Source organism: Hypanus sabinus, chromosome 20, assembly GCF_030144855.1.
Source record: "Hypanus sabinus isolate sHypSab1 chromosome 20, sHypSab1.hap1, whole genome shotgun sequence".
Lineage (NCBI taxonomy): Eukaryota > Metazoa > Chordata > Chondrichthyes > Myliobatiformes > Dasyatidae > Hypanus > Hypanus sabinus.
In genome coordinates this window covers 45,741,305-45,985,097 of record NC_082725.1, presented here as the reverse complement: position 1 = coordinate 45,985,097, position 243,793 = coordinate 45,741,305, and the positions used below count along the sequence as shown (strand labels likewise).

Here is a 243,793-nt window from a genome sequence, read left to right as displayed (position 1 = left end):
ATAACATCTCTAGATGTTTAAAATGAATGTTTAATTCCCTTATTTGCCTGTGTGGATTAAATTAAAAAAGTCAAAGCATTATGGGAATCTGTGTGTGAACAAATCAGGACTGACTTGGAAATCTCATGGCTTGAAGTGAGCAAATCAAAACTGGCAGCAAGTTAAAGCCTGTGTTGATAAAATGAAAATTATTTTCAGTTGAAATCACATCTTAATTGTGAATTAGCATACTCACCAGTGCCCCTTCCTTAAAGATTTCAATTCCAAATCTGTTCTTCACCTGCATGGATGTACCATTAGGTTTGTGTTGTATGCTACCAACGAGGTAATAGCACTGTGAGCATTACAGTACACCAAAACTTCCACTGCTCAGCAGTAGCAGGAGAAAGCACAGGGAACATCTTTAACAAACTGGGGTAAGTTAATGTGCTCAAAGAATGCTTTAGAGAAATTTATAATCGTCTTGCTACGGATAGCTGTAATGTACTTTGTATTAAAATAATTCAGTGCACGTGGAAGAAATAGTCATTAATTCTGTATTTAAAAAGCTTTAAGTATCATTAAGGAAATTTAATCTGTTACACATTTTACCTTTTCATCTGGAAATAAAACAGATGAGCAGTTGTTGTGTTGATCTGATTATCAGTGCTGTACAATCAAATTACATCAGAAAACAATGGCAGATGATTCCACTGTTATGTGCAACTGTGCCATTAGTTTTATTCAGTCTAATATATTCATTGAAACAGGAATAGATCAAATGTTGCACATGATATAGTATGTCTTTATTTTGGTTTTCCCCGTTGGTACATTTTGGATTTGATGACCAAAGCTGTGGCTGAAATGTCCTAACACTGAACAAACAAACTGACTGCAATTATTCTCATTCCACCACAATTACAAAACTACATGCAAAAACCTGACAGAATTCAATAACAAACAACAATTCACATGCACTATCACTGGTGAACTGTTCATCCCAATAATGCATGTGCTATCACCTCCTATCAAGAGATGCAAGCCAGGTTCTGATAACTGGAATTTTCCCTGCCCATTCATTAATTCTACTAAAGAGAGAATACTTAATTTTGCACAGAGGTCTTTAATATTAGTAGCTGTAGACCTTAGTGGTATGATCAGATTAGTGAAAATTAACATGGCTCAGGGGTTCATTAATAAATCATTCTGAATATTTCATAAATACACTTCTGAAGTCAGATATGACCCAAGAAATTTTGCATCACACATTTAGTAAGAGTTTTCAATGTTAAAAACACCTATTCATGACCAAAATGGTGACTTAGAATGAAAGGTTTAAAATAAACCCAGTTCTTCTGTTTTCCAGTTTAGTTCATGAGGATGATTATGAGAGAAAGGCAATGCATTCGATGAACATTCCCTTACATCCTGGAAGGCTACCAAGCAAAAACAAAACTTGTAAACAAATAACCACCAATATTAGCAGAACGGTAGGCCTATGGAAGTGAATGCCAATATACCTCTTTTGAATTGAAACCGCTATTTGACTCAGGGTTGAAGAAAAGTCGGTACTTAAAGGACTAAGCAGGGGGATTCTGGTGATGCAAGATAAGGCTGTTTATTAAGCTACTCACCTAAAGAAGGAAGAAAAAATGAGAAAGCATGAGAAGAATAACTCTCCTCTGCAAAAACAAAGGTCAATAATAAATCCAGTATGGAATTTGGTACAATTTGTCTTGAAGAGTGGTGATACTGCAGAACCAGTGTCTATAATCAGTAGTTGAGATGAAAAGCTCTGAAGCAAGTTCATAAATTCATACAGAAAGAAGTAGAATCCAAAGAGGTAAAAGAATTGCTTAGAGCAGAAAGACATGTATAGATTGGTTGAGCTAAATCACCTGCCTCTCTGTTGCACAGTCCACAACAGGCAACTCGAGCAAAATAGTGTTCTGCATCCTGGGTTACGGCCTAACAACACTATATTATGGAACTGAAAAGAGATGGACAACAATTCAGAGAATAACACAAAGAAACTGATGCAATATATTAACATCCTCTAATGTTTCAGTGATATACAATGTCAAATAGTTCAAGTTTGCAGATATTAATGTGACAGTTTTAACGTGTAAATTTTTTTTGCAGTTTTTCTGTGCAGTATTAGTTTTGCTGTCAAGTTCACACAAGTCCCTATACTTATCAATTCTGGAAGAGAAAATGGAGGTAAAGTGATGTATTTTATCACAGCCACAGACAAAATGCAATTGGGCATATGAAACACAATGCTGAAAACTACAATTCTGACAGTAATTTCAGTTGGAATTCTTCACACATTGTACTTTTGCGTTTTTTCAACAATATTACTTTTTTGTTTTTTTTAAAAGATTTTTTAACAAAATGTATTTCACTTTCATCTCAATACCATTAACATAGTAAAATATATTTATGTACTCTGCAATACTTAAGATTTCAACCCTCAAGTAGAAATCACCTAATGTCTTAAAGTGAACAATTCAATTACAAATTGCGAGCTTGCCCAAATACAAATTGCCTGTCAAACGTGTGTCCAACTCTGAATGATTATAGTTTACTTTCTCTGAATGTAGTACTATTTTGGTGTTAACAGTTACTGGATCAATCGCAGATCACAGTTCATTTCAAATCAAAATCTGGAGTTCACAATCTGTCAGCCCGTTCACCTTCATGATCTTGTCTAATTGTTCCAGATACCGAACTTGGTCGTGCATGAAGTGAGGTATTTGTGCATTCTGCAACATGGCAGTAACCTTGAGGCGGTCCACATCTTCATAAGATACCTGAATGTAAGAGCAAATGGAATTAAAAACCACCGTTTAATACAAGTCATTATTTTATCAGGCAGGGGAACTACATCAAGTGAAGGATCCAGTTAAGGATAGAAAGTTAAATTGCCTATCATAACACAGTTGCCCTTAGTTTATCACTAGAGTTCAGATCTGATGGAATGCAAATAGACTTTTCAATAAGGTTGTATAATCTTACAAGATCACGGAATACTAATACACCTTTGGAGGAAAGCAATGGGAAATCTATAGGGCTTCTCCAGACAAGACTTCAGTAAAATTTAGAAGTGCAAGATGCAGACTAAAGTTTACAGGAATACGTGAACAGATCATGCAGAGAATATTTGTCAGGAAAGGTGATTATGGAGCAATTTTATTGATAGGCCTGACCTACTGGATTTGATATTGGTTGTACACAGATTATATTTCTACTTAAGGCGGTGAAATGAGCAAAGTCTTTGAAGGGATGGGTTGGTCTCATTGTTTCATGCATTCTCACATTCGTGAGTTTGAAATTAAAGTTCACATAGGCTCGCGTGCCAAGTTGCAGATTTAATATTGTCAATATCTTTAAAAAATAGTAAAGCTGATACTATCTCAACAATATACTTCATCAGACCAACGTTTGTCCATTTAGGTCTGTCCACGTGGGATTTGCAGCTGTGAGCCCATGGAACCAGATGGGATTTACTGAATTTTGTTTCATGGAAAGTATTCATAAATGATTACACAGAGAGCTTTTCTCTGCTGTACATTTATAAGTTTTACTATTTCAGTTGCTTGTTCTATTTTCAGTATCTAACTGGAATGCTAGCTGTTAAATCTGATGCTTGGAAACAGACTGGATCACATTGAGCAATGAGGCAGCTCTGGCGATTTCCCCACATACACTCCTGTAGGCCAGCTGTCATCAGCTTTTAATAATAAATACTTAAGATATGTAAAATATGTTCCCGAGTAAGATCTTTATTAACTTAATATCCCTTGTTTTCTTTAGAATTGCAACACAAAATCTTATTTCCTTGACTCTTACAGGTTACCCCGTAACCTGTTACCAAAGGTGAATACTAATACACCTTTGGAGAGCAGTGGGAATTCCATTGGACCACTCCAGATTGGACTACTATAACATGTAGAAAGGGGGAATGCAGATTGAAATTTAAGAGAAGACACTACGCAGCTTGGATGCAATACTTCTTGAGTGTAGCCATTAAGTATGTATACTTCAATTTGAATGGCTTTGTCATAAGGTGGGCGTTGGGAACAGACCCAAATGCAAGACACAGACACTGAAGTACTAGGGACAGGAAAGCATCAAGAAAGCAGGGGAAGTGGGGAAGAAACAACGCTGGACAAGACACAGGCCCTGGACAAGACTAGGAGACAGGGCATGGCTAGGACTAGAGGAGGAAAGTGGGACCTGGACGAGGAACTAGGAACCTGGACAAGGACTCCGAGCCAGAGACTGGACAGGGGCCCGGAAGCTGGGTCTTGACTCGGGCTCGGACTTCGGATCCAGGCGAAGACTGGACGTGGGAACAGGACACAGGACTCCAAAGCTGGACGAGGACATGAAGCTCAGACTTGGTCTTGATCGAGGGAGAGCAGGAACGCAGAGCCTAGGTCGAGGGAGGGAAGGAACGCACAGCTTAGGTCAAGGGAGAGCAAAGCAGAAGTGGGGAGAGGCATAGCTGGACACGGACACTAGCCCTGGACGAGACCAGGACTCAGGGCCTAGGCTCCAACTTGGACACAGAATGGAACTTCCTCGGAGCCTTGGACATGGAATGGAACCTCCTCGGAGCCTCGGACATGGAATGGAACCTCCTCGGAGCCTCTGACACGGAATGGAACCTCCTCGGAGCCTTGGACACGGAATGGAACCTCCTCGGAGCCTTGGACATGGAATGGAATCTCCTCGGAGCCTCGGACAGGGACTGGAACCTCCTCGGAGCCTCGGACACGGAATGGAATCTCCTCGGAGCCTCGGACACGGAATGGAACCTCCTCGGAGCCTCGGACACGGAATGGAACCTCCTCGGAGCCTCGGACACGGAATGGAACCTCCTCGGAGCCTCGGACACGGAATGGAACCTCCTCGGAGCCTCGGACACGGAATGGAACCTCCTCGGAGCCTCGGACACGGAATGGAACATCCTCGGAGCCTCGGACACGGAATGGAATCTCCTCGGAGCCTTGGACACGGAATGGAATCTCCTCGGAGCCTCGGACACGGAATGGAATCTCCTCGGAGCCTCGGACATGGAATGGAACATCCTCGGAGCCTCGGACATGGAATGGAACATCCTCGGAGCCTCGGACACGGAATGGAATCTCCTCGGAGCCTCGGACACGGAATGGAATCTCCTCGGAGCCTCGGACATGGAATGGAACATCCTCGGAGCCTCGGACATGGAATGGAATCTCCTCGGACACGGAATGTAACCTCCTCGGAGCCTCGGACACGGAATGGAACCTCCTCGGAGCCTCGGACATGGAATGAAACCTCCTCGGAGCCTCGGACATGGAATGGAACCTCCTCGGAGCCTCGGACATGGAATGGAACCTCCTCGGAGCCTCGGACATGGAATGGAATCTCCTCGGACATGGAATGGAACCTCCTCGGAGCCTCGGACATGGAATGGAATCTCCTCGGACACGGAATGGAACCTCCTCGGAGCCTCGGACATGGAATGGAACCTCCTCGGAGCCTCGGACATGGAATGGAACCTCCTCGGAGCCTCGGACACGGAATGGAACCTCCTCGGACACGGAATGGAACCTCCTCAGAGCCTTGGACATGGAATGGAACCTCCTCGGACACGGAATGGAACCTCCTCAGAGCCTCGGACACGGAATGTAACCTCCTCGGAGCCTCGGACACGGAATGGAACCTCCTCAGAGCCTCGGACACGGAATGTAACCTCCTCGGAGCCTCGGACACGGAATGGAACCTCCTCGGAGCCTCGGACATGGAATGGAACCTCCTCGGAGCCTCGGACATGGAATGGAACCTCCTCGGACACGGAATGGAACCTCCTCGGAGCCTCGGACATGGAATGGAATCTCCTCGGACACGGAATGGAACCTCCTCAGAGCCTCGGACACGGAATGTAACCTCCTCGGAGCCTCGGACACGGAATGGAACCTCCTCGGAGCCTCGGACACGGAATGGAACCTCCTCGGACACAGAATGGAACCTCCTCGGAGCCTCGGACACGGAATGGAACCTCCTCGGAGCCTCGGACATGGAATGGAACCTCCTCGGAGCCTTGGACTTGAGCACAGGAACACTGAGCCTTGGACTGGAGCACAAGGACACAGAACACAGAGACGAGACCCCTCCTTGGGAACAGGACGTAGGGCCGGGGCTTTACACAAAGTCAGGACCCCTCCTTGGGGACAGGACATAGGGCTGGGACTCATACACGGACACTAAACCTGAGGAGGACTAAGGCACCAGTGACCCCTGTTTCCATCCAAGGGGCCAGTGTGGACATGGTGGAGGATAACAAATACCTGGGGATACGAATTAACAATAAACTGGACTGGTCAAAGAACACTGAGGCTGTCTACTAGAAGGGTCAGAGCCGTCTCTATTTCCTGAGGAGACTGAGGTCCTTTTAACATCTGCCGGACGATGCTGAGGATGTTCTACGAGTCTGTGGTAGCCAGTGCTATCATGTTTGCTGTTGTGTGCTGGGGCAGCAGGCTGAGGGTAGCAGACACAACAGAATCAACAAACTCATTCGTAAGGCCAGTGATGTTGTGGGGGTGGAACTGGACTCTCTGACAGTGGTGTCTGAAAAGAGGATGCTGTCCAACTTGCATGCCATCTTGGACAATATCTCCCATCCACTCCATAATGTACTGGTTAGGCACAGGAGTACATTCAGCCAGAGACTCATTCCACCGAGATGCAACACTGAGTATCATAGGAAGTCATTACCGCCTGTGGCCATCAAACTTTACAACTCCTCCCTCAGAGTGTCAGACATCCTGAGCCAATAGGCTGGGCCTGCATTTATTTCCACTTGGAATAATTTACTTATTCTTATTTAATTATTTATGGGTTTTCATTGCTATATTTCTACACTATTCTTGGTTGGTGCGACTGTAACGAAACCCAATTTCCTTCAGGATCAATAAAGTATGTCTGTCTGTCTAAACACAGGGACACAAAGAGACAGTTCCAAGTTCAACAATAGATAGTTCCTTCTGTCGGCATGGCAAGGCTCCGTGGAGTCTCACTCTGGTGGCTGAACTTGACGGCGATACAGGCGAGGTTGCCGGCAGGGCTTCAGGCCAGGCTTCAGAGGGGAGGAAGGGAACAGTCCAGTCTCAGGGTAACGGCAAAGACGGCCTGACTTACCCAACGGAGGCAAGAACAGGAAGGGACAGATCCCACAGTACGGTAACGGCAAGAACAACCTGACTTACCCCACAGAGGCGAGGACGGGATACCGACAAGACGAACCAGCCCCAACACTCGAACCAGGGCCACTTATATTCCCGGCCTCAAGAGGAGAATCAGGTGCCTATTATTAAGCCCAAATGAAACAATGGACAGCCGTAAGACCTGGAGTCTGGAGTCCATGGACCAGACTGTAATCCGGAACGTGGACTTCACGGACCGGATCATGACAGACACAACTTAAACCAATCAAAGAAAGACGGGATTGGAGGTTGTTAAGTTTGGAATCCTAATTTAATCTTTTGTTCGATATTTTATGAAAATGCAGTTGCAAAGTCTGAGTCAAGACAGAGTTCAGGAGGCATTTGAGATTCGCAATAGAGTTGAGTCCATTGACAGCTTACACCTGTAACTGCTGAGAACTTGCACAGTATAAACACCACTTGTGTGAACAACATAGTAGGAAAACTGCACTGTCAACTTGACTGACCTTCCCCAACGCTGTTAAAAGCTGGAAGTCAATGCTGTCTCTGTATCTCAGAATTTTAAGGATGCCGTCCAGATAGACTTGGTCTTTGCTAAAACACCCTAAATGAGATAAATCAGATTATGTTTATATCACCATGAATAATTATCATAAATTCTCAAATCAAGGTAGGAATAAGGAAGAAGGAAATAAGCTTGGATGGGACTAGGAGAGAGAAAGGGGATGGAAAACAAGAGGGCTAATGGGGGCAAGAGAAGGACAAAGAATAAGTAGATTCAGGGAGCAGATTCATAAAGAAAAAATTCATCAATATATGTATGAGTTCTTTCACGATTGTCCCAAAGTCTTTGTGGACAATGAGCAGACTTCATAAGATTTTAATGCTATAATAAATAGTAGACTATTTGTGCACATAGAAATAAAGGTGAAATTCAGAAAGAGGGAAAGATGTTGCCTTGGAATTTCAGTCAGCAGTGCAAGGACGACACTTGCTGAAGAAAGTTATCCACAAAGATTTGGTGCAATCTGTGTCGTGGAAAGTCCCTGATGCCAGGGTGTCTGTAGCTTGCTACTGTCTGTTGGGTCTACTGATAATGATGTCCATCAGATTGAAGAATCCTCCCAGACTCAAACCATGATGTAAAAAACATCATTTTACAACAGAAACTAAAAATCAGGAGTTAAGTTAGTTAAAATATCAAACAACTTTGAAAAACACTTCCTAAAAGTCATTTTGACTGGAATTTCACCCATATGATAATAGTTCTTTCAGTACAGGGATTCTTTTTTAAGTTATTGAGACTCTATCTCATTGTGACAGTCATAACATTTTCAGTAGCTTATATATTGAGAAGTATTTCAAGCAATGGAATTCTCTTCACAAATGTGGTCTTCATTACATCTGTGAAGACTCTGAGAGACCACTCTATGGCAGAGTATGCAATCTCACAAACCAGCTATTATTTTGTACCTGACTGCATGTATGGGGAAGACAGAATTCCTTGTGGTTTTCATAATATCACGTCAGCAAGAGTTGACAGCCTAGCTGTACTTATAACTGTATTTCAAAGCTAGTGTTCACATTTAACTGAACAAAGTACAACAATAAAAATGTAAAGCAGTGCAAGAAAGAAATTCAAACAAGAATAGAAACTGGGAGAAGGGCAGACACATGGGGGATAAGGGGAGGAGGAAGAGTATGGGTGCAGAGGTGGTGAGAGCAACTGTCAGGTTGCATTGATAGATTCAGAGCTACAAAGATGGTTGGAGGGAAAACACTTAGGATTCGAAGAGGAAATAACCTGAATTTGATGAGCACTATTAATGTCCTCAAGATATAGAAAAAAGTAGTTAAGCAATCACATTTGAGGCATTATGTTGGTAAATAAGGGAGCTAATTTGTACACAACAAAGGCTAAAGAACAGCCATGATATAAAGGACGTGATGGCTTATTTTCTGGTGCTTCAACTAGGAATATTGGGAAGACTCTCCTATTGTACTTTAAACAGCAGCAACATTGCATTCCTTGCAAAATAGAGCAACCCTGCCAGTGAACCATTAAGATTATGGATGTGTGAGCTCTACTAGGCCAATGAGTACTACCTAATTCCAAATTTGGAGTCCTAATACACATGAATGATGATATATGCAATAGTAATAGAGATGTGCAGAATACTTACAATAACAGATTTCTCAAACGAATGGAGTCTAGAACTTCAATATTGTTCTCCAAATTTAGATGTGAACACTACTTCCAAATCTAGTAAGTATTGTGCATAAACAGGTACCCTCTGAGTTAGGATGTCATATTGTTGAAGAGTGAGAGATGGCTTGATTGAAACAAAGATCTTGAGGAGTCTTGCCTGGATGAATTAGGAGCGGATGTTTCCTCTTGTGAAAGCATCTAGAACCGGGGGTCACAGCTAAAAATTTAGGGTCACCCATTTAAGAGAGAAATTAGATTTTTTTTCTCCCAGATGGTGTGAAAAGCAGTGGAAACAAAATTGGTATATTTTTAAGGCAGGAGTAGATAGATACTTGGTAAGCAAGGGTGTGAGATGTTACTATAGTTGGACATGGATGCTAAGCTGAGGTAAAAATCTGATCAGAGCAGAATGCTTAGCCTCATTTATATTCTTGTTTACACATTGAGCACTAAATCCAGTCTAACCTTGCTATGTACTGACAGCTGGACTATCAGATATGGCCTCTGTCAGATAACACTAAACCAGGTGCCAGGCTACCCTTTGCATTGTATAGGATCCGAATGCATATTTTTTCTTGAAAGTGAGCAGGGGAGTTGTCCAGGTCTCTTGGCCTATAATTTTATGTACCTCAACCAAAATATACACCCTCACTACTTTTATTTCTGTTTTTTGCACTGCTTATTTTTAAACTTAACTATATATAATATATAAAATCACATATATATTATATAATGTATATATATATATATTTATATAATATATTTATATAATATATATATATATATAATTCAGTAATTCTTCTCTATATTTATCAAGTACTTCATTGTACTGCTGCCATAAAGTTAACAAATTTCAAGACATAATGCTGGTGATATTAAACTTGATTTTGATACATGGCTATAAAACCCAGTAGTATGACCCAAGGTCATGGAATTTGATGTATAAATAAAAGTTCATTATACATTGATCACTAAAACATCGTATTTACAATAGAGAAGTAGGCATTCTGTGCATCTCTATTTAATGGTTGCCTCCTACTATTCCTCTTAAACATAGCAATCCATTTCATGTATTTATTTAGCTTTCCCTGTTCTCATTATGATCCCAAATCTATGACTTCCACCCGCTGAGTACGAAAACTAGCTTAAATTCGAAAATAGAGTTAGTCAGCACTACTGCACAGTGCTAGTTCTAGTCTTGTCCATGACTAGAAACATACCATGGTTTTCCAATGTATTTATTTGTACTTTTATTTACTTCCTACTTGCAGCCTATCAACTTGATTATTCAGCAGAAGGATATCAGAACTGGCTTGTTTTATTAAAAAGTAAACAGTTCCCATCATACAGCTGAGCAAGAGATTTTGTGCTGTTAGAATTAGTCTGTAACTTAAACCATGGCACTACTGGCATTCAGGCGTTGCAAATCACAGAATGTGCAGACCTTGCTCATTTATAACATCCACACACCAGTGCATGTGTTGAAATAGTAAACTCAGTGGGATAAACATTTTATCTTTCCATCCACTCTTGCATCTAACATACCCAAATGCTGCCCTACACCCCAAATCTCAACCATTGCTCACTGAAATTTAAGGAGTGATGACTCTCATCGGAGGCTCTTTATTTCTGAGCAACACACAAAAATCTTTGGAGGAATTCAACAGGTCAGAATTGGAATCAGATTTAATATCACTGGCATATGACTTGAAATATGTTGCTTAGCATCAGCAGTACATTGATAATGCATAAAGAAAAAAACTATAAATTAAGTTCTATATAAAATTTAAATTAAATGAGTAGTGCAGAGAGGGAAAAAATAGTGAGATAGTGTACATGGGTTCATTGTCTATTCAGAAATCTGAAAGCAGTGGGGAAGAAGCTGCTCCTAAGACATTGAGTATGTGTCCTCAGGCTCCAGTACGTCCTCCTTGATGGTAGCAATGAGAAGAGGGTATGTTCTGGGTGACGCAGATCCTTAATGATGGATCTGCCTTTTCGAGGCATCGCCCTTTGAAGATGTCCTCGATGCATTGTGCCCATGAAGGAGCTGGCTTTCTGCAGCTTTCTCCAATCCTGTGCAGTGCCCCCCCCATACCAGGTAATAACACAACCAGTTAGAATGCTCTCCATGGGACATCTGTAAAAATTTGCGTGAACATTTGGTGACGTACTAAGTCTCTTCAAGCTCCTAATGAAATATAGCCACCGTTGTGCCTTCTTCATAATTGCATTAATATCTTAGGTCCAGAACAGATCCTCAGAGATGTTGACACCCAGGAACTTGAAACTCCTCAACTTTTCTACAGCTGGTCTCTCAATGAGGTCTGGTGTGTGTTCATCGACTGCCCCTTCCTGAAGTCCATGGTCTTACTGATGTTGAGTGCAAGGTTGTTGTTGCGACATCACTCAAACAGCTGATCTTTTTCACTCCTGTACACCTCCATGTCACCATCTAAGATTCTGCCAACAGTAGTTGTGTCATTGGCAAATTTATAAAATGGCCTTGAGCTGTGCCTAGCCACACAGTTGTTGGTGTAGAGAGAGCAGAACAGGGGACTAAGCACACATCCTTGAGGTGTGCCAATGATGATTATCAGCAAAGAAGAGATGTTATTTCCGACCTGCACTGACCGTGGTCTTCCGAAGAGAAAGTCAAGGAGGGGTTACAGAGGCCCAGGTTATGGAGTTTGTTGATTAGTACTGATGGTATGATAGTGTTGGAAGCTGAGCTATGCCTGACACAGGTCCAGGTGATCCAATGCCAAGTGGAGAGCCAGTGAGATTGCATCCACTGTAGACCTATTATGGTGATAGGCAAATTGTGTCATCAGCAAATTTACTAACCCATCCCTCCACTTCATTATCCAGGTCATTTATAAAAATCCCGAAGAGAAGGGGGTCCCAGAACAGATCCCTGAGGCACATCACTGGTCACTGCCCTCCATGCAGAATATGACCTGTTTACAACCACTCTTTGCCTTACATGGGCAAGCCAATTCTGGATCCACAAAGCAATGTCCCCTTGGATCCCATGCCTCCTTACTTTCTCAGTAAGTCTTGCATGGGGTACCGTATCAAATGCCTTGCTGAAATTCATATACACTAGATCTACTGCTCTACCTTCATCAATGCATTTAGTCACATCCTCAAAAAATTCAATCAGGCTCGTAAGGCACAAGCTGCCTTTGACAAAGCCATACTGACTATTCCTAATCATGCCTCTCCAAATGTTCATAAATCCTGCCTCTCAGGATCTTCTCCATCAACTTACAAACCACTGAAGTAAGACTTTCTGGTCTATAATTTCCTGGGATATCCCTACTCCCTTTTTTGAATAAGGGAATAACATCTGCAACCCTCCAATCCTCTGGAACCTCTCCCATCCCCATTGATGATGCAAAGATCATTGCCAGAGGCTCAGCAATCTCCTCCCTCACCTCCCACAGTAGCCTGGGTACATCTCATCCGGTTCCAGTGACTTATCCATCTTGATGCTTCCAAAGCACCAGCACATCCCCTTTCTTAATGTCTATACGCTCAATCTTTTCAGTCTGCTGCAAGTCATCCCTACAATCTGCAAGGTTGTTTTCCGTAGTGAGTACTGAAGCAAAGTATTCATTAAGTACCTCAGCTATCTCTTCCGGTTCCATACACACTTTTCCACTGACACACTTGTATGGTCCTATTCTCTCACATCTTATCCTCTTGCTCTTCAGCTGCTTGTAAAATGCCTTGGGGGTTTCCTTAATCCTGCTTGCCAAGGTCTTTTCATGGCCCCTGCTGACTCCTAATTTCATTCTTAAGCTCCTTCCTGCTAGCCTTATGATCTTCTAGATCTCTATCATTACCTAGTTTTTTGAACCTTTCATAAGCTCTTCTTTTATTCTTGACTAGATTTACAACAGCCTTTGTACACCACAGTTCCTGTACCCTACCATCCTTTCCGTTTCATTGGAACGTACCTATGCAGAATGCCACGCAAATATCTCCTTAACATTTGCAACATTTCTGCCATACATTCCCTGAGAACATCCGTTCCCAATTTATGCTTCCAAGTTCCTGCCTGATAGCTTCATATTTCCCCTTGCTCCAATTAAAGACTTTCCTAACTTGTCTGTTCCTATCCCTCTCCAATGCTATGGTAAAGGAGAACTGCAATTACTATCTCCAAAATGCTCTCTCCCACTGAGACACCTAACACCTGACCAGGTTCATTTCCCAACACCAGATCAACTACAGCCTCTCCTCTTGTAGGCTTATCTACATATTGTGTCCAGAAATCTTCCTGAACACACCTAACAAATTCCACCCTATCTAAATTCCTTGCTCTAAGGAGATGCCTATGACTATTTGGGAGGCCAAGTTAAGTGCAGTTGCTATACAAAGACAGGTCATAGTTAGGACAAATGTTGATTGAAAGGCGGAGGGGATGTGGAAGAAGGACTACAGACACAGCAAGCTGATGTTCACCAGTTTGCATTGAGCGGCAGCATAGCGGGACCTGCTTTTCAGATCTCCACAGAGGAGTTAAAACAACTCATGATGAAACAACTAGTATCAGCCATTGTTGACAAGGGTGGAGACCCCAGAATGTCTGTCACTGCATTGTCAGGGGGCCAGCAGTGCTCTATGCTGTTGGTAAACACTGGGGTCTCTCAATATTGATAATAAACCTGGACCTACCCATGCCAAGTAAAGCTACAATGGTAGTGAGGGTGGAAGGAGGATCCATCCTCACTCAATTAAGTGAATCCGTCCCAATACATATCAAGGACATGAGTGTTACTGTATGTGACTGGGTTTGTAACAATCATGAAGGCACCATCTTGGGGACAGACCTATTGGTAACACCTGGGGCTGTAATCAAGACAGGTACAAGGGGAATTATTCGGGGAATGAAGACTCGCCCTTGGCAATGATTTATATACAATCACAAGACATGACCTTAAAGGCCGAATGGGCAGTTGTAGGAGTGTGAGGTATTATTGTGAAAAAATATCCCCGGGAATGGGACACTCACAAACAAGACCGTGGCCATGATGATATGACACCTGTTTTGATAGAAGGTCCATCACACCACCCCATAGACAGTATCTCATTAAACTTGAAGCAGAGGCTGCAGTGCAGCACAGAACTACAGCAACAAGGAGTGATCAGGCCAAGCATTTCCCATAAGAAATCCCCAATCCGGCCGGTACCAACCAGGTGGGTCCTACCAACTAACCATTGATTATATCTCTCCGAACAAGCATGCCACTCAGGATATCCTGTAGTGGCAAACCCGTCTATCGTTTTGAATGGCCTGAGGCCGTTAAAGAAACTGCTACTGTCTTAGGTATTGCGAATGGTGTTTGGTTAATTCCAGTACATTCCTGGATAAGTCAGCTTTTACCATCCATGGACAGCAGCATACTCAGACAGAGCTGCCTCAGGGCTTCCATAACAACCCTGCCATTCTTCATTGATGGACGGCTAAAATAATTGCCAGTGTTCCTTTGTCAGACATCAGCAGCAGTATTCTCCAGTATGTGGATTGTATTCTAATTGTATCTCTGGGAGAGAAAGAGCACATCCAAGTGGTTTTGAGGACTTTATAAGTTCTCTATGTGATCTTCAGTTTGCTTCTACAGCTCTCTACACCAGCTCTCAGTCCAATTGATCGTTTTAAACTTCTTAGCCTGTTTAAAATCCCTTCATGCTACCATCTCTGCAATCAACCGATACACTCCTCCTCCCACCTCGCCCTACGAACCTTCCTGTGCTCCTTCAATTCTTCCATCTCTAGTTTTCTGTACTCCACTACCTGTCTCAGTTCCGAGATTCTTTTCCTAATCCTCTCCGCAGTTCTCTTTTATATGCTTTACAAAACTCAACCTCACTTCATTAAGTGTTGGAAAATTACCTTAGCATCTGACTTTGTGGGCTAGTCTTAAATTTTACTTAACCACTTTACAGAACACCACCACATTAAAGACATGTAACTGTGACGTTAATATTTTGTAAAGCATTGAATGAATATCTGAAAAGTTCAAAATGACAATTTAACTCTCTCTGAACCCTTAGCATGTGGGGTCTGGTCGTTAGTGAGTAATGTTTGCATGGAGCCTGTGCAGGGTAGACACTATGGGTCTTTCGATGTCTGCAGCAGATTTAGCATATAACCTGTAGCACCAGAGGACCCAACACACTGGTTCTTGTTATACTAAGAAAAGGAATGCCCAGACTGTATTTTGGTAAATCTGATCATTTGGCTGTCCTTCTACCTGCAGACAGGCACAGTTTGCAGAGCTGCAGAGATTAGGACAAAGAGTTGGTCACGGGAGGCAGAGGAGCAGCTATGGAATTGCTTCGAGTTGGTAGATTGGGCCGTGTTCAAGAACTCATCTGTGGGTCTGAATCAATACATCATGGTTGTCACACATTTTATTAAAAGAGTTTTAGACGAGTATGTCTTCAGAGAATCATTCAGAGTCTTTCCCAGACAGGAGCCCTGGATGAACCATGAGATCCGTAATATGCTGAGGGTCAGATCAGTTGTGTTCAAGTCTGATGACCAAGAAAATTACAAGGGGTCCAGGTACGATCTTCAGAAAGCCATCTCAGAGCTGAAGTGGGAATTCTGGACAAGATGTGAATCAATGAAAGATGCTCAAATTATAGCAGGGCTTGAATACTAACATCTCTCGTAAAGTTAAATCAAGTGGCATAGGTGACAACAGGGCTTCAGTTCCACATGAGCTCAAGGTCTTATATACTCACTTTGAGGAACCATCAGGAACTCTCACAGTGCCTGTTGACCCTGTGATTTCAGTCTCTGAGCCCGATGTGCAAGCAGCCGTCAGGACTAAAAGGATATGGCCCGGGCAGAATACCTAGCCAAATACTGAAAACCTGATCAAGGGTCTCAGCCCAAAACGTCGATTGCTTACTCTTTGCCATGGATGCTGCCTGGCCTGCTGAGTTCCTCCAACATCTTGTGTGTGTCGCTTGGATTTCCAGCATCTGCAGATTTTCTCATCTTTGTACTAAAAACCTGCGTTAATCAACTAGCTGGAGTGTTCACTGAGATCTTTAACCTCTCGCTTTGGCAGTCTGAGGTAGCCTTCTGCTTCAAGCAGGCTTCAATTATACCAGTGCCCAAGAAGAACAAGGTAACCTGCCTCAATGACTAGGTGGGGCAGCATCCGTGGAAATGAACAGTCATCGTTTCGGACCAAGACCCTTCATCAGGACTGAACAGAGAGCCTAAAGAAGGTGGGGGGAGGGTGGGAAGGAGAAAACTGGTAGGTGCCAAGTGAAAAACCAGTAAGGGGAAAAATAAAACCAGTAAGGGGTGGGGGAGGGGAAGCACGGAGGGGATAGGCAGGAAAGATGAAGAAAGAATGTAAGGGGAAAGCACTATGGGTAGTAGAAGGAGGCAGAACCAATGGAGAGGTGATAGGCAGCTGAAGGAGGAGGCAGAGTGAAACTGGGATGGGGGGAGGGAATTACCGGAAGTTGGAGAATTCAATGTTCGTGCCAAGGGACTGGAGACTACCCAGACGGTATATGAGGTGTTGCTCCTCCAACCTGAGTTTGGCCTCATCATGGCAGTAGAGGAGGCCATGTATGGAGATATCCGAATGGGAATGTGAAGCAGAGTTGAAGTGGGTGGCAACCGGGAGATCCTGTCTGTTGTGGCGGACGGAGCGTAGGTGCTTGATGAAGTGGCCCCCCAATCTGCGTCGGGTCTCACCGATGTAGAGGAGGCCGCACCGGGAGCACCGGATGCCTGTCTGTTGTGGCGGATGGAGCGGAGGTGCTCGAACAGGATCTCCCGGTTGCCAGCCACCTCAACTCTGTCATAAGCTGAATCAAAGGTGGTTCTGAATCAGCAAATAAGAGGGGGATTGAAAATTTGGCTATGTGATGCCATAACAACAACCTCTTACTCAATGTCCCGAGACCAAGACGCTGATTATTGACTTCAGGAGGAGGAAACCAGTCCATGAGCCAGTTCTCATTAGAGCTTCAGAGGTAGAGAGGGAAGGCAACTTTAAATTCCTCACTGTTATTATTACAGACGACCTGCAGTTATGAAGAAAGCACAGCCAAACCTCTAATTTCTTAGGAGTTTGCAAAGGTTCAGCAGGACATCTGAAACTTTGACAAACTTCTATAGGTGCATAGTGGAGAGTATATTGACTGGCTGCATCATAGTCTGGTGTGGAAACACCAACGCCTTTAAACAGAAGATCCTACTAAAGAAGTGGATACAGCCCAGTCCATCACAGGTAATGCCCACCCCACCATTGAGTACATCTACGCAAAGTATTGATCCAGGAAAGCAGCATTCATCAGCAGGACATGCTCTGTTCTCACTGCCGCCATTAGGATGAATGTACAGGAGCGACAGGACTCACACCACCAGGTTCAGGAACAGTTATTACCCCTCAACCATCAGGTTCTTGAACTAAAAGGGGATAACTTTATTCAACTTCACTTGCCTCATCATTGAAATGTTCCCACAACCTGAGGACTCACTTTCAAGGCTACTTCCTTCATTTTCTCAATATCAATTGCTCATATATATTTTTATTATTATTATTATTTATTTCTTTATGTACTTGCAGTTTGTTGCCTTTTGCAAATTGATTGATTGCCCAAGTTGGTGCAGTCTTTCACTGACTATTATGATCGTTATTCTATTATAGATTTATTGAGTATGCCCTGAAGAAAATGAATCTCAGGGTAGTATATGGTGACGTGTATGTACTTCGAAAATAAATTTATTTTTAACTTTGATTCTTTTAATTTCAGGCACCATTAAAATGTGAACGTCTGTCAAATTGACTTGATGGATTCCGGCTTATCACTTATATGTGATATTAATGTTCTTTTGTAAGTCCGAGGAATGTTGTGTCCAAAACATTGGTGGACTAATGGATCAGGAGTGACCATTAAAGTCTCTAGTTGAGTTATGAGGATATGCTAAACACTGTGTTAATATTTGCAGGATGTGTTTGAAAAAAGACAGGTTGTATTGAGATAGGATATCAGAGAGTTTGTCTCTGTGCCTCTCTCTGTGCTTGCGTAACGTATTTATTGGGGTACCTTTCTTGGTTTTTTCTCGAATTTCAATGGAAGACCAGTGATTGTGATCAGTGTCTAGGACCCAAGGGTAGTTTCACTAGGGAGTTGGAATTCAGCGACCCTCCAACAACAGCAACAAGCAAGTGGTGACTAAGAATCTTGAGCCCTGAAATATTTGTGACTTGCAACGTAGTGTTTTGTGTGGTTTACTGTGCTTTCTATTTATGATAATAAATTAAGCTTAAGTTATTTTGTTGCTTATTAGTACAACTCCTGGACACTCGAATAGTTTGGGTCTGATCAACCCAGCCCATTTACAGTAATTGGGTTCTGTCTTCCAAACTATGATTTAGTTTATTTTTATTAGTCATTTGTTTCTTGTTTTGCCATAATCTGGATGAAGTGAAAAAATTGCAATATTATCAAAATAAAAAAGCCCACCATTTAAAAATATTGAGGGTTTTGGAATTACACGGGTTGCAGAGTAAGAAACTAAATAATTTGTTCTCCAACCTGGTAGAATAAAACTTTGAATTTCACTCTTTGGTACAACATACAACAGGTGAACATAAAATAACAAAGAATAGGCCCTTTAACCCATGGTGCTCTGCTGACCTTTTAACATACTCCAAAGTCAGTATAGCCTCCCATATAGCCTCCACCTTTCTTTCATCTATGTGGCTATTTAAGAGTTTCTTCCATCTCCCTAATGTACCAAACCTGGCAGTGCGTTCCATGCACTTGCCTACCTTACCTATCTATACACTATACTTTCCACTATAGTGTAATTATATACACTATGATTTTCACCTTAAAATTATGCCCGCTTATATTAGCCATTGTCATCTGGGTGAGGGAGAATGTTGCTGGCTCTCTCCTCTATGTATGCCTCTTATCATGTTAAACACCTCTATCAAGCTTCTTCTCATCCTCCTTCACTCCTAGATTACTCAATCATTCCTCATAAGATATACTCTCCAACCAGGCAGCATACTGGTAAAACTCCTCTGCATCCTCTCTAAAGCTTTCACATCCACCCTAATGAGGCAACCAGATCTGAACACAATACTCCAAGTGTGGCCTAACCCGAGTTTTATAATATTAGCTCACAGCTCTTGAATTCAATCGCCCAACTAATGAAAACACACACCATATGCCTTCTTAGCAACCCTATCAATTTGTCTGGTAACTTTGAGGGATCTATGAACATGGACCCCAAGATCCCCCTGTCCCATCCACACTGTTAAGAATACTGCAATTTACCTTGTACTCTGCATTTGAATTACATCTCCCAAAATGTATCACTTTACACTTCTCTGAATTGAGCTCCATCTGCCTCTTCTCAGCCCAGCTCTGCATGCCATCAATGTTCTGTTGCGATATATAACAGCCTTCTACACTATCTGCAACACAGTCAATGTCGGTGTCACCAGCAAATTTACTAACCCACTCACTTCTTCATCTAAACCATTTATATTTTAAAAAATCACAAACAGTAAGGGTCCCATAATAGATCTCTGCAAAAGACGACTACTCGCAGATGTCCAGGCAGAATACACTTCATCTACTATCACTTTCTGCTTTCTGTATGCAAGCCAATCGTCTATACATATAGTCAACTTTCCCTGAATCTCATGCCTCCTGACTTTCAGAAAGAGCCTATCATGGGGAATTAAAATCTATATATACCACATCCACCACTCTACCTTCATCAATTTATTTTGTCACTTCCTTGAAGAAGTCAATCAGCCTCAAAAAGCCATGCTGATTATCTCTAATCAGACTATGCTTCTCCAAATATTTGCAAACTATGTCTCTAAGCATGCTCTCCAGTAGCTTGTCCACCACTAATAAGATTTACTGGTCTTTAATTCCCAGGATTATACCCATTTCCTTTCTTAAACAAAGGAATAATATTTGTCTCTAGCTTTCTGGTACTACTCCTGTTGCCAGTGAGGTTACATAGATCATCACCAAAGCTGTAGCAATCTCTTCCCATACTTCCTATAGTAAGCAGAGTATAGCCCATCTGGGACTGATCTACCCTATTATTCTTCTAATGTTCCAGCACATCCTCTTGCATATCCTTGACATGCTCCGGCATATTAGTCTGTTCTACAGTGACCTCACATTTGGCAAGGTCCCTCTCACTGGTAAATACTGAAGCAATTTATTAATTTAGGACTTCCCCATCTCCTCTGACTCAAGACATGTTTCCTCTTTTATCCCTGATTAGTGCTACCCTCAGTCTAATCATCCTCCTGTTCTTCATGTACGTGTAGAACTCTTTGCAATTGTTCTTAATCCTAATGGTCAAGGGCTTTGGACCAGCTCCTTTTAAGTCACTTCTTAAGCTCTTTCCTAGCTACCATCCAACTCAAGAGCTCTATCTGATCCTTGCTTAAGTATACTTCCTTCTTTCTCTTGACTGGAAGTTCTATATCTCTTGTCAACCATGGTTCTATTCACTTTGCAATCCTTTCAAGCATAAGAAATAGGAGCAGGAGTTGGCCATCTGGCCCATCAAGCCTGCTCTGCCATTCAATAAGATCATGGTTGATCTGGTCATGGACTTATCTTCACCTATCTGCCTTTTCCCCATAACCCTTAATTCCCCTACTATGCAAAAATCTATCTAGCCTTGTCTTAAATATATTTACTGAGGTAGCCTCTGCTGCTTCATTGGGCAGAGAATTCTACAGATTCACCACCCTCTGGGAAAAGCAGTTCCTCCTCATCTCCATCCTAAATCTACTCCCCCAAATCTTGAGGCTATGTCCCCTAGTTCAATGGGACAAACCTATCCAGAATTTCATGCAAGTGCTCCCTAAACACCTTCCACATTTCAGTTGTACATTTCTCTGAGTATATACATTTGCTCCCAATTTATGATCTCAAGTTTCTGCCTAATAGCATTGTAATTCGCCCAGCCCCCAAAAATACCTTCCCATACAGTCTCTCCTAACCCTGTCCAAGGCTACGGTAGAGGAAGGGAGTTGTGCTAACTATCTACAAAATGCTTACTCGCCAAGAGATCTATCAATGACCAGCTTTACTGCTTGTACTAGACTCAGTCTGGCCTTGCCTCTAGTCGGCTTGTCTACATATTGTGGCAGGAATCCTTCCTGGACACCAAACAAACTCTGCTCTATCTAAACTTTTTGCACTAAAGAACCCCAAAGCCTCCCCAGCTCCCCCCCCCCAGTGCACAAGCAGCAGTAAGGCAATGACCCCCCCCCCCAACAAAAAGCATCAGCGCCCTCCACCGAGCACTCAAGCATGCAGCAAAGCATCAATAAAGATACAGACTTGCAGTACCCCAAACACTACTCATTCACTCGGTATTTCGACATGCCATAGGCTCCCTAATAAGGGAAAGGAGGTGTCCCCATTTCACAGTGAGAGGGGAGATCCGACAAACAACTCACTGATTTATGATGTTAAAAGTCTGTTGGGTCGCTTTTTCCGAGCTCTGCACACAGAGAGTTGGCCCCAGAAAGGTACCCATGGCAGCCAACCCGCTGCTCCTAATGTTCTGTGTTCTCAGTCAGGGTCACTGGTGTAGAATCAGCCCGTCTACAGAGCCACAAAAATCCGACGCCCTGAAGACGCACTAGTCTTCCAGGAAAAGCGGCCAGTCATGAGGCCCTGAGTCAGGGACAAATACCCGCAAACAACCAAAGTCAGTGTGTAACTCCAGGTCAGGGTCTTCAAAAGAACCTTGAAAGGAATTTCCTATGTGTGCTCCTCATTCTTCCCACCTCCCACGTCCAAAAGCTATGCTGGTTGGTAAACTAATTGCCTGTCTACATTGTCCTTAGTGTAGGGAAGAAGAAGAATCAGAGGGGATTAAATCGTAAGAGAATGGGTTACAGGGAATAACATGGGGAATGGGATTGCTCTGAAAGACAGCACAGACTCAATGGAACGAATTGCCTCCAAATGAGAAGAGGTATCCTGGATAAGAAATCCTAAAGTAGGTTTCCTTGACATCCAGCAGACAGTAACATTAGGGAATCTTTTAAATGTTTATTTAACTTGTCTTTCACCACTTTCCTCAATATGCTAACACCCAGTGTGACTGACAAGGTGAGAGACTACCTGTCCAGTTGGAAGCCTGCAACATGGGGAAGGATAAAGGAAAGAAGAAGATTTCTGTTTAAGAGGTTCTGTGGTAGAGGGTAGGAATGAAGATCCTAGTCCGATAGATCTACAGGGAGCGTTCGTGGTTAGTTGGAGCTGAATGATGGTGGGAATGGTGGGAGATGGTTGTATTATAAAGGAAATAGAGGCAAGGAGGTGACAAATTGGAGCTGCAAGCAAGCAAGTTTGTTTGGGCAACAGATAAGCAACACTTCACAGGTACTTGCCCCACAAATCCAGCTGTGTACTTTCTTTGTTAAAAAAGTTAAAAAATTGAATTATAAAGAAGCTACTTTGCATCCTTGACATGTTGCCAAACAACCTACTTCCCAAGAGCTTGCCACCTCCATAAAGTTCAGAGGGATTGAATCTGTATTGGTTGTTGACTTTGGCTAAGGCAATGACCTCAGATGGAATACCATCATTGTTCTCTGCACTCCTCAATTAGGAATGAGGCAATTAGTACAACAGAGAAACAGGTCCTCCAACCAACAATGTTCTGCTGAACTAATCCCATATCTTTCCATTTTCTGCCTCCATTGTACCTGGCCCCACCATTAACCCTGGCAGCACATTTCCAGGCACTCACCTCTCTCTCTCTGTTAAAAAAAATTGCCCTGCACTTCTACTTTGAACTTTGCCTCCCCACTTTAAATGCATAACCTCTTTTCTGGAAAAGATACTGACTGTCTATACTGCTCATAATTTGATACACTTAGGTCTCCTCTCAGCCTCAGCTGCTCCAGAGAATAACTAGCTTGGCTTTGAAGAGAATTACGGTATTGTCAAATAGCTAGCTGATCTTCACTTGTTTTTTTTCTGACCTGTTGCTAGGGTCCAATAATTGCTGCTACCTCCAGAAAGCAACCAACATAACCAAGGACCCTTCCTATCCCAGTCATTACCTCTTCTCTCTCCTACTATCAGGCACTAGGATCAAGGATAACTTCTATCTTGTTGCTATAAGGTTCTAAAATGGTCTTCTTAGATGATAAAGATGAAATCTTTATCTCTCAGTCAAACACATCCTGGTCCTTTTTTGTGTAACGGCAGTGTACTTTTCCCTTGTACAGGTGTTCTCCCCCCCCCCTTTACAAAGGTAGAGCCTTCCTATGAAACCTGTCTTAAGCCGAAATGGTGTAAAGTGAAGAACCATTAATTTATATGGGAAAAATTTTCGTAAAAGCGAAAATCCTCTTTGTAACGCAAAAACAGGTTACTAATGTAGGGCGTTTGTAAAAGCGAACATTCGTAAAGCAGGGAACACCTGTAACTGTAGTACTACATTCTGTATTCTGTTGTGTTTTGTGCTACAATGTACTTATGCAATAATCTGTCCAAATGGTGTGCAAACCAATATTTTCCCTCTAATTCGTACAAGAGACAATAATAAATCAACTAACAATTACCTATGCACAGTCTGGCAGCTTACCAGCATCTCACTTGATTGGCCACACTGTCAATTGTACAATGAACCTTGGCACCATTAAGTTTCCAGAACCACCAGAAATAAATTTGGTGTTACAACCACTTTTATTTAGTAAAAGTCAGAGAAGGAAGGACTCAGACCAATATTCCTTGCCTCTAGGTTAACAATTACTGCTAACAGCTATCATTGGTTATCTGTTTCTAACTGACTCAACTGGACTAGAGATTATACCTAGATCTTTCTGATCTGATGGACAAACTACGCTCTGGAGAAACTTACTCCTCCATTGTCAAAGACAATCTTTATTATTTAAGAACAGATACGTATAAGAGGGAGAAAAGATAGAGTTCAAAATTAGATGAAAAGAGTCACGTTCAAAACATAAATATTACCACATTTGTGTTTTCAGTTATAGTGTATATAATCCTCAGCATTAGACAACTTTCATCATTGAATTTTCTTGAAGATAAAACTGTCACAAAACATCTAGAGATAATACTTCAGTAATAATTATAGATTGTGTATTAATGAATTAGAACATATTTCTACCTGGCTGGGATGTGTCAGTCTGACCACGTTTGGCTCGTACACAATAATCCCACCGAGTGTTTGGATTTTCCACAAATTTCCCAATGTCAAGGAAGAGCTCACTGAAGGACATGTGGCTGGCCTGGTAAACGGTGTAGTAGAGCAGAGCGGCTCTCCAGAGGAAGGGATCCTTGCGGAACAGCACGCTGTGAATGCTGGCAAGACCTTCTTCGGTTGGGTTGATGGGTTTCAGCCCATGTTTCCTGCGGCCATTCCAGTTACTCCAGGGCTGTAGATTGTTATTTAAACCTCGAATGTAATGAGTACCTGCAAAGAGTTCAACATTAGTTCTAGCAGAGTTACTGAAGGCGAAATATTCAGCCAGAAAAGATATTTCATCCACCCTCATTTTATCCACTTGTTGTCAGAGAGGAGACAACAGCAGCATTCGGTCATAGCATTCATCCCAAAGATCAACATCCCAGAGTGTAGTCCCAAATTAATGATCACTTCCACAGGCCTTGAACATAGATGCAATCCCAAGAAAGGCACACCAGAATCTTTACTGCCTTAGAAGCTTAAGAAGGTTTGGCATGTAACCAACCGAATGCTAACAAACTTGGACAGGTATCCAGACTGGTTTCATTAAGGCTTTATACAGCAATTCAAATGCACAGTGTCACACCTCTCTATCAGGTGTAGGTAAGCGTGCCCGATGAGGGTCACCAGTTGGGAAAAAAAAACAGATGGTATGCCACAACAGCACGTTAGTGCAAGGGGTTTTATTTGAAGCCAGGTGAAAAGAAAAGCACAAAAGCTGCCCAAAAGTTGTGAAGAAGTATTTACAAATAGACAAATGAAAACACGTACAAAAATTTACAAATATACAGAGGCTTTCTCCACGATACACTTTGTTGTTAACTTTCCAATATAACTATCCATCAGCTATCAATCCAACCTCCACACCTCCCTAGCAAAGCCAAACTGAGAGTTTAAATCTGCCTGCAAGGAGTGTGGTGTGCCTGCTCCCACTAACACAGGCATTATTTTAGGATGCCCCAAATTGTCCCTTGAGTCTTTTGGGGCAGTTCTACTGTCTGCAAACCGATTTACAGTGTGAATGAAAATAAATGAAAATGTTTGGAATTCCTGTGTCTAGAATCCTTATTTTTATGAGTTATAAACCTGTACAGCTTATTAACTTAAGGGTATGTTTTGATTAGCCAAGCTAGCAATTGTTTTACTGTTGGGGTGTGGAATGGGAGGGCAAAGTGAGTGAACTAGCTGGGAAACTAGACCAGGGAAAGGGGGAGTGACTAAGGGGGAGGGGGAGTGACTAACTAGGCAAGGTTAGCGGGAGAATTAGCATTGCCAACCTGTTCGGCCACACACAGTAAAAGAAGTTGTTGCAGAGAGAAGTGGATTCAGCCCAATATATCTCTGGCACATCTCTCCCCACCATCAGAAGTATCTACGTGAAGCACTGCCTCTAGGTGGCAACATTTATCATCAAAGATTCCCATCATCTTGCAGCCATCTACGGACAGGAGGTACAGAAGCATGAAGTCCAATATCAACAGGTTCAGGAACAGCTACTTCCCTTCAACCATTCAGTTCCTGAGCCAACCTGCGCAACCCTGATCATCAACTCTGTATAACAACACCATGACTACCTACTGTTTGTGCACTTTGTTATAAGTTTTTATATCATGTATATTTTTCTTGTGAATGCTGTGTATCTGATCTATGCACCTGTGATGCTTCTACAAGCAAATTTTCACTGCATTCAAACATATATATTTGTGCATGAGATAATTAACTCCACTTTGACAGTCCATTTAGTTGTTATATTTGGACACAAGTGTATGAAACTATACCAGGCAGTCATCCTATTAAAATATCTTTGTCTTCCTACCACTTCCAATCTAGTTAACTTGGAGGTGTCCCTTATGCCTTTTGTTTTGGGTGAGTCAAATCTACTATACCTTCATAAACACATTACAGATTATGTGTTTGCTGTATACCATATTACAACATTTTGTCTAAGTACATTACTGTTCATGCAAATGCTGAGCAGGGAATATAAGAATTTTGCTTTGGTTTTGGAAAATTCATGGACCGCTAGTTTATTGTTGGAACAAATGCTCTGGTTAGCACCCTTAAGTTATTTGTTGACTGAATTTAGCATTGATGCAAAGCATCAAAATTTAGTTCTTATACCTATCTCATGTCTCAGCATTCCCTCCAGCCAGTGCTCGCGTGCAGTAGAAACATTGATGGTGAGGGTTGGGCGTCCATTCACTATTGTCATTGATGCACGAGAAAGCAAATCATCTGTTAAGTGGACTGCAATCTGTAAAGTTTACAAGGAAATGCAATTAGAAGCCTTGCAGAAACTTTGCCAACCTGGAGTAACCGAGCCGAAGATATACCAAAATCCCACATGTAAAATTAAACATTCCTAAAACCAATATTTTAAAACTTGCTCATTCCCAACATAGCATACATCGACCTTATTCTAAAATTTCATAGGTATTTTTATAGGAAACTGAAATTCATAATCTCCTTAAAAAAACAATTGATGCTCATACATTTGAATGCTCCCAGTTTAAATATCTGATATGCAATAAGTTAGCTGGTTTTAGCAGCCCCGCTGCACTCTTGCATAAAGGTGGTGAAAGAAAATTCCAAGAGAGCTCCTCAGAATTAGTAGCCCCTGCCATAAGACCCATCCTTTTCAAAAAGACTTCTGTGTGAATGCTGGGTATGGATAAAATCAAACTTCAGAATTACTTATTTAAACAAAAACAACTTTAATTGATTACTGAAATGTGTTATTTCCAGTTTCAATAATGGGATGCACACACATTATAGCTCCAGCTATGATTCATCCCAATGGTATGCCAATCCTCACAACCTTTCCAGTGATGTATCACATAATTTACGTGGCCCACATACCAGTGACACAGTTTGCCACAGTAGCCAAAGATACAGTAGGATTGTTATCAGTGATGATTCCATTCAGATAAAAAAAATTTAAATAGATTCTGCAAACTTCAAAATGCCTTAAAGAAATAATTAGCAACATGGAAAAGTTAAAGATACTTTCTGCTTCGGCTTACATCACCAAGGCAATTCTCCTTCTCCATGTACTTCTTCACGTAGAACCAAATGCGACTCTTAGTGAGCAAGTTTCCCCCGGTTGCTTGTTCAAACTTCTCATAGCTGCCATATTTCTGAAGGGCCAGTTTCATTATTTTAATAGCCTACCGGAAAAAAAAAATACTTTTAAGTACATCTACAGCAGTGTAATGGATTTTGCAAATGTTTCGTTGCTGTCTGCAGCTGAAGAGATACAAATCAATATTCTCATTGTTGAGTTGGGGAAAAAACATGAAAAGCTGAAAAAAGCAATCAGTTTGATTCCAGACTTCTTTGAAATTTTGTTTTGATCAATGACAACTTAGGAAACCAGCAAAGATTGAACTTGTGTTTCAATGCAATCCGATGCCTGAAGCTCATAGTACAGTTTTCAAAATAGAAGGGAAGGATTAAACTAAAGTGCGACAAATTACAACCTTAAAACAGCCAAGCTGCAGGAAGCCATAGGTTTGCTCAATAAGTGGATAATACATTAATGTGCTTTTCAAGTTATGGTGAAGTGAGTCATCCCACTAATTGTGTTTCTTTATCCAGCACAGCATGGGAGGCTTAAACGAAAAAGATGCTGAAAGAAAATCACATCTGCTCTTTGCATTAAGTTAATTTTTAACAGTAACAATATTTTACCTTAATTGGATATGGTATCATAAATCATATGTATGTGTTCTCTTGTGTGACCTTCATAGTGCAAATTCCCAACCTCATTTTAGCACAGATTTACTGCTGAAATCTGAACTAATAAGCTATGTCCAGTCTGCATCCAATCACAACTTCATAAACACAGCCACTTCCACACATATGACAGCATACTGAAGACCGTAGCAATTCATATACAATTTAACCGCCTACTTATTGGGGATCTCTTCAGTGCAGTGTATTATTTAAAACAGAGAAGACACCATTGGAGATTGCAGATGCTATAATCTGGAGCAAAAATCAAACTTCCAGAGGAACTCAGCAGGCCAGGCAGTGGCTGTAAGGAGGGAGGGAAGGTGGGGGGAATGGTCAGTTGCACCTCGGGGCAAGAACCCTCACCAGTTCAGACAGAAGGGGTCGACCTGAAGTGTTAACTGTCCATTTCCCTCTGGGTCAGTTAAATAGATGTTAACTGACCCAGAGTTCTTCCAACAGTCTTTTCTCCTCCCTCAAGAAGCAATTGATAACTATATTCTACTGGGCATGATACACTAAGAGTTGCAATAAACACTGACTAAACTTTACAGTCAAAATATCAGCATATTTTCTGCATGACATTTATAACAGTGCTGCACTGATGAATTAACTGAGAGATTAAACCCAATCTTGTACACATTAAATCCAACTGGTAATCAATTCCAAGTTGATTGCGTCATTGGACAATTAGCCCAAACACAATTTCCCAAACATGACTGACATTTGCTCCACTGCCTGAAGAAGCTGCAGCTTTTAGGAGAAATGCATAATCTTAATTAACTCACAACAGGGGCAGCAGCGCATTGTGCAGGGGTTGGGAAAGAGGTACCGTAGCTATCAAAGGGTCTGCACACAGCCTCTTCTCTGAAAGGTCAGCACGAGATTAAATAATTTACTGCAGCGTTTTCCAATGATTTTGGCCTTTCTGAAATAGTCACTAGCAACCTGTATGTAAACAGATAGCGGCCGTGGATCTGCCTGCAGCTTGCAATGCCTTTGAGTCACTCAGCGAACAGAGGGCCATCAGGACACACCCATCACTTGGCAGTGTACTGTAGGGACCACCCCAAATGCTCAGAGAACAGCGTCATACAGCTGCTGTCTGGAATTATACAATCAATGTAGATGACTCACAGTAGGAAACACCCTCAGAAATTCTTCTGAAATGGCTAATTCATTGCAACCAAACTTTTCTAAGGAGTTAAGTATGTCAAAAGATGTTTCTGGTGCTCTAAAGGATATGAAGCCACCTAAAGTTTAGGGAGCAGGGTGGGATAGTTCAAAGGCAGGGACGGGGACAAGGATGTAGGGCAGAAAGAGCTAACGAGGCACAGTAATGGCAAGGATTATAGACTACCAACATTTTACTGTCGGTTAGGAAGGGCTGTCGGACAGTCAGGGAGCAGCAAGCAGCAAGGAAAATTTCTACAGTATATATTCTACATTCAGTAATAGTATGCATTTCGCTATGCTGTGAATTCTAAACAAATAGGAATTTGATGTCAATCTGTGTGAAACGTTTATACGTGGTTAGTAATACTCATTCCAACCAGGAACATCTAATGTCAGGATGATGGAAATGCATACGACAGTGGCATTAGTCAAGCATGTGAACATGTAGGGAATTAAGGAATATGATTATGTACAGGGAGATGGGATTATTTTAGTTTGTCATCATGGTGGACATGGACCTTGTGGGCTGAAGGGCCTTCTTGTTTTGAACTGTTCTGTTTGAGAATCAGGATGGTAGTGCAACAGTTAACAAAGTAGCATTAGATTAAAGCTGAAATCCCAAAATATCAATCGTGCGACTGTGTTCAGTTCAGTTTAGCTCTCTGGCATCACAGTAGAGACTGTGAAAGTTGTCGGATCCCTATAATGTTATTTAGGGAACGAGAATCTGTACGAGAAACTCCTTTTGGTTCGAGCTGCACATGACTTTGATCACACACATGTAACTGTGCCTTAAAACCACTCAGCTGTCACAGCTTTTTAATTCAGCAGTTAATGAAACTCTGCCATCACACCCCAAGCCTTCAGAATTACAAAAACAAGATTTAAGGGTGCAGTGTGGATTGGAGAATTGAAGTCAATGAGTCATTGAGACACAACCAGAATCAGGTTTATTGGCATTGACATTTTAGTCACGAAGCTAGTCTTGTCGCAGCAGTACAGTGCAGGCATAATAAATTACCACAAGTTACAATAACAGAAAATAACTTAATATCCAAAAGAGGAATAGTGATGTAGTATTAATGGGCTGTTCAGAAATCCGATGGCAGAGGGGAAGAAGCTGCTCCTAAAACATTGAGTGTAGGTCTTCAAGCTTCTGTACCTCCTCCTTGGTAGTAATGAGAAGAGGGCATGTCCTGGACAGTGAGAGTCCTTAATGAAAGCTGCTGCCTTCTAGAGACACCACCCTTTGAAGATGGTGGGGAGGCGTGAGCCCTTGATGGCTGGCTGGCTGAAACCTCTTACAACCCTGTGCACTGGTGTCTCCACACCAGACAGTGATACAATCAGTCAGAATGCTCTCCCGGGTACATCAGTAGACATTTATTAGTGATTTTAGTAATTTCATTTAGTAATCTAGTAAACTTTGGTAATTTTAGAATCTTCATGCTTAATCAAGATTGAATGGGCGAAATGGAGTCTAACCTTTACATGGAATTAAGAATGACCAAGATTTAAAAGAACAGCAATGAATTTGAACACCCCTGTATTAAGTTCAGCATATTACTGATTGTGTCCTCCTCTAGAAAATAATGATTGCTCACACCCATGTATAAATCATTTCACAATGTTTTTTTTTTATCAACTGGGCCAAGTACTCCAGGGCTGGGTAGCAATTACTTTTTGAAGAGGTTACTAGGCAGTGCTTTTAAAATAGTGATGAAAAAACTAATGCAATCTCTGTACTTATGTAATACCAGGGAGATTCGTGCCCCTGGCATTAATCAACTGGCCCAAAGCTAGAGGTAGACAATTGCTGTGTTGACCTCACACAGTGTACAGCTTGTTCTCCCAGTAGCAGATGTCATCTCCTTTAGAAATAGCTATGTTCCTCTAATTCTAGTTTCCCACCCATTTGTCAATTTAACTGCTTTGAAATTATCTGCTTTGCAATTGTCCATATTTTTAGCTGCCAGGGCTTGGAGTTCTGTTTGATAATGCTCCCGTAAAGTGTCCTCATAGGTTTAGAAATTCAAGAGCTTCAAGGGGCAGAAATTAAAAGTTTGAAGGTAGATAAGTCATCTGAACTACTGCCCAAGGTTGTGAAAGAGGTAGCTGAGGAGATTCTGGAGACAGTAGTAGTGATCTTTCAAGTTTCATTTGATTCTGGGATACTTCCTGTGAACTGGAAAATCGCAAATGTCACTCTGCTCTTTAAGAAGGGAAGGCGGCAAAAGTCAGGGAGAAAATGGGGAGAAAATTCAGAAATAGGTGTAAAGAGACTTTGGAGTCCTTGTGCATGATTCCCTACAGATTAATTTGCAATTTGAGTCAGTGGTAAAGAAACCAAATACAATGTTAGCATTTAATCTGAGAGAACTAGAATATAAAAGCAAAGTTGTATTGCTGAGGCTTTACAAGATATTGGTCAAACAACACTTTGAGTATTATGATCAGCTCCTTATCTGAGAAAGAATATACTGGTATTGGAGAGAGAGCAGAGGGGGTTCATGAGAATGATCCCAGAAACGAAAGGGTTAAGGTATGAGGAGCATTTGATGGCTCTGGGCCTCTACTCACTGGACTTTAGAAGAATAGGGTGGGGGGAGGTGTGGGTCTCATTGAAATCTATTGAATAGTCAAAGGCCTAGAGAACCTGGTCATGTACAGGATGTTTCCTACAGTGAAGGAGGCTAGAATGAGGGGACTCAACCTCAGAAGAGAAGGACATCCATTTAGATAGAGATGAGGAGGAGTTCCTTTAGTCAGAGGATGGTGAATCTGTGGAATGCACTGCCAAACAGGCCCAGTCATTGAGTATATTTAAAGCAGAAGTTCATTGGCTCCCAACTAGTCAGGGTGTCAATGGTTATGGGGAGAAAGCAGGAGAATGGGATTGAGAAGTACAATAAATCAGCCATTATGGAATGGCAGAACAGACTCGATGTGCCAAATGGCCTAACTCTGCTGTTACGTTTTATGGTTTTTGTGGGTGGACTTGCTGGAGGAACTGGACTTCGTGCAAGCTGTAGAGAGGTGTTGGAGCAATACACACAATGTGGTGGAGAAGCTCCACAGCATCTATGCATGGGCATAAAGAGTTATCAGTTTGGGCCATGACCTTCATCAGGACGAGAAAGGAAGCGGGGAAAAGAGGTCAGAATGAGGTGAAGGGAAGAGAGGAAGTAGTACAAGGTGGTAGATGACAGGTGAAACTGGGAGGGGGGAGGAGTGAACTAAAGATCTGGTAAGTTGATTAGTGGAAGAGCTGGAGAAGGGGGAATCTGACAGGAGAGGACAGAAGACCATGGAAGAAAGGAGAGGGGAGGAGCACTAGAGAGGTGATAGGCAAGTAAGAGAAGGTGTGAGATGGGGAATGGTGAAGGAGAGGAGGGAGAGGGTAATCCTTGGATGTTTGAGAAATCAATGTTCATGCCAGCAGTTTGGAGGCTACCCAAATGAAATACAAGGTGTTGCTCCTCCAACCTTATCGTGGCAGTAGAGGGGACCATGGACTAGCATATTGGAATGGGAAAGGGAAGTAGAATTGAAAGAGGTGGCCACCAGGAAATCCCACATTTTGTGGTGGACAGAACACAGGTTTGATGAAGCTGTCCCCCAATCTACGTTGGGTCTCATCGATACACAGGAGGCCAACACTGGGAGCACTGGATACAGCAGATGACCCCAACAGGCTAACAGAGCAGAGGCCATCAGGAAAGCCTTAAAGCTCTCTGCTTCTCTCTGGACAATTGACCCAACCTGTTCCCCACTACCACCACTCTCCTCTGTCTGGCAGAACAATCCTCATCCTCAACAATTTCTCCTTCAGCTCCTCCCACTACCTTCAAACCCAAGGGGTAGCCATGGGTACTTGCATGGGTCCCAGCTACGCCTGCCTTTTCATTAGCTATGTGAAACAGTCCATGCTCCAAGCCTCACTAGCATCGCTCCCCAGCTCTTTCTATACTATACTGTCAACTGCACTGGAGCTGCTTCCTGTACTCATGCTGAGCTCATTAACTTTGCCTCCAAATTCCACTCTGCCCTCAAATTTACACGGTCCATTTCTGACACTTCTCTCCCCTTTCTTGATCTCTGTCTCCACCTCTGTCTACTGATATCTTTTATAAACCCACTGATTCTCACAGCTGCCTTAACTATTCCTTTTTCCACCCTGTTGCTTGTAAAAATGCCATTGCCTTTTCTCCGTCTTTCTGCCTCCACTGCATCTGTCCTTTTCATTGAGGCTTTTAATTTCAGAACAACTGAGAGGTCCTCCTTCCTCCACCATCAACCACTGCCCTCAACCGCATCTCTTCCATTTCACACGTCTGCCCTCACCCCATCCTCCCACCACCCCACCAGAGATAGGGTTCCTCTTGTCCTCACCTACCTTTTCACAAGTCTCCACATCCAGCACATAATTTTCCTTAAATTCTGCCATCTGCAATGGGATCCCACCACTAAGCACATCTTTCCCTCCGCACCAACCCACCCCCCCCCCCCACTTTCTGCTTGCCGTAGGGATCGTTCCCTACACGACTCCGTGGTTCATATACCCCTCCCCACTGATCTCCTTGCTGGAACTTACTCTTGTAAGCTGAACAAGTGCTACACCTCCTCCCTCACTACCATTCAGGGCCTCAAACAGTCCTTCCAGCTGAGGCAACACTTCATCTCATTTCAACAGATGCTGCCCGACCTGCTGAGTTCATCCAGCTTGTTTGTACGTGTGGATCTGACCACAGCATCTGCAGTGCACTTTGTGTTGACTTCACCTCCGAGTCTGCTGGGGTCATCTATTGTATCCAGTACTCCCTCCTGTGTATCAGTGAGACCCAACGTAGATTGGGAGACTACTTTCGCTCCTTTCTCCGCAAAAGCAGAATTCCTGGTGGCCACCCATTTCAACTCTACTTCTCATTCCTGTTCTGTCATATCAGACCCTGTTGAACAGTAATAATGCGGAATGCCACCAGTCCGGTTCACAGGCGGGATCGATGACGGGGGAGTTGTGCCACCTAGGCAGTGTTGCGTGTTTGCAGCTGTTCAGGAGAGAGGCGTCAGATTCGGCGCCTGGAAGTGGTGTGTCACAGCAACGTTCCGGCATTTGTTCTGCCCTCTAGTGTCCATTCAGTGTCCAAGCTAGGTTGCATTGTTGGCAGACTGCTGCCTGCTCGCTCTTGCCGATAACATTCATAGATTCAGGGACCAAGGCTACGTTATATTGTTTTACACCACTGTATATTTACTGCCATCTTAAATGCTCTATATGCTGCGTATACTGTTAGCACTGTGATTTGCACCTTGGCTCCAAAGGGACACTGTTTCGTTTACCTGTATCATGGGTATTCATGTATGGTTGAATGATAATTAAACTTGAACTTGAAATGAACAGGGAAAATACTTAATTTCTGGAGAAGAAATTCAAGGAAAACTTCTACAGTGAAATATTTAACTATATTGTCACTGTTCCCTGCATGTAACCAGTATGTCTTCAGAGTGTTCACTTCCATTGCATCAGGTTACCAATCTTTACTAATCATTCCATAGTTATTTTTCTTTATATGTACACTTAAGAAAATGAATAGGGGCTTAAGCTAAAGCCTCCAGAACAGCCTATTGGATTTTCACTATCTGTGGCAAAATGATAACATTTAATTCAATTCAGAACTAAAGCCCGAGTTGGGATGTGGTATTTGTAGACACTATATCAATGTATAATCAAGGAAATAAAATCATGGTCTTGCTGATTTTCAGGCTCCAGATCTCAATTATACACTCTGTGGCTATTTTATTAAGTAAACCTATTGGTTGTTGGCATCCATCTGTCTCAAAGGACAATGGGTAAACATCATCACAAGCCTGGGTGGAAGGTATGGAGATCCTGAGATGCCCAGTCGTCAAGATCCCCCTCTCGGCCTCACCAGGGTAGTCCACAAAGGAAAGCTCATGAAGCAAAATGTTTGGCACCAGTTCAGCTGCAGGAGCTGCTGTAAGGATGTTCAATGATGTCCAGTCCCCTTAGGGGCTCCACTCTGGATCTGCTTTCTGGCTTCACTCCCATAGACTTAGTCTCTCCTGAGGCTACCCACAAAGCAGTGGGGCTATTTACCCAGAGCTGGGGATCTGGTTCATGAGCACCAGGGAGTGTCCACACAGCTGTGGGCCTGCGTGCTACATGCGCAGGAGCCAGACCTCCTCCTTGTTCAGCCTAAGTCTGAAAGGAGTTCAGTTTCCGTCTGTTTCATGGTACACTTCTATATTAATATGAATATCTTATAGGTCAATCATGTGGCAGCAACTCAATGCATAAAGCATGGTAAAGAGGTTCAGTTGATTTTCAGACCAAACTTCAGAGTGAGGAAGAAATGACTTTGCCTGTGGAATGATTGTTGGTGCCAGCAGGGTGGTGTGAGCATCTCAGAAACTGCATTCGCCCAGAGGAAAAGTCAAGGTGATGAGAGAAAGAGAGAGCAGGGATCACTGTTGGGTGTGCTGGAATCCATGTGGGGGGGGGGGGGGGGTTGCCTCCTCCCATTGGTGCTGCCCTCCAGGGTTCATTTGGTGGAAGAACAATTTGGACAAAGTACAATCATATACACTCAGGGACTTGGGCCACATTTTTGCTTTGTGACTGTATGCTTTTCTGAAATCATAACCATATGTGCTATGAGTCATGTGCTGTAAGTAATGTGTTTTGCACCTTGCCCCAGAGGAATGCTGTTTTGTTTGACTATATTCATGATTTGTTGAATGATAATTAAACTTGAACTTGATCTTCTGGGGTTTTCCACACAGCAGTCTCTAGAGTTAACAGCGGGTGGTGCAAAAAACAAAAACAAAACAACATCCTGAAAGCAGCAGATCTGTGCGCGAAACACTTTGTTTGTAAGGGAGGTCAGAGGAGACTGGTTCATGCTGACAGGAGTGTGACAGTAATACAAATAACCATGCATTACAACAGTAGCGTGCAGAAGAGAATCTCCAAACAAAACCTTGAAGTGGACAGGCTACAGCAACAGAAGACCAGGAACATACACTCAAGTAGTTTATTTATTAGGTACAGGAGAGTACCTAATAAAGCGGCCACGGAGTGTAATTTTCCATAGACTTCCCTATTTACTGCTCTGCATTAGAAATATCAACAGCACCATCTGCTGGCCAACCAAGAAAACAAAGAGTTGCTTGCAACTTCAAATGTCAGATCACAGTACCCAGGAATTCGCCTAGTTTGCTGTTTACAATTCCAGGATACAGTAAGAGTTGTGGCCTTATAGTTATTTAGTCTACATTGGATTCAGACACAAGGTGAGGAAATTCTTAGTTGGGAAAATCTTCAGCATATGATTATTACGTAGATCTATTCTCTCAAAGATGATTCACCTATTCAAATTGCACTTTCTAATATCACCAGGATGTTTGTTTCAAAAAGGAAATTGTCTAATTAAATCAACTACAGATACTCAAGGAGTAAATGTCCATAGACCGTAACAATAAAAACTGACAGAATAATTGAAGGATCCCAAACTGTGACTTTGAAATCCTAAGACCTGAAAACAAATCATTTTCTGAGAGAAAGATGAATTACATATACAAAAAAACCAGTGTGAAATGAGTCAGTGTCTCACAGAAATCTCTCCAGCCAGAGCTGGGCACAGAGTCTGGACGAAAGGTAAAGGCAGCAAGGTATTAGGAGTTTCAGTATTGATCTGTTTATTACTGCTTTACGTTTATACTATTTTCCCCACAGACATTATCTGCCTGTTTATCATCCTCCCTAAAAAAATGTAAGTTATTTGTCACCCATCTTAATTTCTCTTAATGAGGACCAGTGAACGATTTCCCTTGATAAACCATGTAGCATTTCAGGATACTTACTACATTAAAAAGAGCCAATACAATTTCATGTTGCCTCTTAATACTGCAGCTGCTTTCTAACTATGACCCCTGTTGATACAAACTGTGAATGCAAGTAGGAAAGAATTAAATCTGAAGCCCAATATTTCGAATCAAAACATCATCTGACTGAATAACGTCAACTTGGAGAAACAACACACCCATCAGCAACCCACTGAGAAAGTACTCTGTAATTAGACCTTGCTCCTTGTACTTCACATAAACAGGTATTTTTAAAAAAAAGTCTCATGAAACATTCCAGGTTACTGTTTAAATTACCAGGTTCTAACATGTCTCAGTAAGGCACAGCTCATTGACCACTGGCTCTGACTGTAAATGCAAGCATCACATTCTCTCTCCTAAGCATCAACTAAACTGTGTCAGAGAGCCATGCAGCCAGACTGAAGTTCCCCAGAGGCCATGCTCATTTTGAATAAATGCCTTGCTACTTTCAAGTCCAGCAGCAAATTCATAAGAAGGTCCCCAGCTTAATGTTATGTATGAAATTATTTAGCCAGAAATACTTTATGCAATATTTGATTCAGGGAAATCCCACCCCCCAAATCAAATCGTCATGCTTTTGCCAATTTTTCAGGAAAATTCAACTGCTAGTTCTCCCCCTCCCAGAGGAATGTTGCACTCCCATTCCCCGGCACCTTGCTTCCAGTTTCTGCCTCTCACATTTCACGGTGTTATTTATGTTGGTTATTACAGTAGATCTAATCAATCACCCGCAACACAGAGACATTATAAAGGTAATATAACCAGCTAGAGATGAAGCACGTATTCAGTTCTTACCCAAATCTGTAAAGTAACACAGAGTGTGACAGATACAGATGCTGGATGAATAGAAATAGAAAATACTTGTTATTCTCAGCAGGCCATACAACATTTATGGAGAGAGAAAAAGAGTTAAATGTTTCGGGTCAATGATCTTTGTCCCAGTAGTTCTGATGAAAGATCATCACCCTGAAACATCATCTTTCTCTCTCCACAGATTCTGCCTGACCTGCTACATGTTCAGAGTATACCTTACTTTCATTTTAGATGTCCATATTGCAGGTTTTCCACATATGAAATAGAGTATGGAGGGAATTAATTTCACATAAAAAGAAATAATCTAAGATGCAGGAGAAAATAAAAGACAATTGCATCTGAGTGAGAACTACTAGACTTCACAGAAAGAGAAGGAAACCAATTAACTAGCTCTTTGAAAGACTACCACAATAAGCCAAATAATTTTCTTCAATGCTGTAGGATTTCATAGGTTGGACTATACTGTGTTGCTGCGTTCTGGATTGTGCTCACGGTGGCTGGTGGTTCTGTCAGAATTTCATGTGGGAATCCATTACTTCAAGCTCATGTCAACATCTACTGGATAGATCATGAAACCATCTTTTTCACTACTTTTATGCCTTTTATGTTGGTTTCTTGCCTTGAATATGACTCTGGAACAGCTGAAGCCTGTGTTTTGCTGATAGGATGTCGTTTGGGTGTTTGGGCACGCTGCAGTCTCTGAGGGGATTCTGGGAGGCAGAGGCAGCGTGAGTGAACCTAATGATGAGAAAGCTGCGGGATGGCACGTGAGCCGATATTTGACCCCATTTCGCCAATGACAGCTTCCATTGTTTACTGATTAAAGCGACGAAGGCGAGTGAAACATCACGGCAACTGCAGAAGCTTGGATGTGGCTTGGGTGCTCCAGAGGCAGAGGCAGCGTGTGCGAACTTCGTAGCGGGCAGGCTGCAGGTTGGGGCATAAGCCGATGTTTGGCCCCATTTAGCCAATTATAGCTTCCATTGTTCACCGATTAAAGCCACGAGTGCAGAGGGCGAGTGCTGGCTGCCTTTTTGACTAGCTGCTCTGTACCAGAGAGGGGAAAAGCCTGCTACTGCGCCCGAAGAGTGTTGCCCAGGACTTTTTTCCTGTATTTTGGATATGAACTTTGAATATAGACCCTTTTTTTGTCAGTCTCATAGTTCTTACATGCTGTGTTTTTTCAACCGATCTTCATTTTTTTCTGTGTGGGAAGAGGAATTTGGGGCCCAGGCGCCTGATCTGTTCTGTTCGGTTTTTTTTGTGCAGGAGGAGGAATTTGGGGGTGGTTGATTGTGCTGTCTTTCTTGGATTCATGGCTACCCAGAGAATTGAAGAATTTCAGAGTAGTATACTTTGATAATAAATGAACCTTTGGACATTTATACAAGGTAAGATTCTGCTCCTGTTTTTATTCACTGTAAAATCCTCTGGGGTATGGCCTAGCACACAAGTCAATGCTCAGTAGATCCTGGAAACTTGTTCACAATAGTCCCCTAGTCAAAAGTAACAGTGTCCATTTTGTTTTAGAAAGAAAGATGTTTATAGCAGCAATAGTTAGAACTAAATTTAGACTTCTAGTGTTTCTATCTGCACAATGACTTCTATAATTATGAAGAACCCCGACTTTCAAATGTTTGTCACCTTATTGTTACACTTTTAGAACTCCAACTAAAGGAAAATGGAGACCCAGGCCACAAACATAACAAGAGCTATCAGATTTCCTCTTCAATGAAAAGTAATATTTCCTTGCTTAGATGCAACATGAAGAAACAGAATTAATTCTAGTCCTCTGGACTAGTTATTCAATTTCGATGTTGCTACTCAATTATTTACTATTACACTGCACCACTGCTCTTCAGGAAGCATATATCCTACCAGTTAACCCACTAATCCCATGGTGTCCATTACCCTTTTAATTATATCTAATTCAAAGCATTTCATTCTTCATCACTGTCAAAGATGTATAAATATGCCACAGTTCATCAATAGATTCTCTTCCTTTCACTGAAGGGAGGAAAATATTCTCCACTTGTATTTGCTCAGAGATGATAGCTACATTTACTGAGTTAAGGCCCAATTCTTTTTTTAATTAAAATTGTTATTACACAAAAAGTGCAACCCTTATGCAACACATGCCATTTTCTATTAGTAACCCAAGTGTGGAACAAAATACCAGATCTAGGAAAGGGATGGGTGTATGTGCTGAGTGGAGTTTATGAAGACTGGGAGATCAGCCAGGACTGTATTTGGATAGCAAGTTCACATTTTTTTTTTAAATCGAAGGCATACAAAGACACAGTAAAAATGCTGTGGAAGTCAGCTTTCTGCAGCAGCAGCATAACAGCTCATCTCTGGAGCTGACAGCAGCCAGATGTTGATTTCAAATGCAGACATATGCCAGTGATATTAAACCTGATTCCCATTCTGAGCAGAAGCAGCAGTGGCAGAGGGAAGGGATTTTCTAACGTTTGTACCTGAGAGCTACTGTCTGCCCAACCAGCAGAAATAATATCCCTAACTGAAACAAAACCCTTCTGATTTTAAACATATAAAAGCCCTTCGACCCTAATTTGACCATGACCACAATACATTGACTTCAACTGTGTCAAATGTTCAGAGTATTCACTGGTGGTAAATTTCAAAAGAGAAGCAACTCTACTGCAGTGTGCTGCAAAGCATGGGTGGAAAAGCATCTGCAATTGTGATCTGTTGGATTACATACAAGAGAGACGACCCAAACAAAGCAACTTTGTATAGAAAGGACAGGCAGGAAAGCATTGGCAATGTTCAGGCTCTGTTGGTAAGAGATGGAATTACATCTTTAGAAAGAGTTGACGAAGGGTCAGAGAATGTAGAAACCTTGTGGGTGGAGTTAAGAAACTGCAAGGGTGAAAAAAAACATTATGGGAATCATATATAGGCAGCCAAGATGTGGGGTTGAGATTGCAAAGGGAGCTGGAAAGGGCACGTAATAAGGGGAATGACACAATTTTAGTGGGGGACTTAAATGTGCAAGGGAATTGGGAAAATCAGGTTGGTGTTGGATCGCAAGAGAGGGAATTTGTTGAAAATCTACAAGATGGCTTTTTAGAGCAGCTTGTGCTTGAGCCTACTTGGGGAAAGGCTATTTTAGATTGGGTGTCATGTAATTAAACCCAGATTTTATTAGTCGGCTTAACATAAAGGAACCCTTAGGGGGCAGTGACCATAATATGATAGAATTTATACAGCAATTTGAGAGGGAGAAGCACAAGACACATATATCAGTATCGCAACTGAATAAAGGGAATTACAGAGGCATGAGAAAGGAGCTTACCCACGTGGATTGGAGAGGGATACTGGAGGGCTGACGGCAGAGCAGAGGTGGCTGAAGTTTCTGGGAATAGTTCACAAGGTGCAGGAAAGACACATCCCACAGAAGAAATTGTTCTCAAATCACAGGGCTAGGCAACTGTGGCAACAAAAGGATGACAAAAAACCAAGGAAAGGGCATACAAGATAACAGAAGTGAGTGGGGATTTGGATGATTGGGAAGTTTTTAAAATCCAACAAAATGCAACTTAAAAAAGTATAAGTGTAAAGCTGAAATACGAGGGCAAACTAGCCAATAATATAAAGTAGGGTACTAAAAGATTTTTCAGTTATATGAGGAATAAAGGGGAGGTGAGAGTTGACATTCAGCCACTGGAAAATAATGCTGGTGAGGTAGTAATGGGGGACAAAGAAATGGGAGATGACTTAATGGGCACTTTGCATCAGTCTTCACTGTGGAAGACAGTAGCCGTATGCCTGAGGTCTGAGTGTGTCAGGGAGCAGCAGTGAGTGCCAAAGAAAAAAGTGCTAGGCAAGTTGAAAGGTCTTTAGGTGGACAAGTCACCTGGACCAGATGGACTACATCCCAGAGTCCTGAAAGAAGTTGCTGAAGAGATAACGGATGCACTGGTCATGATCTTTCAAGAATCACTCGATTCTGGCATGATCCCAGAGAAACCAAAAATTGCAAATATCACTCCACTCTTTAAGAAGGGAGGAAGACAAAAGAGAGGAAATTATAGGCCGGTTAACCTAACCTCAGTGGTTGGGAAAGTGTTGGAGTCCATTATTATGGATGAGGTTTTGGGGTACTTGGAGACTAGTGATAAAATAAGTCAAAGTCAACATTGTTTCAGTAAAGGGAAAACTTGCCTGACAAATCTGTTAGAATTCTTTGAGGAAGTAACAAGCAGGCCGCTTGAGGAAGGCTGCTGGACCAGACAACATCTCTGGTAGAGTGCTCAGAGGATTTGCAGACCAGCTAGCAGATGTTCTCACTGACATCTTCAACATCTCCCTGAGCAGCGCCACCGTTCCAACGTGCTTCAAGGCCACCACCATCGTCCCCGTGCTGAAGAAGTATTCACTGTCCTGCCTAAATGATGCACTTACATCCATCATCATGAAGTGTTTCGAGAGGCTCGTCATGAGGCATGAGTCATGAGGCATACCCTGCTGCCCCCCTCACTGGACCCCCTGCAGTTTGCATACCATCCCAACAGCTCAACAGATGACGCCATTGCCACCACCCTCCACCTGGCCCTAACCCACCTGGACGAAAAAGACACATACGTTCAGATGCTGTTCATAGACTTCAGTTCAACATTCAACACAATCATCCCTCAGAAACTGATTGGAAAGCTGAGCCTACTGGGCCTGAACACCTCCCTCTGCAAATGGATACTAGACTTCCTGACTGGGAGACCTCAGTCAGTCTGGATCGGGAGCAGCATCTCCAACACCATCACACTGAGCACAGGGGGCCCCCCAGGGTTGTGTGCTCAGTCCATTGCTGTTCACTCTGCTGACCCACGACTGTGCTGCAACACACAGCTTGAACCACATCATCAAATTCGCCAATGACACGACAATGGTGGGTCTCATCAGCAAGAATGACAAGGCAGCTTACAGAGAGGAGGTGGAGCGGCTAACGGACTAGTGCAGAGCCAAAAACCTGTCTCTTAATGTGAACAAAACAAAAGAGATGGTTGTTAACTTCAGGAGGGCACGGAGCGACTACTCCCCACTGAACATCGACAGCTCCTCAGTAGAGATTGTAAAGAGCACCAAATTTCTTGGTGTTCACCTGGCAGCGAATCTCACCTGGCCCCTCAACACCAGCTCCATAGCAAAGAAAGCCCAGCAATGTCTCTGCTTTCTGCGAAGGCTGCGGAAAATCCATCTCCCACACCCATCCTCATCACATTCTACAGGGGTTGTATTAAGAGCATCCTGAGCAGCTGCATCACTGCCTGGTTCAGAAATTGCACCATCTCGGATCGCAAGACCCTGCAGCAGATAGTGAGGTCAGCTGATCGGGGTCTCTCTCCCCGCCATCACGGACATTTACACTACACGCTGCATCCACAAAGGAAACAGCATTATGAAGGACCCTGTGCACCCCTCATACAATCTCTTCTCCCTTCTGCCGTCTGGGAAAAGGCTCCGAAGCATTCGGGCTCTCACGACCAGACTATGTAACAGTTTCTTCCCCCAAGCTATCAGACCGCTCAATACCCAGAGTCTGGACTGACACCTTGCCCTATTGTCCTGTTTATTATTTATTGTAATGCCTGCACTGTTTTTGTGCACTTTACGCAGTCCTGTGTAGGTCTGTAGTCTAGTGTAGCTTTCCTTGTGTTGTTTTTGTACTGTGTCATGTAACACCATGGTCCTGAAAAACGTTGTCTCATTTTTACTATGTACTGTACCAGCAGTTATGGTCGAAATGACAATAAAAGTGACTTGACTTGAAGCAGGGTGGACAAAGGCGAGGCAGTAGATGTTATTTACATCTATCATTTCAAAGGGCGTTTGATAAGGTGCCACTCATGAGGCTGCTTAACAAGATAAAATCCAGGAAAGATACTGGCATGGATAGTGGAATGGCTGACAGCAGAAGGAAGTAAGTGGGAATAAAGGGGCCTTTTCTGGTTGGCTGCTAGTGACTAGTGGTGTTCCTCAGGGTCAGTATTGGGACTGCTGCTTTGCACCTCGTTTGTCAATGACTTAGATAGTGGAATTGATGGCTTTGTGGCAAAGATTGTGGATGATATGAAGATATGTGGAGAGGTAGGTTTTGCTGAGGAAGCAATGAATTGCAGGACAAATTGGAAAAATGAGCAAAAATGTGACAGATGGAATAGAGTGTTTTGAAACGTACGTTCATGCACTTTAGTAAAAGGAACAATAGTGCATACTACTATCTAAATGGGGAGAAAATTCAAACATCAGAGGTGCAGAGGGACCTAGGAGTCCCTGTCCAAGACTCCCAGCAGGCTAATTCCCAGTAACACAAAAATGCTGGTGGAACACAGTAGGCAAGGCAGCATCTTTTTAAAGAAGGTTAATTTACAGGTTGATTCTGTGGTAAAGAAGGCACATGCAATTTTGGCATTTATTTCAAGGGAATGGAATATAAAAACAAGGAGATAATGCTGAAGCTTTATAAGACACTAGCCAGGCTGCACTTGGAGTCTTGTTTTTGTTTGATAGGATCATCAAGAGATATGGAGCAATGGTAAGAAAATAGAGATGGTAGAGATCTGAAAATTATTCAGTTTTGTTGGGGGAAACAACTCGAGAGAGGAATGGGCTGATTTCTGTTCATAATGTTGCTCTGTTATTCTAAAATAACTCAAAATTCAGCAAAGGCAAAAACATATCCTTCAAGCACAGGCAGTGTTCCTTTATTAAAATCAACCACTGATCAGATATAAAAACTGCATACACTAAAGAACATTAAATTATAGCAATTTTTTCTGTTTTATTGGTCTGAATATTAATATTGTTAAACTAATTTTGTAAACAGATTCCACATACTTTGGTGATATATCCAACAATTAATAGATTGATGACATCTTACTGGTTTTACCAACAGTGTTCACATAATATTTTAGCTTTAATCAAGTAATTTTGCAACTTATTTGTCCAGATTGCCTAGCTCATGCAAAACAACTGTGTTCTTTTAGTTTTCACTGTCCTCAGTTTATAGCAACCCTTGAAGGTGTTAATGGATTTTCTAAAGTATGTTTAGAACCAGTGTTACAGTTTCAACTGCTAATCCCCTGTACTAATGCAGACTTGAAAAGAGCAAGCTAATAACATTATCCCTTTCCTCCAGTCCGTTGTTCTTCTATCACATTCAAGTTACCTTAAAAATTTCCTTTTGCTATAGAAATGGGACAAAGCTGGGAATGCAACTCATGGCCGTACAGTCTAGATAAATTTGCAGCTGATTTGGCCAAATTTCCTAAAGCCTGTAAAAAATCTGCACTCCTGCTGTTTTCACTGTCCTCAGTAGAGATGACATTCAGAATTTCTCCTCTTAGTTTATTATCTCTTCAGCCAATGGTTGGCTATGCATATTTTCTTTTCCCAAAATAAAAAATCCCGAAAAAACCTCCAAATGAACTTTTCTCATTTCTTGTATGTAGTCTAGATGTACTATTTGACCCTATAATTAATGTGCTATTCATTATACAGATATACTCAGTTTAAAGTTAAACCACTTGTAAGACCCGAGCCGTTTCCTTAATCCCTCTTCATTGGTGCCTTGATATTTAACAACAAGATTGGCAACAACTGTGGAACACTGTCATCGCCATATTGGCAAATGTCTGCTTCAGGCCCTTTTCCTCCATCAGCGCTCTCTGGGCCAGTCTCTTCTGCTCTCAAGCTGCTTCTAGTTCCTGAATAGCCCACTGTAATCACTTTTATTACAGATAATCTATCTGACTGCTGGCCAGCTCCTGTGTTGAGTTTAGTGGGTGGTCTTGGCATTAGCAATATTAGTTCAACTGTTTGCACGTGGTGGGCTGGATTGAAACAAAACCGCTTTTGTTGCATAACATGGAAAAATATACAACCATTAATACAAGTCCACAGACAAAATGAGCAGCTGCTTAAGGCACTAGAAGGGAAAGGAATGACCGCTTATTCAATGGATTGTTTATGACTTTCATTTAACAATCATCCATCACTAAATCTCAAACATGAGCTTGATACCTGTTATTAGAATTTTCAACATACCCCTCATACACTCCAAGATGAACACTTGATCTATCAAACTAATACGATGTGTCCCGTGTGCTTTGTCTGCCTGCACTCTCTCTGGAACTGTAACACTATGTTCTGTATGGTTTTCATTTTTAATACTGAGATACTTGTGCATGGAATGATTTGTCTGGATGGCATGGAAATAAAAGCAATTTACAGTATTTTGTAAAGATGACAAAAATAAGCCAGCACGTGCCTTCATGTTGAAAGGAACACCATTTTGACATCCGATATAGCGAGAGGGGAGGAGGGCTAAATGAAGGAATACAATAGAAGCAGACATGAGAAAGAAACAAAAAGAAACAATGGAGTGAGAACACAAGGAGGAAAGCCGGAGAGACCTTAAGGACAAAACTTGAATGTAACAGGCAAGATGAGATTGTACAGCCATGGCATGGCATCCAACTTCCCCATCATTGGAAAACAGTTTGGTGGCAGCATTGTGTAGTTGTAACAGGCAAGAACATTCAGAATAATCCTTCATTTACACTGAACCATGCTTTGTAGACCCCGGAAAAACACTGGGGTGTTAGTTTGTGAGTTAGAAACATAAAAAACCTACAGCACAATTCAGACCCTTCGGCCCACAAAGCTGTGCCGAACATGTTCTTACCTGAGAGATTACCTAGGGTTACCCATAGCTCCATATACCTGTCCAGAAGTCTCTTAAAATACCCTATTGTACCTGCCTCCACCACTATTGCCGGCAGCCCATTCCACGCACTCACCATTCTCTGTGTAAAAAAAAACTTACCCCTGACATCTCCTCTGACCTACTTCCAAGCACCTTAAAACTGTGACCACTCCTGCAAGCCATTTCTGCCCTGGGAAAAAGCCTCTGACTATCCACACAATCAATGCCTCTCATCATCTTATACACCTCTATCAGATCACCTCTCATCCTCTGTCACTCCAAGGAAAAAAGGCCGCGTTCACTCAACCTATTCTCATCAGACATGCTCCCCAATCCAGGCAACATCCTTGTAAATCTCCTCTGCACCTTTTCTATGGCTCCCACATCCTTCCTGTAGTGAGGCGAATGGATCTGAGCACAGTACTCCAAGTGGGGTCTGACCAGGGTCCTATAGAGCTGTAACATTACCTCTCAGCTCTTAAACTCAATCCCACAGTTGATGAAGGCCAATGCGTCGTATGCTTTCTTAACCAGAGAATCAACCTGTGCAGCAGCCTTGAGTGTCCAATGGACTGACCCCAAGATCCCTCTGATCCTCCACACTGCCAAGAGTCTTACCATTAATACTATACTCTGCCATCATATTTGACCTACCAAAATAAACCATCTCACACTTATCTAGGTTGAACTCCATCTGCCACTTCTTAGCCCATTTTTGCATCCTATCAATGTCCCGCTGTAACCTCTGACAGCCCTCCACACTATCCACAACACCTCCAACCTTAGTGTCATCAGCATATTTACCAACCCATCCTTCCGCTTCTTCATCCAGGTAATTTATAAAAATTACCGAGAGTTATTCACCACATCCCTCTATATACATATGTCTATTGAGAAGTCGCTGAAATGCCACTATTATGTCTGCTTTCATCAAATCAGCCCCTCATATCTCCTTTAAATTTTTCCCCATCACCTTAAATGGAACTCTTCTACTATTTGACCTTTTTATCTTGGGGTTTAAAAGATTCTTACCATCTACCAGGGGCTCCTAACCTAGGTTCTACAGACCCCTTGGTTAATGGTAGGGGTCTGCGGTGTAAAAAAGGCTGGGAACACCAGGTCTACTCTATATATGCCTAACATAACTTTATAAGCTCCCTCCCAGATGTACTGCCTCCTCATGATAATACGGGATCATAAATTACATTTGTAAACGGGGATCTGAGGATTGATTCATCTGAGGATCAATTTAAGAATGTTTTTGATGCTAAATGTCTCTAAAGAAATAGATTGGTGAGAAAACATTTAAATCTTGTTGAAAATGCATCTTTATTACTAGAACAATTACTAGAGACATGACCATACCTGCAGAAGAAATTTCTCTGAAGCAACACTATGTCTTGCTAGTACATTGGGCAAGGCTGGGTTAGCATATTCAAACTGTGGATTGTAGGTGAACTCAGACTTGAAGAACTTGATCTTCTCCTTCTCCACATTTGATGGTTTCACTGCAGTTAGGATGCACAGTCTACGGGTGGTACCCTCGCTGTCTTTGCCTTGTCCAACTGGCAACCGTGATCTCTGCAGACTTGAGAAATAAAGCTTTTTAACCTTGCTTTTTGGCCGTTGCGACAGACCAATTTCACTCCCGATGACAGACATGCCAAGGGGCAGTTTTGAACTGCTAGCAACCAAACTGCCCATGAGCAACTGTGTACGCTTGCTTCCAAGACACCACTCCTCGTCAACCAGCGGGAGAGAGGCACTGGGGTTCCGGCGTTCCTTATATCGCAACACTGCAGAAGGTTTGGCAGACTTGCGGTGTTTTTTGTGATGGCTTGAGGACATGCGCTTCTTTTCCCCCTTTGACGACAACAGGACGTTATAGCCATTGCTTCCTGTAAATATTTCTTTTAGGATGCTGGCAGAGACTTGCTGGATGCTAGCTTGGCTGCTGCCATTTTTGTCGGTGGGATTCAACAGAATTGATTTTCTGGCCAATTCCAACTCAGGCCACCGAAGTTTTTCTGCAAGGATGAACAACAGGAAGGTTCAGATTAATTCTAAAAGATCACTACCCATTGTACAAGATCATTCTAATTAGTAAGTTTGAAATGACAAAAACATCACAGGCTTCAGGAAAAAATGAAGGAACAGGTGAATGAAAGGCTGTTACATGTTCGTTAATTCTGTATTGGGATGACATTTCAATAACTTCTATGCTCCAGAAGCAATAGGATGCAACCAAATTCATGGGCCAAAGGGCCTGTGTTGTGCTGCACTGTTCTAATGAAAGACACTGTTACTAAATGAAAAAAAAATTGCAAAACCTCGTTTTTAAGAGGCGATTCCCCCCCCCCCCCAAAGAAGCTATGTGAATGCAAGCCTTATCCTTTATTCTTTAGTAAATGGGTTTCACCATTGTAATTAGCAGTTCTTTCCCTAAACTTTTCAGTCTTTTGTGAGGATTCTGGAGAAAAAAAATTAATGCATGGATTTTAGTTTAATCTTGCTTGTGTTTTAAACTTTGTTTTTTATTTTAGATTTGATATTGGATAAAGAGAACAGCTTAATTTCCACAACAACCACATAAACTCTGGATTAAGGTATTAAAAATGTGAGTATTTTGATCTCCAGATACGAGATTCTGACTTTTTAAAGGAAGAAATTAGCATTTAGAGGAATTGGTGTTTAGTATATTTAAATACAGAATTTGAAAATGAAATTATGAGAGAGATTGGAACAATTGGGAAGCAACTTTTAATATACTGTGCCCAATAATAATGGTATTTCCCCCACCACTGCAAAGGTTAAAAGATATTGCTACTGACAACACACTGATTTTGAGTATTAGAATTCATTTGGAAAGCTTGTTTCTTATCAAATCACAGAGATTTGCTTGCAAAATGTAAATGAACACCAGCATTCAGATCACTCCAGGATACAAACTTAATTTACATAAGAGCAAACTTTTTCCAATAAATAGAGAAGCACAATCACTAGGATTTCATAACCTCCCTTTTAAAGTAGTAAATAATCTTACCTTAGCATTACAGTAACAAGAAATTATAAGCGTCTTTTCTGAGAAAATTTTACTAAACTTTTAATTCATACAAAATAGAGCTTAGCACAGTGGTCACCCTTGTCCATGTCTTTGTTAGGTCAAATTAATGTTGTTAAAATGTTTATTCTTCCTAAATTTTTATACTTATTTCAATCTTTACCAATTTTTATTTCTAAAGCTTTTTTGATTCGTTAGATTCTATTATTTTGTCCTGTCTATGGAAGAGCAAATGTCCCAAACTAAATAAAGCTCACCTTCAAAAACCTAAAAGGGTAGGTGGTATGGCATTGCCCAATTTTCATTTATATTACTGGGCAGTCAACATATGTTCTCTTATCTTTTGGACTTACTTTTATAATCCGTCTGATTGCCCAATATGGGGGCAATGGAGTCGAACTCCAATAAGAATCTCTCCATCTCCGTGCTTCTTGGATCCACGCTTCCTTGCCAGTTGTTAATCCGGTTATCAGACACACTCTGAGAATATGGGCTCAGTTCAGAAACGGTTTCTCTCTCTCTAGTCCTATTCTACATAATCATCTCTTTCAGCCTTCTATGCAGGATTTAACATTTCTAGACTGGCACAGGAAGGGCCTTGAAGATCTTTTCATAGATAAGCACTTTGCAACTTTTGAACAGCTGTCTGTAAAGTTTGGCTTATCTAACACTCATTTCTTTAGATATCTCCAAATTAGACATTTTATCAACCCTTTAATACCAAACTTTCCTGAGGTGCCCGATAAAAATTTTGTGGATTTGTTTCTTCGTATGAATCCACTGGGTAAAAGGTTTAATTTCTACTATTCCAGATACGTTAACAATGTTGAAGCGAGCCCCACTTCAACAAAATTAAAAGTGCCTGGGAGCATGATTTAAATTTTCCTTTGTCTGACGAGGTTTGGGATTCAATTCTCAAGTCTATTAACTCAACTTCTCTATGTGCTCGCCAGTGCCTTTTACAGTTCAAGGTAGTAAACAGGGCTCATAAGTCTAAAACTAAACTGTTGCGGTTCTACCCTGATATTAGTCCCTGTTGTGATAAGTGTAAAGGGGGTGAGGCCCCTCTTATTCCTTATGTATTGGGCTTGTCCTAGCCTGGAGAAATTCTGGAGAGATGTTTTTTTAAAAACTCTCACATACTTAATCTCTATTTGGAACCTAATCCTCTGATTGCTCTTTTCGGTACTTCAGAAGAAGATGACATTCATCTGACTCTGACTAAGCGTCGTACATTGTCTTTCGCCTCTCTTTTGGCCAGACTTGCAGTCCTCCTTAGGTGGAGAGATGCTGCCCCACCCACTCATGCTCAATGGCTCAGAGACATTATGTCCTGCTTAGACCTTGAAAAGATCCATCATTCACTTCTTAATTTGGACATAAAGTTCCAAAAGGTGTGGGGACTTTTCCTTGAATATTTTCATAATTCCCATTTATATTAAGGGTGCATCCCTCCCTTTTTTTCTTTCGCATTTAAATCCCTTACTTCCAGCTTCTTACAGTTAAGATTTATGGGTTATTTTTATGTGTAAACATATTATAGTTTAGGTAGGAGGCAATATACCTTCTTTTTATAAATTCAGCACTGTGGTGATATAATTCTGATTAACCTTTTTATATATCATAAGGTTGGCTTGGAGTTGGGTAGTGGGAGGGTGAGGTAGTAACTATCTACCATTCTACTATGGGTGCTTTGCTTAATTGTTATGAATTGTACTTTAATATGTTTGTTTTGCACTGTATAAACCTTTTTTTAATTGTTTTTTTTGTTTTGTTGCATTGTAAAAACCTCAAAAAATAATTTTTAAAAAATTCTAGTTTCCTAGAATGTAAATGAGGCTTCAGTTTGGATCATGGACTGGGACAAACAGCAACAATCTACTGCTGTCCACAGAGAACCACAGAGAGAGGGCAACAAGGGGACACACTAACAATGTTGTTACAGGTAACTTAAATAATAAACACCCACTTTTTACTTCTGCAGGAAATAGGGCAATAGATACAAGGGAATACAAACATTGAGTAGATAGAAAACATGAAAGCACTAAAACATATTTTAACCCTATTTTGTAATGAGGCTGGTTCTGCCTATTAGATATCCAGTGGGATAGATCAGTATGGAAAAATTTCTCCTTCCAACTTATCTTAATGATAGTGCACTTCTCAAAGACCTAGTGGATTTTAAATTGTATTAAACATACTTTTTTAATGCAAATTGTTGCTAAACCAGTTTGTTTAAAATATAGAACATTTCTAAACATACAAAATTTAGGAATGTCTTAAATTCCTAATATGGGTATTATTATTTATTAAAAATAAGAACATCTAATAATTTCTATATAGGGAATAGTAGTATGGCAATCAATAGGCCAGTATCCTATTGGGCTACATCAATATCTGGAGACCAGTTACAACCATACAAGGAAAATAAAAAGATCTATAAAATAATTAATATAGAAGACAACCAATTGATACATATTTGCACATCATACATGTTTGTAAAGTATATATAAAAGTGTGCAGTCAGCTTGACTCAAAAGAACAAAGTAAATAGATAAATAAAAAGTTCTGTGCATTTGCAATGGTGAAGTTTTCAACTGAAAAAGATCACAGGAGCACGGACTGGCTTATTCAGTTGGTCTACAATTCAATTATTTAGTGGCTGGTAGTGCAGCCTAGTCTGCCTGTTGTATGCTCTAATTACTCTAATAACTAAGATTACCAATGTCTCAGATAATGCATCAACTTTGTTCTGAACCAATAAAATATAGTTTCACAATGCCTATCACACCATCTGTCTTGATAATTATTTTATATTTTTCCAGTTTTGGCGTCTCTATTCAAATACTATAGAATTTCAATCCTACTTTCCTAATTTTGTTTCTGAAGAGCTGGAATTTGATTTCAGGATCTGGGGTGCCTTTCACATCTCACCCAAATACTCCTTTTTGCACCAGGAAGCTCCTTCTGCCATTGGGCCATCCTTCCACTTGTCACATCTGTTATATCTATTGCAATACATAATAATAAAAACTATAAAGTATAGGTGTATATAAAAGAAAGTTAATTAAGTAGTGCAAAAAGAGGAATAAAAAAGTGAGGTAGTGTTCATGGATTCATTGTCCATTCAAATATGATAGCAATGGGGAAGAAGCTGTTCCTGAAACGTTGAGTGTGTGTCTTCAAGCTGCTGTACCTCCTCCTACAGTAGATGGTGGCTATGAGAAGAGGGTGTGTCCAGGTTGATGGGGTCCTCAATGATGGATGCTGCCTTTTTGAGACATTACCTTTTGAAGGTGTTTTGTATGCTGGGGATGCCATGATGGAGCTGGCTAAGATAACTTCCTGCAGCTTTTCCTGATCCTGTGCAGTGGCCCCTCCATACCAGATGGTGAAGCAACCAGTTAGGATGCTCCCCACAGTACATTACAGAATACAGAATACACAATACAGAAATTTGTGAGGGTCTTAGGTGACAAACCAATTTGCCTAAAACTCTGAATGAAATATAGCCACTGCCATGCCTTCAATGTAATTGCATCAATATATTGGATTTGAGATAGATCCACAGAGATGCTGACACACAGGAACTTGAAACCGCTCACACCCTTCACTTCTGATCCCTTGTTGAGGACTTGACTTCCCCTTCTTGAAGCCCACAACCAATTCCTTGGTCTTACTGAAGTCAAGTGCAAGGTTGTTGCTGCAACACCACTCAACCAGCTGATCGTCTTGTTCCTGTTGGCCTCCCCATCACCATCTGAGATTATAGCAACAGTAGTTGTGTCATCAGCAAATTTATAATTGGCACTTGAGCTAACCACCCAATCGTGGGCGTAGAGAGAGTAGGGCAGTGGGCTAAGCACGCATCCCTGAGGTGCTCCAGTGTTTACTGCCAACAAGGAGGAGATGTTATTTCCAATTCGCACAGATTGTGGTCTTCTGATGAAGAAATCAAGTCTCCAGTTGCTGAGGGAAGTACAGAGACTCAGGATTTGGAGCTTGTTGATTAGAACTGAGGGTATGGTTGTGTTGAACACGGAGCTGTAGATATTGCTATAATTATTACCTAGGTATTGAGGGTTAAGACAAAGTGAATGCAAGCAGGCTTTTTCCACGGAGGTTGGGCAAGACTAGAACTGAAGTTGTTAAGGGTGGAAAGTGAAATATACAAGATGATCCTGAGGTGGAACTTCTTTCTTCAGAGGATGGTGAAAGTATGGAACAAGCTGCCAGCCGAAGTGCTGAATGCAGGTTCCATTTCAACATTCAAGAGAAATTTGGATAAGATAGGAGGGGGATGGAAGGCTATGGTTCATGTATGGGCCAATGGGACTAGGAAGACTAATAGTTAGCATGGACGAGGATGACTGAAGGGCTAGTTTCTGTGCTGTAGTGGTCAATATCTCTCTATCCAAATTGAAGTGAATGTCAAGCTCTTGCTAATAAACATCCTTTATTTAGAAGGAAGGTCAAGCAGCACAAAATAATTGAGCATACACAATGCATTAAGGGATTCTTATGGTGATAGCCTGTTGCTGGGATAACTGACCTTCAATAGCCATAATAATTTTCCTTTGTTCTAGTTAAGACTCTTAATTGCTTCCTTAATTCTCCCCAACTTCTATTTTACTAAGGCTCCTTGATAACATTTATTCAAGAGAAGATTCTAGATACTTCATTCTTTTTGTACTCAGTAGCCAGACTCTATTGAGAATGGGGGTGTTAATGGAACCTTCTTTGTACTTGTTTAATAGTCCATGAACACTCATGAATGGACATAACAAGACCTTAGAGCAGGGGTTCCCAACCTGGGGTCCACGGGCCCTTAGCTTAATGGTATTGATCCATGGCAGAAAAAAGGTTGTGAATCCCTGCCTTACAGCTTTGATCTGATTAACAGCACAGCATTCACAAATCGCTACCCAAATACAGAATAGAATTAAGTCACAGAATTTATGCAAAAAAGGTAAATAAACTATTTCTTGAAGCATGAAGCTCCACTTCAGTGCCACCCCTCCCCAGCAATATTGGGTTTGCCTGTACGTGCCAAAGCTTATGTAATAACTTCATTCAGTTAGACCCCCATTGCTTATATCCCGTGTTATGTGGCAATGTAATAATGGGATTACAGCTCAACAATGACCAGAGATGATTATTTCAAACAATACTGAGAATGTCCAATGTGTCTCTGGCCAGGGTAAAGTAGGACTATTTCTCATGCTGGTTCTCTGGCTCTGATCCTATCTAGGAGTGGTGTCCAGCTGATTCAATTAGCTCATTTAACAGTACTGCTTCTAAGCCATTAACCATGTCACACATTGAAGTCTGCCACTGCAGTACTCCTGAGTATTTGTTGTTTTTCCACATTGAGGACCACTGATTCTTCATCTGAACAAACTAATGGATTATAATTGAAGGATATTCCATTTGCCTACAATTTTCTTCAGTCAATTTTGACTATGCCTAAAACTATGCTTCTTTATTTTAGTAATTTACATCATAGTGCCACCAGGTTTGATAGGTCGGTTTGCCAGTGGAACAAGAGTATCCAGGAACCATGATGGAGGAAACTGGAATGCTGCTCGAAAGAAAATGTACGACTCTGCAGGGTGTTGTCTGCTTAATTATAGAATTTCCCCAATGATCATGAAGACAACTGTGCAAGGCTGAATGTGTAGTATTGTTTGTCAGTTCCAGGTCTATGTTTATCCTGCATGGTCCATCCAACTTTATTCTCATTACATTTTTATGCAGCAATTTGATACATCTGAATGCTTGCTAGTTAATTTACGACAGCACTTAAGAATCAACTGCAGTGTTTTGTGCCTGGGTTCTCAAATTAGCTTACCTACTGGCTAGGGAAAGACTATGTGTGCTTTATGAAATGAAATATATTAACCTTTTAAAGCAAGAGTCCCCAACCTTTTTTTATGCAATGGACCTTTATCATTAACCAAGAAGTATGTGAACCCCAGGTTGGGAACCACTGTGTTAAAAGTTAGGCAATTCTTGAACAGCAAAGAAATAGGGACTCAGCCTCTCAGATCAATACAACTTAAAGTATCTAGTCTAATCCTACTTCCAATGACCCCTCAGTCGCTACTTTTTTCTATGTCACTAGCTTTTCAAACCAAACTCCAAATATTGTTTCTTTTCAAAAAATAAAAGGCCCACTCTAAAAACTAAGTCAGATCAAATAGAAAAATATAAATATTTTCAAGATTGTTACTCTCCACCATCTACCTGAAACCTTAATTCTCTCCCTCTCTAGGGGTACTGTTTGACCTGCTGAGTGTTTCAAGCATTAGTTTGGCCATCTGAAGTAAAACAAAACAGATCTTTTTGCTTAAGTTCTATCTTGATGTTAAATGAGAGTTCTCTTAACTTCAAGTATTGAATTCTAGTTCTAATTTCTCAAACAAGGCGAGACACTTCAAACATCCATCCTGTCAAGTCTTATCAAAAATCCAAAAGTTAATGATATCCTCTCTTCCAAAATCTGTTAGAAACAAGCCCAACTTGTACACCCTTTCTTTGTAAGTCAATGTACGCAATCCAGAAATTAATCTAGTACACTTCCTCGGATAATGATCTAAGGATCATTATTGGATCTCTGTATTCATAATATGTGAGATCTGGATGAAAATACAGTTGGTCTGATTAGCAAGTTTACAGATGACACAAAAAGATGCAGAAAATGCAAATAATATGGAAGGTTGTCAAAGGATACAGGAGGATATAAATCAATTAGAAATTTGGGCTGAGAAATGGCAAATATAACCCAGACAGGAGCAAGGTTGATGCATTTTGAGAGATAGGTGCAAGGGATAAGTGTACAGAAAAATGGCAGGGTCCTTAAGAGGAATGAGGTAGAGGGGGATCTTGGGGTGATCATCCATAAAGCCCTGGAAGTGTTAACCTAAGGGATAGATGGTGTATATTTAATACTTCAATAATATTTGTATATTATATTATTTGATCAAGCATTCTTGTTTGAATAATTCATTATGGGTTATATGTATAAATATGTGAATTGCATACGTCATCTTGCGATATGCATGTGACTCAGTTAAAGTAAACTCGAAGTTAGACTCACATTTCAGAGTCCCCTGTCATCCTTTGAATCTGTTGAATGTTTTAAAGTTATAAAACACAACACTAAGAATGAGGTACATTTTAAAACAAACCCAAAGCAGCTACAAACCTGTTGAAGTGTAAAGAGACAGTCGAGGCAAAAAAAAACACAGCAAGGAATGCTGAGTAAAAAGAAATACAGTCCAGCATATACAGAGACCGCCGAGTTAAAAAAAGGCAGAAAATGGAAGAAATCGCAGGTTCATAAAGGGTGATTACTGGGTGATAATAAAAAAAAACAGGAATGGCTGGCTACATCAGAAAAGTAGATGTATGTGATAACTGGAATATGTATACTGAGCTTTCTCAACATTATTTTGAAGCAAATGAAATAGCCAATGAGAAACAAGTACCAATTTTGCTAAGTGCAGGGGTTAAAGGCATGCAATGTGCTTTGAAGTTTCTGACTGCTCTAACCAAACCAGAGAAGCATTCAGAACCATAGACATTATTGTGTGCAGAATGCTCTAAGTTTCATAGGCAGAATCATAAAGAAGGGGAGTCTATTTGTGGCTGAATTGAAGCAATTATTTGAGCATTGTCAGTTCTGTAATGGGTGTAATGATGCATAAAGAGATCAGTTAGTTAGTGGAATCTTACAAGAAAGCATTTTTTTTAAAAAAAAAGCTTCTAACTGAAGTACAACTTACATTTAAAAGAGCAGTTCAAGTTGCTGTATCAATGGAAACAGGAGGAAGAGACACAACTGAGTTGTAGTCTGGGATGAAAGTGAGCATGATCAAAATTGCAATGTCCAAAAAGAAATCAGCGTGGCTGAATAAATTGTGTCAGCATTGTGGCAGAGGCTCACATACACCAAACAAATGCTGGTTTAAAGATAAATTTTGCAGAAAATGCAACGAAGTAGGACACATACAAAGAAGGTGTTTGGCATACAAAGAGGGTGTTTGGCAGATAAAAATAGATTGCACAGGGAAGAGGAAAAAGCTAAAAAGTCAAGTTGTAGTTTCAAAAAGAGCACTAATCTGCATGTTGTTGATGAAAATTATGATAATGATGAAAGTGACAGAGGAACCTTGAGATCTACAATGTGAAAGTTAACAATACATAAGCAATGTGGCTTGCACCAGAAGTGAACAGCAAGTTAATTAAAATGGAATTAGACACTGGCTCGGCTGTTTAAGTTGGTCCACAAAATTAGTTTAAACAGCATTTCAAAGTAACTACACTGAAGTCCGCAGGTATCTAACTAAGAATTTACACTGGAGAAAAGATAACTCCTGTGAGAATGACATTCACAACAGTGAAATACAACAACCAAAAAGACACATTGAGCTCCTATGTTGAAAAAAAACTTGAGGACCAGCATTACTGGGGCATGAGTCACTAAGACAACTACAACTTGACTGGAGATCTATCCACAACTTGCACACCACATCCCCTGCAATGAAGCCATCTGAAAGCAAATTCAGAAAGGTACTAGGTGATGCCTCAAACATTTCCAAGCTGTATACCATGAATGGACAAACAGGTGTTGGTGCCTCTGTTTAGAAAGCGCACATCGGACCAAGGAAGGACCATACTGCTTAGAGGAATCGTGAAAGTGTCCGACTACCACAGTTTTTGTAAAGCAGCATATCGGAGAAAGCTTCTGATATGTTGATCAGGCAGCTACCTGCAAAATGTGTCTTAGTTTAAGGAGATTCAGAAAAGCTGCAAGAAACAGAATGAAATCTGCATGCATTACGGCTATTGCAAGAATTTCAAGTGAGAGACATTAAGCTGCTTGTAAAAGTAGATGTCAAGACCAGTGTCCAGCTGGAGGAATGGAAGGCCAAAAAGAAAGGAGTCAATTGAGATATGAAAATAGATGATGTTGTGGATGAGGACACCAAGAAGAGAGCAACAGATGTATTAATAAGGGAATGCTCCAGTGAGATAAATGCACTTTCCCAAGATCAAAATACACAAACTAGATGAAAAAGGAAAAAGAAAGCTGTCAGAACCATTTTCCTGCAGTCTCAGAGTCAACACCACCACAGAGGAGGCTCCAGAATCTGAGATTTTTTTCCCCCACAGGCACAAGTCTCACCTGCCAAGCAGAGTGATCCCCCGGTCAGGAAAGACATTATTCAACAAGAGTAAGAAACCTGCTATCACGATTAAATCTTTAGGCTTGAATGGGACAATTTAAAACTTACTATGCTGGGGATGTTTGTATATGTTAGTTATATAATATACTGTGCATATAGTTGAGATGCATTCTCTATTGAGTTGGGAGTTTTTAGCTAAGCAGGGAAGAGCGTTGTGCATTTAATATTTCACTAATACTTGAGTTATCTTTTACATGTGCGTACACACATGTTTGATTGAATATTATTATTGTAGTCCATTATGGATTATATGTATAAATATGTAAATTGCATTGTCATTACGCTACCATGTGATAAAACCTTGTTCAAGCCAAATTTGGAGTACTATGCAGTTATGGCCATCACACTACAGGAAAGGTGTCAAGGCTTTTAGGAAAGAGTACAGAAGCAGTTTACCTGGATATTGTCTGGATGGTGAGTAAAAATTAAAATACAAAATAATGGGGCTGAAAAAATACTCATCCCCTTTTTAATTTCTACAGTATCTTTCTTCAGGTACAATATATCACCATACCAAATCACCCAAATTAATGATGTAGAAAATTGGATGATCATCCGTTTTCAATTAATTCATAAGAGTAAACACCTCCTCTATCTGTAAGGTCCAACGTTATGGAAGATTTTCAACAGGCCAAACCAAAATGAAGACGAAAGAGCATTCATTGCAAGTCAGGGAAATGACAATAGAGAAGCACGAATCTGGGGAAAGGTACAAGACCATCTCAAAGGCACTGAACATACCTTGGAGCTCAGTATAGTCCATAGTGAAGAAGTGGAAATAATATGGGACCATTGCCTAGGTCAGGCCACCCCTCTAAACTACATCATCAGAGAAGAATGGCACTTGTATGATAGGCTACTGTGATGCCAACAGTCACTCTGAGCTGCAGAAGCCAGTGGCTGCAACTGGAGATGAAGTTCATGGCTCCACAATCTCTAAGGCCTTGCACAAACAGGGCATTTACAGAAGAGTGGCAAGGAAGAAGCCCTCGCTAAAATAAAGTTTAATAACCTTGCCCGTAAATACTTTGCAAAGCACCACTTTGAAGATACCAAAGATGTGGAAGGAGGTCTTGTGGTTGGATGAGACTAGAGTGGAACTTTTTGGCCTCAACACTAAGCGGTATGTGTGGCATAAATCTTACACTGCGAATCCATCAGGTAACACCATTGCTACTGCATAAAATATGGTGGAGGTAGCATCATGCTACACTGATGCTTTTCAGTAGCAGGGACTGGAAATCTAGACAAGATTGATGGGAAGATGAATGATACTAAATGCAGAGAGATCCTGGATAAGCACCTGTCATAAAGCTTAAGCTGGGGAGGAATTTTCTCTTTCAGCAGGACAACCCAAAGCACACTGCCAGAGCAACCATCAAGTAGATTCAAATAAAGAAAATGGATATTCTAGAGTGGCCCAGTCAGAGTCCTGAACTTAACCCAATCAAGCACCTCTGTCAAGATCTTAAGACTGCTGTCTACCACCACTCCCCAACTAGAGCAATTACACAAGGAGGAATGGGCAAATCTTGCTCTATCACGTTGTGCAAAACTAATACTTCTTCAAAAAGACTACTGGATATAACTGCTGGGAGAGGTGGTTTAATTAAGTATGAAGCAAAGGGGGATGAATACTTCAGAAGTGCTGACATTATAGTTTTTGAATTTTTACCTTTTCATGCTTTACGATTTCCTTTCTTTTGGGGGAGGTTACTGTGAAAAAGGAGCATGTGATTCACAAATAAAAATTCTCTAATTGATCAAAATCCGTGTTTATGATACTCATTTACATGAACAAAAAGATTGGGGGCCAAATACTTTTACAAGACACTGTATCTGATATAATATGTCCTATACACAGTATTTTTCGCCAAGATTATGAGAATTTTCTACTCAATTCACACTAACATTATTGTGGTTCTTGGAAACTTCAAGACCAAAGGCAGTGGAACGATAAAACTTTCCTACTTGGGGGTATTTTTCGAAAAAGAAATAAATCAAACGTAACACTATTGTTAAACTGCATATAAAATATTGTTTTCATCTGCAGTTTAACAAGTGTCATGTTTTACTTTTTAAATACATAATCGCGAAGCACAGCAAATAACATAAATGAGCAAAAAAAACAATTTTCAAATGTTAGAATAATATCCCTTTAAAGCACCATCTTGTTAATAACGGAACCACTTTATTATGCGAATCACATCTCAACTGATCATTGGGGGTAAATGGGTCCGCACCGTGGGTGACAGCGATGTCGTAGCGCTCAGCATCTAAAGGTGCATGTCACATATATACTGTACCACAATTTAAAACTAGACTGACGGGGGAAAAAATGCTACTGCAAACTCAAACACTAATAACCGTCCTCAATGGAACGGCTGAAACCAATGATAAAATGTTGATCCACCGCACCATTGAAAACTGCAATGCGACGAATGTCTTTCTTTAACTGTCCAAATTAGTGGTGTGGGGGGGGGGGACACCGAATAACCCAGCAAGACCCCCCCCCCCCCCCAAGATTAATAACTAAACATTTTCCCTCCCATCCCCAGTACAGGAAGTGACACGTACCGGTTACTCGGATTGATTCCAACATGCCTGGCAACCGTAACTGGTGAGTGGAAGACGTTCTTGAAGCAGCAGACGAAACTGTTCGGATTCTTTGCTCACACTGGCGGAGAAAGATACATAAACAGAAATGAATAGTGCGCGCACAATAAAAATAGAGCAACAGCGTCCCCGACTCGATCAATCGTCGTCAAATGCATGGTGCGGGATTGCAAATTGCACGCAACTCTAGCACTTTAAGGTTTAAAACCTCCAAACCGTGTCCCGGTGGCCTGTGTTTCGCCCCACTTAGTTGCGCAGCATTGCCGCAGTCTCCAGCTGCCCCATAACGCGCGCCCCCGACTCTCAGTCCGTCATTCTCACGTTCCTCTCTCCGGCGTCCTGCCGTCGTTCCCAAGGTAACCTAATTATTGCGTCATATTTCGATGCTCTGTGACGTGGTAACTTGAAAGCGCGTTGTGTATTCCGCTTTGTGATGAGATCTAATATTTGCTCCGTGCATCCAAAGTTTTGATTCAAATACAAAATGTTTGGAAACACTTACTCTCCAGGGACTTGAAGGCAATTCACGCAAGGGGCAGGGTGCTCATTTTAGTTTAAAATCAAAATTTAGAGTTCATTCGGAAATTAATGCTTCAATGATAAATAATAATAAATAATCGTACCGAATCTATAAATCAATACATTATTTCAGCAGAATATAAACATTTGAGATCAGACTACATTGTTTAAGAGAGTCTAAAGGATGGTAAAAACACAATAATCTGCCAAGCAAGCTAATAGAGGTAAAAGCAACAGAGATGTTTAAAATGCAGTTGGGTGCCGAGTATGGGCAACTTACTGATTTGCAGGGAACTACTTAACATGAAATCAAGAATATCTTGGGAAACTATTTCCTTTAGTGACATATATGTAGTAAATGCACAGCTGGAGTACTAGTAAAAATGGCTATTTACATCCCTGACTTTCGCTGCGATATTTGCAGGATCTACTGGCATTTTAGAGTCCTCCATGATCACTGTATTTCCAAGCGGATCACAAGCTTGTCATAAGGTTTGGAGGCTTGCATGCCTCAATGACTCAGAGAGCTCTGTTGGCTGAAGTCAGGGCTTTCTGCTTCTGCTCTTGGTAAGGTCACCCATGACAAACAGGTCAAAAGGCCAGAGTGGTCCACCGGTCCGTCAGCAATGAACAATTTCTGTCTCCACTGTTTTCTTCACAATGTGCTGGTCAAGATTTATCTCTCAATCAGCATTACCACGTTCATTCAACCAAACTAAACATTGTTTCTGGTTAATCATTGTAAAATAATATCAAATCATAATAAAAATATCGGAAATACGCAGCAGAGCAGGCAGCATCTAGAAGCAGAGATAATGTTTCAGGTGAGATACAAAACATTAAAATCTGAAATAAAAGGGAATTCTGGAAATACCAAACACTTTAAGCCTCATTCAGACAGAGAATCTTAATCAATGTTACAAGTTGATTTCTTTCATCAAAAATGTCACATTTTGGGAAAAATTAGGAAGGCTGATATAAACTAATTATTAAATTCAGTATTTGGCCCTGTTTATTTGGAAGATGAGGTGTTGTCCCTGGAGCTTACTTGAGGCTTCATTAGAGAAAGGTAAGAAGCTAAAATCAGAAAAGACAAGAACAGAAGAGGGATGGAATTATGTATCAGCATTTGTAGTGGTTATATTTTATAGATCCAGCAATGTGTAGTTTCTTCTTTCCTCTTTCTTAGTCATCTCCTTATATTCATATACCATCCACGCAGATCAACCCTCCTGGCCAGTATATTCTACCACTTCCATGATTCATTCTCCCTAAGCACCCTATCACAGGTGTTCCCTTAGTTCTCTTGGCCCTTCACTCTTCTCTGCAATTTAAAACTTATGACTTTTTAAAGGCATTGACCTGAAAGTATATTAATGCCCCTAAACTGAGGAATATCCCCAACATTATTTATGCTCTAATTGCAAATTTCCAGCATAACTCCAGTTTTTTTTTACTTTTAATTTTAGATCAAAGCCGGGCTGGTTCTGACCATTTCCTGAAATGTTGACTTTGTTTCTTTCTCCATATAGTATCTCCTATTATGTCATATTTTATATAATATTTATGAGTAGTTATTTAGCTTTACTTAATTTCATCTTCTCCAGTCTGATCTTAAAGTTAGTTCCTAAAGTTGGCATAGCCGGGGGTGGGGGGTAGTTGGGGGTATACCCCACTACCTATTAAATGCTCCCAATGGAATGTGTCTCAAATAGCTGCTGATAACCAAGTTCAGTTCCTGGCCTTCACATATGGCTTAGCTACGAAGCCCAGCGGTACAGTTTCTACTCACAGCAGAATGGGCAAAGGTGGGTTAAAACCAGTTGCTCAAAGCAGATGGGGCTCATCAGCTGTGGTTGGCTTTCATCTAGAAGAAAAACTCTGATCTCAAATCTCAGCTGCCTTACAGCTATACCCACTCAAAGAGAAGGCTTCAGGAGTAAACCCTGAGGAAAAATCTGGGTTTAAACCCCTAAGGTAGACCTACATTGAATTCAATGTTGACCGGCAATTCATGCATTACTGCTGGTCCTAAACTGTATCGATCTCTGCCATTCCATTGGATTCATCTGCTGTGTGTAGAGGGGTGTTTGCTGCATGGGCAGCAGCTTGCTCTCCATGTTGTACTACCCTGCCTGCATACTGGCTTGCATGTAGATGGCTAGGGTTCAACATTCATGGTTAACCCTGACCAATGGAGATCTTTGGAATTCATTTTTTTTTCCTCGTCTCACCATAACACACATTCCATAAGACCATAAGATATAAGAGCAGATTTAGGCCATTTGGGCCATCAAGTCTGCTTTGCCATTTCATCATGGCTGGTCCCTTGCCATCTGAAAGATTCAAAGTACATTTATTATCAAAGTATGTATGCAGTATATAACCCCGAAATTATTCTTCTCCACAGACAGCCACAAAACAAACCATGGAACCCCAGTTTCCTACCTTCTCCCTTAAACCTTTCATGCCCTGACTAATCAAGAACCTGTTAAGCTCCCCCTTAAAGGCAGCCCATGACCTGGCCTCCACAACCAACTGTGGCAGGGAATTCCACAGATTAACCACACTCTGGCGAAACAAATTCCCCCTTGTCTTATTCTAAATGGATGCTGCTCTATTCTAAGGCTGTGCCTTCTAGTCCTAGACTCCCACACCATAGCAAACATCCTCTCTCCCCCACCTTTCAAAATTCAATAGGTTTAAATGAAATCCTTTCTCATTCTTCTAAATTCCAGTGAGTAAAGGCCCAGATAATAAGCTATTCATTCTCAGAATCATTCTCGAGAACCTCCTCTGCATTCCTTTCAATGTCAGCACATCCTTTCTTAAATAAAGGTCCTGAAACTGCTCACAACACTCCAAGTGAGGCCTCACCAGTGCCTTATAAAGTCTTAGCGTTACATTCTTGTGTTCATATTCTAGTCCTCTTGAAATTAATGCCAACATTGCATTTGCCTGTCTCACCACTGACTCGACCTGCAAGTTAACCTTTAGGGAATTCTGCCTGCGGTCTCCCAAGTCCCTTTGCACCTCATATTTTTGAACTTTCTCATGTCTAGAAAATAGTCTGTGCTTTTATTCCTTCTACCAAAGTACATGACCATGCACTTCCCAATACTATATTCTATTTGCCACTTTTTTGCCCATTCTCCTAATCTGTCCAAGTCCTTCTGCAGCCTCCCTGTTTCCTCAAAACTACCTGCCCCTCCACCTACCCTCATGTCATCTGCAAACTTGGCAACAAAGCCATCAATTCTGTCATCCAAATAATTGACAAACAATGTAAAAAGAAGTGATCTAAACACCGACCCCTGTGAAACACTACTAGTCACTGGCAGCCAATCAGAAAAGATCCCTTTATCCCTAATCTTTACCTCTTGCCAATCAACCAATGCTCTATCTATGCTAGCATCTTTCTTGTAATATCCTGGACTTGCAGCTTGTATAGGCAGCCTCATGAGCTGCACCTTAGCAAAGGGCTTCTGAAAATCTAAGAAAACAACACCAACTGAATCTCCTTTGTCTAACATCCATGTTACTTTCTCAAAGAATTCCAACAGATTTGTCAGGCAAGTTCTCTCGTGAGGGAACCATGCTGATTATGGCCTTTTTTATCATGTTCCTCCAAGTACTCTTCAACTACATCCTTAACAATCAAATCCAACATCTTCCCAACCACTGAGATCAGGATAACTGGCCTATAATTTCCTTTCTTCTGTCTCTCTCCCTTCTTCAAGAGTGGAGTGACATTTGCACTTTTCCTGTCCTCTGGAAGCATTCCAGAATCTAGTGATTCTTTAAAGATCATTATTAATGCCTCCATAATCTCTCCAGCTACCTCTTTCGAAACCCAGGAGTGTAGTCCAGCTGGTCCAGGTGGCCTTTCTACCTTCAGAACTTCCAGTTTCCCAAGTATATTCTCCCTAGTAATAGCAACTGCACTTGCTTCTGTCCCCGACACTCTCGAACTTCCAGCATAGTGTTATCCACAGTGAAGACTGTTTTAAAGTACTTATTCAGTTTGTCTGCCATTTCCTTGTCCCCCATTACTACCTCTCCAGCAAGGTTATCCAGTGATCCAATATCTACTCTCACCTCTCTTTTACTGCATATATATGAACATTTTTTGTCATGCTTTATGATCATGTTGCATATTACATCTTTCCCCCCATGGCTTTTTATTTGCCTTCTGATAGTTTTTAAAAGAAATTCAATCCTCTAACTTCCCACTAATTTGTGCTCTTATTATATGCCTTCTCTTGCTTTTATATTGGCTTTGACTTCTCTTGTCAGCTCCGTCACACTGCCTTTACCTCTTCTTCTATGGAATGTACCTATCCCAAATCTTCAGAATTGCTCCCAGACACTCCAGTGAGTGCTGCTCTGCCATCCTCGCTGCAATTCACTTTGTACATTCTTTCTTTAGTGTTGTAGTAAATGTAATATTGACAGTGAACAATAATTGTTGCTTTATGATTTTTTAAGGATTGTGTCATATGACATTTCCCTCTGTTGTGACAACTTGTGAAGGAAGGCAATCTGTGAACAGCCCATGAATAAATTAAACATACTCTCTTTGAGATTTTCGTGTCTTCTGTCTAAATCAGCATATTGTGCAACAGAATTTGTTAAAAATTAAAGCCCACAGGGCAACTAAATCATTTAGTCTCATCTGCCTTCCACATTTCATAGATCCTCCCTTCCATTTTTCAGTTCTACTCAGTCCCCTGCTTCTTTCTCCAAAATATTAATGACTGCATTTCCCAGATCCACACAGAAGCTTTGCCAGCAATTTTTCAACCACTTTCACAAAGTCCATCTCTGACTCATCCCCTCCTTAATTTCTCTTTCTCATCTTGGGGAAGCTTAGTGAGCGGAAATAAGATTGTCCTCAATCTCACTTTCCACACCACCAGTCATCACATTGAACACATCATCTCCATAATTTCTGCTACCTTGAATAAAATTAACCCCCCCCCCCACAGTCTCTGTTTAGAGCCTGTAACATTTTATAACCTTTTACATTTCTGCTGGAAGATTATCAACCTGAAACATTGCTTTTTCCTTGTTTCCATGGTTATTGCTTGACTTATTGAATACACACAGCACTTTTTTATGTTTAGTTCAGAATTAGCTATCTGATTACGTGTTTCAAGACTATCTCTGGAATCTTGCTGTGTGCGTTTTGGTACATTATGAAACTGCATAAATGTCAACAGTACTTGATTGTTTCAAAACACTGTAGAACAATGTAAGGGCTGTAATAACAATATAAATGTTTTGTTTTCCTGCTTCGATCCACATAGTTTCTTAGGCCACACAAGTTCCACATAGAATTTTCTGATATTAACAGAGAAAGCAGAAGTATTTTATGAATTTTAGTATAAATGTTAAGGTACCATGAAGAAAGATAGATTTCTTACATATTATCCTTGCAGATTTAAAGTTAACTTTAGATTGCTTCAATTTTATTTTTATTGAAATTCTTCTGATAATACCGGAGTGGTTTGGCAATACTGATTGCAAAGTAGTTTAAAATATGATGCTGTACTCATTTTCATCAGGTGGTACTGCTCGTTACCCATAGTGTAGATGGGTGGCAGGAGAATCAATGAGCATGTGAAAGAGAATTGATTATAGGGAAATAAATGGGGGAATAGATTGACGTGAATTTTCTGAGTGGATTGGAGTAGATTCAATGGGTCAAATGGCTGCCTTCTGTATCAGAAGAAAACATGGTAACATATGAAAAAAATAAGTAGTATTAAAGGAGAAAGCAAGGTACATACATAAGCAATCTGCAGTTGAAAACTGAGGGGGAATATTTAAATGAAGTAGCATAACGGATATGAAGTTGAAATAAAACCAAAAAGATCCATAGAATTAAATTTCAAAGTTCAAGCTTCTGCTTTGAACTCATTGAACTGTTTTGCCTCTGGGATTATCAATACTACCAGTAGTATTAGATGCATTTTTAAGTACCTGTCTAATTGAAGCTAGGATATTATGCCAAGAAAGAACTTTTGATGTGGACTGGTATTCATGTACAGTAGTTAAATGTTATGTGTGGTAAACAGGGATTGCTAGAGGAACTTGAAAAGGATTAAATGGAAAAATAAATTGAAAACTTGAATATCACAGCAATGAGGATATAATCATGCAGAATGTGACACAGGCTACAATCAGCACATATAACAGAAGGGGAAAATCATTATGAATGAAATTACATTCATCAAGTAAATCTATCAGATTCTCTAAAATGTGTGGGATGAACAAAAGAGCAGGAGAGAATGACTGAAATTATTATGTGAATAAACACCCACATTAGAAAATTGTTTAAAAAGGTCAGGAACTTATCCTAAACAGCTGGGATAACAGAGGATTTTGTCGCATTGAATAAACTGTAATCATTACAGTACAATTTCTGTGCACATTATTATTTAGGTAATTTTGGGTGGTTATATTTTACACAGAGGAAACACCATGAATTTCATTTTTTCCATTTCAACATTGTAACTCTCATCTGATTTTGGAAACACCTAGTTGTTTAGGATACTTTATAGGAGACTCTTCTAATTATGTAAATATTAGGAATGATTTTGCAATGTAAAGTAATTCAATTGAACTGAATCTATGGTCACCTATATAAGTGCTAAACTAGGGCAGATTTCCAAAAGTGATTGGTTTAGAATATTACATTGTAAAAGAATGTTATTTAGTCTACTGCACCTGCTTGATTCTGAAAAGGATTTAGTTATTGGCCTTATTATACTTACGTTCAATATTTCTTTTCAAATATCAATTCACTTCTTTTAAAAGGCATTATCAATCCTATTGTACATACTATTCCAGGTAATTGCCCTAACACCCATCTATAATTGCCCTAACACCCATCTATGATATAAAAATATCTTAACCTTACCCTTTGTAGTTGTGGTGATAAACTAAATTTAAGACCTATAATTAGGGTTACAACAATAAGACAATATAAGTGTCAGAGATTTACTTTTATCAAAAGCCCTAGTCATTTTAAACAGCTAGCAAGATCTTTTATTGAACTTCATTCACACCAGGGAAAAGGAGATTAAAAGGTTCAGTTCTTTTCTCTGAAAGCCTTTCATCCTGGTTTTGTTCTTGTGAAAATCATTGGCACTTTAACATGGCCTTGACTCTTTTCCTAATGGACAATGTCCCAGCTTTATTACACTGCTGCCTAATTATGGGTTAACTTTGTAAATGCATACTCTTTTTTAGTGAGTATTAAATAGCATGTTATCAATACAGCTTCATTGACTTGTCCTTCCACTTTTAAAGTTCTGAATCTCAAAATCTCACTATGCCTCTTTCCTCTCATATCTAATTTATTATTGTTTGCAAGTTACTTAATTTTCTTTGAAATTGGCAATGCCCTCTATTTTCTGTTATTTGCAAATATCATACTGAGTCCTTCATAAACACAAGAGATTCTGCAGATGCTGGAAATCCAGAGGAACACACACAAAACACTGGAGGAGCTCAGCAGGTCAGGCAGCATCTATGGAAATAAATAAATAGTTGACGTTTCAGGCCGAGACCTTCCTCAGGACTGGAAATGAATGGAGAAGAAGCCAGAATCCTGTATATCCTAGTCAGGTCTTCAATATGTTGAGATCAGAAACCACAAGACTAAAGCTTAAAAGGTAAAATGAGAGGAAAGGAGAATGTACAGAGTTGAAAACTGAGAAAAACCTATGGATTCTCAAAATTTGGATATAAACAGAACATGCTAGAAACACTCCTCAAATCAGGCACTGTCTGTGGAAAGAAAAAAATATTAACATTTTAGGTCAAAAAGACCTAATTGTAAGAAACTGGGAAGATGGAAAGCAGGTTGGTTTGGAGTTGCAGAGAGGGAGGTGTGGATAGGACAAAGGAAAAATCACTCATTGGGCGAGGCCAGGCTGTGTGATGATAAAGCCACAATAGATTAGTGAGGGAGGTTGGAGAGAGAATACATAAACAAAGAAATGTAAAAGCTGTCAAATGCATAGCAAGTCAGGTTATGCTAGGAGAGAGGGAGTGAGGCGGGCAGGGAGAGAGGGAGAGAGAGGGAGAGAGAGAGAGAGAGAGAGAGAGAGAGAGAGAGAGAGAGAGAGAGAGAGAGAGAGAGAGAGAGAGAGAGAGAGAGAGAGAGAGAGAGAGAGAGAGAGAGAGAGAGAGAGAGAGACCAACAGAAGAACTTACCAGTTTATGACCAAACGGAGGAAGCAACAGAAGGAGAGGTGCTGTTCCTCAAGTTTATAACAGAAAGCCACAAACAGATAGGTTATAGTGGGTTTGGCATGGAGAATTAAAGTGACAGGCAATTGAAAGCTTTGGGTTACTCATGTAGACTGAATGTTGGTGCTCTGCAGAGCAGTCAGCCAATTTGCAGCTAATTTATCTTCATTGCAGAGTAGAGTACACTGGATTGGGAATTGTAGAGCGAATAACACCTTTGGAATACTGAAAGATGAGGAGAGCAGTTGGGCCAGTGATGGAATCCCTTTAGTAATGAAAGAGAGTTGGCTGAAACAGAGAGGAGTGATGAATAAATTAAAAAGGTAATTTTTTAGTATGAAATAAGGTCAATAAAACATGTGAAAAGATTATGCTAATGAGACATGAATGATTAAAACACAATGGCATATGGGGAAAGCTTAACAAAGTTGGAGAACATCCATGAACTGGACTATTTGGCGTGGGGATGTGGGATCTTGGGGACAGTAAATGTTTAGTATGAGCATACATTTACAAAAAGAAAGGGATAAGATAGAAACATTATTTTAATACAAAAGCAAATTCTGGAATAAAATTTATAATGTTATTTTAAGTATGCAAATTACTGTGTAATTATGACAGCAACAACATCTCATTAGCTTTATAAATTATTCTGTGAACCCCATGATAAATTTTGGATTTGGAGTTTGAGAATGTTATCATCAATAAACAACATCATCAGTAATTCAAAATTCCAAAGTTTTCATTGCTGATGATTGTAGTCTGCCTCAAACTGTCCATTACAAATATACTCCCATTTCCAAGGTCAAGAAGAAGTTGTCAATCATTGTTTCAGACAGCAAACCTAGCTATTGTTCCAGTGTCAGCATTGATTGAATTTAGCTAATGCCCTCTAGCGGATTCCTTGTTCTTCAATTACGTTTCAGTTGCAACAAAAACTACAGGCAAACTGAAGCATATGACATGTTTAAATGAATACCAATTGATCTAACTTAACTCATCCAGAAATTGGCAATATGACCATTACAACTGGGGATTTATTCTTTCTTATTGATTTTGGCTGGTCAGAATCAACTGCCACACTTGTCTTGACATTTTGCTATGTCCATAGCATTTCTGAATTCAAGTATATTTGAAAAGCTCTGACTCTTTTGCAGAGCAGCCCTTCCTCCACAGTACCACTCAACACCATCACCAACTACCTCTCCATCACATTCTCTTTCCCAACTCTCTCATGAATTCCTGAAAACCCTCAACTTTTTAATTGCCTCATTCACTTCCTCAGTCTTTGCCAAGAATAACTCTGATTTCTCACAGGTTCAAACATTGGGAACCTGTGGTGTGGAACTTGTCTGAATGCTGCATTCCTTATATTCCTCTATCAAATGAATAATCATTGATCTCACATTATAAATAAATTTTGGTGGGGCTATTGAATGAGCAATTTCAAGTTCCTGAGTATCAGTTTCTCTGAGGACCCAACCTGGACACAACATATTACAAAAAAGGCAAGACAGTGGCTATACTTTATTTAGAGTTTGAGGAGATTTGGTTTGTCAACTAAAACATTCAAAAACTTCTACAAATGTACCATGGAAAGCATTCTTACTGGCTGCATCACTGTGGGCTATGGTGGGTAGGGAGGTGAGAGGCAGGCTGGCTAATGTACAAGATTGAACTAAGTTGCAGAAACTTGTACCCCATCATGGGTACTAGCCTCTGTAGTATCCAAGATGTCTTCAAGGAGTGGTGCCTTAGGAAGACAGAGTCCATCATTAAGGACCCCCATCTCCCAGGACTTGGCCTCTTTTCATTGTTAACATCAGGAAGGAGATATAGAAGTCTGAAGATACACCCTCAGCAGGGTGATTCCCCTCTGCTATCTGATTTCTAAATGGACATTAAACCCATGAACACTACCTTACTACTTTTTTATTTGCACAACTTATTTTAACTTAACTATTTAACAGACATATATGTGCGTGTGTATCAGTTAAATACTATATATACTGTATTTCAGTTTTTTTCTCTATATTTATTTATCACACAATTCATTGTACTGCTGCCATAAAGTTAACAAATTTCACAACATTAAGCTTGATTCTGAATGTGTTCATAAAAATATCCTAATCAATTGCCAGGTTAAGAAGATTAATCATTATTTTATCGCTGAAATTTCTGCATTATTAGACAACAGATAACTAATATTTTTAACAGTTGAATGGAAAGCTCTAAATGGAGAATTTCAAATTTTCATCTTCTGGTCAATTCCGTCAATATGCTTATTCCTCCCCAGTCCTGTAGCTTCCAAATGTCAGAGTTCCTCAAATTCCAATCTCTTAAATTTCTTCTCTTCACTATTGGTAACGGATGATTAGCAAGTAACTTGGCTACACATTGACAAAGTGTGCCACTATGACAACCAGCAATAAAACTGTTTTTTCAAAATCAGACACCAGCAGGGTTCACACACTCCGTTTGGTTGAAACTCACAACAGCCTTTGTTCATTGCTTGCGGAATGCCCCACTCTCCATCTGGCAACATTTGGGAGATTAAAGACCCATTCCAGTAGAATCCCTACTTGTACATAGTTTTCTCCTTTTGCTTGTTCTTTTTTTCTTCTCTTTTCTATAAGTGTTTACCTCAGATAAATATTATGTGATTTGTGGCAAATATGAATATATGATATACATGTACAGTATCCAAAATACATCTTATGGAAATGTTTGTTTGATGATGAGCTTCAATAAAAAATAAATTACAAAAAAAGATTAATTCAGTACATCTTTAATTCTTAAATATAATCATATTTAACTTAGTTATTTAAAATAAGGGATTAATTCATCCTTACTACTAATCACGGAACTACAAACAATCTGCTGGAGGAACTCAGTAGGTCAAACAGTATCTGTGGTGGGGGGGAAGAAATTGCTGATGTTCAGTCAAGACCAGGCTTCACAACTGGTGAACATTTTAGATCAAGACCCTATGTCAGGATTGATGCCTTAACTTTGTTTCTCTTCCCAAGTAGCTGCTGCTCAAACTGCTGATTTCCTCAAGCAGAATGGTTTGCTGTGCCAGATTCCAGCATCGGCAGTCACTTGGGTCCTCCTGCTACTGATCATTGCTGCCCATCGGGTTATGCTGGTAATTCAGCTTCTCTAGGTCCAGGACTGAAGTGGGATGTAATGTTTTCCACAGTTAGCCAGTCTGCAATTGCAAGAACAGATGATCGTGTGAGGTGAGCCGCTTCTGGTGCACCAGTTAGCCAGCAGTCCTCGTGCCATTAAGCATGAAAGCTGAGGCTGAACGAAGCAGCAGCCAAGATTCTTGTTGCTGGATGTCCGTTTTACCTATAGAGTAGTTAGGCAGACACCATTCTGCAGGATACTCCCATGCATAACAGTGATTCTCACCTCTGCAAAAGAGTAAGGAACAGAAGAAATGTGCTACAACTATGTCGTTGCTTGCTATCGAGAGACTTCTTTTCCAGGTTGCAAGAAGCAAAGACACAACCGTGTTTTCCAGGATCTTCACTTAACCCTTAATGTTGGTCATAATTCACTCTGCTTGAGCCATCTGCTTCGACTATTGTGGAAAAAAATAAGTAGAACATTTAAATTTTATTTTAATGCCTTTTTTGGATACATGCAAGATTAACACGTTTTAAAGATATTGCATTAACACAAATACAAATGAACGCAAGTTTGTGAGAAAGAATTCAAATTCTATATTCCTTTAGTGTCAAAAATTGTTTCTTAATTTACTTTCTGTATGCTCTGGCTCTGATCGTAAAGTTAACTACCATTTGTCATGAATTCCTCTATCAACAGAAAAAGTTTTTCTCTATCCACCTTATAAACTTATTAAAATTCACAATCAAATTAATTTTCAATATTTGATACTACAGGGAATATAAATATGGAGGTAATGTCTCCTTGAAATCTTCTGAGCTTTTGAATCTTTTTGGTGAATTATTCCAATTATTTACTGATGCAGTTGAATTCTATTAACAACACCTGCCTCTGTAACAAATTCCCATTTTCATTAAACACTACAACTTTGCAAGGTGCAGCATTGAGCAGGTTTCCTCAGATCTGCATACATAGCTGATACCTCATATTTTTGAAGTTAATCTTACTTAATAAACTGTCTCATGATTCACACATTTCTTTATTTCCAGATCATGTTAATCTTAGTTACCTTGTTGTTACTATTACATAAAGACATCCTAATCTCTTTAATGTTTTCTGATTAAATAACATTATGGTCAAAATTCCCTTGTGTTGTTTCTCAATATATTAAAAATTATTGAAGATTAGTTGTGATTGCAGCACTAAAAATGGGTTCATAATGCTTTTCATAAATAAATGAGCTTTTCTTTTACACTAGACAGCCAACAAGAATTTTAATTAAATTACTGGAAGAATTCACTTATATGGCTTTTGATAGAAGATAGCTGTAATGTAAATATCCTCTTAACAAATGCTGACACATTTCATACATAATTGTTTGTGCTAAAATGCTTACCATTTTGATTGATTGTTTGAATGTAAAAATCAATACCACAAATCAAATCTGAAAGTCCTTGAAGTGTGAAGTCTAGGGTCTCAGATCACTTGTAGCTTCTTCTATCTATTACATATCCATTTCAGCCTAGAAGATTAATTGAACATAGGTCAATATTCCACTAGACTGAACATTAATCCATTAAATTGTTGTCAGCCCAGGAATAATGTAACCAATTAAAATGTATATATACATTGTCATATGAGTGTATCTGCCTTAATAATTCTATATCACGAATGACTATGAAGTTATAACCTAAAACAATATTTAACATAGATATATATTGATTTGAGAAAAGGGACATGAAATGGCAGAAATAAAGTTAAAAGAAGGAAAAGAAAATGTTGGGGGAGGGCCAGTGAAAGCTAAGAAAGGGAAATTATTGCAGAATGGAAAGGAAACTAATGAAAGAAGAAAAGGGAGATGAAAGAATGTGAAGGAAGGAACAACAACGTGCAACCATATTGTGGCTTTAATACAATGCAGAAAAATGTTTTCAGGCCATTTTTAAAGTGGACCAAAAGGGAGAATAATATTTATATTTTTTAGAAGTATCAAAGGAAGAGAGGAAGTTGAAGAAGCAAAGGTACTTAGAAAGGGAATTCCAGAAATATCTTTGTGGATGACACTACCAGTATATAGCAAAGGAGTTTAAAATACAAAAGAGACCAAAGTGAGAGGAAGAGAGAATATGGTGGAAACAGTAGAGCAAGATGTGGTTATAGACATAGGGTGAGATGAGGCACAGAGTGATTTTTACATGTGAACATAAACTTAAGATGTTGGGGTTTTTGGTAACCTATATGAATAACAAGACCAAGGATAAGAGCTATAGAGATTTGGATGCAGTTATGTATACATGAGTGAGAGATAGGATTTTGGCCAGGAAACCATTAGATGAACGGGTCTGGAAGCGATGGCGGTACAAAGGGGTGATTCAGCTGCAGATTGGGTGAGGCAGCAATGTAAGTGAATAAAGCAAGAAAGTAAAGAAGACTCCAGGCATGCAGTATGTTTAGTTCAGTCTCAGGCAGAACAGAAAGGCAAGAAATGAGGTGACAGAAGGAAGAAAACTGAGAAGAGTTTAATCTATTTCTGATCATTATCCATGGACTCCTCATGAAGTGTGATTTTGAGTTCCAAATAGTTGCTGATTCTTCCTGCCTGTAATCATGATAAAGAAAAATAACCTGTATTTCGAGTGAGAAACACTGATATGGTAAACTATATAAGTTCTTATTTTAAGATTGGAGAAAATTGCATATCAATTACAAAAAAGATGGGGAATTGTAATGAGTCTTTCCTTTTCTTTTTTATCTTGCCAGTTTAAACTGAGCATCAAAACTAACATTCTTCTTGCAGAAATATAATTATCACATGTGAAAAATAGATAAAAGGAAATGATTTGCCTGCATGTAGACCCAGTTAGAAAACATCAATGAGCTTCATAAATACTATCTAATCTCAAAAGTATCTTTAGTCTTTGATAACTGTAGCTGAGGGTATCTGAGTATTAACAGGAGAATTTATTTCTCAAAATTTTTCAGAAAAATGGAACATCAGAGAGTTTGATTGGACTAATGTGAATTCAGCAACAAAGAGGTTTGGGCTGGAATACATCCCACAGAGCAGCAAAGGATGGTAATGAATTTCTGGGACTGACAAATATAAGCATTCTTTATAATTGTTCTCTGTGAGCTGCGGTGAAGCCTTGTGTAAAGTTGAAGCCATTCTCTATACATTTCTCCAATTTGTCACCTCATGAAGAATATACTCATTGTGCCTCTTGACGTGTGTAATCCACATTGCAACTCTAGGAGAAACTCTTAGAAGACAGGGAGCAGATGTTTGAGTAAGGTCATTACAATGATATTCCTGAGACAAATAATTCTCTTTTTTCTTAGCAGTAGTCATGATTACAACACCTCTGAGGTCTTTTGCTATGTTCTCTTCACAAGTGAGACAGATAAATGTCAGATGTGTTTCTCCACTGAGTTTTAATACTTAAGGGATCTTGTCCATCCTGAAGCTCTTACAGTGCCTACAAAAAGTATTCACCCCACCCCCCGAAGTTTTCATGTTTTATTGTTTTACAACATTGAATCACAGTGGATTTAATTTTTTTGACACTGATCAACAGAAAAAGACTCTTTCAAGTCAAAATGAAAACAGATTGCTATAAAGTGATCTAAAGTAGTTACAAATATAAAACCTAAAATAATTAATTGCATAAGTATTCACTCCTTTCAAGTCAGTATTTAGTAGATTTGACAGCAATTGCAGCCTTGAGTCTGTCTGGCTAGGTTTCTATCAGCATTGCACATCTGGACACTGCAATTTTTCCCCATTCTTCTTTACAAAACTGCTCAAGCTCTGTCAGATTGCATGGGGATGGATCATGAGTGAGCAACCCTTTTCAAGTCCAGCCACAAATTCTCAATTGGATTGCGGTCTGGACTCTAACTCAGCCACTCCAGGACATTACTTTGTTGTTTTTAAGCCATTCCTGTGTGGCTTTAGCTTTATGCTTGGGGTCATTGTCGTGCTGGAGAACAAATCTTCCCCCAAGTTGCAGTTCTCTTGCAGACTGCATCAGGTTTTCCTGCAGGATTTCCCTATATTTTGCTGCATTCAATTTACCCTCTACCTTCAAAAGCCTTCCAGGGCCTGAGCTAATGAAGCATCCCCACAGCACGATGCAGCCACCACCGTGCTTCATCGTAGGGATGGTGTGTTTTCGATGATGTGTGGTATTTGGCTTACGCCAAACATAACTTTTAGTCTGATGGCTAAAAAAGCTGAATTTTGGTTTCATCAGACCATAGAACCTTTAGAACCTTCTTCCAGCTGACTTCAGTCTCCCACATGCCTTCTGGCAAACTCTGGCCGAGATTTCATCTGAGTTTTTTTCCACAATGGCTTTTTCTTCGCATTCTGCCATAAAGCTGCGGCTAGTGAAGCACCTGGGCAACAGTTGTTGATTGCTGAGCCTTTCCCATCTCAGCCACTGAAGCTTGTAACTCCTCCAGAGTTGCCATAGGTCTCTTGGTGGCCTCCCTCATGAGGCCCCTTCTTGCACGGTCACTCAGTTTTTGAGGGCAGTCTGCTCTAGGCAGATTTACAGCTGTGCTGTATTCTTTCCATTTCCTGATGGTTGACTTAACTGAACTCCAAGGGATATTCAGAGACTTGGAAACTTTCTTGAATCCATCTCTTGACTCGTGCTTTCCAATAAGCCTTTTTGTGGAGTTGCTTGGTGTAGTAGGAGGTGTTGTAATTATGACTACTGCTAAGAAAAAAGAGAATTCTCTAACTCAGGAATATCACTGCAATAACCTTACCTTTCCTCCCGCCCATGAATCCCTCGTCTATTCGACCGTCCCCATTAATCTCGCTCGGTACTTATCTTTGTAATCTCTGCAAGTGGCTAAGTGCTACACCTGCCCGTTAACCTCTTCCCTCATCTCCATCAGGGCTTCAAACAGTCCATCCAGGTGAGGCAACATGTGTCCTCACATGTAATGTCAAACCCACAAAGCAGGTTTTGAGCCCCATCGCTTTTATTTCCAGAAGGATAAAAAAAAATTAACAATATCTTAAAAAATCCTTGAAAAGAAATGTAACATCTCCTTTGATTCATCAGAATAACCAATACAAGGCTATGTAAAGTGGAAGAACAGTGGAGCTTCCAGGAAGAAGAAAAGCACTTTGAGTTTCTCCAGTCAGAAGCAAAAGTGCAATCAGTACACGAGGACCCATCAATTCACCAAATCAAGCTCCACCAGTTACCTTTGTTGCAGTGGCAGCTCCTATATATAGTTTAATGACCTCCAAACCTATAGAACTGGGTCATCCATGACACCAAAGGATCTAAAAAGAGCATATAATATCTAAATGGAACTTAATACAATACTTGGATTCACATAATATGTAAATTACCATCTCAAATGCGTCAATTTAAAAGCCAACACACACAAAATGCTGGTGGAACACAGCAGGCCAGGCAGCATCTATAGGGAGAAGCACTGTTGATGTTTTAGGCCGAGACCCTTCGTCAGGACTAACCAAAAGAAAAGTTAATCCTGATGAAGGGTCTTGGCCCGAAATGTCAACTATACTTCTCCCTATAGATGCTGCCTGGCCTGCTGTGTTCCACCAGCATTTTGTGTGTGTTGCTTGAATTTCCAGCATCTGCAGATTTCCTCATATTTGCAATTTCAAAGGCAATTGCTTCTGCATACCAAGTTTCATAAACAACAATAAGATTAATAGTAAGTAAATCTGTTTAATTAAGATGCTGCGTAGAGAGGACTTTTAAACCTTTGCTATTTTTCTTCAAAATTATACCATGTGGTTTTTTTTATTGACATACAGTGTGGAATAGGCCCTTTGAGGCATGACGCCCAGTAATCCCTGATTTAACCCTAGCCTAATCATGGGACAATTTAATATTACCAATTAACCAGTATGTCTTTGGACTGTGGGAGGAAACCGGAGGACCCATGAGGTCATGGGGAGAACATACGAATGCCTAACAGGTAGCTGCGGGAATTGAACCCCAGTCGCTGGAACTATAAAGTGTTGCACTAACTACTATGCTACTCTGCTGCCACAGCTTTAGGCAGGTGCATGGTTCAATTTAAATGTTCAAAAATGTATGTGGGATCTTTAAGTCTCGATTTTGCAAACTACCTGCCTGTGATTGAAACTTGTTTCACTTAAAATCAACTTTTTTTGCAGAAGTAAATGGAAATTGGGGGGGCTCCCTCAAGAGCTATTAACAACTGCTCACAAGTCAGCAACAGAAGGCAGCTCTATTGGTTAAAATATACTTTGGGATGTCTAGAAACATTACTTTTGTAATGTTGGATGCATTTGAAAAGTTTGTGTTTACAAACTGCAAATGTTTCTATTCTTATGTAAACTGAGATAGCACTAGAAGTACTCGGACAGCATCACTGGAGAGAGAAAAGTGAAGTTAATGCTTCACATTGATGACCCTTCTTTAGAACTGCCCTGCTCTGATGCAATCAGGAAAGGCTGATCAGCTGAAACCATTGAATTCAGTACTGAGTGCTAACTGCTTCTAAATACCGGGAGGGAAGATGAAATGCAGTTCCGTAAAGTTACTTTGGGTTTCACTGGAACAGTGGAGAATGGCAAAGGCCGATATTGTACTTCATAATGAGATTAGGACGGGGAATTAAAGTGACAGGCTACCAAAAGATCAGCATCACCCTTGAAGGTTGACCAGAGGTATTCTGCAAAGTCTAACACACAAAATGTTCAACAAACTCAGCAGGTCCGGCAGCATCCATGGAAAATGACAAACAGTCGAAGTCTTGGGCTGAGACCCTTCTTCACAATTGGAAGGGAAGGGGGAAGATGCCAGAATAAAAAGATGGGGTGGGGAGGGAAGGAGGATAGCTGGAAGGTGACAGGTGAAGCCAGACAGGTGGGAAAGGTAAAGGGTAGGAGAGGAAGGAATTTGACAGGAGAAGACAGTGGAGTATAGAAAAAAGGAAAGGTAGAGAGGACAGGGGGAGGTGACAGACAGATGAGAAGAGGTAAGAGGCCAGAGTGGGGAATGGAATAAGAGAGGAAAAGGAGCAATTATTTTACTGAAAGGAGAAATCAATATTCATGCCATCAGTTTGGATGTTACCAAGACAGACTATAAGGTGTTGCTCCTGCACTTTGAAGGTGGCCTCATCAGGCCACAAGAATGGAATAGGAATCGAAATTAATATGTTTGGAAACCAGGAAGCTCTGCTTTTGGCAGATGGATCAGAGGTGCTCGACAAAGTGGTCTCTCAATTTACAGTTGGTCTCATCGGGAGCACCGGATACAATAGACAACTCTAGCAAATTCACAGGTGAAGTGTTGCCCCTCCTGGATGGACTGTTTGAGGCTGTGGTGGAGGCGAGTGAAGAGGTGAATGGGCAGGTGTAGTACTTAGCCACTTGCAGAGATAAGTGCAAAGATAAGCACCAGGAGAGAGGTTAATGGGGAGTGTCAAAAGACAGGGGACTGAGGGAGCGATCCCTGCAGAAATCAGAAAGTCAGGGGAGGTAAAGATTCGTTCGGTAGTAGGATCCCTTTGGAGATGGTGTAAGTTGATAAGAATGATGTGTTGGATGCAAAGGCTCATGGGATGGTAAGTAAGAACAAGAAGAAATGTTAAGGTGGTGGGAAGATGGGGTGAACGCAGATATCCAGAAAATGGAGGAAATGCGGATCAGGGAACCATCAGTGGTGAAGGAAGGGAAACCCTGCTCTTTGAAGAAGGAGGACATCTTTGATGTCCCAGATAGGAAAGCCTCATCTTGAGAACAGATGCAACAGAGACAAAGGATTTGTAAAAAGGTATTACTATTTTTACAGGAGACAGGGTGGGAAGAGGTATAGTCAAGATAGCTGTGGGAATCTGTAGGTTTATAAGAGATGTCGGTCCACTGTTTGTCTCCATAGGTGGAGACAGAGAGATTGAATAAGGGGAGGAAGGTGTCAGAAATGGACCAAGTGAATTTAAGGGCAGGATAGAAGTTGAAGGAAAAGTTGATGAAATTGACAAGTTCAGCATGGGTGCAAGAAGCAGCACCAATGCAATAGTCAATGTAGCAGAGGAAGAGTTGGGCAGCATTACCAGGGAGGGCTTGTAACATAGATTGTTCTACATAGTCAATGAAAAGACAGGCATACTTGGCATCCATGCAGGTGCCCATGGCTAGTCCTCAAGTTTGGAAAAAATGTCAGGTGCAGTAGGTGAAATTGTTGAAGGTGAGGACTTGTTCTGCCAGACAGAGGAGGGTGGTGGTGGAGGGGAACTAGATGGTTCTTTTATTGAGAAAGAACCGGACAGCTTTAAGGCCTTCTTGATGGGGATAAATGCGTATAGGGACTGGACATTCATGGTGAAATTGAGGTGGTCAAGGCCAGCAAATTGAAAGCTAGTGAGGAGATTGAGAGCATGAGATGTGTTTCAAATCTTAGTAGGAAAGGACTGAACCGAGGGGGATAAGTTTCTGCAGAGTGTATTTGGTTTCTGCAATGCAGACAAGTTTTATTACTTTGAAGTTTCAATCATTGAACATTGGTTTCCAAGCATTACTCTCACTTTCTAATTACTTTTCCATCTGGTGTTGATCAGAAAATGAGCAAAAAAAAGTTAGCAAATAGAGTGCCTGTTCACAAATCCCAGTTAACATGGTAGAAAATGCAATTTATCTTTGGAAGAACAATAAACAAGTGTATTCTGCCAGTCTTATGCATCTATCTTTGAAATTCAGTAAAAGGCTGGCTGGGAGGGGGGGGGGGTAGGTAGAGAAAAATAGATAATGCAAGGGTTATGGATTTTATCTGTCATGGCTGGGGAGGGGATCAGTTTTGTACCACCCATGTAATTAGGCAATGGAACCAGGGATAAATTGTTGGGGTCTGTAAAGTACAGAAGCATTTGGCTAGAGAATTGGAACCATACCAGAGGCCAGAAGGAGCAGTTAGAAAATGTCATATGGTATTAACCAATCTGAAATGTAGGAGGTGTTAATAGAAAATGAGACCCGTATTCAGTGTTGTGAAGTGAAACGACTGCTTAGACACAGTAATCAGAATCAGGTTTAATATCACCGGCATATGTTGCAAAATTTAATATTGTATGTAATGGACATCTTTGTCACCAGTATGGTCAGCATTCCAATCATTTTGGAAACTGGGGTGAAAAGGTTATTTGGCACAGCATAAAACCCAATAACTTTGTTGAATGATTAGATTTCTCATGCAGAGATCTTGCTGAAGATCAGTAAACATCCTTGAAGAAATTACAGAGGAATGCAACTTGTCTCTAATAAAATTTAAGCTTTTCTAAACACCTCTTATAAACAATGTCTCAAAAATATACTAAAGTTTAAAGGAATTCTACCACTGACAGAATATCAGTCTCAAAAGCCAACTTAAAATTTATTTTATCCCCATTTCGCTCTGACAAGGATTTTCTACCATAATGATCATACTCTTAATCTTTCCCCAAGAATCAATGTTTTCCAATTCTCAGTTTACAACGATACTTTCCAGGCGCCACAATTCTGCTGTTTATCGAGAGATCATAACCGCTCAACTGCCACTTCTAGGGGAAGTACAATGCCTGTACTTGCTCACTGCCTTGCCCACTATAGTAAGGCATCCAATCTCTTAAACAGCAAAATAATCCATCTAAATATCTCTTCAGTTTAATGTGCAGTATTATCACTGTAAGTTAATCAAAAGCACTGAAATATTTTCCATTGAACAAAGAATGTATAATATCTACAGAAGTTAACTTCTGACAAAGATGTTTGTTTCTAAAATGAATCATGACCATAAAACTGGCAGAACTAAAAAGCAGTTAATTTTCAGTTGCACGGCTCTGTTTATGATTTGTTTTTTTTTGAAGTGCAATTCTGTTATTAAGGACAGTTGAGTTGCCATGTAGGCCTTCCAAGATGATTTACACAGACCAACAGTACTTATATTAAGCCAGTCATCCAACAATTTTGATGCAGTTTACCAGTTACAGTATATTCAAGATTGTTTAATATCATTTCCAGTACACAAGTGTAAAGAAGAACAAAGTAATTGTTAGTCTGGATTCAGTGCAGCACAAAAAAACACAATAAGATAAAGAACACAATAATAGTAATAAAACACAATAAATATAAATACATGAGATAACATATACATAGATTGATTGTATGTCCGTAAGGTGATGCTAGAGTGTCTGTATGTAAAGTGACTGACAGAAAATGATAAATCGGTGGTGGTCAGGGTGTAGAGGGATGGGTTAGTGGAGGTGTTGATCAGCCTTAATGCTTGGGGAAAGTAACTGTATCCAGGTACACCTCTGGGAGTATCTCCATCTCTTTCTGCAAGGAAGTCTGATTATTAGTTCTCTAATGAATACCCTTGAAATTCATGGTTTTTGTAGTTTCAAGCCAGCTAATGAATTTTTGATAAAAACTAAGCTATGTTAAAGTACCTATCGTGAGACAATTGATTTCTATATAAATAAGTGGGTTCTATGGAGGAATCTAATGTAAATTCAACAAACAGAAATGAAATAAAATAGGTTAATTGGTTTATTATTATCACATGTAACAAGGTACAGTGTAAAAACTTGTCTTACATACCCTTTATACAGATCAATCCATTACAAAGGTGAGGTAGTAAAAGTTAAAACAATAACAGAGTACAGTATATAGCGTGGCTAAAAATGCAGTGCAGGTAGATGTAAGGTGCAAGGTCACAATGAGGTAGATCATGATATCAAGAGTCTATCTTACCATACTAGGGAAACATTAAATAGTCTTATAAAAGTTGGAAGAAAGCTGTCCTTAAGCCTGGTGATTCATGTTTTTAGGTTTCTGTCTGATGGGGGTGGATGAAGACAAGAGAATGTCCAGGGTAGGGGGTGTCTTTGATAATGCTGTCTGTTTTACTGAGAGAAGGGGAAAGATAAGCAGAGTTCATGAAGGGGAGGCTTGTTCTCGTGATGTGCTGAGCTGTGTCCATAACTCTCACACGTTTCTTGTGGTCACTGGCAGAGCAGTTGCCATAACAAGTCGTGATACACCTGGACAGGATGCTTTCTATGGTGCATCAGTAAAAAAAAATTAGTGAGAGTCGAAGGAGACACGCCAAATTTATTTAGCCTCCTGATGACGTAGAGACGCCGGTGAGCTTTCTTAGAATACCATATTCTCTTAGGTACAAAAAGTGAGGATGAAGTTATAGTAAATATTTTCCTAAAAGCCTATCAGTTAGATTCTGTAGACTCAGACAGTTCAAAGATGCTCTGTCTCTATGGCAAACTACCATTAAAAAAAAGGAAAAAAAATCAGGAGGGAACTGATATTAACCATAAAATCCCAGGCCCTTATATCTATTGGATGACCTCAGGACGAAAAGCATATCATTATCATTGATCTGTCCTTTTAGTTCAATCCCTGAGCTGGTTGAGGGGAGGGTGGGAGAAGGAGGAAACAAAGACATCTCTTACCCATTTTCCATGAGTATACTCCCTTTGAAATAAGGAAATGTCTCTTGTAATAGGAGAATACTTTGGTAATAACAACAGACTACTAGAGAACTTGGGAGTGAGCAGATAAATTGAGAGCAAATAAAATGGAAACTAAAGTCAGAGGCTTTCCTCCCCTCATAATCCAACAGACATTATCAAATAAAGTAAGAAAATGCATTCAACTTTGGTAGACGACATCCAACTATAAAATGGTGATTCAAACACAACTGGGATAAGAACGTAAGAATTAGGAATAGAAGTAGGCCTGTGAATCTGCGCTACCATTCCCCATAACACTTAATTCCCTCTGCTATGCAAAAATCTATCCGTTGTAACTATATCTTAAGCATATTTAATGAGGTAGCCTCTACTGCCTCCCTGGGCACAGAATTCCATGGATTTACTCCTCTCCGGGAAAAACAATTTCTCCTAATCTGTTTCCTAAATCTAACCCCCCAAATTCTGAGGCTATGTCTCATTTACTAGTGAAATCAACTGTCCTGTCTATACCTTATCTATTCCTTTCATAACTTTATATGTTTCAAAAGATCCCCTCTCATTCTTCTGAATTCCAACTATTGTCCCAAATGACAGTCTTTCTTCATAGGCTAACCCCATCATCTCTGGAATCAACCTGGTGAACCTCATCTGCATTGCTCCAAAGCCAGTATATCTATCCTCAACTAAGAAGACTAGAACATAATATGCCAGGTGCAGCCTCACCAGTACCACATGCAATTGAAGCATAACCTCCCTGCTCTTAAATTCAATCCCTCTAGCAATGAAGGCCAATATTCTATTTTCCTTCTTGATAACTTGTTGTATCTGCAAACCAACTTTTTGCAATTTATGTACAAGGACACTAAGACTCTCTGCATTACAGCATGCTGCAGTCTTTCACCATTTAAGTAATAAGCTGATTTTCTATTTTTCCTTCCAAAGTTGATGACCTCACATTTACCCATCTGGACCTTTGCCCACTCACTTAACCTATCTGTATTGCTCTGCAGACTCTTCACATCCCTCTGCAACTGGATCCTCAACTTCCTAACTGGAAGACCACAATCTGTGTGGATTGGTGACAACATATCGTCCTCGCTGATGATCAACACTGGTGCACCTCAAGGGCTTGTGCTTAGCCCACTGCTCTGCTCCCTGTATACACATATAGCGTGGCTAGGCATAGCTCAAATACCATCTATAAATTTGCTGACAATACAATCATTGTTAGTAGAATCTCAGGTGGTGATGAGAGGGTGTACAGGAGTGACATATGCCAACTAGTGGAGTGGTGCCGCAGCAACATCTGGTACTCAATGTCAGTAAGACAAAAGAGCTGATTGTGGACTTCAGGAAGGGTAAGTCTAAGGAACACATACCAATCCTCATCGAGGGATCAGAAGTGGAGAGAGTTTCAAGTTTTGGGGTGTCAAGATCTCTGAGGATCTAACCTGGTGCCAACATATCGATGTAGTTATAAAGAAGGCAAGACAGCAGCTATACTTCATTAGGAGTTTGAAGAGATTTGGCAAGTCAACAAATACACTCAAAAACTTCTATAGATGTACCGTGGAGAGCATTCTGACAGTCTGCATCACTGTCTGGTATGGGGGCGGGGGGCTACTTACACAGGATCGAAAGAAGCTGCAGAAGATTGCAAATCTAGTCAGCTCCATCTTGGGTACTAGCCTACAAAGTACCCAGGATATCTTCAGGGAGTGGTGTTTCAGAAAGGAAGTGTCCATTATTAAGAACCTTCAGCACCCAGAGAATACCCTTTTCTCACTGTTACCATCAGGTAGGAGGTACAGAAACCTAAAGGCACACACTCAGTGATTCAGGAACAGCTTATTCCACTCTGCTATCCGATTCCTAAATGGACATTGAACCCTTGGACACCACCTCACTTTTTTAATATGCAGTATTTCTGGTTTTTGCACATTTTTAATCTATTCAATATATGTATATTGTAATTGATTATTATTTTTAAAATTTTACTTTTTATTATTATTATTTTTCTCTCTCTTCTATATTATGTATTGCATTGAATTGCTGCTGCTAGGTTAACAAATTTCATGTCACATGCCGGTGATAAGAAACCTGATTCTGATTCCTCTGCACATTTTGCTTTTCCACTCAATCTAGTTGCATCAGTAAACTTAAGATTCATTACACTCAGTCCCCTCTTCGAAATTGTTACGGGTCCAGCACCAGCCCCTGTGACATTTCGCTCAAGAATGAGGGCCAACCAGAAAAAAATACACATTTATCTCAACCTTCTGCCTTCTGTTGGTTAGCCAATCCTCTATCTTTACTAATATATTATCCCCAACTTCATGGATCCTTATCTTTATGGACGTCTTATATGCAACAGATTTATCAAATGCCTTCCAATCACATTACATCTACCCATTTCCCTCTAACCACCTTGCTCATTATATTCTCAGAAATATTGTGCAAAGTACTGGAGTACACATTTAAGAAAGATGGTAGAGGCTTTTGGAAAGGTGCGAAGGAAATTTTTTAAAAGAGACGTTAGATCTGTGAGGCTAAGGTTGTTTTTGGAAAAGGTTGCAAGGGGATCTGACAGATGGATTTCAAATTACACTTGAGTTAAGATAAACTGTTCCTTCCAAGAGGATTATATAATGAATTGAGAATCAAAACTAACAGAAGAGGAAAAATTATTTATGCAGCAAGGGGGTTAGATTTTTAGATGTTTTTCCAGTTTGCAATGTTTTCAATGGTGTGATCAGGACAATAACAGGTTTCCTGAAAGAATCTGCCCAGCTGAGGGGAGTGGGGAGCGCTTCATTGTTCATTTACAAATCCTACTCGGATTCGACAAATTTCCTGCCCTATTGCGACTATTCAGCAAAACCAAACCCACAAACTCCCAACAGCTTTCCCATTTATAGCTTTATCCGTCAACAGCCCACGTTGACGTGAGTCAGGAGCCGTCCACAAACTCACCATTGTGAACCAGGACGTCGCTGCCTTGTGATTGGCTACATAAGCTGTCCATCAAAACGCAGAGCCCACCTGCTCTCCGCTTTCAATTGGTCCGCGGGGTGTTGTCCGTCACTCTGCGCCCGCGCAGGCAATCGCTTCCCATCGTCCTTCAGTCTCACGGTTGGCGGCGCTGAATTTCAAATTTTGAACTGCCGGAACAGCGCGAGGACCGACTGAGCGATCGACGGCAGCTAGTCGGGTCGTAACGTCACGCAGGCACTATGGATCCGTTTACCGAGGTAGGCGACAGCTCGGGGGCGGAATGGACCCCACGCTCGGTCCGGTGTACGAGTTAGACACCACTTTGTTGGCCAGGATTGCCAACAACTTACTCTTCTGGTCCTGCCCTGTAATGGATTCTGGGGCAACTCGATTCCCCCCGTTCTGCAAGAGCCCCAATCTCAATTTAGTAACGCCTTTAAATATTGCCCCATTAAAATAACCGAGCACTAGATTCGCTTTATCCTGCACAATAAATCTCTGGCCCAAATCCAGGGTAGAGGTTATTCATGTATAATCTGTTCTCCCTAAAGTAAGGATCAAATATCCCGAACGAGGCAATTATTAAACGGACTTCAATAATTTATCAGTCATCGGAGAATGCATTGGAGCCCTGAGTGAAATAGCCTATGGGCGATGTCATATTAAGTGCGGAGTATTATTCGGTAGCATTTAATACCGTGGATGTCCAAAATAATAGGAAGTACGTTTTTGCTGCAAGAATCCTTTTATTCAGACTTGCAAAACGGCAGCTGATAATCTCTTGGGAGTGGAGGGAGGGTTGTCCAATTTCTGTTAACTGAAATGACAGATAGGTAGTTTGGGGCGCGTACCCACCATGAGGGCTGAAAGCAAATGTTTGTTTTTTGTCTCTGTAGACTGGAAGACGTGACAATATCTAACACGTATTTTGCATACCATTCAGATTTTGAACATTTACTTTTCGTTTCTTGCATGTTGCTGAGTTTTTATTTTATAATACTTCCACTGAGCTTGAGTTTCCATTATTAATAATTTTCATATGACGTGCTACCTTTACCAGCATTTGATTTGTGACCACTTCAGTCTCATTTTATGACGTATTAAGAGGGTATTGGATCACTGCAAGTCCCCTAAAGGCAATCCCCTTAATTTCCCTCCCAACAGTATTACTTTCTCTTGCACATGCCCATCAACTCTTTTTTTTCCCCCATTACCCCGTTATAAATTTGGGATTGTGTTAAACTGATGAGATCACAGAGAATGTGCAAACTCTCCAGTGACGTTACTCAAAGATGGGATCAAACTTGGAATGTGAGGCAGCAACATGACAGCTGGCATTCATTAGGGAATAAAAGATCGCAGCTTTTCCCCCAAATAAGACTACTATGGGAATTTCAATCCCTCATACTTTGCTCTTGTAATTAGGAAGTATTTGGGCTGATATTTTAAATTTTATTCTGATGTGCATCTGGGTGGGGGAAGAGATGCAAATTTTGACTGAGCTAATGAACAGCAGACAGTATAGTGAGTCAGCAGCTAAAATAAGATTGAGTCATGTTTCCATACACGGACAAAAGCACAATTGGTTGGTTTTAAATTGAAATTTCAGTTACATGTTGTGTTTGTTCATAAGGTACTTAAGGGATTTATTCGAGGGAGGAGGTACCAATAATGGGATACTATTGCATACACTAGCTCACTGATACTCTTATAGAAATGCAGAGCTGCTATTTTCCAAATAGTTTGAATTTATGTGTTTTGTTCTGTGAAGTTGAAAATAAAATATAGTTAGGTGCATGGTTTCCATAACAATGTAGGTTTGGAAAAGATGGTACCTGTTTTCATGTTTGAGATCATACTGGCTATGGTAATCCATGATACGCAAATGAAATGGAAAAGCTGCACCAATTCTTTTAGTGCTTTTATTTGCAAGATTATTTATAGAAACGTAGAACACCTACAGCACAATACAGGCCCTTCGACCCACAAAGCCATGCTAAACATGTCCTTACCTTAGAAATTACCTAGAGTTACCTCTATTTTTCTAAGCTGCATCTACCTATCCAGGAGTCTCTTAAAATACCCTATCGTATCCACCTCCACCACTGTCGCCAGCAGCCCATTCCATGCACTCACCTGTCTGAGTTTTTTTAAAAAAAGTTAACCCTGACATATCCTCTGCACCTACTTCTAAGCACCTTAAAAGTGTGCCCTTGTGCTAGCCATTTTAGCCCTGGGAAAAAGCCTCTGACTATCCACAGGATCAATGCCTCTCATCATTTTATACACCTCTATTAGGTCACCTCTCATCCTCCGTCACTCCAAGGAGAAAAGGCCGAATTCATTCAACTTATTCTCATGAGGCATGCTCACCAATCCAGGCAACATCCTTGTAAATCTCCTCTGCACCCTTTCTATGGTTTCCACAATCTTCCTGTACTGTAGTGAGGCAGAACGGAGGACAGTACTTCAAGTGGAGTCTGACCAGGTTCCTAGATAGCTGCAATATAGGCTCTCAGCTCTTAAACTCAATCCCATGATTGATGAAGGCCAATGCACTGTATGCCTTCTTAACCACAGAGTCAACCTGTGTAGCAGTGTTGAGTGTCCTGTGGACTCGGACCCCAGGATCCCTCTGATCCTCCACACTGCCAAGAGTCTTACCATTAATACTATATTCTGCCATCATATTTGACCTACCAAAATGAACCATCTCACACTTATACAGGTTGAACTCCATCTGCCACTTCTTAGCCTATTTTTGCCTCCTATCAATGTGCCGCTGTAACCTCTGACAGCACTCCACATAGTTAAATGTGTGGGTTTTTTTTGGCCATTTATACTTGCAGTTACATTGACATCCTAATGACTGATGATTTCTTACTCTGTTACTGTTGGATTTGTTTTGTTTTATTACTGGTCACAGGGAATTCTTTTGAGATTCTAAATTTTCCATCTTGATTCCTATGGTTATTGTACCTCATGTAGAATAATGAGGAAGTGAAATCAGCAGTTCATTTTCAAATTAAGGAAGTTAATTTTAAACAGTTCAAAATTAAGAAAGCTCAGTTGAAGTTAAATTTGAGTCAGTACGAATGTTCTCAAGGAAAATAATAGTTTTAACCTGTTAATTTGCAACTTAATATTTGCACCACACATGCCTAGGTCTTGTAGCTCCAAATGTTTTCTACAGGCATAAACCAATCTGGAAGAATGGCATGGATTGGCATAATGTATTAAAATGGATTAAATATAGATCCGGAGAATAAGATCTTTTTTAAATTGCCCATTTCTTGTTCAGATGGAGGCTTGACTCTGAAAGCAATGGAGACTGAAGTGACAGCGTTTCCTTTCTTGTTCCACCACTTGCTGTTTCTTCCTAACCAACCTTTCACCAACATTTCAGTTCCTGATTTTTTTTTTTGAATATTGCATATGATGACCATAGTTTGACCATCAGTTTCAAGGACAGTTTCTATGCCACTGTTAGAAGCCTAGATTTCTCTAGTATGTTAAAATGGCCTTGCAGCTTACTGTTCACCTGCACTGCACTTTCTCTGTATTATAACACTTTATTGTCGTTTTACCTTGTAGTGCACTGTTTGGATAGTATGCAACACAAATTTTACCCTGTATCTTGGTACATGTGACAATAATAAACCAATTTGCCAATATGATACTAAAGTGAAAGGTTATCCATCTTCTGAAGGTACCATCAAGTGGGTGTTGGTCACAGTCTATTTCTTAAAAAGTCAGAAAACTAGATGCTGGAAATAGAAAGTGCTACATACGTATACAACATATATTGATAGTCTGGAAAAAGAAACAGGTAACACTTCAAGATAGCAACACTTCAGAACTAGGAAAGAGAACATATGTAGTTTTGCCTAACAGAGAAGGTGGACAAGAATTAGCAGAACAAATTAAATACCTGATTAGGTGAGACCATGTTCCCTTTGTTTTATGCAACCTGGTCTGTATTAATTAGTTCTATTATTTTTACTCAAAATTTAGTAACATTTAAAACTGAGTAATACTGACTGTTAGGTGCACTTCATTTAACAGTCTAACTTGGAAGGGTATATTCTCACTTTCTTTTTGAGTTCCAACTTCTTTTGATTTATAGAATAAGCAGTAAATAATTTGATTTAAGATATTTTTCCATTCCTCAGTGATTCTTTTAATGAAACGTCAGTGGTTTGTGCCTCATGACTAATGTATACCTTGGCTCTGAGAGATTGGAAACTGTTTCAAGCTTATATCACCTAAATCTTTGAAACTTTGGTTCAGTATGCTGTTTGCTCCAATAGAATTTGAATTTCTAGTCACATGCTGAACTGTATATTCTTGAATGAGATCCAGCTGTTTCAACCAATATATTCTGGTGTAGTGAAGTCTAACAGATCTGGAATGTAATTCAACATGGTGGAATCCTGTCAGTGCATCTGATTATAAGCAAACCTTATGAATCATTGGAAGATGGCATATGCCAAATTGCAATGTTATATAAAAGCTGTTGAAATTTTCTTTTTCTTTCTTTTAGGAAATACTTGTGTGTGTTTGGGGTAGTTGAAGGTTGATCATAAATATTAGATTTAATAGTAACCACCCTTATAAGAATTAAAGAGGAATTTCTTTCAATGATGAGTGTGGAAAATATGGAACTCTTGACCACAGGGTCTGATTGTACTTACCTAATTCCTCAGTAACAAAGAACTTGTTGATAGAACAAAGTGGAATGTATACACTGGTGTGTACGTTTTTTCCATTGTTGTAGAACAATATAGCCCAAACACAGGTCCTTATCTTCACTAATTCCCTTTCCCAGAGCTTCCACTTCCTACCCAAGATCTACAACTGTTTGGGTAGGCCCATTATCTCTGCCTGCTCCTGCTCCACTGAACTCTTGGCCTCATACCTTGACTCCGTTCTATCCCCTTGGTTCAGTATCTTCCCAATTACATCTGCGGCACTTCTCAAGCTCCTGATCTCCTCACTAATTCTTTGGCCCTTACCATTTTTGTCAATGGATGTCCAGTCCTCCTACACTTATCCCCCATCAAGAAGGCCTTAAAGCTCTTCCCTTCTTTCTCAATAAAAGAACCAACCAATTCCTTACACCACCACCAGCCTCCATCTGGCAGAACTGGTCCTCGCCCTCAACAGATGACAGCATTGGTGTTGCTTTATGCACCCATGCTGAGTTCATAATTTCATTAACTTTTTTCCATCTTTCATACTGCCCTTAAATTCACTGATATCTTCAACATCTCCCTGAGCAGCGCCACCTTTCCAACGTGCTTCAAGGCTGCCACCATCGAGCCCGTGCTGAAGAAGTCTTCAGTGTCCTGCCTAAATGACTACCATCCCGTTGCACTTACGTCCATCATCATGAAATGTTTCGAGAGGTACGTCATGAGGCATATCAAGACCCTGCTGCCCCCCTCACTGGACCCCCTGCAGTTTGCGTACCATCCCAACCACTCAACAGATGACGCCATTGCCACCACCCTCCACCTGGCCCTAACCCACCAAGACAAAAAAGACACATATGTTCGGATGCTGTTCATAGACTTCAGTTCAGCATTCAACACAATCATCCCTCAGAAACTGATTGGAAAGCTGAGCCTACTGGGCCTGAACACCTCCCTCTGCAACTGGATCCTAGACTTCCTGACTGGGAGACCTCAGTCAGTCTGGATCGGGAGCTGCATCTCCAACACCATCACAATGAGCACGGGGGCTCCCCAGGGCTGTGTGCTCACTCCACTGCTGTTCACTCTGCTGACCCATGATTGTGTTGCAACACACAGCTCGAACCACATCATCAAGTTCGCCGATGACACGACCGTGGTGGGACTCATTAGCAGGAACGACGAGTCAGCTTACAGAGAGGAGGTGTAGCGGCTAACAAACTGGTGCAGAGCCAAAAACCTGTATCTTAATGTGAACAAACCAAAAGAGATGGTTATTGACTTCAGGTGGGCATGGAGCGACCACTCCCCACTGAACATCGATGGCTTCTCAGTAGAGATTGTAAAGAGCACCAAATTTCTTGGTGTTCACCTGACGGAGAATCTCACCTGATCCCTCAGCACCAGCTCCATAGCAAAGAAAGCCCAGCAGCGCCTCTAGTTTCTGCGAAGGCTGAGGAAAGTCCATCTCCCCACCCCCCATCCTCATCACATTCTACAGGGGTTGTATTGAGAGCATCCTGAGCAGCTGCACCACTGCCTGGTTCGGAAATTGCACCATCTCGGAACGCAAGACCCTGCAGCGGATAGTGAGGTCAGCTGAGAAGATCATTGGGGTCTCTCTCCCCGCCATCACGGACATTTACACTACACGCTGCATCCACAAAGGAAACAGCATTATGAAGGACCCTGTGCACCCCTCATACAATCTCTTCTCCCTTCTGCCGTCTGGGAAAAGGCTCCGAAGCATTCGGGCTCTCACGACCAGACTATGTAACAGTTTCTTCCCCCAAGCTATCAGACCCCTCAATACCCAGAGCCTGGACTGACAGCTTGCCCTATTGTCCTGTTTATTATTTATTGTAATGCCTGCGCTGTTTTTGTGCACTTTACGCAGTCCTGTGTAGGTCTGTAGTCTAGTGTAGCTTTCCTTGTGTTGTTTTTGTACTGTGTCATGTAACACCGTGGTCCTGAAAAACGTTGTCTCATTTTTACTATGTACTGTACCAGCAGTTATGGTCAAAATGACAATAAAAGTGACTTGACTTGACTTTTGGTCCATTTCTGACACTTCCATCCCCTTTCTCCATCTCTGGAGACAAATGCACGTAATGTCATTTTAGTCTGGGTGGAAGACTTCTGTGTTAAGCTTCTGGTATGGATTGGTAGTACTATCACCAAATAAGCTGGCCACATTCTGATTGGATGTGCTGCAAGTAGTGAGAGAATAAAGACAATGAATAAAGTTACATTGTCACATCAAGCAGCTGAAAATGCACCTGTCTGTACCTATGGATTGGAAGATCATTCATTGTTTCCTGTTGAGATATAGAGGTATTTTCTCACTATGTCCACCCCATATTATGTACCCATCATGACATATCAGTTAGATTCAGAAACTATAAATATGAAAAGCTGTGTGGAATATGTAGCAGCAGTATTGTATTCCATCTCATTCTCTAGCTTAAGCATAATACTTTGTCATTGTCATAATCCTAAATTGATGAATACAGAAGACAACACTAAGAGCAATAAATACAGGGTTTGCTCAATAACACAGTCCCTGTCTACCCCAAAATCCACCAACCTGCAGTGCAATTGCAGTGCATTATTAAACAGTAGGGTGCCAAACAATAAAAGCAGTTTGTCAGGAATTTCCTGTTTGGCCTTTTCCATGTTTTAGGTTTTGTGGAATCATGTAGTTCTTGACTCCAAGAGATTGCCTAAGATGATCAGATGATCACATGATCAGATCAAAGACTTGCATTCTGACATACCCAGTCATGACTAGTTATTGGTAATTACACAGCTAACTGGAAAGAGAAGCCATGAACAATCAAAATGACAGCAAGTTGCTGTCCTTTCATCATTCCCAATGTCATAGTTGGCTGTACTCTAATGATCTCTTATTATTATCTTTTTAGTTTATTGTGTTCTTGAACTGTTAGTATGTGAACAGCTACAGAAGAAAAAAGCATTTGCAAACCAATACACCATGACAATCTTTTACATCGCTTTTCACCTTGTCTTGAACTATAATCTATGAAGGTGAATTACCAGAAAGAAAGTGGATTGATGGAGGTCATCGTATGCTTGTTTAGGCTATCCTCTTGAAACTATTGTTTTGTACCTTAAACAGTGGTCTCAAACTGGTTTGGGGAAAAGCAGAAAATCTCTTTCTATATGCTAAACATGTTGAACAGACAACGTAGAAACTAGTAGAGAAAAATTAGAATATCATATTTGATTCACTGGTGTTTCATCACCATTTTCTTCTACCTTATTTATTCTACTAGTCTTAATATACAAGAAAAATAACAATTTCTTTTTTTTCTTACATTACAGCACAGTACAGGCCCTTCAGCCCTCCATGTTGTGCCGACCCATATAATCCTTAAAAAAAAGTACTAAACCCACATTACCCCATAACCCTCTATTTTTCTTTCATCCATGTGCCTGTCCAAGAGGCTCTTAAATGCCCCCAAAGTTTTAGCCTCCACCACCATCCCTGGCAAGTCATTCCAGGCACTCACAACCTTCTGTGTGTAAAAAAAACCCCCAAAAAAAAACACACACGACAACAACAACTTACCCCTGATGTCTCCCCTAAACTTCCATCCCTTAATTGTGTACGTATGCCCTCTGGTGTTTGCTATTGGTGCCCTGGGAAACAGGTACTGACTATCCACCCTATCTATGCCTCTCATAATCTTGTAGAACTCTATCAAGTCCCCTCTCATTCTTCTACGCCTCAAAGAGAGAAGTCCCAGCTCTGCTAACCTTGCTTAATACGACTTGTTCTCCAATCCAGGCAACATCCTGGTAAATCTCCCCTGCACTCTCTCCATAGCTTCCACATCCTTCCTATAATGAGGTGACCAGAATTGAACACAATACTCTTAAGTGTGGTCTCACCAGAGATTTGTAGAGTTGCAACATGACCTCTCTACTCTTGAACTCAAACCCCCTGTTAATGAAGCCTGGCATCCCATAGGCCTTCTTAACTACCCTATTAACCTGTGCAGTGACCTTGAGGGATATATGGATTTGAACCCCAAGGTCCCTTTGTTCATCCACACTCTTAAGTAACTGACCATTAATCCTGTACTCAGTCTTCTGGTTTGTCCTTCCAAAATGCATCACCTCACACTTGTCCGGATTGAACTCCATCTGCTATTTTTCTGCCCAACTATGCAGCCTGTATCCTCTTGTAACCTTCGACCATCTGCAGCTCCATGCACAACTCCAATCTTTGTGTCATCCGCAAACTTACTCACCCATCCTTCTGCCTCTACATCCAGATCATTTATAAAAATCACAAATAGCAGGGGTCCCAGGACAGATCCCTGCGGCACTCCACTAGTCACCGACCTCCAGGTAGAATACTTTACTTCCACAACTACCCTCTGCTTTCTTCCTTTAAGCCAATTTTTTATCCAGACAGCCAAGCTTCCACTTATTCCATGCCTCATGACTTTCTGGATTTCATCACTTTAAATCAGCACTTTAATTTGCTAATGACTGCACTGCTAGCTTCAAACCACTTTTCCTCCAGTAACTCACCTACATACAGCAACTTGTCATCATTCCTAACAAGATAAATACCACTACAGGAAATCATGTTGTTTCATCTGGAGAAGGATTTTAATTACATACATAAAGCTGAAATCTAGTTGTTAATACATTATTATACAACAACAAATCTTACTTACCTTGCAGAGAAAACAACGAATGTGTTGTTAATTGGCACTCAGGAAGTGTTCTGGACTTCTTGTATCACACCCTTAATACTGTGTTATTTTCTTGACACTAACTGTAGGGTGCTGCTAAATGTAAGATGAATGCTATGAATGTGCATGCATTATGAGATAATTGTCATCATATTTTGTAATAGTTCAGGTCTACAGCAGTGAACAAATGAGCAAGAATGTTTGGATTTGCATTTATACATTCTACTTCATTTTTTTTCACTCTTCCCTCCTAAAGAGAGAACTCTGTGATTTTTCTCAGACACTGCTTTTCACAAGATCAAAAGATTAAAATATGGTTTAAAAATCTTTTCTAAACTTTTGTTAGAAATGTACTAATCTACTGAAAGCCTTACCCTGCAATATTGCTTAATATCTCAAGAGTATTTATGATGACTACAGAAACACCAAACCTCACTTAAGTCTGTGATTGTGCATTATATGTAACATTAGAAATCTACACATGATTTTTTCCAGAATATATTTCTAATCAAGCTGAGATAAAATATGGGCTGATTACTTATATAACTGTTGGTTATAGATGTCATTCTTGGTGTACGAAGAATATTTCTGTACTCAGCTTGTCTTTTTAAAATAAAATAAAAGCTTATTGTTTTATTGAATGAAGTAATGTGATTTGCTTATTGTTTTAACAGAATGAAGTAATGCAATTTGCTTAGTGTTTGTATAATGTGATCTGATTTTGAGGCTGTGGACAATACACTGAATTGTTACCTATTCTAGAAATTACTTGAACGAACTCGGGCTCGACGAGAGAATCTGCAGAGGAAAATGGCTGAGAGACCATCAAAAGCGGTTCGGCAAATTGTGAAAAGATCTAGGGACCCTTTGTCTGAGGCTAACAACCAGCCATTGGAAGTTTCCGAGGAAGGTATGAGCTTCTTGGCTGTGTACTTGATTCTGAAGAAACATGTCCTGAAGTCTTTATATGAATTGTAACAGAGATCCTTTGTTTTGAAGAAGTAATACACTACATCTACTCAATGTCCAGTTTACAGGGAAGTTTTACAGTTTACTAGTTATTTGAAGCCTTAACCATGAAAAGTGAAGGTGGTCTCTTCTGTAATGTGTATTTACAATTGGCTAAAATGGTTTTAATGGTTCAAATTCATCTACTGTTATGATTTTCCAGCTCATTCACAGGATACTAAATTTATGTAATGCGTCCTCAATGTGATGAACTTCTAGCTGAGTAGGAGAACTGGGTATAATATGGGTTAAAATAATAAGTTAAAAGGTCCAACTCTTTGGATAGAGTTTTTGCTTTCTATCATTCAAAAGCATTTCAATTCTGCAGATATTGATTGAATCATGTAAAATATCTGAACATTTGAAGTTGTAATCATCTCTCTCCCTCTCCCCACCCCCAACAATTTGGCATTTTGTACTTATGTAGTCTCTATCATTGCTTCAAGATTTGTTTCATCTGATTGTTGCTTGAATCATGCAACATATCTGAAGATTTGGAAAGGTTTGCCCCTTTGACAAAGTTAGTGACATTTTACAGTTATGAGATCTGTCATTGGTTCAAGATTTGTTTCACCTGATCTAGATCAATGCAGAAAACTGGCAAATGCATAGTTTGGCATCGTGAGTTTCCACTGATTAGGAGAGGCTTTTCAAATTGTTTCCGGAAACTTTAATATTTAAGAGTATTTAATTTACTAAATAAACTACTTTATGCATCCAAGTTTGGGAATGGTTCAGTGAGGTCTTGTTGTTATCACTGATTTTTAATTAGTTACTTGCATATGGGGAATTGGAGGCTTACTTTACATATGTTTTATTTGTGGTGGTGCTTTAAATGTACATGCACGTCAAGGGCATTTTTAAAGCAATATACTTACTCAGAACTCCTGAGGGCTGATAGTTGGCATTATCTTCAGATATATCAAAGGAAAAAGAAATCAACTGCAGTTGTGTAGACAAGACATAACTGTAAGAAGTTAATCAGAGACATGCACTCATTAACCAAGGTAACAGAAGATGGTAAATATTTCCAGTAATCACTTTCTTTTGCTCTTTATAAGGGAGGCTATGTGCAATATATTTCACCATGCAACTAATCATTTAGATCTTGGGTCCATTGTTGAAGAGAAAGTTGTACTTACGTGAATAGAATTTTTTTTTAAATCTTGGGGCTGCCAAATAAAAATGAGAAAAGAGATTTAATAGGCTGACAATCATTAGATTGCCAGAATGTTCCAGTTAGCCAGTGTGATATCCATATTAAAATATTGTCAAATCAATATATAAAGACCCCATAATTTTATTTGTCCTATTTTATGTAATCAAATCAATTGTCTGTTGTCCTTACCATAAACCTTATCAGCACAATAGTAATATAGATTTAGAAATGAGGTGTACCTCATTCAGTGTCTTGAGGGACTGTTATAGTACTGAAGCATGTACTTCAACAAATAAATTGAACATGACTGTCTAAATTAAACTGGAGGGAAACAGTTAAAGCTGAGGTTGTGGGGATTCAAGGAAAAATCCATGGTTGCAGGATTGGGTGGCAGGAGTCATGAGAATGGAAGAAAATCTGGATGGGGAGCTGGTGTTAGGCCACAGCTTCTACTTTATAATTAATGGCATGGAATCAGAAACCAAGTCAACCCAATATAGTTTGGTCTTTATTCTCCTAAGTGTGTCTCTGAGTTAAGCATAATATCCAATTGTACGCCTCTGATAGCTGTATTTTTCTAGTTGAACTGTTCCTTTTGAGCTCAGAGCAGACTAAACGAATGGAGTATTTATAATGTACCTTTAAATAATCTAAACAATGATGTACCGTGATGACGTGTAGGTGAAAATCCCTTTACTCCTGGTGCTTAACCAGTTTTTTTTCTTAATAGGGTTATTATGATTCATGTATTGCTTGTTATGATAAATTACAAATATGAAGAACATGCAAATCTTTTTCCATTAGAACAGCAGATACTGGGGCAAAATTGTATAGATATTTACAGCGAAGTAAAGGCAAGAAAGAAAAATAAAACACTGGTTTTGGTTACTTAGTGTTTTTTTTCTTATTGGGACATGCATGCTACTGGCAAATATTGTATTTATTATAAAGCCAGCTAGGTTTTCCCTAGAGCAAGGGAGAGTAAAATAAGGAATTCATCACCTTTTCTGTTTTTTTTTGATAGAGGTACTTGTAATATTCGTGATTTTTAGATTGTAGGATAAGGAGAGAATTGTTAAACAAGAGATGGAAGTAGGATAGATTACTTTGGTTGCCTCCATGTGCTGCTTGATCTTTTTTTTTGCGATTTCTTGTTTAAGTAAGTAATTATGTAGACATGTTAACACAAATAACTAAAATCTGTGGTAGCATTTTATGAATATCTTATTGACGGTTAAAGGTGAGCTCAACCTTTGGTGGACCTGACAAGTGAAGAATACGCCAAAAATACTTCTGTGGGGAAAATAAATCCATGATTTTATGTAAAATAACGTACTTTCAGTGATCTAACTCAAATTGTTGCCACTGTGTACTGCTGTTGCAATAAGATCTGTAATTACTTTTGCAAGTTGTCATCAAAATGGATGCAGTATTATTTGAATGTAAGATTAATAATAGCGGGCAATATCCACACAAATATAGGGATTATTGATCAGAGGCACTTGAATGGACTTTGGGAGACATGAGATGTGAACGCAATTAAAAGGTGAACCTCGAGTTATTAAATCATAATGCAAACACACTAAATTGTAATTTATACATGATTTTTGAGTTGTACTTTTATATATTTTGTCTCCTTAGGCCATTCCATAATTTATTATATATTCTATGCTTGTGAAAACTATCTTCAACAAAACTGCATATTTAATTTTTTTTTGTATTCAGCAAAAGCATCAACCAATCCTTCTCCATCTAAAAAACGTTGTTCAGACAAAATGGAAAGCCCAATCCAAGACATAGAAAACGAAGAACCAAATACTCCCATGACTGAATTTGTTGCACAAACTCCACCTGCCATCAATCCTGTTGCACAATCTCCATCTCTGATTGCTTCTGTTGCTCAATCTTCAAGTCAACCAAGGCAATTAATTAATGAACAGGAAGAACAGAAGGCAAAACAAGATGCACTCCCAGTAACATCGCTGAAGAATCGGATGCACAAGCTAGCACAGCAGTTGCGTGCATGGGACTCTGAAGGTATAGTCTGATTCTGTTAGACTATGACTATCAATTTCAATGTGGCTTGTTTCCTGCTTTCTCTTTTAAAATAATGCTTCTTTCAGATATTCAGAATTGTAATATTGGAATTGGGTCTTTCCCAAGACTACTTGCATTTGTAAAATACACTAATGGCACTTTAAATCATCCTAAGATGCCTCAATGAGCAGTTTTAAAAGAGTAACATGATAGGAGTTGATAGGACAACTGACCAAGCTTGGTCAAATCAAGTTTCAAGGAATGTCTAAAATGAAGACAAATATGTAGAGATGTCTAAGGATGCACTTCCAGAATGTAGAGCATTAGCAGCTGGAAGATAGGGTTACACATCATAGGACAAAGAAAATCTGTCTTGGGCAAAAGGCATGAACTTGAGGTTCATGTGGCAAGCAGCAAAAACAAAAATCTAAAAAGAAAATAAATAGTTTTGAATTTTTATCTTAGAAGTTAAGAAAATGTTATTCAAATCTAACAGTGAAACTAAAAGAGAATTGCCTAATTTTCCCAAAATCTTGTAACCAAAACGGAATATATGCATACAGTTCTTGATTTGTCCAGGTCAAAGGAAAGAAAAACTTTGACATTTGTAATCATTGAGTGTCTTTTAGTCACATGAAGTTGCTCAGAGGATGGTACATCACATTGCAAGTTTATAAATGGGTCAGAAGTAATCTTGAGACGTGATTTGCTAAATGCTTGTGGAACGCTTTTGGAAAGGCTCACTGCAACACGTCAGGGGCACCACAGAACTGAACTGATAGTGCTGCTCTTCACAGCTTCAGGAATGTGGGTTCAGTCCTGACTTTGGGTGTTGTCTGCACATTCTTTGACAATGTTGATTTTCTCTGTCATCCCAAAAGTATGTTGTAGGTTAATTATCTACTATGTTATTCCTTAGAATAGGCTAATGTCAAAACAAATCAAAGGGGAAATAATGGACCCAATGAAAAAGAAGGTTTCAGCGATCGAGGGATTAATAAGGAAAAAGTGAACAGGACTGGTTGGATTTCTACCCAGAAGTGTTTTATCACTTTAAGTACAACACACCAGGAGATTTGTTCTTTGCTTCCAAATATGTGCATCATAATTGCTGTATAAATTGTCTGCCCTGAAAAATTGGGCGTCTTAGTAGTGTAGTGGTTAACACAGTGTTCTACAGTACTAACGACCGGGTTCAATTCTTGCTGCTGCCTGAAAGGAGTTTATACGTTCTCCCCATGACCTCATGGGTTTCTCTTGGTGCTCTGGCTTCCTCCTACAGTCTAAAGACCTACCGGTTGGTAGGTCATCGTAAAGTGTCCTTGGTTAGGCTAGGCAAGGTGCCTACTGAAGGGCTGGAAGGGCCTATTCCGTGCTGTATCTCTCAATAAGTAAATTAATAGAATTTATTTCTATTTGTGACAGACTTCTTTTCAGTACTGAAATTTCATCGGTCTTAGTTTTTTTTAACATCTTGCTTCTATAATAGATTTTGTAAGTGAATGAGTTTTAAAAAAACTTGCTTATTTGTTTCTGTCTATGAAATTTCAATATAACTGCTCAGTCTAGTTAATGAATGCCAGGAATCCCTTTAGTCCTGTCACTAAGATGGAAATAGCACTGAATGGGGGGTGGGGGAGGAGAGTAGTGGGGGAGTGCATTCTAGATTGGAAAAGTACAGTTCCTCCCAGGGTTTCAAGCATTCAACTCGTGCTGGTATTACAAAATCACTTCTTTAACAAGTAAAAATAGAACATGTCAACCACCAGAGGGCTCTGCACTCTAGTGCTAATACGAAAGGTGATTGATAAGTTTAGGGCCTAAGGCAGAGAGGAGTCAATTTTAGAAAACCTATCACATTTATTTTTCAACATAGCCCCCTCCTATATTTACACACTTAGTCCAGCGGTCGTGGAGCATACGGATCCCTTCTTTGTAAAAGTGGTCCACAGCAGGGGTGATTGATAAATTCGTGGCCTAAGGTAGAAGGAGGTGAGTTTAACAGTTCTCGTTACATGCACATGCAGTTCAACTCTGAGTGATTATGCAGAAAGTTTGAAGTTAATAACTCATCAGGAGTGATTGATAAGTTTGTGGCCTAAGGTAGAAGGAGATGAGTTATTAACTTTAAGCTTCCTGCATAATCACTCAAAGAGTTGAACTTCATGTGCATGTAATGAGAACTGTATAACTCAACTTCTTCTACCTTAGGCCATAAACTTACCAATCACCAATGCTGTGGACACTTTCTGGAGGTCCAAGATCCATATGTTCCACGACTGCTGGACTAAGTGTGTAAATGTAGGAGGGGCTTATGCTGAAAAATAAATGTGCTAGGTCTTCTAAAATCGACTCCTTCTACCATAGGCCATGAACTTATCAATCACCCCTCATATAATATCTTTGAGTGTCTTAGGTATCTTTTAATGTACTAACTAATACAAGGGGCAGCATGGTAGTGTAGTGGTTAGCACAGTGCTTTACAGTACAAGCAATCTGGTTTCAATTCCCACCATTGCCTGTAAGGAGATTGTACATGAACAATCCTCTGGGTTTCCTCTGGGTGCTCTGGTTTCTTGCTACAGTCCAAAGGTGTACTGGTTGGTAGGTTAATTGGTCATTGTAAATTGTCCCGTGACTAGGCTAGGATTAAATAGGGGGGTTGCTGGGCGGAATGGCTCGAAGGGCTGGAAGAGTCTATTCTGCACTGTATCTCAATAAATAAATATTACTTGTAATAGTTCAGGATGCAGATGAACTGCAGTACTATTCTTTGGAATAGTATTTGAGTTGAGGCAAATTATAAAAATACTTTACATGGACTACACTCGCTCCCACTGCACTCAACAGTAGTATAGTAAGGTCAAAGGTATTGGGGTAGTGCTACAATGGACAATAGTGCCACTTCCATCATCGATCATATTTTTTCTCTTTCATCATTATTCCTCAGTGGAAGAATCTTTACAGAGGGAAAAAATGGGCTGCTCATCCTTGCAGGAACAAAAATTCATTTACCTAGTAAAAGGGGGAGACTTGACAATTTAAGGGAGGGTTCTAAACAACAAGGTGTGATGATAAAAGGAACAATCATTGCTTTTGAGAAGGGAGAAGAGCAAAGACATGCAAAGTTAAAATGGTGAGGATTTTCCCCTCTATCTCCAGATAATTCATATCTGTCAGAGGATTGAACTTCTGAAAAATCTGGTGAAAAAGCAACTGTTAGGGCATTACATAACACTGATATTGCAAGAATTTGTGAATAACTGAAGGCAATCATCTCATTCAATATGAAAATGGTTAGTAACCTTCTAGTGTCCTTTTAATTTTGCCAATATAACATCTCAGAGTGGCTTGAATATAATAGCTTTTAATCTGCCAACTAATATAGCTTGAAATAGGATTGAGATGAACTGCAGTAAAATACTTTGGAATGTATTTGAGATAAGTTTTTGAAATATACTTTACCCCTCCCCCCATGTTTAATTGCTCTATAAGGTCAAATGTCTTTGGGGAGTGTTTCAATGGACTGTAGAGAAGTCTTTGATATATTGGACACAAAAGGGTGAAATGAATAAAATGACCATAAGAGGGTATTGTGCCAGGGGACAATTTTGGAAGATGAGGGTTATGAATTCAATGCACTGAAGCTGCAGCACAGCTCTTCAGTACAGCTCAGTGAGCATTTAATTCATTCTTTAGATATGATGTTACTAATAAAATCAGCATCTCTAGTAGTACTTGAAGATTGTCCCAAGCTGCCTTGTTGAATCACTGCAAGAGTACCAGAATTTTGGCCAGTTCACTGTGAGAAATGGCAATATTGTCCATATTGCAATATGGTTCTTGTAATAACCACATTGGATTGTGGGAGAGGAAATGTTTTTTAAAAATGTATACTGTATAAAGACTACTATCAACATTTTTCAGCAACTGTGTGCCAAGCTAGGTTGTAAAGCGAGGCATTATTGAACTTCCAGCACATCTTGTAATTTCCATGATTTAATATAACAGAGGCATCACTACTCTAAAAAATCATACTTTTGTAAATCTTAGCATCCGTAGCGAAATTAAGGGCAACCATACCAAAAGAAAACTGGCTATAGTCAGTATTAAAAGGAAGTTAATGCCTTTTCTAAAACATGGACATAAATACCTTACGTACTTACAGTTATAGAGGCTGAAATGGCAAGCACAAGAGGGCATAGTTTTAAGGTGCTTGGAAGTAGGTACAGAGGAGATGTCAGGGGTAAGTTTTTTTTACGCAGTGAGTGGTGAGTGCGTGGAATGGGCTGCCGGCAGTGGTGGTGGAGGCGGAAATGATAGGGTCTCTTAAGAGACTCCTGGATGGATACCTGGAGCTTAGAAAAATAGAGGGCTATGGGTAAAGCCTATGTAGTTCTAAGGTAGGTAGGGACATGTTTGGCACAGCTTTGTGGGCCAAAGGGCCTGTATTGTGCTGTAGGCTTTCTATGTATACTTGAGCCTTTGTGATGTTCTTTCGTTTTGAAGTAATGGAAATTAAGAGTTTGGATGAACTGCAAAATCTAAGATACTAACTAATATTAGGATTTTTATCTTGTATTTCTTTATTACATAGAAAGAAGTGATTTCACCTATTAAGTCTGTTACTTCTCAGAATAATTCCATCAATCCTATTCACTCTTAAACCTCCTATTTTCTACAACTTTTTCTTTCACGCATGACCCAATGGACAAGGGAGAGCCAGTGGATGTAGTGTACCTGGACTTCCAGAAAGCTTTTGATAAAGTCCCACATAGATTAGTGGACAAAATTAGGGCACATGGTATTGGGGGCAGAGTACTGACATGGATTGAAAATTGGCTGGCTGACAGGAAACAAAGAGTAGCGATTAACGGGTCCCTTTCGGAATGGCAGCCTGTGACCAGTGGGGTACCACAAGGTTCGGTGCTGGGACCGCAGCTGTTTACAATATACATTAATGATTTAGATGAAGGGATTAAAAGTAACATCAGCAAATTTGCTGATGACACAAAGCTGGGTGGCAGTGTGAAATGTCAGGAGGATGTTATGAGAATGCAGGGTGGCTTGGACAGGTTGGGTGAATGGGCAGATGTGTGGCAAATGTGGATAAATGTGAGGTTATCCACTTTGGTGGCAAGAACAGGAAGGCAGATTACTATCTAAGTGGAGTCAGGTTAGGAAAAGGGGAAGTACAACGAGATCTAGGTGTTCTTGTACATCAGTCAATGAAAGTAAGCATGCAGGTACAGCAGGCAGTGAAGAAAGCTAATGGCATGCTGGCTTTTATAAAAAGAGGAATTGAGTATAGGAGTAAAGAGGTCCTTCTGCAGCTGTACAGGGCCCTGGTGAGACCCCACTTGGAGTATTGTGTGCAGTTTTGGTCTCCAAATTTGAGGAAGGACATTCTTGTTATTGAGGGAGTGCAGCGTAGGTTCACAAGGTTAATTCCCGGAATGGCGGGACTTTCATATGTTGAAAGATTGGAGCGACTGGGCTTGTATACACTGGAATTTAGAAGGATGAGAGGGGATCTGATTGAAACATACAAGATTATTAAGGAATTGGACACACTGGAAGCAGGAAGCATGTTCCCGCTGATAGGTGAGTCCAGAACTAGAGGTCACAGTTTAAGAATAAGGGGTAGGCCATTTAGAACGGAGATGTGGAAAAACTTTTTCACCCAGCGAGGTGGAATGCTCTGCCCCAGAAGGCTGTGGAGGCCAAGTCTCTGGATGCATTCAAGAGAGAGTTAGATAGAGCTCATAGTGGGGTCAAGGGATATGGGGAGAGGGAGGGCAGGAACGGGGTACTGATTGTGTATGATCAGCCATGATCACAGCGAATGACGGTGCTGGCTAGAAGAGCCGAATGGCCTACTCCGGCACCTACTGTCTACTGTCTATTGACCCCTGATTCTCTCTCTACAGTAGTGGCTATTCACTGTAACCAATTTAACGTAACAGCTAGCATGTCTTTGGGATTTGGGACAGAACTTGAGCAGACATTGTGGTAATAAGGTGAATGTGCAAATTCCATACAGACAACATTAGTTTAGAATGTAATCTAGGTCTTTGAAGCCATGAAGCAGCTGTGCTGCCTGTAACTCCACGGAGTTGACTGTTAAAGAGAAAAGATTCGGGATTAAGTGCCTCATTTTTTTTGTCTTAACTTTGTTTGACATACTGTTTGTTTCATGACATGCAGGGGATGCACTGAAATGATGTAATTCATTTGTATCATTGTAGTCCATGCCACTTGCGGAAGGTCTTATTTTTTGTTCAGGTAATGAATAAGTTTTGAGAACACTGATGCAGCAAACAAATTAAAGGAGTGCTCAAGTTGAATCCTTTGGTGTTCCTCAGTTTATTAGTTTCAGAATTCAACTTTTTCATGGGATTGATATGGAGGGCACCAAAATATTAGACAATGAAATAGGCTTTTAGGATCTAGATTATATAATTTGAGTGCAATTTTTGTCTCACTATGTTGAGAAATGTATCATTTTATTAGTGTGTGAAATAATAAAATGTGCCTTGCTGACAGCAGTGTTATGGTCAGAGGAGAAAATATTTGCTGGGAGCGAATTTTCACTTTAAAGTGGAACCACTCCCTCCTTGAAAAGCCAGAAATGAGAGGGATCTCAATGGACCTAAGAAAATTATTTTAAATTGCAGTCATTTCCTGAACTAAAAGTCTTAACCTTTTAGTTGGATGGGAATAATTTGTGTTAAAAATATTCTTCACTCTTCTTTTATGTATGCCAGAGAAATAAAAATTTACTGTTAATATCTTGATTAAACTTAGAAATGTGACAAAGGTGCAGTGTAACCTGGTGATAATTCTATTTATTATACTAGCTCTAGATTAGCAGAATTACATTAACGTTTTTACAAATCCTATCTGCTCAGGACATAATGTTCATTAATTTCATATGTTAAAACAAAGATTCAGAACCTCAAGTATCTTTTTTCATGATTTGCATCTTCACAACAGGTAATGAGATTGATTCACCTGTAACACCTACACAGTCATGGAAGCCTACTTCACCTCCACCTCAGCAGGCAGTAAGTACCGTTGAGTCTAAAACTCCAGTTGGAAGGAAAGGACGGCTTGCAAATCTGGCTGCAGCAATTAACTCCTGGGACGATGACTTGAGCCATCCGATCATTAAGCATAACAAGCCACCAGGACAGCCTGGTACTGCTTGTTTACCAGCTTCCTCTGCAACGAACAAAGATCCTGCTACTACTGAAAGCTGCGGTATTATCCAGCAGGCTGTAATTTCCTCACAACGGCCTCTAGAAAATACAGTTAGTAAAACAACTTCTACCACCTTGCAGGTAGGTGAATTTGTTTGCAGATAAGCTCAAATCCCAGAAGTAAATTGATTATTCTTTAAAATGTACATCTCGCTAATAGATGTTTTAGTATTTTCTAATTAGCTAGATCTTTGGTGTTTGCCTTTAACTGCTGCCCCATACTTTATGGCAATTTATGAGCTGATATCCTTAAAGAAATGCTTTTCTTTTCTCTCTGAATTATTTAAATAAGATGAGTTGCCTGTCCTCAGTCATGTATATTACTTGAGTACATGTTTGCCCATTTCCTTGAATTTGCCACAATGCATACCATGCCTTTTACGTATTTGCATTTTGTTTGCACCAACTCCCTGCAATTTTATTGTTCTAATTACTGGTTTTAAAGATAACTCGAAGTAAATGCTGATTAAATTTTGACAATGAATGTAAGATTGAGTTGTCACCACACTTGAGGTGTGACCTTTATCCTCACTGGATGCCCTCCTTTGGACTTTCTGACATGAAACTATTGACTAATTATTGATAATTGCTAGGTTTTTTTTTAATGTTTGCTGGATAGCAGCCTATTTGTAGCTTCCTGATTTAAGTCCAGTTACGTCACATATGGAGCTTGCATTGTAACTGGTAAATCACTACCGATAAAGTCCTGTAGTATAGTTAAAAATAGGTAATGACTAGAAATGTACAATTTTTTTTTAGTTTGAACATTTATGAAGAACAATCAATGCTCACATTTCCCAAATGCTCAGTTGCTACAGCCTCTTTACTAATAAGCAAAGCTCGGAACCTTTACCTCCATCTCAGCAGGCAGTAAGAATTTTTGAGCCTAAAGCTCTAGCTGGAAGGAAAGGACAGCGTGCAAATATATCTGCCACAATTTTCTGGGATCCTCGGATCCCAAGTCACAAAGTAAAGCCTCCCTGACTAGAGAGTACTGTATTTCATGCATTGGTAGTCCAAGGTATGGGATGCTTCATTCAAATAACTATAAGAAGGTGTTACTTCAATCTACTGAAAAAAAAGGTTGGAATTTCTGGAAAATTCAATATTGACTTTAAATTTATAGAAACTTGAGTAAAATCTCTGATAGCTGTTAATGAGAGATTTATGAATGAATATCAATATGCTATTCTAATTGTTCTGGGTAATTATTTTGTCAGGAATCAGCTCAGTCTAATAGTCATTTACCAAAGGTGATTCAACCCACCTCAAAGAGAATTCAAGAGAATAAGCCACCGTTACCTAAAGGGGCCCTTGCCCCACCTCAGCTCCAGCCAGGTCCGACGAAAACTGAGAAGACACAATCATTGGCAACAAGACTGATAAGTTCCCAGAGTCAGAGTGAGTTTAAAGATCAACCAAAGAGAGATACAGTTGCTCAGGCTCAGCCTGGAAATAGCTTGACCACCCCAGGTAAGATAGATTCCAAAAGATTTTAAGATATGGTTGAAAGGAACAAGTTATCTGAAGATATTTGCCTCGTGCAAATAATTAATTTGACTTTCTTTTTTAGAATTTGCGTATTTAATAATTAGCTTTGTAATTTAACTGTTTTCTGTGTTCTACAATCTTTGCCTATATTGAATGCTTGAGTTGAAAAGCCTCCAATTGGCTCACTGCCTGGGAAGATTATGTTGCTACGGATTGGTGATCACATTTGGATGGTGGCTTGCTTCAGTCCTGTGTAGGGAAGCATTGTTACATTTGTACAGGGTACTAGTGAGGCCACACATCAGCTCCAGCAGATAGAAAGTATTGACAGAGAGATACAGCAATGAAATGGGGCTTTTGGCCCACTGAGACCGTGTCAGCAATCAACCATCAACACCTAAAATTCTCCCCACATTCTCATCAAGTCCCCCTGATTTTACTACTCACTTATACACTCGGGACAATTTACAACTACTAATTAACGAACCAATGGGCACATCTTTGGGATGCGGGAGGAAACTGGATCTCCTGTAGAAAATTCACATGGCTGCAGGGACTCCATGCAAGGTCAAGTTCGAAAGTGGGTCACTGGCACAACGAGATAACAATCATCACCTGTGTCACTCTGTTGCCCCAAATTGTACTCTGTACAATTTTGGTCCCCATATTTTAAAAAAGATAATACTGCATTGGAAACAGTCTAAAAGAAATGTACTATATTAATTTCTGCGATGGCTTGGCTTCTGAGTGGTGAAAGAATTTAGATCTATATTATTTGGAGTTTGGAAGAATAAGAGGTGATCTTATTATAATGTAAGATCATTAGGGGGTGTGACAGTGTTTATTTTGAGGTGTTTTTACAAGTGAGAATCCCAAATAAGGAGACATTGTTAAAAGATTTGGAGCGGGCATTTTCAACTGAGGTGCATAACAACTTCTTGTAGAGAGTGATGACTTTCTGGATTTCTGTACTTCAGAGGGTTATGCATACTGATCATTGCAAGTTTTTGAAGAGGAAATTGATACATTTTAAAGTTAAAAAAATAAAGGGCTACAGGAAATGTTAGCAATGCTTTCTATGGACAATTAACTTTAAGATCAACATCATATCAGTTACTTTTGAGGAAATGTATGTGGTGCACCCACTTAAAAGAAAAGTTAGTTGCTTCTTACATTTGATAAATTATTTCTGTTTAAAATTTAGCAGTTACAAAGCTAAGTTTAAAGACATGCAACGTATTTGGAATATTGGGTGCACGATGCATTTTTCACCTGTTGTTGGATTATGAAGTGACATGCTTCTTATTTTCAAATAACTTGAAGGTGGTTCAGGAGTGAAATCTTTTCTGGAACGTTTCGGTGAGCGCTGCCAACAACACAGTGGGGCAAGTCCTACGCCATCCACTCCTGGACAGAGAACTCCCAATGTTACTCCCAGCACTAAAGCAATCCAGGAGCGGCTACTTAAACAGCAGGAGCTTTCCAGTACAGCAAATCTAACTCAACAACTTAAACAGGTCTGAATTAGGGACTTTACTCTAGATTCTATCTTTGCTTCTAGATGAAGACCACAATGTCTTAGCCTATGTTTGAGCTTGGGGGTGGGGCTGCACAGTGGAGTGGAGAAAAAAGCTTGCATATTTGAAACCCGATCCATTAGTTTGAAAATCTCAAAAGACTTAAAAAATACTTTACCGACTATATAATCAGTTTTTCTTATGTTAATATTTGCTTAAACAATAGCTGCACATATTAGTCAAAAAGGTTGTCAACCCAAGGGGTGGTAGTGGGGACAAGCTCCCACTACCTAAAAGTGCTCCTCACGGCGTGCACCTCAAATAGCCTCTGACAACCAAGTCCAACTCCTGGCCTCCTCGTGTGGCTTCGCCTCTAAGCCCGGCGGAACTGTTTCTACTGACAGGAGGAGGGGCGAAGGCGGGTCCTGGCGCCTTAAAACCAGTGCTTCGGGTGGATGGAGCTCCTCAGCCTGGGAAGGCAGTCCATCTAAGAGAAGGAAAACTCTGCTTTCAAACCTCCGCTGCCTTATGGCCACACCCACTCATGGGAAAGGCTTCGGGAGTAAACTCTGAGGACTAATCTGGAGCTGGAGTCCCTAAGGCAGTCCGACGTTGCCTTCAACCTCGTTCTGGTAACTCCTGCAACGTCACTGGCAAGCTGTATCGGCCTTTGCCCTTCCCTTGGACAACATCGGTGTTGTGGAGAGGGGAGACTCGCCGCATGGGCAACTGCCAGTCTTCCATACAACCTTGCCCAGGCCTGCATCCTGGAGAGGATACTCCAGCAGACTTTCCAGACGCAGATCCATGGAATCGCATGCCACAATATTAGTCAAAACGATAATTGAAAGTAAAACTATTTTAGTAGTTTTGTATCTACATACCATCAGCTTTAGGATGCTGTACCTTTGCATGTGCTAAAAGAGCAAAATTTAGTGAGAGAAATATACAACTTCTCTCCTCAATTTTCAATGTATAATATGAATTTAAATTTAAATTTGGGCATTTCTGTAGCAGAAGAGTGCTCTATAAAAAATTTTTAAATGCCTATTTCAAAAACATTTTAACTCAGTTGAACTTTGTTTTATAAATTCTGATTGCATAATTAACATTGTGATTTTTCTTAACATTAAGGACTGTTATTCTGAAATGATTTTTGAATTCCATCTACAGCATTTTGAATATACCTGATATGTTCCCTCTTTATGACTTTGCTATTATAATTGTATTTTAGGAGCGTGAAAAAGAGCTGGAAGGTATTCGTAATCGGTTTCAGAGAAACAACTTGTGGAGTGCTGATAAGAAAGAAAATTGTCCTAACAGTCTGCGTGGGGTATGTATGTGACTCTTCTTTTTCTAAAAAAGAGCTGCATAGTGGTGAGAGATGCCATGACACTTGACTCTTCTGAGACGAATAGAGAGTCACGGCATCAGTCTTGCAACCACTAATTTAATTTGCAGATGGTACTAGCTTGCGTTACCCAATCTTAACTGATGAACTTTCAGATGTTTCTTAAATTTAGGTCTGAAATCAGACTCTTGATGAGCCAGCGCAATGATGATTTGCAATGTTTGTTTCAGTATATTTAGATTTTTAGAAAATTGCTAAGCTCTTTTAAGAAACTTGTTGATGTTAATTTTGTTAATAACTGATTTTGTAGGGTTAGTGTTCTTAAAAAGAAGTCCTGGGTATCAATTTAACAATAGCAAGTTGCATTTTATGGCACAATTTCTTGTAACAAAATAGCACAAACTTTATATAATTATTTTTGACACTGAAGCATGAGAAAATACTAGGATGCTAAAAGGTAATTTTTAAATGTTGTTAAAGAAAGAGAAAGGAGGAATATTTTGGGGAATTAATTCTGGAACAGGATGAAAACAGCTGAAACATCACCATCAGGGTGATGTAAAACAAAATAGTGATCTGCAAGGCTGAAAATACCAAACTGCTGGAATTAGAGCAATATGACTGCAGAAAGCTACAGAGATGATGAGGACAGCAGAATTTTCACAATTTGAAAATTAAATCGAGAATTTTAAAATCCCAAACAATTGCTTGACAGATCCAGCAAAGGTCCATGGTCTGTGCCAATGGTGAATGGGACTTTATTATACGAGCAAGAGTTTAGATGATCAAAATTTGCCAAATTTTGATTTGATATAAAATATAATAATTTCCAACTGGTTAGGCATTCTAGTCTGATCATGCCATATAACTTAAAAAATTACCAGCTGCAGATTTAATATTATATTATTAAATTGTTGCTTAATGTTTAGAAGATCTGCTTCAATTTTCATTGTTAATCTGAGCCTTGGCTCACAACTTTGGGCTATTTCAAGGCAGACATCATCTGATGTTGTCAGAGATTCAGAAATCTTTTGTGTGAAAACAAAGCATATTGGAAGTTTTACTTTCTTAGTGAAATTAACTCTGTTCATTTGATATTTTACACAAATTTGCTATTTAAAACAGAACATATCATAGGGTTTTGAGTGAAGTATGCTCTGTTATTGTGATTGTTATTCTAAGTATGTGAGATGTAATGGTTAAACCAGAGGATTTGCAGTACTGATCTTGGTTGAGAGAAGTGATCATGTACTGTATATTTCAGTAAATATAAACCTGTAATATTTCATGTTCCATTTGTAAATGAGAGCGTATGGAGGAGTTAATTGTGTCTACTTTAAAATTTTAAAATAGGAGTCCAGTGAACCCCTCTTTAGGTCATCTGAGCAGAGGACTGAAGAAGTTTATAGAACCCAGATGAGTACCGTGCAGCATTCACCTCAATCAATATTGGAACCAAACACAAAGTCGCTACGTCAGTCTACATTAACAGAGGCGCTTGAGCCATCTGCTGTGAAAATATCTAGCACAGAATCAGCAGGTATAAAACTTTATTCAAATAAATTAGTTGTTTAATTCCATATTAATTTTGAGAACTGACCAATTAATCTATCAGGCACAAAGGAAAACAAACATTTGCACCAGGTGCGTCAAGCTGCAGCTCATTGGGGAACTGGAGATACAGCTCAATGACCTTCGTCTGGTCAGAGAGAGTGAGGAGGTGCCAGAGAGGAGCTATAGGCAGGTAGTCATTCTGCGGCCTGGGGAGATAGATAAGTGGGTAAGTCACGAGAGGGAAGGGCAAGAAGCAGATGCTAGAGAGTACCCCAGTGGCTGTCCCCCTTATCAATAAGTACATCTCTGGCACTGAGTCTGGCCCTGTGGCTCAGAAAGGAAGAGGATGGCAGCAGTGATAGGGGACTCTATAGTTAGGGGGTCAGACAGGTGAATCTGTGGATGCAGGAAAGAAACGTAGATGGTAGTTTGCCTCCCAGGTGCCAGGGTCCAGGATGTTTCTGACCGCATCCATGATATCTTGAAGTGGGAAGGAGAACAGTCAGAGGTCGTGGTATATATTGGTACCAATGACATAGGCAGGAAAAGGGAGGAGGTCCTGAAAGCAGACTACAGGGAGTTAGGAAGGAAGTTGAGAAGCAGGACCTCAAAGGTAGTAATCTCAGGATTACTGCCTGTGCCACGTGACAATGAGTAAAGGAATAGAATGAGGTGGAGGATAAATGCGTGGCTGAGGGATTGGAGCAGGTGGCAGGGATTCAGATTTCTGAATCATTGGGACCTCTTCTGGGGCAGGTGTGACGTGTACAAAAAGGACAGGTTGCACTTGAATCTGAGTGGGACCCATATCCTGGTGGGGAGGTTTGCAAAGGCTATTGGGGAGAATTTAATCTAGAATTGCTGGGGGGTGGGAACTGAAATGAAGTGACAGAGGAAAGGGAGGTTGGTTCACAAATAGAGAAAGCTTGGAGACAGTGCGAGAGGGGGGATAGGCAGGTGATAGAGAAAAGATGCACTCAGACCAGTGGTTTGAGATGTGTCTATTTTAATGTGAGGAGTATTATGAATCAAGCAGATGAGCTTAGAGCATGGATCAGCACTTGCAGCTATGAAGTTGTGGCCATTACAGAGACTTGGATAGTGCAGTGGCAGAAATGGCTACTTCAAATGCCAGGCTTTAGATGTTTCAGAAAGGACAGAGAGGGAGGCAAAAGATGTGGGGGTGTGGCACTGTTGATCAGAGATAGTGTAACGGCGCATGTTCAGGGGATATTTACATGGGGTTCTGCATAGATACATTCCAATGAGACAGGAAAAGGATGGTAGGGTACAGGAACCGTGGTGTACAAAGGGTGTTGTAAATCTAGTCAAGAAAAGAAGAGCTTACAAAAGGTTCAAAAAACTAGGAAATGATAGAGATCTAGAAGATTATAAGGCTAGCAGGAAGGAGCTTAAGAATGAAATTAGGAGAGCCAGATGCGGCCATGAGAAGGCCTTGGCAGACAGGATTAAGGAAAACCCCAAGGCATTCCACAAGTATGTGAAGAACAAGAGGATAAGATGTGAGAGAATAGGACCAATCAAGTGTGACAGTGGAAAAGTGTGTATGGAACTAGAGGAGATAGCAGAGGTACTTAATAATTTGCTTCAATATTCACTATGGAAAAGGATCTTGGCGATTGTAGGGATGACTTGCAGTGGACTGAAAAGCTTGAGCGTGTAGATATTAAGGAAGAGGATATGCTGGTGCTTTTGGAAAACATCAAGTTGGATATGTCACCAGGACTGGATGGGATTTACCCCAGGCTACTGTGGGAAGTGAAGGAGGAGATTGCTGAGCCTTTGGCAATGATCTTTGCATCATCAATAAGGATGGGAGAGGTTACAGAGGATGTTCCCTTATTCAAGAAAGGGAGTAGGGATAGCCCAGGAAATTATAGACCAGTGAGTCTTACTTCAGTGGTTGGTTAGTTGATGGAAAGGATTCTGAGAAGCAGGATTTATGAGTATTTGGAGAGGTGTAATATTATTAGGAATAGTCAACATGGCTTTGTCAAAGGCAGGTCGTGCCTTACAAGCCTGATTGAATTTTTTGTGGATATGACTAAACACTTTGATGGAGGTAGGGCAATAGATGTAGTGAATATGGATTTCAGCAAGGCATTTGACAAGGTACCCCATGCAAGGCTTATTGAAAAAGTAAGGAAGCATGGGGTACAAGGGAACATTGCTTTGTGGATCCAGAACTGGCTTGCCCACGGAAGGCAAAGAGTGGTTGTAGATGGGTCATATTCTGCATGGATGTGGGTCACCAGTGGTGTGCCTCAGGGATCTGTTCTGGGAGCCCTACTCTTTGTGATTTTTATAAATGACCTGGATAAGGAAGTGGAGGGATGGTTTAGTAAATCTACTGATGAGACAAAGGTTGGGGGTGTTGTGGATCGTGTGGGGTTCTGTCAGAGATTGTGTGTGTGCCCTTAACTCCTGGTGGATTCGTTGGAGCGCCGTCATGACAAGCTTTTTGCACCGATCTTTTTGGTGATTGTTCATCATATGGCTTGTCTTGGGCATCTGAAACCTGGCAGAGTCCATCCCTCTCCAGGTTTTTGGAACCGGCTGGATTCAAAGTTGGGAGCCTTCTCTCCAAAGTCTGGCGCTGATGCCACTACGTCACCAGTCAGAGGTTACAGCGAGACATTGATGGGATGCAAAACTGGGCTGAGAAGTGGCAGATAGAGTTCAACCCAGATAAGTGTGAGGTGGTTCATTTTGGTAGGTCAAATATGATGGCAGAATATAGCGTTAATGGTAAGACTTTTGGCAGTATGAAGGATCAGAGAGATCTTGGGGTCCGAGTCCAAAGGACACTCAAAGCTACTACGCAGGTTGACTCTGTGGTTAAGAAGGCGTATGGTGCATTGGCCTTCATCAGTTGTGGGATTGAGTTTAAGAGCCGAGAGGTAATGTTGCAGCTATATAGAAGCCCTGGTCAGACCCCATTTGAAGCACTGTGCTCAGTTCTGGTCACCTCACTACAGGAAGGATGTGGAAACTATAGAAAGAGTGCAGAGGAGATTTACAAGGATTTTGTCTGGATTGGGGAGCATGCCTTATGAGAAAAGGTTGAATGAACTCGACCTTTCCTCCTTGGAGCGACGGAGGATGAGAGGTGACCTGATAGAGGTGTATAAGATAATGAAAGGCGTTGATTGTGTGGATAGTCAGAGGCTTTTTCCCAGGACTGAAATGGCTAGCATGAGAGTTCATAGATTTAAGGTGCTTGGAAGTACGTACAGAGGAGATGTTAGGGGTAAGTTTGTTACGCAAAGAGTGGTGAGTGCGTGGAATGGGCTGCCAGTGGCAGTGGTGAAGACGGAAATGATAGGGTCTTTTCAGAGACTTCTGGATGGGTACATGGAGCTTAGAAAAATAGAGGGCTATGGGTACTCCTCAGTAGTTCTAAGGTAAGGACATGTTTGGGCCAAAGGGCGTGTATTGTGCTTTAGGTTTTCTATGTTTCTACTTGTGCTCATCCCAGGATTATTCCCAAGTCTCTCAAGAACAAGGTTACAAAACCTTAAAATAAATGTACGAGTTAGTAATTGTGCGACATATTTAAAAAAGTAGAGCTCTATTTTGGTTGGTCTGGCTTTTTTCAAGTATAAAGTATCATGATGATTCTCTTTTTGGCAACTAATTTTAATTTTGTCAGGTTGTAATTGTTCTTGGGTAGTTTGCTTTCAAGTATTAAAATTCTTTGTGTTAATAGCTAAATTAAAAAGCATCTCTTTGTATATTAGTATGAGATCTTTTACAACCTTGCTGAATTTGGAAAGCTTAAAGATGTATCTTTGTCTTTTACCGTTCAGCAGCTTGGAAAAAAGATTTTAAAATGAGCCTTCTCTTTTCTGGTGTAAATATTCACATCTTATTCAACACTGGAGTATGATTAGGATGAATAATCTGAAACACACCTTATTTAGTAAAGATAAAACAAAAATAGTTTTTATATTTAAATTTCAACATTTTAGAAGAAACCTTTGACATGATCATTTCTGGTGCAGTTAGACAATAGTGCTTTTACCTTTAAAACACATAATTTCCAAAGTAAATTGCAAATATTAGAGCTTTTTTTTGAAGAAGCATAATTAAAGGAATAAAATTGCTTGTCTGCGATAGCATTGAACTACTTGAACTTGACAGATCTTGATTCAGTGGCAATGGAATTCAAAGATGACTGGAGACAGTACTCTGATGCATGTGATTCAATGTTCACCTATTCATAGGCTCACATCTGGTGCCAGTCACTTTTTTTTCATTTCTTCCTTCCTTGTTTCTTGACCCCCTCACCTTCACCCCCCCTCCCCCCCCCCCCCCCCACCTTTAGGTGTGGTTAATCCTAGCACCACACACCAGTCCACATTTCCAACCCAGGCTCTGGGCATACAACTGGCCCACATTTTGTTCTGAGGATAATGAATGAGCACAGAGGGCAGGGTCACAGTTATATTCAGCTTCCTGGCCTTGGGATCATTCCGAGCTGCTGTTCTGAAACGTTTCTCAGTTTATTACTCAAGGCTGCATTACGTGAAATTTCTGTATTAAAGTGAAGAAGCAGTGATATAATTTTCTTTCAGCACTCATCTGTAGGAGTATACATTCATTAGCTGCACTCATGCCTTTGCACATCCCCTGGAAGATGGTTCTTCCTCAGCCTCTCCAGTTCCCTCTAATCCTTTAGGAGCACTGAGATAATACTTTAGCACAACTTTGCACTGGAAAACCTTTTTCCACCATTTAGAGATGCAGGTGAAAGCTGACATTGTATCCTAAGAACTTTGCAATTGAAGTTTGTCTTCTTTATGCAGCTTCCATGAACTATGTTGGGGTGTTTCATAGTGCTGTTTTAATGCCAAGTAAAAACATGTAGCAATTACTGGGCTAAAGCCTTTTGAAAGCTTTAGCAGAAAATTGCTTCCATTTATAAGCACCCTTTTGCATTTTGAAGCTGTCATTATAAGGTACGATATTTAGATATTTAGAATAGAAGTTATGATACTTAGAATGTGAATGGGTCATGATTCACTGTGCAAAGTGCTATTTTTTATGGCTGGGAAAGCATATATTAACACATTTTTAAAGGGAATCAAAGATGATTCTTCACAACTGGTGATTTTAAAGTTATTTGTAATATCTTAAAATAAATGTGAAATGGCTGTATATGCCTAAATATCCAATGGTCTATCTGGTATGCATAAAACAGAATTATCTTAGTATTGTATTCAAAGAATACAGTAGTGTTAATGAATTTGATAAAGTATGCACATCCAGTTTCCAGTGTTCATGAAATGTTGAACAAAAGGTCGATGTTTTCAAGGAATTATCTAATTAATAAGAATTAGAGATGCCTGGGTATCTCTGAGTATAGAAAGAAAATCCAACAGCGAAGGTGGGAATTATTCATTATGACTTTACTGGATCTTTGAAAGAATTAGCTAATTGTTCCTATCCTCCTTTTAAAAATAATCCTCTTCAAAAGCATCTTCAAACTGACCAAAGAATCTTGTTTCACAACCTTAGGCAGGTTATAAGAAAATGTATTAATGTATCTTTATCTCTCTGAGTCTATAAGGATTAATTTGTTTGTATGTATTTTTCTTCACCGTCTTCTTTTGATTTTAGATATTCTTGCTGTAAAATACAAATGGAATAATCAAAAATTCAATAAAAGCACTTGTATAATCAAAAATCTTGATTTTTAGGATATTTTAAATAGCTTGTGATTTTGTGATGTTACTTGGATTTCAACAGACTTTTTTGCCTTTCATTCTTATAGTTACTTTCAAAGAGCAAAATGCGAAAATTCCTAATAACCCTGCTAATTTAAGCCCTTTCAAAAGGATATCCAGTGTTAATGAACAGTTGAATATTGCTGTAGATAAAGGAGAAAAGGGGAATTACAATAGAAGTACAGGTAAGAAGCCATTTCGTCTTGCAGCAAAAGTTTTAGAATCTCTAAAGTAGTAATTCATTTTGGAAAATTTAGTTGTACTAATATTTCTGAACTTTTAGCATCAATTACTGATATACCATACTTATTTAAATAAAAATTTAATATTAGTTATAAAATTTTTGATGTACGAGCACTGCAGGCGAAATTGACATCCTTATCGTTCATAACTGGACAGGTAAGCTGCCTTCATGTATTATTGAAGATCTCTTGCTTTTCAGCATAAAACAATGAACGTTCTATTCAAGTGGGTAGATACAGAAATAGTTTAATAATTTGGCTGATAAATAGTGTGTTCAACTGTATAACTGGCCCTCAGTGCTGCATTGGAGTGTTAGACTCAGTTTTATGTTCTAGCTCCAGTCGTAAAAACTGAACCAGTGCCTTCAACCCATAGAGGCTGCTGCTGTGACCACAGTCTCAGAGCTGTTTCCAGATATTGATCAATGCCACTCAATACAATAGAGTCATACAGCATAGATACAGGCCCATTTGTCCAACTAGTTCATGCTGATGACTTCATCCTGTCAGATAGTTTCAGTTGTCCCCATTCAGCCCATAACCCTCTAAGCACTCCTGCTCTACGTACCTATCCAAATACTTCTACACTGTTTCAATTCTACCTGCCTCAACTGCGCTTCTGTTAGCTCAGTCCAGGTATTCACTACACTCTGTGTAAAGAAGTTAACTTTCATGTCTCTTAGCTCTCTCCTTTTTTTTAATCATGGACTCCCATACTGGGGGAAAAGATTAGGACCGTCTATTTAACCTGTTCTGCTTAGTCACATCTACTGCACCTGGACCAAATCCCTCTATCCATGTACTTATCCACACTTCTCTTGTATGTTACAATTGAACCTGCACCTACTACTTCTGCTGGCCCTTCCCTTAAATATTTCACCTTTCTCCATAAATCTGTAACCTCTAGTTCTAGTGTCACTTGACCTCAGGTGAAACTCTCATTGTTCCAAGGAATAAAGAATCACCATGGTCAGCATCTCCCTATAACTCAGGCCTTCCAGTCTGGGCAACATCCTCGTAAATCTTCTCAGCATCCTCCAGCTTGGCAATGTCCTTCCTGTGGCGGGATGACCAAAACTGTACACAATACTCAAAGTGTGGACTCATAAACAAACAACACACACAAGAAGCTGGTGGAACGCAGCAGGCCAGGCAGCATCTATAGGGAGAAGCGCTGTTGACGTTTCGGGCCGAGACCCTTCATCAGGACTAGCTGAAAGGAAAGATAGTAAGGGATTTGAAGGTAGGAGGGGGAGGGAAAATGTGATATGATAGGAGAAGACCAGAGGGGGTGGGGTGAAGCTGAGGGAAAGGATCATGGGACGGGAGGCCTAGGGAGAAAGAAAGGGGGAGGGGAGCACCAGAGGGAGATGGAGAACAAGCAGAGTGATGGGCAGAGAGAGAAAGAAAAAAAAGGGAGAAAATACTAAATATATCAGGGATGGGGTAAGAAGGGGAGGAGGGGCATTAACAGAAGAAAGAGAAGTCAATGTTCAAAACTCATAAACAACTTGTATGACTGCAACATAATGTCCCTGCTCCTAAACGCAATACCTGACTGATGAAGACCAACATGCTAATTCCCTTCTTCACCATCCTGTCTTCTGCATGACTGTTTTTGGGAACTGTGTGTTTATACCAGGTTCCTCTGTTCCATCGTAATTATTAGTGCACTACTTTTCACTCTATTGTCTTACCCTGATTTGAATGTCCAAAATGCATCACCTCACACTTATCCAAGTTGAAATCTATTCCCTATTCCCCAGCCTATTTCCCTAATTGATCAAGATCTATTTGTAATTCATTGTAACCTGCTTCCTTATCAACAAGACCCCCTCAGTTTTGTATAATCAACAAATTTGATAATCATGCATGAGCAACACTGGCCCCTGAGGCACCACATGAGTGATGGGCTTTGAGTTGGAGAGTCAGCCTTCAACCATCAACCTCTGTCTCTTATCATTGAGCCAATTCTCAATCTGTCTCACTAATTCCACCTGAATCTCATGTGACCTAATCTTCCGGGTGGACCTGCCATGATATTGTCAAAGGCCTTACTAAAGTCCATATAGAAAACATCTACTGCCTACCTTCATCTATCCCCTTTGTTACCTCTGGAAAAATTCCAAATGATTTGTCGGATATGACTTCCATCCACAAAGGCATTGACTATTCCTGATCAGACCTTGACTTCCAAGCCATGGTTGATCTTGTTCCTCAGAATTCCCTCCACTAGCTTCCCTACAACTGAACTCAGCCCTCTGGCCCATGCTTGCTGCTCTTCTTGGAAAAAATAGACCAATGTAGCCACACTGCACTCTTCTGGAACTTCACTTGTAGTTAACAACAAAGCAAATATTTTTACAAGGGACTCCATGATTTCTTCCCTGGCCTCCCATAAAATCTGGGGATATGCTTATTAGGCCGGGCAATTTGTTTCCCCTCCCCAGCTTAATGTGCTTCAAGGCTGCAATACCTCCTTCCTTAAAATATGCACATGTTTCAAGGCCTCACTACTATTACACTCTTTTCTTTGTTAGCCATATGTTTCTATCCGGGCAGCAGCTTGTAAGAGTCTTTGTGTTATGAAGAAATCAGAGAAAAGCTGATCATTATCACATATGAATGGAAATATTATGATTTTATTGCCCTATACAAATGATCAGGAGGTGCAATTTTGAGTCCCACTGTGGCAAAAAGGATGATTTATAAAATTCTGCATTTATTTATTATTATTATTATTTTTTAAAATTGTATATTTTGACTTCATTTGCATATTGATTGTTTGTCGTTGTGTTTAGTTTTTTATTGATTCTACTGTATATTTTTGTTCTATCGTGAATACCTGCAAGAAAATGAATCTCAGGATGGTATATGGTGACATGTACCCTCCATATACTTTGATAATGAATTTACTTTGAACTTCAAAGTTTTTGAACTTTGGATTATTTTACAAGACATCTGGTTCATTACTGCTCTTTTGGAAAATAAACCAGGCCTCTGACTCCAAATCCAAAGCAATCTAGTTGATAATATATGAAATAGCTGTGCACCATAATATAATAAAAATAAAGTTAGGTGGACCATCAGCATTGAACAAGCCATAAGATTGTCATAGAAGCGTCTTTTTGACCCTGTTTCTATTTCTTTGGTAAGTTTATCAATGGATTCCTCAATAAATTGAATCCATTGTCAATGCCCCGGCCTCTCTGCCATAGTAGCAGGATGACCTACCTGAGGCAGTAACATAGAGGTATCTTACTTGGGATTCTTTGCCTATGATTTTAGGTGAATGGCATCATCAGAGTTTGGGTAGAAAATCTACAGATAACACCATATCCTTCTTCAGCTGATGAATTGGTGTTCGTTCTTGAAAGGAAGAAATAGACTAAGCTTCAGATTTAGAAAGTTACATATGGCCAAGTGAGATAATGGATTAAGATGTTTTTATGCACAGCAGATTACATTTTAACTGCGTATGTATTAATGCTGAGAGATATTGATTTGAGTTGTGAAGTGGGAAGGAGAGCAAGTAGGTCATCTATTGAAATATCTTTAAAAATACATTTAAAATTATTCAAACATATAGAACTATGGAATTTCTGTCTACGCACTGTAAGTTAGAACAGATTCATAAAATGTATCTATTCAGTATGACAGTGCATTGGCAGCTCCATTTGAAACCATAATGTTAGCTGATGTGAGGAATAAATTATCTTGAAAATCACTGAAGAACTTTGACAGAACACACATTTTGATCCGAATCAGGTCCTGCTTGTGAAATTGTTTCCCTTGTGTATATATTCTAAATGTTTGTAAACCAAGAGGTGCAGAAGTTGTTAGCTATTAATTTCATGTTGTTATCTTTCTGGCAGATAAAGTTGAAGTAGTACGTGAGATTGAGATGAGTGTTGATGAGATTAACAGTTCTGTGGTCATTAATGAACTGTTTGATGGCGTCTTGGAGGAAGAGGAGGATGAAGAAGAAGAAGAAGATGGTGGGATGAAGGAGATAAAGGAGTGCAACAAAGAAACTAAAAGTGACCTAGAGGAGAAAAATGATGAGTTAAACATATCCTCAATGTCACTCCTCACACCATTGGCAGAAACAGTTGATGCCGTTACAAATCAAGAGGTAAGATTATAGTTTTGTAGATATTCTTCATTTGTGTATTTTTTTCCTCTTCTGGAGAATTCAATTATCTATAAAACCAACAGTCGTCAGTACTGGAAACTGGAACATCTACTTGCAGTGTACAAATTGAAAGCTCTTTGTATTGCTCAAGCACCACCCATTGCACCACTCCAATCTACTGCAGTACCCTAGCCCCTTCTGTAGAAGAACTGCAACAAATACACAAATGTAAAACTCACATTTTTCACTAGTGGTGCTTGTACCATGTGTATGGTTATCAATTTAACACCAAACATTTTGAAGTCCTGGAATTTTACCTAAGAATATAGGAGGAAGTGCTGAATAATCAGAGGTGATGTCCTATGGTTAAATCAGAGCCATGTCTGATTTTTGAAAATAGATAAATAATATACAAAAATGCAGCAATCTGCAGACTTACTCTGCAGACCTGGATGTAAAGTTAATCTGAATTTAAAACAATAGGCTTTGCCAAGCTTAAGATTCTATTATTGGATAAATAATATTTGATATTTAATATTTTGAACACAGGACTCGGTGGCAATACTAAGTCCACAATGGGTAAACTTGGAGTGTAAATCTGTACAAGGTTTTTCATTGGTTTCTATCTTAGGGTCTTCGCTTCCCTTTGTTCTTTCTAAACTGAGTAAACAAATGATTAACCCAATAATTAAATATACATTACAAATATGGTTTCTATTCTGTAAATTTTTTTGGTTTGAATAAGCTTATTTTATCAAGCCCTATTATATCTAACTTCCTTTCTCAGCCCTCTGTTATGGACCAAGCCTTTTTGTTATGGAAAATGAGGGGTATAACATGTTTTTGAGATTTATTTTTAGATAACTGTTTCACATCCTTTGAACAGCTGCCTAATAAATATAATTTGCCTAAAGCCCTTTTTTTGATATTTACAAGTTAGAAATTTTTTGAATAATATGTTAGTCTTTTCTGAATTCAAGCCCAATAGATATTACGAAAAAATTTTTAGGTTTAAACACTTATCAGAAGGGTTTAATAGCCATTATTTATGATATGATTATGAAAATACAACCAGAGATATCAGATAAAGTTAAGAATGAATGGGAAAAAGAACTTCAATTTCCCTTACCTACAGAGCAATGGGAGAAAATTTTACAATTAGTTAACTCCTCTTCTATATGTGCCAAACATGCCCTGATACAATTCAAGGTGGTGCATAGGGCCCATATGTCGAAGGACAAACTTGTCCATTTTTGTTCCCATGTTAATCCAATCTCTGATAGATGCCATTCTGAAATAGCCTCTTTGTCTCACATGTTTTGGTCTTGCCCTAGCTTGCAGAAATACTGGGAAGATATTTTTGGTATCACTTCAACAGTTTTGAGTATTAATTTACATCCCCATCCTATTACTGCAATTTTTGGCTTACCAATAGTGGATAATAGTTATTTATCCCCTTCAGCTAGGCGGATGATTGCATTTGTTACATTGATGGCTAGAAGATCTATTCTATTGAACTGGAAAGAAATTAATCCTCCAACTACATTTCAATGGTTTTCCCAAACTATATATCTTGTCTGAGTTTAGAAAAAATCAGAAGTTGATCTTTGACCTTTCGGTCAAATTTGAAGAAACCTGGAGACCATTTATTCAACATTTTCACATGAGCTAAATTGACCTTTACCAAACCTTTTTTACTACCCTCAGTTATTTGGATAGAGGTGTGGAGTCATTGACACTACTGTGTATATCTGATATGATATAATAGCCCAGGTTGGTTAGGTTAGTTGCTGTTAGTTTGTTTTTTTTTCGGGGGGGGGGGGGGGTGGTTTCGGCAAATACAATATGAGTTTGGGAGGTTATTATATCTGTATTATCAACTGTTTGCACTTGTATTCTGGCCTTATTAATTATGTACTCTCAAGCTCTCTGTATTTGTTTTTTTCCCTATGTTCTGTTTGAAAATTAATTAAAAGATTTAAAAAGAAAATAAAGGATTTAAAATAATAAGGTGAATTAACAATACTTGCCTTTTTCAATCCTTTTGAAATGCATGTGGCTACAACAGAAGTGCTCTGTTGTAGAATGTCTCCTAAACTTGGCACTGAATTCAAAGATAAAGCAAGTTCATGGAGTCATACCGGACAAAACAAGTCTTTCGGCCTAACTGGTTTTTGGTAAACAAGATTTCCATGTAAAACTAGTTCCATTTGCCCATCTAAATCTGTATCCCTCTAAATCATAGACCTATCCAAGTGCATTTTGATCTGGTTATTCCTGGATTTAATTAATGGAGAGTGTTACTGTGGGATTTAACTTTTTTATATACAAGTTTAATTTGATAAATGTTTTGTTTCTCCACACAGAAGAATGGTAAACCTTCAGATAATGTGGAGGGCAAATGTCAGCTGGAATCCATAACTAGAACAACATCAGCTGACAATGTAGGATCTGTAGCTGATGATCACAATTTATTATACAGGTAAAATGAAGATTTTGTATTTTGTGGTGCTATTGAATTATGTAGGGGAATATTTTATTTCCTGAAGTACTTTTTTCTAGTTAGATGGTCTGAGATCAGTTTGGAGTTTGTTAGATTAATAGTGCATTTGGTGTTTTTTGATGTATTTATGTATTTGTTAACCTTGCTTTTCTCCATTTAGCCTTTTCCTTCTTTGAAGCAAAGCCATCTGCAAACTAGGTAGACTTTTCTGTAAACAATGGGAAATTTTACCAATATGTTTTAAGCTTTGTTCAGCAGTATCCATTAGATGAACAGGACCAGGCACTACTTGTTACATTCAATAATTCCCTTTGGGTAACGAAAATGTTTAAACTTTCTCAATCAGAGATTTGAGAGGCACAGGATAAAGATTGGGCTGGATTGTCTGAACCGCAGACTAGCAGTTATTAGTTATTACTAGTAGCTGCTATTTTGTTTCTGGGAAAAAGGCCAAATTAACTCTGTTTCTCAGTAATTCCTGCCCATTGGTTTAACTATGTCACTTGCCACATGCTGGCGGCTTAATTCCCGAGCCTGTGAATTGTTGGAAGTATTCTCTTTCAGTGACCCAAGCTCTTTCTGGATATTTTGGCACACCTGGAGCAGGGTTCCTGGCTTGGTTTGAAAATGAAGAGTCAAGGAAGGAATAATGAGCTGAATCTTTGGCTGAACACCTATGCTCAGTCCAGCAGAGAAAGCAGGATCTCTCAGTGGCCACACATTTTAATTCCACATCCCATTCCCATTCTGATATGTCTGTCCATGGCCTCCTCTCCTGTCAAGATGAAGCCACACTCAGGTTGGAGGAACAACACCTTCTATACCGTCTGGGTAGCCTCCAACCTGATGGCAAGATCACAGACTTCTCTAACTTCTGTTAATACCTCTCCTCACCCCATATTTACTTTTCTCTCCCCTCCCCCCTTTTTTTTCTCTCTCTGCCCATCACCCTGCCTGTTCTCCATCTCCCTCTGGTGCTCCCCTACCCCTTTCTTTCTCCCTAGGCCTCCCGTACCATGATCCTTTCCCTTCTCCAGCTCTGTATCCCTTTTGCCAATCACCTTTCCAGCTTTTAGCTTCACCCCACTCCCTCCGGTCTTCTCCTATCATTTCGCATTTCCCCCTCCCCCTCCTACTTTCAAATCTCTTACTATCTTTCCTTTCAGTTAGTCCTGACGAAGGGTCTCGGCCCGAAATATGAACAGTGCTTCTTCCTATAGATGCTGCCTGGCTTGCTGCGTTCCACCAGTATTTTGTGCGTGTTGCTTGAATTTCCAGCATCTGCAGATTTCCTTGTGAATCTTTGTCTTATTGTTTAGATTGCTGATGAGGTGGGGGAGGGGTAATTGTTGATGAATTTTACTTTTTCAAAGAAAACCTTTCTCCCAGGAGGCTTGACATGCAAGAACTTTGATGTTTCTCTTTGGGATGGGTATCCCTAAAAAGGGCAGGTCTGAAAATGCCTCAACCTTTGCACACTATCAGTGCTGAGGGTCAGAAATGTGGGTGATTATCAAAAGGCTTGGAGATTTTCAATGGCTCAGGTGTTGAGCCTAGGGGACCTTTAAGCAATTTCAATCTATTGGTGAGATGCTGGGCTAGATAGAAAATTGATATATTTTATGCAGGTTGTCCCAACTGTAAAAGATTGAGACAATATACAGGAATGTAAGGGAATAAAAGCAGAAAGTGCTGGAGATACTCTGTCTCTCTTTCAAGAGATGCCAAGTTAATATTTATGGTCATTGATGCTACCTAACCAGCTGAGTATTTCCAGCTGTTCTGCTTTTATTTTTCTCATTTCCAGCAGTTGAAGATTCTTCCTTTGAATTACTTTGTGACTTGATGATTAGTCTTTAAATTAATTTGTTCAGCAAGCTGCTTTATTAGGTTTCTGACAATGAACTTACTGCCTTTTATATTTCTGTTATTAGGTTGGTATATTTTGGGGTTTTAATTAATTTTGTGTTGTATTTATGATTTTAATTTGTTTTCTTTTTGCTCACCAATCTTTTCCCTGCAGTATTGCTGCCTACAGATCACAAAGAGTTAAAACTGTTGAGCGTCCTTCAGTGAAGCAAGTTATTGTCCGTAAAGAGGATGTTTCTCAAAGACTTGAGGAAAAGGTTAATGCAACTCCAAGTTCAATTAGCATAAAACAGAAGATGAAGGTAACGTCCTAATTACAAAAGGATATTTCCATGCTGAGTACATCAACTGGAATGCCTCAAAAGTGAAGAATTTTGAAGTAATATCATTAAAATTCAGTGGAAAGCGAACAACTGGAGTCTATTTGTGTTTGTCAGAAGTGTTGTTCATAATTTTAAGTTGCATGGGGCAATTTGGTTTATTTTTTTTTTACCTGACAGATTTTACTGTGTGAGCAGTAAAAATCCTTCACTTGAATGCTTCTTTCCCTTGTATGTTAATTTGTTTCACTTTATTATTCCAAGAATCTGAACAATGAAATAAATATCCAGCAAAGTGTTATCCACCAGGCAAGTCAGGCTTTAAACTGTTGTACAGATGAAGATCATGGGAAGGGCTCTCAACAGGAGGCTGAAGCTGAGAGGCTGCTACTGATTGCCAGTAAGAAACACAAATAATGCACTGTCTTTATAAAATATATATTTTTACATGCAAAGCTGTGATAACATGGACTCTGCAGAGTCTAGTACACATTTAAACAGGCTGATGCATGAGCACTAATTGCACAACTAAGAAGGCGTACTTTATCAAATCTGCTGTTAGGAAAATGACAAACCATCAAATTCTAATGTGTCAGACCAATTCACCTATAGTTATTTATGGATGTGTTGAATATTCAAATAACAGTGAATTCTGTTATGCTATATATATATATATAAAAAACTACAGGTGAATCTGCCCCCCACCCCCCCAAACAGCTTGGATTATGGAAATTCATCCTTGTGGAATTTATAAATCATAAACCAGAACTCCAAGATATGTAATAAAATTCACTCTTGTGAAATTTATAGGAGGTGGGTGGGAGTGGGGAATAAATAAATGGAATGCCAAAGAAACAAGATTTGTCTATTTTTTTAACTTACAATTCTTGACACATTTTATAAGGCAGTAGGTTCAGTTTGTTCTCTAGAAGTGTGTTTTTTTCCCTCAAGAACTTTCCATATTATTTACCCTCATGTCGGAAACAGTGCGAGCAAGTTGTAACCCTACATGAGCATGGTTATTTATTGAGAGTTATGTAACTAAACTCTCTTACCTATATTTGATATGTTTAAAAAATGTACATTTTCATTCCATCTGAAGACTGGAAGGTGATATGCATCTGCAATCCTTTGTGTCTCCAAATGCAGCTGCTGGCCACTTATGAGATTGTCTTGTTATTTTCCAGTACAGATCTCTTAAGTGGTCCCCTGATGTGGTGCTATTTGTTTTTATACAAAGACTAACATTGCAAAGGGTGCATTCCACACATAACATGGGATTCAAAGGGAAATAGAGTTGTGTGTTATGGGAAATCATGATATGAATCATCTTCTAGGAAAACATGACCTTCATAATGTGGAATTGATGCTTCTGAACAATCATGCCTTTGTTAGCTTTGAAACAGGAACAGGAACCATTCTAACTTTCTTCATGCTTATTCAGAATAACATAGTTGAACCATTCGATTTTACAGGATATACATTTTAGAAGTGCATTGTTGCACATCAGTGAAGAATGATGTTCAAAAATAAAATTCTGTGTAGATATATATATCTGACAGACATGGGTGTAACTAAATGTAATAAATCAAGAAATTTGTAAATGGATCCAGAAAATGCCTGTTCAGCATGGTACTTTCCAAAGCCTGTAATACGTATTACAGTTAAAAAGTGAGGAAGTTTGAAATCAAATTTAGCTACAGTAAGTTTACCTCAGCCAAGTTATGAGTATCTATTCGGATGCATTGCATTAAGCTCGATGAAGCTGATTTTGAATTTGATAGGTAGCAGATGAGAATATTGAGCAAAATGAATGTGATTCACTGCAGCATAAAATATAATTTCATGATTGAAATGATATGTGCAAGCAATTACATTCTTTAACTCTTCTATCTTGCTTCATTTCACTTAGGTGAAAAGAGATTGGCACTTCTTGCCGAATTAAGCAAATTAAAGGGTGAAGGAGTGCATGATCTTAAGAAAGGTGGCCTTGCAGCAAAATCATCTGGTGAATGTGCTCCATCTAGAGGCTGTATTGCACTTTCGGATATCCGCATTCCTTTAAAGGCAGATTTCATCTGTTCAACAGCTCAAAAACCTGGTAAGCCTAAGTAATGCTCATTTGGAACCCAAAATTCACTGTCAATTTGTCAACCCCTCATTAAAGCTGAACCATGTAATAGATTGCACCTTGGATTTACCCACTCTATCATTTATCCACACTGTAATAATTTGTAACTATAAACATATTTGTGGTTTATTTAAAATCTGGAAATTCAGGTACATTGCACTTTTATCTTGCTGCACTTCCTTGCTCGATTTGCACAACTTCAGAAATTTAACTGACAAGTTTCGGCAGTAAACAAAGTTGTTCCCTGTACAACACTCCTTTGGAGTTGTATCAACTATAAAGGATGCCACTGGCGTTAGCTGTAGCTGCAAACCCAAACCATGTAGATGCTCTGGAGTTTATTTTTAAACATAGCCTGCCCTTGTCAAGCCAGTCTTTCTGCACAACACTGATGCCAACCCCTTACAGTTATCCAGCATGCCCTTACGTATGTGCACACATAAACATGCACATACATGTACACATCTACATACTGCCCCAGCTGGGCTCCTAATCTCTGGCTCTCTTTGTCCCACTCTGTTCTTGGAGCCACCCTTGCTTGCTGTACCTTCTTTCAAAGAGTGCAAGGAATATGTAATAAGTTATCAGTTGCCACTGAGCATTAACAGATCTTGCAATGGTAGGTGTGAGTTCAATGGTTGTTGGTGTGCTATATAACCCTTTTGCATTCTTTTAATAGTACATGTCAATTTCAGAGCCATTACTTGGAGATTTTTAAAAATGTTATAACCTTAAAATTGGCTCCAATTGGCTTAATTGATTTTGGCTGAAGTATAATCTTTGACTATAATTAATTCAATATTCGCCTTTGTATGGATAGAATTCATTGAAACGTTACATTGTGTTGCTTTATTCCTGAGTATCAAGAATTAATAGAATACAAGGTAAAAGTAGCATTTGTAGTTTTAACATCTGTATTTCATATAACTACCTTTTTTGAAAGATTATATTTTAATCAGTTATATGTAATTTACTAATATGGGTCATGTGTATAAATAATTTTGAGATGACTGGAATTTTACAGCCAATATATTGTTTCAATTAAGTAGTGAAGTAAATAAAATAGGTCGATATCAGCAAATATTTTAAATTAATATATGGTTAATTTGTCTCTTTCAGATGGTACCAACTATTATTTTTTTATACTAATTAAAGCAGGAGCATTAAATATAGTGGCTACACCATTGGCCACCATCCAAAATGCACTCTGTGGTGATGCAATTAGTTTTCCCACAAAATTCACTCTGTAAGTAACAAATGTGATTAAAAATTTACAAACACTTGTTTTAACTTGCTTTTTAAAACTTAACTCTAACTATTCTGCAGGTTAGTAGCTCTTTTACATCGAAGTCATTAGGTAAATTGAACCTAGCATGCAATTCTAAATAATCTGTTTTAAGTGGTCTTTTTTCTGTTTAAAAAAAACAGGCATTTTTACTTCCAGCCTCTGCAGAATCTCTTGGGTTTAGTTATTTTTATTGGTAATTTGCATAACTTTTAATTAAATAATTAATTGGCAAGCTGTAATAAAGCTTTTTTTTGTCATGTTCTTGTCCTTTATTTAAAAAGTCTTGAATTCTGTTGACTGCTAGTTCATATGAATAGGGTTCTGAAATGTGGGCACATGAATCGGCTCTAATTTTTCATTCAATCTCACAAGTTCAACTCCCTCCAGAACTAGCTGAAATAAAGTGCTTTTGTTCTATTAGTTACACTTTTGTTTGCAAAACCTAGATTTTACTTTTTAGAAGAGAGAATGGGCTTTAAATTTGTTTTTTTTTTATTTTAGGGAAGATGTCTCAAATGATTTTGAAATTGAAACAGAAATTTATAGTCTGGTAAGTCTGCAGCATATTACCTCCCCCCACCCCCCCCATGTAAATTTTGTGATGATCTTTACTTTATGTAAATTTGTGGGTGAATTTTATTCCATATTTCAAATTTCTGGATAATGATTTGCAAATTCTATAAAGGTGAGCTTCTGTAATCCGAAAGACCATAATGCAAAATGTTGTAATACGCCAAGAAACAATGCTGTTTCATTATTTATTATTTTTAGGCATTGCACCGGGAGAGTGCTGTTACAGATAAGAAGAAGAAACCTAATAAGTCTAAGGTAAAGAGGAAGTTTTCCATGAAATTGTTTCCAGGTCTTTTCGAATTATTATTGAGTAGGATTATCAATGGGGATGTATGTAAAATTACCTACTGAAATTTAACTGAAGGAAATAAATGATTAGCCTCATACCTGAACATGAAAAAATAAAATAGCTTGTAAGAATTAAAACCCTGGATCTAGAACAGAACATTGGAATGTGTTCCAAAAAAATTGCCTTACTTTAACAATAATATATCTTAAGTTGGCTAACAGAAAGGTGAGGAAACAATTACAACTAACACTAAAATACTAATTTAAAAAAATTAGTACAGCAAAGCTGCTGCTCATTTCTCATTAGAGAAAAGGAATCAAACCAATATTTTCATTTATTTTTAATGCTTTAAGAACTTTTGTTGTGTCCTTACATTATTTTTAAGATATCTATTTTTAATGGTTTGGTAATAGTATAATGTGAATTTCTCTGTGCGTTCCATTTAAACAGTTGAATTCTCTTGGAAAATCAGTTTGTATAGGGTCTGAACTTTTAATTATTAAAATTCTGACTAACTCAAACAGCTAGCTAAATATATTTTCTTTCTTAGTTTCTATGCGAAATGTCTGCTCTTCATCTGGGAGTATTTCACTACTTTCGAAAACTGATTTGCTCTTTGGTATGATACACATTTTGAATATAACAAAATTCATCTCTTCTCACATTTCAATAATAAAATCCCAACCTGATGTCCTTAATTTCCGATTCACCTTCATCTAAAGATGTTTTCCATTTGTTTTACTTATGCAAATTATATGATACAGCACCTCTTTCAAGGTTTATTCACATAAACTGTTCGTTGTGTATTTGATTTTTAACTTTGAGATCAATTAGTGGTCTCTGGGACACAATAAATGGCCCTTAGTATCCCAAGGTAGATTCAGAGAATGGGGAAAAAGAAGTTTGCTTTTGATTGCCATCCATTGCGTGTACACAAGTGAGAATTTCAAAGACATGTTTCAGTTCTGCTAAGTGACAAAGACTAGATTTGGGCAGAGATTCTGTAATGCTAGTTAATCACCACAATTTGGTTCCTGGGTTACTGTAATCAACTAATATTCTATAAATTACCACAATTTCAAATTCCTGAACCCCAAGTTCAGTTGCATGACAGGTTTTAATCATGTCTTTGTCAGCAGTTGCCCTATTTATTTTTAAAGGTTATGTTTTCTGCATAGCGAGTGCCAGCAATTTAAAACTTGTTGTTTTGGTTGCTATATCCATCCCAATGCTTTAACATCCTCCAGCCCGATCACTGTTTCACTTCTGAACCCTTTACTCATCTGACATGGCTTCTTCTGCACCCTAGCTTTTATACACCTCAGCAGCAACTACAGTGCGCCTTTGCTCAGGTTCACACTCTGAACGTCTGTGCTAACAGGTTTGCTCTTCCATTTTCTTTTCCTTTAAGATCTGTCTTTAAAACCTGTCATGTACCTGTATAAATCCTAAATAATGGTGCTTTCATTTTCTTGATAGCAGTGGGATATCAGAACATTGTAATAATATTCTCACTCTCTTTTGGTGGAATTCAAAAGTGGTAGGCAATTGTTCCATGTCTACTAGTGAAATATTAGCTTAATTTTCAATAAGGGTTCAGGAGGCTTATTTATGCCTGTATACTGCGAACTTGTTGAAGAAGCTGAAAGTAACTAGAAAATATTGAGTATATTGAATAAGTATCCATGCTGAGATTGACATTGGAACTGTTTTTATAAACAGCACATAATGGGTAAGACCTGATTAAAAAGTAAGACCTACCTTTTATGATTAATGTATTATTTTTCCCCTTCATATTAGCATAAAGGTATATGGAGAGGATGTAGTGGCAGATCGAAGGCAGGAATAGATTACTGGGGAGAGAGAGTGAGCCACAGAGAGGAGGGTGTAGAACAAAGTCTTAAGTTAGAGCAGAGTGAGGGAAGGAATGCAATGCCGGGATGAATATATTGGTATGAGATGTTTGGGTGAAAACAAAATGCACAAGCTACCTGCAAACAATTCAAGATTGATTATAGCATAATGTTCTCAATCTCATTTGAAATTTTGGTAGGTAATGCTTTATTTTAATCAAATGGTGGGAATGGCATAAAAAGAAATAGATTTTGTTTGGTTCCTCTGACTATTGTTGTACTAAACTATTAATTCTATCATGCACAACAGTTGATATTCTGTGATTTAATTTATTCATCTAATAATCAACCTTTTATCATACCAGACAGATCATTCCACAATTATAGTAAAAATAATATTGATGCATTGTCAATGTCCTTTGTAGTCTTATTATAATCAATATAGAACCCAGAATCAGGTAGCAAAACTTGCATGTCAATATATTTGTGTCATTAGTACTAATCAAACATGGAATTAAAATGGATCAACTAGATTAATAATTGTTAGGTGATTATTGTGTTTCTTAATTGATTGTTGTCTCTTATTAAAATTAAATATTGCTGAAACAGAAGGCAAAAAAGGGGCTTTTCCAAGTCATCCAGGTAATGGTTCTTGTAGCTTATAAGGTCTAAAGCGAGAGAAGAAAATTCCAGCAAGAAATATTTAAATTTTACTATTTATGGTAATTATGATAATATTTTCCATGCTCCAGCATCTTTAGCCTGTATTTTTGGTTGGCTGGCAGTTTTAATTGATAGATTTAGTCTCTGAATACTTTACTCAAATGCCTCTGTATGGGTAAGGAATAGTATGTACAGCTTGATAATTGTTCTGTAATTGTGGAATATTTTTCACTTGAAGAAGGGCCTTGCTCTCCCCTGTCCTCCGTTTAGAAACAAAATAACATTGTAACCAACTTTAAACTAACAGAATTGTTTTGCAGAGCTGTGGTAATGTTGTGGTTGCATGCAGATACCAGAAGAGCATTTTTAACCACAACATCCCTTTGTTCAGTAACTAAAAGGATTTTTTTCTCTCTTAGGCCATTACTCCAAAGAGGCTATTGACTTCAATTACAGTAAGTTTAATGGGAATAAATATTGTCACATTAGATATACACTGTAGTTTGCGTGCTTTAGTTGACACTCAGGAGTTCTGTGTCAACTAAAAATTATGTGAATAAGAAAATTAAATACATTTATTACTGATTTTTTTTGTCCTTTTAAATAAAAGGTAAATAATGGAATGTAGATTTATAAACCATCTCAGCAATAAATGCAATTCTCAGCATTTAAAGCAGAAATATATAGTGAAATTCTGGACAAATATAGCAGCTTATTAAAGAGTACTGAGATTGATAAACCACTAACCCATTTCAATTTACAGTAGTGAAATTAGTAGAAAGGTAAATATTGCCTAGATTTCTGTATTTTTTAAATTAATATCAATCAAGTCATTAAAACAAAGTAAGCTAAAGGTGCAGTCTTGAGATGATCCACAAATAGGATTTGATATTTCATCCTTCATTCTATCTTGTGAGAACTGATAGTTAATTCATTCTTTTTTGAATTTGATCCTTTATCTTTTTTCTTCATGGTAATGAGGAATTAATAGAAGTGCATTTGTTTTGCAAAACAAGTACTGGCCTTAACCAGCATAAAACATCCCGCTCTAAGTCGAGAGAACATGGTACGAGTTGACCAATGTAAATTTTTTTTAGAAGAAGATTAGAATATTTTGAAAACATAATTTAGATACACACTCGTAGAAACTTAGTAGCAATTCTGTAAAACTCCTGCCACGTTTACATCCAGAATTGAGAAATACATAGGTGAAGTGCCTAATTAATGCTTTTTGTTCAGTGTAGGCATCATCTTTTCAAGGGTTTACTACTTCTCCATTTTGGCATGGATCTTTTTCCTTCATTCTGATATATTGTTTCTCTGACACCATAAATGAGCTATGTTTCATTGTGACTTTGAAGTGTCCTTTGTCCTGCTTTAAACAAAATCTGTGACTTTGCAGATTATGGAATAAAAGAGTGGTATTTCAGGATGAGATGGATTTCCTGTATGTGACATCTCATTTCATGTGAGGATACAGAAGATTTGGTGAAGTTCAGAATGCTCCTTGTGAAAATCCCTCATCTGTTCAAGACTAATAAAAAGAATATATGAACAGAATTCTTGTCTATTCGATTGGGCCCTAATAATCCCCAAAGGAGAGATAAAGTCTTGGAAACTACTTTGTTTTTTTTTTAAACCAGCTTGAAAATACTTTTGTTTGTTTTCTTGTGTGTGTGTGTGTGTATATAAAAATATATAGTTTTTGCATAATTTAATGTATACTCTTCCTTCGTTCCAAACAGAAGAGCAACTTGCATACACCAGGTAGGTTACATACTACTTTAAAATTTGAGTTGGGTTTTCTCTTGTAATCATGATAAAAGCACGGGGAAAAATGCAAAAACGTATTATTAAGGAAGTGGTAATGGGGGCCTTTGTAAAATAATGCTAGCAAAAGGCAGGGCAGAGTAAGCAAAGGTTTATGCGAAAGATACTGTGTGATAAACCTGCTTTTTAAGTTTTTGCTACCAAAAAGAATTGATGGTTGTGTTGTATTTGAGTTTTGAGAATGCCTTCATTTACCACGTACAGATTATTAAATAAAATTGGGAAACATGAGATTGGAACTAAAATACTAATGTAAATTAAGGGTAGGTTAAAAGACGAAAAAACATTGAGAATAAATGGAAGTGCGTCCAGTGGGGTGCCATGGCTATTTCACAACTTATATCAATGATTTAAATGAGCTCTCTAAATGCATATTTGTTGGTGTTGGAAAGCCAAAGGGCATTGTGAGCTTTGGTAATAAATCAGAGGTTTAGTAGTAGACTAAGGGGTTGGTGCTTACATGGAATAAAATTATATCCTGGAAAAATGTAAGGTAATCCAATTTAGCAAATTGTAAATGTAAAAATGTTAATTTAAAATTGCTGAAAATTGTAAGATTAAGTATTGAGTACAACCTGGATGTTCCTCTATGCAAGTCAATTAAAAAAATTTGTTCAACTGCAGTAAGCAATTAGAAACACAAATAATATGCCACTAGCAAGAATTTATCTGTAACAGAACTGTAAAAGAGATTCAACAGATTGATTCCTGAGGTGGAATAGTGGGTTATGAGAAGAGACTAAAGAGGTGTCCAAGCTCATAGGACTAGATGTTTCAATCTCTTTGATGAGCAGATCCCAGCTCAGGTCATAGCATAGAGATCTTGAGGTGGGGCGTGGTGGGTGGCAGGTACTTCCCAGGGGTCATCAAGTGGGCACCCCTCTTCTTAGACGTTTCATCACTTTAAACCCACTGCATCTCCAGAGGGCTCAAGAATGCAATCCAGCATCCCAGGTGTATCCCCCTTCACATCTAGCCGTCCATGTGTCATTTTAGGGCCCAGCTGCTGTCACTCCTCTTCATCCATAACCAATAGTTGTTTTGCTCGGCTATCTCCAGAATGGGCTTTTGATCCTGAATTTAGAGGAATGAAAGGCAATGTTATGGATTTACATGCACAAAAATGATATAGTGTCTGACAGGATAGGTGTATTGGCTGAGTTGTTGAAGTAAGAAGCAAAATGCTGGCATAAGGGACAAGCCATTCAGGATTGAGGTGAAAACAAACCTTTGAAGGATAGCATGTTATTGGAACTCCTCCCAAAAGGGCTTTGAATTTTGCATACTACGGCAAAGATTAATGGACTTTCGGATATGGGGTTAGTACAAGAAAGTGCTAAGCTGAGAGATCAGGCCATGATCTTTTTGCAATGAGGAGCAGATATAAAAGACCTACAAGTCCATTACTGCTTTTAGTTCTCATGTGCCCAGGCTTCCTGAATGACCCCAATTGTTGTCTGCAGTTTTCAATAAATATATTTATTTTGACTTTGTCCCAAGTTTCCTGGAATGCCTGTTAATAATTGTTTATGGATATCCACTCTGATGATGCAAAATCTGAAAAGGTTTTGCAATGGCTACCTCTGGAATTTAGTTAGTTTGTAATTATTTGGTTTATTCTCTCTTCCCATTTGAAAGAAAACAAGTGCAATGCTGACAGTCTTCCAATCATTTGGTAGTGCTCATACAGTCAGGGGGGACTGGAAATTACAGTCAGAAAACATCTTTTTATTTTCTTCAAAGTTATTTGCCAATATATTTGTAATAAGACTTTGTTCTCATAATTTCCAACCTGACGTCACTTCTACACTTTTCTAGACTTTCTGTACTATTTACTTATTAATGTCTGACATAGGCTTTGCTTAAAGTATCTTGTCTTAAAGGGTGTTTTTTTTTTGATAACCTATTTACTCTGAGACTTTTACAACTCTCTCTTAAGTGCTTCCCACTGCGCTGTTTCCAGTTTACCTTTGCAAGATTACCTTGGTCCAGTAAAATTGGCCTTGCCCACAATTTAAAGCATTAGCTATTTAAGTTTTGTTGTTATGTATAACTATGGTAGATCTAATTTAGTTGTGATCGCTAGTATGAAAAAAATTGAACAGTAATAAATTGAAGATGCTGGATATGTGAAGTGAAAATAAAATGCTGGGGATGTTCATTAATATTAGTAAGAGAATCAGATATGCCTTCCATTTGATCAGTTTTAATTCCTAAAACAAAATTGTATTACTCTCTTTTCTAGCTTTCTCCATTATGGCAAAAAAATCTTTGAATGAGATTTAGAAATTCTGAGCTATCAGTTTTATTTATGTGTCTCATATTTAAAATTACTGTAATTTAAATCCTCTGTTATTACTACCTTTGTGTCTGCACTTGGCAGTAGGGTACCTGGTGGGAGAATGTTTCATCTCAGTTGGCCTGGATGCTGACTCAGAAGTGTCAGATAACCAAACTTTTCCTATGTACAGCATTAAGTGTGTTGAGGCACTGCCTTACGCTATTTAATAACGTGTTTTCTCAGCCTTTCATACTTTTAAGTTTTTGCCTTCATTTCTCTTCTGCTTCTCCCATTTGAATAGGTGTTCAGCTTACTATAACTCTGCCAAAGGTGTTTGAACTTACTTCAACAGCAATGGCAAACTTCCCACTGAGTTGCAACATGCCTGTCTTAAACAAAAACCCTGTGAGACAATAAACTTCCTTCTGCAGCAATTCTCTTCATTGCTCTGCATAGGTTTTTATTTCTGTACATGGTGATGAAAAGTGCTCCAAATAATCTGAATTTTTGAGTTTCTTTTTAAAGGGGAGTACCAGCTGGCTCTTAATAAGCTTCAGATGTTCATAAGGTTGCCTGGAGCTTGTGTTGCTGGGCACAAGTATGAGTGTATTTGAAACTGGTATAGCGATTGACCTTCATTACATGTATTTATCAAACAGCAAGTTAACCAAATTCACAGGTTGTGTATTGTGCCCCAGGAACCCTGAAACATTGCCAATGCCACATTAGCCATTGACAATTTTTCAAGTCCTCGTGATACAACAACAATCCAAAATAGGCCTTGGATCTATTTTGGATATGATTTCTACTAGCTCCATTCAGATTATTCATTTGTGATGTGGCCAGTTAAAGACTAGCTGTCAATACCGCTTAAATTTGTATGGAGAAGAGGTGCATCTCCCTGGTTCTAAATGTAGTCACGTGATACTGATTTTTTTGAGGTGATTTTTGAAGGTGACTGAAAATGCTAACAATTTTTCCTCAAACTATTGTTTCATATGTAGCTTTGGCAAGTCCTGGAGGTCCCAATGCAGTGCGCACGAGTAATTTCAGCATGATCGGATCCCACAAATTCTTGCTCACTTCTGTCGGAAATTCTAAATTCCAACTAAATAAGGTTAGCCTATCAGAATACTTTAAAATGGATTAAATTCTGTTTTAGACTGTATATTTTTAGCAATTGAAGTGTTTTGTTTGATATTTTTTGTGTAAATGCGGTAGTCATAAAGTAGTCTTGGATATCTGTCTTAATTCTTTGATGCGTTTAATTCTGAGAACTGTATTTGAGATTAGTTTGGTTAATTAATATAAGTTCCAATATTATTAGTGATTTTGGAAATAGTAGTTGGTAGCTGTTAACATTTTTGAAAAAGCTAATAGTTATCAAACAGTACTGCTAGTTTTTAAAGCAACAGCATTCTTATTTTTGATATTTTAATGATCTTTGCACACATTGTTATCTGATAACCTTAAGTTTACAGATCTATAATGCAAAACAAAATACAGAATGAAGTATGCTTGTTTATAGAAGACAAGTCCTATCAAAATACTTATTTTTAAAAGTACAAATCATATGTAATATGATGACTTTTGTAGGTTCCCTTCTTGTCCCCTCTTGAAGGTCATATTTGTGTAAAACTGCAGTGCCGAGTTGATTCCATGATTGAGGAGCGTGGATTTTTGGTAAGCACTGAATACTGTTATATGAGTCTGTTTCTATTGCTATCCCTTTTATTCCAAACCACTTACCATGTAGTTTTCCTCTTCTATTTCGGTTGTACTCTTCATGATTTTAAATACATCTGGATTTTAAATTCATTGGAACAGTGAAGACTGCATCTTACTTAAGGTGTGCCAGCCTTAACTGGACGAACTTCTCCAGTTATGGTCAAACCAAGCTTTTATGAGAGTTCATTATTTGCTTACTAAGTTTTGAAATAAACAGGTTATTCTCAAGTTGGCAGGATATATTGGCTGGGGCACAGTAGGGTAACAAGCTTTTTCCCAAATATTTGCAATCTACATCAGTAGTTTGACTGAAGGGATCAAATAATGCATTTGGTCTTTTGACATGATATGAAAATGGGTGGGATTGTGTGTAGAGGATGCAAAGAGGTTTCAACTCAAACTACATAAGCAATCAACAATGTGTTAAAGTGCATGTGGAAAAATGGTGAGGGACTGGAAAATATTGATGTTCAAATGAACTGTGTGTCGTGCACAGAAGTCATTAGAATCTAGTGTACTGGTGCAATTAGCATAGTACATGGTATATTGGGCTTGATTGCAAGAAGATTTGAGTTCAAGGGCAAGATTTACATCAAACAAAAAGAAAATTAACAGAAGAACTCAACTGGTCAAGCAGCATCTCTGGAAAGAAAAAAAAATTCAAGAGAACTTACTACAATTGCCTGTCTTATTATAATGCATGATTTTAATGAAAATATGCACTTGGGATATTGTTTACAATTTTGCTTTTCTTTCCTAAAAAAGAACATTTGTGCCATAGAATATGCAGTAAAATTTCAGTAGATACATATGTTCCTGACTTGGCAGCTGTATCCTGTAAAGGGTAACTGAACAGACTAGGTTTTCAAGTGTAAGTACTCTTATTGAAATTCGCAGAAGGCTCGACAGGTGATTATGGAGAGAATGTTTTCCATGCCTGAGAACTCTTGAACCAGAGGTCATAGATTCAAAACAATGCTTAGACCATTTAGAAGAATAATTTCTTCTCCCAGAGGGTGGTGAGTCTTTAGTATTCTGTACTCCAGAGTTCACTGGGAGTCCACAAAGTTCTTCATTTACTTATCTTGAGTTGGATCTTATGAAGCACCAAAGAATCTCTCTGGTATTTGGGTGTTTATCAGAAATGCTATAGAAATATTACAGCACCATCTAGTGAAATATAAAATAAACTTTCAATGCTCATCCTTGAATTAAACTGAAATAATATATATGCACATCTCACTACAGAGTAAATTTCTTGCTTTGAATCAATAAATAATTCACTAATAAATAATTTGTGCTATCTAGCCAGAGCCTTGGTCTGTCCTGGGGTTGGAGGCTTGTGTGTGTGTGGGGGGGTTTTGTTTTGCTCATGCTTGTTGTATGTTGGCTGCATACTGTATGGGTGCCAGAATGTGTGGCAACACTTGCAAATTGCCCCGATTCTGTTAGATGCTAATGCATTTCACTGTATGTATTTATGTATAGGGGATTAATTTTTTCAATATCTAGTTTATTATTTTTATTGCTTCTATTTTGCAGCAACCAACTGATAACAAAGATTTTTTATTCCCCACATAGCACAGCAATAGATTCGGGTGTTTGTGATAATTGAGAGGTGGTATTGAAACTTTTCTAATATGCAAATCGCATCATGGTCACTTTTCTTCAATATAAAAGCTTGATTTAAAGACTTCTTCCCATTCTGCACACTGTTTAAAAGGATTAAATTCTTTTTGTGCTCTTGCCTGTGACAAAATAATAAAGGAAGAAGATAATTGTGTCTGATTTGGACTTTCAATGGTGTTAAGTCTATTATAGACCAAGGGAACTTCTCAGCCTTCAATTAGTAGGTTGGATCTGCTAAGAATTTGAAAATTTCAAATTGAAACCTGACTTCAAGTAATTTCAGGAGCTCGGATGGTCATTTAATAACTATTATAAGACTGCATGTCTTGATTAATTTTAGGTAATAGATTTAACCTCTGATCAGCTATATTTTATCTGCTAAGGGTTAAGTGCTGGTGGGTGATGAAGAGTAAGAGTACTTATCGCCTAACTCAGGCTTTCAAGCCATTTTGCTGCATTCTTGGCCCATTCCCAAGACCTAAAATGCTGGTGCTGCTTGTGGTCTCTTATGAGTATCTCCAAAAGGAGCTAGGTCTGTCATTCTCTATAGCATTTGGTAGGGAGCTTGCTTGAGAATTGCCAAAGTTAATGAGAGGATAGAATATAGAACAATGCAGCACAGAACATAGCCATTTGCTCCACACTATTTACACTAACCATTATCCCAAATGAAGTTAGTCAATCTGTGTGCACATGATCCATATCCTTTCATTTCCTTTCTGTACATGTCTATCTAAATGCCTCTTAAGTGCCAGTTTCAGCTTCCACCACCATGACTGGCATCTTGTTTCAGGCGCCTACCCCTAAAAGGTGGATAAACGAATGCTGGTAGATATAGTATATCTGAATTTTGAAAATGCACTTTTAAGATGCCACACAGAAGGTTATTATTTAAAATAAAGTCATAGTGGATCTGATATCAATGGTTGCGTACTGTAAATATTTGTTAAGAAGCAAAAATAAACTGCAGATAATCCAAATTTGAAATAAAGCAGAAACTAATAGAAATACTCAACAGTTAGACAGTACTTTTGGAGCAAAAAATAATTTAACAACCTGCTCTATTTCTCTTCATTGTGTTACCTAACCTGCTGAGTAGAAATAAATACTTCCAGGTTGGAAACAACATTTAGGGTTTCCCAGGGATCAATCCTGTGCCCTTAGATATTCACTTTATATGCTTACATGGAAATAATTGTTAAGGTTTGCAGATAAAACAAAGAAAAAGTGAGCTAATAGCTGGATGCAAAATTCCGCATTGAGTTGGGGATGGTCTTTGCAAGGGAGAAAGAAGGCAATAGATTGACAGTCCCACTAACGGTTGTATGGACAGTTAGGGACATTTTTTAAAAACTCTTAGATAGGCACATAGATAACAGAAAAAGTTATGTGGGAGGGAAGAGTTAGTAACATCATGGATCTCAATCCAATCTCTAAGCACTCTTACCAGAATGATTCTGTATTCATGTAGCTTTCTGCAGGCTTTATCTACTTTTTGAAGGTACATTAATAAGCAATTCTAGAAAAAAAATCTGGTGTTAATTACACAATGTATTATGCAGTGAATGGTATAGGATAAGGTAGAAATTTTAGTGTGGTTGCAAACAAATACACTGATTATCTAATGCTTCATAGGTAGCAATAAGATTCTTAATACTTTCCTCTGAACTAACTCGATGGATTTCTTTCTTTGTAGACCATGTTTGATGATGTTAGTGGTTTCGGAGCTTGGCATCGACGCTGGTGTGTCTTATCTGGAAACTGCATCTCATACTGGACCTATCCAGATGATGAAAAATCCAAGGTTTGTAGTACAGCAGCTATTGCTGCAATGTCCAAAGTGATCAGCTGAAGTGAAAAGTAAAAAAAATTAAATATCTTTTTTTCACCTTGAAGCCTTCTCCAAATGTGATTATCTGTATTTTTTTAAGGTCCAATGTATGTTTCTTGAAATGGCAGACCTATACAGTCGTCCCTCAGATTGGTTCCAGGACCCCCCGCGGATACCAAAATCCATGGATGTTCAAGTCCCTTATAAAAAATGGAGTAGTATTTGCATATAACCTATGCACATCTTCCTGTAAACTTTAAATCATCTCTAGATTACTTGTAATACCTAATACAATGTAAATAGTTGTTATACTCTATTGTTTAGGGAATAATGACAAGAAAAAAAAGTCTGTACATGTTCAGTACAGACACAACCATCATAGCTCTTCTGGGAACGCTGATACTGCATCAGCCGATGCTGATTCTCCCATGATCTTTAAGTTCTTGAGGCTGTAGCGCTTTACATAGCTAGCTAGCCATCCCTTACTAGCTTTAAACTCCTTCCTCTTGCTCACAACACAAGTAGTGATCAAACGAGACGCGAGGTGAACAACGCTCAAACATCGAGTGCTGGAGAGAGACTGAGGATCTGTGAAATGGCGGGAGGTTACAGTAGGGTATGCCTACACATCACTTCATTTGCGTGGACTCAGCATAGTGCTCAGTGCACGGCAAATTCAAGTTTTGCTTTTGGAACTTTCTGGAATTTTTTTTGATCTGCGGTTGGTTGAATCCGCGGATACGGAGGGCCGACTGTACATGTTTAGGCACCAGTGGCAGCCTCTGATGCTGAGTGTTAAATCAAGGAAAAAATAGACTTATTAAGCAGTGAAGCTAATAGCTTTTTGGTGTAAAAATGAAGCATCAGTAATCTTTTGTGATGTAATATCTTGCTGGTCCTGATGGGAAGTAGAGGAAATGATTCATCTAATTCAATTACTACATGCACTTTCTTCTTTTCTCCATCAGTACCAGTATCATACTGCATTACAGAAAGAAAGTTTGTGTTTTTCACAGTAGTGTTTTTCATACCAAAGAGCTTAGCCTCACTGCTTCCATTCACCATTGAATATGTCTACCTTTTTAATGCTATACCATTCAGCATCAAAACCTGCCACTGATGATTAACCATTCACAGGATATTTATTTCTGACCTTCAGTCTTTCACATATCAATCATGATTATATTAAAGTGACAGAAGAGTCTCCATGTCTATTCCTGTGACTTTTGCAGCAGAAACCCCATTTCAGAGTTTTGCTGCTAGTTCAGATTATAAACTGCCTTTTTGTGTAAAGAACTGGATTGCTTTTCAATCATACGCTTGGATCCAAATTGCATTGTTTTTTTCTAAATTGAAAACTTGCAAAACCTGGAAATGCTCAAAATACCCCTGCGCACCTTTTGTGTTTCTCCTGTCAGTTTTTTTTTTCTAATACTACAAAATTAAGAAATTAAAGCGCTATTTTTATTTTGCAGTAGGTCTACTTATGATACTGAAGGAGGACCAAAAATGAACAATAGTAGGAGGAGAACATAGTGTAATTTTCATCCTGTTTCAATGTATTTAATGCCTTGTTGAATAACAAATTACACAGAAAGAGCTGATGAATTAAATGGAATCTCGACATTAAGACATCTTGGAATTCATATTCTTTGCCCTCAAGCTATTTTCTCACAAAAGACAAATGGATTTCAACAGAGGCAATTTCTTAGACATCCAGTTTGAGTAAATACAAATTTCTTACACGCCCATTTTGGCTATTAGTTCAGTTTGGTATATGCACTTTGCCTTTTTCAGCATTTCTATTTACATTTGGCTGTTTCAAATGTGAAGGTTTTCACAGGCTAATCCATTAGCCTATTTGTTCATTATTTAATACAAATAGGATGCTTACAGAAAAAATTTGCAAAGTCCATGACAGGGAGTTTGAAATGGTTTGGCAATGTAACAGCTTTAAAATTGTTAATTTTTGTTTGGGTTTCTCCATGATCTTGACCTGTTTAATTTATTTAATCATCTTCTGAATGAAAATTCTCAAATGTCAATGTAGGCCATCCAGCTTCCCAACCCAAGTTATGGAATTTCTTTGCCTAGACTTTGGCTTCTCTTACACTTCATGGTACTCTTTTAAAACCCATCCTATACTCCTATATAATTTGGAGTCAGTGTTATTATTTATTCCTGTGAACTATCTTCCCACTTTTTATACTTTAAAGATGTTATGCAGATGTAAATTATTACAAAAATGAAACAAATAAAAGAAACTGCTGTAAGAGAATATATGAAGAATTTTATAAGCCTGAGTAAACAGAGCTTGTTGGATTACTAAGAAATTGAATATTTGCAGATGTAGTAGAAGTGTGCCAAGGAGAAAAATATGAAACACTTCACTTGCTGAATCAGTCTAATTATTTTATTTTTCTTTATAGTGTTTTTCTGTTTGACTTTCAATCTGCTGTGATTACTGTTAATCAATTCTGTACTTCCCCTTCATTTTCAAATTTGCTTGTCTGTACTTTTGTAGTTACAGAGTTATAATAAAAGTACAACACAAAAATAGGCCTTTCAGCCCACTGAAGCTGCATTGACCTTATGTTTCCATCTACTCTAATCCTATTTTATTCTTTTCCATCAACCTGAATGCTACTAATTTCTTCTTCATACCCAATTTTCCTTTTGTCTTTTACTGTTACATTTGTTTTGAAAAGACCAATTGAAAATACACAGTCAAATTATCATTATGCTCTTTCCATAAGATTATTTTTGGATCTAAACAACCCTTTGACTAAACTTTTTAATTTACTATACTCAAAAAGTTGGTCTTGCCTTGCATGTCACCTGCATATTTTTTCTTATGTCTTTGTCCTTGATATTTTCTTACTTCGATCTGCTCTATCTTGATTTCTTAATTTGTCTGACATTTGTTGAAAGCTTTTACCCCTGTTTAGGTCATTATCAATAGATTTAATTATCTGGAACCTCTACCTTTTGATGCTTTTTTTTCTCTTGCAGCAAGAGCTCTCTTCTTAAAGGCTCCCCACTGAGTATTTAGTACTTTCCCTTTAATTCCAGATCACCAAGACCCTTTTCACCTTGCTGACATTATCACGTTTAGTGTTTTGCTATTGATTGTTCATTGACTCTCAAGTTCTATTTCAAAATTAACATTTCCAGGCATTAACATCAATTTTCAGAGTTCTGCGATTCCAGCTTTTCAAATAGATAATCAATTAAGTTTGATTATTCAGGTGCCTAATAACTGAAACTGATGGGGAGGGGGCCGAACTACAAGGGTCTGGATTGATTAAAGATTGCATTTGTATGTGCAATGAACACAATGAGTTATCACTACTGTATTGCAGTGTGCAATAAAGACAACAAGGTAATTTTGAAGAAGTGAAACGTGGTGTACAAATGGAAATTACACCAGAAACTTTGTTTTTCTTTGAAATTAAAAATCTATTTTTACGATTTTTTTAGTATTAATGTTTTATAATATTGAGAAGTGTGTTTTAACTTTCCTGTTCTATAAAATCTTTTATCTTGCTTATGAACTTAGCTGATGTTTATTTAATGCTAATATGTACAAATCGGTATGATTAAACAGCATTTTATTTTATTGCAGAATCCACTTGGCCGTATAAACTTGGCTAATTGTACTAGCAGAAGAATAGAGCCAGCTAACCGTGAGTTCTGTGCTCGACCACACACATTTGAACTTATCACTGCAAGACCTCAGCGAGAAGATGATCGAGAAACACTTGTTAGCCGATGCAAGAACACTCTCTGTGTCACCAAGTGAGCAATAGAATCAATTACTTTGAACTAAGTTCCTTGAAAAAAAACATCTGCGTCTTGATAAACAGTCACTCTGTACATTACATTATCCCGATGATAACTAGGTTTCAGAAGTTTAATTATGGACAGATTGCCAAAACTTGCTTTGTTTTCCTGTGATTTGGAAACTGAGTGGGGATCTAATTTAAAGTCTTTATTAAGATGAAGGAATATGTTTGGGGAGACTGCACTTCAGTTTTTTGAATGATCTTCACAGTTGCAGCAGCCAGAGCAGCAGAGGGGATGAACCAGCAACATTTCAGAGTTTATCCTCATTGCCTAATTGTGTGGCAACTCAGCCAATAAAGGGAAGGTAGGGTAAAGTGAAACAGCTATTGGAAGGTGGGCCAGTGTAGGAATAGGGAACTGAGACTGACTCAAAGCTTCAGTGAAAAGGCACAGATAAGTAGCAGGTAAAATTTCATGTTGATCTGAGACCTTTGACTTATTGTAGATAAAATGGAAGTCAAACTATTATACAAAATGAGGAATGTTCCTCCTGCAAGATGCGGGAAGTCGGGGGACTTTGCATTTTCTCTGATGACTACATCTGTGGGAAATGCACCCAGCGCTTGACAAACTAGGTCAATAAATTGAAGATGCAAGAGGATGTACTTGGATTACTCAGGAGGCTAAGGATGAAAGTTGAGGTTGTGAGGTGGTTACACTTCAGGTGTAGGCTATTGATGTATGAGTGCCAGGAGAAGTAAGGGGAGTAAACAAATGATACTAGATTCCCTTGTCATTCTCCACAGTAGCAAAGTTCGAAGTATGTATACAATCTTGATATTTGTCCTCTCACAGTTAGACACAAAATAGACATGACTGTGCCCATTTAAAGAAAACACCACATACCCTACACATGAAAAAAGAACAAATAGCACTAACAGCAAAAAGCAAACAAATAACACAGAATATTACACATCAAACCGTGAAATCCCTGAAACGGTCCAGGAATGACAGCCACCAAGTTATTTCACTTTAACGCTGTGTTAATGACTGCAAGCCATAGCTATAGAGATAGTTTTGTGTCAAATCGCCTCAATCAAATCACACAAATAGCAAAAAAAGAGTAACCAGAAGTACATGGAACATGAACTTCAGAGTCCACCAAAAGACAGTCAACAGCCACAAAGTACATTCAGCGTTAAGGATATAAAACATCAGACCGTAGAATTCCCTGTAAAAAAAAAAGCCCCACAGCCACAAGCCATGATCGAACCTTGTATTATGGGGCCAAGACTGCTGCAATTCCTCCGACAGCAGCAAGAGGGAGACCAGTCAAACACAGGCAAATGGTGCTGAACACGCTCTTGCCCTTGTCAATTTCAATCTTGATTGACTCTTTAATCGGCAAGGAATAATGGAAGTGTCAATGGGTTTGTGTTCTACCATTGGGAAACAATGGCTGCACGCTCCAGTCTGAACCTCCCCAAATTCGCTCAGGAGGTGGCAAAAGCACCAGGTTTCTCAGTCAGTCCAAAAATAAATAATCAAAATCGAAATTACCAGCTGCAATCATTCACAGTTCAGGAGAAGAAACTATTTAAAAGAAGAAGTTTTTGTGAGCTGCTTGCAGGATGTCGTCATTGGTTGCTGGTGCCATCTTGAAGATATATCCTTTTGGCTACTGTTTGGAGGGATGACCTTTCAGAAGCTAGGTTAGTGGCATTGTGCCTGGCTTTGAGGCTAAGGTGGAAAGGATGAAATCAGGCAAGGACAGGCCACCCATTGGTAGAGGGTACAGACAAGGGTTTGTGCGGCCACAGTCAAACTCCAGGATGGTATGTTGCCTCCCAGGTGCCAGGATCAAGGATGCCTCACAATGAGTTCAGGGCGTTCTGAGAGTGGAGGGTGAGCAGACATAGGCAGGACCAGGGATGATGTGTTGCAAATGGACCAGGATTTCCAGGGTTGTAATCTCAGGATTACTATCTGTACCATGCGCTAGTGAGATGAGAAATGGATACACAGTGCAATTCAACTCATGGCTAAGGATAAGTTACCAGAGCAAGGACTTCAGATTTATCTCTCTTCCAGGGCAGGTGAGACATGTACAAAACAGACTGTTGTGTGTCTGTACTGGAGGGGAAACAATATCCTCACTGGGAGGTTTGCTAGTTCTACTCAGAAGGGTTTAAGCAAGAGTGACAGGGGAATGGGAACCGTAGCAGGGGAACAAGTGGTAGGCTTAAGGAGAAGAAAGATGGAATGGCAAGCAAGACTGAAAGGAAGGACAGCAAGAGACAAGCTGATGAACCTGGTGGGACTAATGGGCTGAAGTGTGTTTATTTCAGCATTGAGAATATTGTAGGATATTTATTTCATTAAGGAGGATGAACAGAGCCTGGATTAGTACATAGAGTTACAATATTGTTGCCTTTACAGAGACCTGGTTACATGAGGGACTGGCAGCTCAAGATTCCTGGGTTTTGTTGCTTTAGAGGTGATGGTGGCGAGATGAGGTTAAAAAGATAGAGGTCACAGCAGTACAAGAGGACACACTGGAATGCTCATCGCAGAGGCAATTTGGGTGGAGCCCCACAATAAAGAAGGTGCAATTACATGGAGGGAAAATACTATATGTTCCTCAATAGCCACTGAGAGGTGGAGGAACAGATTTGCAGACAAGTTATAGAAAGATGTAAGAGCAACACAATTGTTGTTGTGTGGTTCCTTATTATAAGAGGCTTAGATGGAGTGTGATTTCTCCAGTGCATTCAAGAAGGGTTTTTGAACAGTGTGTGGAGAGTCCAACTAGAGAAGAAAATAACCTGAACCTGGTTTTGGGAAATGATCCAGGCCAGGTGATAGTGGTGAACATTTTAGGAACAGTGACCACAATGCATTTTAAGATGCTCATGAGTATGGATCCTGCAGGAAAGTATGAGACTGGGAGAGATCAAATTACCACAGGTAAGATGGGAGCTAACGGGCATTGATTGGGAGCAGCAGCTATTCGACAAGTACATATCTGACATGTAGAAGATATTTAAAGACCAGCTGATCAGAGTTCAGGGTTGGCAGGTTCTAGTAAGAATTAAAGACAAGGGTAGTAAGATAAGGGAACCTTGGATGACTCAAGGGAAGAAAAAAGAAGCATGTGTAACATTTAGAAAACTATAAATAAAATGATATTGGATATCGGACAGTTGTAGTGCTGAAGCAGGCAGTTAAAGCCAAAAGGGGCCATGAAATGTCCTTGGCAAGCAGGATAAAAAGGAATCCCAAGACATTTTACACTTGTATTTAAAAAAAGAGGTTAACTCAAGAGAGAGTGAAAGGAGGGAATTTGTGCTTGCAATTGGAGCAAGTATCTGAAGTATTAAATGAGGACTTTGCTTCAGTATTTACCAAGAAGGATTTGGAGAATAGTGAAGGCAGAATGGGACTTGCTAATGTGCTATGATATTTTTAAATCAACGAGCAGGTAGTGCTGGGTCTTCTGAAAAGCATTAAGATAGATATATTCCCAGTGCCTAATGGCATTTATCCCAGAATAATGAAAGAAGCAAGAAGATTGCTGAGGATTTGACAAAGCCTCACTAGCGCCAGACAAAATGTTAAAGGTTTGGAGAGTAGCAAACATTGTGTCTTTGTTCAAGAATCCAGATAATGATAAACCAGTGAGCCTCAAGTAAGTGGTAGGGAAGCTTTTGAAGAGGATACTGAGGTACAGGGCTTATGCACAGTTGAAAAGGCCTGACCTGCTTAGGTCATGTCAACATCGCTTTATGCAAGGCAGATTATGCCTTGACAAAGCTGCTTGATAAATGTAAGGTAATGGGTGTTATGCACCTGAACTTCAGTAAGGCATTTGATAAGGTCCCTTGTGGTAGTTTGATTCAAAAGATAAAGATGCAAGTTTAAATTCAGAACTGGTTAGCCCATAGAAATGGAAATGTATGGGTGGAAGGAAGGCTGCTACTCTGGCTAGAGGCCAGTGACCAGTGGTGTTGCACAAAGATGGGTGCTGTTTGTGATATGTACCAATGATTTGCATGAAAATGTAGATGGATTGATTAGCAAGGTTGCGGATGGTGGAAATGTGGACAGTGTAAAGGACTAGAAAAGAATGCAGCAGGTTGTAGAATATTTACAGATATGGGCAGAGAAGTGGCCCATGGAATTTAATACTGGCAAGTGTGAGCTGTTGCACTTTGCAAAGTTAAATGAAAGGAGAAAGTATACAGTTAATGGTAGACACTGAAATAGCATTGAAGTACAGAGGGATCTTGACATCCAGATCCATAGTTCACTGAAGGTGGCTGCACAAATGGATATGGTGGTAATGGCATAGGTGCCTGCCTTCATTGGTAGGGATGTTGAGTGTAAGTAAGAAAGTCATGCTGCAGCTATATGAAACATTATTCAGACCGCACTTGGGGTATTTTTAGCTGCTACATTATTGGAAGCATGTGGAAAAGTATAGAAGAGGCTTACCAGGATGCTGCCTAGATTAGAGGGAATGAGCTACAAGGAAAGGTTGGACAAGCTTGAATTGTTCTCCCTTGAGCATCAGAAATGAAGAGGAGATCTGATGGAGGTTTTTAAAATTGAGAGGCATAGAAAGGATAGACATTCAGAACCCTTTCCTTGGGATAGAAATGTCAAACACCAGACGGTGTGCTTTGTAAGTAAGAGGGGGCAAGTTATAGATTAGTGAAATCAAGCAGTTTGGTGGAGTTTAAGAGACATTTAGATTGACACATGAATATGGAGGGCTATGAATGACCACAGGAGAAGGGCATTTAGGATAAATTGGCATCAAGATTGGCACAACATTGGGCTGAAATGCCTGTCCAATGGTGTACTGTTCTTTGATTTTGTGCTAATGATTTTGGAGGTGAATGAGACTACATGTGGACAGAGAAATTTGAAAACTGACTAGAAACAATGAAGACCAAGCTTAAAATTAGTGTAATTCAAATGAATTTATTGTTTATTCATTATAATGGATAGAATATGCATTTTAAATAGTACTTTAGCATTCTAAGCAATCTTAAAATTTTCTCTCTCCCTTTCCAGAAATTGGCTATCTGCTGATACCAAGGAAGAACGCAATCTCTGGATGCAGAAACTGAACAGAGCTCTAATTGATCTGCGGACCTGGCAACCAGGTGCCTGCTATTCACCTCATATCCTGTTAAAAGAGGTTGAAGACAGGTGCTAACGAGGTTTATATATGATTTAATTTAATCCTGCAATGGGATTGAGTATTGAACAAGTGCAAATATGTAATGACACTTTGTATGTTATGTTACTGAATAATTGGGCACAGGCAAAAAGTATGTCTGCCAAGAATGTTTTTTTTTAAAGCAAACTAGTACAGGTTAATCCAGCAGCAACTTTATTAGGTGAAAGAGGAAAGACAGTGAACCATTTTGGGGATTGAAAAGATGCCCCGTACCTCTTGAAAACTTAATCATAGTTGCAAAAGTTAAGACTGCAAAGTGGGTGTTTGCTTATACAGTTTGGCTTTGAGATTACTTTTTAAGAAACTACACAGAGCAAATATTTGATGATAAGTGGAGATGGAGTTATAAACCAAAACAATTAAATATATATAGATTACTAATTGTGCTGCTGCTCTTCATCAGCCAATGCTTGTTTTGAAAAGGTCTTAGCCTAACCCCTCCTCCATGGGGAACACTTCCACATTTATTAGCCCAGTCAAGAGCTAGCAAAGTTTACACACAAGGTCTGTTTGTGCTGTTAAGACTTAAAAGGCTGCTGACCTGGCCCCAGGATTGATTCCAGAAAATGTTAAGTTCAAATATACAAACACATGTTTGTGTAGACTGCATTTTGATGCACTAGAGGTACCAGAATACACTATGCAATAATTTTAAATGTCTTTCTAATTATGCTGCTATGTATTACCTGCTTTATGCTTGCAGGCTATGACATTTAACTTTAGCAAATATAAAGACTTTAATATGAGTCAACTTAAAAGGAATTGGATGGATTTTTTGGGAAGTTGCATTAAATTCCAACAGTTATGTTTATTTTGAACATCACTGTTAATTTTTTAAATCTAATTTTTGAAAATATGTCCGTGTCTGTTTTTTTAATTTTTTGCCTTTAACTAAGCTATTTTGTACAATAATGTGACCTACAGTGGTAAGAATTTTAAGTTGGATAATTCTTGACAATGCTGATAAACTAGCATAAAAAAATTTGAACCCAAATATGTGGTGCCATCATAGAATGTGTCAAATTCTTCACATAGTTATTATTCCATACATTTTCACAAATTAAACAGATGTACCAAATAATTATTGTAATCTCACACTAATGTGTACTAAGTGGAAAAATGTACTTTATATATATTCTTTTGTCCTTCATCTTTGTTCTGTGTCTTTAAGTGTGCTATTTTATTTAGTTCCTTTAAATGTATTATAAAATATTCTTATGCAAGTTGTCTAAAATAAAGTGCTTTAAAATGGAAAACTACCTCAAAGGTATATTCATGTATTAATTAAACTTAATTAAATAATGCTTGTAATTATACTATACTCAACAATTTATACAGAAATGAGCAATGTGAAGTGTTGAAATACAGCATGTTTGAGAGCACCAGTAACTTTGAATAGAAGGCATAGTGGGACTGCAGGTAGAGCCTCTTTCTCACAGGTCCAGCAACATGGGTTTGATTCTTACCTTCAACACAGTCTGGAGTTTGTTCTCCCTGTTATCATGTGGGTATGCTCCCATATATCAACAAAGTGTTGAATGGGAGGTTAATTGGCAACTGTAAACTATCTGTGGTGGCAAAATCTGTTGAGTATTATTAAACTGTGTTTGAGGAAAAACAAAGTGAGCAGGGAAATAGAACATAGGACACTACAATACAAGAAAAGGCACTTGGCTCACAATGTTATAACCATATAACAATTACAGCACGGAAACAGGCCATCTTGGCCCTTCTAGTCCATGCCAAACGCTTACTCTCACCTCATCTGACTGACCCGCACTCAGCCCATAACCCTCCATTCCTTTCCTGTCCATATACCTATCCAATTTTGCTTTAAATGACAATACCGAACCTGCCTCTACCACTTCTACTGGAAGCTCATTCCACACAGCTACCACTCACTGAGTAAAGAAACTCCCCCTCATGTTACCCTTGAACTTATGCCCCCTAAATCTCAACTCATGCCCCCTTGTTTGAATTTCCCCTACTCTCAATGGAACAGCCTATCCACGTCAACTCTTATCTATCCCTCTCATAATTTTAAATACCTCTATCAAGTCCCCCCTCAACCTTCTACGCTCCAAAGAATAAAGACCTAACTTGTTCAATCTTTCCCTGTAATTTAGGTGCTGAAACCCAGGTAACAATCTAGTAAATCTTCTCTGTACTCTCTCTATTTTGTTGACATCTTTCCTATAATTCGGTGACCAGAACTGTACACAATACTCCAAATTCGGCCTTACCAGTGCCTTGTACAATTTTAACATTACATCCCAACTCCTACACTCAATGCTCTGATTTATAAAGGCCAACATAACAAATGCTATCTTCACCACCGATCACTCTGTTCTACTGCATTCCTCAATGCCCTACCATTTACCATGTATGTCCTATTTCGATTATTCATACCAAAATGTAGCACCTCACACTTATTAGCATTAAACTCCATCTGCCATCTTTCAGCCCACTCTTCTAACTGGCCTAAATCTCTGCAAACTTTGAAAACCTACTTCATTATCCACAACGCCACCTACCTTAGTATCATCTGCATACTACTGATCCGATTTACCACCCTATCATCCAGATCATTAATGTATATGACAAACAACATTGGACCCAGTACAGATCCCTGAGGCACACCACTAGTCACCAGCCTCCAACCTGACAAACAGCTATCTACCACTACTCTTTGGCATCTCCCATTCAGCCACTGTTGAATCCATTTTACTACTTCAATATTAATACCTAACGATTGAACCTTCCGTGCGGAACCTTGTCTAAGGCCTTACTGAAGTCCATATAGACAACATCCACTGTTTTACCCTCGTCAACTTTCTTCATAACCTCTTCAGAAAATTTGCCACACACAAATCCATGTTGACTGTTCCTAATCAGACCCTGTCTATCCAGATAATTATATACACCATCTCTAAGAATACTTCCCATTAATTTACCCACCACTGACGTCGAACTGGCAGGCCTATAATTGCTAGGTTTACTCTTGGAACCCTTTTTAAACAATGGAACCCCATGAGCAATACGCCAATCTTCCGGCACCATCCCCGTTTCTAATGACATTTGAAATATTTCTGTCAGAGCCCCTGCTATTTCTACACTAACCTCCCTCAAGGTCCTAGCGAATATCCTGTCAGGACCCGGAGATTTATCCACTTTTATATTCCTTAACAACGCCAGTACTTCCTCCTCTTTAATGGCATTTGAAATATTTCTGTCAATTGTCATAATTTCAATCATCATAGTTTCCATAACTTCCCTACTTGCTTCCCTTACCTTACACAATTCAATATCCTTCTCCTTAGTGAATACCAAAGAAAAGAAATTGTTCAAAATCTCTCCCATGTCTTTCAGCTCCACACATAGCTGTCCACTCTGATTCTCTAAGGGACCAATTTTATCCCTCAATCCTTTTGCTATTAATATAACTAGAAACCCTTTGGATTTATTTTCACTTTACTGTTCCTACACTCTGGTTCCCCTCCCCCCTCATATCTAGTTTAAAATCCACTGGAGCCTCTCTTGCAAACCTACCTGCAAGAATATTTGTCCCCCTCCAGTTCAGATGTAAACTGTCCCACCAGAACAGGTCCCACCTTCCCTGGAAAACTGCCCAATTATCTATAAATCTGAAGCCCTCTGTCCTGCACCATGTCTTCAGCTACGTGTTGATCTGCACTATCTTACTATTTCTAAATCCACCTGCATGTGGCACTGGTATTAATCCCTGAGATTGCTATCCTGGAGGTCCTGTCCTTTAACTTGGCACCTAGCTCCCTAAACTCACCTTTCAGGACCTCTTCACTCTTCCTACCCGCATCATTGGTCCCTACATGGACCACGACATCTGGCTGCTCACCCTCCCTCTCAAGAATACTGAGAACTCGATCTGAGATATCGCGGACCCTGGCACCAGGGAGGCAACAGACCATCCAGGATTCTCGATCTCTGACACTGAACCTCCTATCTGTCCCCCTAACTATCGAATCCCCTATCACTACTGCTCTCCTCTTTTCCCTCCTTCCCTTCTGAGCTGAGGATCCAGTCTCGGTGCCAGAGACACAGCCACTGCAACTCGTCCCTGGTAGGCCGTCTCCACCAATGGTATCCAAAACGGTATACTTATTGTTGATGGGAACGGCCACAGGTCCTCTGCTCTTCCTGTCTATTCCCCTTCCCTCTCCTGACAGTCACCCAACTACCTGTCTCCTGACTCCTAAGGAACTATCTCCCTGAAACTCCTGTCTATTTCTGCCTCTGCCTCCCGAATGATCCAAAGTTCATCCAGCTCCAGCTCCCTAACTCGGTTTGTCAGGAGCTGCAGCTGGATGCACCTTTCGCAGGTGTAGTCATCAGGTACGGCTGTACTCGTCCTGACTTCCCACATACTGCAAACGGAGCACTCAACTGCCCTAACTGCTTCCTCCATTACCTACTCCTAATCTAATTAGATTAATTAAAGGAGCTTACCCGGCCTTAACTCACCTGGAGTGAAGCTGGTACTCAGCCTCTGCTAACTAATTAAATTCTCCCGCTGTCTCACCTGACTTTCAAGCACTTGCACAGTTGTGCCCCGTTCAAACCTCGCCTCTGCCTGTTCTTGCCGAAGCCTGATTGAGCCAAAGCTGTCCCACTCTGCCTCAGTCCACTCTGACGATGACCGCTGTATATGATGGTCTTTCTTTTTAAACCTTTGGCACGCTACGTCACGCGCCTGCGCAGTCTCGCCTCTTTGCCCCAATCAGTTTTTTAAAAAGGCTTCTCTCCGAGCTTCTTTTACCTTTTCCTTCTCCGGCTCTTGCTGCGATTTAAATAACTTTTGAAAACTTCCTTTCCTTTCTCTACCTTTGGCGCGCTACGTCACGTGTCATGTTATGCTGATTGAATTAAATTAGCTATCAAATTCCCAACTAAATTAATCTCTTCTGCCTACACAATGTCCATATCCTTCAATTTCCTGCACATTCATGAGCCTATCTAAGAGCCTCTTCAATGCCTCTCTTGCATTTGCTTCCATCACCACAGGTGCCTAGCACTTTCTGTGTGTATTAAAAAAAATTACCCTGTTTATTTATATCGAACTTACCCCACCACATCTTAGATGCATGTGCTCTGGTATTAGATGTTTCTCCTCTGGGGATAAAGGTAGGGTCTACCTATGCCTCTTGTAATCTTAAAAATCTCTCTTTATTTCCCCTCAGCCTTCACTGCTCCAGAGATGAAAACAAAATTTGTCCTGTCTCCAAATGGGATTGATAAATATGCCGCATGAGCTGATATAGATTTAATGTATTAAATGGTCTGTTCAGCAATAAAATATGAAAATTGTCAAATCTTCATAGACTGGTTTGCTTGAGTAATATCTGAATTAGTTCTAAATTAATTGCCATGAGGAGTTAATAACTAGTCTAGCAACTGAAGTGGAGGGAGGAGGGAATCTCACCATTTTAAATTTATGGATATTCTGAATTTTGTTTCAAGTAATGAAGTAACTTTTAATTACAGTTACTATTGTAAGTTAGAAAATGTTAATGCAATAAACACCAGATTTATTTATCCCACTTCTAACAAAATGGGATAAATAAATCTAATAAAGCAGAGAATATAAAAGACATGTACATGGTATATAATCAACATATGCCATGGACACAGAGCTCCTATAGTACTGCACTCCTCTAGTCATGTTGTAATCTTGCATCTCCATTCTTAACAGCTTCACTTCCATTCAGCTGTTCCATCCCCACCAGTACCTAGAAATATGGATTCACAAAATGTTTGCACTTATAAATCTTCACCTTCTAAGCATTGATGAGCAGAACAGTCACTGTTTTAGACAGATTGTCTAAGATACATATCTCATGGTCTAGTTTATGGCATTCATTTTATCAATGTTTTTCCTTTCTATATAAATTTAATTTTGGGAGGTAATCTCCTGACACTGGTTATGATCTTGAAGTAAAGGAGCCATTAGGAGGTAGTGATCATAATATGATAAGTTTTTATCTGCAATTTGAGAAGGATAAGGGCAGCTCGGAGGTGTCAGTGTTGCAGTTGAACAAAGGAGACTATGGAGCCATGAGGGAAGAGCTGGCCAAAGTTAACTGGACTGATATCCTAGCAGAAAAGTCAGTGGAACAGCAATGGCAGGTATTCTTGGGAATAATGCACAAGGTGCAAAATCAGAGAAGGAAGGATTCAAAGGGGGGAAGGGTCCACAGTGGTTGACAAAGGAAGTCAGAGATGGCATAGTATTAAAAAAAAAGGAAGTATGACAGAGCTAAGGTGAGTGGGAGGACAGATGATTGGGAAATTTTTAAGGAACAACAGAACTTAACTAAAAAGGCAATACAGGGAGAAAAAATGAGGTACGAACGCAAGCTAGCCAGGAATATAAAGGAGGATAGCAAAAGCTTTTTTAGGTATGTGAAGAGAAAGAAGATAGTTAAGAACAATGTTGGGCCCTTGAAGAATGAATTGGGTGAAATTGTTATGGGAAACAGAAATGGCAGAAGAATTTAATAAGTACTTTAGATCTGTCTTCACTAAGGAAGACACAAGCAATCTCCCAGATGTATGGATGGGCCAAGGACATAGGGTAACATAGGAAATGAAACAGATTGACATTAGGAAGGAAACGGTGATGAGTAGACTGATGGGACTGAAGGCTGACAAATCCTCAGGTCCAGATGGTCTGCATCCTAGGGTACTAAAGGAGGTGGCCCTGGAAATTGCGGATGCATTGGTAATCATTTTCCAATGTTCCTCATTTCATGATCAGTTCCTGAGGATTGGAGAATGGTTAATGTTATCCCACTTTTTAAGAAAGGAGGGAGGGAGAAAACAGAGAACTATTGACCTATCAGCCTAACATCAGTAGTGGGGAAGATGCTAGAGTCCATTATTAAAGATGAAATAGTGGCATATCTAGATAGCAATGATAGGATTGGGCCGAGGCAGCATGGATTTACCAAGGGTAAATCAAGCTTGACTAATCTATTGGAGTTTTTCGAGGATGTAACCAGGAAGTTAGACAGGGAGATCCAGTGGATGTAGTGTACCTCGATTTTCAGAAGGCATTTGATAAGGTCCCACATAGGAGATTGGTGGGTAAAATCAAAGCTCATGGCATTGGGGGGAAAACATTGACATGGATAGAAAACTGATTGGCAGATAGAAAGCAAAGGGTAGCGGTGAATGGGTGTTTCTCAGAATGGCAGGTGGTGACTAGTGGGATGCCACAGGGCTCGGTATTGGGACCACAGCTGTTTACGATTTACATCAACGATTTAGATGAAGGCATTGAGAATAACATCAGCAAATTTGCTGATGATACTAAGCTGGGTGGCAGTGTGATATGTGATGAGGATGTTAGGAGAATTCAGGGTGACTTGGATAGGCTGGGTGAGTGGGCAGATACTTGGCAGATGGCGTTTAATGTGAATAAGTGTGAGGTTATCCACTTTGGGAGTAAGAACAGGAAGGCGGATTACTATCTGAACGGTGTAGAGTTAGGTAAGGGAGAAATACAAAGAGATCTAGGAGTCCTTGTTCATCAGTCACTGAAGGTGAATGAGCAAGTGCAGCAGGCAGTGAAGAAGGCTAATGGAATGTTGGCCTTTATTACAAAGGGAACTGAGTACAAGAGCAAGGAAATCCTCTTGCATTTGTACAGAGCCCTGGTGAGACCACACCTGGAGTATTGTGTACAGTTTTGGTCTCCAGGGTTAAGGAAGGACATCCTGGCTGTAGAGGAAGTGCAGCGTAGATTCATGAGGTTAATTCCTGGGATGTCTGGACTGTCCTACGCAGAGAGGTTAGAGAGACTGGGCTTGTACATGCTAGAATTAAGGAGATTGAGAGGGGATCTGATTGAAACGTATAAGATAATTAAGGGATTGGACAAGATAGAGGCAGGAAATATGTTCCAGATGCTGGGAGAGTCCAGTACCAGAGGGCATGGTTTGAGAATAAGGGGTAGGTCATTTAGGACAGAGTTAAGGAAAAACTTCTTCTCCCAAAGAGTTGTGGGGGTCTGGAATGCACTGCTTTGGAAGTTAGTGGAGCCCAATTCTCTGGATGCTTTCAAGAAGGAGCTAGATAGGTATCTTATGGATAGGGGAATCAAGGGATGTGGGGACAAGGCAGGAACCGGGTATTGATAGTAGATGATCAGCCATGATCTCAAAATGGCGGTGCAGGCTCAAAGGGCCAAATGGTCTACTTCTGCATCTATTGTCTATTGTCTATAATTAAGAATGCAAATTATTTAAATAAAATTGCAGTTAATTGAATTCTGATTTCACAACTAGAACTATTTTTACGAATCAGTTTCTCCTTTAATACTACCTTTCATTCTTAAATATTTCCTACGGCAACTGATATTTAGTTCTGTCAATTTCTTTTTATTTATGAGCATTTGGAGAGACATAATCTGATTAGGGATAGTCAGCATGGCTTGGTCAAGGGCAGCTCGTGCCTTGGGAGCCTGAGTTTTTTGAGGATGTAACAAAACACATTGAAGGTAGAGCAGTGGATGTAGTGTATATAGATTTCGATAAGATGTTTGATAAGGTTCCCCATGCAAGGCTCTTTCAGAAAGTAAGGAGGCATGGGATACAAGGAGACCTTGCTTTGTGCATCCAGAATTGGCTTGCCCACAGAAGGCAAAGGATGGTTTTAGATGATTCGAATTCTACATGGAGGTCGGTGACCAGTGGTGTTCTAAAGGGATCTGTTCTGGGACCCTTTCTCCTTGTGATTTTTATAAATGACCTGGATGAAGAAGTAGAAGGGTGGGTTAGTAAATTTGCTGATGACACAAATGTTGAGGTGTTGTGAATAGTCTGGAGGGTTGTCACAGGTTACAGCGTGACAGGGATAGGATGCAGAACTGGACTGAGAAGTGGCAGAAGGACTTCAATTCAGATAAGTGTGAAAGTGTTTATTTTGGTAGGTCAAATTTGAAGACAGAGTATAATATTAATGGTAAGACTCTTAGCAGTGTGGGGGATCTGCGGGATCTTGGGTTCCGCGTCCATAGGCCACTCAAAGCTGCTGCGCAGGTTGACGGGGTTGTTAAGAAGGCGTATGGTGTGTTGGCATTCATCAACCGTGGGACTAAGTTCAAGAGCCGTGAGGTAATGTTATAGTTATATAAGAGCTTATTCAGACCCCACTTAAAGTACTGTGTTCAGTTCTGATCACCTCATTACTGGAAAGATGCAGATTCTATAGACAGAGTGCAGAGAAGATTTAAAAAGATGTTGCCTGGATTGGAGGGCATACCTTATAAGAATAGTTTGAGAGAACTTAGCCTTTTTTCCTTGGAGTGATGAAGGATGAGAGGTGACCTGATAGAGTTGTCTGAGATGATGAGGGGTATTAGCCTTGTGGATAGCCAAAGTTTTTTCCCAGGACTGAAATGGCTAACATGAGGGGGTATAGTTTTAAAGTACTTGGAAATGGGTACTGAGGGGATGTCAGGGGTAAGTTTTTCCACACAGAGTGATGGGTGCTGGAATGCACTGCTGGCAGCGGTGGTGGAAGCGGCTACAACAGGGTCTTTTAAGAATCTCTTAGATAGGTACATGGAGCTTAGAAAAACAGAGGGCTATGTGCACTAGGGGAATTCTAGGCAGTTTCTAAAGTAGGTTACATAATCAACACAACATTGTGGGCCAAAGGGCCTGTAATGTACTGTAGATTTCTATGTTCTATGTTTCCTCATCAGTATAAAATATAGATTTTTGTGATAAACTGGATATATGAAAGTTATTTTTTTACAAATAAATGTGAGAGCTATCAACTAGAGAGGAACATCTGACCTTCAATAGACCAGTCCACTGCCTCTTGCTTTGAGCTGCTGTCAGCAAAAATTACACAACTGGCAAAGGGTGACCCAAATTTGATAATTGGTAGAGAAAGGAAACTTTATTGTGATATTATCCACTCTAGAATGTCTTACAGAGTCCAACATATCGTAACTCAATGCGGATACTTAACAACTCCATCCAATGTCAATGCATCTCATTGAGGATTCTTTCAGTGCTGCCTTTAAGTTTTTTAAAAAAAGATTAATTGTCCTGTTGTCTCTAAAGTTGCTAAAACCATTTTGGATTTTGAAGCTGAAGATTGAATTATCTCCTGTAAATCCCAAGGGGACAGGGTGGTAAAGTGGATTGAAGCACAGCACCAGCTATGATCTTTTAGTGGTGTAAACTTGACTCGCAAGGGAGATGATTCAGCTCTTCAATCTTCTGTCATCGTGTTGTCTCTAATCATCTGACACCTTTGCAGCTATTTTCCATATTGCAAAGGAGACAAAATACCAATAAAAAGGCTCGGCAAGAAAAGACAAGCTTTATTTTGTCTTCCTACTGAGAGGAGCTCCATCTGGATCCACTCCAGTTTTATGGTTTCACAGGTGGCTGGTGAAGCAAGTAAGTGGATAATTTGTGAATTGATCTACTCTTTTCTTTACATGTGAATATTACATTTCTTCAAAGAAGCTTTGAGGTCATCTTTGAATTCTTTCCTCTTTCTATTTGATAATATGCCACTGTAGAGCTCGGAATACAATATATGTTTCAGGAGTCTTCAAACCTGAGCAATGCAGCCAATTAGATTGAGTGGTAAAAGAGCCCTAGTGCTAGGGACATTGTCCTGGGAGAGGATACTGATGCTGGTTTGCTTGTGCTGTTGATGAATTTGGAAATCTGAAGGATGTATGGGTAGCATTGTTGATATTTATTCCGTGACAGGTCTGCAGCCAAAGCTGGAGATTAACTTTTGAGGATGCTGGGAGGTGGGGCTGGTGATCAGGTGTGCAGCTGGAATCGGATCAGAGATGCGGACCAGATGTGTGGCTGGAGCCACCAGTCAAAGACGTGAGCCCAGTCTGTGGCTGGGGCTGAATATTTGAGCTGAGTGTGGCCGAAGTCTTAATCCAGAAGGTAAGCAAGTGTGCAACCAGGCTTGGGCACTAGTGACTGATAGGGGAAGTGAGGAGGGAGGCTGTGGGCAAAGTGTCCAGTGCTGAGTCCATGTGTGTGAGAAGGAATACATGTTCCTGTGTACCAGCTGTATGTATGCTCATCTTCATTATGAGCATTAATACCAATTCTGCAGGTCCTGGTCCCCTCTCATTTTGGTCCCCCTTAGATCGAGACCTTGCTCTGTGAAGCCCATGCGATGATATCCCATACACACAGGAAGCTTCCTCTTCCTAATCATATCTCCTAGAGCCCCGAAATATGTCTTGCATGGTTTTCCCGATTGCTCTGTTCTCTAATGCATGGTGTAAAATTGGTTCTTCGTACACTGACATTCCATCTCACAATTTTTGAGCTGCATCTATTGACATTTCCTTGTTGCACATGGCTGTCAGTGCCATGAGGAATATGCTGTAGTTTTCACACAACATAACAAGTGCCTTCAAGAGGACAAAAGTTCCCACTATCTATTACATACAAACTCAAGTATATCTGCTCTAAAGTTTCCCTTCTTGACCCTCTGGGCTCTGAATTTTGTTTTTATTCTGTTGGTTATTTATCAAATATTAATTGCATGAGCCATTAAAATCATTAATTTAATAAAGTAATTGTTGCTATATTTTGCTATTATTTCAGTACATTGCTGTAACTTAGCCAATAAATACTTGTCAAACTCTATGAGGTTGGTATATAATTAAAGTACTTGTTTTACCTGCATATTTACTCTCTAATTTCTATTCAGGGTCTGTCAAATATCCCTGACTACCAATAAATTTAGTCCTTTTAATGTACTTTTTATGCAATTTTATAGAGAGGTATTTTAGGTCCTCATACCATTTATTCTATCTGCCACATTGTCCAATCTTACAGAAATAGAATGTAAGCTAGTTATAACATCCTCATGACTTGCTTTCCTTCTGACTTTGTTTAGTCAACAAATGTGAACATGTTATACTGATTTTTATAGATTTGATTAAAATATGATTTACAAATGAAATTAATGCTAATAAGATTCTAACTTTTCTTTGTTAAGTGGGATAATGAATATGGAGGGCAATCGGTGGTGTCACCTGCCCAATATGTTCGGTTATGAGTTGCCACAGGCATTTTTATTTTCCACGAAACATTCATAGACATGCATGCTTGCCTTCCAGAAGCTGGCAAATGTAAAATTCTGTTTGTACTTCTGACTTCAGAACATTTTAGTCCTCTCCCTTTGGAACAGCAGAGTTTAAATCTCCTGCCTTCCAGTCCATGTGGACTGATCTGGTACTTAGGGAATTCTGGAACATCAAAACCAAGCCATCCATTATCTTGCTGCATGAGGTCTGGAATGCAAGTCACCAAGGGATTTAGCTAAAAGTTAACAGTTAATTATTTCCTTTGCAGGAATTGTCTTAAACATAAATGTTGCCAGGCATTTATTTAAATAGGTTTATTACCATCAGCTGAAAAGGAAAGTGCAGTATTTATGAAAAGAGAAATGGTGACTTGGAACTGGGTTAGTCACACAAAGGTAATGACTTGGATTCAATAAAATCTGCCAATTTTAGGAGTTAGTACATATAGTATAATCCTCATATTGAAGTAAAAATTCAATTTATTTTGCACATTCTTCAGGGCAAATAATAATACCTACTGCCGCCTGTGTGTTACACAGTTGATGACTAATAGCCTTAGACTGACAAGAAAGGCAATAAATGCTGCCTGGCAGAGTTTCCCTTGTCTCAAGAGCAAAATAATAAAATCAGGTTTTCTGCTTTAAATCACATTATGTCTTATCATTTTAAGTTCTATACCTGGAAATATCTGGTTAAAAATGTGCAGCTTTATCTAAAATTTAAAAAAAATTATTAAGAAATCCAGCTGGAAAAGTTATCATCCTTTGAGAGCAGCAGTGTGGTTTATGCAAGAACAGGTTGAAAGATCTAATTATATTTCAATATTTAACACTTATGTTGATAGGTTTTTGTGCAATGCATTGAAACAAGGCAGAGAAAAGTGAATTCAAAATGTAAAAATATTGATGATGCAAAAATCATGTTGTATTGAGGCCCTCTGTTGGTTGGGGGTCGACCAAGGATAATGCATGCTAACTTTATCAAATCAGTACGCAGCCAAGGCAGTACGAAATAGAGAGCAAGTTGTTGCCCATGCAGCAGGCTTGCCCTGTCTGCACAGCAGATGAACTCAAAGGAACAGCAGAGACTGATGCAGTTTGGCAGCAGCGGAGTTGCCAGTCAGCATTGAACTCAATGTAGGACTGGCTTAGGGACACCTGCTCCACAATTTTCCTTGGGGTTTACTCCCAAAGCCTTCCACTTAAATGGGTATAGCCACAAGGCAATGGAGGTTTGAGATCTGAGGTTTCCTTCTACAAGAGATTTCCTTCTACTGTGTGGAATGAGCTTCCTGTAGAAGAAGTAGAGGCCAGTTCAGTTGTGTCATTTAAGGTAAAATTGGATAGGTATATGGACAGGAAAGGAGTGGAGGGTTATGGGCTGAGTGCGGGTAGGTGGGACTAGGTGAAATTAAGAGTTCGGCACGGACTAGGAGGGCCGAGATGGCCTGTTTCTGTGCTGTGATTGTTATATGGTTATATGGTTATAAGAGCTGCCAACTACAGCCAACAAGCCCCATCTGCCTGAAGCACCTGGTTTTAAGGTGCCAGTAACCTGCCTTTGTCCCTTGTCCTGTCAATAGAAATGGTTCCACTGGGCTTACTAGCTAAGCTGCACGTGTAGGCCAGTAACTGGACTCGGTTGTTAGAGATTAATTGAGACGCATGTCATTGGGAGCATTTATTAGACAGTGTGATCTTATCCTCATTAATCACTCACCCAGCCTCTGCCCCACCTCGGCTATGACAATCTGAAGGAACCTTGTGTTACCTACATGCAAAATTACTGCAACTGCAGAGTAAGAAATCAGAGGGGAGCTAGGGTGATAGTAAAGAGACTTGGGAATTGTATTTGAAATTCTAAATCATTATACAAAGTGATCTTCATCGGTACTCATTTCAACTGCTTACTTTGAAATGCTAAAATAGAAATATTCTAAATAAAAATTGCAATTGAAATTGATTATTATTTTGTGTTATTTTTCTTATTTGGTTACTAAAACTCTCGGCCCAAATGCCAGGCAGTAAATGTGAAAATCCAATTCCTACACACCACATGCAGAGTTCATATTGTGCAAATGTTACATGGAAGAGATGTTTCTCTGCTTAGGTAAGTTCGGAAAACTACTGCCCACTTTCTAGGAGCTAATCAAAAACAAAGGGGTGTACAATCTCTTTCACAGTTGTTTCCAAATACTTCCACTGGAGGTATGGAATTTCATCCTTAGCCCTATTCCCTTCTTCTATACCTGGATTTGCACATGATTAATTATGAGTAATACAATCTGCCAGTTATTATTATAAGACCTAGATAGAGTGGATGTGGAGAGAATGTTTCCAATGATGAGAGAGTTGAGGACCAAAGCGGACAGCCTCATAATAGAAGGGCATCTCTTTAGAACAGAGAAGAGGAATTTCTTTAGCCACGTGGTGGTGAACATGTGGAATTCATTGCCACAGGCATCTGTGAAGGCAAATGTCATTAGGTATATTTAAAGGTCTAAAGATTTTTGATTAGCAAGGGAATTAAAGGTTACAGGGAGAAGGCAGGTGAATGGGATTGAGAGAGAAAATCAATCAGCCATGATTGAATGGCACAGCAGACTCAATGGGCTGAATGGCCTAATTCTGCTCCTATGTCTTATGTCCTTATAATTATGTTCGAGCTCTATAAAATGATTATACTATGAAGTGGACCATTGACACAAAAGCACTAAACACAAGAGCAGGTTTATTAATATCAGCATCGTTACCACTTCAAATCAATTTACAGCATTTTTCATTGTCCTTGCTTTGTATTCTTCTGATTCATAAGCAGGAACTGCACCAGTACCTTGGGTGCTTAGTCAGATGCTCTTGGATAGATTAATGTACATGCTGAAAGTGGTGCCTTCCAGCAAAGATATGGCTGGAAGTTTACACAGATAATTGATTTTTCTCATATCAGCCAACAAGTACAATAGATGTTCCAGATAAAATAAATGACCTGGTAGTTAAAACAGTACTAGAGATGAGTGACTCAGTTTTTTTTCGCACCCACACAATATGAAGGTCTTTTGAATAAGGTTCCAACAGATGATATTGTGATAATATAGAGAGCCATTTGCTCTGTCACGATTTTCATTCTTTCTTACTAGTTAGAAATATCCAGGACACAACATCAACGCATTGCATCAGGAAATCTCTTAAATTAGATTAGATTTGATTTGATTTATTTATTAATCATATGTACATCAAAATCAGTATCATCCCACTGTTCCTGGCTTCAGGGCCCTGCAGATTCAGATTTATTTATTACATGTACATGGAAGCATATGGTGAAAGGCACCATTTGCACTAACAACACAGCCAATGATGTACTGGGGGCAGCCCGCAAGTGTTGACACACTTTCCGATGCCAAAATAGCATGCCCGCTATGCTTAGCAGAACAACACGGAACATACAAAGTGAGAAACAATATCAGCAAAGCAAGTCTGGTTCCTCCCTCCCACCCACCATGCATCTGCAATTTTCACTACTAGGACAGGCCAGCTTTGGCCTTCAGCTTCTGGAGGACTCATGGATTTGCAGGCATTAGGCCTTCAACTTCCCCAGCAGAATCGGGACTCCAGCCATCCGGCCTCAACTTCTAGATTTCCTGTCTATCTTCGGGCTTCCATTGATCTTTGGGCTTTGATATCAGTACTCAATCTTCAGTATCAACCCAGGACTCGCCAGTAGTGATGAATGAGGTCTTGAACTCCTGTGTCATGGTTTTTCATACTAAGGGCTCACTGATCCTCATGACTCCTGCCCACACAGAAGTCTCATTCCCCACCCCACCCCCCAGTCTGCTGGCCCAACATCCAATCATGTCCACACCACTGGTCTTCAAACATACAGGTTCTGTCCTCCAATTTCCCCATATTCCTGCCACTAAGCCCTAACTTGCCTCCTCCCTCCTCTGCCCCCAAAATGTTCCTTATAAACCTAAAAAATCTGAAAAAAAACTGTCTGAGCCCTAACCTCGACACAGAACCGCAGCTCAGTGCTATCTTGACCAACAATCAATGATTTAGCTTTTCCAATTTATAATGCTGCTCCTTGAAACTGTACAGGAGACTATTCAGTGTTGCCTATTCTGACTGATAATGCTTTAAATGCGGTTACTACAGTAATGTTTCATGAGGTGATCATTATAATGCTTATGGTTATAATTAACTGGAGAAGTAGAACAGCAGACTTATAGGTTTGCATTGGCTCTGTCCAATGGCTGGATGTTCACCTGCTGTGTCTGAATAGACAATCTAATTTTTAAACACTGAGGAACTGCTGTGCTGATGGAGATACTCCTTCAGATGATCTGGCCACTGTAAATTGCCCCTAAAATGTAAGTGAGTGGTTGGATCTGAGAGGAGATCTTGAGACTCAGTCAGCTCCATCAGGAGAACAGCCTCCCCAGCAAAAAACAGCAATACCTCATAAAGGCTGCATCTATCATTAAAGATCTCCATCACCCAGGTCATGTCCCCTTCTCATTGCTACCGTCAATGAGGAAGTACAGGAACCTGAAGACATACGCTGAATGTTTTAGAAACAGCTTCTTTCACTTTGAATGGACAGTGAATGTACATTTTTTTTTCTTCTTTTGCTCTCCTTTTGCACTAATTTGTTTTTTATTTCAAGTCAAGTCAAGTCAAGTCACTTTTATTGTCATTTCGACCATAACTGCTGGTACAGTACATAGTAAAAATGAGACAACGTTTTTCAGGACCATGGTGTTACATGACACAGTACAAAAAACTAGACTGAACTACGTAATAAAAAAAAACACAGAGAAAGCTACACTAGACTACAGACCTACACTGGACTGCATAATGTGCACAAAACAGTGCAGCCATTACAATAAATAATAAACAAGACAACAGGGCAGTAAGGTGTCAGTCCAGGCTCTGGGTATTGAGGAGAGTGATAGCTTGGGGGAAGAAACTGTTACATAGTCTGGTCGTGAGAGCCCGAATGCTTCAGTGCCTTTTTCCCAGACGGCAGGAGGGAGAAGAGTTTGTATGAGGGGTGCGTGGGGTCCTTCATAATGCTGTTTGCTTTGCGGATGCAGATATATATATATTCTTATCGTATCGTATAGTTTTCTTATTACTATGTATTGCACTATACAGCTGCCACAAAACAATAGTGATATTAAGTCAAGCCAAGTCAAATCGCTTTTATTGTCATTTCAACCATAACTGCTGGTACAGTACACAGTAAAAACAAAACAACTTGATTCTGATCCTGAGAACCTGGACAGAAAGATGGGATTAGTGTAAATGGATGGTTGATGGTGTGGTCTCAGTGGGTCAAAGGGCTTGATGGCATGCTGTGTTTCTCTGTGATTATTAACTTGTTGCTGCAGAAGTTGCGCAGTATTCCATTGCAATGGCTGCAGGAACCTGCATGATATTTCAGAAATAAAGGGCATGAGACCTTCCTAGGTACTCCTTCCATTCTTACTTTTAAGAACATTATCAAGAAACAAGGTTGCTAAGGAGTTCCCTCTCAACTCCAGGCCTGCTCTCAGAAAATGTGTAATAAGAAACCTGATGCACCATCAATAACTCACTCTGAGACGTAAAGGCGAGATATTGGCTTTTATTGACTGGAAGAAGGAACAAGCAGTGGTTGACCACCATACTACATCCTGGAGACTGAGAGGCCGGGCTCAAGCCTCAATCGCCTTTATACAGGGGTCTGTGGGAGGAGCCACAGGAGCAGTCAGCAGGGGGCATGTCCAGACAGATATATGTAGTTCATCACAAAACCATAATTGCAGCTTTATAAAACTCTGGTTAGGCCACATGTGGAGTACCACATTCAATTCTGGTAACCAGTTAGCAGAAGGGTGTGGAGGGTGCAGAAAAGTTTTACTAGAATGCTGCCTCAATTAGAGGGCATGGGCTATAAGGAGAGGTTGGACAAATCAGGTTTTTTGCCTCTGGAGTGGCTGAGAGTGAGGAGAGATCTAGCAGAGGTTTATAAAGTTATGAGAGGCATAGATAAATAGCAGATATCTGTTTCCCTGGGCTAAAATGTCTCATAGTAGAGAGCATGCATTTAAAGTGAGAGGATAAGGGTCAATGGAGCTGTTGGCAGCATGTGTTTCACATAGAGAGTCTGGCTGCCTGAATGTGCTACTGGGTTGTGACAACAAACTGATGTCCTGATGCAGGTCCGAAACGTCCATCGTCTCCCCAGTTTCACAAACGCTGCCTGATCTGCCGAGTTCTTGCAGCAGTTTGTTTTCTCGCTTTCTCTCCTTGTCAGTTCTGTTGCAGGATCTTTTCACCTGAACTGTTTCTTTTTCCATAGATGCTGTTTGACCTGCTGAGTTATTTTTCAGCATTTTCTGTTATTATGGTAGAATTACAGCACTTGCAGCTTTTTTTTCCAATTTCCATATTTTGATGTTCAAGCTATAACTGGATCAGGGAAAGTCTTTTTCTAAAATGTAAATATGAATAAAGATTTCATTTGCACCACATTTTTTCCCATTAGCCCTTTCAACTTCTGTGTTCTGTATTCGTATTTAACAGGACAAAGTAAGGTCTGAGAGTTCCTTTGCCTGTATCATCCATTCCAATTTTAACTTACAAATCAGTTTTTTTTATTAGCTAATTTGTTGTTGTAACCTTTTGATGCACCATCAATAACTCACTCTGAGATGTAAGGCAAGATATCGGCTTTTATTGACTGGAAGAAGGAACCAGAAGTGCGTGACCATCATACTATGTCCTGGAGACTGAGGCCGAGGATCAGGCCTCAGATCGCCTTTATACAGGGGCCTGTGGGAGGAGCCACAGGAGCAGTCAGCAGGGGGCGTGTCCCGACAGGCACACGTAGTTCACCACATTCACCCCCCCCCCCTTTGTTTAAAAGAGTCCCCATGTGGCGAAGTTTCTTACAAGTCAAGTCTATCAGGTGGTCGAACCTGTTGCTGCGATCTACGTAGCACCGGCTGTGATTGCACGGATACCGGCGACATTGGTGATTGCACAGGAGACGGAGGTTGTGCTTGTTCCAGCCCACTAGACGCCAGTGATCCCTCACGCCTGGTATAAATGCGTACGAAAAGCCCGGTATAGAAGTGTCGTGAGGAGTCTGTGTAGGGCCTGGTGAGCACGGTGTCACCTCAGGTGCAGGGTTCATAGTTACCGGAGAGCCTTCAGGGTAGTGGTCTGCTGCACCTTCGGGTGCCAGGTCACGGATGGAGACCGTGTCCTCCCGCCCATCAGGTAAGACCACATAGGCATACTGGGGGTTCGCAAGTAGAAAGTGAACCCTCTCGACCAGCGGGGAGTATTTATTGCTCCTCACATGTTTCCGGAGCAGCACTGGCCCCGGGGACGTCAGCCAAACTGGTAGGGTGGTCCCAGTGACAGACTTCCTGGGAAAAGAGAATAGGCGTTCGTGAGGGGTGGCATTGGTGGACGTACATAACAGAGAGCGGATAGAGTGGAGTGCCTCAGGGAGGACCTCCTGCCATCGAGAGACCGGCAACCCTTTTGACTTAAGGGCTAAAAGTGTGGCCTTCCACACTGTGGCATTCTCCCTCTCCACCTGTCCATTTCCCCGGGGATTATAACTTGTGGTCCGACTAGTAGCAATGCCCCTAGCCAGCAGGTACTGGCGCAGCTCGTCACTCATAAAGGAGGACCCTCTATCACTGTGGATATAGCAGGGATACCCGAATAGAGTGAAGAGCTGGCGCAGGGCTTTTATGACGGACGTGGCAGTGGTGTCGGGGCAGGGGATGGCAAAGGGGAACCGTGAGTACTCGTCGATAACATTGAGAAAATAGACATTGCGGTCAGTGGAGGGAAGGGGGCCCTTAAAGTCAACACTCAGTCGCTCAAAAGGGCGGGTGGCCTTGACAAGTTGTGCCGTGTCAGGACGGTAGAAGTGCGGTTTGCACTCAGCACAAATTTGGCAGTCCCTGGTCATCGTCCTGATGTCCTCCAGGGAGTACGGCAGGTTCCGAGCTTTCACAAAATGGTAAAATCGGGTGACGCCCGGATGGCAAAGTTGTGCATGAAGGGCGTACAGCTGGTCGAGCTGTGTGCTACCACATGTTCCCCGGGATAGGGCATCAGGGGGCTCATTGAGTCTGCCAGGCCGGTACAGGATATCATAGGTGTAGGTGGAGAGTTCTATTCTCCACCGCAAAATAGTGCGATTTTTGATTTTGCCCCGCTGTTGGTTGCTGAACAGGAACGCAACCGAGTGCTGGTCGGTCAGCAAGGTGAACCTTTTGCCAGCAAGATAGTGCCTCCAGTGCCTAATAGCTTCCACTATGGCCTGGGCTTCTTTCTCCACCACGGAGTGCCGAATTTCAGGGCCTTGAAGGGTATGAGAAAAGCATGCTACTGGCCTGCCTTCCTGATTGAGGGTAGCAGCCAGAGCGAAATCGGAGGCGTCACACTCCACTTGGAAGGGAACGGTCTCGTCCACCTCATGCATCGTAGCTTTGGCAATGTCCTCTTTAATGCAGCTGAAGGCCGCGCGGGCCTCAGCAGAGAGGGGAAACGTGGTAGACTTGACCGGGGGCGTGCCTTGTCTGCGTAATGGGGGACCCATTGGGCGTAATAGGAAAAAAAACCCAGGCACCGTCTGAGGGCTTTGAGAGTGGTGGGAAGAGGGAGTTCTAACAGGGGGCGCATACGGTCAGGATCAGGGCCAATGACCCCATTTTCCACGACATACCCAAGGATAGCGAGTCGGGTGGTTCCGAACACACATGTGTCCCTGTTATAAGTAAGGTTCAGAGCTGCGGTCACTTGGAGAAATCGTTGGAGGTCGGCGTCATGATCTGGCCAGTCGTGACCACAGATGGTGATGTTATCCAGATAGGGAAATGTGGCCTGCAGTTGGTACTGGTCCACTATCCGGTCCATTTCCCTCTGGAAGACAGAGACACCATTCGTGACACTGAAAGGGACTCGCAGGAAGTGATAGAGCCTGCCGCCTGCCTCGAAGGCGGTGTAGGGGCAGATGGGGAGCTGGTGATAAGCAGATTTCAGATCTATTGTCGAGTACATCTTGCACTGAGCTATCTGATTGACCATATCCGCGATGCAGGGTAGGGGGTACGCGTCAAGCTGCGTGAACCTATTGATGTTTTGACTATAGTCCACCACCATCCTATTTTTCTGCCCAGTCCAAACAACAACCACCTGGGCCCTCCAAGGGTTTGAGCTTGGCTCAATGATCCCCTCCCTGAGCAGCCGCTGTACCTCTGACTGAATGAAGGCCCTGTCCCCCGCGCTGTACCTCCTGCTTCTAGTTGCCACAGGCTTACAGTCAGGGGTCAGGTTGTCGAACAGCGGTGGGGGAGGGACCTTGAGGGTGGAGAGACTGCAAGTGGTGTCGGTAGCGCAGCTGTCGGCATGGTGCTGGATGGGATGTGTGGGCCCGTGTGTGTGTGTGGTCAGTAGTGATGAAGTCCCACAAAACTGAGGATTCCGGACAGTGAGTGGTGGGAGGGGCCCGTCATATACCATAGTCACACTTTCGAGATGGCTCTGGAAGTCGAGCCCCAATAGCACAGGTGCGCACAGATTAGGCATGACCAGTAGCGCAAAGTTCCGATATTCTGTGCCTTGCACCACCAATGTCGCTACACAACCCCCCTGGATGTCTGTGGAATGCGACCCAGAAGCCAAATTGAAGCTCCGACTTACCGGCCGTGTTGCGAGTCTGCAGCGTTGCACTGTGTCCGGGTGAATAAAACTCTCAGTGCTGACCGTGTCAAACAGGCATCTAGCCCTGTGCCCCTCCACCAGGATGTCCATCATGGACCTTGCAAGCTGGTGTGGGGCGCTTTGGTCGAGAGTTACAGTGGACTTCCAGTCAATAAAATTGATGCACCATCAATAACTCACTCTGAGACGTAAGGCGAGATATCGGCTTTTATTGACTGGAAGAAGGAACCAGAAGGGAGTGACCATCATACTACGTCCTGGAGACTGAGGCCGAGGATCAGGCCTCAATCGCCTTTATACAGGGGCCTGTGGGAGGAGCCACAGGAGCAGTCAGCAGGGGGCGTGTCCAGACAGGCACACGTAGTTCACCACACATTTTGAAGAAGACAGGGAAGATTACAGATGAAACCACTGTCGATCTGAAACTTCATGTACCATGTGCTGTGCCTCCTTTATGCCAAACTGCACACAATATTTGTCAATAGGTAACATGGTTTTTGGATGATATTTCATCCTTATCCTTCTCAGAATCAGGTTAATATCACTGATATACGTCGTGAAATTTGTTGTTATGTGGCAGCAGTACATTGCAATACATAGTAATAAGTGTTCACAGTTTAATATCAACTAAATTAAATAAGTAGTGCAAAAAAGTAGTGAGGTGGTGTTCACGGGTTCAATGTCCAATCAGGAATCTGATGGCAGAGAGGAAGAAGCTGTTCCTGGATTGTTGAGTGTGTGCCTTCAGACTCCTGGGTGAACAGAATCCTTAATGATGGATGCCGACTTTTTGAGTCATTGCTCCTTGATGATGTCCTGGATGGTGGGGAGGTTAGTGCCCATGATGAAGCTGACTGAGTTGTACAGCTTTCTGCAGCTTAATTCGATCCTGTGCAGTGACCACCACTCCCTGCCCCCATACCAGACAGTGATGCAGCCAGTTAGAAAGCTCTCCACGCTACATACGTAGAAATTTCCGAGTGTCTTCGGTGACATACCAAATCTCCTCAAACTCCTAATAAAATATAGCTGCTCTCATGCCTTCTTTGTAATTGCATCAGTTTGTTGGCCCCAGGATAGATGTTCAGAGAAGTTGATGCCCAGGAACTTCCAGGCACCATTAAGAAGATGACTTCTTAATGGTGAAATCATCAGATATTCCAGTTTTAGACTGCTACAGCTGAAATCCACAACTAGAGCCTTGAATATTCAATCCTTGAATATTTATATCACTAAAGCATTGTGTACAAACATAATCAGAAATTCTCTTTTTGTAGATAGCTGAGGGGCAACATGACATATCCCATTTCCAACAATTGCTGAGATTTTTCAGTGATTGTGTTACTGATCCTCTGTTATTCATGTTAGTCAATAATGCCAGAAACTATTGGTAATGGATTTAATGAATAACAGGACTCTTGAATTCCTTTGTTTGGTGTTTATTATTAAACTAAGTTTTTCTGCTATAATTTAGACCAAAACCAGGTATATATGTGCATTAATCTCCCTGACACCTGTGTGCATGGCGTGATTGCTTTGATTATTTCCTATTGTGACAATATATCATTTAATATTAAAGCTTACATGAAAAGTTCATGACACAGTGGGTGGACCAACAGTGCTTGGCGTATTTGGGTAGATACCCTAACGAGCCATACATTTAGAATTGATGACTTGTAGCTGGGTGTACCACACTTGAAACTAATTCACTGTAAATATTCTACATCATACCATCCTAGATATGTTTGTTATTCTAGTCGTCAAACAGTGCTTTTATGTTTTCTCTCTATCTAATGTTTGAAGCTAGCAGAGCACTGTAAAAGCAAAATTATAATTAACACATTGTTAAGTCACTAGAAGAACTAGCCAAATTCTCTCCCTTTCTCCCAGTCCTTATCTGTTGCCAAGTTACACCCACCACTAGGCAACTAGAACTAGAACAAGAGCTGCCAATAGAACTAGACAATATTCTGCGTTGATTTTCTACTAGTCAGTTAGAGGTCCGAGGTCAGTGTAAACAAGCACACACTGACAGTGACTCGCAGATATGACTTCCCAGAACCTCTTACAGCAGCTGCAAATATATACAGTGAGTGTTTCTATTTGGGAGGATTATTTCCATACACGAGAACAGGATGCTTCCTGCTATTATTGCACAGTGCTGTCAATTTTATATTTAAACAGAAAACATCAATTTAAAGGTTCCTTGTGATGTGGAAATATTGACAGCAGAGGCCAACATTTACTCCGTTAATCACTAGAAGAGCTTGTAAAAGAGCTAGTTGCATATATGATGCTGCTTGTAGCCATTATCTGTATGTTGCTGGTTGGATTTCTCAACTTGATTACACTTCAGTATATTGATTCACCACAGAGCGTTGTGTAATCATAAAAGGGACTAAATAAGTACAAGCTCTTTCTTTAATGAGAAGGTGGGCTAAGCAGCTCCTGATTGGAATGGAAAGAGCTTTTTATAGGTGCAAGCTTCCAGATTGTGGTCTACTGCTACTGTATGTTCTTTTCTCAACTTTTTGTCCCATCTGTTGTCCCAATTATCCATTGACATAGACCGGGATCAATGCCGAGGATTAATGCCTGAGGGATGAATCAGGAGTCTGGAATTCGGGATCTGCTGGCCAGAGCCAAGTCTGTGAATCTTTGTGGGAGGTTGAACCCTAATGTCTGCAGGTCTGCAGGAGACTGGAGGCCTGTCCTGGGGTTAAAGGACTGTGTACGTGCAGGGGTGTTGTTTCATTGCTTGCTGTGTTCTGTGTTGACCTGCCAAGGATTTCGGGCATGCTATGTTGCCGTGGCACCGGTGGCAACACTCACAGGATGCCTCCAGCACGTCTTCACTTGCTTTGTTTGTTAACGCAAAAGTCTCATTTCATTGTATGCTTCAATATGCACAAGATAAATAAACTTGAATCTTGATCTGTGTATATGTGTTTTGGATGCATTGACATTTCCTCCCCACCACCCCAGAGATGCTGCTAGACCCATTGTGTTCGTCCAGTTGCTCCAAATGCCAGCTCTTGTAGTCTCTTATGATTTTTAGTGTTTTAAAGTGGATTTGTTATAAATTCTGCATGTAATCTAGTGGATTTTGCTGAATATAAGAAATCTGAGACACAATATTACTCTTTACATTCTTATGCATTACTATTCTAGTTTGTTCTAACAGTACACTAGCTTGATCTATTATCTAGCAACCAGCAGAGTGCATTTGAGAAGGAAATCAATAGGAGTCCCTTGAAAAAGCTTTTTCTTCATCATCTTTGTTCCCACTCATGATGAACTGAATCTATCATTTTACTGAATGAAAATACTCTTGAATCTTTTTGCTTTATGGGCAACCCATAAGGAAAGTGGGTTTTCAATTACTTAGACCAAAAGCAGGAAAATATATGCATTAGTTTCCCTGGCACATTAACTATATCACATGCTTCTTTTGCCTGCTTTTATTTGTGATTATTATTCAACATTTGTCTGGAACATGTAACCAGACAGTGGAAAAGTGGTGCACACAAAGCAGATAATGTAGAATTTAAAGGTTTCTTTAATCACATATTTCCAGTACTTAAGAACTAATTGATGGTTTAACCAAGTGAAAAACTTTTAAAATTCAGATGCAGGAATCTAAAATAAAAATGAGAAATGCTAGCTCAGCAGGTTAGGTAACATCTTTTGGAAGAGAAACGGAGTTATTGTTTCAGGCAAAAACTTTGAGAACTTTATTTGACGAGAGAGAGAGAGAGAGAGAGAGAGAGAGATGTTTAAAGTTTCAGTAATATTTAAGTAATCTTGGAAAGATAGTGTTTGATTCTTTGTTGTTCATTATTATGGTTATATGTAAAAATATGTGGATCATGACATTAGCAAGTCACAGAGTCATAGAAAAGTACATCACAGAAACAGGCCTTTTGGCCTATCTAGTCTGTGCTGCACTATTTAAGCTGCCTACACCCAATGACTTGCACCGGGACCTTAGCCCTCCATACCCCAACATCCATGCACCTATCTAAACTTCCCTTAGATGTTGAAATTGATCTCACATGCACCACTTGTTGTGGAAGCTCGTTCCACACTCACACAACCATCTGAGTGAAGAAGTGATACGTGCTTAAAGTAAAGGACATCTCTCAGTCTCCATCTTTATCTTCAAATTAGTTTGATGTCTTGGAGCTACAAAACATTACAACAAGAATGTGAGAAAATAGGAGCAGGAGGAAGCCACGAGGCCCCTCAAGCCTGTGTCAACATTCTATATGATCATGGCAATCTACCTGGCTTCACTTCCTTATCTGTCCCAGTTTTCCATCGTCCTCAAATCCACACTCTTTCAACTATTTATCTACTTTGGCTTTAAATACTGAGCTATGCTCCACAAACCTCTGAGGCAGAGATTTCCAGTGTTTCACCACTTTCAGCAAAAAGAGGTTTCTCTGCACCTCATCTCTGACTGCCCCTTATCTGGTAACTGTACCCCTTGTTTAAGGCTCTCCCACTAGTGAACTTGTTTCAACAGAAAAAGATGGAGGATCCTTTTAACAATTGGCCAGATTCAGCTGTGGTTTCATCCCAACCTCTGTGAATTCCCAATCTGACTATTGCAAAGCTCCTCTGGTTATCTCCCATCCTCTAACCTCCATCATTGTCTTAATTCATCTTGCATCATTCCCAAATACTCCTGTACCCAATTAAGAGTGCATCCAAATGTTATGTAATTCCTTGGCCTTCAAGCTCTCTCTACCCGTGCCTCCTCATTCACCTTTTACTCACTTTGGCCAGATCTGTACACTTCATCAATACTGGAGACACAAGAGATTGCAGAGGCTGGAATCTGAAGCAAAAAAGAAGTCAGATTGCTGCAGGAACTCGACCAACTTCCTGCATCCACAGATGCTGCTTGACTCACTGAGCTACTCCAACAACCTCTGTTTCTGTTCCATCAACACTGCTCACTTCTGCGTTCCACAATTCCTTCGCACAGTTTCCAACAGGCCTCCCGCTTGTGTCCACCATGTTACTACGTACCATTTACTATTGGCAACCGCAGCTATAATGGTCATTCAGCTTAGAGTTTCCTTCCCAAGTCTCTTGGCTCACTACATCTCCTCCTTCAAGACACTCTTTCAGTTATATTCCTTTGATAAGATTTTGATCAGCTCTTCAAAGTTCTCCATTTTTTCAGTTTCTGTCCATTTTCATCGCTTTTGTATATTTGAGCCAATACCTAATTTTCTATCACTGAGTAAGCTGAAATTAAATTACAAAATGCTATCTCTGCTCACTGATTCTTCCTTTCCCTTTAATGAGCTGCTATTGTTATCCCTCTCAGTACTTATCTCAACTCCTTGCACTACATCAGCAATCTATTGTTATGAATGTGCCACAGCTCTGAGGGGCCAAAGGATGCGGGGTAGCCCCCTCCTTTTTGAGAATTGCAAGATCACTATTGAGTCAGTTCAGGAGACCCAGGAAATGAGAGAAAGACATGCAGAATCCACAAAGAGTTTGGAATGTGTCCTGGCCTCCGAAAGGCGGAACCATTGATACCGGCTATTGTCTCTTGGAGACGGAATTGTGTATTGAATATTGTACGATGCATTGAAGCCCCCAGGTAATGAACCAAGGGGGGGGGGGTTGGTGGAGGGATTGCATCATCCCAACCTGATTGACATCTGAGACCCCGTGAGAGGATAAAAGAGGATCTGGGGAACAGCCCTTCAGACGCACCAGAAGAAATGCTAGAACTCCTGTAACAGCGTAATAGCGAAAGCCGGTGGCAACAGCCCATGTGCGTCCTTTTCCATTTGCCTCGGAATTGGTGGGACTTGTCACGGAAGCATGGCTTTAGCTAACCACCAAGGGGAAATCAGTCCCCCAACGACTCTCGAAGGATTGACATCATAAAAGGAATGGGCAAGTTAAACCTCTGTCTTTCTCTCCAACCAAAGAAGGCTGCAGCCTACAGCTTGAATGAACTAAAGTGTCTTTTATATTTCCATCGGACAATACATTATCCCCTAGACAATGATAGTGCTATTTCTTATTGATTATTATTATACCCACGCTTTTAGATTTAGTATTGATGACGTATATTATCTGTATGTTTGCATTGATATTCTTTTTGTGTATTTTTATCAATAAATACTGTTAAAAATAGTACCATCAGACTTCAACGAACCTCTCTATCTTTGCTGTTAAGTCACCCAGTTACGGGGTACGTAACACTATCAAATCGTGCCATTGTATTTGAGCATTCTGGTTACATACACATGGGTTTCGACTTCATCAGCTGGTTCCCTTACCTCTGAGGAAGTGAATAACGCAAGGTCAGTGGGAAGTCTGTCTCGTCTGCATGTGATAGTTAAAGGAGGCAGTTCTTCTTTTCCTATAAGACATAGGAGCAGAAATAGGCCATTTGGCCCAACGAGTCTGCTCCATCATTCAGTCATGGCCGATCCTTTTTCCCTTCCTCAGCCCCACTCCCTGACCTTCTCCCCCGTAACCTTTGATGTCATGTCCAATCAAGAACCTATTAAGCTCTGCCTTAAATATACCCAGCAACCTAGCCTCCACAGTCACCTGTGTAACAAATTCCACAAATTCACCACCCTCTGGCTAAAGAAATTTCTCCACATCTCTGTTTTAAATAGATGCCCCTCTATCATAATGTTGTGCCCTCTTGTCCTAGACTCCCCTACCAAGGGAAACATCCTTTCCACATCTATTCTGTCTAGGCCTTTCAACATTCGAAAGGTTTCAGTGAGATCCCCTTCATCCTTCTAAATCCCAGTGAGTACAGACCCAGAGCCATCAAATGTTCCTTGTATGATAACCCTTTCATTCCCAGAATCATCCTTGTGAACCTCCTCTGAACCCTCTCCAACGCCAACACATCTTTTCTTAGATAAGGAGCCCAAAACTGTTCACAATACTCAAGGTGAGGCCTGACTAGTGCCTTATAAAGCCTCAGCATCACATCCCTGCTCTTATATTCAAGACCTCTTGAAATGAATGCTAACATTGCCTTTGCCTTCCTCACCACTGACTCAACCTGCAAGTTAACCTTTAGGGTGTTCTGCACAAGGACTCCCAAGTCCTTTGCATTTCATATTTTTGGATTCTCCGTGTTTAGAAAGTAGCCTGCACATTTATTTCTACGACCAAAGTGTATGACCATGCACTTTCCAACATTGAATTTCTTGCCCATTCTCCTGATCTGTCTAAGCCCTTCTGCAGCCTGTAATCTTCTCAAAGAATACCAATCTAAGAGCAGAGGACACAGCCACAGAATAGAGGGACGTCCATTTAAAATGGAGAAGAAGAGGAATTTTTTAGCCAGCAAGTGGTAAATCTGTGGAATTTGTTGCCACAGTGGTTGTAGAGGCCAAGTCATCAGGTATATTTAAGGCAGAGATTGAAAGATTCTTGATTAGTCAGTGCATGAAAATATATCGGAGAAGGCAGGAGACTGGAGCTGAGAGGCAAATGGTTTGGCCATGATAAATTGCAGAGCAGACTCAATGAGCCAAATGGCCTAATTTTTGCTCCTGTATCTTATGGTCTTATGATCTATAATCTATACTACAGTTACATTATATGTGCTTAGGCGCAGACTGCAGACAACTTTGCTAGTTGTTCTACAAAAATCAGCAAAAAACATTATTGGTAATTTGCAGAGTAAGGTGCAATATGCCTAGAGACGGCATGTAAATCTTTTCATTCATTAGTGTTTCTGCTTGTTTTTTCACTTCAGTGGCTGGTCATCCAAAGAATGGTTCATAATCTGCAGAGCAGTGCATAAATTGACAATTTTTTTCCTGATTTCCATAGGAAACTCTTATTGGTGTATGATAAGTAATTAAAAATTTTCAAAGAGCAGGAAGTTAAAATTAATAATGAACTTCAATGGTTTAATTTTTTTCTTAGGATTTTTCCTAAGAAGTCTATAACAGAGTCTTCTATTGTCCCTCCTAGTTATCCCAAACTGGATATCATTTGATGTCTTACTAGGCAACTTTGGCAGGCAACAGTTGGCCCATTATAATGGGCCTGGAGCCAGATAAAGATTGGTATCTAATGTCAAACTTCTTCCCTGTAGGGTATTAAGCCAGTCATATTTTATAACAGTCTACCAATGTAACGGTTCCTTCACTGACACCACATTTTAACTTGCAAAATCTTTTAAAACTAAATTCAATGTTTTTAAACTGTCATGGTATCCATTTCCTCCGGATACTAATTCAACAATGGAAACACAGTCATATGAACAAGAAACTTGAAGGAATGTGTATTAGTTGGTCTATAAATAAACAAGATTATCCCGATAAAAGGATTTCAAGTCTGCCCGAAGTAAGCTCGAGGAATAGCAGACCGCTTATGATAGGCATGATGGAATCATTTAGACATCATGGTGAGTTCAATTATTGTAAATTTGCGGTCTTTCTATTTGATATAAGTTTTGATGAAGGTTTATTGACTGAGGGGCCGAATGGTCTACTTCTGCACCTATTGTCTATTGTCTATTATTTCTCCCTCCACAGGTAATCCTGATCTAAAGTTCAAAGAACATTTATCAAAGTATGTATACTATGTTACCATATACCACCCTGAGATTTATTTTTTTGCAGGCATTCTCAGTAAGAAAATGACCTGTTGACTATTTCCAGGGTTTTCCATCATCTGATTCTGTAAATAAATTATTTGCAAAGTATTTAGTAAAGAAGTCAATAAATGTGAAGCCAACATTATCTTTTAGAGGCAGTCAGCAGATCAGGCAGCATCTCTGGAAAAGGGTACAGTTGACCAAGTTGACTCTTTACTCTTTTCCATAGGTGCTGCCTGGCCTGCTGAGTTCCTCCAGCATTTTGTGTGTGTTGCCAGCATTTATTGTCCATCCCTAGTTGCCCTTGAGAAGGTGGTAATGAGCTGCCTTCTTGAACTGCTGCAGTCTCTGAGGTGCAGGTACACCCACAGTGCTGTCAGGGAGGGAATTCCATGATATTGACCCAGTGACAATGAAGGATGGTGTTTCCAAGTCAGGATGGTGAGTGACTTGGAGGGGGATTTCCAAGTGCTGGTGTCCCAAGGTATCTGCTGTTCTCATCATTCTAGATGGCAGTGGTCGTGGGTCTGGAAGGTGCTGCCTTAGGAACTTTGGTGTGTTGTTGCAATACATCTTGTAAATAGTACATGCTGTTCGTCAATGGTGGAGGGATTGGATGCTTGTGGAAGGGGTGTCAATTAAGTTGGCTGCCTTCTACTGGATGGTGTCAAGCTTCTTGAGTGTGGATGGAGCTGCAGGTGAGTATTCCATTACACTCCTGACCTGAGCCTTGTTGATGGTGAACAGGCTTTGGGGAGTCAGGAGGTGCGTCTGTAGATTTTTCTCTTGTTGTGATTATCTTCTAGACAAAGGTACCTGATATATCTACAGCTTGGATTATACTAGTAGAGTTCTGGTATTTAAAATCACCCAATAAATTCAAGGAGTTATACTCTGGATATACTCTGAGCAGAAATTCCTGACATTTATACCTGCTGGAGTCGTCTATTGCATCTGGTGCTCCCTGTGCAGCCTCCTCTACATCGGCGAGATTGCTCGGTCCTCTGAGTTCTTCCAGGAGTTTATTTTTTACTCAGACACCTGCAGCCTCCTGTGTCTTAGTGCCTGGCACTCTTGGCTCTGAATCAGGAGGTTTTGGGCTCTGGGTTCACTCCAGGAAATGACCGCAACATCTAGTCTGATTTTGGAATATATTTCTCAGACCTTGGGGATGCCAACCTTCAGATTAGGTTAAACCTGTATCTGAGTTATGGGTCAGCAAATGCTAACAATTCTCAGCATGTCAGGCAACGTCTATGGGGAGAGAAATGTGACTACCGATCTGGTTGGTGACCTATCATTAGAATTAAAATGTTTAGAACTCAAACAAGTTTTGAGGTACAGTGAAGTGGAGGGGTGGAGGGGATGAACAAAATGTCTGTGATTGGCTAGAGACCAAGAGAGATTAAATGACACAATAAGTAGCTTGCACTGTAAATTGTTGAGAGGAAATATAGCTCTGTTTTTTTTCCCTTGAAGTGCTGCCTGACTGCTGAGTATTTCCAACATTTTCTGGTTTTATTTACAAGAGACAGAAGTGTAAGGAATGTTGGCTGAGAGTGGGAGGTGAAGGATTGTTAATCACAGCTGATCTATGTTAAGAAAGTATAAAGAGAATGAGATATATTAGAACAGAAACAGAAAAAAAGATAATAAAAAGCAATAAGGTACCAGGTTGAGAAGTCACATGCTGTAATGTTGGAAATCTGAAATAAAAACAGAGAGAGTTGGAAATACTCAGCAGGACAGGCAGCACCTGTGAAGAGAGAACCAAATGTAACTTTCATCAGAACTGACACAAAACAGAAAGACTACTTATTCAGAATTACTTAATTGAAAATTGTATCCTCAGTGCACCAAATCAATCAGCCTTCTCTCCAATGACTCTACATTTCCTACTGCCTCGGGAAAGCAGCCAACATAATTAGTGATCTCTCCAACCCCAGTTACTCTCTCTTCTTCCGCCCCTTCACTTTGGGAAGAAGATTCAACTGCTTGAGAACATGTACCACAGCACTGTCTATCCCACTGTTGTAAGAAAAAATGGAACAAACCATATCCAATAATTCTCTCTCTCGTCAGTCTACCTTGTCATGGGTTTTGCATGTTAATTATCTGCGCTTTTGTAACTAAATGTAACACTGTATTCTGCATTATGTTCTGGTTTCCTTTCATACTATCCTGATGTACTTGTGTATGGCACAAAGCTTTTCAGTGTATCTCTGTACATGTGACAGTAATAAACAATTTACTAATTTAAAAGTAATCTTGTTCACACCAGCTGGGTACTCTACAAAACCCACAAGTGATTGGAGCACATGATTAGATAAAACTGACAAGATAGGTCACTGATCAGGCATATGTTATCCACAAGTAACTCAGTAACTGAGAAATAGAAAAATGAAAACTTTGTTTCATGTTCAGATTGTTCCATCATGAAATATTTAAGCGGGGCAAAAGCTATTCATAGCAATCAATAGCACAGAAAGGGAACATTGATTGAACATTAAAGCAACAATTGTCAGAGGTCAAGTTGTGGAGAGCCAGAAGATTCAAGTGATGTGAGGACTGACCGGACAGATGGAGGTCTATATGTGCCCTGGGGATGGTGGTAGAATATACAGTAAATAGTTGCTCATGACAGGAATATCTTTTAAGACCTTGAAGGACACTAGCAAAAACGATGGGCTGTAGTGTAAGAAATAGTACCTATCTGACAATTCTGCATATCCTGTGTATTATACAATGTTGCTAATTCAATCTTCATCCCAGAAAAAAATACAATTTTTCTGATTTTCTGTAAAATTGCAGATAACCCAACTCCAATTTGAGGATTTTTTCCTCCCAGGTCTAAAATTCCACAGGATTAATACTGCTAATAAGATACTTGACCACAAGTTAAACTGCTGACCACATTTTGATATATCAGGATGCTTATAATTGCAAATAATTATTGCATTAAAAAATTGCATCAATGAGGAAATGCCTCTTTAAGGAATTTTACAGCAATGTCAGGCTTCGACGGTTGGGCTAACATGCAGCTTCCTGTCTACACACTGTGACTTGTGAAGTGATAGATCCCTATTTTTATAGTCGCATAGAACGTCAAGTGTTCCCTGGATACTTTTTTATTTTATTGAGATGCAGTGCAGAATAGGCCCTTCCAGCCACACCGCCCAGTAATCGCCCGATTTAATCCTAGCCTAATCGTGGGACAATTTACAATGACCAGTTAACCATCCAAGCGGTAGGTCTTTGGACTGTGGGAGGAAACTGGAGCACCCGGAGGAAACCCACGTGGGGTGTCCTCTGGGTGCTCTATATGGTCATGGGAAGACCATACAAACTCCTTTGAGGCAGCGGCAGGAATTGAACCTGGGTCGTCCGTACTGTAAAGCGTTGTGCTACACTACACCGCCGTTCTGCACTGTCTTCTGGGACCTTGCACAAGAAGCTCTGACAATTATCATGGAAGATTAGTTTTCTTGCTAAAACATACGGTAGGAGTTGAATTTTGGAGAGTCCAGTAAAGATGGGCATAGGGTCTTGTGGGGTGGTGACAGAAGAACCTGTAGAGGAAGCAAGGTTAAAGAATAACAGGTGGTCTCCAAGGATAAAGGTGCAAGGGCTTGCTATTTTGGAAGAAATGTGAGAAGTCATCAGTATTGAAGGAGAACTTTGCTGTTACAAAAACCTTTGACCCTTCAACTGAGAGGAACTATGGATAATCCTCAAATTTGGTGTCTACAAGAGTCCATCACCATTTCTGTCTACTACACAATGACATGCAAACCAGGCTTCAAATCAGGGTCATTTCTCAACCTTTCTTATCAACCCTAACAATCTTCCCCTTGGAGTGAGGCTAGTCTGCAAGGACAATGGGAATTTACAATTTGCTTGCATATGCATGCATTCAAAAGCTGAGCTCCAAATTCACTGAGAATACAAGAGAATGGATCTTGCATTAAATGTCTGCAAGACTATAGTCTTCTATCAATCTGTCTCTACTGCACAATAGCACTCTCTGATATTAAATGTCCACGACAAGCCTCTGGAAAGCCTGGGCCACATCATGCAAGAGAAAAAGCTTCTTCATTGTGCTACTGGTAACTATGGGAATGATTTATTTGCACCTTTCCATTAGCTCTTTTGTGATATTCAGCTTTTGTTTGCATTAATGAAACGGCTGGTATTTAACTGACTGCAAACACACATCAGCCACATTACAGGAGTCTGGCATACAAACTATGTAATTCAGAAGGCAAGAACATTATTTAATGCTTTACCATCTTCTTAATGCTTCACAACCGGTTTATGACTCTGAACTGTAGTCAGTATTAAAGAAAGGGAAAAAATGCATTTCTGATTTAGCAATCTTAGAATAACACAAAGAACTTTGTGCAGCTAATGGAGTATTTTTGATGTTTGGTCACTGTTTGTGATGTGGGAGATGCATTGTAAGCTTTCTCAGATTCAGGTTTATTACCACTCATATATGTTGTGAAATTAGTTGTTTTGTGTCACTGGTACAGTGCAAGACAGAAAAAAAATCTAAGTTACATTAATAAAATACATTGGAATAACGAGGTAGTATTCATGGACTGTTGAGAAATCTGATGGCAGAGGGGAAAAAGTTGGTCTTAAAACATAGTGTGTCCTCAGGCTCCTTTACCTCCTCCAGTGATAATAATGAGAAGAGGGCATGTCCCAGATGAGGAGGGTCCTTAATGATTGTTGCCGCCTTCTTGAGGATCTTCTGTTTGAAGATGTCCTCGAGGTGCCCATAATGGAACTGGCTGAGACTACAACCCTCTGCCACTTCTTTTCATCCTGAGCACTGGGGCCTCCATAACAGGAAGTGACACTTTCCACTGCACATTCGTAGAAATCTGTTAGAGTCTTTGGTGGCATGCCATGTCTCCTCAAACTCCTAATGAAATATATCTGCTGGCGATTTCAGTACAATCTTCTATATTACACTGCAATGTTGACATCCAGAAACCTGAAGCTGCTCACTCTTTCCACTGATGACTCCTCAATGAGGATCCAACAACTTCTTGACATGAATTTGATTAACAGTCAGAACTGTAAATTATTTATCAGAAATTTCTATTAAATATTTCAATATGCAGTGCTTCTAAACACCTCAGCCAACCTCATCTTTGAAACCTGGCCATGTAACACAGCAGCCAGATCTGCCAAAGAGTGATGAAGGAATTGACACTTTCCCATTGCTATCAAAGAATGAGATTTTGACCAAGGATCTTAATGAAAGTCTGCAAGAGGGAAAATATCTTCTTTACAGGTCTGGCAATATGCAAAATTCATGGAAGTAGCTTGAGGCAATCCAATCAAAATTCAAAAACAGATCAATGATAATCCTGCAGGGCAGCAGCTTCAGACTTATTTTTAATTATCGAGAGCTAGGAAGATTTCTCCCATCTTGTTTTAATGAAAGTGGACTCTTTTTAAAAGCATGTTTGAACAACTGAACCACCAGTTTTATCATCCGTTTCTCCCTATGCAGTCTTCATCCAAATTTAAAAAAAAGATTATCTGAGCAGATTGTCTCCAGAGAACTCGTCTTCCTTGCGAAGACGGTTTATCAATAAAACAGGAGTGCTTCCCTTGTGGATCTAGCTTGCTATATGCCCAAATATTGATACCACTCCATTGACATTACCTATGAATTTAATATTAATCTACAGTGTGTTTGTAGTTGCTGGATGTATGTCAGAGTTCATTTATTTTTGCTGGATGATGGTAGACAATGGAATAACATAATAATCTGAGAAGAAGAAAGAATCAGCTTTCTGATGACACAAAGGACAACACAAGAGATAAACAATAGCAACAAAATAAGCTCTGAGCCAATGCCTTCCATGGCAATTATATAAATATAATTGTCTCCAAAATAGTCTCCTTCCTTTAGCTTGTGCCAAATCATGCCATTTTCTTAATGACATATTTTTGGCCTTTATGATTGTGACAATGATATTAAAATTTCTTTTTAAAATCTAAATTAATCACTGGGTACCAGAGGAAACAGATGGGTAGTGCTTTTCACCCTCACAAGTGTGACCAGAACATAATTAGATTGTTCAAAATTCAGCATTGAACACCCATCCACTGGGTTCCTTGCGAAGTTAGAGAGTACTTAAAACCTGACTCCACTGCTTGCCAAGAAACAGAATCGAAGGGAATTGGAAAGGAGCAGGATAACTTACAGGCTTTTGGGAAAAGTTGTGAGTTGGAGGGGGACAGGTTATTGGGATTTCTATACTAGAACCTAGTATAAACACAACAGAATGGACATCCTCCTTAACAAGTCTATGGGTTATGATCTGGTCTTGGCTGGGCTCTATGCTGAGCCACCCAGTCAACTCTCAATTATACCACATTTCTATCCAATGAGAAAGGAGGCCTGGAACCACCCCTAACCACCTTTTATATCATCATGTTCATCTTGGTAACCCACAATTCTGACCTGGGTTCTGTGTCCCCTGCAACATCAACCACCCTGTACACACCTTATAAGGATTCTCTTTTGAAAGACTGAGAGTTAAAGATAAACGTGAAAAGACAAAATGTGCTCGGAAAGCATCTTAAGCCCGAAAGATACCCCCTAAAGTACCCATTTCACCTCGAAGAGTTTGAACCCATTCCCTTTTCCTGCAGCTGGTAGGGATCTCAGGCCACATCCAAAAACGTGTTCAGATGTCTTGCAAGAAATTTGGAAAATCAAAGGAAGGAAACATTTGCATTTATTGAGCATTGGAATCAGTTCCCGAAGATGTACCCAATCCCACTGCAGGTAATGCAATACTTTAGAGATGGAGTCGCGGGCAAATGTGCAAGGCCTTTCAATTCCTCACTAATGATATACCATCATTCCCACAATCCTGATTGATTGAAAAGTTGCAGAACCCAGGCTTCTGTACCTCCCTCTGCAACTGGATCATTGACTTCCTAACCAGAAGACCAAATCGGTGTGGATTGGTGATAACATCTCCTCTTCACTGACGATCAACACTGGCACACCTCAGGGGTGTGTGTTTAGCCCACTGCTCTACTCTCTGTATACACGTGACTGTGTGACTAGGCATAGCTCAAATACCATCTATAAATTTGCTGATGATGCAACCATCCTTGGTAGAATCTCAGGTGGTGACGAGAGGGCATACAGGAGTGAGAGATGCCAACTAGTGGAGTGGTACTGCAGCAACAACCTGGCACTCAACGTCAAAAAGACGAAAGAGCTGATTGTGGACTTCAGGAAAGGTAAGGCGAAGGAACACAAACCAATCCTCATAGAAGGATCAGAAGCAGAGAGAGTGAGCAGTTTCATGTTCCTGGGTGTCAAGATCTCTGAGGATCTAACCTGGTCCCAATATATTGAAGTAGTTATAAAGAAGGCAAGACAGCATCTATACTTCATTAGGAATTTGAAGAGATTTGGCATGTCAACAAATACACTCAAAAACTTCTACAGATGTACCATGAAGAGCATTCTGACAGGCTGCATCATTGTCTGGTATGGGGGGAGGGGCTAATGCACAGGACTGAAGGAAGCTGCAGAGAGTTGTAAATCTAGTCAGCTCCATCTTGGGTACTAGCCCCAAAGAGCCCAGGACATCTTCAGGGATCAGTGTCTCAGAAAGGCAGCGTCCATTATTAAGGACCTCCAGCAGCCAGGGCACGCCCTTTTCTCACTGTTACCGTCAGGTAGGAGGTACAGAAGCCTGAAGACACACACTCAGTGATTCATAGAAACATAGAAAACCTACAGCATTTAGCTGTCCAGGAGTCTCTTAAATGATCGTATCGTATCCACCTCCACCGCTGTCGTTGGCAGCCCATTCCACGCACTCACCACTCTCTGCGTGAAAAACTTACCCCTGACATCTCCTCTGTACCTACTTTCAAGCACCTTAAAACCGTGACCTCTTGTGCTAGCCATTTCAGCTCTGGGGGAAGAAAGCCTCTGACTATCCACACGATCAATGCCTCTCATCATCTTATACACCTCTATCAGGTCACCTCTCATCCTCCTTCGCTCCAAGGAGAAAAGGCCGAGTTCACTCAACCTATTCTCATAAGGCATGCTCCCCAATCAAGGCAACATACTTGTAAATCTCCTCTGCACCCTTTCAATGGTTTCCACATCTTTCCTGTAGTGAGACGACCAGAATTAAGCACACCACTACAAGTGGGGTCTGAGCAGGGTCCTATATAGCTGCAACATTACCTCTCAGCTCTTAAACTCAATCCCATGGTTGATGAAGGCAAATGCACCATATACCTTCTTAACCACAGAGAGAACCTGCATAGCAGCTTTGAGTGTCCTATGGACTCAGACCCCAAGATCCCTCTGATCCTCCACACTGCCAAAAGTCTTACCATTAATGCCATCATATTTGACCTACCAAAATGAACCACCTCACACTTATCTGTGTTGAACTCCATTTGTCACTTCTCAACCCAGTTTTGCATCCTATCAATGTCTTTCTATAACCTCTGACAGCCCTCCACACTATCCACAACACCTCCAACCTTAGTGTCATCACCAAGTTTTCTAAGTCATCCCTCCACTTCCTCACCCAGGTCATTTATGAAAATCACAAAGTGTAGGGCTCCCAGAACAGATCCCTGAGTCACACCACTGGTGACCGACATCCATGCAGAATATGACCCGTCTACAACCACTCTTTGCCTTCTGTGGGCAAGCCAGTTCTGGATCCACAAAGCAATGTCTCCTTGGATCCCATGGCTCCTTACTTTCTCAATAAGCCTTGCATGGGGTACCTTATCAAATGCCTTGCTGAAATCCATATACACTAAATCTACGGCTCTATCTTCAGCAATGAGTCACATCCTCAAAAAATTCAATCAGGCTTGTAAGGCACAACCTGCCTTTGACAAAGCCATGCTGACTATTCCTAATCATAATATGCCTCTCCAAATGTTCATAAATCCTGCCTCTCAGGATCTTCTCCATCAACTAACCAACCACTGAAGTAAGACTCACTGGTCTATAATTTCCTGGCCTATCTCAAGAACAGCTTCTTTTCCTCTTCTATCCGATTCCTAAATGTACATTGAACATTTACATTGAACACTTGGACACTACCTCACTTCTTTGCACATTTTTAAATCTATTCAATATATGTATACTGTAATTTATTTATTTATTATTATTTTTATTTTTATTTCTTCTATATTATGTATTGCGTTGCTGCTAAGTTAACAAATTTCACATCTCATGCAGGTGATTCTGATCTATCAAATATTTATTCACCTCCATTCCAAATACATTCAATGATCCTGCCTCCATCACCTGTCTTAAGACACGTTAATTCTTCTAATTTTGCTTGAGGGTTTTATGTTGTCCAAGACAGTGGGAAACTGCCAGTGTCCTTACTTGATTCATACCATTGGATCCCTTGCAAACACCTGAGAGAATAAATTACTCTTCTGTTTAGTACCAAAGGCGATGAACTTCCTCAATGCCACACGGAGGTATCAGTCTAGGTTACATACTTAAATCCATGGAGGGGCATGTAACTTATGATTCAGAGGTATACCAAAACGAACCAAACAGAGTTAAATTCACTTTTATCCCCCTTGGTGCTTCCCTGCTCTCTAGGATGCAAGATCAGCCCCGGGAACATCGTCCTCACCCCAAACCCTCAGCGTTATCCGGTTTTCAACAGATGGCACTGAACACAGAAAGATAAAGCAGGTAATGCAACTGAGGACAGGAGCTGATTGTCACAATGCTTCAATTTGAGACTAGAACACATTGTGAATAATAGCTACCATTTACATAAACAGTGTGAACATTCACATAACGGCAGGTAATAAAAAAGAACACTAGCAGTTCCTCAGTCTGAGTTTGTTGTTTCGCATGGCAGGTGTTTCTCCCCTCACACTTTTGATTTTTTTTGTCAATCCACCACTGCAGCTTGTGGCCACATTAATGGTCTATGGCAAAGCCATCTCATATCTTGGTAATAGGGCATGTCCAGGCCAGGTGGAGGACTTTCTGGGCTGGGGCACGAGAGGGGAAAGCCGGGCCCGTCAGGTGCCGCATTGGTTTATCATTTGCGCTGTTATGTCATGTTGACTTCTGAGTCTATCTGTGGCTAATGAAGTGTGGCCAGGGTGGGGCAGACATTTGCCTAAGGGCAAATGGGGCAAGTGTAGGAAGGGAATTTTTCCCCCTAAAATACGTTATTTAATCCTTAATTGCCCTTGCAAAAGTAATAGTAAGCTGCTTCATGAACCTCCAAGAACTCTCAGATGGATATTCCCTGACCAGGTTGTTGTGTAAGAATGACAATTGAGGAATAGGGTGTTTGACTAAGAGGGGACCTGCAGCAGGAGCTGGTGCTTCCAAGTCCCCACTGAATTCATTCTTTGGACAATGGAGATCTGCAGGTTTAGAAGGTGCAAAGTTGCTGCATGCTATTCAAAGATCATGTACACTGAAGACCTAATGTTTCATTAGTGGATAGATAGAGTGAATACTGTAGTAGTGATGTGCCCCCAATCAAGGTGGCTTCTTTGTTCTGGACTTCATTGAACTTCTTTCTCTTTTTGTAAAGCTTCCCCAAACAGGGAAATGGGGGAGACCTGTTGATCCCGTTTTCCAGATGGTGAGAAGGCTCAATCTGTGAAACACTTGTTCTGGAAATCCTATAATCTGACCTGTTCCTGTAACCACTGAATTCATGTGATTTGTTCAGTTAAATTTCTAATCACTAATTAAACTGAGATGTAAAGCAGGATTCAGGGGGTGTTTAGAGGGACGGAGGTGGCAAAGGTGAACAGATTGGACAATGGTATTGTAAGTGGATGTCAAGAAAGGTGATTTGATGCTCTAATTTTGGAGATGCTCATTCCCAGCAAACTACTTTTTCCAAAATCTCCTCTGGAAAGTGCAATAGAGATATTAAAATAAAATCTTCATGCCATCTTCAAAGTTTCTTCGCCCAGGCAGTTAATCTGATCCACCATTCTAGTTAGTCAACCCCTCTATCCATGGCCTCAGTCAGTCCACTGCACTGTAAACACTTAAAATCTCTTTTTATAATGCTGTTTACATTGTAAATACACTGTGCCATTTATATATTTATGCACATCTTATTTCATATCTGTACTTTAACCTCTATGGTTATTTTTAATATAATTTTTGCAATTGTCGAATGAATAGAATTGAATTGAATTGACTTTATTACTTACATCCTTCACATACATGAGGCGTAAAAATCTTTACATTAAGTCTCCGTCTAAAAGTGCAACGTGCAATTTGTAGTAATTTATAATAACTAGTATGTACAACAGGATAGTCAATATAATATAGTAATACAGTTGTGTCAGCATGAGTTCATCAGTCTGATGGCCTGGTGGAAGAAGCTGTCCCGGAGCCTGTTGGTCCTGGCTTTTATGCTGCAATACCATTTCCCGGATGGTAGCAGCTGGAGCAGTTTGTGGTTGGGGTGACTGGGGTCCCCAATGACCTTCGAGCCCTTTTTTACATGCCTGTCTTTGTAAATGTCCTGAATAGTGGAGAGTTCACATCCACAGATGTGCTGGACTGTCCACACCACTCTCTGCAGAGTCCTGTGATTGAGGGAAGTACAGTTCCCATTCCAGGCAGTGATGCAGCCAGTCAGGATGCTCTCAATTGTGCCCCTGTAGAAAGTTCTTAGGATTTGGGGGCCCATACCAAACTTGTTGTTGTTTTTTTGTTGCATGTCACGCCAAAACACCACAGCAAATTCCTAATACATGTAAATGATAATAGTGAATAAATTGATCCTTGATCCTGGCTAATCCTTGTTTGGGGTGAATCGCACGTGCTTGATGCATTAGTTATTTGGAATAGGTAGTTAGAGAGGAACAATAATTGCTGGTGCTTTGGCAATGCTCACATCCCATGTTATGGATAAAGCCAACAGAGAAGGAAATGGTGCATGAATGGGACATGATCAGACATTTATAGTCCCAACATTTTTCTTTTATCAGATGTCATATACATTCAGTACCCATAAGAAGTATTCCCCCCCCCCCCCCGGAAGTTTTCGTGGTTTATTATTTTACAACATTGAATCACAATGGATTTAATTCGGCTTTTTTGACACTGATCAACAGAGAGAAACTCTTTCGTAAAGAGAAAACAGATCTCTACGAGGTGATCTAAATTAATTATAAATATAAATCACAAAATAATTGATTGCATAAGTATTCACCCCCTTCAAGTCAGTATTTAGTGGATGCACCTTTGGCGTCAGTTACAGTCTTGAGTCTGTGTGGATAGGCCTCTTTCAGCTTTGCACATCTGGACTGCAATTTTTCCCCATTCTTCTTTACAAAACTGCTCAAGCTCTGTCAGATTGCATGGGGATCATGAGTGAACAGCCCTTTTTAAGTCCAGCCACAAAATCTCAATTGGATTGAGGTCTGAACTCTGACTTGGGCACTCTAGGACATTAACTTTGTTGTTTTTAAGCCATTCCTGTGTAGCTTTTTCTTTATGCTTGGGGTCATCGTCTTGCTGGAAACAAATCTTTCCCCAAATCACAGTTCTCTGGCAGACTGCATCAGGTTTTCCTGCAGGAATTCCCTGTATTTTGGTGCACTCATTTTCCCCTTTACCTTTCACAAGCCTTCCAGGGCCTGCTGCAGTGAAGCATCCCCACAGCGTGATGCAGCCGCCACCATGCTTCATGGTAGGGATGGCGTGTTTTTGATTATGTGCAGTGTTCAGCTTATGTCAAACATAGCATTTAGTCTGATGGCCTAAAAGCTCAATTTTGGTTTCATCAGACCATAGAACCTTCTCCCAGCTGATTTCAGAGTCTCCCACATGCCTTCTGGCAAACTTTAGTTAAGATTTCATGTGAGTTTTTCTTCAATGGTGGCTTTCTCTTTTCCACTCTCCCATAAAGCTGCTACTTTTGAAACACCTGGGCAACAGTGGTATGTGCAGTCTCTCCCATCTCAGCCACTGAAGCTTGTAACTCCTCCAGAGTTGTCATAGGTCTCTTTATGGCCCCCCTCACTAGTCCCCTTCTTGCACGGTCACTCAGTTTTTGAGGACAGCCTGCTCTAGGCAGATTTACAGCTGTGCCATAGTCTTTTCATTTCTTGATGGCTAACTTAACTGTACTCCAAGGGATATTCAGTGACTTGGAAATTTCCTTGTATCCATCTCCTGATTTGCGCTTTTCAATAACCTTTTCGCAGAGTTGCTTGGAGGGTTCTTTTGTTTTCATGATGTAGTTTTTGCCAGGATACTGACTCACCAGCAGTTGGACTTTCCGAATATAGGTGCATTTTTATTACAATCTTTTGAAACACCTTGTCTGCACACAGGTCTCCAGGAACAGATCTCCGTTTAACTAATTATGTGACTTCTAAAATCAATTGACTGCACCAGTAATGATTTGATGTGTCATATTAGAGGGGGGTTGAATACTTATGCAATCAATTATTTTGTGTTTTATATTTGTAATTAATTTAGTTCAATTTGTAGAGATCTGCTTTACTTCGACATAAAATAGTCTTTTTCTGCTGATCAGTGTCAAAAAGCCAAATTCAAGTCACTGTGATTCAGTGTTGTAAAACAATAAAACATGAAAACTTCCGGGGGAGGGGAGTGAATATTTTTTCTATATATACATCCCAAAGAGGAAGAAGTATTCTAAAGGCAGGATGACTCGACCATGGCTGACAAGAGAAGTGAAAGCCAACATTAAAGCCAAAGAGAAGGCATATAATGGAACGATAATTAGTGGGAAGTTAGATAATTGGGAAGCTTTTAAAACTCAACAGAAAATAGTCTACACTTCCCAACAATGTATTCCATCTGTCACTTCTTTGCTCATTGAAAAAGTCACAAAGAAGGAAAATATGGAATAGCTAATAATATTTAAGATACTAAAAGTTTTTTCAGATATATAAAGTGTAAAAGTGAGGCGAGAGTAGGTATCAGACCACTAGAAAATTATGCTAGAGAAGTAGTAATGGGGGATTGCTTCTTTGTAGGTTATATGCCAATGATGGAGTTGATGGCTTTGAGACCAAGTTTTTGGAAAATACAAAGAAAGGTAGAGGGGCATGTAATTTTGAGGAAGTAGAGAGGCTACAGAAAGACTTAGACCAGGCATGGGCAAACTACGGCCCGGGAGCCATATGTGGCCCGTTAAGCTTTTTAATCCGGCCCGCAGAACTTGATGAAATTATATTAATAAACCTTGTTAACATTTTTTCCCCACAATTCTGGCATTTTCCCAATAGATGACGCACTCTATATACATTGATCTTTGTTGAGGTGCAGCGTATTACTCCACATTTGCGCTTTACTCTTTGTTCGGCTCGACCTATTTGTGTGAACAGGTGTTCAGCATCATGAACATCAACAAAGCCAGCCACAGATCCAAGTTAACTGACCAACACCTCAGATCCATCCTGAGAATCGCCACAACAAAACTAAATCCAGACTTTGATGCGCTGGCTAAAAAGGGAGACCAACAACACTGTTCCCACTGAAATTAAAAATAAGTTTCTTCATTGTGTTATGTAAAAAATGCATTTGAAAATATTTTTTTCAATAAGCCTTACATGTTACATGTCATTTCTGTTAAGTGATGGACATGAGTAGTGCGCAGGTGCACGTACGTTCTCAAAATAAAAAAATGCGCTCCAGATCAAATAACGCGCTCCGCATACTGGCGCACTGTCACTGTTCTGTCATTGTGCTGGTCGTTGTTGAGTTTTGGCACAGGGGACAATTGAATAAGAAGGAGCAGGACAAGTAGTCCTGCATCTCCTACCGTTTTTGAAATAAAGACAGTCAGGAGGAGAGTGATGATGATAATATCTTGAAGGATAACAGAATTTTCAGTGCTTTAAAATAATAACTGTTACTATTAAAAAAGCTGTATTTTATTCATTTAATTTTCAGTGTTTTAAAAGTCATTTCAATAAATAGCTAAATACCATGGGACTTCAAAGACAGATATTTTGTTGTAATGCATTTGTTCATTTTCAATTGAAATTAAAGCACATGTTTTCTACATATCCCATGATATTTTATTTTCTCTTATGAGGTGTATTACCAAAACACTCCGTCCATCTGCTCCTGGTCCGGCCCCCCCTGTCAAATTTTAGAACCCTTTGTGGCCCACAAGTCAAAAAGTTTGCCCACCCCTGACTTAGACAAATTAGGAGAATGAGCAAAGAAGTGACAGATGGAATACAGAGTCGGGAAGTGTATGGTCATGCACTGTGGTAGCAGAAATAAAAGTGTAGACTATTTTCTAAATGGAGAGGAAAATTCAAAAATCTGAGGTGCAGAAGGACTTAGGAGTCCTCGTGCAGGATTCCTTAAAGGTTAATTTGCAGGTTGAGTCGGCGGTGAGGAAGGCAAATGCAATGTTAGCTTTCATTTTGAGTGGACAAGAATATAAAAGCAAGTAAATAATGCTGAGGCTTTATATGGCATTGGTCAGACCACATTTGGCGTATTGTGAGCAGTTTTTGGCTCCTTGTCTAAGAAAGGATGTGTTGACGTTTATAGAGGGTTCAAAGGAGGTTCACAGAATCATTCTGGGATTGAAAGGCTTAACATATGAGGAACATTTGATGGCTCTGGGCCTGTATTCACTCAAATTCAGAAGAATGAGGGGCAATTTCATTGAAACCTATTGAATGTTGAAAAGTCTCGATAGAGTGGATGTTTCTTATCGTGGGGGAATCTAAGAACACAGCTTCAGAATGGAGAGATCTCCTTTTATAATAGCGATGAGGAGGGATTTCTTTAACCACAGAGTGGTGAATCTGTGGAATTCGTTGCCACAGGAGGCCAGGTCATTGGGTATATTTAAAGCAGAGTTCGATAGATTCTTGATTAGTCAGGGCATGAAGGGATATGGGGAGAAGGCAGGAGACTGGAGCTGAGAAGGAAAATGGGTCAACTATGAAGAAATGGTGGAGCTAACTCAATGAGCCAAATGGCCACATTCTCCTGCTATATCTTATAGAAGAAGAAGAAAGCCCTTAATGCCGAGTGGAATCATCGGGATGCTGTCATGAAGGCATTTTTTTTTAGCAGGCTTTCTTATTTTTACGAGGCCAAGTTGTTAGCTCGACACTCAACCCAGCACAGCTGGAAAGCCGGCTGGATTCAGACTCGGGAGCCTTCACTCCAAAGTCCAGAGCTGATGCCACTACACCATCAGCTGGCCCTATATCTCATGGTTTATGGTAATCTGTGGAAATTCCTGTACCGGCAGTTTGTGGAAGCTGAATCATTGGAGGTATTTAGAATGGAGGTGAATAAATATTTGATAGACTAAGGAATTGCTGACCAGTAGTGCAGTGGCAACAGCAAAAAACTTCAAGACAAATGATTTGGGTTGAAATCCGGCTGACTCCTTGCACACTTTCCAGCTGTGCTGGGTTGAGCATCAAACTAACACCTTGGCCTCATAAAAACAGACAAAATGCTAAAGAAGCAGCAAGTTTGCCCCCCCCCCCCCCAGCCCTACCTTTCTTTCTCTTTTATTTCCCATAATTCTCCACCTTCCCCCAGTCCATTTCCCTCCAGCCTATCACTTCCCAGCTCTCTACTTCATCCCTCCCCCCACTTCTTATCCCCCCTCGACCATCCCATGTTACCTCACTCCTGATGAAGGGTTTCGGCCCGAAACGTCGTCACTTCCTCCTCCCATAGATGCTGTCTATGCTGTCACTCAAAGTGTTGAACTGCATATGCATGTAACGAGAGCTGTATAACTCATCTCCTTCCACCTTAGTCCACAAACTTATCAATCACTCATCTGCAGACACCTTTGGGAGGTCCAAGATCCGTATGCTCCAAGACTGCTGGACTAAGTGTGTAAATGTAGGAGGGGACTATGTTGAAAGATAAATGTGCTAAGTTTTCTAAAATTAACTCCTTCTACCTTAGGCCTCGAACATATCAATCACCCCTCGTATGTACTTACTATAATTTACTGTTTTTATTATTATGTATTGCATCGTACCACTGCTGCATACAAACAAATTTCATGACATATGCCAGAGATGTTAAACCTGATTCTAACACTGATTCTAACTTTGTTTTCCTATTTTAAAGAAAACAGCTTTAACAATTGAGAACCTTATTTACTTTCTCCACATACTGTACATATATAGGTTACCACTTTGGTCCCTAATAGACCCAACTCTTTTATTTGTCATTCTCCTGCTCTTGGTGTAATTTAAAATACTTTGTGGAGTTTGGTGTGGAGTGTGTGGCTTAGAGGCCTGAAAACCTGGAGACAGGGCACGAGCCCATGATTGAGGCATGGAAGTCACTGAGGACGGAAGTGGAGAATGGGCCCGTGTTTGGCGCCATCTGCCTGCGTTTGACCGGTCTTCCTCTCCCTCTCGCTAGCTGCTGTCAGAGGAAAGTGCGGGAGATTTGGGATCCATGCTGGACGGATTGATCAGTGAGGCTATGGACGCATTTGAGGTTCATGGTGCATGCATTTCTGGATTTTGGTTACTTACTGTACTATCAATGTGGACTGAGGCACTTCTATAGCTCTATGTGCAGCCTGCAGTGTGCTAGCAGCACGGTGCTGAACTGAACTAAACTGAATACTACTGGTGTGATGTTTGACATTCTATGTGTTCTTCACTCACTTTTTGCCATTTGCGCAGTTTGTTCTTTCATACAATGAGTGCTTGATGTTTTCTTTAATGGGTCCCATGGTGTTTCTTTGTTTCATGGCCGCCTGCAGGAAGACGAATCTCAGAGATGTATTCTGTACATATACTTTGATAATAAATGCACTTTGAAACTTTAACATTTTTTCTTTTGCACTTCACAGTGCGATGTATGAGAGAGAAAAAGAAACACAACAGATTTTGAGCCCTAATGTAATGTATTCTTAAGAGGAGAGAGTAAGGTGTTCAAAAGCTCCATTTAGAGGTGAACTTTTTTGGTAAGAAAGTTACTTCAGTTAGCCTGACTTCAGTAGTTGGGAAGATTTTGGAAGCTGTTAATGTTGGAAGATGGTTCAGTGGAAGATATTAGACTCCATTATTAACCATGAGATATCAGGGTACTTGGAGGTACGTGGTAAAATAAGCTGAAGTCAGCATGGTTTCCTTAAGGCAACATGTTGCCTGAAAAATCTGTCGGAATTCTTTGAGGAAATAACAGACAGAATAGACAAAGGAGGGTCAGTGAATGTTATTGGATTTTCAGAAAGCCTTTGACAAGGTGCACACATGAGGTGGCTAAATATGATAAGAGCCCATGGTATTACAGGAAAGATACCAACATGGATAGAAGATTGGCAGACTGGGAGGAGGCAAAGAGTGGGAGAAAAGGGGTAGTGGAACACCACTGCCGATGACTAGTGGCGTTCCTCACAGATGTTGGTGTTGGGACAACTTCTTCTCACGTTATATGTCAGTGATTCGGATTACTGGATTATGGAATTGATGGATGTGTGGCCAAGTTTCTAGATGGTGGAGGAACAGGTAATGTTGAGGAAGCAGGGAGTCTACAAAAATGTGACAGATGGAATATAGTGTAGGTCATGCACTTTTGTAGGAGGGATAAAGGCATAGACTTTTCTAAACAGCGAAAAAATTCAGAAGTCAGAGGTAAAAAAAGGATTTGGTAGTCTTCATGCAAGATTCCCTAAAGGTTAACTTGAGAGGACTGGAATATAAAAGTAAGGAGTTAATGCTGAGGCTTGATAAGGCATTGGTCAGACTTGGAGTACTGTGAGCAGTTTGGGCCTCTTATCTAAGAAAGGACATGCTGGCATTGGGATAAGCCAGGAAATTATAGGTTGGTGAGCCTGATATCAGTAGGGGTAAAGTTATTGGAAGGTATTCTAAGGGACTGGATATATAAGCATTTAGTTAGACAAGGACTGATCAGGGATATTCAATATGGTTTTGTGTGTGGTAAGTCATGTCTAACCAATCTGTTAGAGTTTTTCCAAGGAAGTTACCAGTAAAGTTGATGAAGGCAAGGAGGTGGACGTTGTCTACATGGACAGATAGATATAGTCATAAAGAAAACTTCAGGCACATTGGCCTTCGTAAATCAATGTATTCAGTGCAGAAGTTGGAATGGTATACTGAAATTGTATAAGACATTGGTAAGGTCTAATTTGGAGTTTCACCTGGTCTCATTTTTCACCTACAAGAGAAACTCTGCAGATGCTGGAAATCCAAAGCTACACACACAAATTGCCGGAGGAACTCAGCAAGCCAGGCAGCATCAATGGAAAAGAGACTAGTTGACGTTTCAGGCCAATATCCTTCAATAGTACCCTTAACCTCTCACCTGCCAGCTTGTACTCCGTTGCCTCAGCCCACCTCTTATTCTGGCTTCTGCCCCCTTCCTCACCAGTCTCGATGAAGAATCTTGACCTGAAATGTTGACTGTTTATTCCCCTCCATAGATATTGCTTGACTTGCTGAGTTCCTCCAGCATTTTGTGTGTGTTGTATTCTCAACAGAGCTCAGGAGGACCCTGCACAATTTGTTGCTTATATTATTTCTCTGGAATTTCAAAGCCATGGTAGGAGAGTGGATGATCCACAAGTTGCTGTGAAGTGCATTGAGCAATGTTGCCAAAGTGTAACATTATTGGAATTCAGCTCACGTGAGCTGACTCATCTTTGCATCTTAATAGTTCTGTTAAAACAAAAGGTGTGGCTAACACTGTAGATGCATCCTCCACGCTAATTTTGAGAGAGATATCTACTCCTGGAGGCCGATAAATAATGAGATAACTTTATTCATCTGATTATACTACACCAATTTCAGTAGTTTTAGTCGATTGTTCATGTCTTAATTGTAGAACATAGAACATGGAATAGTACAGCACAGTACAGGCCCTTTGGCCCACAATGTTGTGTCGACCCTTAAACCCTGCCTCCCATATAACCCTCCACTTTAAATTCCTCCATATACCTGTCTAGTAGTCTCCTAAACTTCACTAGTGTATCTGCCTCCACCACTGACTCAGGCAGTGCATTCCACGCACCAACCACTCTCTGAGTGAAAAACCTTCCTCTAATATCCCCCTTGAACTTCCCTCCCCTTACCTTAAAGCCATGTCCTCTTGTATTGAGCAGTGGTGCCCTGGGGAAGAGGCGCTGGCTGTCCACTCTATCGATTCCTCTTAATATCTTGTATAACTCTATCATGTCTCCTCTCATCCTCCTTCTCTCCAAAGAGTAAAGCCCTAGCTCCCTTAATCTCTGATCATAAAGCGTACTCTCTAAACCAGGCAGCATCCTGGTAAATCTCCTCTGTACTCTTTCCAATGCTTCCACATCCTTCGTATAGTGAGGCGACCAGAACTGGACACAGTACTCCAAGTGTGGCCTAACCACAGTTTTATAGAGCTGCATCATTATCTCATGACTCTTAAACTCTATCACTCGACTTGTGAAAGCTATCACCCCATAAGCTTTCTTAACTACCCTATCTACCTGTGAGGCAACTTTCAGGGATCTGTGGACATGTACCCCCAGATCCCTCTGCTCCTCTACACTACCGAGTATCCTGTCATTTACTTTGTACTCTGCCTTGGAGTTTGTCCTTCCATAGTGTACCACCTCACACTTCTCCGGGTTGAACTCCATCTGCCACTTCTCAGTCCACTTCTGCATCCTATCAATGTCTCTCTGCAATCTTTAACAATCCTCTACACTATCCACAACACCACCAACCTTTGTGTCATTTGCAAACTTGCCAAACCACCCTTCTCCCCTCACATCCAGGTCGTTAATAAAAGTCACGAAAAGTAGAGGTCCCAGAACTGATCCTTGTGGGACACCACTAGTCACAACCCTCCTATCCAAATGTACTCCCTCCACCATGACCCTCTGCTTTCTGCAGGCAAGCCTATTCTGAATCCACCTGGCCAAACTTCCCTGGATCGGGAAGTTTGACATTAATAACTCATCAGTTAATAACTCATCAGGGGTGATTGATAAGTTTGTGGCCTAAGGTTGAAGGAGATGAGTTATTAATTTCAAACTTTCAGCATAATCACTTAAAGAGTTGAACTGCATGTGCATAAAGCTGTATAACTCATCTCCTTCTACCTTAGGCCACAAACTTATCAATCACCCATCTGTGGACACTTTCTGGAGGTCCAAGATCCCTGTGCTCCTCGCCCGCTGGATTAAGTGTGTAAATGTAGGAGGGGACTATGTTGAAAAATAAATGTGCTAGGTTTTCTAAAATTGACTCCTTCTACCTTAGGCCACGAACTTATAAGAACATAAGAACATAAGAGATAGGAGCAGGAGTAGGCCAATCGGCCCCTCAAGCCTGCTCCGCCATTCAACAAGATCATGGCTGATCCAATCTTAACTCTAGTTTTCACCGAATCCCACAAGGCAACAGTGCCAACCAACAGGGCACCATGCCGCCCATTTTATTTTATTATTCATCCCGCCCAAACCCATGTGATCACCCAAGGGGAAAAAAAAACGATTTACCAATTGAGGAGAAAAAATCTGGAAAATTCCTCTCCGACCCATCCAGGCTATCAAAAACTGGTCCAGGAGATCACATGGCTGATCTAACCCTAGACTCATGTCCACTTACCTGCTCGCTCACCGTATCCCCTAATGCCATTTTTATCCAGGAAAATGTTTATCTCCGTTTTGAATTTATTGAGTGTAGTAGCTTCCACAGCTCTCTGGGGCAGTAAATTCCACAGCCCCACTACCCTCTGAGTGAAGAAATTTATCCTCATCTCAGAACTGGAACGGCATCCCTTTATTTTAAGATTATGCCCCCTAGTCCTAGTTTCACCCATCATTGGGAACATTCTCCTTGGGAATGTGCCTTCCCAATCATTGGGAAATCATTCTCATTGGGAACATTATCAATCACCCCTCGTATTTATATATTAAAAAGTTCAATTAAGTAAGTAGTGCAAAAAAGTGTAGTGAGGTAATGTTCATGGGGGATCAATGTCCATTCGGAAATCTGATGGCAGAGGGAAAGAAGCTATTCCTGAATCATTGAGTGTGTGTCTTCAGGCTTCTGGACCTCTGTCCTTTTCCCTGATGACAGCAATGAGAACAGGGCATGACCAGGATGATGGGGGGTGGGGAGGGCGGCGTGGGGTCCACAGTAGTTAAGAATACAGAGTGCTAAGTTACAAGAGGTAAATATAGTAAGAAAATAAGTACTAAATGGTTTAGCATCTTTGAAGGCAAATAAATTAGCCCACCTGGATAAACTATATCCCTGATTGTTAAAAGAAGCAAGTGAGGAAACTGCTGAAGTTATGAACGTTACTCTATCAATCGTCTCTGGAGAAAGAAACATTGCCTGAGACTGTTGTTGAAAGAGGAAAGGATCAATTGAGTGATTATGGAGCAGTTAGATTCACTGCTGTGGTGCACAAATTATATGTACTAAATTTGAAAGTATCAAGATAAAGCGATGTTTAGGAAGACCCAGATTAAGCAAAATTAGTCAGGTTGGAATTGTTAGGGGGAGATCAATGATCTTGACTGAATTCTTTAAAGGAGGGCTAATGTGCTCTTTGTGGGTGTAGACAACATGATTTTAGAAATGTGTTTAACACCAGGCTGACCAAGTAAGCAAGTGCCCATGGGACCTAGGAGAATGGCCAGTTGAACCCAAAATTGGCTCTGTGACAAGAGGCAAGTAATAAGATCTGACACACTTTTCCCTGCAGATCTCAGTTTGCAGTCCCTTCTTTTTAAGTGTGTGTAGGAAAGGCAAGGCTGCAAAAAACAAAATCAGGAGTGGGCTAATCGGCCCCCAATGCCACCTCTGACACCTCAGTCCGATTAGGAATCATTAATGATAAGCACATTCTCTTGCACTAACCCCTCATCAGTGATTTCCTCAACAGCCAAAGCTTAACAGATCTGTATCTTGTACAGACTCAGTGACTCTCCCTCAGTAGCTCACCTAGGAAAGTCCAACTATTCCCTCCTCATAACAAATACGAGTCGGAATAGGCCATCTGCTCCATCAAGCCTGCTCCACCATTCAATAAATCATAGTTGAGCTGGCCATGGACTCATCTCCACCTATCTACCTTTGCCCCATAACCCTTAATTCCACTACTTTGCAAAAATCTATCCAACCTTGTCTTAGATATATTTACTGAGGTAGCCTCCACTGCTTCATCTACTTCTCCTTTTCTTTTCATTTCTCCTTTCTTCTTATCTCAGCACTGAATGGCTGAGGATTTATTTTGAATAAATGAAGTCTGGGTCTTGACACAAGGGAAAACATCTTCTCCACATTTGTCTTTGCCAAGTCCCAAAAGAAAGTCCGTCTGCCACCCCCCCATCCTCATCACATTCTACAGGGGTTGTATTGAGAGCATCCCGAGCAGCTGCATCACTGCCTGGTTCGGAAATTGCACCATCTCAGAACGCAAGACCCTGTAGTGGATAGTGAGGTCAGCTGAGAAGATCATCGGGGTCTCTCTTCCCGCCATTACAGACATTTACACAACACACTGCATCTGCAAAACAAACAGCATTATGAAGGACCACACACAACCCTCATACAAACTCTTCTCCCTCCTGCCATCTGGGAAAAGACACTAAAGCATTCGGGCTCTCACGACCAGACCGTGTAACAGTTACTTCCCCCAAGCCATCAGACTCCTCTATACCCAGAGCCTAGACTGACACCAACCTACTGCCCTCTATTGTGCCTATTGTCTTTATTGTACTGCCTGCATTGTTTTGTGCACTTTATGCAGTCCTGTGTAGGTCTGTAGTCTAGTCTAGTTTTTGTGTTGTTTTACATAGTTTCAGTGTAGCTTTTGTATTGTTTCATGTAGCACCATGGTCCCGAAAAACATCGTTTTGTTTTTACTGTGTACTGTACCAGCAGTTATGGTCGCAATGACAATAAAAAATGACTTGACTTAACTTGAAACTCTTGGTTATCAAAACTCTAAGCTTTATAGGTCATAGAAAAAAACTGATTGTTTCGGGGATCAGTCTGGTGAACCTTTGCTGAATTCACTTTGCTGAACCCCTTCTTTATGAAGAGTAAATGAGGCCATAAGACAAAGGAGCAGAAATAGGCCATTCGGCCCATCAAGTCTGCTCCACCATTCCATCATGGGTGATTTATCGTCACTGTCAGCCCTACTCTCAACCAAATCCTTCCTGAGGTAGAGAGACCAGGCCAGCATATGGTGCAGTATTATCTGGGCCCCACAGAATTGAAGCAAGATGTCTCAACACAAATCCTATTGAATATCGGCCATCATGCCATTTCTGCGTTCTGATTAAGGGCCTCCAGCCCAAATTCTTGACTCTGTTTGTCTTCCCACAGGTGTTGTCTGGCCTGCTTAGTATTTCCGGCATTTTCTACTTTTGCATGTCACCAAAGACATTTGCAGATTTCTACAGGTGTCAAGGGGAGAGCGTTCTGACCAGCTGCATCATGTCCTGCATCAATGAGGGTGCAGAGGGCTGTCGACTCAACAGGCCCTGTCATGAGGACAACACTCCCCGCCATCAAGGACATCTTCAAGAGGCTGTGCCTCAAGAAGGATCATCATTAAGGACTGCGCCATCTGGCTCATAGCACTTTCTCAGAACTACTGCTGGGGAGGAGGTAGAGGAGACTCAGGAACCGTACGCAATGATTTAGGAAAAGCCTCATCCTGTTCGCCGTCTGAGTTCTGAACAGTCCATGAACACTACCTCATTATTTGCTATTTTTGCACTATTTATTTATTTTGTAATTCATAGTAATTTTATGTCTTTGCATTGTACTATAACCTGAAAACAAGTCTTGCATCATATAAAACTGATCCAAAAAGAAGTCCACCAGGCCCCTCTACTTTCACTCTTTAAACAATGCTCCACATTTTCATCTTCTCTACTGTAGAGAGTGAGCTCACAGCTTTCTGCAGTATATTCCACATGCCAGATCCTCATTCATTCATTCAGCCCATCTATTGCCCTCAAATCCTCTTTTCATAGTCTATATTGCCAACTAACTTTCTATCCTAAGCAAATTTGGTTATATATTTTATATAATCCCTTCATCAAATTAAACGATGAAGCCCTTCACTGGTTCCATCCTCCTAATCTGGTTTCATCCTCTGTTGTCTATCTATTTGGGTGGCAGGGCGGGGATAGGTCACTGCCAATGGAGCTGTAAGGTGCTCCTTCCCTCCACTAGATTGCAGGTCACCCTTGGGCAAGGTGTAACACCTGCTTAGCTCCCCAATCAGGGTCACATAAAGCCATGGGAACAGGTGATGGATGGTTGTATGAGCAGCCGGTGCACGTCATGTCCTGGTTATCTGATTATTGATGCCAGGCAGACAATCTCTGAAGGGTATTGTTAGTGGCTGGGGCCACCCATTTTGTAAAGACACTGCCCAGAAGAAGGTAATGGCAAACCACTTCTGTAGAAACACTCGCCAAGAACAATGATGGTTACTATGTTCACCTCTGTCATATGACATGGGACACAATGTTGATGATGATGGTGATGATGATGCCTTTCTGTTAATCAATCCTCAATATCCATCAGTAAAACACCCCCAGTACTTTGCACTCTAATTTCAATAGACCAAAGCCTAAACAAATCATAACATTGAGCCCTTATCTATTCTGCTATCTTCATTCTCAAAATTATTTAATAGATTTAACAAATCTGATTTCCGTATCATAAATCTGTGTTGACTCTGCTCAATTCTATTATAATATTCTTTGACTTCCATGAAGTGGGCACATTATACAAATTTTGTTGAGGAACCTTGTCTAAGTGATTGACAGCAAAGAGATGAGCTTTGGACTGCAAAAGGACATTAAAGGATATCACTGGACAGAAAAGTGGTATTGGAAGTTAATCCAGGGAAGAGTAAGAATGTATATTTGTGGAGATGAGTTGGCCATGAAGGAATTAAAATATGGAAGAAAACATCGAACATGAATGGGTCAAGGCTAGTGGGTATAGACAAACCAGATATTTTATGTTCTTGCCATGTGCTTGAAGGAATGAAGGCTGCCATTTTGTGAAGCTGATCTGTAACCTCCATTTTGTGAACTGTTTAATGAACAGGTATTAATTTAATAATTAATTAAATTGATTCTGTAATAATTTAATTAGAGAATTGTATGAGAACCCAAGGACTTACTGCTTATGACCCGCTAAACTTGAGACCATTCTCAGATGAACTGTGGATTGTGTACAATGGCAGATTTACAGAAGTAATCTTTTAATCTATGTCTAGGTGACCTGGTTTGACTGGTTTGAACCAGAGATGAATAGAACAAAAGAAGTCACCTGGGCAAGAAGTTGTGTAGACTTTGGCTACATCCAGTGGGAGTCTGATTTAGGTCAGTTAGGTAGCCTCAAGCCATCAAGGTTGAAACATTTGAACTGATAAGGAGAACATATAAAAATGAGGGGCTTCAAGTGCAAAGTGGCAAGAACTCCAGACAATAACTATTGAGAGGAATAACCCCATGTGAGAGACTGGGAGAGAAAGGATCAAGCATCTGGCCAACGGGAGCTCCTCTATATCAGGGTTATAAATTGGAGAAGCGGTCTGACGGAGTACTGGTACAGAGGGAACAGTAGAATTCATTTTTTAAGTTGTTTTATGTTGTTGTTTGTGCAGAGACAATAAAATGCGAGCTTTGATTAACAAGAGTTGCCTAATCTAGATCTGTTGATCTTTGGTCAACAGATGCAACAAGGCAAGGACAAAGACAATAATATTTGCAGTTTGCTGAGAGCTAGATCTGTGGTGAAGATCTATCCTGGGCCGAACACATTGACGCAGTTTTGAAGAATGCAAGCCAGTGGCTAAGTTTCATTAGGAGTTCCAGGAAATTTGGTACTTCATCAAAGGCTCTAGCAGATTTCTACAGATTTACCATGAAGGCCATTCTAATTGGTGACATCCCCATCTGGTATGGAGGGGCCACTGCAGAAGATTGGAAAAAGTTGCAGAGGGTTGCAAACCCAACCAGTTCCAGCAAGGGCACTGACCTCCCCAGCATCAAGGACATCCTCAAAAGGTGATGCTGCAAAAGAGTGGCATCCATCATTAAGGAGCCCCATCATGCAGGATGTTCTCTCCTCTTCTGACTATCATTGGAAGGAGATACAGGAGGCTGAAGGCATGCATTCATTGTTTTAGGAACAGCTTCTACCTCTCAGTATACCACCCCAGGTACATCACCTTACTGTTTTGCTCTCTTTTTGCACAATTTATTTACATATATAGATATATTTACACACACACACACACACACACACACACACACACACACGCACGCACGCACGCACGCACGCACGCACACACACACACACACACACACACACACACGCACGCACGCACACACACACACACACACAAATTTCTTATTGTAACTTGAGTATTCTTTATGTATTGCTCTGTACTGCCGCCACAAAACAACAAATTTCCAGACTTATGTCAGTGATATTGAACACGAGTCTGATTCTGATTCTAAAGTAGTGGTCGCCAACCCGTCGATCTTTGAGACTTTCCCAGTAGATCCCAAAAAAAGATGAAAAATAAATACACAAATACTGTTGAGAGATTGTTTCTGGGTTGCGGGGTTTTAGTTCCGTTCTTTCTGCCCAGTGCGCATGCGTGTAGCTCCCCCGCTACGCACTACTCAGCGTACTTCGGTGGTCCTCACCCACCGGGCCACGAGGAAACTACCATTTCCTCATTCCCTGTCAAGCCACTGTTGAACTTGAACACCCACAAAGTCATCAGTCGCCTAAATGTAGTGACACCCTGGCGCCAGGGATCACTGGTTGGCCTCGCGCGGCCGGCGGGAAGTGCCGTTGCTACCAGCCTGGAGTGCGGACAGATGGGCGCCACCTCTGAACCTGTTTACCACACCGAATGTTCGTGGGGAACCCAGTGCTGAAATATTCGCAGACGATCTAATTTGGGCTCAGGGTTTTGAAAGTAGCAGAGCAGCTACCTCGCTGCGATCTACGGAAACAAATTTTTCTCGGCTGATAGATCCTAAGGGGGGGGGGGTGCGTCCTGTCACACTCCTCGCTTCATCGGTCACTCCCTCTGGATTGTGACCACAGTGGCCCCGGTACGGGGACCTCCGGCCCTGACCTTGTCCTCTCACCCCACCCACGACCCGCGCACCTGGCCAAGACGTCTGGCGGCGGCGGGGGAGCGGGAAGCTGCAGTTCAGGCTGTCTAATGAGGCAATGAAGCCCTCAAAACTGCTTCGGCACCCTGAGTCCAAGCACCCTGCACTTAAAGACAAACCCATTGAGTTTTTTGAGCGGAAAAAACGTGAGCAAGCGGGACAGAAGCTAAGTGCTGAGAGCCTTGAAAACTAAATTACGGAATAGACTGGACATAAGGAACCTGCTTCGAGTATCGCTGTATTCCCGTCGTGTTTAACACCTCCCCCCCCACCCACCCCCTTTGGCCGATCTGCAAGAATATTGTCAATATTAAACCGACCTGCGGTGCAAAAAAGGGTGGGTACCCCTGGTATTTCTACATTATTTCTATTTCTGGGTTGCGGGGTTTTACTTACAGTCTTTTCAGCCCCGGTGTGCATGTGTGTCACTAGTTGATCTGGGGTCGATCTTGCCTTTCACTAAGGCTGAGGTAGGGGATCTTGGGCTTAAAAAGGTTGGTGACCACTATTCTACAGAATATCAGATTATGAGGGGCCAAGGGACAGTAATAAATCTGTACGCTTTATCAGAGGAGATAAAGAACCAGCAGGTGCAGATTTACAGTAACCGATAGAAGGAAGCACAGAAACATCACTGGAGCAGGCCTTTTGGTCACGGTGCCAATGTTGACCAAGATGCTTGTCTAATTCCTGCTGTTTACTCATGGTCCACGTCCCTTTATTCCTGCCTGTTCATGTGTCTATCTAAATGCTGCTTTAATGTTGCTATCATTCTTACTTCCATCATCTTCCCCAGCAACGTGTTCCAGGCACTAACCAGTCTTTGTGTCAAATGCTTCCCTTACAAATCTCCTTTAAACTTTGCCCCTCTCACGTAAACTAATGACTTCTCGTATTTGTCATTTCCACTCCAAGTAAAAGACCCTGACTATTCGCCCTATCAATGCTTCTCGTGATTTTATATACTCTACTCAGCGTCCGATGCTTCAGATAAAACAATCCAAGTTTATCAAACCTCACCTTACAGCTAATGCACCCCAGATCAGGCAACATCCTAATGAACCACTTCTGCACCGTCATCAAAGCTCCACACGCTTCCTATAGTGTGGCGACCAGCAAGGAAAATGCGGTTTCACCTAGACAGGATGGTGGGAATGAGGCACTCACTGCCTGACAGGCTGGCGAAGTTGGAAGTCAATGTTACCTGTATAAAAAGTATTTGGATTTGCACTTGAGGAGCCAAGGCCTGGTCGACCATGGGTCTGGTGCTGGACGTCGAGATAATGCTGCACGCTACTCTTGGCAGGCACTGACGTGCTGGAACAGCTTCCCTCCCAGTGTGCTGTTTACTTTCTATGATTCCCAACTGGATGAGTAACAACTGTCGCCAATTTTACCCGTCTGTGTGTGAAATGGTGTGAGTACAGAAGTAATATTGGAGATTTAAAATACATCACTTTGCAGTGGTGGCATTCTAAAGGTTAATGTTTACCTGAGGCAAATGGTTTCTCTTGCGAACAGTTTGACTATTGTCTCATGCACTACAGGCAAAGACATCTAAAGAAAGCCGCCTCAGAATACTTGCATCTATTGCCTCAGGAAAAACTAATTATCCTGAGCCAATTACATTTTTTTTGTATTTTTATGTCAATTTGATGGAAGCTCAAACAGTGTGGGATGCCACAGATAGGTCTAGCTTCTTTAGAGAAACCCAAATATTCTTTAGAGTACTGTAGATACTAAAATCTGGTCCTGTACTCTCTAAGGATGAAAGATTAGCTTCATATGTCACATGCACATCACAACATACGGTGAAGTAGTTTGTGTCAAATCAAATCCGTGATTTTAGAAACAATCTCACTGAAACATAAAAAATTCTTATTTGATGGGAATAGGATGGCAAGAAAACTATTTCAAAATAAAGGTCACCTATTTAGGACAAGGATGAGAAGAGGTTTTTTTCACAGTGAATCTTTGGAATTCTCCACACAGGACAACTGTAGAGGTTAATTAACCGGGCATATTCAAGACAAAGATTGATAGATTGACAGGATATTAAGCGAATCAAGGTTTAGTACAGGAAAGTGATGCTGATGTGCAAGACCAGTAGTGATCTTATTAAACGGCAGAGTAGACATGAGAAGCCTGTTTCTATTTCTTATATTCTAGTGATTGGCAGACCATACAGAAAAGCGATTTCAAAGGCAAAGACAATTAAATAAAGCTGTCTCACAATGTTTCTCATCTTTGTATCAGGATGTCACTTACCATTTCTCCTTAACCTCTTCCAGCCCTGCAAACCTCAAGGAATTTTGTGTCCCTGCTTCTTTTTTGCTCCTTTGCACCAGCTAGGCCGAGGCTCAGAATTTTGGAATTCCCTTTCAAAATCTCGCTGCCTCACTGGCCACAGAAGTAGTACCAGAAGCTTGGAGGCCGGCAAATGTTACTCCTTCGTTAAAGAAAGGTGACAGGGCTAATTCTGGGAGAATTAGCAATTCATTAATATTGGAGATGATTCTCAGAGACAGAATTTATGAGCGTTTGGAGAAGCACATTTGGATTAGGGATAGTCAGCAAAGCTTTGTGAGGGGCAAAGTCATGCCTCATGAACCCGACTGTATTCTTCGAGGATGTGACAAAACAAATTGAGAAGGCAGAGAAGTGGACATGATTTTGGTAAGGCATTGGACAAGGTTCCACATCGTTGCTCATTCAGAAACTCAGGAGGCACAGGATCCAGGGGAACATGACTGCTGTGGATTTAGAATTGGCTTACCAACAGAAGGCAGATGGTGGTAGTAGACGGCAAATAGTCTGCAGAGGCGTTTTACCAGGATGCTGCCCGGATTAGAGAAAATGTTTTATGTGGAAAGCCTGAGTGAACTAGGGCTTTCCTCTTTGGAGTGAAGGAGATGAGAGATGACTTGGTGGAGGTGTGTTAAGTGATAATAGACAAAAATAGAGGGACAGCTAATGTCTTTTTCCCAGGGCAGCAATAGCTAATAACTTTAAGGTGACTGGAAGAAAATTTAGGGGGCGTGATGTCAGAGGTAGTTTTTTTTTACAGAGGGAGCGGTAAGTGTGTGAAATGCACTGCCAGGAATGGTGGTAGTGGCAGGTTCATTAGAACCCTTTGAGAAACTCTTAGATTGATACATAGATGAAAAGAAAATGGAGGGCTACGTGGGAAGGGTTAGACTGATCTTCGAGTAGGTCATAAGGTCAGCGCAACATTGTGGGCTGAAGGGTCTGTTCTCTACTGTACTGATCTATGTCCTCAGTACATCTCTTTCAAATTTACTTTATATAGGGAAAAAATGCTCTGATGCCAATTATAGGCTTGATTCTCTTTTTGCTGCAAGCTCTGGGGCAAGCACAGATTATGAAATTGTGGCCCCATTAGCCTCCTTCATTTGAGTCAGAAGGTTATGGTTCAACTCCCATAGTTTGTTCACAAATCTACAGGGAGATTTAGCAAAGTTGACATTGCTTTCTAGCATATTTGTTAAGTTTTCCAAATAAATGACTGGGATCCTTTACATCATAAGAACAACCACTGTAACTAATATTCCATACTAGGAATGGCTTGGGCAAATCTGGAGAGATTTCAGGTATGATCACTATTTGAAACACCTGACGAGGAGGACTCAAAAGAGTTTTCATGCACCAAACATGCTGATTTTATATATGTGGAGCTGGGTTCCTGTGGTGAACTATGTGCCTGTCGGGACACGCCCCCTGCTGACTGCTCCTGTGGCTCCTCCCACAGGCCCCTGTATAAAGGCGATCTGAGGCCTGACGCTCGGCCTCAGTCTCCAGGATGTAGTATGATGGTCACTCACTCCTGGTTCCTTCTTCCAGTCAATAAAAGCCGATATCTCGCCTTACGTCTCAGTGTGAGTTATTGATGGTGCATCAGTTCCATTCCCTACATAAAATTTGCATTCCTTCATGATAAATCTTGCAATACATCAAGAATTTTACAGCCAGGAGATAATTATAAACCAGTGTCAAATGTGCACAAGTTGTTAACTTCCCCAGCAATCAGACCCACCCTCATCCTTCCCCACCAACCCAGACTGAAGGGATGTTCTTCCAACTTTCCACAGATCTCTGTGCAATCCAAGTCTCACTAAGAGAACAGAGTAATCTTCTCCCTTCTCTGTTTCAAGGTAATTAACTGCATTCAGCAAACGAAAAATCATCATTCCCTGAGGATAATCCACTCTCCAAGTTTTCCTAACACAAAGTCATTCCACTAACTCCAATTTCATCATGCCTCTGTCATCCTAATTGCTGCTCATCACTGCTCATATGAGTCTAATGACTCTGTATTTTGGAATGACTGTATCTTGGTGGAGATGTATCACAATGAATCAAGGACCAGACTGCAGCGGATAGTGAAGTCAGCTGAAGGGATCATCGGGTTCTCTCTTTCCGCCATTACAGACGTTTACACCACACGCTGCATCCTCAAAGCCCTCATACAAACTCTCCCTCCTGCCATATGGCAAAAGGTACCGAAGCATTCGGGCTCTCACGAAGTCATGTAGTTTCGTGTTTCATGTAGCACCAGGGTCCTGGAGGAACGTTGTTTTGTTTTTACTATGTACTGGACCAGCAGTTATGGTTAAAATAACAATAAAAGCGGCTTGACTTGACATTCAGTAGAGAGTCTGCCTTCTGCTAAAAGGCTGATAATTGGAAAATCATCTCAATTTCTTTCTACATAATCTTCCAGATTCTATTTTATGACCCAATTACTTCAATTAGAGTTACCAGCTTTTGCATCAAATGTCTTGACACTTTAACCTGACAGTAATATATTAACCTTTGATTGTAGGGCTAAATTTAACCCAACATTCACAGCTGTTTGGAAGAATGGCTTCCATACTTCAATTGCCTTTTGCCCAAGGAAAATCTTCATCAATTTCACTAAGATTACCTCTCATTCTTGCACACGCTCACAGATAACCTTTCATCCCAGGGAGTAACTTGGTGAAATTTCTCTGCACTCACTCCAAGCATAGAAAATGGTGATGAAACACAACATCTCTGTTGACATGTAAAAAGTGAGATAAAAATAACTGTGGAGTAACAGAAATGTACCTAAGCAGTCTACATCATATTTGTTATCCAGTCCTTTCTCACATGGTTACAAGGTGACTATGTCATCCCAGCACTGTTGCTATTTCCGTATTTGTTATTATGCCAGGAAATCAGTAGGTAAACTATAAGAACTGCATTAAGCAAAGAGACATAAAGTTAAATGAAGAAGTGTTCACCACATCTGAATTCATGCAGTAAAAACCAATGATATAGATCACAGCCACATGAACTGATCTGCTTCTGGAGGCAAAAAAATTAAAACAATTCGGTTGTTGAATTTTTGATGAAAAATAGAGGCCTTATGGTAATTTTCTAAAGAAAAACTCTCAGATGTCGACACATGCAGTTTACTGTCAGTCACTCCTGAATCTGTTTCTACTGAAGCTGTATATCAAACTGATCGCAATGCTGCAGCTTATTTTCATCAGCTGCAAAAAGGAGATGTCATAAGCAGGAAGAAATTATCACAAATGTCTCAGTAAATTAGGCTGGCAGGAGAAATTATCAATAATGTACTGAGTGGGTTGTTGCCTGCTTCACAAGTGGAAAACAGAAGAGAACAAAGGTCACTTTTTGGCCCATTGTGCTTTTTAAAGAGCATTTCATTTCAGTCCCATTCCTCTGCTTTATCCCTGAAGCCCCAAATTTTATATTCCACTTTTCAAATATTCATCCAGTTCTCTCTGAAAGTTTTTCTATGTCATGCATTCAAAACTACATTAGGCCATTGAGCAAATAAAAATGCTAATTTGCATCTTGGAATTTTTGGAAATTATCTTAAATACGTCCTCTAGTTTCGAACTCATCTGCTGTTGGAAGCATTTTCATCATATTTATCCTTATTAACATCTTTCATAAATCTTTACATGTCTATGAAGTTTCCCATTCACTTTCACTTCCACTTCTTTGCTTTCTCCCAATAATTGTTAAGCGTAATTCCATTTTATTTGGCATTTTTGGGTTTGATATTACGAATGTTAATTTTTATCCTCCTCTGAATGCTGAGCTGTAGACAGGTCCACACTGAGCATAAAGGGCCTGGCCGGGGTGGATGTCCAGGAAGTTTCCTGAATTAATATATACAGAGTCCTATTTGGGAGGGCGCAAAACTGGATTTCCTCTGGGGAAGCGAGGCAGGGCTAGTAACTGAAGTGGGAGTCAGGGAGGCTCTAGAGTTTTAACATAATGATGGGAAAAGATGGGACAAGTCCACATGTTAGGGTGCTAAACTGGAGCGGGGGGATGAAGTACGATCTAGCAGAGGTCGACTGGGTGGGCCTGCCTGAGGGGAAAGGAACCAATGGCAACCGGGAGACTTTTAAGAACCAAGAGTCCGGAGCAGCTTGTTCCTGCTGGGGTGAAGGGTAAACATGGTAAGTTTAGGGAACCTTGACTGATGAGAGAGGCTTTGGTCAAGAGAAAGGAAGCATACATTGCGCTTAGGAAGTCAGGGACAAATGAATCCCTTGATGAGTATAAAAAGATGAAGAATACTCTTACAAGGGAAATCGGGAGAGGGTCTCAGTATCAGAATCAGGTTTATTATCACTGTCATATATAACATGAAATTTGTTGCTTTGAGGCAGCAAAGTGCAAATGCATAAAATTACTACAATCACAAAGTAAATAGTGCAAACAATAGGAATGATAAGATTGTGTTTGTGGGTTATTGGACTGTTCAGAAATCTGATGTAGGTGAAGATGCTGTTCCTGAATCATTGAGTGTTTGTAGAAAAGGATAGTTTCTCAAGAGATAAGGGAAACAAGTGGAGGTATTTTGGAGGGCATTCATTTCACCAGGGAGGGGTTATTTGTAGCATTGCAGTGCATTATAGGTCTGACTAGGTGCATCCTCAGACTTGGTGGCAGGCTAGAGGAGAACTTGTGGAGGCCTTGCAGAAATATTTGCTTCATTGCTAGTCACTGGTGATGTTCCTAAAGACTGGAAGGTAGCTAACATTGTTCTGTTGTTTAAGCAGAGCAGTCAGGACAAGCCGAGGAACTACAGGCTGATCTGCAGTGGTGTGGAACCTCCAACCTGATGGCATGAGCATCGAACTTTCAGTGATGGCACCCCACCTCCAAATCCTTCACCCCCTCATCGCACCCACCTCTCACACCTTATTTCCTTGCCTACCCATCAGCTCCCTCTGGTGCTCCTCCCCACTTTTCTTTCTTCCAGGGCCTTCTGTCCTCTCCTATCAGACTCCCCTGTATTTCTTCCACCAAACAATTTCTTTCCCAGCTCTGTACTTTGTCCCTCCCCCTCCTGGTTTTACCTATCAGTGTCTCTCTCTCCCCTCCCCACCTTTTACATCTACTCCTCATCTTTTTTTTTCTCCAGTCTTGCTGAAGGGTTTCAGCCTGAAAGATCGACTGTACTTTTTTGCCGTAGATGCTGCCTGGCCCGTAGAGCTCCTCCAGCATTTTGTGTGTGTTGCTCGGGTATCCAGCATCTACAGATTTTCTCTTGTTTGTGAAGCTAAGTGTGGCAGTGGATGTTGTGTAGTTGGACTTTAGCAAGGTTTTTGACAAAGTCACTCATGGTCTGGAAGGTTAGGTCCCATGGAATCCAGGGAGAGCTTATTTAGGCAGATTCTGAATTGGCTTGGAGGTAGGAAGCAGAAGTGATAATTAAAGGTTGTTTCTTGGAATGGAGGCTGGTAACTAGCGGTCACCACTAAAAAGGAAGAGAAGCTTAGGAGGATTAATGTCGCCTAATGCTTCTTTGCTTGCATCTTCAGAAACATCTCTATTTCTATCTTTAATATCTCTATTTTTCTCTTTCAGGTTTCTTTTGAAGTCCCTGACCTGGAGTTACACGCTAACTATGTTTTTTTGCTGGAATGGGACCTGCTCTTGGGGTCTCACGACTGGCCGTTGTTCGGCACGCCAAGAGCACAGCCTAAGAGCTCAGCTCATCATCGGAGGGCCGAGATCTTGTGGCTCTAGAGATGGGTGGATCGAAGGTCGGTGTCCGGGCAGATCAGTGTGTCGTGGGAGATGGAAGATCTAAGGCTGTGTGCCCAGAGACCTGAGATCTTTGGACACAGAACTCAAAAAAAGCAACGCAACAGACTTCTAACGTCATAAACCAGCGAGTTGTTTGTTATGTCTCCCCTCTCACTGTGAAATGGAGACATCTCTTTCTCCCATATTTGGAGTACTGCAAGTCTGTGTCTTAGCTGTTGTTTGGCTTATGCTGGAGTGCCAGTGAAGACGGAAGGCTTGGTTGTGATCTTTGTTATTCATTATTTATATAAATGACTTGGATGAGCATGCACAAGGCTTGATCAATAAATCTGATTTTGACACATAATTCAGAAGTGTTGCTTATAGTGAAGAAGATTATCATAGATTGCAGGTTATCGTCGATCATTTCGGAAGTGGGCTAAGGACTGGCAAATAGGGAGCTAGAAGTTCAAGCACATAGTTTGTTGAAAGCAATGTCACAATTAGCTAGGGTGATGTAAAAGGAGTTTAGCATGCTGGCCTTTATCGGTCAAAGCACTGAATACAGCAGGTGGGAATATAAGCCATTGATGAGGGAACATTTGGAGTACTGTGTAAAGTTTTGATCACACTGTTATTGAAAGATATGGTTAAAATAGGAAGAGTGCATGAAATATTTATGAGGATGGACTAAACAGCCTGAGTTATGCAGAGAATTTGACCAGGCTAGTCCTTTATTCCTGGAAACGTAAGAGAATGAAGGGCCAATCTACAGAAATGTACAAAATTATGAGATGTGGGGAGATTCCCTGAATCCTCAAGAAGGATGTGTGTATTTGCCAAGTAGGTCAGATTTAGGGCATGATAATTTTGATGAAGATTTGAAAGTAATCTAGACAAATTAAAAGACTGACAGGAAAGAGAAATATAATTCATTTTTTTGAAGAGTTATGAAGGAGGTATGCCCTAAATACTAACAATTTGAACTAAAAATAGTATGCAGTACAACATGAAAGATCCTATACAACTCAAGTAAAAAGCACGTTGGACCAGACTACTGGACCTCCAGTCACAAGCAAGAGAAAATCTGCAGATGCTGGAAATCCGAGCAACACACACAAAATGCTGGAGGAACTCAGCAGGCCAGGCAGCATCTGTGGAAAAGAGTAAACAGTCGGCGTTTCAAGCCGAAACCCTTCGACAGGACTGGACTTTGTGACCAGAGATCAGAGAGCTGCCTGCTCTTTCTGGCCCAGTGAATAAAGAGCAGGAAACTTTGAGGTTGTGGGGTGTTTATCTGTTGCTTCAGTAGGATGAGTGTTATGAAAAAGACTGTGATAAAGTAAATGGGCTTTAGTCAGGAAAGGGAGCCTTACTGAATCCGTGCAAAACACTAGCCTGGCTCTAATTCTAACACTGAGTTATATCATCCACTCAAAGAGCAACTTTGATGATTCAAACATACAACCTAACATTATAAGACCATAGGATATAGGAGCAGGATTAGGCCATTCAGCCCATCAAGTCTACTCCACCATTTCATAATGAGTGATTTATTATTCCTCTTAACCCCTTCTCTCTGCAACCTTTGACACCGTTACAAATCGAGAACCTATCAATCTCCACTTTAAACATACCCAATTAACAATCATCAGTGTAAGCTTGTAAGATTGCGGCTCTTGTTTCCCGGATCTTAAAGGGAATAGCTACATACGTAAAGCTGTGGAAGGGCTAAAAGATAAAATATTAATTTCTGTTTTTTCAGAACAATTAATCAGAAATCTAATCACTTTGGATTATTATCAGAAGATTTAAATGGAAGTGTTTTTTCTCTGCTCAGAAAACCAGTTTCTGCCTGTGACCTTTGATTTACATGCTAATGTTATTTAAACTGACAAGAAGAACAAACCGGAAGGGATGAATGGAGATACACGAGACAGCAGATGCTGGAATTTGCAACAGAATGAAGGGTTGGGGAAACTCAATGGGTCAAGCAACATCTCCAGAGGAAAGGAACCGTTGATGTTTTGGCTTGTGTCAAGATTGAGAGGGGAGCGAGGAAGATAGACAACTTAAAGAAGAGAGGGGGCAGGGGTGAGCCAGTGTGATTGGTGATTGGTGGAGGGGTCCTCAGGCAATCTGTCACACCTCTCACTCCTCCCACTCTCCTCTTCACAATGGTCAGCTCTCAGTGCTGATGCAGATTTTCAACCTGAAATATCAACAATTCCTTTCTCTCACCAAAGATGCTGCGTTCCGCCTACTGTTTGGTTTTTTGCACGAGGATGTCTGAAGATGCTGAAAATCCAAAGCAACACACACAAAATGCTGTCAACGTTTTGGGCAGAGACTCTTCTTCAGGGTTGACAAGGAAGATGCCAGAATAAAAAGGTGGGGAGGGGAGGGGAGGAGAAGGAGGCCAGTTGGAAGGTGATAGGTCAAGCCAGCTGGGTGGGAAAGGTAAAGAGGTGGAGGAGAACGAATCTGATAGGAGAGGAGAGTGGACAATAGAAGAAGGGGAAGGAAGAGGAGGCCCATGGGAAGGAATAGGCCGGGGTGAGAAGAGGTAAAAGGTCAGAGAGGAAGGGGGAGAATTTTGTTTAATGGAAGGAGAAATTGATAGTCATTCCATCCTATTCATCATCTCCTTCCATTGAATCACACAGTAAAAGAATCAAAGTCTGTCTGTAAGAAGAGCAGCCAGTACCATACCAAGATGAGGAGACTGAGAGAAAGAATGATGCAGTACCTGACTTGTGTCTCAAATTAACCTTCCACATAACCTAGAGCTCTTGTCTGTTCCGCTCATCAGATCCAACATCTGCTGGGGTTGTTGTAGATCAGTAACTAACTGCTTGATATCCCTCAGTTAGTGAGCCAAATTAGAAACACAAATTTTACAACAATCTGTTACTTTGCCATAGTGAAGACAAATATGCAAATCAGCAAAATAAAAGCATGCAACCTTATAAAGATTGCCATCTGGGTCCCCGATATAACTAGTGTGAAAAAAAACGAACAAGACCAGAATCTCCAACAAACATGACAGTTCATTCCAGCAACTCCTCCAGCCTGTCCACGGAACTTCTACACCGTCACATCCCAGTGAACCACCTAGTATCACAATTAAAGAGGTAGCAGCCACTGCCCATTTGCAACCGAAACTACATACACTACACCACCTATCAAGCATGAGAATGTATTTTCTTGCCTATCATCTCTCACTCTTTCCCCCATTTCATCTGATTCCTTCTCTCACTCTTGAAATCGGAGTTTGGGAAGGGAATGGTGCAAAGAGGCAGTGAGAGAGATTGGACAGTTGCACTCAATTTGAGCAGTTGCCAAATAAAATATAAACTAATAGAAATTAATTAGCTGATATTACAAGCATAGCACTTAATTTGACAGCACACTAAGTCATATTTATGTGTTCCTTCAACCTTCAGTATGTCCAGCATTCACATAGTGTATGAAAAGCCAGCCGGTGACTGAGTGAAGCAACCTTTTGCACTGCTTTTCCATTCCAGTAAGGTGGGGCTACTATTTTTCAAACTGACCTCAATTTCCCAGTAACCCATTTATCAGCTGGGAAAGTGGGGAAGTACTAAAGGTTACTCCCATATTTAGGGAATTTTTAAAAAATGGGGTAATGAAAATTGAAATACAGGGGTGTGATTGATAAGTTCATGGCCTAAGGTAGAAGGAGTCAATTTTAGAAAACCTAGCACATTTATTTTTCAACATAGTCCCCTCCTACATGTACACACTTAGTCCAGTGGTCGTGGAGCATACGTATCCCTTCTTTGTAGAAGTCGGCGTCTTGGACCTCCTAAAGTGCTCCACAGTACGGGGTGATTGAAAAGTTCATGGCCTAAGGTAGAAGGAGATGGGTTATTAGCTTCAAACTTTCTGCATAATCAAAGAGTTGAACTGCACATGAATGTAATGAGAGCTGTATAACTCATCTCCTTCTACCGTAGGCCACAAACTTATCAATCACCCCTGCTGTGGACCACCTGGAGATCCAAGATGCTCTTGTTACATTCACGTGCAGTTCAACTCTCTGAATGATAATGTAGAACGTTTGAGGTTAATAACTCATCTCCTTCTACCTTAGGCCACCAACTTATCAATCACCCCTGCTTCTACAAAGAAGGGATCTGTATGCTCCACGACCGCTGGACTAAGTGTGTAAATGTAGGAGGGGGCTATGTTGAAAAATAAATGTGCTAGGTTTTCTAAAATTGACTCCTTCTACCTTTGGCCTCGAACATATCAATCACCCCTCGTGAACAGAAAAGGCTGAATACTCTGTAAGAGAGCAAAGAAGCTGAGTTAAGTGGGATATTTTTACAGTGAACGAATGTGCAGGTTTGGATGAAGTAGGAGGTGAAATCCAGTGGCTCTGCGGAGAGCTCATACAGCACCATATTAGCAGTATCGTATCTTGTTTCCTGAGTTGTTTCCATTATTCTACCATTCACTTCGGATCCAGCAGATTAAGCCGCATTTGTTCCACACCCACCTTCACCATCAACCCTTTTCTACACCTTGTTACAAACACTAAGTTGCCATGCAAAGAATCTTGGGCTACTTTCTCACCACTCCCCTGCTGCATTCTAATTGGTAACAATTCATGTAACCTCTTTCAACATCACACACCTGAATATGTCGCTTAATAAAGAGAAATCAAGATCTGAAATGGGTTCCAAGCAGTTTTACTTACATAGCTAATGTATCCATGGAACTTATCATCCTAACATTGTGCAGCCCACCCTGTGTAACTACAAATCTGCCTACAAACAATGTGCTCACTCCTCAGATAGCGAACGGGAAGAATGAAAGGCAGAAGATTTTTGTAGACATATAACTTTTGGTTTTGTTCCTTCTGATGATGAGGCACTTGAGTGATAAATGTGGGGAAGCTTGTGGCGACCCTGAAGATCAATGTGAGTACACATTGCAAACTCCAATAAAATTTCATCTGTCTTTTATCACTGCACAAGTGTTAGATCATGAAAAGGTGAACGTAAGACCTTAAGACACTGGAGTAGAATTAGGCCATTCAGCCCATCAAATCTGCTCCACCTTTTGATGATGGCTGATCCATTTCCCTCTCAACCCCATTCTTCTGCCTTCTCCCCATAACCTTTCAGGCCCTGACTTATCAAAATTCTATCAACCTCCGCTTTAATTACACTCAATGACCTGGCCTCCACAGCCACCTGTGGCATCAGGTTCCACAGATTCACCACCCTCTGGCTGAAGAAATTCTTCCTCAACTCCATTATACATGGATGTCCCTCCATTCTGAGGTTGTGCTCTCACATCCTAGACTCTCCCACTGTAGAAAACACCTTCTCCACATTCCAACTTCTGATAGGTATCAATGAGATCCCCCAACCCATTCTTCTAGATGTCAGTGAGTACAAGCCCAGAGGCATCAAACACTCATATGATAATCATTTAAATTTTGGGATCTTTTTTGTGAACTTTCATTGAACCCTCTCCAATATCAGTACATCCTTTCTTAGATAAGGAGAACAAAACCCCTCACAATACTTCAACTAAAGCCTCACCAATGCCTTATAAAACCTCAGCATTACATCCTTGTTTTTATATTCTAGTCATCTTGAAATAAATACTAACACTGCATTTGCCTTCCTCAGCATTGACTCAATCTGCAAAATAATATTTAACCAGACTTTTGCATTTTCTTCCCAGTTAGAAAATAGTCTACACTTTTATTCCTTCTACCAAAGAGCATGGCCATACACTATATTCCATCTGTCACTATCCTCCCAGTCTGTCTAAGTCCTCCTGTAGCTTCCCTGCTTCCTCAACACTAACTATCCCTCCACCTATTTTCATATTGTCCACAAACTTGGCCACAAAGCCATCATCCAAATCACTGACGTACAAAGTAAAAAGAAGCAGTACTAATACCATTCTTTGTCAAATACCAGTCAGAAGAGCAGCCAGTCAGAAGAGGCTCCCTTTATTCCAACTCTTTGCCTCCTGCCAGCAGCCAATGTTCTATCCATGCCAGTGTCTTTCTTGTAATACCCTGGGCTCTTAACTTGCTAAGCAGACTCACGTGTGGCACCTTGTCAAAGGCTTCTTGAAAATCTAAGTACACTATATCCCCTGATTCTCATTTGTCTATTTTGCTAGTTACTTCCTCAAAGAATTCCAACAGATTTATTGGTCAAGATTTTTTTCTTAAGGAAACCATGTTCAATTTGGCCCATTTTATCATGTGCCTCCAAATACCCCCAAACCTCATCCTTAACAATTGACTCCAACTACTACTGAGGTCAGCCTAATTGGGCTATAATTTCCCTTTTTCTGTCTCCCTTCCTTCTTGAAGAGTGGAGTGCCATCTGCAATTTTCCAGTCCTCTGGAACCATGTCAGAATCTGGTGATTCTTCCAAGATTATTACTACTGCCTCCACAATCTCTTCAGCTACCTATTTCAGAATCCTGGGGTGTAAGGTCTACCTTAAGACCTTTCAGTTTCCCAAGCACCTTCTCCCCAGTTATAGCAACCACATCCACAACTGCCCCTGGCACTCTCAAACATCTGGCATGCTGCTGGTGTTGTCTTCCACAGTGAAGACTAATGCAAAATACTTATTCAGTTCATCCGCCATTTCCTTGCCTCCAGTTGCTACCTCTCCAGCATCAGAGGTCCGATTTCTACTCTTGCTGCTCTTTTACTCTTTATATCTCAGAAAAAAAGCTTCTGGTATCTTCTTTGTTAATATCTGTTTGCTTAACTCCATATTTAATCTTTTCGATCCTTATAGCATTTTTGTCACCTTCTGTTGATTTTTAAAAGCTTCCCAATCCTCTAACTTCCCACTAAATTTTGGACTATTATATGCCCTCTCTTTTGACTTCCATCCTGACTTTAGAATACTATGCCTTCTTTGTGATGTTTCTATCCAGCGCCTTCTGAATTTTCCCCAGAAACTCCAGCTTTTGCTGCTCCGCCACCATCCCTGCTAGTGTTCCTTTCCAATCAAATCTTTTCTCATGCTTTTGTAATTCTCTTTACTCCACTGAAATACTGATACATTTGACTTTAGCGTCTCCTTCTCAAATCGCAGGGAGAATTTTATCACAGTATCATCACAGAGGGAGGTCCAGCAGCAGGAATTGTTCCTCTGCCATCTATTCCTCTTGCACAGCTTCATTTCAATGCTCTGGTGGTCCATTTCATTGTGTGTCTATACTCTGGGTTAGATGGTCACCGAAGAGCAGGTGTTCCTAAGCTTTTTAATCTCATGGGTCCCTACCATTAACCGAAGGGTCTGTGAATCCCAGGTTGGGAACCCCTGCTGTAGATTGTCCTCCTCCTTTACCCTCTGCTCTCCAAGAGGACCACAACCTTGCCGTGGCGTGGAGGCTTGTGTGCCTCAATGACCCAGAGATCTACGTTGGCTGGACTCAGGGCTTTATACTTTGGCTCCTGGCAGGGTCACCCCTGCCAACCAAGTCAATGGGTAGAAGCTAGTATAAGAGAGGTCCACCAGTCCTCCAGATTCACCGGTTCACTTCAGGACTAACAACCTTGATTGGTCAAACAAAGTAGTTAGGGAAACAGCAATGAAGAATCCTTCTACATCTGAGTGCGGCAGTATTCCGGGACTCGCATGCCTGACAGTAGTGAAAACCAAGAGGAAGATACTGACCTGATGAAGGAAGCCCTGAACACCACCAGAGATGGAAGACCTTCACTGCTGCCCTAAACACTAGCAGCCTAATGGGCAATAAATAAGTTTGTCTTCTGCATTGCCTTGAGGTTTACAATAACTGTTGCAACCACACATTCAAATTGAACAGAGTTCGGCACCATTACACATTCTCTGCTGGTTTTGTTAATTTTTTTACCCACATTAATGTCACTAAATTTAGATAAGACAAAATAAATTGTTCACTGTTTACAGAGTGCAGCTGCAAAAAGCTGTCTGAAAGCAATAAGGATATTAACATGACTTTTAATTAGCAAGCACGGACCTTTATCTTCCCTCTCTTTGTTTGACATTTGTAATCACTATTTGGAGGGATAGAGAATCCCAGAGTAAAGCAGAACACAGATGGTTTGGCATTTTGCACTGACAATTTTCATTTATCTACATTTTTTTTCTAAAATTAATGAAGGAAATAAATATAAGCCTGATGTCGTTGCTGTGGATGATGAGATTGTGGATTTGCGATTGGGGTTCACTGCTGTCAAATTTTAGAATTTCGGCAGGGGTTACTGCCTGTTCCGGGGCCCCTGTTATTTTTACTTGGAACTTGGCCTTTTGCGTAACACACACACAAAGTGCTGGAGGAACTCTGCAAGTCAGGCAGCATCTGTGAATGGAATGAAGATTCAGTGTTTTGGGTTGAGGCCTCTCATCCTGAGAACAGATGTGGCAGAGACAGATAAACTGAAAGATGGGAATGGCATTTTCACAAGTTACAGGGTGGGAAGAGGTATAGTCAAGATAGCTGTAATATTCAGTAGGCATATAAAAGATTATCTGTCTCCAGAGATGCAGACAGAGAGATTGAAAATGGGGAGTGAAACAACGTAGTCATCTATGTAGTGCAGAAAGAATTGGGGAGCATTACCAGAGAAAGATTGGAACATGGACTTTTTTATGTAGCCAATGAAAAGTCTGGCATAGCTGGGGCCCATGTGGGTGCCCATGGCAACACCTTGGCTTTGGAGAAAGTGGAAGGAGCCTAAAAAGAAATTATTGAGTGTGACAACTAGTTCCTCCAGATGAAGGAGGATGGTGGTGGAGGGGAACTGGTTAGGTCTGTTGTCTTGAAGGAAGTGGAGAGAATGAAGATCTTCTTGATGAGGGATAGTAGTGTAAAGGGACTGGACATCCATAGTGAAAATAAGGCGATCCACTTCAAACTGAATTATAAAGTTCACTGATGACAGAACAGTGGTGAGCCTCATCAACAATGATGATGAGATGGCGCACGGAGATGCGGTAGGATGATGCAAGCACAGCAACTTGAGTCTTAATGTGGATAGGACTAAAGAGATGTTTATTGACTTTAAGAAGGTGCACTCCTCACTTCATATATACAGCTCATCCGTGGAGAGAGTTAGGAGCACTAAATTTCTGAGAGTGCGCATAATGGACAGTCTGACCTGGTCCCTCAACGCCAACTCTTTGGTCAGGAAAGCACAGCAGTGTCCCCACCTCCACTTCCTGAAGCAGGTGCCCTCCCCCATTTTAACCAATTTTTACAGGGGCACCTTTGTGAGTGCTCTGACCAGCTGCACCAATGTCTGACAAGGGAATAGCAATGCATCTGACTGCAAGCCCTGCAGAGGATAGTGAGCACTGCTGGGAGGATCATTGGGGTCTCTCCTCCATCCACTAAAGATATTTCTCAGGAGCACTTACATACGAAGGACCATAAGCATTGTCAATGATCCCTCCCATCTGTCCAATTAACCTTGACACCTTACTATCAGGCAGGAGGTACCATAGCATTAGGACAAGATCTGTTAAGATGGAACACAGCTTTTTCCTCCATGCCAAAAAACTAATGAATTCTCACCCCAGTCTCATCACATATGAAGTGTAAGTAGCATTATACTGTCTACTTTTTCACCTGTATCATATATGTGTGTTATTATTTGGTAATTTATTTGTGGTAATATTACTTACTATGTTATATGTTCTGCACCTTGATCCAGAAGAAAGGTGTTTCAATTGGTGGTATACATGTGGGCAGTTGAAAGACAGTAAACTGAATTTGAATTTCAACTTGATTAGGGCCAGGAAAGTGAAAGATGCTGAAGAGAACAAGAGCATGTTCAATGCCACAGATGTAGATGGGAAAGGACTGAGTCAAGGGGGGACAAAATGGAGTCGAGGTATGTGGACATGAGTGGGCCAAGAGCAGGCAGAAACAATGAGTCTACAATGACAGTCAAATTTTCATCACCCTCTGCCTCCTATCAACAAAGCTAATGGTGGATTTTATTTGCCAGCTTGCTTTGGATCCCAGATAGCCTAACATTTTCAGAATGTTTTAAGGCCCAGAGCTTAGCCCCCTGCTCAATTTGCTTAACACCAATGTCATATTTAATTTTGCTGACGACACCACTGTTGTTGGCTGAATCAAAGGTGGTGACAAATCAGCACATAGGAGAGAGACTGAAAATCTGGCTGAATGGTGCTTTAACAGCAATCTCTTACTCAATGTCAGCTAGATCAAGGAGCTGATTATTGACTTCAGGAGAAGGAAATCAGAGGTCCATGAGCCAGTCCTCACGGGAGGATCAGAGGTGGAGAGGTCAGCAACTTTAAGCTCCTCAGTGTTTTTATTTCAAAGGAGCTATCCTGGACAATGATGAAGAAACCATGGCAGCACCTCTACTTCCTTAGGAGTTTGTGAAGATTTGGCATGACATCTAAAACTTTGACAAACTTCTATAGACGTGTAGTGCAGAGTATATTCACAGTCTGCATCACAGCTTAGTGTGGAAACACTAATGCCCTTGAACAGAAAGTCCTACAAATTGTGGATACAGCCTAGCCCATCATGGGTAAAGCCCTCCCAACCACTGAGCACATCTACACGAAACGTTGTTGCAGGAAAGCAGCATTTAGCATTGGGTACCCACACCACCCAGGTCACGCTGTCTTCTCATGGCTGCCATCAGGAAGAAGATACAGGAGCCTCAGGACTCACACCACTCGGTTCAGGAATAGCTATTACCCCTCAGCCATCAGGCACTTGAACCAAAGGGGATAATGCCACTGAACTTCATTTCATCATTGAAATGTTTCTACAGCCTATGGAGTCACTGTCAAGGACTCTTCATCTCGTAGAACCTAGAACAGTACAGGCCATTCAGCCCACAGTGTTGTGCCTAACAAACACAAATCAAGAACACTCTAACACTATTCCTTCCTACCTACTCCATGTCCCTATCCCTCCATCCTTCTTACATCCACGTGCCTATCAAAACATCCCTTAAAAGCCTCTAATCTATTTGCTTCTACCACCATACCACCAGCGCATTCCAGGCCTCCACCACTCTGTGAGTAGAAAACTTATCCTTCAGATTCCCCTTGAACCTAACCCCTCTCACCTTCAATGCGTGCCTCTAGTATTAAACATTTAAACCCTGGGAAACTGATACTCTCTGTCCACTATATCTATGGTTCTCATAATCTTATGAACCTCTGTCAGATCTCCCCTCAGCTTCCAGCGTTCCAGATAAAATAACCCAAGTTTATCCAGCCTCTCGTGAAAGCACATGCCCTCTAAACCAGGCAGCATCCTGGTAAATCTTTTCTGCACCCTCTCCAAAGCCTCAACATCCTCCCTATAGTGGCGTGACCAGAAATGTATTCAATGCTACAGATGTGGCCTCACCAGAGTTTCATAAAGTTGCAACGTAACCTTTTGAACTTTTGAACTCAGTGCCTCGACTAACAAAAGCAAACATTCCATAAGTCTTCTTAACCACCTTATCGACCTGTGTAGTCGCTTTCAACCAGCTATAAACTTGGATACCAAGATCTCTCTGCTCAGCAACACTGTTAAGGACCTTTCCCTTAATAGTGTTCTGCCTCCTTGCATTTGCCCTACCGAGGTGCAACACCTCTCGTTTATCTGGGTTGAACTCCATCTGCCATTTCTCAGCCCATATCTGCAACTGAACTATATTGTGCTGAATTCTTTGCCAGTCTTCTCCACTATCCACAACCCCACCAATCATGGTATCACCCACAAATTTACTAACCCATCCATCTACGTTTTCATCCAGGTCATTTATATACATCACAAGCAGCAGAGGTCCAGCACAGACCTCCACTAACTGCAGACCTCCAACTCAAACAAGTCCCTTCAACCACTACCCTCTGTCTTCTATTTGCAAGCCAGTTCTGAATCCAAACAGCCAATTCACCAGGGACCCCACGCATCTTAATCTTCTGAATTGGCCTCCCATGAAGGACGTTGTCAAACGCCTTACTAAAATCGATGTAGACAACCTCCTCTGCCCTACCCTCATCAATCTCTCTCTTCACCTTGTCAAAAAACTCAATCAATTTGGTAAGGCATGACCTGCCATGCACAAAGTCAAGCTGGCTCTCCCTAATTTGGCCATGGGTTTCCAAATGCTCATATATTCCATCATGGAGAACAATGGTGCCTAACAGAGACTCCTTTGCTTGCATCTTCAGAAACAGCTCTATTTCTATCTTTAATATCTCTATTTTTCCCTTTCAGGGTTCTTTTGAAGACCCTGACCTGGAATTACACTCTGACTTCGGTTCTTTGTGGGACTGGGAACCTCTCACAGGATCTCATGACTGACCGCTATTCAATATGCCAAAGATGCAGCCTAGAAGACTAGCACACCTTCAGGGCTCTGGGATTTCGTAGCTCTGGAAGTGGGCAGACTGGAGGTCAGTGCTATCGCAGGAAATCAGTGTGTCGAGGGAGACGGAAGGTCGAAAGCTGCAATCTGGCTGCTGGCTGTGTGCCCAGAGACCCGAGTTCTTTGGGCACAGAGCTCGGAAGAAGCAACGCAACAGACTTTTGACATTGTAAATCAGCAAGTTTTTTGTTATGTCTCCCGCCTCACTGTGAAATGGGGCACCTCTTTTTCCCTTATTAGGGAGAGAGAGATCTTATCGTATGTCGAATTACTGGGTGAATGAGTAGTCTTTGGCACACTGCAAGTCTGTGTCTTTATTGATGCTTTATTGCATGCTTGAGCGCTCGGTGGGGGGGCGCTGATGCCTTTTTTGCTGGTGGGTGGGGGGTCATTGCTTTGCTGCTGCCTACGCATGGGAGGTGGGGTTTTGGAGTTCTAACATTTAACTGTCATTCATTCTTTAGGACACTCCTCTGTTTTTGTGGATGTTTGTGAAGAAAAAGAATTTCAGGATGTACATTGTATACATTTCTCTGACAAAGGTTTTCTTTGAAACCTAAGGATTTTCTCTGGCAATTTCCCTACAGCTGACATGAGACTCACCGGTCTATAGTTCCCAGGATTTTCCCTTGGTCCCTTCTTAAATAGGGGTTCCACTTTAGCCACACTCCAGTCCTCTGGGACATTGTCTACAGCTAGAAGGTCATGAAGATACTGGTCAAGGACCAAGCCATTTCCTACAAGACAAATAGCTCCGAATTATAGATTACAGAGAAGAATTAGAAGGTCTGACTGTAGAAAGGCTGTCATGCAGGGATATATTTCTGAGATTCTGTTTCTGAAAGGAGGAGGCTAAACTTGTTCAAAGTGGAAGCACTAAACTGGCTGATTTAGATCTCTGCTTTCCATTCATTCCTATCCCCTTTTCCTTTGAAGTTCCTTTTACAATTAGTCGCTTTGCATTATCACCTCCAATGTGTGCAGCTTTCAATGTCACTGCTCCAGATTTGTCAAAGCAAAGTAGCTAATATCCCTATGTAAGCTTCCCCTATCAGATGAAAGTCTTAGCTTCATTTCCAAAAATACCCTGCTTTCACTGACATCAAGTCGTCAGGCAAATGCTTCACAGATGGATGATTGCCTGTTTAATTAAATTGATTTAATCCAACATGTTCAATAATTATGAAGCAAAATTCATCACACAGCATACACAGGGGGTCTTTATCCTTTTTTGTTATTATATTGTTCCAAATAAAGAACTCATCCACTTGATGGCTGTAAATACCACATCCTCCATGGTGAAATTTCCTTGTGCTTTATTTTTTGAGGCAAGGCACATCTTAGGTCACGTTCTTTGTGCTTTCCTATTGATAAACTAAAATGTTAACCCCCCCCCCCCCAGCCCACACTCTCCCCCGCCCACCAAACCCCCACTGCAGCACTACCCTGTTTGAAAATGCTCGAGCAGCCGCTAAAACTAATGAAGCACCTGACATCTGGGAACCAAATCATTTCTGAGCTCCTCTTTGTCAATTGGACAGTTGAGAAAAGATAATCTATCTTTTTGATTGTGTGTGTGTGCTCGTAAAAATGAGTAATGACAATGGCTGTGACTGAAAGAATAATAGAATCAAACATTTCATGGTCAGGAGCAAGACAGGAAGAAAAAAAATGGAGAGTTGCCTATGTATTAATCTGACAGCTAGCATTTAATAACTGTTCCTAACAGAAGACAATTGCTTTATGGACAAAGCGAAAGTTACAGTGCATGAGTAATTTAGTACTTGATGGGTGGAGGTACAACATGTTTGACAGGAACAGCTGTCTGTGCTTTCCATCATTAACATTTTCATGGTAATATGTCTAAGTCTACATATTATAGACTGGTTGATAAGACAAATTGCAATGATTAATCAACAATTTCATTAGACTTGTATAAGTAATTACTGGGATATAGAAGACAGAGTAGGTGGACTGTGGCCATTTCTCATTTCTCCATTGCCAATGGTGACGTTTTGAAGATCTGGATGGGTTGGTATTGACTCCATTTCCTATTTCCATTGCTAGAGCTTCAGCAGATTTCCCCACTATTCCATATCCCTGTCATTGCTGACTCCTTTTCTGAAGCTGGGGCTAACCAGAAGACTGCAAATTACCTTCATTCCTTAACACAGAGCTATTTTTGTTCCAAATTCACCCTGAGCAAATGAAAAACAATGTGTGCAGGGATCATATATGTTTATAAGTGGGGAAGGTAGTAAGACCATAAGACATGTGAGCAGAATTAGGCCTTTTGTCCCATCAAACTACTCTGCCATTTGATCATGGCTGATTTATTTTCCTTCTCAACCTCATTCACCTACCTTCTATCTGTAATTTTTGACACCCTTACCAATCAAGAATATAACCATATAACAATTACAGCACAGAAACAGGCCACCTTGGCCCTTCTAGTCCATGCCGAACGCTTACTTTCATCAAATCCCACCGACCTGCACTTAGCCCGTAACCCTCCATTCTTTTCCTGTTCATATACCTATCCAATTTTTTTTTAAATGACAATATCGAACCTGCCTCTACCACTTCTACTGGAAGCTCATTCCACACAGCTACCACACTAAGTAAAGAAGTTCCCCCTCATGTTACCCCTAAACTTTTGCCCCCTAACACTCAACTCATGTCCTCTTGTTTGAATCTCCCCTACTCTCAATGGAAAAAGCCTATCCACATCAACTCTATATATCCCCTTCATAATTTTAAATACCTCTATCAAGTTCCCCCTCAATTTTCTACACTCCAAAGAATAAAGTCCTAACTTGTTCAACCTTTCTCTGTAACTTAGGTGCTGAAACCCAGATAACATACTAGTAGATCCTCTCTGTACTCTCACTATTTTGTTGACATCTTTCCTATAATTTGGTGACCAGAACTGTACACAATACTCCGAATTTGGCCTTACAAATGCCTTGTACAATTTTAACAATACATCCCAACTCCTATACTCAATGCTCTGATCTATAAAGGCCAGCATACCAAAAGCTTTCTTCACCACCCTATCCACATGAGATTCCACCTTCAGGGAACTATGCACCATTATTCCTAGATCACTCTGTTCTACTGCATTCTTCGATGTCCTACCATTTACCATGTATATTCTATTTGGATTATTCCTACCGAAATGTAGCACCTCACACTTCTCAGCATTAAACTCCATCTGCCATCTTTCAGCCCACTCTTCTAACTGGCCTAAATCTCTCTGCAAGCTTTGAAAACCTACTTCATTATCCACAAAGCCACCTATCTTAGTATTATCTGCATACTTATTAATCCAATTTACCACCCCATCATCCAGATCATTAATGTATATGACAAACAACATTGGACCCAGTACAGATCCCTGAGACACACCACTAGTCACCAGCCTTCAACCTGACAAACAGTTATCCACCACTGCTCTCTGGCATCTCCCATCCAGCCACTGTTGAATCCATTTTACTACTTCAATATTAATACCTAATAATTGAACCCTCCTAACTAACCTTCCATGTGGAACCTTGTCAAAGGCCTTACTGAAGTCCATATAGACAACATCCACTGTTTTACCCTCGTCAATTTTCCTAGTAACCTCTTCAAAAATTTCAACAAGATTTGTCAGACATAACTTTCCATGCACAAATCCATGTTGACTGTTCCTAATCAGACCCTGTCTATCCTGATAATTATATATACCATCTCTAAGAATACTTTCCATTAATTTACCCACCACTGACGTCAAACTTACAGGCCTATAATTGCTAGGTTTACTCTTAGAACCCTTTTTAAACAATGGAATCACATGAGCAATACACCAATCCTTCGGCACCATCCCTGTTTCTAATGGCATTTGAAATATTTCTGTCAATCGTCATAATTTCAATCATCATAGTTTCCATAACTTCCCTACTTGTTTCCCTTACCTTACACAATTCAATATCCTTCTCCTTAGTGAAAACCGAAGAAAAGAAATTGTTCAAAATCTCCCCCATCTCTTTCGGCTCCACACATAGCTGTCCACTCTGATTCTCTAAGGGACCAATTTTATCCCTCACTATCCTTTTGCTATTAATATAACTGTAGAAACCCTTTGGATTTATTTTCACCAGACTTGCCAAAACAACCTCGTATCTTCTTTTAGCTTTTCTAATTTCTTTCTTAAGATTCTTTTTACATTCTTTATATTCCTCGAGCACCTCATTTACTCCATGCTGCCTATATTTATTGTAGATCTCGCTCTTTTTCCGAACCAAGTTTCCAATATCCCTTGAAAACCATGGCTCCCTCAAACTTTTAACCTTTCCTTTCAACCTAACAGGAACATAAAGATTCTGTACCCTCAAAATTTCACCTTTAAATTACCTTCATTTCTCTGTTACATCCTTCCCATAAAACAAGTTGTCCTAATCCACTCCTTCTAAATCCTTTTGCATCTCCTCAAAGCTAGCCTTTCTCCAATCAAAAATTTCAAACCTGGGTCCAGTCCTATCCTTCTCCATAATTATATTGAAACTAATGGCATTGTGATCACTGGACTCGAAGTGTTCCCCAACATATACCTCCGTCACCTGACCTATCTCATTCCCTAACAGGAGATCCAACACTGCCCCTTCTCTAGTTGGTACCTCTACGTATTGCTGCAAAAAAGTATCCTGCACACATTTTACAAACTCCAAACCATCCAACCCTTTTACAGAATTAGCTTCCCAGTCTATGTGTGGAAAATTAAAATCTCCCACAATCACAACCCTGTGCTTACTACAAATATCTGCTATCTCCTTACAAATTTGCTCCTCCAATTCTCAGTCACCATTATGTGGTCTATAATACACCTTTCCCATTCCTCAATTCCACTCAAGTAGCCCCCCTAGACGAGCCCTCTAATCTATCCTGGCAGAGCCCCGCTGTAATATTTTCTGTGACGAGCAATGCAACACCTTCCCCTCTTGTCCCTCCAATATTATCACACCTGAAGCAACGAAATCCAGGAATATTTAGTTACCAATCATAACTACTCCTGCAACCATGTTTCACTAATAGCTACAACACCATATTTCCAGGTATTAATCCATGCTCTAAGCTCATCCACCTTTCTTACAATGCTCCTAGCATTAAAATAAATGCATTTAAGAAATTCTCCACCTCTTACTCTCTGTTTATCACCAACGGTGCAAACAACTTTACTATCTTCTTTTTCTTCCTTCTCCCATACATCGGTTCCCACACTTTGGTTCCCCTCTCCCCTTGTATCTAGTTTAAATCCACTGCAGCCTCTCTAGCAAACCTACCTGCAAGAATATTTGTCCCCCTCCAGTTCAGGTATAAACTGTCCCGTCGGAACAGATCCCATCTTCCCTGGAAAACTGCCCAATTATCTATGTTTGAAGCCCTCCCTCCTGCACCATGTCTTCAGCCACATGTTGATCTGCGCTATCTTACTATTTCTAAACCTGCCTGCACGTGGCACTGATAGCAATCCTGAGATTGCTATCCTGGAGGTCCTGACCTTTAACTTGGTGCCTAACACCCTAAACTCACCTTTCAGGACCTCCTCACTCTTCCTACCCACATCATTAGTCTCTACATGGACCACAATATATGGCTGCTCACCCTCCCTCTTGAGAATACTGTGAACTCGATCCGAGATATCGCGCACCCTGGCACCAGGGAGGCAACAGACCATCCGGGATTCTCGATCTCTCCCACAGAACCTCTTATCTGTCTCCCTAACTATCAAATCCCCTATCACTACTGCTCTCCTCTTTTCCCTCCTTCCCTTCTGAGCTGAGAGTCCAGTCTCGGTGCCAGAGGTGCAACCACTGCAACTTGTCCCTGGTAGGTCGTCCCCACTAACAGTATCCAAAATGATATTATTGGTGGGAACGGCCACAGGGGTGCTCTGCTCATTCTGTCTAATCCCCCTCCCACTCCTGACAGTCACCTCTGCTTTAAATATACCCCGTGACTTGGTGTCCACAGCCACCTGCGGCAAAGAATTCCACAGAGTCGTCACCCTCTGGCTAAAGAAATTACTCCTCATCTCTGTTCTAAAGTGATGTCCTTAAATTCTGAGGCTGTGCCCTTTGGTCCTAAACTCTCACCATTGAAAACATCACGTCATGTTCACTCTATCCAGGCCTTTCAATATTTGATAGATTTCAATGAAATCCTTTCCCTCCCCTTATTCTTCTAAACTCCAGCAAATACAGGCCCTGAGTCATCAAAAGCTGAATCTTTCATTCCTGGAATCACTCTTTTGAACCTCCTTTGGATCCTCTGTAATGCCAGCTTGTGGTTCCTTAGATACAGAGCCCAGAACTCCGACCAACATCTTATACAGCCTAAGTATTACATGCTTGCTTTTATCATATACTCATAGAGTCATAGATTGCTACAGCAAAGAAACAGGCCCTGCAACCCATCTAGCCCATGCTGAACTGTTATTCTGCCTAGTCCCGTCTACTCGCACCTGGTCCTTTCTACCCCTCCCATCCGTGTAACTTGTTCAGACTTCTCTTAAATGTTCTAATGGATCCCAGTCCATATAAAGTAGGGCTGGGTCACCTCAGAGCTCCCAGTTTCAAATAACTGGGTAAAGAAGTGGCAAGTGAAAGGAAGAGTTTTGCTTTACTCAGTAACTTTCCAAATCTGGAATGTACTGCCTTCTAAAGTGATTTGATAGGATTCAATAGCAACTTTCAAAAGAATGCATACCTGAGAAGGATAAACCTGCAAGCAAATGGAAAAAGAGAAGGGAGTAGGGATATTTTGTAGCTCTTCCAACCAAAAGAGATGGCATGGGCATAGTAAGCTCTTTCTGTGCTCTAGGATTCTACAAGAATATCATTTTATCATCTCCATAAAAATGTCACCCTCTCTTCAATTCTTCAGCTGAAGGTATCTGATATAAACTTCATAACTTGAGCGAACATGAGCATGGCTTAGAAATAGACTCGTATGTAGCATCATTTCTGCTCTGCACCTACTGAACAATGGAGATGTTTTATCTCTGTGATCATTTTCTTCATGTTATAAGACAAAGGTCCCCAATGGGAGCATTCTTCATCATCTGAAATTAAGATTTACTTACAGCAAATGCTGCTGCTAATCAGCTGGAAATCGGTCGTCGGCAATCATCAGTTTTGTTTGGTAGACAGTAATACCTTATTAGTGGAATCTGCATATGCCTCCAAGGCTATTTGCACAATAAATATGTGATAATCATTTGAAGTATCAGGCTCAGCTGCTATAGAAGTAGATTGTAGATTCAGACTTTACTCTAGGGATTGAGTAATGTCCTCAGGCCCCACAAAATTCAGACAGCTCTCAACTCTGCACTGATCAGCATCTTTGATTTCTTTCACACCACAAGCAGCAGCTGTGTCCAGGCTCAAAGCTGCTCCCTCCTCGTTTAAAATGCTCCATAAAATCTACCTCCTTGTCCAGACTATTGATCACTTGCCTTAATGTCCTATAACGTGCATATTGCCAAGCTCTGCTGTGCCCGGGCCTCAGAGCGAGTAATTAGCCATTTTCAGCACCAGGCCAGACTGAAAAGCTCCGGGTGTCGAGCCCAGACGGACTGGTGTTCAGCTTGCTGCTCAGCGAGGCCTGTGCACAGAACTGAGGCTGCAACAGGCTCCTGGCCTGGCTGCAGTGATGACTGTGAACTCACTTTGGTGAACTTTAGTTCTGAATGTTGTTTGCTTGCTTTTAATTGTTTGCACCATTTGCTCTCTTGTTTTGCATGTACCGGGTTTGCCTGACATTTTTAATGGGATGCATTGGGTTTCTTTGTTTTGACGCTGCCTTCAAGGAGACAAATCGCAAGATTGTATATAGTATACACACTTTGATAATAAATGTACTTTGAACTTTGATACCCCTTCTGTGAGGTAACTAGAGGCATTTTACTACCATCGTTGCCACTGATATCTGGGACGAGGAAGAACCATCCCTTGGGTTTGAAATTAAACCATTGGAATTCCATCTACATGTCTGATTATCAATAGTGAAACTGAAAGGTCCCAAGACACCACTCAGACAGATATGTGGTGAAACATTTCCTCTTTTTAGCCAAAAGCAGCATGAAAGAGATGCTCACTGGATTCCGCGATCCCTCTGTGTTAAAGAGTGGGTGAAGTGTTTCTTTTTATTCACTTTCAGGATGAAGAAAGGCAGCATTTATTGTCCATCTTGAAATAACTTTTAGAAGGCAACTTTCTTGAGTACTATATTCTCTGGTGAAAGTACTCCATTATTTCTTTCAGACAGGGAGTTCTGTGATTTAAACATCTCCTCCCTCATCTCCATTCAGGGCCCCAAGTAGTCTTTCCAGGTGAGGAAATGCTTCACCTGCAAATCAGCTGGGATTGTCTATTGTGTCCAGTGCTCCTGGTGCCGCCTCCTCTGCACTGGGAGCCCATTGTAAACTGGGGGACTGCTTCGCCGTGCACCTTCGCACCATCTGCTGCCGCAAGTGGGATTTCCTGTTGGCCAAACATTTTAATTCCCATTCCCATTCCAACGTGTCAGTCCATAGCCTCCTTTTGTGCCAAGATGAGGCCACCCTCAGAGTGGAGGAGCAACTCCTTATATTCCATCTGGGTCGACTCCAACCTGATGGCATGACTATCGATTTCTCCTTCTGGTAAACACATCTCTCTTCTTCCTCCCTCCCTTTATTCCTCACTCTGACCTTTTACTTCTTCTCACCTGACTATTACTTCCCCTTGGGTCCCCTCCTCCTCCACTTTTTCCTGATGTCCACTCTCCTCTCCTATCAGATTCCTTCTTCTCCAGTCTTTGACCTCTCCCGCACACCTGGCTGTGCTTATCACCTTCCAGCATGCCTCCTTCCCCTCCCTTCCACCTTTTCATTCTGGCGTCTCCCCCCTCCTTCTCAGTCCTGAAGGAGGGTCTCGACCCTATAAACGTCGTCAAGCTATTAATTTCCATAGACGCTGCCTGACCCACTGAGTTCCTCCGGTATATTGTGTGTGTTGATTTAGACCCAAAGCTAATGAAGGAATGGTACAATATTTCCAAGTCAGAATGGAGGGCAATTTTGAAGGGAAGCAGTGACTTCTCCTTCCATGAGCCTACTGCTCAAGTCCTTCCTGGTGGTTACATGCATAGGTTTGAGAAAAGCTTTCAGAGTACCCTAGCTTAGTAAATGCAGTGAATTTTGCAGTGACGAATAACAGAGATGCTGGACGGAATGAGTTTAGGATGGTGGATGGTCCATGTCAGTTACTGGATGGTTACTCTAAGCCACCAGATCTGGTGTGAAGTCAGAATTCTATCTCCACAAGGACTATGTGGCTATTGCTTCTATGAATATTGTATGGACAGATTCGCTTGTCAGAGGTAGGTTAGTGAAAATGAGGTCAGGTAGGTTTATCGGTCGGGTTGGTTCCAGACCTCCTGCCATGGACTAAGTATGGTGCTATGTTCTTTGGGTCTCAGT

General features: G+C 40.5%; 2 protein-coding genes and 1 long non-coding RNA gene across 7 annotated transcripts; 1 reads left to right on the top strand and 2 right to left on the bottom strand.

Moving 5' to 3' along the window:
* Window positions 1–761: 761 nt before the first annotated feature.
* On the bottom strand, window positions 762–62,310 carry matcap2 (microtubule associated tyrosine carboxypeptidase 2). 4 transcript variants are annotated; one of them, XM_059945423.1, is made up of 8 exons: window positions 62,147–62,310; window positions 61,923–62,022; window positions 48,399–49,060; window positions 27,703–27,846; window positions 26,801–26,933; window positions 24,602–24,907; window positions 7,703–7,800; window positions 762–2,792 (listed from the first exon to the last, which is right to left on the bottom strand). In XM_059945423.1, exons 2-8 carry the CDS (start codon window positions 61,945–61,947, stop codon window positions 2,634–2,636), a joined length of 1,527 nt encoding a protein of 508 aa, XP_059801406.1. In that variant the 5' UTR covers window positions 61,948–62,022; window positions 62,147–62,310; the 3' UTR covers window positions 762–2,633. The 4 variants fall into 4 exon arrangements, with proteins under 4 accessions (XP_059801406.1, XP_059801405.1, XP_059801407.1 ...); XM_059945422.1 differs by having other exon boundaries at window positions 62,170–62,310; XM_059945424.1 differs by having other exon boundaries at window positions 62,178–62,309.
* A 10,482-nt stretch (window positions 62,311–72,792) lies between these two features.
* LOC132378483 (uncharacterized) lies at window positions 72,793–88,363 on the bottom strand. 2 transcript variants are annotated; one of them, XR_009507052.1, is made up of 4 exons: window positions 88,341–88,356; window positions 79,102–79,182; window positions 75,274–75,399; window positions 72,793–74,331 (listed from the first exon to the last, which is right to left on the bottom strand). It is a non-coding gene; the product is annotated as an uncharacterized LOC132378483 (long non-coding RNA). The 2 variants fall into 2 exon arrangements; XR_009507051.1 differs by lacking the exon at window positions 79,102–79,182 and having other exon boundaries at window positions 88,341–88,363.
* Window positions 88,364–88,499: 136 nt separating this feature from the next.
* On the top strand, window positions 88,500–156,357 carry anln (anillin, actin binding protein). The gene is made up of 24 exons (XM_059945421.1): window positions 88,500–88,618; window positions 98,548–98,695; window positions 101,678–101,989; window positions 108,986–109,332; window positions 110,472–110,724; window positions 112,066–112,259; window positions 113,494–113,592; window positions 114,964–115,150; window positions 120,962–121,099; window positions 125,032–125,291; window positions 127,658–127,773; window positions 129,818–129,965; window positions 130,248–130,383; window positions 131,896–132,084; window positions 133,234–133,360; window positions 133,904–133,952; window positions 134,174–134,230; window positions 137,200–137,235; window positions 138,526–138,547; window positions 141,896–142,008; window positions 142,488–142,574; window positions 145,945–146,052; window positions 149,705–149,877; window positions 154,945–156,357. The coding sequence occupies exons 1-24, from the start codon at window positions 88,601–88,603 to the stop codon at window positions 155,087–155,089; spliced, it is 3,462 nt and encodes a 1,153-aa protein (XP_059801404.1). The 5' UTR covers window positions 88,500–88,600; the 3' UTR covers window positions 155,090–156,357.
* Window positions 156,358–243,793: the final 87,436 nt, after the last annotated feature.

What these genes read in the sequence shown, in the direction of transcription:
- matcap2 (XM_059945423.1), bottom strand. Translation starts at nt 61,947, where the DNA reads ATGTTGGAATCAATCCGAGTAACCG. An exon ending in AATGCTGAGACATGAGATAG is followed by an intron (nt 24,908 to 26,800) that starts GTATAAGAACTA and finishes AACTCTTTGCAG; the next exon opens with GTACTCATTACATTCGAGGT. An exon ending in GACTGACACATCCCAGCCAG is followed by an intron (nt 7,801 to 24,601) that starts GTAGAAATATGT and finishes TATCTCATTTAG; the next exon opens with GGTGTTTTAGCAAAGACCAA.
- anln (XM_059945421.1), top strand. An exon ending in AAATAGCTTGACCACCCCAG is followed by an intron (nt 110,725 to 112,065) that starts GTAAGATAGATT and finishes AATAACTTGAAG; the next exon opens with GTGGTTCAGGAGTGAAATCT. An exon ending in ATCTAGCACAGAATCAGCAG is followed by an intron (nt 115,151 to 120,961) that starts GTATAAAACTTT and finishes TCATTCTTATAG; the next exon opens with TTACTTTCAAAGAGCAAAAT.